This window comes from Thermobia domestica, chromosome 7 (genome assembly GCF_964235325.1).
Source record: "Thermobia domestica chromosome 7, izTheDome1.hap1.1, whole genome shotgun sequence".
Taxonomy (NCBI): Eukaryota; Metazoa; Arthropoda; class Insecta; order Zygentoma; family Lepismatidae; genus Thermobia; species Thermobia domestica.
Genome location: NC_137460.1, coordinates 27,410,507 through 27,698,864, shown reverse-complemented (window position 1 = coordinate 27,698,864; position 288,358 = coordinate 27,410,507). Strand labels below are relative to the sequence as shown.

Here is a 288,358-nt window from a genome sequence, read left to right as displayed (position 1 = left end):
CAAAAAATGTGTACGGCGTCCCCCCAGTTCCTAAGAAATTACAATGGGCAAAGATAGGCATGGGGGACGGCGTGATGTCATGCCGCTACCTACCGTTCCCCTACCTTTTCAGATTCTCTTTTTCTTTGCTTAGCAGGAAATCGATACAAGAGTTAGTAGGACAGCCACTCTTTATTGATAAAAATCGTAATTTGGCGTTATTAAAAACAAAATTTCTGTGTCTAGAGGTAGAAGAGAGGGGACCATGGAAGTTACTATTGCCACGTACAAAAATGAAACCTGTATTCAACACTGACTACGTATAATTCAAGGATTTTTTTTAAGCAAAATGCTTACACCTTTTCAAAAGTAAAATTAAAATAATTACTAAGAAATACATTCATTGAAAAACTCAGGGGTGGCAAGTCCACCGTTTTAAATCTGCTGCAGAGCGTTCGAGTCCAAATTCAAGTAAAGTTAACGCATGGAAGACCCAGGTTCGATTCCCGGTGGGAGTTCATGTGATTTGGATTCGACGTTAATTAGTAGGTCCACGTTTTATATAGATTCGCTGCTGAAAGGGACGTTAAGTTCAAAATCAACTCAAGAAAAGTTAAAACAATGAGAATGTTTTCTACTGTTTTGTCGTATGCAATTCTATGTTAAATAAAACTACATACACTATTTGATAATGGAAGCATCGTCAGAAATACAGTATCCAATAAATAAAACTTTTCACGGAGAGTTTATCTGAAGATACATACAAATATTAAAAAAAATAGTTTAAAAAGGTGCATAATGCGGAAATACTATTTTATCGCGTATGAACTTAAGGCTTGTAGAACAGCAAGTTCTGACCAGATATTAACACCGCAGAACCAGAATATGATCAAGGGATGGACTAAACCAGCGTTTCCCAACCGGTGTGCCGCGGCACAGTGGTGTGCCGCGAATGGGCCGCTGGTGTGCCGCGAGGAAATCGGAACAATATTATTAATTCTATAGCAATCAAATTGCAAGACATACAGAGAAAGGTATATTTGTATTTCAAATTACTACTATGAATCTAAAATTTAAAGTTTCATACTGTGTTACTTTTCTGTAGAACATTTTTCTGTACATTTCTAATTTTGAAAAAAAAAGTATTTGTTAACATTGTTATGACCATTATTGCTTCTTTATTGTTGCAGACTATTTCGTAACTTGAAATTTTAAAATATTATTCAATCCTTCCGGCAAAGTAAACATGCATACGAATTACCTATATTTGTGTTTTAAAAGTAACAGAGATTCGTTTGTTCGTTCGTTATTTAGTGATCCTCCTTCTTAATGAAAGGTTGGATACAGTTTTCGAAAAAAAATGTATTTTTAACAACTTGAGCCCTATATCTGATTGTAATTGTTTTCTATTTTTAAATTAAAATGAAAAATAAGCATAATGATTTACCACGGGGAAAAAACAGTGGTCTAGCTTTCTTCTCTGTGAGAAGGATGTCAGTAATCAGAAAAAAATACTACAGTATTTTATATTTTCAAATAATAATAATAATAATAATAATAATAATAATAATAATAATAATAATAATAATAATAATAATAATAATAATAATAATAATAATAATAATAATAATATGTGTGCCGCGAGAATTCAAGTTACCCTGAAGTGTGCCGCAAGTTGAAAAAGGTTGAGAAACGCTGGACTAAACCATAGTTTCCAACTTTACCCAGTGTAAATAAAGTAGGAATGAAACCCACTCTATCCAGTGTACACCTGAGCGTCATGGGGGGGGCTGTATCCCTATCCCCTATAAAATTCCTCTTGGATCCGCGCCTGTTGAAACCAATTCATATTTCATAACTTCATACACGGCACGATCAAGCACTGAGTCTATTGAAATTTTACTACATAAAATAATTATCGAGTGTCTACACTTTTTCTATTAAAGCTCATAGTATATTCTATCATAATATAAATTGTCACTCATGTAGTGTGTGCTAATATAACTAGGGATGCGCACGAGACAAGATTTCTGGCTGTCTCGTCTCGAAAATGTGCTGTAAAAGTAATGTCTCGACTCGAAAAATGTATATTTCTCTATTGGAAGTGCCATGTCTTGACTCGAATTTTGTCAGGAAAATCCTGTCTCGATTCGTCTCGTGCGCATCCCTAAATGTAACTCATGACAAAAATGTTTTGTTTTAAAACAAAATTAAACGGTTGAAGTGGACTCTAACGAGTAGAAGACATCCAATTTATAAACCGCCTCGCAACTCACTTGGCAGCACACTTAGGTTACACTCTTCACCTTTTTAACATGCTATCTAAAGTATCGGCTAATCTTAAATTCGCATTGCCGATTCGGGTTTTCTAACAAGAATTATTATGTTGCAACTTAATTTGGATGTGAAATCCTGACTTAATTAGCATTTAAGAACTTCGAAGTCTGCATTAAAATCATGACAGAAATATAGTTAAATCTCAGTTCTAAATTTTATGTCTACCTTGCATCTAAATACTTGTGCTGTCATTTCTTTCAATGTTGGTAGGAGCCGAAGTTCCAATTGATCCCAATTTTTCGCTTTAATTCCCTTTATTTGTTCATAAAATTTTAGAGAAATATTATTATTAACAAGCAACACTTTTGAAGTGTAACACTCCGATCTTGATAAAATTTGGAAGGTAGATACTATACATGAAATAAACGAATACGTGTTTCTTATTTTCTGAGGAGGAAAGGGTTTTAAGGGGCAAGAGACCCCACCCACAATTTTGAAAGTTGACGCCCCAAAGGCAAAAACCAAGGAAACCGAAGTAAACGAAATTTTACACACATATTGCAGATATAAAATGAGGGAACACGTGTTTCGTATTTTCCTGGAAAAAACGGTTAGGTGGGGACCGGATCCCTCCAAAACTTTCATCACGAAATATCGAAAGTGATAATAGCAATATGACAAATGTGTGTAAAGGACACAAAGAATTGCAACGAAACTTTGTGTATGAACAACATACCAAAAAATAAAGGCACACGGTTTTTTTATTTTGTGCTGAGAAACGATTTCAGGGGGCAAAAGCTATCACCCAAAATTTTGAAAGTTAAGGCCCGGAAGGCCAGAGGAAGTGAACCGAACTGAATGAAATTGTGCACAGATATTGTCGACATAAAATGAGGGAATACGTTTTTCTCATTTTCCTGAGAAAAAAAAGAAAACCGTTTAGGTGGGACACACACACCTCCAGAACTTTGATCATGAAATATCAAAACTGCTAATAACAGAAGTGTTTGAAGGACATGACGAATTGGAACGACACATTGTGTAGGGACAATACGCAAAAAATAAACGAATACGGTTTTTCTATTATTTTCTGCGGAAAAACGGTTTTAGGGGACAAAAGCCCCCATCCCAAATTTTGAAATTTGAGGCCCAAAATGCAAGAAGAAGTGCACCGAATTAAATGAAATTGTGCGCAGATATTGTAGACGAAAAACGAGATAATTGGGTTTCGTATTTTCCTGGGAAAAGCGGTTGAGTGAGGCACGGACCTTCTAAACTGTTGATTACGGAATATCAAAAGTGCAAATAAGCATACGCAAAAGTTCCTAAAGAATATGGAGAATTGGAACGAAACTTCGTAAAGGGACTATTTGCAAAACGGTATATGAAACGTGTTTTAATTTTTGCGGAAAAACAGTGTTGGGGCCTAGGTCCCATCCCCCCCCAAAAAAGGAAATATTACCGTAATAGCTCAGAAAGGAGTGGACCCAAGCAAATCAAATTGTGTGTAGACATTATATGTAAAATAAGGGCTCTCGTGTTTCTCAAGTGTTCCTATCCGTTTTGCTTCAAATTTGGCATACCAATAGCAAACTGGAAATAAATCGACACGTGTTTTTCTTTATGCTGAAAAAACATTGCAAGGGTTAAAGGTGCCTCCTGAAATACTATAAAATACGCTATACTGTTTGTGTTTGATTTTACTTGATCTGCCAAATTTGAAGAAATCGGATGGAGACACGACACTTGTGAAACACGAGAGGCCATATTTTACATATCCAATATCTACATACAATTGCTTTCGCTTCGGTCCACTTCTCCCGCGACTCAACGCCTCGGTTCACTCACATTTTTTTTTCTTTCAGGAAAATACGAAACACGTATTCCCTCACCTTACCTCTACAATATTAGTGGACATTTCATTCGCTTCGGTCAACTTCTTCTTGTCTTTTGGGGTCAAATTCCAAAATTGTAGACGGGGGCTTTTGCCAACCAAAACCGTTTTTAACCAAAATTAAAAAATGTATTCGTTTATTTTTTGCGTATTGCCCATACTCGCAGAGCTCCTCCGTGGCTAAGCGGTTAGCGTACGCGCCTTTGGCGTGGGAGACCCGGGTTCGATCCCCGGCGGGAGCTCATGTGGTTCGGATTCCACGTTAATCAGTAGGTCCACGTCTCATATAGCCTCGCTGCTGAAAGGGACGCTAAACTAAAATCAACTCAACTCAACCCATACACGCAGTTTGATGCAATTTTTCATGTCCGTTACACGCATCTGATATACTGTTACTAGATATTTTGATATTTCGTGGTGAAGGGTTTGGAGGGATCCATGCTCCACCTGGCCGTTTTTTCCAGGAAAATAAGGAAAATTATTCCCTATTTTTGTGTCTACAATATCTGTCCAAATTTCATTCACTTCAGTTCACTTCTTCTTACCTTTCGCGCGTCAACTTTCAAAATTTTTGTTTTGGGTTCTTTTGCCCCTAAAACCGTCTTTCCGCAAAAAAGAGAAACATATTCTTTATTTTTTGTCCACACAGAAAGTTTTGTTGCAATTCTTCATGTCTTTTACACACATCTAACATATTGTTACTAGCATTTTTCATTTTTTGTGATCAAAGCTTTGGAGGAGTCGGTGCCCCACTCAACCGATTTCTAAAGGAAAATACGAAACCCGTATTCACTCACTTTATGTCTACAATATCTGTGCACAAATTCACTCCCTTCGGTTCACTTCTTTTTGCCTTTCGGGAGTCAACATTCAAAATTTTGTTTGGGAGGTTTTGCCCCCCAAAAACCGTTTTCCCGCAGAACATAACAAAACCCGTATTCATTTACTTTCTGCGTATTGTCCATATATAAAGTTATGTTGCAATTCTTTATTTCCTTTACACACATCTGACATACTGTTATTATTACTTTTGATTTTTCGGGATCAAAGGTTTGGAGGGGTCTGTGCACCACCCTACTGTTTTTCCCAGGAAAGTACGAAACTCGTACCCTCATTTCACGTCTGCAATATCTGTGCACAATTTCATTCACTTCGGCTCACTTCTTCTTGCCTTTCGGACGTCAACTTTCAAAATTTCGGGTGGTGGCTTTTGCCCCTGAAACCGTTTTTCCGCAGAACAAAAAAAAGTATTCATTTTTCTGCGTATTGTTAATACACAAAGTTATGTTGGAATTCTTCAAGTTGTTTGCACACATCTGACATACTGTTAGTAGCACTTTTAATATTTCGTGATCACAGGTTTGGAGGGGTCCATGCAGCACCCAACCCTGTTTTCCAGGAAAATAGAAAACCGTATTCCCTCATTTTACGTCTACAATATCTGTGTAGAAATTCATTCACTTCGGTTCACTTCTTTTTGCCTTTCGGGCGTCAATTTTCAAAATTTTGTGTGGGAGCTTTTGCCCCCTAATACCATTTTTCAACAGAACAAAAAAGAACCCGTATTGCTTTATTTCTGGCGTATTATCCATACAAAAAGTTTCATTGCAATTCTTCATGTCCCTTATACACTTTCTACATACTGTTATTAGCATTTTAATTTTTTGTGATCAAAGGTTTGGAGGGGTCCGTGCCCCACACGACTATTTTCTCCAGGAAAATATGAAACCCGTATCCTTATTTTATGTCTATAATATATGTTCACATTTGCACTCACTTCGATTCACTTCTTGGGGCCGCGGTGGCTCAGTGGTAGAGTGTTCACCTCTGGTGCTTGGGGTCCGGGGTTCGATCACAGCCCCCGCCAAGTGAACTTTGTGGTGGACAAACACTGTGTGCGTGGGTTTTCTCGGGGTTCTTCCGTTTCTTTCTTCATTCCACCATTTCATTCATTACTCATCATCACCGTCTCCTTTAGCCTAACCGGCATAACCATGGGACGTAAAACTTAAAAATTTCATTTCGTTTTTTTTCGATTCACTTCTGTTTGCCTTTCGAGTTCAACTTTCAAAATTTAGGGTGGGAGCTTTTGCCCCCTAAAACCGTTTTCCCGCAGAACTTAGAAAAACCCGTATTCGTTTACTTTTTGCGTATTGTCCATACACAAAGTTATGTTGCAATTTTTCATGTCCTTGACACACATCTGACATACTAGAATTTTTGATATTTTGTGATCGAACGTTAGGGAGGGTCCGTGCCGCACCACTCCTTTTTTCCAGGAAAATAGCAAACCCATATTCCCTCATTTTATGTCTACAATGTCCGTGCACAATTTGATTCACTTCGGTTCACTTCTTTTTGCCTTCCCGGCGTCAACTTTCATAATTTTGTGTGAGAGCTTTTGCCCCTAAAACCGTTTTTCCGCAGAAAAACCCTTCTCCATTTTTTTTTTTTTTTTTTTTTTTTTTTTGCGTATTGCCCGTACATAAAGTTTCATTGGAATTCTTCATGTCCTTTACACAAATCTGATATACTGTTACTAGCACTTTTGATATTTCCTGAGCAAAAGTTTGGAGTGGTCCGTGCCCCACCTAACAGTTTTTTCAGGAAATACGGAACTAGAATTCCCACATTTTATTTTCACAATATGTGTGAAAAATTTCCTTCATTCGGTTCACTTCTTCTTGCTTTTTCGGCGTCAAATTTCAAACTTTTCGCGTGGGTTCATTTGCCCCCCTAAAACCGTTTTCCTGCAGAACATTAAAAAACGTATTCTTTCATTTTTTGCCTATTTTTCATACACAAAGTTTCGTTGCAATTCTTCATGTTCTATACACACATTTGACATATTGTTACAAGAACTTTTATTTTTCGTGGTCAAATGTTTGGAGGGGTCCGTGCCCCACGCGGCCGTTTTTTCCAGGGAAATACGACATTCGTATCCTCATTTTACGTATTCTGTGAAAATTTTTATTCACTTCGGTTTACTTCTGCTTTTCAGGGGCCGCCGTGGCTCACTGGTAGAGCATTCACCTCTGGTGCTTGGGGTCCTGGGTTCGATCCCAGCCCCCGCCAAGTGAACTTTGTGGTGGACAAACACCGTGTGCGTGGGTTTTCTAGGGGTTCTCCGTTTCCTCCCACTTTCTTCATTCCACCATTTCATTCATTACTCATCATCAACGTCTGTCTCCTTTAGCCTAACCGGCATAACCGTGAGACGTAAAACTGAAAGATTTCATTTTTTCTTCTGCCTTTCGAGCGTCAACTTCCAAAATTTTGTGTGGGAATTTTTCCCTCTAAAACCGTTTTTCCGCGGAAAATAAAAAAACAATATTCATTTATTTTTTTGTCCACACATAAAGTTTCGTTGCAATTCTTCATGTCCTTTACACACATCTCAGATACGGTTACTAGCACTTTTGATATTTCGTGATCAAAGGTTTGGAGGGGTTAGTGCCCCACCGAACCGTTACTTCCAGAAAAATACTAAAACCGTATTCCCCCATTTTATATCTACAATATCTGTGCACAATTTCATTCACTTCGGTTCACTTCCTTTTGCCTTTCGGGCATCAACTTTCAAAATTTTGGGTTTGAGCTTTTTTCCCTTAAAACTGTTTTTTTCACGGAAAATTTAAATAAATGTTTTCCTTTATTTTTTGCGTATTGTCCATAGACGCAGTTTGATTAAATTCTTCATGTCCTTTACACACATCTGACATGCTGTTACCAGCACATTTGATTTTCCGTGCCACGTTCCGTGCCCCACCTAACCATTTTTTCGAGGAAAATACGAAACTCGTATCCTCATGTTACGTTTGCAATATCTGCGCTTAATTTCGTTCACTTCGGTTCACTTCTTGCCTTTCGGACATCAAGTTTCAAAATTTTGGGTGGGAGCTTTTGCCCCTAAATCCGTTTTTCCGCAGAAAATTTAAAAAGGCCGTATTCCTTTAGTTTTTGCGTATTTTCAATACAAAATGTTCCGTTGCAATTATTCATGTCTTTTACACACTTCTGACATACTGTTACTAGCAGTTTTGATATTTCGTGATAAAAGGTTTGGAGGGGTCCGTGCCCCACCCAACCGTTTTTTCCAGGAAAATACGAAACTCGTATTCCCTCCTTTTACGTCTACAATATCTGTGCACAATTTTATTGACTTTGGTTCAGTTGTTCTTGCCTTTCGGGTGTCAACTTTCACAATATAGAGTGGGGCTTTTATATTAAAACTTACGTAACTTTATGTAACTTTTTCTTTTTTATGAGATTCTTTTTTTGGGAGGTGAGGAGAGAAATGTTTTCCTCTGATATGTGTCTTTTGCCATTCATCTTTTTTGAACTGCTTAAGTAAGATCATTTTGTAACTTTTGATGTCATCCATCTCCGTCATGATAATATTATTGTCATTTTTAACAATTTGTTTTATTCCTTCATTTGCAGTCTGCCACACTGATATATTTATTACAAAATTGAGGTTTGGTCCAGCGCCTTTCGAATTCGGAACCAACCCAACCGCCGAGCTTTTAGGGTTGCCTGCTATTGCAGGAAAACGAGAATTGCAGGTGGTAATGCACTTTTGGAGTCGTGTATACAATATTTCAAGGTGTCGAACAAGATATACGTTGAAGAATAATATATATATATATATATATATATATATATATATATATATATATATATATATATATATATATATATGAAGTGCATTAATGTGTTGAATTATTCCAGATAATCTCGTGTATTGCCTAAACATTATTTAGAATCAGGGCATATGTAACATAGCTCACGACAGAGTTGAGTTGAGTTGAGTTGATTTTAGTTTAGCGTCCCTTTCAACAACGAGGCTATATGAGACGTGGATCTACTGATTAACGTGGAATCCGAACCACATGAGCTCCCGCCGGGAATCGAACCCGGGCCTCCCACGCCAAAGGCTAGCTCACGACAGAATTAGCGTTACAATAATATAGTTTACAGATTTTGCCGCCCCGTACCAATGCACGTGCTGCACATAATGGTAGAGCCGGTCCTGCAAATAATGAATATTCGATTATTTATTTTCATAATTTTAACAGAATTACTATCATCTTGCTAGTTTCATCATGAAGAAGGTTAAGGAGGGTATTTCTTTGTCAGTTTCACTTCAATAAATAGCATGGTTCTAGTACAGAATTAATTTTTAGATTTATACTCATAGTATCATTTCCTTCACACCTGAACAAGATTTATCGGTTGATGTCTCAACTTAAGATTTTTTTTTTTTTTTTTTTTTTTGTTAAACGCTAAGTAATATAAAACACATTATGATTGAAGGCATAGGCAACGCCATCTTGTACCGATCCACAAAACTGTTTCGGCGCTTGAAAACGCTGTCGCTTGTGGACTACGATGCCATCTATCGGCGTAAAATGAATTTACATTCTAAGCTGGTCTTTCTGGGAAGATGTTTATGCATTAGTTTTTTGATATCATCGTGAGTTCAGATCCTCACAATTCTAGAAAATGTATTTAATACTATTATCAACTTACATAATTAATATTTAAGATGCATTATCTTCTAGTTCTTACAAACTAGTTTAGTTTCTTGACCCGATAGTTGTTAAGAAACACTAAAAATTATATATATGCTACCTACCTCAGATATCCATCTTCCTCCCTTTCATTTTCCTTCTACAAGTACACGAATCCATGCTTGCTTGATTGATTGATTATATTCTTTGCCAGCAACGAGGATATAAACGACAAGACCTGCCACAGTTTAAAATGGGTTTTGGATTACTGTAATGAATAATGTGCTCCCAACCGTGAGTTGAATCCGGTGCTTCATGCACCAAGTCACTAGACCAAGTGAATACGAAATTAATATTACTGAACTTTTAAGAGTTCGGTTTACCAAGAACTCCTTTATATGAGGGGGCATCCAAAAGTTCTTACAATCACCTAGAAGATATCCACTCTATAGAACTCTGACACCATGATGGTATTAGTCCTTCTCTGTGTAGTCATCGTACCTAACGACAAATTTTTGTCAGTGGTTTTTCACTTTCTATAAGCCTGTTTTTGTAAGAGTCTGCAGTTTGGCTTTGAAACCACAGTTCTACGTCAAAAATGACGTCATTTCTACTGTCAAGATGGCATTCTCTAAGCGGACGCTTCATTTCTGCGAAAAGAAAAAAATCATTTGGTACCAGGTCCGGTAAGAATGGACGTGGGGCAATATTTCATATCCTAGTTCCACTGCCTTCATCATCAGGGGTGTCATTTCAGGTTTTGCTTGGGGGGTTAAGATCCTTCATATATACACCAGGTGTGTGTCTATAGCTTTTATATGTACTCTGGGCATTATCTAACCTAATGTTTAGATACAATAAATATTCAAAGGAAATACTTGCACCATTCATATGACTGTAAACTTCCCCTTTTTTTATTATTTCTTGAAAAATTAAAAAAAAAAACGTTCATTTGAACTCTGATCTTTTGGTGCTGTACATTTTTAAATCGTCATCATCATCATAAATATATCCGTGTGTTAGCTATATATTCATTAAATATATTATATCACCCATGGTTCATAGTGTGGAGCACAAATGGAAAAGCACAGAAGTATATGTCTATAGCATACTAAATACCTCAATAGTAGTCATACAAGTAGTAGAAAATGGATCGATTTGGGCCAACATAGAACAACATAGAACAACCTAGGACAACTCACAAGCCCCTGGGAAATGGAGCACCGTACACCGTGAGCCCACGGTCTTTTACGACCTCCATTTTAGGGGTGAATTTATTCCCTTTTATGAGCACTTTTTAGGGGGTGTATTCATTGTCTTTTATGAGCACTTTTTAAGGGGTGAACTCGTTCCCTTTTATGAGCATATTTTCCAACCCCTATTTTAACATAGCAGAAATTACACTGAGACTATGAACACACAGCAGAACAGATAACACATAAGAGTACGTAACATAACAAGGGTGTATTCATTCTCTTTTATGAGCATATTTTTCAACCCCTATTTTAACATAATAGATAACACATAAGATTACGAACACACAGCAGAACAGATCACACATAACACTACGTAACATACAGCAGAGCAGATTGAACTCGTTCCCTTTTATGAACACTTTTTCAGGGGTGAACTCGTTCTCTTTTATGAGCACATTTTAAGGGTGAACTCGTTTCCTTTTATGAGCACTTTTTCAACCCCTATTTTAATTACGAACACATAGAAGAGCAGATAACACATAAGAGTACGTAACACACAGCAGAGCAGATAACACATAAGAGTACGTAACATAACAAGGGTTCAACCCCTATTTAAACATAGCAGAGCTAATACAAGAGTATGGCTTATTTTCCAACCCCTATTTTAACATAGCAGAGACTACATAATATTCATTCCCCTACGAACACATATAAGAGCATAAGACTACATAACATAGCAGGGTGAACTCGTTCTCTTTTATGAGCACTTTTTAAAGGGTGTACTAGTTCTCTTTTACGACCTCCATTTTAGGGGTGAACTCGTTCCCTTTTATGAGCATATTTTTCAACCCCTATTTTAACATAGCAGATAACACATAAGATTACGAACACATATAAGAGCATCAGACTACGAAACATACCAGGGGTGAACTCGTTCTCTTTTATGAGCATATTTTTCAACCCCTATTTTAACATAACAGAAATGACATAAGAATACATAACTCATTCCAACCCTTATTTTAACATAACGAGCAAAGATTACAATCGAACACCCACGGTCTACAGATAATCATTTTAGAGGGTGTATTCACTCATTCTCTTTGATGACCATTTTTTCCACCCCTAATGAAATTACATAGGAGAGCAGATAATACATAAGATTCGTTCCCTTTTATGAACACTTTTTAGGGGGTGAACTCGTTCCCTTTTATGATTACTTTTTCAACCCCTATTTGAACATTTTAACATAGCAGAAATGACATAAGCATGTCCTCAAACTACTGACCATCGTGAACAAAGGTCAAACTCGAAAACGAAACAACATATCGAGGTGCTGTTTCCACATTTAGCAATTGGTCATCAAAAAAGTACTGACCATCAAGGTCAAAAATTAAAACTCCAAAACAGAGCCACATTTAGTAATTGGTCATCAGGTACTTCATGTCCCAAAATTAGTGGCCATCGAGGTCAAAGGTCAAAATACCTAAAACCCAATAACTCGAAAACAGAGCAACATACTCAGGTGCTGTTTCCACATTTAGTAATTGGTCATCAACTACTACAAGTTCCAAAATAGTGGCCATCGAGGTCAAAGGTCAACATACTTAAAACCTAATTACTCGAAAATGGATCCACGTATTGAGGTGCTGTTTCCACATTTAGCAATTGGTCATCAGGTACTACAAGTTCCAAAATAGTGGCCATCGAGGTCAAAGGTCAAAATACTTAAAACCTAATAACTCGAAAATGGAGACACATATTGAGATCGAGTTTCCAAATCTAGTAATCGATCACCAACTACTACATGTTCCAAAATAGTGGCCATCGAGGTCAAAGGTCAACATACTTAAAACCAAATAACTCTTAAATGGATCCACATATTGAGGTGTTGTTTCCAAATCTAGTAACTGGTCATCAACTACTACAAGTTCCAAAATAATGATCATCGAGGTCAAAGGTCAACATACTTAAAACCTAATAACACGAAAACTGAGCCACATATTGAGGTGCTGTTTCCAAATCTAGTAACTGGTCATCAACTACTACCAGTTCCAAAATAATGACCATCGAGGTCAAAGGTCAACATACTTAAAACCTAATAACACGAAAACTGAGCCACATATTGAGGTGCTGTTTGCACATTTAGTAATCGGCCACCAACTACTACAAGTTCCAAAATGCTGATCATCGAGGTCAAAGGTCAACATACTTAAAAACTAATGACTCGAAAACTGAGCAAAATATTGAGGTGCTGTTTCCACATTTAGTAATCGGTCACCAAAGATCACATGTCTCAAAAGTGTCAACCATCGAGGTCAAACTCGAAAACGGAGCCAAATATTGAGGTGGTGTTTCCACATTTAGTAATAGTTCATCAATCACTGCAAGTTCCAAAATAATGACCATCGAGAGCTTGTAAACGGAGCAACGGATAAATTTTGTACAAAGCAGAAAAAGTGAAGGAGGAATAAATTTGAGTGGCCTATTGAATTTTGTACCTACGAGAAATGCCATTTTAACTAGCTGAGAATTATATGTCTTCTTGTACTAATTAAATAAACGAAGGAATATTGTACCAATGAGAAATGTCATTTTTTCTAGACCATGTTCTAATATTTAAACAAACGAAGGGGTGAATTTGAGTGACCTATTCAATTTTGCACCAACGAGAAATAATTGCGTATTTTAAATCATTTTGTACTATTTAAAGAAACAAACAATCGGATAAATTTAACCGGCTCAGAAGTTCAATACTATTTTGTACTCTTGAGTGAGCTTTCCAATTTTGTAGCAAGAAGGACCATTTTTTTACAACTAACTCAGAATTTCATTTCATTTTTGTAATACTCAAATTTGGATGGAGTGTTTAGTTTTGTACGAACCAGAAAAAATTGATTGGATTATTTCCTTATGTACCAACTGGAAAAAGTGAAGGGCCATTATTCAAATAAACGACGGAATGGAGTATTTAGTTTTGTACCAACTAGAAAAAAAAGAAGTGAAATATGAATAAAATTTAGGTGGACTATTTTCTTTTGTACCAACTGGAATGTTCTATTTTTGTATTAATCAGAAAAAAACGAAGAAGAGCCATTTTAACAATTTCATAATTTCTGTAACGAAAGAATAATTTCGATGTTCTACTTTTTATACCAACGAGAAAAAATGAACTAGCTGAATATTTAAATATACGAAAGAATAAATTTAAGTGACCTATTCAATTTTGTACCAATGAGAAATGGCTCAGCAAAAGGCGAAGAAGGACTATTTTATATAATTTTACTACTCAAATAAACAATGGAGTATTTAGTTTTGTACCACCAAGAAAAAAAAGAAATTGCACCATTTTGGAGCATTCAAATAAACAAAGGAATAAATTTGAGTGACTTATAATTTGTGTCAACTATAAAATCAATTAAACGAAGTAATGCATTTGAGTGAGCTATTTAATTTGAAAAACCGAAGTTGAGTATTTTATACCATTTTGTATTATTTCAACAAACAAAGGAATAAGCAAAAAAGGATCATTTTATATCATTTTAAACTAGTCTAATAAACGAAGGCATAAATATGAGTGCGCTATTTAATTTTGTAGCAACCAAAGGATTTTCACGAAAGAACAAAATTGTACTAATCAGAGAAAGCGAAGAAGACCCATTTTAACTAACTGAGAATTTCTGTACCTTTTTGTACTATTTAAACAAACGATGGGATAAATTTGAGTGACCTGTTTTTTGTACTAACCAGAAAAATCGAAGAAGGTCCAATTTAGCCAACTCAGAATTTATATACCTTTATACTAGCTCAATGAACGAAAGAACAAATTTGGGTGTTCTACTTTTCCATTTTAACTTGCTGAGTATTTTATACCATTTTGTACTACTCAAATAAACGAAAGAAAAAGCGAAAAAAAACCTTTTTAACTAGCGCAGAATTTCTGTAACGCAAAAATTAATTTGGATGGAGTAACAAGAAAGAAAGCAAAGATATGCCATATTAACTATTTAAATAAACGAAGGGATAAATTTAAGTGATCTATTCCATTTTGTACCAAGGAGAAATGCCATTAACTTAGAATTTCTAGTGCATGTTGTATTATTTAAACAAAACGAAGGGCTAAATTTGAGAAAGCGAACATGAACCATTTTACTCAAATTTGGATGGAGTATTTAGCTTTGTATGAACCAGAAAAAAAGTAAAGAAGAACCATTTTAACTAACTCAGATCTTTATACCATTTTGTACCAATCAGAAGAAAATCAAAGAAGGGTCATTTTAAATAGCCAAGCAGAAAAAAGGAAAGAATTAACACTTTGTACTAACCAGAAAAGGAGAAGGATCAGCATTCTATACTTTTTGTGCCATTTATTGGGGTGTCCTATTTCTTTTTTTACCAACGAGAACCATTTTTAACTGACTTAGAATTTTATACCTTTTTGAAAAATTTGTATCAAATCGAAAAAAGCAAGGAAATACCATTTTAAATAGCTCAGCATGTTATAGCTTTTGGTGTTTTTGGTCTACCCAATTTCTTGGCCATGTTGTACTATTTAAACAAACGAAGGAATAAATTTGTGTGACCTATTCACTTTTGTTACAAGCAGAAAAAAGGAAAGAATAAATTTGAGTGGCTTAAGCAAAGAAGGTCAATGGTAACTAGCCTTTTTGTGCTATTAAATTTGAGTGACCTATTGAAGAATGAATAAATTTTGTTTGTAATTAAAAAAGCGGAGAAGGTCTACTTTCTGTACCAACCATAGAAAAACAAATTTGTTTGACCTATTCACTTTTATGGCAAGCAGAAAAAGCACGAAAGAAAGGGAAGAAGGTTCATTATAACAAGCTAGGTATTTTTATACAATTTTGTATTACGGGTGGTCTATTTCATTTGTGTAACAATCAGAAGAAAAGCTCAGAATGTTATACCTTTGTGATGCTACATTTTGTATTATTTTTGTGTCATCCAGAGAACAATTTAAATTGACTCTCCCTGACAATTCAGTTGCCAGTGTCCAATGTTTGTAATCTATTAAATTCTTAATATTACAATAGTACAAATTGACCCATTTAACATTTCAATTCTCAGTAACCCTTTGTTCTTCTATTCTTACATAATCAAATACATATGCTACAGTGTCTCAGTGTTCATTTACAGAATTAAATAATTGTTTATCTTTTTCTAAAAACATTTCTACTATTTCTTTGATATAATAATCACACTCTGTAATGTACTCATATACCAGATTAAATTTTTTCTCCAAAGTATAAGTGTTCTTAATATTACAACTTTTAAAATGCTTCTTTATATAAAGGTTATAGATTTTCTCTCTCATTTCACGTTTAATTAAGATCGTCCACACCTTTTGCAATAATTCGTAATCATACTGCAGCAAACAGTTGTGATCTTTTTCATTTTCATTATGTTTAGAACATGCTTCACATAATAATACTGAATTTGGTGTATACTCATTAAATAATTGTATAACACATGTATCACAAATACTTTCACTAGTACATCCGCACTCATTAGCTTCCAGTTCAAAACAGGTAATATTTGAAACACTGTCACCATCACTTTCCGGGAGTATTTCATCATTATATCTATTATAGCGTCTAAAATAATACACTTATTCTATTTCTTGTGTTGGATATATGATTCTCACTTTATCACGTAATTCATCTGGCAAATCGGGGTCAGACGGCTGGATTAACAGTATAGGTTTCTCGTTTTCACGCTGAATTTCTTTTTCTCTAGGTGAAACATAAGCAATTTCCATGCTAGTCATTTTTCTACTCTTCAGCAAAAACAAATCAAATAAATAGTTTTATATACCTACAATAAAAGCATTCTATGCATTCTCCGTGTTTCATAATATGTTTCAAGGCAATATAACATCATGATGTATGTTCTATTATTTCCAAATATACTCCATAATCTTATATTCCATTATAATAAAATACATAAATGCAAAAATATATATTTGTCTTTTTGACTTAGACGAGGAAGGAAAGTCTAAAAATAATTGAATCGTCGAGCAATAGGCAATACCTTAGGACCCTCACTATACTAGCAGTACAAATGTTAAATATCCGCAGCAACATGGAACTTTGAAAACTTCTCTTACTTTGATATAATCTCTTCTTCTGCTGTGATTCAAAATGGTCAAGTATGCTCTTTCTTCCTTTTTTCTTTAGTACGCAAATTGCTATGTAGTCTGTTCTACACAACTATGACTCAACTCTGGTTTGCTAAATCTCACGTTCAATATTTTATGAGCCTTTCTTAGTGACGAGAGAGTCAATTTAAATTGTCCTCTGGATGACACAAAAATAATACAAAATGTAGCATCACAAAGGTATAACATTCTGAGCTTTTCTTCTGATTGTTACACAAATGAAATAGACCACCCGTAATACAAAATTGTATAAAAATACCTAGCTTGTTATAATGAACCTTCTTCCCTTTCTTTCGTGCTTTTTCTGCTTGCTATAAAAGTGAATAGGTCAAACAAATTTGTTTTTCTATGGTTGGTACAGAAAGTAGACCTTCTCCGCTTTTTTAATTACAAACAAAATTTATTCATTCTTCAATAGGTCACTCAAATTTAATAGCACAAAAAGGCTAGTTACCATTGACCTTCTTTGCTTAAGCCACTCAAATTTATTCTTTCCTTTTTTCTGCTTGTAACAAAAGTGAATAGGTCACACAAATGTATTCCTTCGTTTGTTTAAATAGTACAACATGGCCAAGAAATTGGGTAGACCAAAAACACAAAAAGCTATAACATGCTGAGCTATTTAAAATGGTATTTCCTTGCTTTTTTCGATTTGATACAAATTTTTCAAAAAGGTATAAAATTCTAAGTCAGTTAAAAATGGTTTTCGTTGGTAAAAAAAGAAATAGGACACCCCAATAAATGGCACAAAAAGTATAGAATGCTGATCCTTCTTCTCCTTTTCTGGTTAGTACAAAGTGTTAATTCTTTCCTTTTTTCTGCTTGGCTATTTAAAATGACCCTTCTTTGATTTTCTTCTGATTGGTACAAAATGGTATAAAGATCTGAGTTAGTTAAAATGGTTCTTCTATACTTTTTTCTGGTTCATACAAAGCTAAATACTCCATCCAAATTTGAGTAAAATGGTTCATGTTCGCTTTCTCAAATTTAGCCCTTCGTTTTGTTTAAATAATACAACATGCACTAGAAATTCTAAGTTAATGGCATTTCTCCTTGGTACAAAATGAAATAGATCACTTATATTTATCCCTTCGTTTATTTAAATAGTTAATATGGCATATCTTTGCTTTCTTTCTTGTTACTCCATCCAAATTAATTTTTGCGTTACAGAAATTCTGCGCTAGTTAAAAAGGTCTTTTAAATGTAACACCACAAAGGTATAAAATTCTGAGCTGTTTTCTTCTGATTGTTACAAAAATGAAATAGAGTAATACAAATGGTATAAAAATACCGAGCTTGTTATAATGGACCTTCATGGTTGGTATAAAACTAAAAGAGGCTTGCTATAAAAGTGAATAGGTCACACAAATTTATTCCTTCGTTTATTTGAATAACACAAAAAGGTATAGAAATTCTGAGCTTATTCCGTCGTTTGTTTGAGTAGCTGAATATGGTATTTCTTTGTTTTTCTCTGGTTGGTACAAAAAGTAGACCTTCTCCGTTTTTTTTAATTGCAAACAAAATTTTTTCTACTTGGTATAAAATTGAATAGGTCACTCAGTTTTAATAGCACAAAAGGTACAAATTGACTTTCTTTGCTTAAGCCACTCAAAATTTATTCTTTCGTTTCTTTGAGTTAGTTAATATGGTTATTTGATTAGTACAAAATGTTAATTCTTTTCTTTTCCTGCTTGTTTTCAAAACTGAATAGGTCACAAAAATGTATTCCTTCGTTTATTTGATTAGTACAAAATGGTATAAAATTCTGAGTTAGCTAAATTGGACCTCCTTCGCTTTCTTCGTTTATTTAAATAGCACAAAAAGGTATAAGATGCTGAGTTATTTAAAATGGTATTTCTTATTGATACCAAATTGAATAGGTCACTCAAATTTATGCATTTGTTGATTTGTGTATCACAAAAATACTCAGCTAGTTAAAATGGCCCTTCTTTGCTTTTCTTCTGATTGGTATAAAATTGAATAGATCACTCAAATTTATTCCTTCGTTTATTTAAATAGCACATAAAGGTATAAAATGATCCTTCTTCGCCTTTTCTGGTCAGTACAAATTCTTTCCTTTTTCTGCTTGGCACAAAAAAATAATACTCCATCCAAATTTAGTTTTTTCATTTGTTTGAATGGCACAAAAGTACAGAAATTCTGAGCTAGTTAAAATTATCCTTCTTCGGTTTTTTGTTTATTTGAATACTACTGAGCTGGTTAAAATGGCATTTCACGCTGGTACAAAAAGTAGGACACCTAAACAAAACGTATATAAATTCTGAGCTAGTTAAATTGGTCTTTTTTCGTTTTTTCTTTCGTTTATTTGAGTAGTACAAAATGATTCTTCTTTGTTTCGTATACAAAGTAGAACACCCAAATTTGTTCTTTCCTTCATTGAGCTAGTGTAAAGGTACCTTCTTCGCTATTTCTGGTTAGTACAAAAAACAGGCCACTAAAATTTATCTCATCGTTTGTTTAAATAGTAGAAAAAGGTACAGAAATTCTCAGTTAGTTAAAGTGGGTCTTCTTCGCTTTCTCTAATTAGTACAATTTTGTTCTTTCGTGAAAATCCTTTGGTTGCTACAAAATTAAATAGCTCACTCATATTTATACCTTCGTTTATTAGACTAGTTTAAAATGGTCCTTTTTGCTTTTTCCTTTTGTTTGTTGAAATAATACAAAATGGTATAAAATACTCAACTTCGGTTTTTCAAATGCATTACTTCGTTTAATTGATTTTAGAGTTGACACAAGTTATAATTCTTTTGTTTATTTGAATACTCCAAAATGGTGCAAAACTAAATATTCCATTATTTATTTGAGTAGTAAAATTCTGAACCAGTTAAAAATGCCATTTCTCATTGGTACAAAATTGAATAGGTCACTTAAATTTATTCTTTCGTATATTTAAATATTCAGCTAGTTCATTTTTTTCTCGTTGGTATAAAAAGTAGAACATCGAAATTATTCTTACATAAATTCTGAGCTAGTTAAATAGTCAATTTTCGTTTCTTTAAACAGTACATAATGAGCTAGTTAAAGTAGCTCTTCTTCTCTTTTCCAGTTGGTACAAAAGAAAATAGTCCACCTAAATTTTATTCATACTTCACTTCTTTTTTTCTACTTGGTACAAAACTAAATACTCTATTCCGTCGTTTATTTGAATAATGGCCCTTCACTTTTTCCAGTTGGTACATAAGGAAATAATCCAATCAAATGTTTCTGGTTCGTACAAAACTAAACACTCCATCCAAATTTGAGTATTACAAAATGAAATGAAATTCTGAGTTAGTTTAAAAAATGGTCCTTCTTGCTACAAAATTGGAAAGCTCACTCAAGAGTACAAAATAGTATTGAACTTCTGAGCCGGTTAAATTTATCCGATTGTTTATTTAAATAGTACAAAATGATTTAAAATACGCAGCTAGTTAAAATGTATATCGTTGCTTTCTTTCTCGAAGTAAGCCAGTCATATTTATTCATTCTTCACTTCTCTCTGCTTGGTACAAAACTGAATAGGTCACACAGGCTTTGTTTAAAGTTATTAAAGCTTAAATATTTGACCTTTAACCTCGATGGTCAGTTTTTTCAGAACATGTAGTAGTTGATGACGTATTACTAGATTTGGAAACAGCACCTCAAACCGTTGCTCTGTTTAAGAGTTATTCGCGTTCATTGGTTCATTGGGCGTTCATTATTTTTGGAACTTATAGTAGTTGATGACCAATTACTAAATGTGGATAGTAGTTGATGACCAATTACTAAATGTGGCAACAACACCTGAATATGTTGCTTCGTTTTCGAGTTATTAGGTTTTAAGTATTTTGACCTTTGACCTCGATGGCCACTATTTTGGAACTTGTAGTACCTGATGACCAATTACTAGATGTGGAAACACCACTTCGATATTTGGCTCCGTTTTCGAGTTATTAGGTTTTAAGTATTTTGACCTTTGACCGCGATGGTCACTATTTTGGAACTTGTAGTAGTTGGTGGTCGATTACTAAATTTGGAAACACCATCTCAATATGTGGATCCGTTTTCGAGTTATTAGGTTTTAAGTATTTTGACCTTTGACCTCGATGATCATTATTTTGGAACTTGTAGTAGTTGATGACCAATTACTAAATGTGGAAACACCACTTCGATATTTGGCTCCGTTTTCGAGTTATTAGGTTTTAAGTATTTTGACCTTTGACCTCGATGGCCACTATTTTGGAACTTGTAGTAGTTGGTGGTCGATTACTAGATTTGGAAACTCTATCTCAATATGTGTCTCCGTTTTCGAGTTATTAGGTTTTAAGTATGTTGACCTTTGACCTCGATGGTCATTATTTTGGAACTTGTAGCACCTGATGACCAATTACTAAATGTGGAAACACCATCTCAATATGTGGATCCATTTACGAGTGATTGGGTTTTAAGTATTTTGACCTTTGACCTCGATGACCACTAATTTTGGGACATGTAGTACCTGATGACCAATTACTAAATGTGGAAACACCACCTCAATACGTTGCTTCGTTTTCGAGTTATTGGGTTTTTAAGTGTCATACAAAGGGCGTATCCCACATAAACTATAAGACCCAGGTAAAAATAAGTATGATATTCGTAATCAGCATGTCCGAAAACCCCCATATGCCGAGTTTCATCCAAATCGGTTCAAAGAGCGTATCGAATCGCTATGTTACATAGGTATTCATTGTCTTAAAATAGGGGTTGAAAAAATTTTTTTATGTAATTTCTGCTATGGTAAAATAGGGGTTGAAGAACGAGTCCACCCCTAAAATGGAGGTTGTTGTGTGTTACGTAGTCTCAGTGTAATTTCTGCTATGTTCAATTAGGGGTGGAGAAAATGAATACACCCCCTGTGCTATGTCCGCTATGTTTCGTAATCTCTGTCATGTTGAAATAGGGGTTGGAAAATATGCTCATAAAAGGGAATGAATACACACCCTAAAATGGAGGTTGTTGTGTTTATTATCTGCTCTACTATGTGTTCGTAACTGCTATGTTACATAGTCTTATGCTAAGGGGTTGAAAACGAATACACCTCTGCTATGTGTTCGTAGGGGTTGGAAAATATGCTCATAAAAGAGAACGAGTCCACCCCTAAAATGGAGGTTGTTATGTGTTACGTAGTCTTATGCTCTGCTGTGTGTTCTCACTGTAATTTCTGCTATGTTAAAATAAGGGTTGAACAAATATGTTCATAAAAGGGAACGAGTACACCCTTGCTATGTTACGTAGTCTTATGTTCTGCTATGTGTTACGTAGTGTTATGTGTTATCTTCTCTTCTATGTGTTCGTAATCTTATGTGTTATCTCCTATGTTAAAATAGGGGTTGAAAAATATGCTCATAAAAGAGAATGAATACACCCTTGAAAAAGTGTTCATAAAAGGGAACGAGTCTTATGTGTTATCTGCTCTGCTGTGTGTTACGTAGTGTTATGTGTTATCTTCTCTTCTATGTGTTCGTAACCTTATGTGTTATCTCCTATGTTAAAATAGGGGTTGAAAAATATGCTCATAAAAGAGAACGAGTACACCCCATAAAATGTGGTCGTAAAAGAAAACGAATACACCCTTGTGTGTTACGTAGTCTTATGTTCTGCTGTGAGTTACGTAGTGTTATGTGTTATCTGCTCTTCTGTTATGTGTTCGTAGGGGTTGGAAAATATGCTCATAAAAGGGAACGAGTTCACCTCTAAAAATGTGTTCATAAAAGAGAACGAATACACCCCCTAAAAAGTGCTCATAAAAGGGAATAAATTCACCCCTAAAATGGAGGTGGTAAAAGACCGTGGGCTCACGGTGTAAGGTGCTCAATTTCCCAGGGGCTTGTGAGTTGTCTGATGCTGTTCTATGTTGGCCAATACTGGCCCAGATCGATCCATTTTCTACTACTCATACATTATTGATACGTTGATCATTTTTCTGCAATATCTTAATATCAGTCAATTTAAGAACAAATAAATTAACAATTAGCATCCATCTCTATTCAGTTCCAACCATATTTTCCCATATGTTATCTTTCTAATTATATTACCCATCTCTAATTTATAATAAAAGATTTCAATTATGAAATAATTTAATACAAAACGTATGCAATTTAAATGAAAACAAGAAAAATAATACGAAGAAATGACAAGAAATATATTTATCAATTCTAGGAACTTGTGTTCTATTGTATTAACCACAAAGCTGCCAAACTACAGAGATATTCTTGGTTGGTCATTATATTCTTTCTTTCTAACAAATTTGATCTCTGATATTCTGTCATATTATACAAGTATATATGTATGTGTGGGGTGTGAAACTTTGGGAGGCAAATGCCCCTTCCTGCCACCCTATGTGACGCCCCTGTTCATCATGGATGCATGGAAAGAATTGTCTGCCAACAGGAGCATCCCTTTTGTGATCACGTGTCTTCTTTCAGCGGTTATCCTCCTGTCTTCCATTATGATCTTTTCAATTGCCGTTTCCACTTGGATATCATCTCATAGGATGGGATTTCATCCCCAGCGATTTCTCTCATCTCTTCGTGGATTGGCTTTGCTGATTTCCCCTGGAGATGGAGGAAGTTGATGATGCTCCATGGATCAAGCTTGTCAATCATTGCATCTTCAATGGTTTACCTGCAAAAAGGAGGAAGAAGCAAAGAAACAGTTATTATAACGAGTCCAAGAATTTGCATGGTTAGTATACAAGGATATAAGTAAATAATGCATGTCCGAGGGGGATCGTAGTTCGTCAGCTTCTAGTTGACTGCACGAACGTTTTGACACCTTTTCGTATTTTACTATGTCTGTCCATATGTTCGTCCGAGAGATACAAAATCTTTAAAAAGAAAGAAATAAAGAAAGAAGAAAAAACTACTTGATGGTTCACCGTCAATTTTGACCAGAAAGTAGGTTAAAATTTAGGAACTTTATCCACTGATGGACGTGGCGCATCAAGTTGACCCCGAGATGTAAACAATCAAAAATCGGTTCCCCATATATTCTTATGAGAAGAATTATGGATATCATCCTGGCCTGATAGACTACACCTAGTACTGATTTGATTAGCGGGTTAGTATAATGTTCAGGATACAAAATCCTAGTCTTTCCATAGAAAGCTAAATTAAAATTAAATGACAAATCTACTCGACAAGTCTTAAACCTTAAAGATTTTCTATGTTCAAATTATTAATTTATATTAACTATACTTCATTTAACTTGAGATAAAATGTTATATTGACATCTACGCTTAGTAAGATATAACTTGTTAAGAACTTTGGTCTACAAAAATCTACCTAGTTATACCAAACTCTTTCATGTGGTGTGCAATATAACGCTGCTACTTATGTAATGCATCTTGATAATTCGTCCGTAATAGGTGAAATATTCTCGTCCAGGACCACATCACAAATGTCTTCTTTCTGATTTTGTTTCTCGAAATGTTCTCTTGTCTTTCTCATTCCTACAGAGCTACATTCCACAGAAATTTGTTAATAAATGCTATCCTTTTCTCTGTTTCCATAGAGATGACCAGATCTGGATGTAGGTTAAATTTGAAGTTCTGCATGCGAACCTTGATCCGCATTTTTTACCTGGATCCGGTTCCGAACATGAATCCAACATCCGAATTTGATTCACCCGGCGGGAGTTCATGTGGTTCGGATTCCACGTTAATCAGTAGGTCCACGTCTCATATAGCCTCGCTGCTGAACGGGACGCTAAACTAAAATCAACTCAACGAATTTGATTCAACAATTACATTAGTAGTACTAGCCATCTCTTCCTGGCATGTAGTAAGATATGTTATTGATAGACAAGAAACATAGAAAGTATACCGAAATCGTATATTTCTAAATAGTTAAATGTAATTTCAGTGGTGATGAAGAAAGAAGAAGGAAATAGATAAAAAATGTTCACTCGTCTATTTGTCCTCCATAGTCTACTCAAAACACCAAACCACTTGGCATAACAGCCTTTGTTAGGCCTGAGCCGCTCCAACGCCATCTGTTAGCGAACGACTGAACTACGTCCAGTGTAAGGACTAAAACGTGGTCAGCACACTGCGTAGCCCTATCTCTAACAGGCGTATCTCGAGCTTTCTATACAAAGTAGTTGTTACGCCTTTTATTCATGTGTCTCCCCAGATTGTCTCACGACGCTGGGTGGACGCCGACAAAACATCAAAACACGTATCTTTAAAATAAACAAACAACAGTGTCACGTGCACAGAATGTGAAGCAATTTGGTTTGTATGGCGTGATATTTTCTCAGTTAATATTAAAACCGGAAGAGGTTGTAGATTTCTGTAACTTCCGGTTTTAGAGGAAAGATTAGAGTGGAGATGGAATATATTATTAAGAAGAGTAACTGATTGTAGATAACGACTCCTCGCTATGTTGTACCGCTAAGAACCCTAGTTCACCCAAGTCTTAAGATTTCAAATAGTGCTTTAGTGCTGCATGGTTCATAGTGTAAAAACTATAAACTGATAAAATGATGGTACGAAAAGAATTAAGACTAAAAATGTACGTGTCATTGCACAATATACTCCAAAAATAAATATTGTCATTATATCACACTCTTCGAGGACTTCTCGTGACGCGGAAATAAAGAAAAATCAGAGTTTAATATTTTTTTTTTACATAAATTAGCAAAATGAGACGAGAAAAGATTTCCAGTATCGAGACGAGACGAGGAAGAATTCTTCTAGAATCGAGATGAGACGAGATTTCTATAAGAAATTACGAGACGAGACGGAAAACCTCATTTCTTGTATTGACTCGTTTCCTGGTCAACACTAATAATGGGATCAGGCGGTATTGTCCATGTACTAGAACTGCGGTCCGATATCTCCCCAAAAATTCTCACAACAGCTTCAATAATTTCATCTCTATGTGTTTGAAGCGTTGGAGTGCCTTGCTTCAGCACGTAGAGGGACGTTCATCCGCAGACCATCATCTCCGCTCACACCATGATGACACCGCCTTGGTAGTGATCCATTTATCGGGCATTAGTATGACGAAAATGATGCTAATTTCACTCTACATGTACATATGCCCTTAGTCACTGTGCGGCCTAAGAACAACTCGCGATTCTTGACTGAGAAGTACCTCCGCTTATTACTTTGAGGTCAATTGTGCTTAGTCTTTTCACACTTTTATTGCTCCTGTCTATGATGAGAGAAAGGAGATTACATACTACTAGCCTTTTTATCTTATGCTACGTTGTCACGCTACATGAAACTTGTAGCTGTCATAAAAAAGAAAACTTGCAACCCTACTATATTTCTTCATGTAAACACAAACTTGAAAGGGTCATACAACATTTTTTTTTTCATCTTGCAAGGAGCTGAACCATGTGCAACTTTCTGGCACGTCTTGCTTGCTACTTGCTATCGCCCTCCCGCTGACAAAAAGGAAAAACCAGTTTCGCCGCTTCCGAAACAACGAATTCTTTTGGACAGAGAGAGGAAGTGCGCCAAAATACACGTCTTTTAATGATGAGGTTCGCTATTTGTCCACTAGAGTGCAGTGCTGCATGGCTGGAGATATCTTTCTTGCTTTCAGAAAGTTGTAACATGTAAACAGTAAATAGAAAGATCGGGTTGCAAGGTTTTTTTTTTTTTCTTTTATGAGACCTACAAGATTCATGTAAAATGAAAAACTTTCCTTTAAAGTCTTGGTACATGTTTGTCGTGAAATTGAAGTTTCAGAAATAGCATAGAAATATTGAGCGAATCCAGCGTTATGATACTATTCGTCGGAGGTACCTGGTTCGATTCCATCGACGGACTTTTGGATTCACGACATCTACTTCTCTGGATTATTTTTTTTTTCTTCGAAAAGTTCAGTTTTGTTGTCCCAAGCTTCCTAGAAGCATTTTTGTATACCTTTGTGTTTATTAAAGATAAGCGAAATAGCAGATTCCTTTAACCTCATATATAGTCAATATCCTTGTTTGTTTCCTTACCTTTGCAATCTATCAACTTTCTACTTGTGTCTGGCTACGTTTTCATTTCTCGGCAGTGTCGCTAGTCTGCGTTTGAGGATATTGCTCACATTCTACTAATTTGTAAGTATTTCGAGCGCCCAGTTAGCTCTTCTCTAGCTGATTCAATGGATTACCTCAGCTAAAAGTTATTGTCTGGTAACCACGTCGATGATTATTGTTAAGTACGTATTTTGTATTTTCTCCTTTTTGCTGAGGTTTAGCTTCGCACTTGGAATTCCTCAGTAAGTACAACTCAGGACTAGGAGGTGAATTCCCTAGCTTGTGAGATCTTCGACTCTCAAACATTTTGACTTATGTGATGTCACGAACACGGTGTTAAGAGGAGATGAGCTATGGATTGACCATATTTGCTATTGAGGAAATCAGGAGGTGTGGTTTTAGGCCTCAGTTCAGGAAACAAAACTGGATGGTGGGTGTTTCTCGGGATACTTCGTTTGGAGTTGTGAGAAGAGCAACCAACTAGAGAAAGAGGCGAGAATGGAATATCAACCATTGATGAAGGTACATTAAATACGTCGAAACATCAAGTGACTACGCCAGACTTATCGTAAATAATCTAACTCTATCTTTCCTTATCTGCTGCACTTTTGAAAATGCAAATTTGTGTACGAGTTATAATTACTGAATACCTATGAGCAGTGGCGTATTTACGATTTTGTTTCGGGAAGGGCTTTGCTAACTTTTGGGGGGGGGGGCTTTGCCTGAAAATGTGAAAATTCTGCAAGATATTCAATATACTTTACTATAGTAAGTAAGATTTCGGGGGGGCTTAAGCCCGGAAGCCACCCCCCTAAATACGCCACTGCCTATGAGCTACATTTCCTTATGCTTTATTTGTTATCTTTCAGATGAAATTTACTTTCATATTCCAGCGTAAGTTGCTAGTGGTGGAGAAACAACCCCAAAATCTAAGTCATCTACCGGTGTCATAATGACCAAAGGATTAGACGAAATTAAGCTAAACATAACTGCTATTTAGGCATAGTAGCCGCACTCTGTGTGTTGGTCATCTGTGATGCTGCTCGTAGTTTGCACGAATTCTTTATAACGTCTCACGCTATAATCACACGACATAGATACAGTGTTGCTTATACGATATTATTTTAATTTTGGACATGTATGTAGTCGTAGACCAATAACAAACAAAATTTTACGTTTCTACGTGGAATGATTGGGAAATTTTGTAAAGACACATGCATATGTTACAAAGTCTATTTTCATGTTTCGCGCAGTAGCGTCATTTAACCCTTTGAGCCTGGAGTTAAATACCCATCAGCTGCTGTAAGAGGCGGTAGTTTTAAATCGCTAAAACAGCAATTTTCTCATAGAATCAAAAAATTGAACATATTTTTAAAAATCGTTTGCTCAATTACAATTAAATTTTCTAGATTTATAAACGAAATTTCACACAACACAAAAATAAGTAAATAATAATATTTAGTCTATACTATTATAACAAAAATAATAATAATAAGTTACATGTTGTCCAGGGGTCGAAGTGAGACGGTATGCGGTGGTATGCCATACCGCCTCTGGTTTGTCAGTAATGAGGACATTCCGTCTCTGGTTTTTCAGTGATCAACACAATATTTAAATAACAGGTATGTTGAGTCAAAATCATAATAAAACATACCGCCTCTGCTTTTTTCCACTTCGAAAACTGATGTTGTCCTGCTTTGTCTTGTGTTCTTGTTGGTTTAGAAGTCCAACTTTGATTAGTATAGTTTGGAAAACTAACAGATGACACCACATTGAAGTCTGTTTTTAAGTGCTACACGTTTCCGTTCATATAGGAAAATAACAGTGCCAGAATATGCATAATTTCGTTAGTACAACAGGGACGTATACGTGTACGTCGAACCCTCTAGAAGTACTATGAAGGTCCGTACACATGTACTTTGAACTAGCTTGATAAACTAAGATATTGCCAGGTGGTTGTGGGGGGAATTGTCCATCGACATAAAAGTTTCACGGTTTCTTGTTGGTACATTAATATACAATTTATTATAAACCATTTCTCAAACTCAGGGACAGGCAACTGCTCCCTGCACTTCCCAAATGACGTCTCCTACGAGCACCAAACTAGTATAAATTACTCTTTTAGTAACTCTTACTTCTTTAGTCTGGACTACTTTAGTAAATTACTTCCGTAGTAATATACTCTTTTAGTAACTGTTGGAGAGCTCAATTTCTATTTACTTCTTTAGTTATAGACAACATAACTGGCTTAAAACGCCCAAAACGCTTTTTTACTAAAGAAGTAAGCAATTTCTGCACACTGCAGGTACATGCATTTCGTTTCCTGTCGAAAAATGTTGATTGTCGGCAGACATTATTGCATCACCTTTTGACAATAATATCGTGTTACCGTAATTTATGCTAGAAAGGATTAATATTTAAAGAAATTAAATGCTGTTGTATTAATGATAAGATCGGTGTATTATAAAAAGAAAAGTGGTATTAATATAGGTATGAATCTATTGTTCAATGCTTAACCCCACCATCTACAGCTACCACTGTTCATTATTGGTGGGTGACACGTATTAATTTAAGTGGCATCATTTGCAACTTGAGATACGAGCTAACAGCAACATGGAGGTAGTCAAGGACAATTTAGTGTTAAGAAACGTTCAAAAAACATATCAGAAAGTGAAAAAGAGCGGTTTGCTGAAATAATGAAAAAGTACATAACTATTATTGAGTCTAGAAAGCACGATGTCAACATCCTAAGCTAAGAAACTAAAGCTAAATGTCATCGAGAACAATTCCAAACTGGCGGTGGAGTAGCTGAGACGAAGATGGACGATATAAGCCAAATGGTAGTTGGTATGATCCCACAAGTTTCCGAGGGGATAACTGGAGTTAACGACAACAATGCAACTGAAGATAATGTGGTCCTTTCAAGCAACATCGATGATGATAAATACTCTGAAGAAGACAATGAAACTGCTGAAGGTGAAAATTTATCCCATAGTCATGAACCTCGGCTTCATTCTCTGGTGGAAGCTTATCAGAAGATGAACCCATGAAGAAAGGCAGAGAACATGCGACTGTTGTAAAGAACAAGAAGTTGTTGAAGAAAGCACGCGAGCTTCATTCGTTAAAAATGCGCCTAATACGAGAGGAATACAATGCAAAACTTTTGTTAATTGAAAGACAAAGTGAAATAATGGAAGAAGAGCATAACCTTAAAATGGAAATTTTGAATAAGTTCAAGAACGAAATGCAGCAAATTTCAGGTTCCAGTTCTTCAGGCAATGTGTTCGAGAAATTTGTTTTTGTGAATAAATATTTTTATATGTATAAACATATTTTATTTTTTCGATATTTTTCCAATGGTTAATATGTTCTTGTTTTTCACATGACATAGTATTTGTTTATTATTTCAGCATAAGTACATATATTTTTTTCTAATTACTACATTATAATATTCATTTGTATTTACAAAATTATAAAAGTAGACATCTTATTTTTCTTAGAAATAATCAAAACATTTTTATTGTATAACCTTGTGTACTGATGTAAAAAAATAAAATGTAAATGTTAATCCCCTAATTGCAAAAAAAAAAAAGCTAAAAAGAGAGTATAACTCAAATCTAAAAAAAAAAATTACATAAAGTTATAAAATTATGCATAAATAAAATGGGTCACATTTTACTGCAGAAGTGACAATCCATTGCCTTATTTATCCATTTAAAAAGGAAAAGTCTTTACACTAACTTGTTATTTTAGTAGGAAATTAGGTGCAATTTTAATTAAAATAATTAAGTATTATAGACCTTCTGACAGCTTGCCCTGCAGCATCTGTTTGTGGCTGAAGTGCATATTGGTCGATGTCATTCACATTCACAGCATCAGGGTGAAACACATCCACAGCATCAGGCTGAAACACATCTCCAACTTCTATTCCAAAGTTGTGCAGAATTGCAGCAGCCACAATAACATTCCCGCACTTGTTTGGTTTATATCGCATTGTTTTAGTGAGAATTTAAAAACGTTTCTTCCAAACACCGAATGTACGTTCAATTACACACCTTGTAGCAACATGGGCTCTATTGTAGCGTCGTTCGGCTCCCGTGTGCGGTCGAAACACAGGAGTCATAAGATGCTTAGAGAGAGCATATCCACTACCTCCAACAAGCAACCCATCATATTGTCCATTTTCGAATTCTGCAGCAACTTCACTATTGTCCCAAATGCGTGCATCATGCGTAGACCCCGGCCAATGGCTTACCACGTTCAAAATCTTCCAGAGAGGGAGTGGATCAGTGGGTCGGTGGGTCAAGTGGGTCAAGTTTTCTGAGTGGGTCACTGGGTCGTGGGTCAACAGCGTGTGACCCACTGTGACCCACCACCCACCGTGACCCACTGCGACCCACCGACTCACTATGATCTACCGACCCTCTCTGCTCATTGCATTGTAGACAGTATCTTCTGAAGACTGGTAAATTTGTCTTCGTTTTACTTTCAAGACCTTCATTTCCCTTCCTTTTCCACTTGTTTCTGCCTACTTACCTGAGGTGAGTATATCTAACCAAGTGAAAAAAGAACTTCAGGACTTTTGGATATTGATATTTTTAATTGTAATAATAGCAATAGGACTTATACTACAACTTGGCTTTCGAGACCTGTGGGTTTTTAGAGCTAACTACTGGAAAAAATACATTTTTGGATCACTGTAATTAGTGATGAGCAAATGCAAGACCAAGACCAAGACCCGGGTGGTCTTGGTCTTGGTCTTGGTCTTGCACATGCGGTCTTGGTCTTGGTCTTGCAGTGGAACCCTCGGTCTTGGTCTTGGTCTTGGTCTTGCACACCTAGTCTTGGTCTTGGTCTTGGTCTTGCACACCCAGTCTTGGTCTTGCTTGCAAGAGTCTTGCAAGTTTTGCTTTTAAGAAATCTATGATTTTCATAAGTAAATTTTACTCTGGATATAAGGGATAATAAATCCTACATTGCGTCAATAGTGAGGGAAATACAATGTATGTTTCTAAATGTAATATAGGGCCTATTTTACCTTCGTGTACGTGTGATGATACTGTACAACATAGGCGATGACCTTTACTTTTTTTTTCAATGGGTGATCACGCTTCACTACTTATAAGATAAATCACAACATTTCGTAATATTTTTATATGTTTTAACAGATCCAATACTCCACTGGTTCCCAAACTGGGGAGGCTATCCCTGACAGTGAGACGCATGAAAGAAAACCAAGACGGCACAGATTTCTGAAATACCATAAACTGCAAAATTATTTTTGCACTCTAAAGGCGTCAGAATTTTTCTGTCCAACCACGATTAGCTTATCTTTGTATTGAACAAACTCCCAATTAAATATTGAAATTTTGTTTTACTGATTCTAATATGTTCTGTATGGGGCAGAAATAAGAACATACGCAAAAACGATGAAACAGTTAGACTTTCGAAATGTGGGCATGGAGAAAAAAGGAGAGAATCAGCTGGGTTGAACGGAAAACGAATGCGAAGGTTTTAGAAATTGTAGCAGTAGGGGAGAAAAGAAGAATTTTAGATGTAATGAAGAGGAGGACATTGGCTGAGGAGGAACTCTATTATGAGGGACGTGCTAGAGGGACGAGGCGAAGGAGATTGTAGTTGAAGAAAGATATTACGACAGAAAATTGCTACGTTAAGACGAAGAGACTAGCTGAGGACCACAGTCATCGAAGCTTCTCAGCTGCAGCAAGTGACTTGCCAATAATGGCAGAATAGCTATTATTATGACGATGATGATATGTTTTGCAATATTGTCCAAAAAAGAGAGAGAAAATTAAAATAATAATAATTAAACCTCTTAATATTTTAGAATATGAAATGAAATTAAATTTGTGAGTTTTACGTTTTACGATTATGCCGGCTAGGCTAAAGGAGACGGTGATGATGAAAAATGAATGAAAATGGTAGAAAGAAGAAAGGGGGAGGAAACGGGAGAACCCCGAGGAAACCCACGCACACGGTGTTTGTCCACCTCAAAGTTCACTTGGCGGGGGCTGGGTCGAACGTGGGACACCAAACACCAAAGCTGAACGCTCTACCACTGAGCCACCGCGGCCCCAATATTTTAGAATAATTTGAGTGAAAACTGAAAACGACTCAACTGTCTGTCTTTTTTATATAAGCTCAATTTATATAAATACTTTTGACTACATTAGAAATACATAACAACGGCATCAAACTTCAAGTTATTTGAAATAAGTACGAAATCACTCTCAGTTGTGAATATAGATTATTTATTGTTGTATAATGTTATATCGTTGAATCCTAGATATGCCGTATACCTAAGGGGGCTATAAGTTATATTGATAAACAATTATTCAACGTATAAGCATCCACCTATGAAATCAAACTTGCGGTCACATGCACTAAGTTTTTTGTCAATGTCATGAAAATGTTATTTCAATATTAATTTTATAAGTACACATTAAAAATTTCCAACGGATGCTTGAACCTCAGAGCCAAGGCCTCGGCATCTATGGTGTACGGAATTGCCGATGTTCAATGCTACATTTCCCGTTAATTTTGGAAGAAGAACACCATTAATATGTTTTTGAAATGAAATTAAATATCTACTTTAACGTCCCACGATTATAACATTGAGGCTAAGGGTTGAGTTGAGTTGATTTTAGTTTAGCGTCCCGTTCAGCAGCGAGGCTATATGAGACGTGGACCTACTGATTAACGTGGAATCCGAACCACATGAGCTCCCGCCGGGAATCGAACCCGGGTCTCCCACGCCAAAGGCTTGAGGCTAAGGGAAACAGTGATGATGAGAAATGGTGGAATGAAGAAAGTACGAGGAAACGGGAAAACCCTCGAACAGGGTGTTTGTTCACCAAAAAAGCTCACATAGCGCAAGCTGCGATCGAACCAGGACCCCATGTACCAGAGGTGAACGCTCTGCCACTGAGCTACCGTGTCTATAACATGCTCTAGTTTATTTTTGCTTATCCACTTCTTATGGACACAACTATTCTTCATATGATTTCCCAAAATCCAATCATGGGCCGTCGTGAATGATCAAATGATGACCAAAGTAAATCAGACACTGAAGTTATTATAGCTTGTAACAATTCATAGAATTATGCTGTCGGTCGTCTCGTGAACAACCGATTCAAAAAACGACATACTGTAGCTATATGTTACAGGAGCAGATCGACTCACATGGATTGCATAAACTACTGGGAACACATTCACTCCGGCGGTATTTTTACTGGAGCCAAGAAGTTCACGTGAAAGATGTAATGATTTTTCCCCTTCCTTTTTACATTCTACAAAAAAATTCAAGTAGTGTTGGTACTTGTGCAAGACTCTTGCGCAAGAGTCTTGGTCTTGGTCTTGGTCTTGCAGGTATGGTCTTGGTCTTGGTCTTGGTCTTGCACCCCTTGGTCTTGGTCTTGGTCTTGCATCAGGATTCCTGGTCTTGGTCTTGGTCTTGGTCTTGGTCTTGCATGCAAGACTCTTGCAAAAACTGCAAGACCAAGACTCTTGCGCTCATCACTAACTGTAATATATAAAAAATTATTATTATATATATATTATTATATAAAAAATTTATATAATAAAAAATTTATATAATATATATTATTTATTTATTATTATATAAAAAATTGAATGTAACTATGTGTGCCTGATCATCACGGTCAAATTGCAAAGTCAAATGAAATTACTTTTGGTATATAGTTAGGCCTTAATCCAAACGGAGATGTTATATTGATTTTATTATAATGCATAATATCCTAAGGAGATAGAGAGGATCCGAATTTTTGCGGGAAAAAATAAGTATCTTGCAAACCGTTAAACTTACGGAGCTGAAATTCAGTGTATTAACTCTTTATTGAAAATAAACAGAATGTGTCCTAGCATTTTTTTAAAAATTCTCCTTTATGTGTGTGGGGGGGAGGAGGTACTTTCTATATATGGAAAATTGGTAGTGAGTTGGTTTGTAAAAATGATCGAAAACGATCGATGTTATTTAAGAAAAAAATCAGAAACAAAAAATACAGTGCTTGGCTTCACATATCCATTGCTTTCTACTATAATAATTGCTGAAGCTTATGTTTATTATATGGAGCACTTACAGCACAGGGCAATCAACCCAAAAACTTGTGACTAAAATAAGCATAAAATTTGTACTGTAAGCTTAATTACACGGAAATTTTAAGTTTGGATTGTACGCATAATTATATGGAAAATTTTACACTTTTTTCCCTTTACGTTGGTCTACTTACTTTGATTTGGAACTTTGAAATTTCATCCTTTTTTCCACTGAAAAGTATTGATAATTCAACAAGGAAATAATTATACTATGATAATTTAATTTAAATTCATAGTAATTTGGCACATGGCAAACAACAGTGTGGTAATTGAAGGGGAAGAAGGAGGGAAATTCCCATTCACCTCTGAATACTCCAAGAACCTAGTTCCCTTTAGCTTTCTAGACGGGGAGGGAACTTGGTAATGGCATCAAACCTTCATGTGTAATTGCAAAAAATAAATTTATAAACAAATAAGAAATCATCAATTTATCAGGCTTTAATTGATAATTTATTCACAAGATTCCCTATCGAAGGCGTGGTAGATGAAGTTTCTGTTCTCCATGAGTCGACATTGCCAACTGACATAGTCGATATGGAAAAGATGTATGCTGATAGAGAGATTATACATCTTGCTGAGTATTTCAAAACTGACTAAGAAAAATCGTTATCAGGCTTAAGTCTAACAAGCAGATTGTCGATGAGGAGTTGCAGAAATCGGGTAGAAGTATTATCAATTTCCACGACAAAGTGCGAACGGGAATTTCCCCTTATGAATTTACAGATGACTGATATTAGAAATAGACTAAATGCTCAAACATTGTCTAACTTGTTGTTCATCAATGTTAATGGCCCACCGCTGGACAAGCTCAAAGTAGACGAGCTAGTTATTTCTTGGCTGAAGGATAGACATCATTCCGCTGCGGATGATTTACCACCAAAAAGTTCTGAAGGCTAACAGGAAATAAACCCGATTTCAGATTTGTTTTAAGTTGGCAAATTACGAGCTATGGAAAATGTATACTTGTATTAGTAATGGCTTATTTGTGTTATTCAACTTTGTACCTATTTTTTAGTAAGTCTCTTCTATGCTTTAGGTAAACTACTTTGAATAAATATCCATAATAATTGCAATTATGCATATTTGTAACTTAAATTTAACGTGGTGTTTTAGTGATTACACAAATTACAATTATGAGCATACTTTATGGAAATGCTCTCACATAGGGTACCCGAGCACCTTTATACCGTATGAACAACTGATTTTTCAAGTTTTTTGTGAGAAAAATACTGTGAATTGAGAAACCATAACCTTTTCCATATTGTACAGGGGTATTTTCCTGCGAATAGAAGTTTCTTTTGGAATGCGTTCAGAAATTAACACTTGCAAGAATACTCTCTTAGTACAAGTATATTTTAGGCACACACTAATTTCCCCCCACCTCGAACTGTTTCAATTTCCTCACTGACAAACACTTTACCATTTTATATCATAAAAGTCAGATCCACCGTTATTGTAACAGAGTGGTGCTTGAGCGATTGGCTAGAAATTCAAACTCCGATTAGTGACAATTTCACAGTCTTGTTTTATTACAAGTGTAAACTCTTTAGTCAGTACAGAAGAGGCCATGGAATGTGTTCAGAGTTGATGACGATGGATTTTGGTGAGTCAGAATAGGTCACAGTGGATGAGAGTGGTTCATGGTGGGTGATGTGTCACAGTGGATCAGAGTGGGTCATCGTGGGTGGTGGATCATGGTGGGTCACAGTGGGTCATGGTGGGTGGTGGGTGGTGGGTCAGTGGGTCGTGGGTCAAGTTTTCATTGACCCACGCCAACTCTGATCTTCATATTGGCATCACAAATGATTTGTTTATTGATAGAAAAGAAATTTTTACGATTTCTGTATAGTTCCGCATGTGCTCCAGAAGGGCAAAGTATGGGTATATGTACACAATTTATGGCCCCTATGACATTTGGGAACCCACCAATTTGATAGAACTCCCTTTTGTTCGTTGATATATTTTCCTGGTTCTGTGGCATGGACACATACAGTGGCTTTAAGGCAATTAAACTGTTTATAACACTGTTGAAAGCTCTTCCAGCAGTAGTACGATGGATGTTAATGAGATCCCCTGCTACAATGTGATAAGTACCAAGATTCGCAATCCACAAAGAAGTTGCAGCCTAGGGCACAAAGCACGGTTCCTATCAGAATTATACTGCAGTAAAGGCTCTAACATACCAAACAGCGACTCAAAAGATTCCTTACGAAACCCAAACTGCTCTTTGAAATCATTGTCGCTGTACATCGCAAATGGGTCTCTTCTCTCCATTAAAACCCTCATTCTTGGGATATCTACCTCTTCCTCCATCTCCATATATTCTTCGTAGTCCAGGTAATCCATCGAATTCGATATTAACACGCAAAAACCAAAGAACACACCTTACTCTCTAACTTTACTCCTACTACTGCTTAGGAGTAAATTTTGGCCTTATTTACTCCTTAAGTTACTAATTTAGTAGCGTACTCTTTGATGGTGCTCTCCACTAGTTATGGAGTAAATAAATTTACTACAGTAGTAAACGAAAAATTTACTCCTGCAGTAATTTACTCCTTTAGTTCAATACTCTCGACTGGAAATCGCCGATTTCCTTCTCTTTTAGTAAATTACTACTTTAGTTTCACTTACTCTTGGTTGGTGCTCACCACCCCTAGTTTCGTGCCTCATTAAATACTAGTAATAAATCAATGAAATATGTTTTGTACATGGATATCCAGTCTTAAGTATCACTTACAAAATATAATGAAATCAAGAATTAGAATTAAACAAGCGAACTGTTTAATTGCAGGAGGTATTTGTAGAAATATATATTTTTACAGCTCGTATATGTGTTCAAGTACTTATCATTACTTATATAAGAAATAGTTACACTGAAACATACACCAATCTCAATTCTTAAAACACAATATTTGATGAGAAATTACTTAATTTACATCACAGTTCAAAATCAGACATCTAACTGCCATGGCGATCCTCTCAATTATATTATAAAACATCTCCTTGACAACTATTTACGTCACTATAGCAACGTACAAACAGATATATATATATATATATATATATATATATATATATATATATATATATATATATATATATATATATATATATATATATATATATATAAAAGGACAGATATTTATTTTTTTCTTCTTCCATTTTATAGCAAAGATGCTCGAGCACTGCTGCTCTGATTACGAATGAAATATATAAAATACGTCATCATTGTATATTGTTCTGAAATCTTTTGTACCAGTGATTTGCAATGCAGCGATATGCGATGTCAATTATCAACTTTATGCTTGGAGCAATGAAACAGAGAAACGATAAGAGTCATACAAAGCTTGGCAGTGTACAAGTAGTCATTGCTACACAGAAGAATCGACTTTGCCGGCAAGGTCTGCTCATTCTTCTTCTTTCTTTCTCTCTCACTCTTACTCTATATCTATCTTTCTTCTTCTCTCTTTCTTTCTCTCTATTTTCTCTTTCTCTCTTTTTTCTCTTTCTCTTTTTTCTCTTTTTCTTTCCCTCTTTTCTTTCTTTCTCTTTATCTCTCTTTACTCTCGCTTTGTTCTCTCTAATGCTATCTTTCTCTCTCTTTCTTTCCCCCTCTCTTTTCTCTTTCTATCTTTTTTTCTCTCTTTCTGTTTTTCTCTCTTTCTCTCTCTTTTTCTCTTTCTCTCTCTTTGCTCTCTCTTTTTCTCTATATTTCTCTCTTTATTCTCTCTTTTTCTCTATATTTCTCTCTTTCTCTCTTTTTCTGTTTTTCTCTCTCTTTACTCTCTCGTTTTCTCTATATTTCTCTTTTTCTATTTTTCTCTCTCCTTACTCTCTCTTTTTCTCTATATTTTTTCTTTCACACTCTCTCTCTTTACTCTCTTTTTCTCTCTATTTTTTTCTTTCTTTCTCTCTTTTTTCTCTTTCTTTCTCTTTTTATCTCTTTACTCTCTTTTTCTCTCTATTTGTATTTTTCTCTTCCTTTCTTTCTCTCTTTGTTCACTCTCTATTTTTATCTTTCTTTCTCTCTCTCTCTCTCTTTTTCTCTCTATCAGATTGTTTGATCCACTGAGACTGGGACACGCAAAGAATCTAATGACTACTCTATATTCCACATAAACTATCAAATGACAGCTCTTTTCCATCAGAAATTGAACGACAGCTGGTTGTTTCATCTTCATATCCATGTGGCTCTAATCATTCAATCTGAAGAAAAAACAAAAACAATATTTACTAATTGGATAATGAAATCTCTATAACATTACATTCACATATTTGGAGTTATCCTAATACAGTATAAATTGAAGCGATGCACTGCAAAAGAAAATCAATCAGTGTTAGGACATTTATATTTAGAAGAGACTTTTCACCATTGTCTAATATGTCGAGAAATGTGCTAAATTGTTCTAACAGTGAACAAAACTGACTACAATGCATTCTAATAGTCTTTAACATAAGTTTCTCGTCTTGCTTCCATTCTTGTATCGAAAATGAAACGCCAAATGTCAAATTTCTTGTTTCGTCTTCAATTTAGGAATTTACATCTCGTCTTGACGTGTGCAACACCAACCACGGAACTGGAATTTTTATGAATGTATTTGTTTTATTTTATTTTAATTTTTATTTTTGTGTTTATTTATTTATTTTATTTTACTTCTGAGGATTTAACGAACGGTGAGTAAATGTTGATATGTTCTTTTAATAAACTTTTAGATTTCTTCTTTAAGATTCTTCTATGGTACGCACAGGCACGTAGCCAAGGGGGGTCCGGGAGGCGGACCCTAACCCCTTTCGACACTAGAAATGGAAAAATTAAGAAAGAATGAAACAAAAAGAAACGAGAAAAAAAAGAATCAGCGTTAAAAATAAAAAGATAGAGCAAGCATTTGGCTACTCTTTCTTTTGACGAGATTTGCATTACTTGCAATACATGGTGGCGAATGAGCGGGCTATCCTGGGAAAGTCAGGGAATTTGAAATTTCTAAAAAAAGTTACGGAATTTTCAGAATTTCTGCTACTAGTCAGGGAAATTGCAAGCTTTCGAAAGCATAGTGCCATTTTGTAAGAGCATAGACATTTTTTTACCATAATATTTCGGCATCGCATCCTTGTAGTATCAAACATGTTATTTCAGAAAAGGTTTTCTACTGCTCCTTTAACTTGTCATTTGGAGCAGACAGTAGTTGACGGAATAATAAAAACAAAAAAGTTATGTGGAAAGAAAGTTCTGTTAACATTTGATTCAACAGAGAAAGAAACGCAAATATTGTAAAATATTTTGCAAGACATTATTGAATATGTACTTTTTATAATAGAATATGTACTTTTTATAATAGTTGAGGTCATAATGAAAGGAAAATTGTTATATTTGAATGAACAGAGGAAGGAACGTAGATATTGTAAAATCTTTTTCAATACTCTTTTATATTCTTTTACTCGATATTTCTTCATAGTTCGTTATTAAAATACTTACTAACATATCCTCATTTTATTGTCCTAACAAACCAATATATGTTGCCAGTAAAGTAGTTTAGATTGATGGAGCTCCTGGGCCTTCAGTATTTTATGTTACCCTGCCACTCGCATTACGAAATCCTGGCTAAACGAACTAATATATGTTCCAGTAAAATAGTTTAGAATAATCCAGCCCCTGGTGTGATGACGACAGTACTTCATGTCACGGACTCCCCCCCCTCCCCTTTATGAAATCCTAGCTACGTGCCTGGTACGCCTCCTGCATTTTAGTTTTTATCAAAATATCACACAAACGAATGAAATATTTTTTAAGATTTTCCCACCGTAATTGAGTTGAGTTGAGTTGATTTTAAGTCCCGTTCAGCAGCGAGGCTGTATGAGACGTGGACCTTCTGATTAACGTCGAATCCGAACCACGTAAGCTCCCGCCGGGAATCGAACCCGGGTCTCCAGTAATTGAAATGAAATAAAATCTTTCAGTTTAATGTCCCACGATTATGACTGTTAGGCTAAGGGAGACGGATGGTTAAGGTAAGTAAATGATCATGGAAAAATTGGTAGAATGAGCATGTGGGAGAAAACTGGAGTACCCCGAGAAAACTCACGGACACGATTTTATCCACCTCAAACTTAGTTGGCCGGTGATCAAAATCTGAAAGCTGACTATGGTCCTGCTAGAGTGCTACATTGTAAGACTTTCATTCCACATGTGGCGGTCAGAACATAAATTTTATTTTATAATTACTAGCATCATTTAACCGCTTCGCTGCGTTAAATTAAGTAAAATTAGTCATATGTTCCGTTAGTCAGTCACTTTTACTACCGTCAAAGTAAAATGATAAGAAACTGTCCAAGTTTGAATCTAATCTATGCTAAAAATTTGATTGAGATGGATCGAGTGGTTGAAGAGTTATTAACTCACGAACATACTCACTTTTATTTTTTGTATACACTGATTTTTGTATCTCTCTCTCCCTCCTTCCCCTCCCATACGTTGCTCCGTCAAAGTAAAATGATAAAAGAAATATTCCAGGCACGAACCTTATCTCTGTTGAAAATTTAATCGAGATTGGTCACTTGGTTCGAGAGTTATAAGGTTGTATTCATTTTTTTTTTTTTTTTCAATTTTCCCTTCCCCTAAGTTCTACCGTCAGAGTGAATAGCTGAAAACACTCCCAGGCCAGAACTGCATCTACGTCAAAATTTTGATCGAGATCAGGCGGTCACTTTCAATTTTATAATATAGAAGAATTAATTTCAGTTCCAGTTGCAAGTTTGCAGGACTCCTCTAGTTTGTAATCTCGCCAACAGATGACGCCACATCCTGCTTCACGCGCAGTGAAATTGAACGAATGGACGATAGATGGTGCGGAAGTCAACATCTGAAGATTCACTGTGGAACTTGTTTCTGTAAACTTGCGTACATGTGTAGTGTGTTTACGTATATGTTTTCTTCTCAAAATTTAACACAACATTAACGTCTAATTTGTGATTTTTCATTGTGCAAAGTAAAATAGATGACTTGTTAAAATTCATACAAAATAAAAATATTTAAAAAAAAAAACTTGCATCTCTAAATGTCATTGTACTTTTATTATCGCATTGTTTTCTGCTTTTTTTTTTTTTTTTTTTTTTTTTACTTCTAATCATAAATCCTTATTATATCATGTCAAAATACATAGGTTATTTCCAGTGTTCGAATTAACGGGGGAGGTGGCGCGGAAATCTCCCTCTCGTAAAAGATCATCCCCGGTTCGTATCACAGAAATAACATAACATATTTGCTTGGGGTAAATATTTCCCTATCAACATTATACAAGCATCCCCCTCTCGCCCGCAAGCTTAATTCCAACACTGGTTATTCCTCATCCTCATACACTTATTTAAGAGTAATTCAATCTAATTGCCATATTGTACTATCATTTTCCCATCTATTTTTTTTCTTTAAGTAGGCCTATATGTCATATCTAATATTATTGCTACTTCATTTAGACTTAACAGCATTCCCCACTTACCTAGTAGATAGCTTTCTACACCTAGACCCAGTGCATTGGGCCCTGGGTTCGATTTCTAGTGGAAAAGACTTGAAATTTGAACCCTTTACTGTAGTTCGGATCCAGTTTTAAATCTATAGGTCCACGTTTTATAAAGCCTACCCTTGGCATTGAAAAAGTATAATAATAATAATAATAATAATAATAATAATAATAATAATAATAATAATAATAATAATAATAATAATAATAATAATAATAATAATAATAGGAAAAATGAAAAGAAAATATAAAATCGTAAATATTACTAGGTGGCAATGAAATTGTACATCGATATTATTAGAACAATTTCTATAAGTAATTAAGATAAAATCAAATAGTTGTATGTCTTGCCATTAGGATGTAAGAGACGGCGGCGGGTAAGTACAAATAAATGATTATGGAAAGTATGTGTGTTTCGAATTTAACACTTACTTTTCATCAGAGAAGATATAGATAGGATTATATCCAGGGCCGGAAGTGTGAGGCTCAAATTCCAACAATGTTGTGGGACCCCAGGTTTCCAGTCAAATTATTATATATTATAGACTTTTTATATATCTATGATAGAATGGAAAGCAATCAGGGTGTGCGCTTAAAACATGCTTGAGAGTGAAAAGACCAAACAGATGTATCCTGTACAATGATATAAAATAGCTTATAAGTAAGCCTACAAGTAACTAACAATAGTTGTGCATCACCTCTGAAAAGTGCAAACTACATAATCACAATACCATTTGTTTTCGTGATTGATTATTTGCTTTTAAAGATGTGCACTGTTAATTAAAAAATACATTCTTAATACTTCTAAAACTCAATTAACAGTCATAAACTATATAAATGAGTTATTTTATTATTCGTTTTTATTAGGGGAAAGTTGTTTTTCTTGCTTTTTTTTTCTCTGCAAAGTCTTTTAGATTTTTTTTCTGAAATCAAATTCCTGCTAAATTCTGATTTAACGGACAAAATTGTCAAACTGTTCAAACGTTCTTGCTGAATTGATTATCTCAAGCAAGTTTTCATCAGTTTCAATTTGCAAAAAGCTTCTTTCTCCAGATACTACAGTCACTGGGATTGTTAAGAAACTCATATATTGCTATATCTTATATACTATGTGTATTTGATAATTCGAGAGTAGATTAAACACTAGTGCGGGCCACCGTTAAGCGCGGGACCCGATTCGAAGCAAACGCCTTAAGTTCGGGTCCTGACTATATCTATAGTTTAATTTAGCTTCAGAAGCACAGGTAACTGCCAATGGGTATCGAACTCGTAAACAAAAAGAGGTAGAATTTTTACCCCTCCCTCCATACCACCATAGTTTTCTTCTTGCTCAATGTGGGCTCCGCGTATTACTTTTAACGTCCTCTGTATTGAAAATCCTCCCACCCAGCCCAATTCCTCAGGAGAAAAATGGACATACACATACGCGCGCACACACACACACACACACACACACACTTGTAACATCATAACTTGAGCTAGTAAGATCTTAAACTCAATTTGAGAGCAAATACTTAGAATGATGCTTGTAATGTTAGCACGGGCCTACGTAAGTACGTCCGTCCGTTACCCACACGATAGTTCTTGAATGAAAGTGATTTTTTTTTTACTTATGTTTTCTTGTACGTCACGGTTAATGCTTACTTTAGGTTCTGCATTGCTTAAAATCCGCTCCTTCTCTAGATTCAATGCAACATGCACAACAGTAAAGCATTTTGTTGGGTGCGTACGGTAAAAGATATGTAGTTTTTCTCACTACAAAAAGTTCATTAGCCTTTAGTTTTCGTAATTCTCTTTATTGCCTGTACTAAGTCCATTGTTTTCCTAGCTCCTGTGCAACCTGCACGATAGTAAAGGACTGTTGGTTGCCTATGGTAAGACCATACGTAATTTTTCTCACTACAAAAAGTTCATTAGCCTTTAGTTTTACGTAATCCTCTTTTGTTATCCTTACCAGGGGTGCCATTACAGACTTCGCTTAGGGGGGGGGAGCTCATGTAGTGCGGATGCAACATTAAGCTGTAGGCCCATGTCTCTTATAGCCTCGCTGCTGAAAGGGACTCTAAGCATAAATCCGGTACAATTCAGTTCTGTTTCGTTTCATGCTAGATCCTTCACACAAAGGTAAATGTATAACATTCTTAATGTATAATCGTATAACATATACCATCAGGGCCGGATTAAGGGGGTGCACCGGTACACCCCCCCCCCCCTTCGTTGTAAATATACACTATCTAACACACAATCATAGCCAACGTCTTGCGAATATAATCAGAAAAATAAACACACTGCTGAACAAGACTGCACTTATTTAATATAAAAACACATACACTATCTAAAATGCGAAGCTAGCAGTGAAAATAGCAACATTTTTCCTAAACTTTGTGTCGTCATTTGCTAAAACAAGGTTTAAGTTGATTTTCTAAAGGTTGAATGGAAAGGATTCACCAAGAAAAGCAGTATAACATTTGTCAAGTAAGGAAGAAAACAGAAGGAAGGAAGAGAGAAGAACAATTGTTCATGCACACCAGTTGTGACCCTCTTTAAAATTCTCTCCCCTCCATTGTATGTATCTGTCACATGTCACTTTGAAGAATTTCAATGAAATTGGTTATTTTCGTAGTTATCGGTGCAGCCCCCTCAAAAAAATCCTGGATCCAACTCTGTATACTATGAACATTCGATTTATGTGCCATCAGTGTGATATGCATAGAAGTAACAAATTCTCGGAATGTTGTATGTAGTAACAAATTCTCGGAATAAAATAAATCTCTTTGAGGAAAACTGGCTTCAATAATTCTCCTTCAAAATAGAAGGGGGGGGGTATTTCTCTTGCAAAGAACACTGGACGAAAGGAAATAAGGTGTAAAGGAAGCATGGAAAAATGAAAGGAGACCATTGGGTAAATACGCCCTTGAACTCTTTACGCGAGTGAATGGATCTTGTGCAAAAGTGCAGAACTAACAAAATGGTGCCAAATACCTTTACCTACCAGTGCAACCTTCAAATTGTACGCTTTGATTGCCTTCTGATTGAAGTATGTAGTACTTAAAAACTTTTGATAAATCAATGCAAACTGTTCTGGCACCAGTGTTTTGTCTGTTCCTTGATTGAAAGCTTTCGAAAAGGAAGGAAGGGGAAAAAAAAGAAAAAGAAAAAGAAACTCATCCATGTTGAATCGCTTTTAAATGCAAGTTGACTTGCAACTTAGTTTTTTTTTTCTTTTAAAATTAAAAAAATAAAAGTTTGATGGATAGTATCTGGAACAATTTGATTCTATTTTTCTCTTTTTTCTTTCTTTTTTTATTAAATCTTTGTCATCAAGTCTGGCCTTGAATAGCTACTGTCATGAGGTAAATCCTAAGAAAGCTATTGTCGATTCAGAACGCTAAATTACATGCATAGAAGAGAAAACACATTTCATTTTTGAATAGGTCTGTTACAAAATAGCTCCTTTACTATTATTGTTGCTATTATTATGAAGACTCCGTGGCTGTAGTCGTAAATTGACAATCACAGCTGAACGAATTTTGATTCTATTGTTTACTTTTCTACATACTATCAACTGGTTCTTTTTTTATATTATTACTGTGTTAGTTGCAAGACTTGCATCTCGCGACTTCGTTGATGAGAATACCACCCATCCAGATTTTATCAGGACCAGGGGCGGATCCAGAATCGACTTCTGGGGGGGCGGTGGGTTGTCATAATGCTACTTAAGAGGTACTTTTAAGAGTTTCAAACTCTGGGATGGGTTTTATTTATTGATCCCCGATCCCCCCCTGGATCCGCCACTGATCAGGACAGTAACGATTTTGGAGTATGTCTCTCGCGTCTCTCGATGTGGCTTTGTCGGGACTTTAAAATCTCCCGACCTAAATATTTATTGATGAAGTTGGCAATTATTATTATTATCATTATTATTGGAACTTAGTTTTCACATTATTATTATAGAGAGCCTCAAGGAATAAAAATAAGAGGAAACCCCACAACATCTGCAGGCAGGTAACAATTAGGGATGGCCAGCAGAACCGGTTCCTGGTGGAACCGGTTTTCGGGTCTGAACGGATCTGGTTCTAGAAGATCCGGTTCGAGAACCGGTTTTTCGGATCCAGGTCTGGAACCGGTTCCGGAACCGGTTCTGAAAACCCGTATCTCCAAGAACCGGAACTTTGTGGCCATCCCTAGTAACAATGTGGCTGGCAACAGAAAGTCTAAGGCAGTGGTCGCCAAATTATGAAGCTTTTGAGCTAACGTATAGTTTTTAAATCGTACCTTGAGCTACCAACCAAAAGAGCTACTAACTTAAAAAAAAAAAATCTTGTGTTTGTTTATTGCCTATAAACTTACATTCCTAATAAATATAAAATCAAACTATTAAAGTTAGCAAATGTCTAGTGTATACATACGAGAAACACAGCGCCGGATTTATGTGTAAGTTAAACAAGCTATAGCTTAGAACCCTACTATCTTGGGGGTCCCAAAATCGGAAGAAAAACTGACTATACATTTCCAAAGTATAAGAAAATCAATAAATAAAATAAAATGTACATATACGTAGCAACAGTGCTTCCTGTTGTGCAGGCTACTATGATATAATTAATGAGGCCCATTCTGCTAGCCTGCTTCCTAAAATATCACTAGTTTATCCATTTCTGTATATAGGGTGCCTACGTTCACCTGGACACATAAAGGGTCCCATTACCTTCAACAGTTTAGAACCCTACTAAAGCTAAATCGGACTTTGGAAAATCATAACGTGCTCAACCCCACGCGTATACAATCAACTGTGAGATGATGTTGACAATAGCAATAGCGCGGGAGAAACAAGCAGTTGTTGTCGTCAGAGGCAAGGATGTTATAAAATAGAGGATCTGCCCATACAACAAAATCGTGAAGCCATACGTCACAGCTTCACCACACCAACTCTGCCCACTCCGCGCCACTAAGATCGCAATGTTTCGAGCCAACAATCATAATGGAAACGTGAGTAGCCAATCAGACGTTCCGGCTCAGACGATGCTCGGTTGTTTTTTTGGCTTCATTGAGTTCATATCATGAAGATACGTATGGGCAGATCCTCTATTTTATAACATCCTTGGTCAGCGTCCCCCTGTTGTTAGCGTCAGCTCAGTGGAGGAATCAAGGTTATCCAACCGCAGCGTTAATGCAATCTTTCGAAAACGTTCCCGCGAGCTATTAGTGGTCTATCACTGGTTTAAGCTCGCATTGTAATTGGTGAAGATCGACTTCTCAAGACAACAACAAGTAACTAGAAATTTACATTCAAATGTGAACAGCTGCAGCAGCAGACCTGGCGGTAGCAGCAGCTGAAGCAATGACAACATACCGTACTGTTCCTACAATAAAAATTGTTAAAAGTATTTGAATAGATAACTATTTTTACTTTTTACTTTGCATGTATTTAGGTACGGAACATACGAGGTATATTAGAAAAGTAATTAGACGCAACTCTATGTACGAACGGACGAAACTGCTACCTCTACCATTAAGAGGCCCCATCACGGCGATATTAAAATACCGCTAATTTTACAGTAATTATGTAATATCTTCAAATAGGTAAAAGATAATCGAAAAGTGGAACAAAAGATAATTCAAATGTGGAACAAGAGCGCTCTAGACTATTATTTTACATGATATACCGTTATCACGACTCACTTATCTGCTCTCGACTTCCAACAATTTAGAAAATCGGCATTTATTTTCGCGTTTCTAAATGGCTGCAAACGGAAAGCTACTAGGTGACTCATGACAACGTTACCTCGTGCAAAATAATATTGTCTAGGGAGCTCTTGTTCCACTTCTTGATTATCTTTTATCTATTAGAAGATATCACATTACTGTAAAATTAGCGGTAGTTTAATTTCGCCGTGATATGGTAGTTAAGTGAACCCTTGCCGTTGACTCAGTACAAGTTTGAACTTTCACCAGTTTGCTACACTATTGTTGAGGACGTCTGAAGCAGGCTTGCCAACCGTACGGTAATTTATCGTGATATACAATAATTTAAGCCTTTATGCTATATACGACCATGCTCTTGCGATAAAATAGGTGAATATATGATAATTTTAGAACGCACACTTTTTATGCAGTTTTTGAATGTGCAAATAAATTGTATTAAATACTTACAAAACACACATACTGAGGTTTTTAACAGATATTCCCGATAGAAATAAATCAATAACGATTTGAAAATTAACAAATGACAACCCTCACGAGGAGATGGAAATTTTATTGTTACTCAAAGTAGAGTAGGGATAATAGTAGTAGTAGTAGTAATAGTAGTGGATAATAATAATAATAATAATAATAATAATAATAATAATAATAATAATAATAATAATAATAATAATAATAATAATAATAATAATAATAATAATAATAATAATAGTAGTAGTAGTAGTAATAAACTCCTCGATCATTCTTGTGTCTCGTGTAAAGTACGTAAATTTGATGAAGTCATTCATTGAATATGAATTTGAATGTAGATTACGCAAGACATCTGAGGAAATGTTAAAACCAGGAAGAACGGATTTGGATCAAATGGCAGTTGGTATCATAGACAGAATTTTTGACATTCCCTTGTCTGGAGATTAGGCCCTACCCATCCACAACTGCACTTCCTTCTTCTTCTGGTCAAGGACTTATGGTGATCAGATCTTTAACCTTTTGACTCTTGGATCATTACATAGAACAAAAATAACACAGCAAGAAAGATAGGTTCACGGTCTCCAACCCTTCTATATATAGTAAAGTTATGTGATCCTGTCTAGTTGATGTATGAGCGGTTCCGGGGAAGAGAATGATAAGCGACTTTCGAATAAACTGGAAAAGAAATTTCAACATTCCTACGCAATTCAATGCAATGACACAAACCAAACAAGCTTCCCCTGCCATGTGTAGGTAAATTTCTGAAATAAAACTACCTACATACTCTTCTGTGATTCAATTCCAACTATTACACCTAAAAACTAAATTTCACCAGAAGTGGCGCTTAGTATTGTCTTCCCCAGAACTACTCACATTGAGACATATGTTTGATAGTCGATACCTGGTACTTGGCACAATACTGAAGTCTATTTCTGAAATCTGAATAAAAAATTACGTAAGTTTAATCTCGATTTATCTAATGAACCGCAAATATTTATCTTAATTATCCTCAACCTATGGATAATGTTCCTGTGACGTGTCAAGAAATTGTCACATTAGACTTAATATGTCATCAAGAATACATGCATATTTTGTTATGTACTGTACTTATGAAATTTCGGATAATGTATTAAGTAGTATTTTTCTCTTTAATCTCGCATGGCTCTTACTCCTAAGTTTCTGTATATTAATGCAAGGAATATAGATCAAACCCAGGGATAATGTTCAAGGTTCTGCTAGACGCTGGACAATCTGTCTACTTACATGGAACTAAGGTCTAGAAAAGCATCTAGTTTCAACTTTAAAAAAGAGAAAAAAACAATAACTTAAGTCTATTTTCAAAATACCTTTGGATGAAATGAAAAAGATTTTTAATTGAACTAAAAGCCAAGTACAGAAAAATGTTTGATATCTTTTTTAAAAAATTTACGACTTATCGCTATTGAGCAGAAAAATACACGGATACTAAAAAAATAACAAATACTAAAGAAAAAGAAGCATTTAAAACAGTCATACTCATTTCGTAGGTATGAAAATGTTTGACACTTAAATTCCATTAAATAGTTCAGTAGCTAAAAATCTCTCTTCCCATAGGAAGATTAGATTTATGGGAAATATTTGAGATGCTTTATTCTCTTAGGATGCGTATTTGAATCACATTTGAATGATAGAATCTGAACTCGACTCAAGCTTCGACTATGTTCAAAGTGCTAACTATTATAAATTTGTCCCTTTAATAATATATATATATATAAATTTGTCCCTTTCTTCCCTCCCCTTCAGAAGCAGAATTTTTGAAAGCGTTTGAACACCTATCAACTTATTTTTAACTAGTGGTGGGCACAAAAACCGGTTTTTCGGTTTTCTCAAAAAACCGTTTCGGTTTTCTCGAAAAGCGGTTCGGTTTTTCACCGGATGCGGTTTCGGTTTTCTTCAAAACCGATTCCGGTTTGTTTTTTGTTTTTTTTTTTAATTGTTCTATTTCTGACCAGAATAGTGTTTCGGTGTTCTCCGGAAACCGAATCCGTTTCCACAAAAATAGTTTTATGTTTTTTCCAAAAATTTTCACCGAAACCAGTTTCGGTGAAAACCGAAAGCGGTTCCGGTGAAAAGCTGAACTGTTTTTGGAGAAAACCGAAATGTCGGTTTTTCAGGTTTCGTTTTTTTAGAAACCGGTTTTTATTTTTAAAAAACGGCTTTGCCCATCCCTATTTTTAACAAGAAGTTTATATATCAACTCTCCTCTACCAAATTTGAGAAGCTCGTGAAATACTCTATGTTGACATAAATTTTTGAACTCTTTTACTCGCGTTATTAGCTGTAGAAAGCTTCTGACACGCCTTTTAGAGACAGAGCGACGCAGAGCACTGATCACGTGTTCGTCGCTGAATTGAATGTAGTTCAGATGGTCGCAAACAGATGGCGTTGGAACTTCTCAGGCCCAGAAAGGGCTATTAGCACCAGGTAGTTTGGTTTTGTTTCGTTCTTCCCTCTTAGGATAAGCATTTTAAAAATTCTGTACAGCTACCAAGAAGCACACCAAACCAACGGTGTGAATTTATGTTAAGGACAAATTAAAAAAAAAAAATGAAATGAAAGTTTTAAGTGTTACGTGGTTATGCCGGTTAGGCTAAAGGAGACGGTGTTGATGAGAGACGAATAAAATGGTGGAATGAAGAAAGTGGGACGAAAGGGGAGAACCCCGAGAAAACCCACGTACATGGTGTTTGTCCACCACAAAGTTCACTTGACGGGAGTAGGGTTTGAACCCGAGACCCCATGCACCAGAGGTGAACGTTCTACCACTGAGCCACCGCGCCCGCCAGAAGAAATAAATTTGCAGCTTTTTTAAGATTAAGGAACTCTTGTTTCTAGAAGAAAAGAAAAAAATCTTTATGGAATAAATAATAAAATGAAATTTTTAGCTTTAAGTCGATCACTCGTCAATGACTAATAGTTGGTGGAATGTGGGATGAAACGGAACAACTCTGAAAAAAACCCATCGACACGGCGTTGTCCACCACAAATTTGCGTATCTGCGACTAAAGAACGAATTTTCTCACGTATCCCTGAAACCAAAGAGATGAAACTGGAAATGCAAACTGCTCATTAAGAATAACTGAATACATGCTTCAAGCATTTCCGAAAATTTTGCTGCCAATTACGCAAAAATTATGAAAAACAACTGGAAGCTTTCAAAATGTGGGTGTGGAGAATAATGGAGAGAATTAATTTGGTCGAGCAGAAAACGAATGAAAGAATGTTACAAAATAGTGGGGGAGAAAAGAACAATTTTAAATATTATTAAGAAGAGGAAGAAAAATTGATTGGGACATTACCTAAGAAGGAACTGTATCATGAGGGACGTGTTAAAGGATATGGTGGCAGGAAAGAGAGGGAGGGAGCGAAAGAGATAACAGAGGACGATATCAAAACAGAAAAATCGTACGTTAAAACTAAGAGGTTAGCGAAATACTATAGAGTATGGAAGCTATAGTCTCAGTTGCAGCAAGTGATCTGTCAATAATGACAGATAGCTTCTGTAATGTTCCAATTACCGTTCCTTTATTGGAGTGAAGTTCGGTATATAAATTCTTAACTAAAAATAAAAGAATACGTGTTTTAGAAAATTGGGTTCCTGTCACCACGGCATGGCGCGTCCTCAGGTTGCGGATCGAGGAGAAGGCCTCTAGATATAGAGGTTAGCTGCGAATATACTGAATAAGCAGTCGCGGACAGACGACTAGGAGTGGTCCTCCAGCTTGGGGGTTTGGGTAAGGCTAACACCCTCATCCTGTAAAAAAAGGTACTTGTTCAGAAACATTCACAAAAGCCTCGGACAAGGACTGATAACTTGGCACGACATCAGCAAAAGAAAATGGACATGAGATTTGGAACATGGAATATTAGAAGTCTCTATAGGGCAGGCGCGTTAAAATCTGTAACGAGTGAGTTAGAGAAATACAGGATGAACCTAGTAGGAGTTCAGGAAGTTAGGTGGGAAGGAAATGGATCTATGAATTCCGGAAATTTTACGTTCTTTCACGGAGAAGGAAATAAAAATCACCAGTTAGGAACAGGGTTTTTCGTTCACAAACGAATATTACCAGCAATTAAACGGGTTGAATTTGTTACTGACAGACTTTCTTTTATTACTCTTAAGGGACGGTGGTGTGATATTATTGTTTTAAATGTACATGCTCCAACTGAAGATAAGGGTGACGATATAAAAGATAGTTTTTACGAAGAAGTGGAACGGATATTTGACCAACTCCCGCGATACCATATGAAGATTTTATTAGGGGATTTCAATGCGAAGGTAGGACGAGAGGATATTTTCAAACCGATTATAGGGAACGAAAGTTTGCATAAGGAAAATAATGACAACGGTGTTAGACTCGTGAACTTTGCAACATCCAAAAACCTAATCGTGAAGAGTACAAAATTCCCACATCGCGACGTTCATAAATACACTTGGACATCACCAGACGGAAAAACACATAATCAAATTGATCACGTTTTAGTAGATAGAAGAAGACAATCTAGCATAATTGACGTCCGGTCGTTTAGAGGGGCTGATTGTGACACTGATCACTACCTGGTAGTAGCGATAATACGGGAGAGATTATCGTTCAATAAAGGTAATATTCAATGTCCGAAAACGGAGAGATTTAATTTAAAGAAATTAGAAGATATCCAGATAAGAGAGGAATACCAGATTGAAGTTTCGAATAGATTCTCGGTTTTAGAAGACTCGGAGTGCACTAGTGTTGAGGATACTTGGATTGAAATTAGAGATAGCATTAAAAGTTCAGCAATAGAAAAATTGGGACACGCGGAAATACGTAGGAACAAACCATGGTTCGACCAAGAATGCATTAAACTAGCAGAGAAGAGAAAACAGGCAAAATTACGGTGGCTACAAAATCCTAATGAAATAACTACACAAAATTTCGCAGATATCAGGCGGGAAACTTCCAAAACTTTTAGAACAAAGAAACGCGATTTTTTGAAAGCTAAAATTAAGGAACTTGAAGATAATAGTAAAAATAAAAACATTCGGGACATGTATAAGGGGATCAGCGAATTTAAAAATGGCTATCAACCTCGTGCTTATATATTAAAGAAAGCTGACGGAACAGTTCTCACTGATACGGATAGCCTCTTAAATAGATGGAAAGATTTCTTTGACGATTTGCTGAACACGCAGCCAAAAACTAATGTGCGTGGAGAAAAGGAGATACACACCGCAGAACTGTATATTCCAGAACCCAATCGAATAGAAGTAGAAGTCGCTATAAAGAAATTAAAGAAACACAAATCTCCGGGTGTAGATGAAATTCCGGCTGAGTTAATTTTAGCTGGAGGCGAAAATTTGTGGAACAAGATACACAAACTCATTCTTCTTATCTGGAACAAGGAAGAATTGCCACAAGAGTGGAAAGAATCAATCATTGTTCCAATTCACAAGAAAGGCGACAAAACTGACTGTAATAATTATCGAGGCATTTCTCTTCTGTCAACATCCTATAAAATCCTTTCAAATATTCTATTAGCAAGATTGACCCCATACGCAGATGAAATTATTGGAGATTATCAGTGCGGATTTAGACGAAATCGATCAACTATCGACCAAATATTTACCATTCGCCAAATACTCGAAAAGAAGTGGGAATACAATACCCCGGTACATCAACTATTTATTGATTTTAGAAAGGCTTACGACTCGGTTAGGAGAGAAAGATTATACAACGTTCTTACAGAACTTGGAATACCGAGAAAGCTAATTAGATTAATTAAGATATGTTTAAGTGAATCCCAAAGTAAAGTCCGGGTAGGAAAATTTTTGTCCGCGAGCTTTCGCGTCCAAAATGGTCTGAAACAAGGAGATGCGTTGTCGCCATTATTATTTAACTTTGTGCTGGAATATGCCATAAGGAAAATCAAAGATAGCAACCAGGGCCTAGAGTTGAACGGAATTCACCAGGTTATGGCATATGCTGATGATGTAAATTTAATAGGGGATGATAGGAGAACAGTAGAAATAAATGCAGAGATCTTATTAAACGCTTGCAGGGACATGGGTTTGGAAGTAAATGCAGAGAAAACTAAATACTTGGAAGTGCGTCGGGACCGTAATACGGCAAATCGTGGAGGCGTTAAAATATTAAATAATACTTTTGATAAAGTGGATACTTTCAAATATTTAGGATCAATATTAACAGACGAAAATCGTATTCACGAAGAAATTAAATGTCGACTAAAAGCAGGGAATTCATGTTACTATTCGGTTCAAAATCTCTTGTCGTCGCGAATTCTGTCGAAGAATTTGAAGCTTAAAATATATAAAACGATAATCATGCCTGTTGTTCTGTATGGTTGCGAAACATGGTCTCTTACTCTGAGGGAAGAACATAGACTGAAAGTATTTGAGAATAGGATCCTGAGACGAATATTCGGACCCAAGAGGAACGAGAATGGGGAATGGCGGAAACTCCATAACGAGGAACTATATAGTTTATACGGTTTACCCAACATTGTTAGGGTCGTCAAGTCTAGGAGGCTTAGGTGGGCAGGTCATGTAGCTAGAATGGAAGAAAGTAGAAACGCTTTCAAAGTCTTGACTGGAAGACCCATAGGAAAACGACCATTAGGAAGACCTAGGCGCAGATGGGAGGATAATATTAAGATGGATCTCGCAGAGATAAGAATACAAAGTAGGAACTGGATGCAATTAGCTAAGGATAGAAGTCAGTGGAGAGCTTTTGTGAACGCGGCACTGAACCTCCGGGTTCCATAGGCCATAGAGTTAGTTAGTTAGTTTTAGAAAATACTATATCTAAGGGGAAAGAAGGGTAACTTGTATACTTTAAATTTTCGATTCTGTCGGAAACCGGATATTTAGACTTTTCGTTAATACGAAGCGAACAAGTGTTTCAACGCTTTGAAATTGCCCTGTTCTCTAAACAAGGAAACGATGCAATTTGTACAATATTCAGATGTTTTGCTTTTTATTAATTAAGCCTTTTTCTCGGTGCAAAGAACGGATGCTACCGGTAATATTGCTATATATGTCATCTACGTGACCAATATAAGCTAACAGGCAGGTTATAGAAAAAATCTATTTCATATCATATTTAGAATCTCATCATCGCTATTACAGATATTCTGCCACTATTGGCAGGTCACTTACCTCAACTGAGAAGCTTCCATGCTCAACGGTCTCCTGTTAACCTTTTCGTCTTCACGTACGATTATTGTGTTTTATATCGTCCATTCACTGTAGTCTCCTTCCCCTCCCTCTCTTTCCTGCCACTATACCCTATAGCATGATACATTTCCCTCTTAGCCAATGTCCCAACCAACTTCTCTTCCTCTTCTTAATAATACTTAGAATTGTTCTTTTCTCCTCCACCATTTCTAACACCCTCTCATTCGTTTTCAGCTCGACCCAATTAATTCTCTCCATTCTTCTCCATACCTACATTTCGAAACCTACAAGTCGTTTTTCATCGTTTTTGCGTATTGTCTATGTTTCTGATCCGTACTGTACAATGCTCCATACGAAGCATTTTATGAGTCTTTTTTCTCAAATCTATTCAAGATCTCACAAAATAGACTTCTAAAAATAGCAAATAAAGGGTCAATCTGAGGATATGTTCGTAAATAGTATTTTAAGTTTCAAGTTGATAATTGGAGTTGACTTTACGTAAAACAAGCCGGAAAACTATATACATTTCGCAATAAACAATATGACTTATGTACGGGGCAACAAGAAGAAGAAAGACGTGCAACATCTTTGGCTTGGCTGTAGGACAAAGATGAACAGGAATTGGTAAAGAATCCATTCTTAAAAGAAAGAAATAAGATCACGATTGTCAATGAATAATAATAAGTGGTGACATCTATTGGTAAATTGCACAAGCTATTAAGGACGATTGCTCGGACGAAATAAAAAAATGTCCAGAATTAAACGACTGCGTGCTTTGGAAGCATAAATGATTGAACCCGCCCTTTCGTGGCCCGTATATTTAGATAGTTCATTGACCCCTTTTCTTTCAACTACTGTGAAACTCTTCTTACATTGTGATTGTGAAACTGGTGTTCTTTTTTTTTTTTTTTTTTTTTTCATCAATACGATCTCCACCAGTGCAAAGATACTTTCTTTTATTTGACATCTGAAGATTCAGCAAATTATCTTCGTTTGTAGCTTGAGTTTGCTATTAAAAATAAATTTGAACAATCATAAATACATATCGTACGCAATTTACAGTACTCATCAGCAGTAGCGTACCCAGGAATTTATTTCGGGGGGAGGGTCCAAACTAAATATGAAGGTATTTTATATTAAAATTCCTAAAATTGCCCCTAAAATCAGGCTAAATTTTTAAAAAGTCGAAATTTCGGGGGGGTCCGGACTCCCAGGTCCCCCTACGTACGTCGCTGCTCATCAGTGCTCTTGACCAAATCTGGCATGGGCGTTGACCTAGTAACCATGTGAAATATTTTCGATTTGGCTTCCGAGCTGTTTGGTCACCAATTTTGGGGTTTGAATTTGGTCAAAATTTTTCAACAAAAAGATTTAAAAAAAAATCTACTTATTTAAAACAAGAATTAGGAGAAAATACGTGAAGAAAAATCTCTCAACCATTAAACAAATTCTATTTGTAAATGAAGATTTTCTAAAATTAATACAGGGCGATTTTTGTTCTGTACTCCGTAAAGGTAGGGCCTACACAAATACAGCATTCTCTCTTCCAGATGGATGAAGCTGTCAGTTAGGATTAGCGACGTCAATGGATACATGAATTCTTCATGATTTTTTTTCATCACAGTGATAAGAAAGTACAGGATGACTAAAATGTCTCAAGCTAGTTTGAAAATTGATGCACCACGTGAATAGTACAGTACCATTGTTAATACACCCTCATCTTTCGAATATGTTTCTGTAGCCCCATTCCGCTACCATTTGTTCCGATCCAATGTCGGGTCGGAACACGTCCGACAATTTTTGTTGAGTTTGCTCGCCGTTGAGTCGGAGCCTGTCCGAAGCAATACTTGACGTAGTAACAACTCTAACCAACAGATAGCGCATGTTCTCCTCGTTCTATTCTATTTCTACACAAATATACTGTATATATTCATGTTTTTGTGTAAGGATTCATTTCGCAAAATTTGTCGGTATTGTTTCTTAATACCCTGTACATTATCAATTTAATTTTACGAGCTGAGGGATATGTATTAATCAATAGACTTGAAAAAGTACTTAGTAATATCAAAGTGATAAAAGTCCCATTTATTTCAAAGAGAAAGATAGGGAAATGATTTCACATATAATTCAAAGGCTTTAAAAATTTAAAAGGTATATATTTACAACCTTAAAAGTTTTTAAGTTTACAATGACAATTTTGAAAAAAAAAAAACTAATAAATTTCGTCAGTAAAAACTAAGTTGCATAAGAGCGGAAAATGGCAGACCAAGCAACAATAAAAACATGTCTTTGTACGAAAATAGAGAAAGAATAAATAATAAAAGGTTTGTCCCACCCATTAATCTTTCACGCTCCAATTTCTTAAAGCAAGTCATGTTATGGGACAGTTTTTACTGGAAAACTTATTTACGACATATGAACACAATTTATGAAGTGTACGGTATTTGAAAAAGTTTAACTGGAGAAGTCACCTCCGAAAGTAAAGTACCCCTTGTGGATTTCTTTATATGAAAAATGGCTTACGCCGTTCATTAGTGTGATTGATGAAATACTGTATTTTGTATATGTAATATAAACAAAGTCATCACATGAATGCATTGTATTTGAGGAAATTGTTTGACAATGAAATATCTCCCAGAGGAACCCGCCACTTATAGATATTTTCATTTCATGAGAAATGACTTTACGCAAAACTGTACAGTTATTAATTATTTATTTATGTACTAGCAGCGTTCACCCCGCTTCGCTGCGGTCACCCCGGAACGCAATAAACTTTGTTACTTAGATAATTTTTACTTTTTCGCTTTCAAATTGCAGTAAATGTTAACATTATAGCGCCTGTCATTTATGTTAACCCGCCGAGTGACCCGCTTCGCTGCGGTCACCCCGGAACGCAATAAACTTTGTTACTTAGATAATTTTTACTTTTTCGCTTTCAAATTGCAGTAAATGTTAACATTAAAACGCCTGTCATTTATGTTAACCCGCCGAGTGACACGGTCATGCGGGTTGCATATAAATACGTTTATTTTTATACCTATGATGAACTAATAAAGGATTTGTACGTATGGACACTTGAATGGTCAATTATCTCAAGACACTGGTAATTAAAAATTAAAGTGATATGATAAAAACCATCTAGGGTCCAAATCCTAATAACCCCCCAAAAATAAAAGAAATTGGTTCAGCCGTATTAGCGTGATGAGGGAACAAAGGTTTTGTACGTTCTCTTTTATAATATAGATAACAAAATAATTACCTGTCAGGTTTTATATTTATTTTTTTTTTTTTTCGAAAATGGTAGGAAAAGAAACTCACCTCGAAAGTAAACTACCCCTTTTTTTCAATCCCGTAACGAACGGCTAGACAAAATCGTCTGAGTCGTTTCTGTGAAAACCGTTAAGTCTTCATCCCGGCGAAATTAAAATACCTCTAATTTTACATTAATTATGTGATATCTTCAAATAGATAAAAGATAATCGAAATATGGAACAAGAGCACCCTAGACAATATCATTTTACATGAGATAGCGTTATCACGACTCACTTATCTGCTTTCGATTTCGAGCCATTTTGAAATTCGGCATTTATTTTCGCGTTTCTAAACAGCTGAAAACATAAAGCCACTAGGTGACTTGTGATAACAATACTTGACGCAAAAATAACATTGTCTAGGGTGCTCTTGTTCAATATTTCAATTATATTTTATCTATTTGAAGATATCACATAATTACTGTAAAATTAGCCGTATTTTAATTTCGCCGGGATGAAGACTCTTAAAAAAAAACGCCCAAAAGTTAAGTACTCCTGGGTTTCTACCAGAGGAATGACTTCTGTGAGAGTATAAGGTTTTTAATGAAGTACTCTCCTTTCCTCTGGACAGTTTTTCACTAAAAAAAAGAAAAGTATGTGGCATAAGGAAAGACATAGGTTACATGTGTAAATCTTATAGTTTTTGGACTTAATGTACGACCATATGTAATATCCTCCAACAAACGTATAACTGAATGTTTTATATGTAATTTCCGTGTAAATGTTCCGTATATAGTTTCCGTGCGAAAGAAAAAATGTATACAGGCGGTCAGAGCTTCACATACAGATGGATATAGGTCTATATAACAAATAGCTGACGTATGTGACATAGGTATACGTATGTAACACACAGAAAACTGTTTAATATCAAACACCCTGCAGCAGGATGACGTAACATCTAAGATGGAAAGTGGCAGTCCGTATGTAGTATATGGATAACGTATGGTCCGTACAGATTTCCGTAGTAAACATACGGATTCCGTATATTTGTACAATATACCGCCGTCCGGACAATGGACTTTAATGTGTGGTACAGATACTTTGAACAGTATGGCCTCTAGGTGAGTGTAGGCGAATGAACGGACAGACAGACATTCAAAAAATAAACTGTTTTCGCCATGTAGAGGTCATGAAATGCCTAGATCCGTTGAAATCTCGAATTCGATTCTTTTCATGAACACCAAAATATCTTCTCATTTATTGTCGCTCGAAAGTAAAGCTCCAATTGAGTAAAGGCAACAGATAAAAAGTGACGCCACTATTCCAGTATACTGGACAAAGCCTTACATCAATTTAAAAAAAAAAAACTTTAAAAATAAATAAATAAATAAATAAATAAATAAAAATCCCAGTGACGTCATTAAAAGATTGCGAGATTATTTGAAAGAAATGGTGTAATAATTCCATGCATTTCTTTGTTCAAAAAACTTCGACATGCTGTAAATTTTCTCTGTTAACGAAGTCTGGAGCAATTAACGTTAATGCTTTTCTATTTATTTGCATATATGTACTACCTAAATTAATTTCTGGGAATATCCTTTATTTTTTCATTATATGAGTGGGAAACTGTTAATTTCACATACAGTAAAGATGTAAATTTGCATGTCTTAAATTACCACGCAACGGGTTTTCCTTCTTTTGTTAATTACCATTAAAGAATACGTAAATAAGAATATCGTCAGCGTACAGTCAACGCTTCAGAAATCACGTGTAGACGAAATAGTACGGTTCTTCGTTTCAATTATATACTTTTGGTATTTCCTTCACACTATACTGTGACGTCTGTACGATCTAATTTTTCTCATATAGTTTTGGCCATCATCCATGAAAAACACATGTATCTGTAAGCGAAACATAAAAAAACATTATTATTACTATTATTGCAAGAAACACTTATTTATCTTTGGACACATTAATTAAAAGAATATTTAAAATTAAAGTTCGAACAAATGAATGAAATATTTTGAGTTTTACCTCCCACGATTATGCCGACTAGACTAAAGGAGACGGTGATGATGAGAAATGAATGGAATGAAGAAAGTGGGAGGAAACGGCAGAACCCCAAGAAAACCCGACACACGGTGTTTGCCAACCACAAAATTCACTTGGCGCGAACTGGGATCGAACCAAAGACTCCATGCAACAGAGATGAACACTTCACCACTGAGCCACCGCGGTCCAATTAAAGTTTGAGAGAGGAAATGGACAGAGAGAGTAACAAACGAAGATGTTTTAAAACGGATAGGAGAGAAGAGGACGCTTCTAGCCAGCATCCTTCGTAGAGAAGCCTAATTGGATTGGACACATCTTGCGAAGAAATTGTCTTCTTCATACCACCATAGAAGGGAGGATGGAAGGAAAGCGAGGAATAGGAAGAAGAAGAACATAAGTAATCGATGATTTGAAAAACAGAAGAAAATATTGAGAGTTAAAAGAGGAAGGTGAAAATCGAGAAACATGAAAGGAACATTTCCAGGTCCAAACTGAAAAATTAAGAAAGAAAATAAAACCTTATTTATTCCCAGGATCTGCTATAAAAAAAAAAAAAAAGATTACTTAATAATAATAATAATAATAATAATAATAATAATAATAATAATAATAATAATAATAATAATAATGATAATAGTCTCATTACCAAGGATGTTATAAAATAGAGGATCTGCCCATACTACAAATTCGTGAAGCCATACCTCACAGTTTCGCCACACCTACTCTGCCCCCTCCGCGCCACTAACCCTTTATGGACGGAATTATTTTCCTGTTGAAGAAACAAAATGTTTTCGGTATCAAGCTGTGATCCACACTGAAGACGCCAGGCTTCGCCACTTGTCAAATATAACCCTCGAAACGTAACGGATATGAAACGTTCGTCGTTTCGAATAAAAAAAATGCTCGGGCTTGCAATACAACAACTTGTTGAAACGTTACAAATTTGTTTTCGTCGTCCATATCGGGCTAAGATCGCAAGGTTTCGAGCCAACAATCATGGCGGAAGCTAGAGCAGCCAATCAGACGTGCCGGTTCACACGATGCTCGGTTATTTTTTGTCTTCACTGAGTTCATAGGAAGAAGATACTTATGGGCAGATCCTCTATTTTATAACATCCTTGCTCATTACCCAGAGTGTGTACTATCCTTTGCTTACTATACTGTATAAGGAAATGCTTAGGTTCGCACTGAGAAATTTCTGTTGGGAGAGGTACAAGCTTTGGGGACGGGGCTCTAATACTACAAACCACCACGTCTATGTAGTATTGAACGGGTATTATTCTGCACCCGAAAAGACTATAAATAATTATCAAATACTTCCACCTATATTTTCAGAAAAACAAAAGAATAGAACTAGATTGATTTTATAAGAGAAAGGGTACAGATGAAGTGTAAAATCAAATTTTCATGCTACATCAATCATAAACGCTCTTTTCAGTACCAAGGCTAATGTGAGACGTGAAGCTACAGTTTAAGCTGTAATCTGAACCAAATTCATACTCCCCCACCAGGTATCAAACTTGTGACCACGTGCACCAAAGGCGTACATGCTAGTAGCCGCGAGACTAATGGGGAGGGCATATTCCCGAAGCTGAAAATTATGACTTGGTGGACTTGGATTTTCTTGAGACGAAAATCTTGACACACCAGTGGAGTATTATCTTCAGTGAGATTTCAGAGCATTTTCCATGCGGGGGGGGGGAGTCAATACATAATGGATAAAATAATACTGCAAAAATACTGTTAATCCACATTGAGCACGATAGGAGATGTGGCCCAGAATGATTTCTTAATGTCCATGAACCTGCCCCTATCCACACCCGCACATATGCAATTTTAAAACATATGCCAACACTAGTGCTAAATTAGTACTGACGATACCGAATAGAAAGAAATTTAGTGCCATATATGTTACCATAAAAATGAAGTAGCGATTGTTTGTTTGAAGATGCCACCATTAAAGATTTTCGAATATATTTTGGTCTTCTGATAATAGCACTAATTTTCTTTTAACCGGTATCGTCAGCACTAATTTAACACTAACTTTGTTTACAGGTTTCATCTCAATCGGTTGAGTGGGTGGGTCTTCACGTATGTGTAACAACACTTTTTTTTTTTTTAACATTACAGGCCGTCAACACTACTTGGGTACTAATTTTTGGCATGTTTTAAAGTTAGTATGGATGTTGGTAGGGCCAGGTTTACGGACATGAATTTTGATGCTCGGGCGGGAAGATGGGCGTGGAATTCCAACGAACACCGCCTAAAATCATCATTGACTATTATGGACACCTGGAGGAGTTATGCTTCGAAGATGGCGTAGAGGCTTTGGAACATTCAACAAGTGTGTCAAAGAAAGTCATCTGAAAAATAAACACTAATTTGAAGAGATGAATCTTTGATTTGAATGTTATTCCGAGAACCTTTCAAATGATACTCTTAAATACATAAGCCAATATGGAGATATCAGTAGGCAATATTTTATTTCAACATAAATCTACACCCTACATTACCAAACCAATCATTATAGGTTAAAAAATTGCAAGCAGGTTACCTCTCTCTCTCTCTCTCTCTGTCTCCCTCCCTCTCTCTTTTGGAGGAAAGTAAAAGTGTTTGTGCGCTTTATGCTAAGTAAATTAGCATTCAGAGATTAAATTGTGTTCCAGGTATTACTCAATACGCTAGTGTTTTTAAGTAGAACAAAATCAGAATTCAATCATCAGTCCTAAAGACAAAAGGCTGTTTCTTTCAGGTGAAGAACCATAATTTAACATATAGATGAAAGGATAGCTTTGTGTGGTATTCTTGGAAAAAAAAAAGGAAACACCTTATTATGCAGTGATTGTTGTTCACAAAGCATAACGTAAGTGTTAAAAGAAAATAAGTTTTTTTTTTTTTTAATTTTATTTTTAAGCGAAGTACCTAGAACTTAGGTAATAATGCATACACTGCAAGCTACAAGCATTGTTGGCGCTTCTTCTAAGAAATATTTAAAATCTTTTTTTTTTTTTTTCTTTTATGAATAAGCGTTTAGAAGTAAGAGTAGTAATTTATGTACTATTCTGTAATAATTTTGTTGCCACTGTAATTAGTAGTTTTTGTCTTTGAAAGTAAAAAAAACGAAGACACCAGGTAATACCGACCGTCGTATCAGATATACAGATGGCTATCAAACAACGAACGGCTAGAGTTCTTGCAAATGATTGTCTATTACAGCATATTGATTTGCTATTTGAAGAACATTAGACAACCAGGCAGCCATTTCATGTTGGAGAAGTGAAGTCAGTGTATCGTTAGCAGTGTTCGTAGGTTTTTATTAAGAAAATCTCCCTCGACTGGCAGAATTTCCCTTTTCTTATCAAATTTTCTCTAGTTTGTTCAGAGTCTAATTCCTATATCACAGAACTTGTCTGATAAGATTACGTAATTTAACTATATCAAAGGAAGTGCCAATTATATTTGTTTTGTTCATTTGTCTTTTGCTTTTTCCCTAATTTTTCTTTTTTTTTTTTTTTACAAAAAATAAATCTAGCCAACAATGGGTGTAAGTTACGCTACTTTGAACGGACACACACACACACACATCGCAAGCTATTGCTATTGATTTATTTCTGAAGAACAATAATAATTTTGAGCATTTATATTGATCAATCAGTTAGAGCGAGAATTTCCCCTAAATTTTCGCGTTTTATCGAAAAAATCTCTTTTTCCCTGTTTGCTAAATTTACGTACGAAATTTCGGGAGATTAGGAAAATTTCCCTCAAACTACAAACACTGAACTGAATTCGTTAGTTGTCTTTCTTTGAGTTTTACGTCCCACGCTTATGCCGGGTAGGCTAAAGGAGACGTGATGATGAGTAATGAATGAAATGGTGGAATGAAGAAAGTGGGAGGAAAATTGGAGAACTCCGAGGAAACCCACGCACACGGTGTTTGTCCACCAGAAAGTTCACTTAGCGGGGCTGGGATCGAACCCGGGACCCCAATCACCAGAGGTGGACGCTCTACCACTGAGCCACCGCGGCCCCAGTAGTCTTTCTTGACCGTGCTTTCCCCTGTCTATGGCCTAGTGCAGTACTGGGCAAATTACGGCCCGAGAGCCTAATACGCCCACCCTCCTGTAAGGTTTTATCCTCCCTGAGACAGGATCTTTAACCTGAGGATTAATATATATATATATATATATATATATATATATATATATATATATATATATATATATATATATATATATATATATATATATAGGGTGACTTCAAATGTGTTGCATGATAAAAAGACTTACAAATGAGCATTTATTTCTCTTGGGGAGGGGGCACGATGCCTCAGTGGTAGAGTGCTTACTCCGGTGCGTGGGGGATCCCTTCAGGTTCGATCACGTAGTGGACAACATCGTGTCCGTCCTCCCACATTCTCATTCCAAAAATTCTTCCATCATCATTATTCACTAGCCTTAATCATCGTCTGTCTTAGCCTAAAGAGCATAATTTCACTTCACTTCATTTCTGAGAATGAATGCATCCCAGCAGGGCAGTGCCGTGGAAAATCAGCGCCTGGGGCGAGAGTATACGACGGCGCCCCCATACATATATTTCAAACAATTTTTCCTATCTTTTCTTTTTCCTTTTTTCTCCCGAATTTTTCGCCCCCTTACTTCGGCGCCCGGGGCCGTCACCCCGCTCGCCCCCTTCCCGCACACGGCACGGCCCTGCATCCCAGTTCGAACCAGATTATGAGAAAAGCCAAACATTAATAGGGCTTAGTCAGGGACGTCATTTGTGGAGAGCAGGGGCAAATTAACACTCCCTGAGTTTGTGTATATCGGAGAGTCTTCCCCCCCTCTACCACCATCAAGCCACACCTGAAATGCTACTGGGCTTTGTATTCCATTTGTTTTTCACAAATAATATTGACCCTTCTAAAGTTTTCGCTTTGACCCTCTACTAAAAAAAATCGTACCCATCGCTGTCCAAGTGGCTAGTACCAGGGCTGCCAACTTTTTCAACTCTGCTCATCCGTACATTGACAGCTTGGGTCCTCCAAATTCAATTTCGTTAAATTAAAACCTTATTTCAGTTAAACACATCCATGTATGTTATTATTATTATTATTATTATTATTATTATTATTATTATTATTATTATTATTATTATTATTATTATTATTAAATAATTAATATAAATATTAAATAAATATTAAGTTAAAATATTAAATAATACTTTTGATAAAGTGGATACTTTCAAATATTTAGGATCAATATTAACAGACGAAAATCATATTCACGAAGAAATTAAATGTCGACTAAAAGCAGGGAATTCGTGTTACTATTCGGTTCAAAATCTCTTGTCGTCGCGAATTCTGTCGAGGAATTTGAAGCTTAAAATATATAAAACGATAATCATGCCTGTTGTTCTGTATGGTTGCGAAACATGGTCGCTTACTCTCAGGGAAGAATATAGACTGAAAGTATTTGAGAACAGGATCCTGAGAAGAATATTCGGACCCAAGAGGAACGAGAATGGGGAATGGCGGAAGCTTCATAACGAGGAACTACATAGTTTATACGGTTTACCCAACATTGTTAGGGTCGTCAAGTCTAGGAGGCTTAGGTGGGCAGGTCATGTAGCCAGAATGGAAGAAAGTAGAAACGCTTTCAAAGTCTTGACTGGTAGACCCATAGGAAAACGACCATTAGGAAGACCTAGGCGCAGATGGGAGGATAATATTAAGATGGATCTCGCAGAGATAGGAATACAAAGTAGAAACTGGATGCAATTAGCTAAGGATAGAAGTCAGTGGAGAGCTTTTGTGAACGCGGCACTGAACCTCCGGGTTCCATAGGCCATAGAGTTAGTTAGTTAGTTATTATTATTATTATTATTATCTATATTTAGCAATATGAGTTTAGAGAAACAAAACAAGGTTGATTTGAAACTAATTAACATTTATTTCTGAACAGACTTATACTTGTTTTCATTATTAGCACTTTTCAATACAATAGGATTCTTTTTTACATAAGAATAAAATTCTTCGCTGTAGATTTCAGATTTCAGTAGATTTTCAGACATACAGCGCCGTATACAGAGTCATTTTGACGTGTGATTAGTGCCATAATAAAGAGTTCGACTAACATTAAGGTTCCTGTAATAGTCAGGCCTTTAGTATGACGCTAATCATATCTCAAAACGACTCCACATAAGGCGGACAGTTTCTTGCATCAGTCTAAGCATAGTAGTTGTTGGCGAAATTTCAGATCAAAACTGGGGCTGGTAAACACAATAGAATCCTTTTGTATTCATAACAGTGAAGCACCAGCGGGGCGCCCGGAGACAATAGGTAGAGAGTATAGTGCTATAGAAATACACTATTGTTTAAATGACATATGATGACAGATAATGGTTGTTGTACTATTGTATGTATAATAGTGACATAAAAGAGAATAATAAAAGATGTCAAAGTTGAAAAGATAAATGATTTTAAAAAAAACCTTGGAAACTTGTTGAACAATGCTAGCTTGTTATAAAGAATAATAAAAGAGAAACCTTGCAGCTGTATGTAAAGAGAATACTTTGCAGGTGTATGTAAAAAATAATAAAAGAGAAACCTTGCAGCTGTATGCGTTAAAGAATAATAATTTATGTGGTGAACAATAGTGGATTGTTATAAAAAGAGTTTTTTAACCCGGCGGCGGCGGAAACGCGGACGCGGCGCGGGAAGGCGCGAACGGAAAATATCCGCGTGCGCGGGCGCGAGCGCGTGACGTCATTTGAAATTTTTATTTAAATATTGGTTTTAAAAAATAGGCATGTATAGTTTTGTTAGCGATGGAGAACCGTCAGTTTGTAGAAGACGTTGATGTGAAGCATAAGTTAGACGGTGAGAATGAATATCCAGATTCTCCAGATTGTACATTTGATGAAAATGAATTAGAAAGATATGAAAACGACAATATAAAAGTTTATGCAAATGATAGTGAGGTGGAATCAAATGACGAAGTGGTATCAAATGTGGATACGCCGCCATGTTCACCTGATTTATCAGAATTAAGTTGGAACTGTGAATGTGGTGTTAACTATGTGGATGTGAACTGTGTAAGAGATTGTATACTGAAATGGAAACCAAATGACTATTTAATATGCTATGCATGTTATTGGCATGATACATGTGAATGGTCTCATGAATGTTTTTATTGTAATGACGACGTTTTAGACATTCGTGTTTGGTCTCTGTTAGTGAATCCTCGTGTACAGGAGGAATTATTTGATATTTATGCAGAAACACATACAGTTATTACACCATTAACAAGAGATTATTTTAATATTACATTTGGTGAACTATCAGTGGATGTGAATGTACGAAAAGAACTTTTAAGTATTTTTCTTGAAAAAGACAGATCGAACGACTATAGTGAGGTGTGTTAAGAAAACGTACTGTACATAATGTATTTTGAAAATAATTTTTGTGTATCATGTAGTGAAGAACATATTAGTGAAGTTTGTGTTTTAAAAACTATAAGTGCATACTTACGTTTTAATAATAATATTTCTTGTGAACAATGCTTGCTGCATCTTGAACATCAATGTTTATTTCATCATGATATTGGAACTTTTGCTGTAGGCTATTTATCCAACGACATAACTCTTATTGATTTATTTGAAGTGTTTGAAGAACACTATAGTGAAATTTCAAGTATAAACTTTATACGCAAAGTGCGTGATTGTTTAAAGAACACGGAATTTGTTGGACAAATTATACCATTTTTCTTAGATCGTAAACATAAAATTTCACCATGTGTTAATGAATACATTATTGACATACAAGGTTTTAAGATTTCAAATAATGAATTTATTATACGTGAATTTTGTTTAACTGCGTGTGATGATACAGTAAATTTGCATTGTTTAATAAAATCACCAGTAGAATACAATATACTTCCATTAGGTTGTCAAAAACAAATTGAATGGTTAACATTAAACCTACATGGATTAACTTGGAATGATAAATGCGGTTATACTGTATCACACATACGTAACCTTATATATCAACTTTGTAAACAAGATGCAACCTTTTATTGTAAAGATGCAGAAAAAACACTTTGGATTAAAAATATTTTTGCACTAGCTAATGTTATTGATTTGGAAAGTAAACAGTGTCCACCATTAAACACAATGCAAGCAAACGTGTGTAATGATTATTGTGCTTTTCATGAACAAAATATTAAACTTGAGAAAAAATCAGGATGTGCATTTCGTAATGCACAACAATTATGTTATTGGTGGAAGTTTCAACGTACTATAACATTAACTAATGCATTTGCAAAGTTGTAAAAAGGATATGATATGTTCTTGTAAATAAAAATACAAGATTTTAAATTGTAAATAAAAAAAATTTATTAAACTAATCTACTTGTTTTTCTTTTTCATTATATTGGATACATGATTGAATACAATTTTATCATTTTGTTTAAGATTATTTTTTTGAACAAATTTAAACATTCGTTAAAGCTTTTCTTTCGTACAATATGATGCAGAAAGTACAACACAAATTGTCCACACAAGATTGAATTATCATCTTGATATGCGGAACTATTTGTAAAATATATTTTACAATTTTTATTTAAAAAAGTTTTTATTTCTTTTGGAAATGGTAATGCTAGGCTATCGAAATAGTATCCTCTTTGATTTTCATCAATGAATACACACACCCAATGTGTACCACTTGAAGATGAATTGCTTAAATTTATAATAAGTCCAGCCGGTGGTTGCACAGTTTTTGGTATTCTATCAATAGGATAAATGCCATGTACATTTGCACCAGTAACTTTATCACGAAGTAACACTTTTATTAAATCATCCGTGTACATAACTTTTGTTTTTAAATTCACATCACTTCACTTCACTTTACATCACTTTATACGCGTATATGTTGGAAGACCTAGTGGAGTATATGGAATATTTTCATAAAACGAAATAACATGTTTAAAATATTTATGACAGATTTTTTTATAAGTTTTCCAATAACGATGAATGGTGCTAACGCATAAAAAATACTTTTGACAAACTTCATAGTATGATACCTTGTAACTCTTTGAATAATCAAGCAAAAATATTACAATATACAATGTTTAACACACTTTGTACCAGTAGGACACATATAATTCATATGCTTAGAAGTGAACAGTTATACTTCTTTTATTAAAATGATACTTTTAAAAAGTATTATCAGTATATATATTTCTATCTTTATCAATTTGAATTAAAGAATCAAACTGAGCGTAAACAATACATGTTATAGGCTCAGTTAAATTTTCAGAAAAGGAAACTTTAACATTTACAGGCGCATCACGCACAAGGTCCCACGTACAATCATCTAATGTTGCTGTAGGTGATAGAATAAATGCATAAAGAGTATAGCCGTGTGGATATTCTTCAGGAGTAATAGTATGTGCATCATCTTTATAATATAAACCAGTACCGGAAAACAGAGAATGGTAACTTAGAAGGTACAAATTGTTTTGAAAATCGGGGGTGAGGGGACTGGGAGGAAAAGATTTTGATCCAACTTGTAGCTGCAGTTTGTTAACGTTAAAGTGTTGAAAATGAAATGGATTTAGTTCAGATTTTCCATTAAATGCCGAATTGGAAACAAACCCGATAACAACACCTTTAGGTACGTTACCCAGAAAAATATTATCAAGATTGTATGAATTAACGTTTGCAGGAATAGTATACGATCTTGTTTGTACTCTTGTAAGGGGATATTTTGCTGTTTCATGATTCATATTAGTATTGATTTCCATTGCTAAATGAGGTGCAACATCAATGCGACGTATATGTAGAGTAACATCTTCAAGTTTTACTTTATAAGAAGTATTTGCAGGAGATAATAAACAAAAAGCATCTTTACTACGATGTAATTTTATACGAAGACCTACTTTATTTACAAGTGCTCTTGGTAATCCAGCAATATCTGTATACAGACGACCATACATTTCAAACGATTTACTATTTTTAATATAATTAGCACGTTGTTGAAAACCTACATTAGCATTACCAATGCTATCAAATTGTTTAGCAGTATCTTTATACCACATACCTAATTTCAAATGTGTATCAGAAGCATCACGGGAATAATTTAATAATGTTTCAAGGTACGCACGATAAGGATAAAATCCTGATGAAGAAGTAATTAATTTATCATTTAATGAAATGTCAATTTGACTAAATAATGAATGTAGGAAATTATTTGTTGGTGCTACAACATCAGTGTCAGCTAATGGTGTATCATCAGGTTTTGTAATTTTACAACGTACGTAAAGATAAAGATATGCAGTATGAATAAATTCTCCTGTTTCACCGGGAATAAAAAATTCAATAGGTCCATCAGAACTTAATGTTGAAATTGGACGGTATTCAGCATTAAAGCAAGATTCAATTGCAGTTTGTGTCATTGGAGTACTAAACAAATCGAAATCATTGGTACAACATTCAACACTGTTTGAATTAAGTAGTGCCATTATGAAAATATATCTGTAACACGACTTATTTTTCTTTTTACTTTTCTTTTGCTTTTGCTTTTGTTTGTACGCTTACGTTTAGTTGGAGGTCCAAAACAAACAATTGCCGGAGCTTTACGCTTGCGTGGCCGTCTCTTACCACTTCCAGTTAATAACTGACCAACTTTGTTAGCAGCTTTTGTCTTTAATGTTTCACCAGCTTCTTTTACACGTGCACGAACAGATTCTTTAAATGGTTTATCTTCTAATACATCACCCGCTACTTGTATTCCCGTTTGTAATGCTTGTCGACCTAAAGTTTTTGCACCCTGTTTAAGAAATGGTAATGCAAAACGAAATAATCCTTGGAAGAAACTACCTATACCATGTCCCCGTTGATATACAGGTCCTGAAAAGTATGGGATACCATGTCCGTAATGTCGTCTAAATTTCATTTTTAAAATATAATTAATTAATTACTTTTTATTAGGAGAGCGCTTAAAATGAAGTGTAACACTTAGTGTCCCAGAACGAAATGGCAAATTTCGTCCTGCATGGTCTTTTAATAGTATTTCAATACTGTTAAATGAAAACTTTGCAAGTGGAAGATAATGAATATCTTGAAATGTTAATGTTTTTACTTTACCGTATTTTACATTTGATATTGTTGCAATACGTAATAAAGGTGCTTTTGTGTCACCTAAAAACTGATATTGTATGATATCAGTATAAATAAAAATTTGATGAGGATATCCAATATCAACATATGGTTGTTTAAATCCACGTTTATACAAAACAAGATCTTTATGTTGACGAAGTCCTAATTGCATTGCTAATGTTGCTGATAATAAGGCATATTCAACACGATCACTACAATCTACTTGTACAATATTTGATATAGAAAATTTTATATCTTTTGATATTTTATTTAATTCATCAATGATATGATGTGCAGAGTGATAATATCCACTTACAATTTTACCTTTTTGTGCTTCTTCATTTTTTATTTTATACCACATAACATTTTCTCCATCGTTAACATTATAACATGTTAAAGGAACATGTAGTTCACTTAATCCTACATGCCAATCGGTTTCTGATAATTGAATATTATTTTTTAGTTGATTAATAAAATGTGTTGGACTATTTGTAGGATATACATCAGTACTTGCGTTTGATACAAGTGTAATGTAAAAACTATCATCAATACTTTCAGAAATCATTTTCGTTTAAAGTGAAGTGTTAAGTTTGAAGTTCCAAATTCAAATGGCAATTTTAAACCGTGCTCATCTTTTAAGTTTACTTCAATCGTATTAAAATAAGATTTTACAACTTTAACATATTGTGGTGTGTGAAATAGAAAACATTTTACATCTCCGTGCTCAATATTATAAGCACTAACTTTACGAAGTACTGGTCCAATATTTTCTTGTTGTTTTACAATATCAACACATACATTAAAACGTTTGGTATATTATATTCTAAATTGCATGGAAATTTTGCACGTGTTACGCTTGGAACATCTTCATTAACTGGTTTTACAAAAACAGCATCTGTAAACTCTGTTGTATTTTCATTTATAAATCCCAGTAAATGTTGCAATCCGCGTGTCATTCCAATAACACAAAAATCTTTCAATTTTAAAGAATGTCTAATTCCAACTTGATTTTTATTTTTATAATATTTTAACATTCGTAATTCTTCAGGAATCATTTCTAAAATGGATGAAATAGAAGTATAGTATCCTGGTGTAATATCAACATCTACAATTTCAAGTTCATCATTAACGATGGTTTCAATTACAATTTTTTCATTTTTACCTACATTATAAAAACTAAAAGGAACATTAAGTTGCGTTAAGGCAACATACCATTCTCCTTCACTTAAGTGAATAGGTTGTGCTAACTTTACTATAAATGAAGAAGTTGTATTATTAGTAAAAATTTCACTACTAGCATTTGAAGGAAGAGTAACATAGAAATCATGTTCTATCATTGAACTCATTTTGAAGACTGAACAGAATTTGTTTTAATCCATGAATTCATACTTGATGGATATCCCAACCACTTTACATACATCATATCTTTTTTTCGTTTTAGTACTTTTTCAATTAAAAATGTTTTGTTTGAATTTACATTTACTTTTTGTAATTCTTCTGTGTAAAATATTCCTCTAATTTCCTCATCATTCCAATCTTTTAATTTATATGTAATAGGATTTGTCGGAATACATTTATTAACAATAAAAATTTCTTGTGACCATTTTGGTAAATATCCCTTTTCTAATTTATGTTTATATTTACTAACACGCACATAATCACCAGGGTGAAATTTACATGTTAATTTCTTTTTATTCGTTTTATCACCGTACAACGTATTTAAAACTTGATCAACATTAGAGTAATTTACATTGGCTGGTGCCATTTTAATACTACTATGATACGAATGATTATAATTTTTTACAATTTGATCTAAGACATCTATATAACGGTATGTATTTTTAGCCGTAAAATAACGATACAATTTTTCTTTTAATGTTCTTATAAACCGTTCAGCTAATGCACATTTAATTTCTGAATGTACACTATAATGATTAATTTCGTATTCTTTAAATAAACGTTTTACATGTTGATTATAAAATTCTGTACCTAAATCCGTTTGTACATTAAACACGGGTAGTTTAAAATTTTTTAAAATTTTTTTGATTGCTTTTGCCATTTCAGGACCTGTTTTTGTTTTTAAGGGAACACAATACGCATACCGTGAAAAAATATCGATACAACATAATATATACTTATAATTTTTGTTATACTTTGCAATATTTTGCATATCTGCTAAATCCATTTGTAATGTTTCATTTGGTGCACTAACATAATATTGTTTACGTTCAAATACTTTACGTGCTGGTGCATGTAATGTATATGCATCTTGAGATGCTAACCAATTTTTAATTTTCTTTTTTGATAATTTTGTTTTTGTTTCTAATGTTTTAATACTTGATAAAGAAGCAGGATTCGTATAATCATAATATAATTTTGACAATTTTCCCATTTTTTTATTTACATTTTATATTCTTTCCAATTTTTAAAAATATTTGTTACTAGTGTTGGACTTTGTGATTTTTTAACTTTGCTATGTGATTTCACTATAGGAGTAGAAATAAATTCACGTGGTACATTAAGATCATCCAATAAATTTTTAAACTCGTGAATGCCTATAGGATTTCTTGAATATTTTCGTGTACGAACAACATCATTTATTAAATCAATAATATTAGACCCTGGTATTATTTTTCCCTGAATACGTACTGTTCCTGATTGATCCCAATGAATTTTATCAGAACTTGTTAACTGTTTTAATAATAGATCTGTTTTCCTTCGTTGTGTTTTTGGTACTGATTGTAAAATGTCTGATACAAAGGGTAAAATAGAATTATTTTTTTCTTCTTCTTGAGATAATGATGATGATGATGTTTGAGGAACATCTTTTTCAATAATAGGTAATGTAATTGGATTTTGTGAAACTGATGAAGTATAATTTAAATATTGTTGTAATGCTTGCTGATACAATTTCCATTTTTCTTCAATACTAAGATTACGACGTTGTAAAATACTATTCATTTCTTCATCTAAACGCGATTGATGTGAATCTATTGATTTTATATTCGCATGCATTTGTTGCATTGCATTTTCAGGCACTAATATCATTTTACGAAATTCCGACATACTTATCTTCCAAACAAACTACTTGCTACTGCACCAAGTAATGGTCCTAAAATTAATGGTAAAAATGCCCCACCTTTCTGCAATAAAATTTTCTTTTTCTTATTAAGTGCTGTACGTTGTGCAGATAAAGCACGCAAGATCTTTTTATGTCTACGTAAACGTTGCTTCTGACGCAAATTCAACGGAATGTTTCCTTTTATTGTGTTTTTAGCAACTTGTGAAATAGTACGTATTAAATCACCAGATGCATGTCGTATAATTTGTTTTCGCTTTGCGCTTTTGCATTTGCACAAAGCACGGAGAGTATCAAAGTGTTGTTTCACCTTCAACATCTTGAACTAAACTAAACGTAAACGACTGAATTACTGTCTTTTACATTTGCATATACATGCAGTGTTTCATTAGGAAAAATATTTGTACGTAATCGTAATGCATCATTTGTTTTTTGAGTTAAGTCAAATAACAAATAAGTGTGAGGTTCACGTGTTACATCTTCAAACACATTCACAACTTGTTTACTATATCGTGGCATAATTTGTCTTGCTAAATATTGTATTTGTAATTTATCACGAGGATTTTTAAATACTATAATATAATGTGCATTTAAACTTATATCACGAGCATGTTTTCCTTTTGGAAATAAATTTTGAACAATAAATATTACTGTTAATTTTTTATGATGTGCATATTTTGTAAATAAGTTTGCAACATCACCATTGGTTTCAGACATTAAGTCATCTAATATTAATAATGAATTTTCTTGTATTTCAAAATTATTCATATCTGGAATTCCTTCTATAAATCGAATTTCTGAACTTGCATCTAAATTTGGTATGACTGCACCATAACACCAAACAATTTCATTAAATTTCATAGTAAACATTTGATCACGTTCATTTAATAATCGATTTACAAAACATGTTTTACCTGCACGTGAAGGACCAGCAATTAAAATGGTTAATGGATGTTGAAACTTTAACATCTTGTATTAAACTGAATGCATACAATAGATACTTTACTTTATATACACTCATTCACACACTCACTCACACAATTAACAACATAAATTAAAAATAAATTAAGAATAAGTTAAACAATAAATATTAAAGCTTGAAATGACTAAAATATGAATGAATGACTAGAATAAATGAATGACTAGAATGAAATGTATACTTTGGTTTACAATTTATAAGTTTGCACAGCAAACGATGGAATAAATAAATAAATAAATAGTCATACTCTACTAATGATTTGTTAAAAAATAAATAAATAAATAAATAAATAAATAAAATCAATCACTTATAAGCCAAGCTAAAATTATTATGATACATATCCATGAGGTAAACTTTTTGTCTTTGGTATTGGTTCGTCACTTGGTGTATCGTTAATACGTTTACGTTTTTTGTTTACCTCTTGGTGTGTTTTTGTCTCTTTTCGTGAAAAGATAGCGAAGCCCTGTTTTCGCACAATGCTATTTGGATTTTCTATAATTGTACAATTAATATTTCCTGTCACTAATCCATAGAAACTCTCAAAGTTTATTCTTTGAGAGGTCCTATCATTTAGTGTAATTCCCCGAATTTTGAAAATATTCCGAAATTCCCCTGCGGCATTTTTAAGCCGCATACTATAATTTTTTGGCCCTAATCCTATAAACGTTACAAACTCCCACCCTTCTTCAATTTCATCAGTAAGATCACCCAAATAGCTTCCAAGCTTCAACGGAGGTTCCCTATCTTTTTTACACGTAAACATAATACTGTCTGTGTCACAATAAATTACGTCTTCAGGTCCTACAGTCACAAGTAAATCATATAATTGTAGCCTGGCCCATGAAGTAATAAAACCGGCAAGGACAACATTGGAAAATTCCAGAGGTACATTTTCGGTTTCCAAGTCTTTATATGTTAGAATAAGATGTTCATCACCAACTGGAATAACACTATGAACCTCATATCTCGGTGTAGCAAGGTACCTATGGAACTCTGCCCCACTATCAATAATTACACACTGTGTCATATCTGTGCGCTGTCCCCATTTTCCGTATAAGGAATTGAGGTACAACTTCGCGCATTGTCTAAGTCCAGGGTTCGTCCTAATATTATCTTTATTTAATTTTATGCCTTCGTGAGCATAGTAATCGTCAATATACTTATCTTTGTCTTCTTCAGTTTTACACCAAGCAGGATAGCCTGAAGCTTCCTGCTTCATCTGAAGAAACGTATTCACATAGTCCCGGAATAAACTAGGTGAATTCCGATCTTCAGAACCCATGAGTTCAAATTCCCATATTTCATAAATTTTGACGATTTTATATCCGTTTTCAAGAGCACGGTGAAGCTCTGGTGTACAAAAAGTTCCAGTTAATGCGCGTTCAGTATCACTATGTGTGCAATTATCAATAGTTTCTCCTTCCATACATAGCTTACAAAGTCCAAATATTAATCGGCTTTGTGCTACATACGGTAAGATGGGAAAAAAGAGTTGTTTAGGAGCCAATACAGTACATTTTACAATCCCATGAATTTTTCCCACATATGGGAAAACCGGCCCCTTATGCACCTTAGGTGCCCCCACCGGAAGAGGTTTCCTTCCCATGACGTAGGGGTATAACGATGTAATATCATAATAAAGAATGGATTCATCGTCCGCACAATTCACATAAGAACGAAATACTTCAGTACGGCCTCCGTTGTAGCAACTCTTAGGAATAAGAAAGTCTGCAGTAGTATCACATTGTTCTTTTAAGAACTTTTGTAAATCTACATCTGTGCGTACTTTATTATCCCAAGAGCACTCCCATATTTCATACAAATTCATTTTTAGAATTTCTGTGAAATATTTTCGCCGGATTTCCGTATGTTCGTACCTTTTTTCAAATGTGTTGTACGGACCATGTGCATTATCTATTATGGCATTACGGTTATTTGGAAAACACGTTTTACAGGCATGCCAGTAACATCCCATAAATTCGAACACGGCATTAAGCTCTGCATTGTATCCGTCAACATTATACCTTCCAAAAGATTGTTCTCCGTTTCGTCCAGCATGCTGGATTTCTATACCCAATTGGTGTTCCATATACTTTAGCCATTTCATTGATTTTTCACTGGTTTTTGTTTTATAATGGTACCCCAAAGGTGGTATAACAGAAATACTTTCTTCTGGAAGGTATGATGTACGATATGTTTGCATGGCTAAACTTGCAATCGTAGACGATACTAGAAAACATTGTAATCCACCCGTTTTCTCTTCTATGATATTACTAAATTTAATAACAGCTTCTGTGAGAATTCTCACATCATTTTCACAATACTCCAGCATTTCCTTTTGCAAATTAAATTGCTCTCCCAATTGCACCCGTTCTTGGTGCCATCCCTCCAACCGCTTTTTTTCTTCACCAGATCGCGATTCAGGATCATAGTACTCTATTCCCGGATATGGTCCTACATAATTTTGGTTCTCTACTGTATTAAACAAGTATGGGAAATCTCCCTTCTTTAAATTTTCTGAAAGGCCTAACGTCTTAGGTAATTTTGATAATTTTACACCAACAAACAAATAACTATCTCTAAAAATGATTTTATTATGAATAGAAATACTAAAAATCTTTTGACCCTGAATTAAAGTTTTTGGAATGATATGCTGGGACTCAATGAGAGATCTCAAACAGAAAATGCTATCAAATCGACTACCATTATGACTTATGACACATACTTTACTAAATTGGGGTCTATCTAATAAAATATGTGTAATAAATTCATCAATGGTTTTAAAAGAAAACGAACGGTTACCGTTTTCATCACCACATGTACTGCAGGCTTCATCAATGCCGTTATTCATACATTTATGGCATACATGTCTAGCGCATACCAAGCAAACAACGTGTTCCCGCTCCCCACGCTCATTTTCCGGTTTGAGCATAGTTTCTACGTCAAAGACAATATAAAGAAACCTCTTAATATGAGTAGGTTTTACTTTCTTCACATAACATGAGTGACCTTCCTGTACATGTTCACGACATGTAGTGCAAAAGTATTCACCACATGTATGATCAGATTTACGTGTTCTTAAATCATAGAGTGCATTACAGTTGATGCAAACTTTCACATATTCACACACATTCTTGCCAATTTTATTACCTTTTAAGTGATTGTCAAAACATTCACCCCTAGTAAAATATCTATTGCATGCATTGCATTTCATTTTATACATCGTAACATCTACTTTGTGCATATGTTCGCAAGATGAACACATTAACTCACACTTATGATAACGATTCAAACCTTTAAATCCCTTTAAACAATGCAAACAGTACTTTTCTTTTCTTAAAAATGACGTTATAGTACGAATAGGACGGAAATGCCCAATACTTCCCCTTTCATTGTAATAAATATAGATGGGTTTTGCATCCCGCAATTCTGGTCTTTGTACTTCTGTTTCCGGATAACGTACTCTAAATTCACGTTTCCTTTCGGGTACTTTTTCGTAAATAATAATTTGATAATTTGGAGCTAAATGTTTCTGAAACAATTCAACGTCATTGAAATCGCAACCATCTTTAACGCTAACACCTGCCTCAGTACAAAGCTTAATTGCTCTACCTTTTAATGTATCTCGAGTTGGATCTGTTAAATTACTCAAATTTCGTTGTAAATCAGTATGCTTTGCTATACCCCAAGCAATACTTTTAGGTAAACAAAGTTTGTCATTATCGGTTCCCGGGAGCTCAACCAAATGTTGTACTAAAAATTCATTTAACGGCAAATATTTGTTTAGTGTGGAATTATTATCACGTGTTCTTCCAGCACCAAACATCGAATTTACTATATGAAATCGAAACAGGACATGATTACCTAAAAGGAAGTCTTCATTACTATTTAACACTCTAGTAATGGAAGCTAAAACGGACTTAGCAGAAATATCTTTGCGGCGTCTCCATGGAACATACACTGCTTTTTTATCCTTACTATTGGACGAATCAATGTACATTCCAACAAAATCGTTAGGTCTCGCATTGTTTAGTACATTATCCAATGCGAAGTTCATTAGGTTTTCAATATAGGCCGCAGGATTTCTAATTTCTTCATTTCCCATTGGCCTTACCGCAATTTCATGTCCCACCAAGTTAAACTTAGTGAAACTTTTTCTGCTTTCATGTACTACTTCGAAATTACCTTCCCCTGTATTTTGAACATCTGTATGTCCGCTACGTTCACTTGGAGGAACGTAACCGGAAGTACTAGGTTGTGGAGAGCCCATTCCGTAACCACGAGTATCCCGTGAACATTGTACACTTGATACCTGTACTTCATTATTTACAACATCCACAGGATTTTGTCCATTTTCACATAACACGTTTAATAAAGCCTCCACATAATCAGATGTTCCAAACTCATCGGAATTTACTAAAACTGCGGAATTTTGATTTGTTTGTGTACCATCTGATGCTTCATTTTCTATTTGTTCATTAATAATTTCATCAATTAAATTAAAATCTTCTTCTTGAAGTATGTTTTCCAAGGGTTGACTTTCTTGGTGGACCGAGGTTACGGAATTTTCAACAGATGGCAACACATTATTATGAACCGAAATAAAACGCGATCCATAATTACAAAATTCGGCTACCTCTGCTGCATTTATCCTATCACCTTGTGCAGAATTAAAATAATTAAAATGAATGAATTTATCATGTGCCCACTGATACATGATTTGCTCACGAAAAAATCCGTGTACAAATAACTCAACAATGTCAGCACTAGACATTGCATATTGCAATATAAGTGCTTGATTATCATAATAAAAATTAAAAAGAGCTGATAACAAGGTATCATACCTTTTACTGCCACGATATCCCTGACGTTGCTTATCCATAATACGCCACCAGGTTTCCAACACGCGTTCCTTTGTATTCACGCCTTGTATAACAGCAGACAGGTAAATTTCGTCAATTTCGTTAAACTCGTTTACGTATGATGCACCGAGAAATTCCATCTGTAAAATATAAAAACAAAAATTAGTATACATTAAAATAAATACAACAATATATAAAAATATAGTGTTATTCAGTTAACAATATTATTTAGTTTTCTTCTAAGAAGCTCTACTTATTTTTCTGTTAATAGAACACTCATAGAGTGTGATCATCATTAAAATTCTGCAAGAACTTCGTTGTTAAAATAGAGTGTGATCATCATTAAAATTCTGCAAGAACTTCAATGTTAAAATGGAGTGTGATCATTTTAAAATTCTGCAAAAACTTTGCTGTTAAAATACAGTGTGAACATTTTAAAATTATGCAAGAACTTTGTTCTTAAAATACAATGTAATCGTATTAAAAACATGTTTTGCACAATGGTAAAACAAATTTCGTATGTTTTAAATAAAATATTATTGTAAATATTTATCAGTTTACAATTTTTAAAAATAATACTTTATATACAAATATTTAATCAAAAACATGTTTTGCACAATGGTAAAACAAATTTCGTATGTTTTAAATAAAATATTATTGTAAATATTTATCAGTTTACAATTTTTAAAAATAATACTTTATATACAAATATTTAATCAAAGTATAAAAACATAATCATTCAAATATGTATAGTATGTAAATATACTTACGATGATCTTCTAAGTAAATCTGTTGTGTATTCTAAACTTGATAAAAATCAGGATTTCTTCCTTACTTCCTTTCTTCTTTTGTTTTTTCTTCTTTTGTTGTTTTGAATTTCAACAACTGCAACAATACAGTTAATATTACTACTCCTTTCTAAATATAATATTTTAATTTTTCTTTTATTATATGTTTCTATGAATTTATTCACTAAGTAAATATTGTGTTGAAGGTACGGTTACCAGCATACATATGATAATATTTCCTTAGCAACAGGGGTATATATACACAATGCCTAACAAAAAAAACAATAAAACCAGTTTAAACCGGTTTAAACACCTGTAGCAAAGCAAACAAAAGAAATTCCTAGCATTACTAACAAAGGAATTTTTAAACCCAGTAACATAAGGTACAAATTACATCATATTGTGTAATATTACTGTTACTAATTTAAAATATGTTAAAGCACCTGCGTACGAGATTACAAAACCAAATGCGTTTGGGTACGAGATTACAAAACGAAATGCTTTTGGGTACAAGACTACAAAACGTAATGTGTTTGGGTACGAGACTACAAACTGTGTTGTAGCCTATACAGGTAATAGTGTTATATTCCGTGTTAATATTATAATTATTATTTTTAACGGTAATTAAATTATATTTAATGCATAGTATACGTATACTAAACGTGTACGGTAAATCATAATACATTTTTATGTTTATGTTTGGAACCGTTTGTGTAATACATGTATAAACATGTACACAAATTGTATATAAACTGTTATGTTCGTCAATGTTCGGAAAAGTTCGGTTAAGTTCGAAACCATTCGTGTAGTACATTAACCAATATGTACAAAATTGTACATACATTTTTGTTTGTTCGGCAATGTTCGGAAAAGTTCGGTTAAGTTCGTGTTAACTTGTTTAAATTTTTAATTATTACTGTTTTTAAAAATAATGTATACTAGATTAATGCATAAAAACACATTAAAATCCATCCGCCATGTTTGTTTCTTGAAAGAACGCCACCTGTACCATAACATTCACATTAGTGTGTATAAGACTGTGCGTGTGTGTACATATGCCATAGCAAGTTACCGAGTGTTGTTTGTTTTTTATAACCGGCAATACCCCGCGCAGTTTCCGGGCGGCAATATTTTACGCGTCCCGCGTCGCTAAAACCTATTTCCGGGCGCAAATACCGCGCGGCGCGCACCGGTCGCGGTAAAAAACGCGCGGCGCGCACCGGTTGCGGTAAAAAACGCGCAAAAAAGGTATTTATTTTAGTAATATTATTCATTTTACCTATTCATATAAAAATATACCCTTTAATAAACATATTTCCAAAGTTTGAAAAAAATCGACGCCATATTGTTTATGCAAATTCATTAAATTTTTATTTTAAAGTTACATTGTTCTAATCTGTATAGTCGTGTTCCTTAGGTTCTAACGATTAAAAAAATATCTTTCTTTACTTTCTACGACCAATAGTTTGGCCAAAAAAGCGAAAAAATAAAAGAACTATACTTTTGAAACACCTGTATATAAATTTCAAAAAAATAAAAATTGTTCAAATGTATCATGTAGGGTGTCTTTCTATATAGATTTTGACCTGATAAATCGATTTCTGGTGTCCATTTTCTCCTACAATGAACCGTTTAGGATTTATGACCATTTAAAATTATTTTCAAGTTACATTGTTCTAATCTGTATAGTAGTGTTCGTTAAGTCCTAACGATTAAGAAAATACTTTTCTTTTGTTTCTACGACCAATAGTTTGGCCAAAAAAGCAAAAAAATAAAAACTGTACTTTTGAAACACCCTGTATATAAATTTCAAAAAAAAATAAAAATTGTTCAAATGTATCATGTAGGGTGTCTTTCTATATAGATTTTGACCTGATAAATCGATTTCTGGTGTCCATTTTCTCCTACAATGAACCGTTTAGGATTTATGACCATTTAAAATTATTTTCAAGTTACATTGTTCTAATCTGTATAGTAGTGTTCGTTAGGTCCTAACGATTAAGAAAATACTTTTCTTTTGTTTCTACGACCAATAGTTTGGCCAAAAAAAGCAAAAAAATAAAAACTGTACTTTTGAAACACCCTGTATATAAATTTCAAAAAAAATAAAAATTGTTCAAATATATCATGTAGGGTGTCTTTCTATATAGATTTTGACCTGATAAATCGATTTCCGTTGTCCATTTTGTCATACGGTCAACCGTTTAGGATTTATGACCATTTAAAATTATTTTAAAGTTACAATGTTTTAATCTGTATAGTAGTGTTCCTTAGGTTCTAACGATTAAGAAAATAGCTTTCTTTTGTTTCTACAACCAATAGTTGGCCCTAAAAAGCGAAAAATGTAATGTTAGAGCCATACATACTCAGCCGCCACTGTTAGCCCCCACAAAAAATTGTTCAATTTTATCATGTAAGGTGTCTTTCTATATAGATTTCGACCTGACAAATCGATTTCTGTAGTCCATTTTATCGTATAATCAATCGTTTAGGAGCTATGCCCATTTAAAGTTATTATACGGAAAAAAATCTTAGTCTTTATGCATCAACGCCACCTATATACCAACACGTGTCAGTACCATTCATGCTTTTGTGCGGTTTACATCACATCGTATCGGCCTCGTCTTATTTGTACAACCGGGAATGCCTTATACGTTTACCGATAAAATCTTTTTGTCGTTTCCCGTCTTTTTTTTCCCGGCATATATTAGTGCTTCGTATGTGCTTCAAACATCAGAAAAGACAATTTATCTTACGTAAGTATTAACATTTCTATACTTTACATGTGGTTTCCCATACAGTATAATGTAACTTTACATAGGTATATCTATTCTTTCAAATGACACACATATTTTTTTTTTAAAAAAATAGTCACTTAGAATCTTAATAAACAGCGCGCATATATGCCACTGATATCAACAGATAAATTATTCGTTTTCGTTCATGTATTTGTTTTCTCTTGGCTTACACAAACTTGCAGTTTCTGTGTTCAAAATCACGGTTTTTCCCTACCTTTTAAAAGACCGTAAATTCCATTGCATTCAACTAGGAATAAAAAAAATGCCCTGAAGCAGGTTAACCCCGCGCCTTCCCCCTGTCTTCCGCTCACCAATACATGCATGCTTCGCTCTACCTCTCTTGCTCTTTTCGTCAAACTGCCCCCGCACGTCTCCTCTCCTCTCACGCACCCAACGCATTTATCCAGCCTTGCAAACATTCTCTCCCTATCTCCCTCTCTTGCTCTTTTCGCCAAACTAGAAGCAAAAACTCCCCTCGCCTCTCTATCGCTGTTTCCTTCAAACTACAAACACCAAAATCCTCCCGCCCCGCCATACCTCCGGCCTGGTCGCTAGCCTACAATGAAGCAAACTTTTTTCTTTTTTTCCTCCCTCTCTTGGTCTCTTACGCTAGGTAAGCAATCTCTACACTTTGGGTTTCTTGGTGTTTTAAATATCCACAAAATACACAACATTTCTGGTTTCCGTATTTCAATCTTCACAAACAAGTCTCATAACAACGATTATATCTGACATTTGTCCAATAAATAAAAGCAAACACAAGTCATTTTAATGCATGTAAATACATTTAAAATCAAAGTTCAATATTTATTTATATAAATGGTAAATTTTAACTTACTTTTTTCCTTCCGGTAATTCCAAAATTATTCTCCAAACAACACACTCACAGAAAAAATACACAAGGCAAGTTTCCACAACGCCAAAAGCACACTATATAATCTGCTCTCATTTCAAACTTCGTTATATATATTCGTTAACCTGGGTGGTTCCAGCGTTCACACACACACACACACTTCCGTTTTTTCACAAAAACAAGTACAATAGCTATTCTTTAAAGTTAACAAGAATCTTTTCCAGAAAAAGGACTTTTTCTTTCTTTCTTTTTTCATTCTATCAGGGCATGCTAAATGGAACATTTTTCTGTCTAAGTCAGAAAAATCTTTTTTTTTCTTTTCTAAAAAGAGTTACGTTCAACTCGAAATTACAGGGGGTCCCATCCGTCAACAATAAATGTCACATACGTTTTTCTCAAATAACTTTCTATATCCTAACAACTTAAAAGATCTTTTTTTTTCTTTCTTTTCTAAAAAGAGTTAGACATACAGCTGGGTTAAAAGTATCATGGCGTTTTCTCATCCACACACAAAAAAAGTTTCGCTTTCTATTGTAGTAATTTTAACTATTCCCACGTTAATTTAAACTGGTCCTTTGGTCAAAAGGACACTACACTTTCCCTATGTAACATTTTCAAGGTATTTCTTACATTCTCTCTCCTTCAGTATACTCATTGCTCTTTCTCCATAGGGTGCAAGTTACACTGTCAATTAAGCAATGTCTTTTTATTCCATGGGCAGTACAGTTCGCTCCCCACCTCCAAAAAAAACCCTGGAACACACACATACAAGCAGGTGTGTATGTTCCTTTCTTTTTCACATATTTTTCAGTTTCCATGCAGTAGAAATCACAGTCCCTCAATTAAGCATTGTCCAAAGCACAGTTCGCCCTCCAACTCCAAAAAAAACTGGACCACCCAAAAATTACAGCACACCTGTGTATATGTTACGTTCGGTACTCCATATCAAATGGTTTTTTCACTCCCTCCTACGCCATTCTTACCTAACATATAGCTATGCTTTATCCAGAGTTTCCCATGTTTTCTAAAAGTCATTTCACATGTTTTTTCTCACCTCCTACGGTTAGACTATTTTCAAACACCCATATCTCACTTTCAACTCTCACTTTCTTACTTCCTTAATTAACAGAATGATGGAATTACGTGACACTTACAAGAAGCTTTTCAATTTTAAATTCTATCCTTTTTCTTTCATGTTTCTCATGTTTCTAAAATTTATTTGACGTGTCTTTCTCACCTCCCACGGTTCAAGTATTGTGCAACATCCATATGTCACATTAAATTGACAATTTTCTTACTTCCTTAATTGACACAATGATGAACTTACGTGACAGCTTCAAAAGAAGCATCTGCTACGCTTACAAAAGCTTTCTATTGTAATTACCACCCCCATTTTTGATCTGAAACTTCGCCAACAACTACTAAGCATTTCCTATCATATTAAACACTCACAAAATGCACTATTTGCAGGTATTGATAATACAAATGCAGCTAAATTAAACAACTCTGTTGAGTCAGGTATAACTTGAAAAACTTTGAACCATTTACAATTTACAGGAGAAGACTGATCAATTTCGGTTTGCACTTTTTTAAAAGTAGTTAATTCTGAATACAGTTCACGTTTACGTTGTCAATGTTTGCGTAAACTTTAACATGATTCAAAATATCAGTAACAACAGACCAATTGAGAGTGTTTTTTTTTTCTTTCTTTCAAATTCAATGGTTCACAATGTTTGTATACGGAATTTTCGTAATCATACCATTCCTTAAGTACGGCAATCCCTTAACGAAGAAAGCGTCAAAACCAGTGTCAAAATTTGTGAAGATTTTACAACGCTTTCTTCGTGCAATTGTGCCGTAAATGCTGGAATCAAACTAAACAAAGGCATAACTTTTGAGTTTGTTAAAGCAAATCTTCAGGTCAGTTCACTTTATGAGGTGATCAAAATAAATAAATAAATAAATAAATAAATAAATAAAGGAATATACACATTTCTGTTGAAATATTCATGTGGGGTATGTGCTTCTACATTTAAGCGGTGAGTTTGGCATTTTACAGTCCTAGGAAATGTAATATCAACATCAAGATCTTACTGTAATCTGACCATTCCTAAACGGCGTGACAAATAAAACATCTTGGCATTTGAAGGCGGCGCTCCAAGTTCCCTTTAAATGCTGCTAGCAAATGAGATGCCAACGGTATTGCCACATTTATTTTGCACACATCCACGTCTATTCCCTCTCACCTGATCGCGCTATAGTTTGTCTGCTCAGCCATAGCCACGCCCCTTTACCGCTTGGCAACGTCGCGTCAGAGCTTGCGTTTTATTCGTTTAGCTGAAATGTCAAGATGTTTGTCACAGGCTTTAGTACAGAACGAAAATCCGCAGAATCACTCGATGTACTTCGAGACATTAGTACAAAACTTCTTTAGTTAGCATCACCAAACAAAAGTTCTCCACTGCTACTCTGTGGGTGTCTGTTTACAACTAAGTTCGCAATTTGGCTGTTAAGGCCATCAAAACTCGTAATTGAAAAGACTAGCAGTTATATATAAAATCCAAAATCTAACACAAGAGGAAGCCTTGATCGTCCATTTCCATAATTGAAGGGGTAATTTGGATAAGGGCGTATCGACCTATTTCCGGTAAAATGAGATATGCATATTTTCTGCAAGTTCGAGCACGTCCGCATATGTCTAGGTGGTGTTAAGGTAATATCTGTGCTCCGTAGCGAACGCCTGTCTCCAAAAATAATGTGTAAATACATTGCTTAGTTGGATAAGAGCGTTTGTTTTTCTGCTCTCCTAAAAAATTGAAGAATTGCTTTACGCCCTTATCCAAATTTACCCCTCAATTCAGATGAAAACTTATTTATTACTTCAGCAAAATGCCCAGCATTTTTAGTGTAAATGACCTTAAATTCCTCTTGTTCTGATATTTGGTGGGGGCTTCAGCCCCAAAGCCCTCCCCCTTTAAATCCGCTACTGGGTTTAGGTTTTAATTGTAAATTTACATGATAAACATGTTTCACTACATATTAATGCAACCCTGTAATAAGTAGTAGTAGTAAAATCTATATTGTTGTTCACAGGCGCACACCCAGAAATTTATGTTGGGATGGTCCTAAGTTTGAGGAAAGTCTAATATTAAAGACACTACCTTTATGTAGTTATTCTACGCCTGAAAAGACAATAAGCAATTGGTAAGTGCTGCCATCTAAATTCTCAGAAAAACTAATAGAACTAATTAGTTTCATAAGGAAAGAAAATGAGATAAAGTGAAACATCAAATCTTTATGTTACATCAATCATTTCGCTGCTAAACAAGCATAATTTTATTAAGGAAATGTACGAATGTATGTACCGACTTGCGAAGGTTTTTTTTTGGGGGGGGGGGGGATGTCCAGGCCCTGTAGACCTCCATGTGCGTGCGCTCCTGGTTAAGAGTACTTCCAGATTACATCATACTGTTTTTTTTAGCAGACTGCTGTTGTGGTCTGTAGAAAAATGGATGGTGCGTCACGTAATTTTTAGAACACGCACCCTCCTGCGTTCAATTCTCAGAAATGAATGAATTATTATTTTATTTAACGCCCCATCGTCCTTTCAGTCTAGTAACATTTCTAAAAAAAAGCATGTGTATGCGTATCCTTAACATATGTTAATAAAGTGGGATTCCATCCCCCCTTTTTTTCTTTCTTTGTCGCATCGCAATTCAAAGAACCATACATTCTCTGTAATTCTATTAGCATCTGCGTTGCGTTCTGTGCGTGCTTCTTCCCTTATTATCCAAAAGTCTATGACAGGAAGTGACGCTATAGATTTCGTCATGCAATGGGGGTTGTTTCTTCCCCCTTCCGTCCCAAGGTCTTTCTTCCAAGTTTTCAACAACTGCGTGCAACTTTCTGAAAGTATTTCGTCAGCTTCCATCGCATCACAGCTTAGATGTTGGTGTGGCGGTCTTCTCTTCTCAATTAACAATACCACCACCAGCACCATAGTAGCGTATCGAGTTGTGTGTGTGCGTCACAAAACAAAATAATGAAGGCGGGAAATTTTCATTCAGTGTTGCCATTACAGAACACATTTTGTTTCTTGTTTTTTGACAAAATTCTTTTTTTACGGGATAGAAATGAAATGAAATTTCTAGTTTTCTGTCCCATAGGACAGGCACGTAGCCAACGGAGGGTCGTCCACCCCTATTCGAAACCAGAAATTAAAAATTAAGGAAAGATGAAGCAAAAAGAAACAAGAAAAAGAGGAATCAGCGTTAACAATAAAAATCTACAGCAAGCGTTTGAAAATGAAATGAAATGAAATCTTTGAGTTTTACGTCCCACGATTATGTCGGTTAGACTAAAGGAGACGGTGATGGTGAGTAATGAATGAAATGGTGGAATGAAGAAAGTGGGAGGAAACGGGAAAACCCCGAGAAAACCCACGCACACGGTGTTTGTCCACCACAGCAAGCGTTTGGTTACTATTTGTTATGAGTAATAGTGTGGATATTTTTTATCATAATTTTTTGTCATCGCATCTCTGCCGTATCAAACATGTTATTTCAGAAACTGTTTTCTACTGCTCCTTTAACTTCTCATTTGGAACATACAGTAGTTGACGAAATAATAAAAACAAAAAGTTATGTGGAAAGTTCTGTTAACATTTGACTCAATAGAGAAAGGAACGGAGATATTGTAAAATATTTTACTATACATTATGGGATATAGCCTATACTCTTTATAATAGTTGGGGTCATAATGAATCTTTTACTCGAGATTTCTTATAGTTTATTATTAAAATACCTACTAAGATATTCTCTTTTTTTTTTTTTTTTTGTCCTAACAAACCAATGTAGTTGTCAGTAAAATACTTTAGATTGATCGAGCTCCTGATGTGGTAACCACACTATTTCATGTCACGCCCCCTCCCACCCATTACGAAATCCTGGGTAAACGAACCAAGTAAAATATATGTTGCCAGTAAAATAGTTTAGAATGATCGAGCCCTTAGTGTGATAACCACAGTATTTCATGTCACGGGCCCTCTCATTACGAATTCCTGGCTACGTACCTGCACAGGAGGTCCACTGGGTCCGGGCTACCCAAAGGACTTCGTAACTCAACATAAATTTGTACACTTTTTTTTTTTAATAAAACTATTTTTGTTTAACAGGGAAATGATTGATATAGCATGAAAATATGATCTTACACTTCATCTGTACTCTTTCTCTTATAAAAACAATCTAGTTGTATCACTTTTTTCTTTAAAAAAAAAAGTGGAAATATTTTACAATATCTTTTTTTCAGGGGGTGCAGAATAATTCTCGTTCAATACTACATACATGCAGGGCCGTGCCGTGGAGGGGCAACGGCTCCGGGCGCCGAAGTAAGGAGGGCGAAAAATCGGGAGAAAAGGGGGCAAAAGAAAGGAAAAATTACTTGGAATATATGTATGGGGGCGCCGTGGTATATCCCCGCCCCGGGCGCTGATTTTCCACGGCACGGCCCTGCATAGACGTAGTGTGTGGTCTGTAGTATTGTACCTCTCACCAAAGCTTGGACACCCCTGCAACAAAGATTTCTGGGTACATGCCTGGTCCCACGCATATGCCTTGTAGTCCAAAGACGGATGATTAATGAAAGCAAAGGCGTATCCAGGACGGACACTTGGTGGGACAATGAAAGATTTTCCAGTTTTCTCTCTCGCCTGGCTTTTGTAGCTTTGGTGCCTGTATCGCTGAGGGAAGGGGCTTTGAGGATTCCTCGGTATACACCATTGGATGGAAGAATCAAAAATGTCCACAGCTAGGCTTTCTTCCAGAAAATTTTGTCAGGTAAAGTCAAAATCGAAATATGAGAGAACTGCACTGAGACAAATATTTGTTAGGAAAAAAAAAAGAAGAAAACAGAACAACTTACACAAGAGTGATATGTAAGTGGTATTTAATTTATCACAACTGCCCGGAAGCATGCCTGCAAGATGTGACAATGTCCACTCTCCTAGTTGTGCAATAACTAGATTGGTGCAGCTTCTCCTAACCGAGACTTTAGTTTCTCTATATTTTTCCTCCTCTACATCTTTCATTGTTTGGTCGTTATATTTTGGTCTCGGCCTTCCATTGGGTATTTTTCTTTCTCTTATTCCTTCCAGCAAATACAGTGATTACTCACTGTCTCATAATGTATATAGAGCCTATCTTTTTTTTTTTTTTTTCAAAATAATTTCTACCATCTCCAACACTGTTTCAGTTCATAGTTTATGTACCTATTTAATTTTCAACTTTCTTCTCCAGCATCACGTTTTGAGCGCTTCGCTTCTCCATTTTCTTCAATCCGGTGCAGTTGATGCGTGCGGAAACAATTATGCGAAATCAACTCTCACAAGATTTGCCGTTCCCCACCAACTATGTCGCCTCCAAGAGAGAGCTAGATTAGAGAACCACGACAAACTCCTTGTCTGGCACGTCTCAATAACTTTAGCCTAACAAAGCATTTAGACTAATCACTAAGGAATTAAATTAGTTTGTATGCAGCATTCCTATACGACGAACTGGCGGGAAAGGTGAGATGTTTGAATATCTTTTTTGCTGCTCAATTTGGCAACTTAGTAATGGAAGTGTCAACACTGAAGCGGAGTACAATGGGAATGTGTGTGTGCAATGCGTGCGTATTGTATATGTGTATGTTCAAGGGAGTGAAGTGGAGAGGGGGGGGGAGAAGTGAACATAAAAATCAGAAACAGATGGTTTGGGTTTGCAGATCCTTTTCTAGCGGAAGTCCATAACAAAAAAAACCGGACAGCTGGAGGAAGTGCGTCCAGAAGTAGTCGCTTGTCCATTCCACTGCGTACAATGCTTTCTTTCCAACCTCCCCGTTGTACCTTTGTCGAGGATTTACAGTTTTTACAGCAAACATACTTCAATGCTATTCCTTTTTTTTTTTTTTTTTTTAATTGTAGTTTTAATTTCATTCAGTCAGAGGAAGGTCATGGCCACGGGGTAATCGTGTGTGCTTGCCATATGCCCTATTCAACACATATGGTCCATATACAGGTGATAGCGAATTCAAGGGACTGATTACCTTTCCAACAAAAATGGCTTCTGGCTGAAGGAACCACGCTGCTGCAACTAGACATGCTATCTCTATAGCCTAGCTGCAGGGATGTCATTTAGGGGGGCAGGAAGGGGCAATATCCCTTACCCCCAAGAGTATGAGGAATACATATACTTTAATCGATTGTCTGCTAATATACTAGTACAAAACGTTTAAGTTTTATGTCGATGGTGCTCTTGTCCCCCTCAAGCGAAGTCTGAAATGACGCCCCTGCCTCGCTGGATAACCAGAGGTGCTGAAAACGAAATTTTGCAGAAGCAGAACGAGTTTTTAAGTTTTTAAAACCCTCCATAATTCAGGAAATATGATTAAACATTTGTGGGTTGTATTATAGACTTTCTTTCCTGAATTTGGGGTATGAACCTAATTGCAGTTCGATTTTTCTGTCTCCTACATGCAGTTCCTATCTGCAATGACCACATCTTTTTTATTATTTTAATTCTACAAAATAAATTACAGAAGTCTTTACTTGTTTTCCTAACAAGATATTAGCTCCTAAGAAAGGACGCCCAGAAAGGGGAGTGCATACGTGTCTACAGTCACATAGAAATGAAATCCTCTTTTTTTTTAATTTTTATTATTGTAAATCGTTCGTTGACATATCTAATGAGTTGCATTATTATTAAAAGTGGAGAAAGCAGCTGGAACTGGAAGATCCAGCGCCTACTCCAGTCTTCGGGAGTCGAATACATCCTCTTTTTATTATTTTTTTTTCTTGTCTCCACTGAAGGCAATGTGATGTGTGTATAGTATTGTATGCTTTCGTTCGTGAGATAAACAGAAGCAAGCATGCTTGAGGATTAAAAAGAAAGAAAAAATCGGGCGAATAAGAAGGGTAGTGGCCTCAGTTCACTTTTCCAGTGATGTTTCTCCAGGACACAATGTTGCCAGGTCCTGTTACAAATATATAGAAATTCCTGTTGTAAAATGTATAAGAACACGTCATTAACACTTTTCATATGTTTATATTTATTTATTGAATTTTCGCTATGGATTTTTTTCTTTATTTTTGCGCTGTTGCGCTATTACGAGTAGTTAGCTAACGTATTCCACATCATTTTAAAGATCGTAATGTCCTTTCTCCAATATTTATTTATTTATTTATTTATTTATTGAACAAATTCCCAGATACAGCATAACTTTGCCATTTTACACAGGGACATGCTAACAAAAGAAAGAAAAAAAAACAAGATAACAATAACAACAACATAGAAAAAAGAGTGTAAGAGTAAAACAATTCCGTCAAAGCTCGCTTAATTCCTCTTTCAAACACTGGGTAGCTCGAAAATATGTCCACATCAGTTGTTACTTGATTATAACAGTTTGGTATTCTATAAAAAAGAGACCTCTGTATAACAGAGAACCTAGGACGGGCAAGATGGAATAGGTAGGTATTCCGGGTGATGCGGGAAGGGACACGTAAGGATAGTTCCTGAAGTAATATTTCCGATCTTAAACTTCCATTAACTATTTTATGTAGATATTTCAGGTCAGAGATAATTCTGCGTACTTCAGGAGTCTGAATATTAAGATGTCGCAAGAGTTCCTTCTTAGATAATATTCGAAGTGCAGGAACACGAAAACGGACTATAGCGATGAAGAAATTGAGAACAGAATCAAGTCTGGAGAGATGTGTAGGTGCTGCCATGGCCCATATGGGAGAGCAGTATTCGATCTTGGGCGCTATTAATGTCTTATAAAAAGTTGCTAGTGAAGAAACAGTGCGTAGTTCGGTGAATCGATAAAGAAGTCCCAACATGCGCATTGAATTCTTTAGTATTGAGGAGATGTGGTCAGAGAATGTGAGTTTTGAATCAAAGATGACACCAAGATCATTATGACTAGCAGAATGTGTGATAGGGGAATCGTTGATATGGTATGTGGAGGGAACAGGAGACTTTTTCAAAGTAATAGTAATACTGTCACATTTCTTACTGTTGAGTTTCAAGTGCCACATTTCACACCAGCCTGTAAGGTAATTTATGTCTTCCTGTAGAGCAGTTGTGTCATGGAGACACGATATTTCTCTGTATAACTTACAATCGTCAGCAAAAAGCAGAAGGCCACTAGGTTGAGCTGATAAGTGCGTGTAGAGATCATCCATATACAGGACAAACAGCAGAGGTCCAAGTACACTCCCCTGAGGCACCCCTGAGATCACGGGTTGGGGGTTAGAAGTCGCCCCTGAAAGAACAACTCTCTGTTTACGGTCATTCAAGTAGCTTGTGATTAGAGAGAGAAATTTGCCATGTACATTAAATCTATTGGAGAGTTTATGAAGAAGATGAATGTGACTGACAGAATCAAAGGCCTTCGAGAGATCAAAATAGATAACATCTAATTGAGTATTGTTATTCATACATTTGACTGCACAGGAAAGAAGAGTACTTAAGTTTGAGAGACTTGAGCTTTTCGGTAGAAAGCCGTGCTGAGAACTATGGATGTAAGGTGAGGTGAATTTAAGTAGCCTGTCTTTAATTATTTTTTCGCAGATAATTGATATTACAGAAAGAAGAGATATTGGCCTATAGGAGGATACATGATCTTTAAGTCCTGATTTATATATTGGGGTCACGTGAGCTAGTTTCCAACTGGTGGGATAATACCCTTCCTTGAAGCATCTATTGAATAAGATAGATAGAGGAACCGTAATAACTGAAGCAGTTTTGTTGAGAAAGAGAGGACTAATTTTATCAGGTCCAAGGGATCTGTGTGGAGACAACGATAGCAAGAGAGCCAGAACTTCGCCCGGGGTGGTAGAGAGATTGGATAAGGTGTCCGAACAGATGGAGCGGAGAGGGGGAAGGTGGGTTGTGGAGGGAAGGGAAGTAAATGTTTTGCAGAAGTAGTTATTGAAGAGGTCGGGTCTTTGATCATCACTCGCTTCAGTATTTTCATCTTGAACTGTTGCCGGTATGCCCGGAGATTTTGTTCTAGATTTAATTACAGACCAAAAGACTTTAGGGTTACTAACAGTAAAATTACCAATTGAGTCCATGTATTCAAAGTATTTACGCCGCTGTACCTTCTTGGCAAGACTTCTAATTCTAGCAAAGTTTTTGTATGTGTAGTCACTCGGATGTGATTTCCATAGAGTCCAGGCAAGCTTTTTGTTTTTAAAAAGTTCACGAAGTTCATTGTCGTACCAGACCGGAAACCTGTTGGATTTTGATGCTTTCACCGGCACAAAGTCCTTTATGGCTGAGTGGACAACAGATGTAAATAAGTCCACAGCGTCGTCAACAGTTCCTACCTCTAACAAACACCAAGGAAACAGTTCAATAGCCCGGCAGATGTCACCCCAGGGGGCTTTCTTCCAAAGAAGTTGTGACCTACTTTTGAGGGGCTGGTTTGTAGTAGTGGAGGGGAGGAAATCGAAAGAAACATCCAAGGAATCGTGATCCGATGGAAAAAGATTTCTGCATGGGACAACAGTATTATAATATAGTAGAGTAATATACACAGTGCGTTTTTAAAATCGCTCCTCAGTGAATTATTCCAAAGAGATTTAAAGAAGCACTCCACTACAGTAAATGTTGAAAATGGTTTATTTTACCTAGAGGGCACAGATCAATCCTCCTACACATTTTTGATTGTTGATTGAGTAATTATACGTACCTTATGTAAAATAGCACCTCTCGATCATTTTAAGTCGCTTCTGATACTATTCAACAACTATTGAACCACTTTTCAATGAATAATGTTTTACATGTTCTCTCTACTTGCCTCCCGCACGAAAAGTGTTAAACCAAAGGACTTGTTCTCCATTGTTAACATCGTAATACACACCTGTATTATTCGATAGTCAACAGAACTCTGACTTATCTTTGAGCACAACTGGTTACAATGTTACGCGAACCATCTTTATTCTGCAATCTTGGTCTCTATTGAGTTGAAAATTAAAGCCTAACTTCGTTCCTGTCTGCGTCGGACATTTGCGAAACATAACATACACTACACACGCACACACACACACACACACACACACACACACACACACACACACACACACACACACACACACACACACAAGGGAAAAGTTAATTTTTGAATTCTTTTCTCATAATAATGAGTACCTACATCGCATTGTACTATTGATATATAATTGGTGTAACGTACAGGGTGGCCCAAAAGTAGGTACACAGACCAGCATCGATCAAGTATGACATTTTAAATTATTAAGAGAATCAATTAATTTGCTATGGAGGGCCGCGGTGGCTCAGTGGTAGAGCGTTCACCTCTGGTGCTTGGGGTCCCAGAACCCTGCTCCCGCCAAGTGAACTTTGTGGTGGACAAACACCGTGTGCGTGGGTTTTCTCGGGGTTCTCCCGTTTCCTCCCACTTTCTTCACCCCGCCATTTCATTCATTTCTCATAATCACCGTTTCCTTTAGCCTAACAGGCATAACCGTGGGACGTAAAACTTAAAGATTTAAAAGATAATTTGCTATGGTTTGTTCCGAGCTTAAGGTTTAAGTGAAAATAAATTAAGAGCAGATAAGGAAGAAACAAGGTTAATACCTGTATGGATAACAATAAGTGAAGGAAATAAAATGTCATGACCGATCAATACGGGACTGTACCTACATTTGAACCACTCTACATAATATTAAGGAGACTAAAGCTAGTATGCCTAATATATCAACCAAAATTTTTAAAAAAATAAAAATAATTCATGTTCAAACAGTCTACGGTTTACATAAATTCTTTATATATTCATAAGAATAATTCTATACATAAATTCGTAAGAAATTTCCTGCATAAGAAATATTATTGAACTGTTATTGCTTATTTTCCTTTTCCTATTGGCGATGTAAGAATATAAGTTTCTGTACCTTATTTATAACACATATTATGTAATCGAGTTGTTACATTGCAGTATTATTAAATATTGTAAATATCATTTTTGTATCTATTTGAAAGAAAATCTTAGGTTATGTTGAAAATTCGACTTATGCAAAATGCTCTGCACTGATTTATTTACGTTAAGTCTAGAACATCTGTAAATGGAAATACACATAAAACCATCTTTTTAAATATTATTATTATTATTATTATTATTATTATTATTATTATTATTATTATTATTATTACTAAAAATACACACCACAAAGGAGAAAAGGCTTTGAAACAAACAAAAAACATTTTTTACCCCAAAGAATTGACATTCGGTTGGACCCTCGAACCAAAAATGATTGATTTCTTTAGTGATGACGACATTAGCCATTATCTTACATTATATTACAGAATTTAGTTATATTACTCACTAGACCAATAGAGAGGTTTCATAAGTATAATGTAAATAGCAAAAAAAAAAAAAAAAAAAAACTTTAACGCTTAATATCCTACAATGTTATACATCCCTGTTTGAGAGATGTGTATTGTTGGTTGCAGTAAGAAAAGGGGCGAAATGAGAATTCCTTGCAATAAACGTCTCAGTGCGTCACGCTAATTCTTAATAGTAATCAGTCACGCTACAAAGATGTCGCTACATACGCTATCGCTTGTCTGGCTGACGCTAATAGATGTTGCTACATGCAGGATTGTTGTGTATAACCATAGAAGAGAAGTCTTTGAATAATTGCCAAAAGAATGTGGTGTGGAGTTTGAGGTGATTGCTTGTCAAACTCAAAATAAATAAATAAATAAATAAATGTGGCTCCGCATAGTGTAGTCGTTAACGTTTTCGTATGAGCGGTCCTGGGTTCGATTCCCAGTGGGGACACTCAGTTGAAAAAGTGTAAGAGCTTTCTCAGGCTAGTCATTCTGACTGAGTTTGATTGTGAGTTTACCTCATTCCCACCAGGCACATCCCGAGATGATACCTAAAACGATCCAGACCGCTTCCTTCCTTCCCCAATTCCCTGGGCAGTATGATCATCGAGGGTGTGATCTCCCATACATGACGGGCTAACATGGTCATAGCTGCCAAAAGCCCAAAAATCTTATTTCTAATCGTAATCCTAATAAAAAAAAACATTTGTTAAGTGTAGGCAATTAGAGCTCTGACTGAAGCACGCTTTTCACCTATAGCGTATAGAAGGCCAAACGCTTGGTCGCAAAAAGTAGTTGTATTAAAAAGATGATTCCACTCTTCAAATGTATTTGGGGAAAAGGTATTAAGTTGATTTGGTACATTTCCTTCGACTACAACTCTAATTAAATACTACCTATGTGTGAAACCGGTGGCGAGATAATAGAAACTAATACATTATCGGCAACCCTGTTCCAGGTTGGCAACCCTGTTCCAGGACATCGAACTTCCAATTGCTGTTGGCATAGTCACCTTTGGAAAAAGACGAGTTTTCTACACGCTGTGTCCTTTTATTATTATTACTACAACAAATACAAGAAGTAGATCCTTGTTCCTCCTCCCCTCGCATCGTCTGTAACTGTCAGAGAAAAGAGGTCTTCAGTACATGAACCTCTTCTTCTAATGGAGCAATGCACCACGACAAAGCTTTTCAGTGCATCCCAGCGAGTTGCGAGCAGACGCCCTTGCCCTTAAGCGTTTCATGCACTTTCTATTATGCAGATGCAGCTTTCGAAGTGGTCATCATGTCTCGTGAACTGTTAAGTGGATGGTTAACGTATCACTAGCTGCTAAAATAACAAGAAAAAGTCAGTACAAGAACTTTAAAGAACATTCAAAATAAAATATGGTGCTCATCACACATCACGCTATATAGCTATTAATTTTAATAATAATTCAATAGGTAAGTATTTGTAATTCATTATCATTTAAAAACAAAAAAAAAGATTACATGCTTACTGTAATTTCAGTATTACCATCCAAGCCGTGAATTGTATCATAGATAATCCCAAATAAAATGCAAGCACGGGAATATGAAGGATCCAAGAGAAAATGGCGACTGAATAAGTAGAGTTTTTTTTTTTTTAACTTCCCTTTTGATACATTTTGAATCATGAATAAAAAGTTAAATTTTAGGTGTCGAACAAGTTCATAAACATATCCGGCACCAAATTAACAATAAATTAAGTACAATTCAATTTGATTCAATTTAGGCTTTAATGCAGACAGCTTGGATTTAGGTCTGTACCATTATGGTTACATCTTAACGATGTAAGTAATGGGGCGTTTACACTTAGTCGATTAGCGTTCGATTCAGTTGAATTGACGTCACTTTCAACTTAATCGACCGTGTAAACGGGACTTCAACTTAATCGCTTGTTGATCGAAGGCGACTAATCGACTGGCACTGAATTGAAAGACGTTCTATTTTCTGTGGTTGAAATAATTGAACACATCTATCAATCTGATTCGGCCTAGTTGCTTCGATTTAGTAGCAAATGCAGCGAGTCGATTTAGTCGTGCGACTAAATCGACCAAGTGTAAACGCCCAATAATGAATACTACGTAATACAAATTTATATCTTTATGACAACATTTGACTCTTTATTCGAAGATCCACGAGATACTTTTTTTTTCTTCGTTACTGTGTCTTTCACCACTTCTATCTTTGCTTTTATTTTTTGACTTTTACACTTTTTATGTTTTCACTAATAATACTACCTCGAAAAGTGAAAACTAGCCACCTGTTCTACGTTCTCTTCTCTTTCTACTATACAGGGGTGGAACCAGGGGGGGGCGATAGGGATAGGAAAGTTTTCTGTTCTCCCCCTAGAACAGAAAACTTTCTTATTTTATATATAAATAAAACCCATCCCAAAGTTTGGAACTCTTAAAAGTAGTTCTAAGTAGCAGTATTACAACCCACTGCCCTTCTTCCCCAGAAGTCCGTCCTGGATCCGCCCCTGCTACTATATTAAACAAACTGAAATCCTGGTTCTTCGCACCGGGATAATAGGTTTATGGAAGATATTTCAATCCGTAGGTAGTACTAGTCTATTATTTATTAGTGATGACAGGAAGTCGAACGTGAAGTAAAAGCAAGTATAGGAATAGGGAAGAAGGCCTTTAGTAGGAAGAAAATACTATTTTGTGGGACCTTGAATAAAGAGTTGAGAAAAAAGATTCATAAATTGCTTCGTGTGGAGTATTGTACTGAATGGGGCACAAACATGGACATTACGCTTTAAAAAATGTGAAAAACAACTGGAAGCTTTCGAAATGTGGGTATAAAGAAGAATGGAGAAAATTAGCTGGGTGGAGCGGAAAGCGGATGAGAGAGCATTAGAGATGTAGGGAGGAGAGAAGAGCAATTTTAAATATTATTAAGAAGAGGAAGAGAAACTGGTTGGGACAATGGCTAAGAGGGAATTGTGTCATGAGGGATATGCTAAAGCAGTCGCCAAACTTATAAAACTTTTGAGCTACCTTACCATTTTTAAATCCTAATGTGAGTTACCAACCGAAAGAACTACCAACTTTAAAAAAAAATCTTACATTTATTTATGGAGGAAAGAAAGTTAGCCAAGCGGAGTGATAGCGTGATCTACCGAAAATGTCGCGATCGACGATTTGGCAATCATTGTGCTAGAAGATGTGGTGGCAGGATAGAGAGGGAGGGAGCGAAGGAGACTACAATTAATGGATGATATCAAAACAGAAAAATCGTACGTGAAGACAAAGAGGTGGAATGACGATCGTGAAGCATGAAGTTTTGTATTTACAGCAAATGACCTGCCAATAATGGCAGAATACCTATGTTGATGATTTCCTCCTTAAAATACGAATTTAAATGAAAGTTGAGGATAAAAATCCGTAAGATATTGTAGACCCTACTGTTGTCATAAATTTGGAAAGAAACTAATTTCCCAAGAATATGCCTTTTAATCAAAAGGGTGTGTCATAAACATCCTGCTTCGAGTGGGTAATAACTATTGTAGGCTATGTTCCGAAAGTCATTTCAAACGGAACAGACGATTTCCCGACTCACAAAACTATAGATTTCACACTAACCTTTGTCATTTCGGGTTTTTATTTTCATTTCTTCTTATTTCTCATGCCGATGAGGAATGAACTTGGGCTTAAACGATATTGGGAATGTAACTATTCGTCTCAGCGACCCCGAAAACTATGGATTGAACACTAATATCGGTCGTTTTCGTATTTCTATGTTACCGTTTTTGTTCATTAAAGAGGGAGCAACGAGGCGCCTTACCCCAAAGTTTCTTTTCCAATACTGTAAGTCATATATGTGCCAAGTATAGTTGAAATTGATCCTGGAGTTCCATAGTTATGCTAGTATATGGATAAATAAATTGTTGACAAAGAATTTATATGGCAATATGTATATTACTAGGCTTGCTATAATTTTTTGTTGATTAACCGGGACACTAATAGGAGGAATTAAAATACACCAGTATGTTTATTACATTACTTTTTTGTTGTTGTTTTTGTTGTTGTACAGTACTGGATACATCTATACAACACGATCTCCAATTAAAGGTACTGTAATTCCAAAGAACTTGCCAGCCATTTGGCCAAATTCAAGCAAGCTTAGAGCAGACTGTATGTCTGTGGCTATTATTATTATTATTATTATTATTATTATTATTATTATTATTATTATTATTATTATTATTATTATTATTACCGTAAATACGCGCGTAGTTTTCGCCCTCGCATAATTTTCGCATCCCAATTTTGAAGGGCATTTTCTGTATATTTTATTTTCCTCGCGTAATTTGCGCACGCGAGGATTTGACAGTGATTTGTAAGAAACCACACGACTTCTTTATCAATTTTTTAATGTTATTTTTCTACAAATTTAGAATTAGTAGTTTGTTGTCAATTCTTGCTACAAAGAAAATGTGTACCGGTATTTTCGTGTTATTTTGACTGGGAAAAAAAAAAAATAGATGGTGTTCACTGATGTGGCAAATTTTTTCCCCGCATAATTTACGCACCCTTGTTTCAAAACAACTTTTTTCCTCTAAAAAAGTGCGAAAATTACGCGAGTAAATATGGTATTATTATTATTATTATTATTATTATTATTATTATTATTATTAGTAGTAGTAGTAGTAGTAGTAGTAGTAGTAGTAGTAGTAGTAGTATTTTGTTATAAAATTCACTGCAAGTCCAAAATTTACTTTAGCACAACACCGAACACAGACAACAAACGCTCCTTCTTCTTCTTCCTTTTTTGATTTGGGCCAAGGTCATGAAGTTAAAATATACACAGGAATAACTGCATGCAGCATAGCATATATAAATTCCCTATTGTTTTGCTATGGAACGCCCATGGAGCTAGATATAATATATAATACCGGAGTAACTAGCATATGTGAAGTCGCTATTTTTTGCTATGGCAGCATTATGTATCTAGCTTCATGTGGCACGCCGAACAGATTGTTATTATTATAGGTAAAAAGCATTATTCTATGCATGCTACAAGCGCTTGGCAGAACGGCTCCGCTGCACTGACCGGCACATTTCGGCAACGGGCGGGACACCGCGATCACGCTCTGAAACCTTGACTGTCCCGGTTTATTACATTTCCATTTACAGTAGAAATAAGTGAATCATATGATTCCATTTTTCAAAAGAATATATTTCTTGAATATGCTTGAGAAATGTAACAGTAGAGGCTTTCCTCAGTCAGACTTCTGATCCAATAAATCATCCTCTTAAATGTAGATATATTTGTTTAGCCTTTAATATGATTAGCCTAGTTGATTGAACCACGGAAATAAGGTTGCGTATGAGCAGTTTTTTGTTCATTTAACATCCTACGACTGTGTACTGAGGCTAAGGGAGGTGATGGTAATCGTGGAATGAAGAAAGTGGGATAACCCCGAAAAACACCCACGCATACAGTGTTTATTCGCATCACTAAGTTCACTTGATGCGGACTGGGGTCGAACCAGGGAGCCCGTACATCATAAGTGAGCGCTCTACCACAGAGCTACCGCGGCTGCTCACAAGCAGTGACGTAACAGCACGTTGTTCTTAGGAGGGGCAATTTTCCAGGGAGGTCGGCCTATAAAAATAAACAAAAGTCTTCCTGCAGACTAACTCCATTTTCAAGGAGCGGTAAGTAAACTGTTTGGTGGCCCTGGTCCCTATTTGCCCCTCCTCTCCTGTGGCTATACCCTCGCCTATGATACAAAAGTTGAGGCTGTTTCGCCTCGACAAGCTGTCGTAAAAAGTGGTATCTCGTCTTGGAAAGTTATATATATTTGTTTCCATTGAAAGAGTTTAATCATGTGTTGTTTCGAATGTCAAGACGAAAATTTTATCTCACCCCGTTTCGTAGAGAAATCTACATGCAAAAGTTTGAATGTCTCTCGAGCACAAAGGCTGTATGAGACAGTATCTACAGCACTACCAATCCGATATCTACGGGAGCACTAATAAAATCCGAATTATTAATCTGAACGGAAATAAGAATAAATCATATCTTGATAATCAAATTCTTTAAAATGATTCATAACAAATATCGTAAGAGAAATAGGCTATAAATATTATAATTCTTTCTGGCTGACTTGTGCATGAATACATGAGTAACGTTTCCTATTTAATCAAATCGCATAACCTTTGGCATTGCTATTTGACATTTCTTCGATTTTTTTTTATTTTTTTTTTTACCAATGTCCTGTTTCCTCAGCGTCACGTAACGCTTTCTTATATATTTTTTTGTTTGTTTATTTGAAATGATTTACCATTGTCTTATTTAATCCATGTTTTGTTACGACTAATCAAGTTGAAAACCTTAACTCAAACAATACAGGATCTAATTTCAGCCCATTATTTAAAACAGCAAAAGCCTACAGGATTATTAGCAGTCATGTAGGAGTCTTACGAACTCTGACTGTACATATCAAGTACTCTGAAATTGTTTGTCTTAAACTTTAGAACGCATATAACGATAAAGTCCTCTGTTTACAGTCGACACGTGTGAAATCTGCTTTTAATGGTCCACGAACTTTTGTGTTGATATGTTTCGTTTGGGTTCCATAGCTATGTTTGGGTTTTCAAATTCCTTTCCTTGGACTTTTATCGGTTGCTACGTGCTGGTAACACTGGATCGGATGGCTCTATTAACCTGCTCATTCCTGTTTGTTCATTGTCAACTTGCTACGAGGTGCAGCTGCATGCACCTTGTTGCATAGGGCGTATAAATAGTATAATGCATTTTCATATACGGTGTAGTCACGCAGAAGATAAAATACTACCTTTTTCCGGATTTTCATGGATAACAACTTTGCATGATAACAACTTCAACTCATCACCACTTCTATTTTCGTATGTAAATTAAACTGCAGAACTGTAAAGCTATTACCTGCGAACCATGCATGGTCACTGCCTGCAACGGGGAGCAGGAGGTCAGTTGCTACCCCTGAATTTTTAAAGGGTAGGCCTATTCAGTACTAGGAGAAAAAATAAAATGTCCAATGGACAGTTTTACGTCCCACGAACATGCCGGCTAGGCTAAAGAAGGCAGTGATAATGACAAATGAATGAAATAGTGGAATGAATAGTGGGAGGAAGCGGGAAAACCCCGAGGAAACCACGCACACGGTGCTTGTCCATCACAAAGTCCACTTGGCGCGAGCTGGGATCAAACCAGGGACCCCATGCACCAGAGATGAAGGCTCTACCACTAATTTGTTGTCAACTGCACTACTTCGTCTATCTATATAAATAAAAATGAAGGTGAAGACGCAACTTAATAATTCTTGAACCACTCGACCATATTTTCATAGATGAGATTCGGGCCTGGGATGTTTTTTTTTTTTTTTATTTCACTTCGATGGCACAACTTAAGGGAGAGGGAGTGAACCAGCGTAGCGTAGTTGCTAACGCTCTCACCTTCGGTGCGAGCGGGCCCGGGTTCGATTCCCGGCGGGGGTACTTGGTCGAAAAAGTGTAAACGCTTTTTCAGGCCAGTCACACTAAATGAGGTTTTCCTCATTCCTGGGTTTTAACTTAGAGGTCCCAGGCCACTTCCTTCCTTCCCTAATCCTTTCTTTCCCCGGATAGTGTGCTCACCGAGGGACGTCATCCCTCAAACGTGATGGGCTAAATAGCCTTAGATTTTGAACGCCCAGAAATCTAAATCATTAAGGGAGGGGGAAATATATATATATTCCCCGAGAAAACCCACGGACAGAAAGTTGTGGACGACAAACTTACTCGACCGGGGATTGAAGCAGGGACCGCACGCACCAGAGGTAAGCACTCTACTGTTGAGCTCTCGTGCCCCACCATATACTGTGAATGAAAATATTATATTTAAGACAGAAAAGCCATTCTTGGTTAAGTTTTGGCGTGGTTTTTGCTCTCTTCTTCCAGCTCGTTTCGTTTTCCTCTCCACTGACCTTGACAAAAGTCATTTTGTGCGTTTCCCCATTCAAGTGTTTTTTTTTTTTTTTTTTTTCGTCTGTGATCCTTTTTTGGGTCGTTGAGGAGGATATTCGTTCACAAAACATCTGCTACCCACATGGCCGCGAATACAACAAACTTTCCAAGATGGATGAAACTAGCGGTTACTTAGAAAAATTAAGGGGTCGAACGGCTCCTAGACTGATTCTTTGTTTTTCTCACCGCCCGCTGGAGTCACTCTTCTGTCGAAGCGAGCGAGAGGAGTGAGTCCAGCGGGCGGTGGTTTTTCTTTAATGCCACAATATAAGAAAATATGGCATACATATTTATGAAATACCAAATTTATTAAGAAATTGATAAACATATTGAGGTAATGTCACTTCTCTATAATCATTCTCAACAGAATTTCGTAATATGTTCCACCATGTTTCTTTGAAATCTCTTCGATATCTTTGTAATGAAAATCCAGATTCAGTGCAGGGATGAAATTGGTCACTCCGTAATGCATCAAAGTTCAGGCTTACGACCAATGTTGCCAGTTTCATAGGAGAAAATTTCTAATCAGAAACCACAAAACTCCCGATTAAATGCAACATTTTCGCACCAACTAAAATAGATATTTATTTTGTGTCTATTGAAACATAGCAGTAACGCTCCACAGAACCAATGTTGCCAACAATATTTTAGTTAGTCCCTAGAACTAAGTTTAAATGTCCCTACTTTTTAGCGAAAAGTTCCTACGGGGAAATTCTAACCTAATGATCATGCATTATAAATGCCATTATAGGCCTACATAAGTTTCCTACATAAAATTATGTAATAATGTACTTTTTGTACTCACCAGAAATCCTTTATGCTAGCTGATGTTTCCTGCTCACTATGTTTCTTTCTGAACACATTGAAAGGCAACTTGTATTTCACATAGAACTCTTTCCCAGTATCACTAGTTTCCAATCTCGTGATGAACAAGCGAACTTTTATAATACTTCAGTTTCAGAGGACGAGATTTGCTACAGTATGTCGAAAGTTGCTCCCCCCCCCCCCTTAGAAGAGGAAACTTTCTTATTTTATATAAAAATAAAACCCGTCCCAGAGTATGGAGCTCTTAAAAGTAGGTCTAAGTAGCAGTATTTCAACTCCCCTCCCCCCAGAAGTCCGTCCTGGATCCGCCCCTGCTTTCAGGAAGGAATTAATAAATTAATAAAGTGAATCAAGAAGCTCAGGCTCAATTACGTTTCTTTTCTTTGTTTTAGTGTCACTAAACACAGAGGAAAGTCGTTACAATCAACTCAAATTCTATTTTCTTCCATCTTTTCGGAAGTTAGAATCTGAATCAATCGAAAATAAGGTTCGTATCTCAGGTATAATTACAATGAAGCATGATAACATTGGTCAATTAGTTTACCAATATGACGGTTTATTGTTCTTTGTTTTCATTCACTAAGATTTTTTTTTTTTTTTTAACAAATCCCTACGTTTCCTACAATTGGCGTCATCAGTACATAAACTTTGGGAAGAGAGAACAGACTACCAGCGGGACTAAGGTGTATAGGATATCCCCAGAAAAGTGGGGTGTCCGAGGGCTCTCCCAGGAAAATTAAAGAAAAAATAGTCTTAGTACATTGCATTTTAAAGCATTTTTGACTTAAAAAAAAAAAAAGTGTGTGTGCTTTACCTTTGAAAGTCTAATTCTTTTTTGGAAAATACAGTACTAAAAAGCACAAATTTTACAGTTTGTTTACTTATTCAAACAGTAGAATTCAACTTTGTTTTACGATTTTCATGGGCGTCTCTAGTATGTTAAAATTCGGGGAACGGGGACGACTAGATTGCTAGTAGACCCCAACTAAAGTTACGTCAAAATTATGAATAAACTAGAATTTACTTTACTAACAGGATCCGGTCTGAGGGGTCTCGTCGCCGCTGGGATTGACGCTCGTATTTCCTACGAATTTACGAAATCCATCCCTACGTCCCTACACTCAGCGAGTGTCTAAATGTCCCTACGTTTAGTGACATGTCCCTACAATTGCCAACACTGCTGCACAGTGAAATAATTACCCTAATATATATATTTCCTTAAATGCTACCAGAAAAATCATATTTTCTTTCCTAAACGACAACAATCAGAAGAACTAGGTTTACTCACAAAGAAGTCCGTGGCATGTGCTGCGTCAATTCTCAGAAATAGTATTGTGGTATATACGTACGTAAATACTTGTATATATAATAAACAGTGACTTGCTTTCTACTTTCTTTTGAGTTTCTTTGATACCAGCATAGTAGCTAGCCTTAACGAATTGTGCTGCTAAGAGAATAGCTATTGAGCTCCTGCAATTTAAAATTCATCTTTCCAGTAATAACATTTCTTTCATGACACATTCACATTATGAGCCCTTTGAACTAAGAGCACAATCTATTACTTTTACAGTTTTCAGTATCAAAAGCTTTTATTCCGTTCAACAATTCTTGCTTAGTGTGCAAGAATGAAGTATTGTTGATCAAGCTGGCAACAAAGGAACACTTTTTTTTTTTTTTTTTGTTATTTAAAGGGCGAGAAGGGTGGAACAGGGTGGTTGTTGTCTGCATTTTAAAAAGATAGCAACCAGACAGACAGACATAGGGTGGACGAGACGTATTTTTTTTTTTTTTTCGTCTAATCTATTACACGAGTGACCGAACGACCTTCAGGGCGAATACCACGCTGGCGTTGCCTTCTGATGAAGGCCCGGTGCTGCGAACAGAAATTTAACCAAAGAGAATACCTATTGCTTAGGCCTGCTACCATTGGAGATCAGGAGCATATCTTCCATATTTTTTAAACGTGCTTAGGAAGCCGGGCAACTCTTAAGGGACGGATTCAGTTCGTATAGCTTTTGTCTACCCCGCCACCAAAGCAGCTGCTGGTACGCTTCTCCATTCTGTGAATTCTAAAATGAAAGTTCCCCCCGTCCCGTTTCCACTACACAACAACACTATAAACCCTAACCTATAATCATCTCCATCTTTCGCCCAACTCATTTCATCAACCCCCCGACCCCGACCAGTCGCGTCTTCTGCTTTGCTATGTTGCTGTTCGCCCTGTTGCCACACTACAGTTATGATTACTTTGTATACAATATGTTCCGGTATTTACTAGAAAGTAAAGACGAGTTGAATTCTCAAATTCTATTCCAAAGGTATTCGATTTCGTCTTCTATGTTCTATCAATAGATTTTTTCAGCTGCTAGAAGCAGGTTTTCTTTCAGGAACTTTTGTCTGGGAACAGGGGTGTAAATAAGAGCCCCGCAGATCCCGCATTGCGGGGGGACCAAGCCATCAGGGGGGACCAAAATCGTGAAGTGGGGTGTAGATAAGTGGTCCCTCTTCACACTGTCTGCGGGGAGCCTCCAAGACTTTAGTTACGCCACTGTCTGGGAACGGCAAAGGGTCAAATTGTGAGAAGGCGGAGCTGGGATAGTATTTGCTAAAGGACGTATGTTGCACAATAATCACATGTAATCACAATTTCATTTATCTTCGCTCGTGAAAAAAAAGGACTAATCACAAGCGTTTACATGTAAAACTATTGGATGAGCTCAATCCAAGTTGAAAAATCACTAGATATCCCTCTACAGAATGTGCCATATACATAAAGGAAATATAAAATATCCAGGCACTTTGCAGAATCTGAAGAGAAAATCAATAAAATACCAGAAAACTTGAGGAAGGGCTGTGAAGAATATGAGATGAAAATAAATTTTAGAAAGGCAAAAGCCATGGTGATTGGAACGAAGCGGTCGATGTCAAATATAAGAGTAGGAGGGGAGAAAATAGAACAGGTGTCTAGTTTTCGATACCTAGGTAGTATTACTAGTGATGATATGAAGTGCGAATGCGAAATAAAACTAAATATAGGAATGGCGAAAGAAGCCTTTAAGGAAGAAGAAAAGTCTATTTTGTGGGACCGTGAATAAAGAGTTGAGAAAAAGACTCACAAAATGCCTCGTGTGGAGTATTGTACTTTATGATTCAGAAACATGGACATTACGTAAAAATGATGGGAAAAAGACTGGAAGCTTTCGAAATGTGTGTGTGGAGGAGAATGGAGAGAATTAATTACCTGGGTCGACTGGAAAACGAATGGTGAGGAGAAAATAACAACTTTAGATGTTACTAACATAAAAAGAGGAAGAGAAACTGGTTGTGACATTGGATAAGAAGGAAGTGTATCATGAGGGACGTGCTAGAGGGTATAATTGCAGGAAAGAGAGGGAGAGGACGAAGGAGACTACAATTAATGGACGGTATCAAAACAGAAAAATTGTACGTGAAAACGAAGAGGTTAGCGGAAGACCACCGTGGAGAATGAAAGCTTCTCAGTTGCGTGACCTACCAATAATGGTGTATTACGTATGATGATGATGATGATATTCAATGACCCTTAAAATAGACTTTTCTTCCTCCTAAGTGCTTTCTGCTCTTGCTTAATGTTCAGTTCATGTCCTTACTAATAATATCCAGGTATCGAAAATAAACTGTTTTATTTTTTCTACTTCTGTATTTGAAAGCTACCACTTCGTTCCAATCACCATTGCTTTTATCTTCCTAACGTTTATTGTCATCCCATACGCATATCTTCGTAGCTTTGACGAGTCTTGAGAAATTCTGTGATCTTATCGGCAACACTGTTGATAAAAAAAATGAAATGAAATCTTTAAGTTTTACGTCCCACGGTTATGCCGGTTAGGCTAAAGGAGACGGTGATGATGAGTAATGAATGAGATGGTGGAATGAAGAAAGTGGGAGGAAACGGGAGAACCCCGAGAAAACCCACGCACACGGTGTTTGTCCACCACAAAGTTCACTTGGCGGGAGCTGGGATCGAATGTTGATAAAACCATTTGATTGAGAAATCATAGATGGAGTTACGATAAAATTGATAATTTATTAGTTACAAATACAGATATAATAATACAAATTAGGTTTTTGTTCTACAACACTTTCTGAACTATTTAACATTTTTCTGTAAAATGAAAGATGCCAGGCTAGTTTTTCTGTATTATTGCCAAACGATCAAATCTTACCAATCTGGTCAATGTTACTGTATTCCATTCAGATGGCGTCTTCCAAAGAAACAAAAGAAATACGAAGCATACGCTTTTCGTGGAAACTGTGGAAAGACTCCTTGATCAGGGCAGGTGTTGGCAAATCAACCATCTACAAGGAAAAAAGAAAAAGATATCACAAACATGATAATTGTACTAATAAGATTTTCTAAGTAAAAATGTTTTAACATACAACGTTCACAGCATATAAAATAGTAATTTGGCTCCATTTATGTATTCATAGTGAATCAAAATGGCTGCAATTTATATGCTACAGGTAAGAAATGTATATTTGGCGGAAAGTTTAAATTCCACAATCAAGTTTTCTTTTCTAATTTATATCTTCTTGACGATCGACAGTTAAAGTGGGTACGAAGCCATCTTATTGGTTATTCTACATCAGTTATAATTTAAAAGTCTGGACGCATACACAAAAGAAGAAGAAGAAGGAGGAGAAAGGACGATAATATAAGGGCCTGATGTTGAACTTCAGTGTTGGCATTTGTTACATTTACATTTTTACGTTGTTAAAATAAGATAACCATTTCAGGTGCTGAATACCTGCACTATTTTTTAGACCATTGATCTACATGGGGATTCAGTTTTCTGCTTTCTTTAAAAGAAGCTGGAATTGTAATAGCTTAAGTTTCACTTATCTTTTCTTCTTACTTATTCAAATGCTCTTATTTCGTGAAAATCAAATTTTGTTACGCAGGGTGAGCGGGAATTAACTCCTTATTGAAAATTACTTGTAACTTTTTTTCCCCTTACTTAACCAATTTTAATGAAACAAGAAGCATTTTGATCCTTACAATGGTGGAATTGCTAGGCATTGTTAACATTCCACATAAAAGCCACAATTTTCGTAAACTGTTCGGAATGTTTGCTACATGCTTCTGCAAATCTCCCAGCGCTACGTTGGGTGTTTCCAACAACATCCCTTGGACCTGCTCCTGTCCAATAGTAACAGTTATGCCAGTTAACACCCCCCCCCCCCAAACATGAAGCACGGCTTCATCTTACCACACGATACTACCGAAAAGATTGAACCAGTCTTCATACCAAGCAAGCATCATTTCCCCATATTCCAATCGATGATCACAGTCTTCTGGTGATAATTTCTGGCAGTAAAGTGGTTTCCGTGGACGAAAATTCAACTCTGCCTTCAGAACAGTCCAAAATGTGTGTCAGGTGAAACCACTTTCGCGAGATGCCTGTCTTTGTAATTTCTGAGGACTTAGAGTGAACATTTCCTGAAGTATTTGCACATTTTTTCCTCAGTCCTGGATGTTAAGGGGGCGACCGCGTCTCCTAATATTTGTTATAGACCCTGTATCCTTTAGCTTCGAATGAGAGTTCCTTATAGTTTATGCATTTACCAAGCGAGGCATGAGATCCATTCACACTTTGCCGCCCTCTCTGTAGGTCAACCTTACAACGAACTGTTATACTTCGTATCGGGATGCTAGCTGAGCCCACTGAGGCAAAGTTAAACATTGCGTAATGGTCTTCCACTGATACGTGCAATGACATAAATTCACACTGAGAAAACCTGCAAAATTAGGTGTGGTGATGTTATCGCAGCTTCCAATTCTACTCTGGATAGAGCTTGGATAGAGCTCAAATTCTTTTGTAATAGTTCGAATTAAAGTTCAATTGCAGGACCGATTTTTTATAAACTTAGTATTGTATCATGACAAGAAAAAACGTAGATCGCTCATTTCTTTAAATGTATGCTTCTTCAACAATAAACAATTTAACATACTACAGTAGTTTTAATGAGTAATTACAAAGCTATAATTTTATATAGTTTATGTTAGCTTGCGAACGAGTTCTTTTTCTTCTTTCTTAAAAAACGAAAAGATAAATGTGTTATTTCTGCAGTATACAGCCACTGTTTCGAAATTGTAAGAAACCCATCTGAGAGATTATGGGCAGAGAGAATGATCTTTTAAGAATCCAGCAGACCTACAAAAAACCGCTTTTGTAAGAAAAATAAACCACAAACCACATGCACTCACGTCATACTATATAGTACATAAAAAAAAATTAAAAAGTGCAACGTGTCAAGGGAAATGTTTATAATAGTGGTAGCGTGTGAAAGGCTTACTTTCCCCTCCCGCATATTCCTTGTCAACGCATCTTTCGGTTGCGGTTCCATTTATGTGGGTACCATAGTTTTCAATTGTCCTAAATGGCGGCAAAGATTCAAGTTACATTGCATGCAATCCTCAAATAGACAATAATATAGTAAATACACCATTCTCACGCTATCGTATACAACTTAGGACCTTTAAGCCAAGGACATTTTGTTGTTGAAATGGGTTTAAGGTTTCATGTTGCGTAGTAGCTGTGTGTAACAATATAATAATAACAAAGTACATTGGTCAGATTAGTTTTGTGGAATTGTGGTCACTTTATGAGTAATAAAAGCTTGTGCTAGTTGGAAATCATTACATGCCCGCATCTCAAGGTACAATGATCTGCGTTGTAACAAGGCTACCTTCAAGCTAATTCAGCTATCATATACGAGGGCAGTGGCGGATCCAGGATATGATCAAGGGAGGGGCTAAACCGTAGTTTGCCGTTTTATCCAGTGTAAAGCAGAACTGAAGCCCATTTTATCCAGTGTATATCTGAGCGTCATAGGAGGGTATTATGAAGAGTTTCAAGCATGGCACTACTATATCGCGCCGTTGATAATATAGTCGTTCATGGTCTATAGTGCCATCTATGGAAGAAATAATGCTTCATTTTCAATTGTCTAACTGGGTCAGTTCACTCAAGGCAGTGGCTGTGCGTTGAGCGTTGCATACTCTATGACAATGTTCCAGTTCACATAGTTGTTGTTGCCAGTGCCGTGCCGTGGGAAATCAGCGCCCGGGGCGAGAGTATACGAACGACTGCGTTCAAGTACATATGAGTGAGGTGGGCCTAGGACAAATCTGCCAATTACCAAATGCGCCAATCGTGAAAATGGACAAATCTGCCAATGGACAAATCCGCCAATGGACAAATCTGCCAATTGACAAATCTGCCAATTACCAAATCTGCCAATTACCAAATCTGCCAATTACCAAATGTGCCAAACGCGAAAATGACCAAATACGCCAATTGTGAAAAAGGACAAATCTGCCAATTACCAAATCTGCCAATTACCAAATGCGCCAAACGCGAAAATGACCAAATGCGCCAATTGTGAAAATGGACAAATCAGCCAATTGACAAATCTGCCAATTGACAAATCTGCCAATTACCAAATGCGCCAATCGCGAAAATGACCAAATGCGCCAATCGTGAGAATGGACAGATCTGCCAATGGACAAATCTGCCAATTGACAAATCCGCCAATTACCAAATCCGCCAATTACCAAATCTGCCAATGGACAAATCTGCCAAAGGATAAGTCACCGAACTATCATTTTATTTTAGATGTATTCTTCAATCATCATCCCACAATATTACGAAAAAGAAGAAGAATTATTTATGATAGAAAGCGGAAAAGGGTATTTTAATTTTGATGTGTTCTACTTTAATTAATTCGCAATTATGTTTCAAAATGAATGTTTACTGATGTTGGTTGTTGGAGTTTAGTATCCCATTGCTGTACATAGGTTATATGAGACGTGAAGTAACGCGTTTGAATTTTAATGCCCTCTTACTAGGAATCGAACCCGAAAAGACTAATGTTTGTTGTAATTATTCGATAGCCAACAAATAATTTTCAGAGTAAGTTTCTCTTTATGTAGTTAATACGTTTAAAGTGGATTGAATATGATCCAAGATTAGTTCATATAAAAGGAAAATTAGTATAATTGAGTTCACTTCGCATCTATTAGTAAATACACATTAGTAACTGGTGTTTTGTAACTTGTATGCTTAGTGATTTTGTAATAATTTTGTGATCCTGATTACAGATTTCTAAAGTGAAAAATATTAACTGTTAACAATCGGATTGTACCTTTTGTTACTTGATTTCCTCTTCACACTGACACACATATTTCCAAGAATGAAACGCGTAGTTCTAACAGTCTTCCAATGACGAGACATATATCATTCCATTGATAATATTGAGGTAAACAAAATGTTATACATGCGTGTAAAAACCCATGTAAACTTTTCTAGAACACGCAGTAAAATATCGTATTCGTAGATATGAACATTGATGCTCTGTTACAGCTACTTACTGATATAAAAGTGAAATTGAATTACATCGTCATTAACCATGCACACTGATCTTGGAGATTGGCCTCCCTGAATGTAGATATCTTTATTCGAATTTGTGACAAGGAAATACACATATTTCAATGCCTCCCCAAAATTATACAGAAGTCGTCGTCGCTGTCATTAAGATCTTTATTACACCAATTCTAAGACTACATTACTCAGTTAATGAGATATAGTCCACACTGTTGATTGATTTTCTTCCTTTAAAAATAACATTGTCAAACACATTATATATGTATAAATCGATAAATCACATCGAACCAAATAAAATGAGATGCTCGAATACAAGTTTAGTTTATATAAAAAAAAATATGTTGCACTAACAACTGTATCTTTCGTTGCCAATAATCAGTGACAGCTTTCATTCATTGTCCTGGCAGTAGTGAACTAGCAGTTTCCTTGTCTTTTCGTAAGGTGACACATACACTTTTTCGAACATGATAGCTAGTTGTAATCGTAGGTAACAACAATCAAGTTAATTAAAAAGTCTTGGTAATAAGTATTTTCAAATTGGTTAAAATGAATACGAACCTGTTTTCGGAACGGGTAATTTGAATAGGGACATCAAAATATAAGCCGTCACTTTAGAATCTTTTTAAAGAAAATTACAAAAGTGTTTACTTAAAATATTTACTTTATATTTTACAAGGCTATGAAAATATTTCTTCACATTCTTTCAAATATTCACAACTTTCACAATTACAAACTAGAATTTCTCACCAAGTACAAGATCGTATAAAAAATAAATACCAAAATTTATAGTTGTAAAAGAATTTTTTCTGTTATAACTTTCGATTTTAAAATTCACGGCTGTAAATCAGGTCAAAAGGACAAAAGTTAATTGTAATATGGACAAAATTCTATGCGAGGTCCAACCAAACTTGTGAAATCTCCATCCCCGTAAAGGTCGTCAGCACAATTGCAACTTCGTTTTTGTTGAAATAGTCAAGTAACAATATTTATATGGTTCAAGTCCTTTTTCTTTATTATTTCTTCTACTACTTTTAAATTTGAAAATTGAAAGAGCTTTTGTGTAAAGTGTATCTATCTCATAGTGGGCTACTTACATGATGATGCACCACAGGCACTTCGTCAGTAACTTCAAACTTGAAATACTCATAGCGGAATAAATTGAGTTGAGTTGATTTTAGTCTTTGAAGGCCAGTCGTCTTCCATTTTACCCTCTTCTTTGGTAATTCATCTCGCTACTCCTGTTTGATGCAGTTGAAACCATGGCCTCATCCTTTTGCAATGTCTATCCACAAGGAAGGAGGACAGGTTCAGCCTTTTGGAATTTCAAATTCGAAGCTTCTGTCAATTTACTCGTTCGTGTCTCTTTCTGTAATGTTGGTATATGAACGGGTAAGTTGCGAGGAAACAAAAGAGGCTAGCAAAGAAATTGAATCGTAAGATCACCATAAGATGAAAGTCGCATACTCCAGAGACTATCTGATACGTAATGTTGATCAAAATAAATTAGGAATTCTTCAGTTCCTTCTGGTACGATTTGCTGTAAGCAATCCATCCCTTCTGACCCTTGTCAGAGAGAAGGAAAACAAATCCGTCCACCATTCCATAGAAATCGGACTTTCCCATCCGTCCACCATTCCATAGAAATCGGACTTTCCCATTCTCCCTGTAAACATTCGCCAATCCCAACTGCTGCAGTATGTACTTCGTGTTCGTGTGACTTGTCTGGAACGCTTTGGCTTACGACTTCTCTCACTAGCCACGTCTGGTTGTGAATTTAATTTACACATTCCAATATTTGTTTGTTTTATCCCTACCCGCTGGTCTAGTGGCAAGCACGCAAGCCTTTGGCGTATGAGCTTCAAGGTTCGATTCCTGGTGGGAGAGCATTGAATGACCAAAGTGGTTCGGATTCCACTATAATCAGTAAATTCATGTCTTCCTTAGTCTATCCGGTAAAACCAAGGGAAGTAAAACTAAATACAACCCTTTTCTTTTTTCGCAAAAGGAAGGTTTTACAATGAAGTAAAATACTGTTCAGAAATATAATATTGAAATTTGCAAGAAGGAATCTTATTTCTGCGTAACAAATTTTAAAAATTGATTAGTCACAGGTAATTGTTTTATTGGAATGTAACGAGTTACAGTATAATTTCCCAAAGACTCTTCTCATACAATTCTGCTGTTCTCACATGTAACACTTCCCAAGTGTAACACTCCGATTTTGATAAAATTTAGCAGTTAGATACTACACATGAAATAGACGAATACATCTGCGCACAATTTCATTCACTTTCGATAACTTCTTCTTGTCTCTCGGGCCTCAAATTTCTCCAAATTTTGGGTGGGGACTTTTACCCCTTAAAACAGTTTTCCCCCGAAAAGAAGAAACATGTATTCGTTTATTTCATGTGTAATATCTACCTGCCAAATTTTATCAAAATCGCAGTGTTACACTTGAAAAATGTTACATGTCAGTACATTCATGTAGCTTGCATTTGCGGCAGAAAGTTCTTGTTTTGTGCTCCCTCTTTCTGAAGAGACTTTCTTAGGCTGTTCCTCTTCAGTATGCTGGGAAGCTTCTATTCTCTGTGATATCTTCTCAACGTTGGCGAACTGCTAACCAGACGAAATGAAGAATTTACGGTATTTCAAACTTTTTAACGTTTGTTTTTCGTTTGAAATTACGATTTGATGACACAATACCATAAGTGTTGAGTACATTTACATCAGTTATGTAAAATACTGTCATAGGCCATTTTATTCATTGTTTTGTGGTGTAACAGCGAGGCATATGATTGTTAGTGTGAACGTCTGATTTTGTTGTGCTTTAATATAGGATAACTTTGAGTTTTTTCCTCCGCTCTAGAAGTGACCACTTCAGGATAGTTGTGCATTGTGTTTTGCAATTGTAAAATAGCTGATCTTACTGGGTATATATTGTCAAAAGAGAGAGCACACCCAATAAATGAAAAGTCGTTCGTCTACAGTCATATTATATGTAAGAATAAAATTATATTGCAGTGTGTGTGAAGAATCTGCAACTTCACGAATTAGGAACAGTTCGTCATCAGGTATTCTAATAGCGCCGATGTTGTCATCAAAACATAAGACAGCCCTTGTAGGATCGCTTTTCTTCGGAGTTTTGCTTTTTGCATTAACACGTGCTTTTTGCATTAGCTATAGGTGCTACGCTTCAAACTTCTAACCCATCCTCTGGATAAGAAAACTACTCAACGTCTCATTTCAATAGCGGTACCTGAACAAGAAACTTCAGTTACATTTGCATAGAAGTCTGTTAATATCTTATCGTCTGTCGGGAATCAATTTCTTCATCGTTTATTGATTTACCAAAAATATCTCTCCTCTACCATCAATAGTGACGTGTATTGTTAGTGATCTGTTAGTGTACCACCACAAATGATCAAAACACACTAACAATAAACAAAACTTTACATACAATCAGTGGCAAAGCCAGGATTTCTATTCGGAGGGTCAGTGTCCTACTCCGGAAAACTCTTTTTTGTCAATGTGGAGACTGAAAGCGCAAATTTAGGTTTTATTCTAACAACTTTTACAAATTTTGGGGCTTGGGAGTCCAGATCCCCGGAAACACCCCCTGGATACGCAACTGCATACAGTGGAAAAATTAATACAGTTTGATAGACAAAAGCAACTATTATGCTTCCGACAAGGGACTTATATAAGTGAATGAATAAAGAAAAGCTGCTACTAAAATAAGCAAAATTGCAAATAATTAAATCAATCGAACTACATAACACATAAAGTTGCAATATGTTATATCTGACTTCATTGGGACAGTTAGAAGATTATCAGAACGTTAACTCCGCTACGAGCCACAATCTCAATCTATACTGAATCTATCCTCATATTTCTTCATTAAGGCTCGAGTTTAATGGACCTAATCGGTACCCAATGCTATAAATTTTAAAAGCTATCCTTGACTCAATGAAATGAAAAAATACTTAAATAATATAATACAAGAACACAACCAGGGAAATGTCATAGAATCTCAATACTTACTGAGCCTTAGTAATTATTAAAGAAAGTATGCATACGAGTGCAATGGACCCATCTGGTAGTCCTAGGGTTAAAAGTGTATTCTTGTGTGGATATTTAGATAGAAGAATTAACTAGTTCTTGCCAAATTTCTTTAATTACTTGCGATATGTTCCATTATTTTCAAACTAGGGTTTAAAATGTGACTAATTGCTTTTAGGGCGGCTAATAACACTGAAAGGAGTCGTTTTATAACATGTTTATTAGAACGTTTTATTTTCATTTGATATAAAAAATTACCCAGCAAATTTTAGCAGTTGAATTTTTTGACACCCTGTATTTACGATAGGAAATGAAGTTATGCAATGTGCATAAATACTTGTTGTTTTCCAGGCAGTAGTATTTGCATTAAGGTGTGTGTAATTATTATTATTTAAAACTATATAAATTTTAAAATAATACTGGCACATGAATTCACATCCATATATGAAAATCTCATTGGGGATATGGTAATGCCCTTAAGTCGTAATTAAATTGTACGTAATTACAGATGTACATGAAAATTCAGAGTTTTAGAGCTGAGACGGTTGTGAACAGAAGAGGAAGAAAAGAACACATTTCTTTCAACTTGCCTAAGGGGTTTTACAAGTGACATGACAATTGTGCAGCAAGAATAGCAGGATCTTTCAAGTGAAAAATCCTTGTTCTTTAGGCGTCAAAAGAGAGGGGTAAGGAGAGAAGTACGAAATTACATTTATACATATAAACTAGTTCTCACTTTGGTCAACCCTAGCACACTGATAAGCATCAAATACTTTCTGGGCGCTAAGTATAATATTATATGCGGGCGCTAAGTATACTCCACGGTGAAGAGTATACTTTTCTATTGAGCGCAAACACACGCAAAAACATCAATTCTGTGGTTGTTCCATCTGAAATGTTTTGGAAGTTGACAATTTCTCGTTTAACATTTTACTCTTCTCTCTTTCTTGCACTTCGTTTTTCCTTTCTAGACCACAATTTACATTACTTCAAGCTTGATTTGTCAGAATCTCACACAATAAACCGAATTTACAAAGCACTTCCACATCAACATACATTAGCACAATAAAGCTAGGCAAATACTAACGTGTTTTCCCGTGCGTATTTTACGTCCGTAAATTTCCGACCGAAATGTCTATCCGCATTTTGGCCCTTACACCTAGCGTAAAAATACGTGCGTAAAGAAAAGAAGAAAAAGTAGCGGTCGCTTTCCAGTTTCCTCTTTCTATTTGTTTGAACGGGTGGTTATTTTCCAACGTACTCAAGTTGTTTGAACAGGATAGATCGATCTAAAGACATGCTTTTAAATACAGGTGCTGTAAACATTATACTATTAAGAAAACGAAAACACATAAGGAATAGTACATAGAAAGATGTTAATTAAGAGCTAACAATTAAAATAACTTAACTGGCGGTTTTCATTTGATAATCAGACAAAAGTGTCTAGGATAAGCGCAGATTATAATTACACATGACACTGGATTTCAGACAGGTCTAGTGCCTAGGTGATGTCTGCCACGCAGGAAGTCCCGGGTTCGATTCCCAGTGGGAGAAATTTTAAGTTTAATCGCATTGTGGTGGTTCGGATCCCATCTCAAACTGTAGGTCCAAGTTATATATAGTCTCGGTGCTGGAAAGAAACGCTAAACACTAATAATTAACTAATTCGATAGATGCTTCAAGGATCAAAGATTTTTAGAGGATTTTAGATTGGCGTTCAGTACCCATAGAATTTTTCGCTGGAATTTATTTCGAAATTTATCTACTCTGATGCCGATCGATGCAGGGGAGAACATGATTGTCACCTTAATTGAACTTCACCAATGAATATCACTATTTAATTGCACGAATCACTCTTAAAACGGTAGTTACAATCAATCCAAACCCACTTTCCCTCTACTGTTTGTATCAGGCGCATACGCAGCAATTTCTTTCTAGAGCGGGGATCCAATTTCAATTTGAGGATAAAGAATTTTAAAATTTGTAAAATCGCCCCTAAAATTAGACTAAATTTACAGAAAACAATTTTTTGTTGGGGAAGAGGGGAGTCCGGACCACCAGAACTTATCGCTTGTGTATGTCTCTGGTTTGTATTTTATTGGTTAAACTAGCTGAAATGCCCGTCCTTCGAACGGGGAGATCAAGTTTATAAAAATATTTGAACTCCCAACTACCCTAACAATATACATTTCAATAATTGATTACACGGTTCATTCCGACTATACATGTCATCCCCCATGTGACCCCGAAGGGTTGATAGGGGTTTCTTAGCCATATTTGGACGGAATTGCCATCGGAAGTCACCATTCATCTCCACAACCCCGAAAACCATGGATTCGTAACAAATATCGCTAATTTTCGAGTATTTGTACGTCATTCCCCCTGTGACCCCCTTAGGGATGGTAAGGGTATCTGACCTCCACTGGGACTGAAACGCTATCGGGCCTGTCATCATTCATCTCCGTGACCCCAAAAACTAAGGATTCGACACTAATACCAGTCATTTTCGATTATTTGCATAAGTCATCCCCCTGTGACCCTCTTGTGAATGATAGGGTATCTCACCCCTACAACATTTTTTCCTGGTTATAAGTAATATGTGTACCAAGTTTCGTTAAAATTGCTCCGGGCGTTCCAGAGTTATGCTAGACAATATATAGATACATACAGACACCTACATACATTATTTTTTACATATCATCCTCCTGTGACCCTCCTAGGGATGAAAGGGGTATCTTTCGCCCATAGTGTTTGTTTCGAAGTAATACGTGTACCAAGTTTGGTTGAAATTGCTCCAGACGTTCGAGAGTTATGCTCGAACATACATACATGCACTAATACATACATACATACATACATCCTATTATATATATATATATATATATATATATATATATATATATATAACGTCTTAACAAGTTTGATGTTTTTAATCTATGTACAGTACAATCTCGTTTATCCGGTCCTCGTTCACCCGGATCTCCGGATAATCCAAACCAGATTTGAAGAAACTTTTTAAAATTTAATGTCCCCATAGATAATAATTTTTAACTATGATAGCAAGAACGTAACCATAAATACGACAAACGTTTCCTTTTTTGTTTTGATTAAATGTACAGTTCGTGTATAGATTTCACAGTAAATTATGGTAATACTGTACATAAAATGCTTCTTATCGAGTTCTAGAAAGCTTTACTCACAAGACGTTGAAGTGAATTGACTCAGGATTTGTTTTGCTTATTATCCATATTATCAGGATTATTCGGATTTTCGATTTTCCAGATTGTCTTTGGTCTCAGATAGTCTCTATAAACGTGGATGTACTGTATTGTATATATATATATATATATATATATATATATATATATATATATATATATATATATATAAAGACGTATGTATAAAGGTATGTAGGCCTTATGTGTATGTGTGTATATGTTCTAGCATAACTCTGGAACGCCTTGAGCAATTTCAATCCAACTTGGTACACGTATTACTTCGAAACAAACACTATGGGCGAAAGATACCCCTTTCATCCCTAGGAGGGTCACAGAAGGATGATGTGTAAAAAATAGTGTATGTATGTATCTATATATTGTCTAGCATAACTCTGGAACGCCCGGAGCAATTTTAACGATACTTCATACACATATTATTTATAACCAGGAAAAAATGTTGTAGGGGTGAGATACACCTATCGGTGTCCCGACAAAACGTACCAGCGACAAAACGTACCACTTTTGACGACCTGTCATAAGTGACAACCTATCATGGATTAATTAAAGCATTTCTGATATTTATTCCACGACAAAACGTACCACTTATATAATTACAACCTGTCATGGACTAATTAAAACATTTCGGATATTTAATCCGCGACAAAACATACTACTTCATGTTAAGAAACTACTTCCTCATGAGCAGGTGAAAAAACGGCAGTATAAGGTTGAGAAGAACAGACAGGTAATGTATTGAGTTGTCAAAGTGCAGAAACTCATTGGTAAAAGGGGGATCATTTACAGAGGAAATGTAGCAGCCTATAAACTGAAAGAGACAGCTATAGATCATGGAAACTTTTTGGATATTATTCCTTTCTTAAGCAAATTTGATCTTCCGCTTAAAAGTAATTTAGATAAGGTCACCGAGAAGAGTCATATACGAGGAAGTAAGCAGGATAGTGGTCGCATAACTTTTACTAAACACGGTGAATTATGTTTTGAATGCTATCAGCATACTTATCAGAGAAGATATTTCGAAAGAAGTCTCTCAAGCTTCAATATTTTCTGTTCTATTAGACACTACTCAAGATATAGTAGTTTCAGGCCAGTGCTCTGTTGTTTTACGGTATGTTGTTAAAATGGTTGTTAAACAAAGTATTGTTATCATTGTAAAATGCATAACTACCACAGGCCAGTGTCTTTGCGGTTTACTGCTGGAAATTCTGCAGAAGTTGAACCTTGATATTAAGAAGTGTATTTGAAATTCAACCGATGGCTCAAGTAACATGCAAGGACAATATTCGGATTTTTTAAATTCACCTATGATCAGTTACACGTGTGATTCAGTTGATTTTGAGTTTAACGGCCCTTTTAGCAGCGAGGCTATATGAGAAAGGACATACTGATTTACGGAAAATCCGAAGCACATGAGCTCCCGCCGGAAATCGAACCCAGGTCTCCCACGAAAAGGCGCATACGCTAACTGCTTGACTACTAAGAAACTCAGTTACACGTGTGGCGTTACGCTTATATACTCAATCATGGCATATGTGATCTGACAAAAAATTGCATTGATTCTGTGTCATTGTTCTGCTGAATGACTGTGCGATATTTATACATGAGTCTTATCAGTGAATGTAAATTTGGAAGGTCAAATGTTAACAAAGGCGTCTTACATTTATTGCGGAAACAAGATGGTAGAAAACACACTGTTTTTCAGAAAAAGTTTGGTCATTTTCCTAATCCAAAAAGTGCTTTGTATATAGAGTTGGCCATAACAATTAAGAAAATTGCTTCTACAGAAAATATCAAACCAAAAGCTTGGTGTAAAGCGAAAGGATATATAAAAGATCTTCTCAAGTTCAAAACAATTCGGACAGCAGAAATGTTCCTTAAGATATTTCAAGTGACGACCTCTCTGTCAAACTATCTCCAAATAGAGCGTGCTGCTAGTGTAGTCCTATCGGATGGTGCAGACTACTCTGTTCCAACTGAAAGAGTAGAGAGATGATTTTGAATCCGTTAAGAATGCAGCATTAAGCTTTGCAGAATGGGCCAATAATAAATTTGAAGACTTAGAATGTGATTTCTTTTTTCTATTGACCTATCGACAATTCGCCTTCAGAGATGGACAAAGATTTTTCCTGTGAATATGAAGATGAAGCTGCTTCTATCCAATGACCAGGTACTGCATCGAAGCATTCAACACAATATTGGACATGGTAGTTTTGAGTATTTCTTCAAGATTCAAGAAGCAATATACTTTATGGATTATTTGGACCCTAGCCACTTCAACCAAGTAACAGAACTTCCAGACGTGCCTTTCGATAAACTTACATATTTTCTGAAAAACTTCAGTTAAGAGGTTTCCAAGGATACTATAAATGTATTCTCTTGGGTTTTTGAAGGACGTGGATATCCTTGAAAGGCAGTCTTGATGACGAGCACAACCGAGGTAAAATGAATGTGCTGATGGTGCAAGTGACTCAGAATTAGGAGAAAATACACTTGTTTACAAGGAAAGCGAATGCAAAACGTGTTGCAAAATTGTCTAATATGCTGCCTTTTTAATTTTGCAGAATTGTAATTTGTGCAGTAATACTTATCCAGGTTTCCAGCATACAAATTTTTATTGACTTTGCCCGTAACTCAGGTAACATGTGAAAGAAATTTTTGAAAATTCAAATTAACTGAAATACATTAAAAATAGGCTAACGAGTACCATGTCTCAGGAACATTTGAAAACATTTATGTTGATGTCTATTGAAAAAGATTTATTAAAAAGTATTTCGAATGCAAAAGTGATAGACACAGTAGCATCAAAAACTAGTACACTAAAACCTCTGCTAATTTTGTAATATAGTATAGGTTCTCCTTGAACTTCATATAATATTTTTGAACAATTCAGAATAATATACTGATGAAAGAATATCAGGTTTTAATTGTCAATTGTTAATACTATTGACTTACTGTAGAAAGAAAACTGTGCAATTGATTTGTGACATTGAGATGCTGGTGGCCCTTATGGAAGAAAGCGCCCGCACCCCTCTAATAATGCCTATCCGTCTCTGGTCCAAAGTCTGGATAAAGTGTGATGGAAATCAGCAAATATTCAAATATTACATATGCAAGATTCTTGCTGGTCTTGGTCTGGCAAGAATCTTGCAGGTATGGTCTTGGTGTTGCGAGAATCTTGCAGGCATGGTCTTAGTCTTAGCCTTAGTCTTAATCTTGGTTTTGCATCGGTACTTTTCTCAGCACCAATCTGTTCAACTTTTAACCTTATTTTGGCCGATATATATATACTTATATACCGTCCTATCAAGTGGTACGTTTTGTCGCCTGACATTATTTGATTTGATGGTTGATTGGAAGACTCTTCGCAAGTAGCCCTCCAGGCAAGTGGTACGTTTTGTCGCTTGTCATTATTTAAAGTGTTTTTAGAAAACCCTTCACAAGGAGCCCTCAGGGTAAGTGGTACGTTTTGTCGGTGGTACGTTTTGTCGCTAGTACGTTTTGTCGCGTATTCCACACCTATCATCCCCAAGAGAGCCACAGAGGGATGACATATGCAAATAATCGAAAATGACTGATATTAGTGAGGAGAAGTTAAAAATAAAAAGTCACGGTGAGTATAACATGAACAAAGAATAGATTCAGTCGAGATAAACCGGGTAATCAAACGTTGAAATGAGCATTGTATGGGAAGTTGGGGGATTTAAATATTTTCACAATCTTCGTCATCCTGTGCGAATGACTAGCATTTTAGCTAGTATAAAACGGTAGGCAATGGCTCCGAATTTTACTCTAAGGAATAACAGCGATAAGGACTCTGAGGAGTTTCAATTATAGACAGATTTCCATTTTATTCAAGTTCCGGTTTCTACAAGTACCACTGGATATACACTTCCTCTTCTGAATGGCTTGTGGTAGGCGCATACACTTGAATCACTTGTAGTGTATATCTCTGGGAGAGTTTGAGTACAAGCCTTGCTACTCGACTAGATATACTATCTACCTCAAGGACCTTGTTTTTCAATTTTTCGTTGATAAGAAATCCCACTCCGCCGATCTTGCCACATTCTGATCCTCTGTATTAGAATAAGTGTCCATTCTTCAATTCGCTTAATTCTTCTCCCTTTCTTCTTACTTCGCTCAATCCGACGATCTCCCAGTTGATTTTCTGTAGCTCTTCTTCCAGCTCCTGGAATCTTGTTTCTGAAGCCAGGGATCTTGAATTGTATGTAGCCATTGTCAGTTTTAAATGGTAACCTAGTCCGTAACTCCGGGGATTCTTAGCACCCTCTGCCTGCATGTGATTCTGAACGTTGCCTTGCCCAGACATACTTCTGCTTCCAGAGAATGAGGGTCTTGGCTTACTGTGTCCTATGATGATTGTTTAAAGAAGTTGGAGGTATTTGGCAAAAATCACCGTGCCGGTCAGGCATGTTGGTGATAGCCTTCCCTGTTCGCCTTCCTATCATTACGGAAACCTGTAAGTTTCACCGTAGACAGGAAGTTACCAGTCTGCACCACTAGGAGGTACGGGTAGGACATAAGTGGCTAACCCGGGCGGTTCCATACATCGTCGACTAATTCTCAGCGTGCGGGTCTTCTTCCGGTTTACTACTAGACACCATTTCGCACATTATATATATATATATATATATATATATATATATATATATATATATATATATATAGAGAGAGAGAGAGAGAGAGAGAGAGAGAGAGAGAGAGAGAGAGGGTACGTCATTTATAATGTCCAACCTTGATAACAGAAAAACGAGAAGAGGGAGGGAAGAGAAACCTTGCATGAAGAAACTGTAGGAAGGGTGACACCTAGCCAGGTATTGGTTAATATCATCGGATGAAAAGTGTTGCCAACACTCAACACATAGTTGTATTTTTTTTAAATAGCACTACGTTAAGTTATTACAAATTTTAAGTCTACATACAAATCGAAAACAAACAATACCACTTTTATTGTTCAGTGTTTCAAACTAAGGATACTATAGTATCACAAAAATCCAGAAACTTCCCAATTTGGGAGGCCTCTACAACAGTAAGGACGCAAGTGAGACGGATGGTGCATCGCACATCGAAAGCAAATTAGTATCGAATACTATGGTCAGCATATGATGTATTTCTATCAAACAGAAGAAAAAAGCTACAAGGAATTCAAAACTTGACTTCTTGCAAAGGGCTTTGTTTCGAAAAAGAGCTGAGATAAGTATCACATCAATTACGTAGATTATTTTCAAAAGATGTAATAATCATAATGCCGTTTACAGCAATTTGGGTGGCATGTTGTTTGCAACGGTGTTGTTTGCCACGACTCGATTTTCGAGTTGTTTGCCACGAAGTATTTGCATTCCGATCTTATCATATCTTATTATCGTGAAAATTTACACACATCTAGAGTAAGAGGAAGTTTTGCCAGGCACCTCTGTTTTTGATCCTCTGGAAAAAGTGGTAAATGTTCTCGCCTTTGGGACGAGAGAGGTCTCATTAGAGTCGCTGTTGAAAGAGACTCAAAACAAACATCAAACAAGAGACATTAAACAAAACAAGAGACATTAAACTCAAAACAAATGAACACAGAACATCATTAATATCACAATAACTTAATAAATTGATATAATTGCATTTTCTCTTCTAACGGAGTTTTAATATTATCTCCTGTTGTATAATTTTCTGTTTTCAATTTCAATTACGCCCTACCACTGGCGCAAATCCCAGGGGGGACGAGGAGGACATGTCCCCTCCAATCTTCGAACTGAGGGGGACTGTCCCCCCAATAATCTGACAAAAAGTTATTTTTGGGAAAGTGTGATGATTTGTGTCCGACTTCCACAAAGGAATGTAAGATGAAATTGATTTCTCTTGGCTTTTCCATTTTTTAAAAAAGAATCGCATTCTGTAGTATTTCAAACTGAACTTCGTGCTGTAGTGCGTTTAATAGTCTCATCAATATGTATTAATTCCACTTCCGCTACTTGGGCACAAATTGTAATAAATGCCAGAGGAGGATATGCCTCTCTCCTCATGCTGGAAAGTTGTCTCAGCTGTAGGCACGGGCACAAATTCCGGGAAAATGGGGAGAAATGTCCCCCCCAACATAGGAACTAGAGACTCTTCTAATAATCCGATTTGAAAAGTGCTTTTTGCAGATAAGTGTGATGATTTGTGTCCGACTGCCACAAAGGAAAGTGAAATGAAGTTTGTTTCTCTTGGCTTTTCCATTTTTAATGAAAATGAAGGCGTGCAACTGTGTGTGACGTAACCTGATATGAAATCTTATCTCCTCCTCTCCCCTAGGCCCTAGCACGAGAAGAGTATAGACTCTCCAATGTCAGTAGAACCCATCTTTTCAGTAAATGTGTATTTAATCTATTTGTAGTATCAGCCTAGGCATCTACTCATGCTTCGTAAGCTAACTACCTCTGTAGCCTATGCAACCCGGAGGTTCAATGCTGCGTTCACAAAAGCTCTCCACTGACTTCTATCCTGGATCCAGTTTCTACTTTGTATTCCTATTTTTACGAGAGCCATCTTAATATTGTCTTCCCATCTGCGCCTAGGTCTTCCTAATAGTCGTTTTCCGATTTGTCTTACCGCTAACACTTTGAAAGCGTTCCTACTTTCTTCCATCCTGGCTATATGTCCTGCCCACCTAACCCTCTTAGACTTGATGACCCTAACTATGTTTAATAAGCCGTATAATTTACGTAGTTCCTCGTTATGAAGTTTCTCATTCCCATTCCTCTTGGGTCCGAATATTCGTCTGAGCATTTTGTTCTCAGATACTTTCAGTTTATGTTCTTCCCTCAGAGTAAGTGACCATTCGCGACGACAAGAGATTTTGAACTGAATAATAACACGAATTTCCTGTTTTTAGTCGACATTTAATTTCTTCGTGAATAGATTTTTGTCTGTTAATATTGATCCTAGATATTTTAAAATATCCACTCTATCAAAAGTATTATTTAATATTTTAACGCATTCATAATTTCCCGTATTACGGTCCCGACGCACTTCCATGTATTTAGTTTTCTCTGCATTTACTTCTAAACCCTTGTCCCTGCAAGCGTTTAATAACACCTCTGCATTTCTTTCTATTGTTCTCCTATCATCTATTAAATTTACATCATCAGCGTACGCATAACCTGGTGAACACCGTTCAGCTCTAGGCCCTGGTTGCTATCTTTGATTTTCCTTGTAGCGTATTCCAGGACAAAGTTGAATAATAATGGCGACAACGCATCTCCTTGTTTCAGGCCATTCTCGACGTCAAAGCTCGTGGCCAAAAATTTTCCTATCCGGACTTTATTTTGGGATTTATTTAAACATGCTTTAATTGATCTAATTAGCTTTTCCGGCATTCCAAATTCTGTAAGAACGTTGTACAATGTTTCTCTCCTAACCTAGTCGTACGCCTTTCTAAAATCAATAAATAGTTGATGTACCGGGCTACTGTATTCCCACTTCTTTTCGAGCATTTGGCGAATGGTAAATATTTGGTCGATAGTTGATCGATTTCTTCTAAATCCACACTGATAATCTCCAATAATTTCATCTGCGTATGGAGTCAATCTTGCTAATAGAATGTTCAAAAGGATTTTATAGGATGTTGACAGAAGAGAGATGCCTCAATAATTATTACAGTCAGTTTTGTCGCCTTTCTTGTGGATTGAAACAATGATTGATTCTTTCCACTCTTGTGGCAATTCTTCCTTGTTGTAGATAAGGAGAATGAGTTTGTGTATCTTGTTCCACAATTTTTCGCCTCCAGCTAAAATTAACTCAGCCGGAATTTCGTTTACACCCGGAGATTTGTGTTTCTTTAATTTCTTTATAGCGATTTCTACTTCTATTCGGTTGGGTTCTGGAATATACGGTTCTGCGGTGAGTATCTCCCTTTCTCCACGCACATTTGTTTTTGACTGGGTGTTAAGCAAATCGTCAAAGAAATCTTTCCATCTATTTAAAATGCTATCTGTATCAGTGAAAACTGTTCCATCAGCTTTCCTTAATGTATAAGCACGAGGTTGATAGCCTTCCTTAAATCCGTTGATCTCTTTATACATGTCTCGAATGTTTTTATTTTTACTATTATTTTCAAGTTCTTAAATTTTAGCTTTCAAAAAATCGCGTTTCTTTGTTTGGAAGTTTCCCGCCTGATATCGACGAAATTTTGTGTAGTTATTTCATTCGGATTTTTTAGCCAACATAATTTTGCCTGTTTTCTCTTCTCTGCTAGATCGAACCATGGTTTGTTCCTACGTATTTCCGTGTACCAATTTTACTTTTGAGAGAGGATGCTTCGTAAGCAAAGAAAAGAATTCAATTGCTGGAATATTTTTCTCCATAATCTTAAGGTTACATCTGTTAACTAAAGAGTATATGACATGCGTCAGATTTCTGTAACGATACATGTAGTGTTATTGAGATTATCATCATTTTGCTCAAACAGTATTGTTGCGTCATACATAATTGGTATTCTTTCTTCATAGTTTTGGGGAAGTCATTTATATTATTATATTATTATAAAACAATTTTAACGTTGATCTTTGTGGATGCCTAATTAGAAATATACCAATTATAAATATGCGTGTATTCAGATTTAAGAATGTGTTCACGGCAGTGGTTTGTAATACTGATATGTACAACTTCACCTACATCGCCTAATATATAATATACTCCACAACAGTTGATCAGATTCATCTACCGTAATATGAGTTTCATCTCCCTTCTCTAGAATAAGGCGTACTTAGTGTTTTGTTTCGAGGGGCTATGCCCAACACAAGGAAGGAAGTCGGAGTGCAATTGCCCATCTGAGTTTGAGAATTAAATATATTTTAATTTATGCATAAATTGAAGTTATAGTGGCAAGAATTGCAGACCGATAAATCCTATATATGATATGATACAAAAACTTATGAGTGAATCTAACCCTTTATTCTATTCATACAAGAAAAAGGAAGCATCCTCTTGGCCTTCCTAAATTCCTTGACTAATTATTCCCCCGGTTTGATTTTCTTTAATTCAAATATTCCCTTCTTTTAAAAATAACTAAACGATATATTTTTTCCTTTATTATAATAACTAAAGTCCTGTCATGTTGATATCCGCGCATGTTGGTGTGGAACACCAGTTTCGCTTATCAACTCCTCTTAGTTTTGGTGTTACTGATGACGGCCGACGTGAATCACAACTGACAACGGTCGATAAAGTATGATAGGCGAAATGAAAGAAAATAACGTCCAGAAAAAGAAACAGAAAAGTAGAAAGGACGAAAGAAAGAACAAAAGAACGCAGTTCTTACATGGAATGAAATTTGACAAATACAGTATTATTTCTGAACAAAGAGCATAAGAAAATGGAAAGTCAATTGCATTCCTAGAAATGGTAAGAAGGATTATTGTTGTACGTGGAATGCGAAAAACTAACAAATTTATTTCGGGGAGGGGGGGACTTGAGCCCGATAGCCTCCTAAATACGCCACTGAAGACAATTCTGCTCCTCTGATTCTTCACAGCATTGTTTTTCAACTTCATAAATATTTTGAACATCGCTTATATATATATATATATATATATATATGAGAACGGTCTTACTCGTCCCAACCAATGTTGAAGACAGATTTGCGCCGATGCGTCCTACCCTTATGCCGTGTAAGCTAAAGGATATGGTAATGATAAGAATGAATGAAAAATAGTGTAATGAAGAAAATGGGAGGAAGAAGAACCCCGAGAAACCTCAGACACACTGTGTTTGTCCACCACAGAATCCACTTCGCGCGAGGAAATTCAGAAGTTCAGGAAACACAAATATAACATCAATTTATAATTTTTATTGTGAAGATCCGAGAAAGTAGCTGCACAGAGACTGACTTATATACTTGTTTCTCTTTGACATAATTACAACTGAAGTCATCAGAGTAGATTGTAATTAATTTCTTAGTTGTGACACTGTCATCCAAAGTGTTTACTCTGAGAATTGCTTGAAAAGTCAAGTAAATATATCTCATTTCTGTACACCGAGAATCCACCTGAGATACGATCTTGTGTACGATTACATCAAAAAGCCAATATTTTAAATTGTTCTTCTCTGATTTCTTCTCGGAGTGGTTCAGTATCAAATGCGGGATTCAATTTCTTATATTGATATGATCTAGATTTTATCTTCAAACGTCCGGAAGAATTAATGGTTGTAACTTAGAGAAATGTAACCTACCCGTTTCTTCTGCCATAGGTTTTATAGTCTTAAATCGTACACAGGGCTCCCTTGTGGCTATGTGGATAGCGTACGCGCCTTTGGTATGGGAGACCCGAGTTCGATTACCGGCGGAAACTCATGTGTATCGGAAACTATGTTAAGTTGTAGGCCCAAGGCTCATAGTCTTCTGCTGAATGGGATGCTTAACTCAAATCCACTCCAATTCGTGTACATTCCATCTTGTTTCAGAAATGCTATGGAGGGATTGCCGACCCTTGTATTTTAATAATCTCTGTGGGACAAATTTGATTTTCAGTCTTAGCGTCCCGTTCATCATCGAGGCTATATGAGACGTGGACCTACAATTTAACGTGGAATCCGAACCAAATAAGCTCCCGCCAAGAATCGAACCTGGGTCCCTACGCTAACCGCTCATCCACTAGGGAGCTCTTTGTGTAGACTTGAAAATACCCCAGTAACTATACATAAGTCACTAAATTTTTGTATTACCAATAGACTAAATTTTTCTCCTTTCACCAAAGGTGTTTAAAAGATCGCTAAATCCAGATTTTTAAATCTAATTTTAACTTGATCTCTAGAAAGGTTATGAAATATATACATATATATATCTCGCGTATCGCGCTCCCTCTAGAAGGTTTGAGTCCCCATTTATCGGGATTCCTATACCCCCTTATTGTTAGTCCCGATGATATGCCTAGATTTAACGTTGGCTTTGGCTACACAGTCGAACACAAACAAATTGTAGGCAATATCAATTTTGAAAATGCACTTGGAGAGTTTCTAAGCAAACAAATTATTATATTGAGTGCTTGAACTCACCTTGAATAAATTTAACTGTGGCGTGAACAGCTGATAGCGTAGTAACCCAATAATGTGCTTGGGACAATTCGTATTGTATGCATTCTGTTTATAATATAATAGATTTGATCATTATAATATGCTCATCTGGCAACCCTTAGCTTATAAGTCGATTTTGTATAAGTCTTCACGATTGTGGTATAAGATAAGCTAGTGAGAACAATACCGTGGCAAACAACACCAAATGGAGTCATGGCAAACAACACGTAATAGCAATTTGATATTGTACATGGTTTAGGAGATGTGATAATGAATGTTAATGTTGGCAATACTGCTAAAAGTCGTGAAATTAGGAGAATATGTAGTAATCACGACTCCCAAAAACTGTTGATCATGTGTCAAAAGTACGAAAACAAACAACGATCGTTTTAAAAATTTCTCGCAACTACGTCATTTTAAGAAGTATTGCCAACTGTAACAAGTATAGTGTAATGTCCAAGAGGTCGGGCATCCGAAAAATATAACCTCAGTGCAGAAAGGGGGCAATCACTCCAGCAAATAACAAGAACATTCATTTTTAACAGTTAGGATCAAAATTAACATATAAAAACAAACAAATTATCTCATTGCGTTAGAGCATGTACGATTTATTGAACTTTTACATCATGTCTCTCCGGTCTTCATAAAATAACCAACTTTTTTTTTTTTAACATATACTGAGTAAACGTTAATGTTTAGGTTACCTCGTTCAAATCCTCAAATATCTGGGCGATGATTTGATTAATTTCTATTAATTACTTTTAGTTTGTTGCTTGATATTCATAAATACTTCATTTCTGTATGCTTTTTACTAGACTATCCAGTTATTTGATGATAATACAAACAGAGTTCGGTGTTTTCCGTTTGGCAGATTTGGTAATTGGCAGATTTGGTCATTGGCAGATTTGGTAATTGGCAGATTTGGTCATTGGCAGATTTGGTAATTGGCAGATTTGTCAATTGGCTGATTTGTCCATTTTCACGATTGGCGCATATGGTCATTTTCACGTTTGGCACATTTGGTAATTGGCAGATTTGGTAATTGGCGGATTTGTCAATTGGCAGATTTGTCCATTCTCGTCATTGGCGCATTTAGTCATTTTCGCGTTTGGCAGATTTGGTATTGGCAGATTTGGTAATTGGCAGATTTGGTAATTGGCAGATTTGGTAATTGGCAGATTTGGTAATTGGCGGATTTGTCCATTGGCTGATTTGTCCATTTTCACAATTGGCGCATTTGGTCATTTTCGCGTTTGGCGCATTTGGTAATTGGCAGATTTGGTAATTGGCGGATTTGTCATTTGGCGGATTTGTCCGGGTCCCAGTGAGGTCGACAGACCAGCCGCGAAGCGCCACCATGGTTGGCGCGAAACAAGAAAATTTTCAAAAATAAACCCTACTTGTCCTTGATATTACTTTTTCCCCTTCATTTTATATATGTGCACATGCATTTTCCTAACATGAGTAACATAATAGGACCACTTCCTAAAGTATAAATCTGATTCTGGTCAAATTAAGTATTGGATTGAAAATACTTCTATTGATCTAAAATAATCTAAGTAATTTTCTCTCTATCTTTTTCTTTCCTTCTTTTGTTTTTTCTCCTGAATTTTGGGCCCCCTTCTTCGGCGGCCCGGACCGTCGCAGTGTCACACGGCGCGGCACTGGTTGTTGGCCAGACTGCCGTGAAATATTGTGGTTTCCAGGAAATTCAGCATTCACCTACCCTCCAACTTTAACATACAAGAAGTCTCAAAATGGTGTTACGAAGTCGAGACCCAGAGTAGGCTAAATCAAAGTACGTATAAAGAAAAGAAACGCAGTCTTGGGCTAAACGAAAAGGGGCAAATTGTGTGGTGGGAAAAACGTTGGTGTGTGAAAACCCACGGACGCAATGTTGTCCATCACAAACTAAGTTGACTGGAGATCGAACCAGAGGTAGGCGATGTACCACTGAGCCATCGTGACCCCCCTCCCCCCCCAAAACAGTGCTTAAGACCTAAGACTTGAGTGTACTATCGTTGGCCACGAGACTCATGAATCTTCTCGTCTTTTCTCGAAAACGATATAAGAATCGTTGTTTCTCGTCTCGCTTCGAATTTGGAGGTTTAATTCTCGTCTCATTTTTGAGACGAGACGAGATGGGTAACCCTCTACCCAAGCAAGTGTACCGTCTATCTTAGACGTGTCCATCTATTAAGAAGTGTGGATAGTGGTTCCCTATAGCCGGTGGTGTATACTGGTTTCATGATTGGGGCTACCACTAACATTTATAACATGTGTACATTATTATTATTATTATTATTATTATTATTATTATTATTATTATTATTATTATTATTATTATTATTATTATTATTATTATTATTGGAGTTTAGTTTACACGTTATTATACAATCTTCAAAATAAGAAAAAAAAACTTAATACCACACTTTCCTTTTATCAAGTAGATAATATCATTTTTTTTCACTAGCAAAAGTTATATTATCTTATTAGTATTGCGGAACAACGATCGTACATTTCTACCTTCATTTGTTGCAAGAAATATTCCTACATTTCGCACTGGATACATAGTGATGCTACTCACCAGAGTAAATGGAAGTTGTCCGAGTAATAAAGAACACTGAAATAGGCGATTAGGAACGAAGGAGCCTCCGTCTGTAAGAGGCTTCGCAACGAAACGCAAATAATAAAACAAGTATTTATAATAGCTATGCCAAGTATCGCAAAATACTATAAACTAAAAAATTTTTACGTTGCGTTGCCGCAAAACCGCTACGGAACGAGGCTCAAGATGTCCGAAACAGTTCCCAGCGACACCCAAAATACAGTATCATTACTCGTATAATTTCCCTTTACTCTTCACTCACGCCAAGAAACCGATTTCTCTAGAGGCAACTACTGTTGCCTGGCAGCCCGACCGAGCTCGTTCGTACCCCGTGGGTGGACGTGAAGCGAAGACGAATGCGCTGATACCTACACGACGACTCTTGCTACTGTAGAGTAACTGGAGAAGTAGTTTTTGCTGCGTTCTCATATCGAAGACCACTTAAGGAGGCGTGACAGACTGCGTGCAAAGAACTTAGTGGATATTTCTAAATACATACAGTGCTCAGAAATTTGTATCATTGAAAGAAGATATTAATGTATAAAATTATCAATATAATTTAGTTTATATTATAATAACTTTATTTTGTAATATTCTAGGGCTTCGCCGGTAGGGCCGTTAGTCCACAAAATACGCCACTGTCTATAGCAGTTTTTTTTTCCAACTGGCAATGTATGATTTGAAAAAGGGTGTTTACAATAAGAGATACAACAGAGAGAAACATTAGAGCGACGGAGGGGAGGAGCTAAGGCAGAGAAATTAAGCAAACAAGTATTAGGCTCTTTAACATTGAGGTGGCAATTCGCCATCGCCGCATTTGGCGAACTACGTCTAATCAGAAAGCGCCGCAGGAGTTATCATGGAGTAAATATGCTAACGAAACCATCGTGCCTATCACAAGTGCTCTTTCTCAACACTAGGTTTCCAACCTACTCCTCGTGGTTTACTAAGAAGAGACCAACAAACTTTGACATCATAGATCATCGCTGCTTTCAGTAGTAAACTAACTTATCTAGAATTACAGTTCTCCTTTCTCTCGTATTTGGTGCGTGCGGTACCGTGTTCGATTCTCAGTGGAAACACTCGATGGCAAAGATGTAAAACCCTTTTTTTAGCGAGCCATCCTGAATTCGGAACTAGATGCTGGGATGGTAGCTAACATAAAGGTCCCAGGCTGTCTTTTGTTCCTTCCATATTTCCCCGAGCAGCGTGCTCGCCGAGGAACGTCATCTCTCATATGTCACGGACTACAAACCCGTAGATATAAAAAGCCCAGTTCTAGTACTTAATATTCCCAGTAGTTCCAATAGGCTTCCTGCTAAAAAAAAAAAAAAAAAAAAAAAAAGTGAAATTTTCGAATTGCACACCGGGAAAGCGCCATATGTTAAAATGAAAAAGTAACGTTTTCGGTTCAACAGACTGTTGGAACAGAACGTTAAGTGCACATAGAATTCACACGGGTAACCTGGATATTGTTATGTGATGGTAATCTAAAAACCTGGAATGCATTTTTCAAGAATGCTATACTCTTAGTATTGGGAGGACCCAAAGAAGCAACTTGCTCTCTCATTTAACATAGGACACCTTATCAGCGTGAAGCACAAAGCGGGGCGATGTCTTCTGCCTCTGTACATTCCCCTTTATAGCCATTTTTGGAGGAGCCTATGGAAGGGTTGAAGGGGCCCTCTTCGTGATTCGTCGTGTCCTCCTCGTATTTCTTCGGAGGTGGCATTCGTCGGCTGCATGGTGGTGCTTGTGCTGAAGCGCGGGGTGTTGTTAACTAATATAAGGGGATATTGCAATATTTTTATCATATTTTCATACATATCAGGTTATTTTATTTATTTATTTATTTATTTATAATTGGTTTCAGATACAGCAATAGGCCATTCTACACTGAAACATAACAATTATTAGAGCAAAGTGGTAACTTAGTGGTTACTGGTTCGACTTTAGACTTGGGTTAATACTGAAGGCCATCATTATTAGTTACTAAATGGAATTTTTTTCCCTCGCCAACTACAAAAAGCGTCAGATTTGGTGGTAAAACTACTTTATTATAAACTTTCTCTTGCATTTGTGTGGAAGCTGCGAAATGTTGACAACGTAAGTACCACAAACGTAGAAGATAGGTGTTATCTCTAAATAACGCTAACGCTTTATCTATCTCATATATAGGGGTCTATTTCATTACATTTTAACGGTACAACTTAGGGGAGAGGGAGCAGGCCTGTAGCCAGCCCAAAACGAAGGGAGTGCGGTAGAAGTTAGAAAGGGGCGAACCAACTATATTATAGTTCATTTGCAAGCCTACTGTGAAAAGTGTAGGGAGCCAGCAAAAATTTAAGTGGGCCATACCCCCATGGATACTGGCCTGGGGAAGATATTTAAAATGATTGAATATTAGTGTCGAATGCATAGTTTTCGAGGTCGCTGAGATGACACTTCCGATGTCGTTTAAATCCAAATTCAGTCCATTATACCCAAGATAAAACGTATTCTCCCCGTGCGAAGAACAGGTATTCTGCTAATAAGACAATTAAAAAAAATACTTTTATTCTCTTTCGAAATCTCGCCATTACTTTTAAATCATCCTGTATGTGCTATGTGCAACCAGTTGGGTAAGAAATTACAGGGCAATTTCTCAATGTGTCAAATAAGATTAAAATGAAAGATAAAAACTATGTTTGTCACGAGCGTGTAACACCAGGACATCTTTAAATTACCGTCTGTCCCATGTGTGTGTGTGTAATTTTCCAGCCTCAAAGGTCGAAGGACATGAGAATATCAAATGACCTTTTGACTTTAGTTTGTTATCTATTGTGTTCTGTGTAAAAAGAAAAAAAAGGAAAAGAATGTACATTTCATGTATATATATATAGACAAGCATATTTAAACATAACATCGTTTGTGGCTACACATTGTCCCTAACACCATAGTTATTCATTGTTCTGTTTACTATGTCATTTAAATAATCAATATAATCAATCAATTAATTAGCTATACGACTTAATTAACGGCAAATTGATGCAACTGACTATTAGGCGAGGATTTTTATCGCTGCCAAATAAAACTTTTCATTAGATCCTAGCCAATTCAGTCAATAGTGTTTAGTGTTAATCACTAGACAAGACGAGACGAGACCAGCGGCACAAATCTACCTTCAACTTTGGGGAGACAAGTAGGACCGTTCCATTTTGTGTGTGTGTTAAGAGATGCTAAAAATAATTGATAAATTGAAAAACAATTCTGTGGAGGATCAGGATGCAGAGTTGTCTTCAACATTAGGAGGCGGGCAGATTTCAGGTTTATTCTGGGGGGACATCAATTTCATCTCATTTTCCTTTGCGGCAATCGGACACAAATCATCACATTTTCCCCAAAAAACACATTTCAAATCGGATTTTGGGGGAGACAGTCCCCTCAGTTCCAAGATTGGATGGGACATGTCCCCCTCACCCCCCTGGATTTGCGCCAGTGGACGAGACATAAGGTATTCTTGTCTTGTTTCATCTTTTTGTCGTCTCGTCTCTCGATTCTCGCGAACTTTTCTTATTTTGTAAATTCATACTCACAATTTATGCTCTGATTCTCTTTTCAATTTAATATAGAAGGTAATTACAATCCTTCTATGTCACGAGAGCTTCACGAAGGATATGATACAAGGTGGTTACAATTAAAGTGCCGCTATTCACAGCGGTCCAGCGCAGGCTGTAATCAACGTATTACATTGAAATTTGGTAAATATTCTAATGAGACCTTGCGGAAGCGAGTTACACTGGAAAAATATATTAGTTCAACTTTCCGCCAACAGGGGAAAGTGTGGCGGTGTTCAGGCCGTAATACACGCGAGCACACACTTCATACACACGATCGCCTGAGAAGCAGCATAGCTATTGATAAGAGAGACCATGCGAGGTTAGTAAAGTTGGTCTATCAGAACGGGAATAATTACAGTGCAGCATAGGAAGATATCGGCGTCTGAAAGAATGAAAAGAGGACCGCTATCAAAAAATGGCTTAAAGAAGATGGTACGGAAATGAGAAACAACGGCTGAGTTGCGTGTGGCTCCAGGAACAGAAAGATAATCCATTCCAGTGGTTTTTCTGAACCTCGCAGAACATGCTTCATATTCCGCTACCAGTGTTCGGGCGGTGTCACGGGAATTTGCCATGCCTATAGTCAAAAGTGAGGAAAGTTGTTAGGGCCATTTTACACTGGTATCCTTACAGAATTCACACAGTACAGCAACTGAAACCCGAAGTTCCTTCACAACGCCTTGAGTTTGCCCTTCGGTTTTTGACACGGATGGACGTGGATGACATGTAGCTGTGGGGTATCTTGTGGACTGATGAGGTGCATTAGAAGGTGCACTAGAAGGGGCAGTGAACACGCAAAACTGTCGAGTATGGGGCTCAGGTAATCCACATGTTGTGCAGGAACAACCATTACACTCTGCGTACGTTGCTGTGTGGTATGGATTCACAGAAACATTCATTATTGGCCCGTTTTTCTTTGAGGAGACAACACCCCAATGAGTTGTCACCTGTACCGTGACATCATCACTTATACAGACCTTTTAGTGCGGCATAGGATTCATGCATTACAGGCATGAAACTATTTGGAGACGACTGTTTCCATGCAAGACGGGGCAACACCACATATCGGTCGTTACGTGAAAGATCTTCGTGAAACCTCCACTGCTGATTGCATCATCTCCCGATGTTTCCCAGATGAGTAGCCAGCAAGATCCCCCGATCTAAATCTGTGTGGCTTCTGGCTGTGGGAATATCTGAAAGCTCGGGTTTATCAGGGAAATGTCCAGATCTCAAGGACAGCATAAGGCGACATGTCGCAACCGTTGCGCACGTCATTTTGCGGATGAAACATATCGTCTATATATGTTTGGTGGCCATTCGGAGCATGTTATGTAAATTGGCCACTGTTACCGCAAATATTAATAAAGTTATTTCCATTGCACCTATTGTTACCATAAACTGGAAATAAAGTTTCACCTTTTGTTACCCTCACATTGTTCCTAAAGTTGTTCCCTTTGCATCCTTTATTACAATCACTGCCCTTTCTTTTGTTTGCATTACATTTATCTCACATGTTTGATCTCTTCGACCCAGATAATCGTCTTATAAATACTTTCAGGACTATTTCCATGTGCGTATTACCTGTACAGCACCACATTTTCCCCTGGTGGTGGAAAGCAGAACTAATATTTTTCCAGAGTAACTCGCTTTCGCATGGTCTCACTAGAATATTTATCAAGTTTCAATGTAATACGTTGGTTACAGCCCGCCCTGGACCGCCATGAATATCGGCACTTTAATTGTAACCATTTTGTATCATACTCTTGCGACAATCGAGAAGAAGCGAGAAATAGCTCTTTAGATTCGAGACGAGACTTTTTACAAATATTATTAGACGAGAGAAGAAGACGTTGTTTTTCGTTTCGCCTTCTTTTGTGACCAATATTATCCATGATTTTGCTCCGAGACTATGGGCGGTGGTGGTGATAGTGAATAAAATGGCGGAATGAAGGAAGTGGGAAGAAGCCCAAGATAACACATGCACACGATAATTGTCCAGCAAAAAAGCTCACTTGATGCGAACCTAGCGCACCAGAAGTGAGAGAGCCACTGTTGAAGGTCCTCCAGGTCCGGATATATATCGGGTGTTTCTAAACAACACCGAGAACGTTTGGGAGGTGATTCCTGACATCAAAATAAGGCAAAAAGTATAGACCATTCTGGGTGCACAAATGCTTCCTTTCGGAGTTATAGGCTCCCGAAAACATGAAAAAATAAATTTTAAAGATCCATAGCTCCAACACTATGGGACTTCACTTACGAACTAGTATATGCCCTATCCAAATATCCATGTTTTAGAATCCTGAGATACTCGCGCAACAATTTGTATAGGGGTAGTTGGTGAGTACTTCAAATCATGTGGCCGTAGCCAAACTCCCTCTATAAAAATTGTTGCGCGAGGATCTTTCTCGATAAAACTATACTTGTTTAACAGGAAAATGATTTATGTAGCATGAAAATTTAATCTTACACTTCATCTGTACTCTTTCTCTTATAAATACGTACATTCTAGTTCTATATTTTTTTTCTTAAAATATAGGTGGAATTATTTACAATTACTTATCAATATTTCGGATGCAGAAATACTACATTGGCGTAGCGGCTTGTAATATTCAAAAGGCCCGAAACCAGCCATAGAGTTTTGGGGGCCCATGAATATGTTAGGGGGGCAAGTCATTGAAAGTTCTCTTACAAATAGATTTTTGCATTAATAATAGCAATTTGTATTGAGGTCTGGAGGGACCACGGAAAGTTTAGGGGCCATCCCCCTACCCCCCTCTGGTTTACGGGCCTGGTATTCAATGTCTCCCCCCAAAGTTTGGACTCCTCCCAGCAATACTTTCTAGGTGCACGTCTGGCCCCGACACAAAATTTTCTAGAAGAAAGCCTGCATACATCCCATACTTAAAAGGCCCTTATTACGAACGTAGACAGTCACAATAACACCAAGAAGTTTAGTAATGTTTTATATGGTCATTAACCCGAATACTGCATAATATTATAGATTTTTTCTTTCTTTTCAATCCCGGCAATTTCTAACACCCGGCGTCATTACAAATAACATACTTTGATAGCTACTTGCAAATCCAAGCCAAGCGCAATAGTCAGCAGAATTATCAGTCCAGAGAGCAGACCTTGCTTGCTATCAAAGCAGATAGGATTCGCTGATAACAATGCTGAGTTCCCTGTTTCCACTGACAGCAGTCTCGCCTTCGTTACCCAGTCGCTACCCAAAAGCTAGGAGTTCTTCAAGCAAGGAAGTTACTAAGAGAGGGGAAAGACGAGAAATATAATCATTAAACACATTATCAGCGTTTTATCTGTCGGGTGCATTAGGTCAGGTGATAATGAGTTGCATTATGTTGAGCTGCAACTGTCTCTGGTGTTTCTATGGAAACAATGACAGATGCATTTTATGCAGATGGATGATTAGTCTAGTGGCAGTTCTTCAACGTTAAAGCCACCCCCCCCCCAGGAAATTATCAGAATTCCCTCGCAAAGATTTGTTTGCTTCAGTTACCTGCCTCATTACTTCTTTCCTGTTAAGTAGAAATAGTAAACGGCATTTTTTTATTTTTGTACGAGGAGTGATCAGAAAGTAAGGTTACAGGAAACCTGCAGCGAAACGTATATAGGCCCTATATTATTTCACACAACCAATATAGCTAACATATAGTATATACATTAGGTTATTTTCCGATGTCGTCTTCATGTCGGTTGAGGCATTTGTCGCATCGTGGGATGAGTTTGAAAATTCCTTCCTGGTAAAAATCCTGTTACCACGTATGTTCAGCCACGTTGTTACAAAGTGTTTCATCTCCTCGTCTGAAGAGAAGCGACGGCCTCCTAGGTTCTCCTTTAAGTGCGAGAATAGGTGAAAGTCACTTGGAGCTAGGTCCGGGCTGTAGGGAGGATTGTCGATAATGTCCCAGTGAAACTGCTTCAACAGTGTGGTGGTTTTTTTGGGCTGTATGCGGGCGCACGTTGTGTGAAGAAAGATGACGTTCTCGGTGAGACAGCCTCCCCGTAAACCTTTATCAGCTGCCGGTGAATTTCAGCCGCGGTTACATGTTTCGCCCTCAGAAATCGAATAACTGAGCGGATTTCTTCGCAAGACCAGTTTACCAAACGAGTCGCCATTTGTGTTTACCTACAACTAGCGCCATACGTGGCGGGTCGCTGAAAGTCTGCACAGTTGCCAGCTCCATGTGATAAAATTACCGCACACTCCTCTTTCCTCTATAACAACAAAACTCCAGAAATATCGGCCTTGTAAGCTTAGTTTTTGATCCTCCCTCGTAGTTTAACGTCCCACGATTACACTCCGAGGCTAAGGGAAATGGCGATTACTATTGGCCGCGAGAGGAGACGAGACGAGACGAGAAATAAGATTTTCTCGCTTCATGGTGTAAATTTTACCGATGTATCGTCTCGCTTCGTGAAGAACTTTTTGTTGATCAAGTTTGATAGTATGCATTTGGAAGTATCGCAGTCATGCTCATAAATATGTACTGTCCTAAGTATAGAGGCTAATAACTGTGTGTTTCATATAGATCTACTGTGTATGAAGTGTACTTACATACCAAGTTGTAAAGTGGTTGACAAATAAATAACTGAGAGTTTATATGAACCAAATATAATAATGATCTTTTATCTTTAGGAAATAACAAACCCGATTCTCGATAAAGTTTTTCTCTTATTGTTTTGTGTAAATTTATGTACAAAATTTATGCCCCGATTTTTTTTCTTAATTTCATCTAAAATTTATCAGAATCGTTCCGTAAAGGGTATGATATAACAGCATTTAAACCATATTTATTATTGGAGTACATGTTCGTACTATCATTTTATCAATTAATAGTTTTTTATATTATGAATCATTGACAAATAAATAACTGAGAGTTTATATGAACCAAATATAATAATGATCTTTTATCTTTAGGAAATAACAAACCCGATTCTCGATAAAGTTTTTCTCTTATTGTTTTGTGTAAATTTATGTACAAAATTTATGCCCCGATTTTTTTTCTTAATTTCATCTAAAATTTATCAGAATCGTTCCGTAAAGGGTATGATATAACAGCATTTAAACCATATTTATTATTGGAGTACATGTTCGTACTATCATTTTATCAATTAATAGTTTTTTATATTATGAATCATTGACAAATAAATAACTGAGAGTTTATATGAACCAAATATAATAATGATCTTTTATCTTTAGGAAATAACAAACCCGATTCTCGATAAAGTTTATCTCTTATTGTTTTGTGTAAATTTATGTACAAAATTTATGCCCCGATTTTTTTTTCTTAATTTCATCTAAAATTTATCAGAATCGTTCCGTAAAGGGTATGATATAACAGCATTTAAACCATATTTATTATTGGAGTACATGTTCGTACTATCATTTTATCAATTAATAGTTTTTTTATATTATGAATCATTGACAAATAAATAACTGAGAGTTTATATGAACCAAACATAATAATGATCTTTTATCTTTAGGAAATAACAAACCCGATTCTCGATAAAGTTTTTCTCTTATTGTTTTGTGTAAATTTATGTACAAAATTTATGCCCCGATTTTTTTTCTTAATTTCATCTAAAATTTATCAGAATCGTTCCGTAAAGGGTATGATATAACAGCATTTAAACCATATTTATTATTGGAGTACATGTTCGTACTATCATTTTATCAATTAATAGTTTTTTATATTATGAATCATTGACAAATAAATAACTGAGAGTTTATATGAACCAAATATAATAATGATCTTTTATCTTTAGGAAATAACAAACCCGATTCTCGATAAAGTTTATCTCTTATTGTTTTGTGTAAATTTATGTACAAAATTTATGCCCCGATTTTTTTTCTTAATTTCATCTAAAATTTATCAGAATCGTTCCGTAAAGGGTATGATATAACAGCATTTAAACCATATTTATTATTGGAGTACATGTTCGTACTATCATTTTATCAATTAATAGTTTTTTATATTATGAATCATTGACAAATAAATAACTGAGAGTTTATATGAACCAAATATAATAATGATCTTTTATCTTTAGGAAATAACAAACCCGATTCTCGATAAAGTTTTTCTCTTATTGTTTTGTGTAAATTTATGTACAAAATTTATGCCCCGATTTTTTTTCTTAATTTCATCTAAAATTTATCAGAATCGTTCCGTAAAGGGTATGATATAACAGCATTTAAACCATATTTATTATTGGAGTACATGTTCGTACTATCATTTTATCAATTAATAGTTTTTTATATTATGAATCATTGACAAATAAATAACTGAGAGTTTATATGAACCAAATATAATAATGATCTTTTATCTTTAGGAAATAACAAACCCGATTCTCGATAAAGTTTTTCTCTTATTGTTTTGTGTAAATTTATGTACAAAATTTATGCCCCGATTTTTTTTCTTAATTTCATCTAAAATTTATCAGAATCGTTCCGTAAAGGGTATGATATAACAGCATTTAAACCATATTTATTATTGGAGTACATGTTCGTACTATCATTTTATCAATTAATAGTTTTTTATATTATGAATCATTGACAAATAAATAACTGAGAGTTTATATGAACCAAATATAATAATGATCTTTTATCTTTAGGAAATAACAAACCCGATTCTCGATAAAGTTTTTCTCTTATTGTTTTGTGTAAATTTATGTACAAAATTTATGCCCCGATTTTTTTTCTTAATTTCATCTAAAATTTATCAGAATCGTTCCGTAAAGGGTATGATATAACAGCATTTAAACCATATTTATTATTGGAGTACATGTTCGTACTATCATTTTATCAATTAATAGTTTTTTATATTATGAATCATTGACAAATAAATAACTGAGAGTTTATATGAACCAAATATAATAATGATCTTTTATCTTTAGGAAATAACAAACCCGATTCTCGATAAAGTTTTTCTCTTATTGTTTTGTGTAAATTTATGTACAAAATTTATGCCCCGATTTTTTTTCTTAATTTCATCTAAAATTTATCAGAATCGTTCCGTAAAGGGTATGATATAACAGCATTTAAACCATATTTATTATTGGAGTACATGTTCGTACTATCATTTTATCAATTAATAGTTTTTTATATTATGAATCATTGACAAATAAATAACTGAGAGTTTATATGAACCAAACATAATAATGATCTTTTATCTTTAGGAAATAACAAACCCGATTCTCGATAAAGTTTTTCTCTTATTGTTTTGTGTAAATTTATGTACAAAATTTATGCCCCGATTTTTTTTCTTAATTTCATCTAAAATTTATCAGAATCGTTCCGTAAAGGGTATGATATAACAGCATTTAAACCATATTTATTATTGGAGTACATGTTCGTACTATCATTTTATCAATTAATAGTTTTTTATATTATGAATCATTGACAAATAAATAACTGAGAGTTTATATGAACCAAATATAATAATGATCTTTTATCTTTAGGAAATAACAAACCCGATTCTCGATAAAGTTTTTCTCTTATTGTTTTGTGTAAATTTATGTACAAAATTTATGCCCCGATTTTTTTTCTTAATTTCATCTAAAATTTATCAGAATCGTTCCGTAAAGGGTATGATATAACAGCATTTAAACCATATTTATTATTGGAGTACATGTTCGTACTATCATTTTATCAATTAATAGTTTTTTATATTATGAATCATTGACAAATAAATAACTGAGAGTTTATATGAACCAAATATAATAATGATCTTTTATCTTTAGGAAATAACAAACCCGATTCTCGATAAAGTTTATCTCTTATTGTTTTGTGTAAATTTATGTACAAAATTTATGCCCCGATTTTTTTTTCTTAATTTCATCTAAAATTTATCAGAATCGTTCCGTAAAGGGTATGATATAACAGCATTTAAACCATATTTATTATTGGAGTACATGTTCGTACTATCATTTTATCAATTAATAGTTTTTTATATTATGAATCATTGACAAATAAATAACTGAGAGTTTATATGAACCAAATATAATAATGATCTTTTATCTTTAGGAAATAACAAACCCGATTCTCGATAAAGTTTATCTCTTATTGTTTTGTGTAAATTTATGTACAAAATTTATGCCCCGATTTTTTTTTCTTAATTTCATCTAAAATTTATCAGAATCGTTCCGTAAAGGGTATGATATAACAGCATTTAAACCATATTTATTATTGGAGTACATGTTCGTACTATCATTTTATCAATTAATAGTTTTTTATATTATGAATCATTGACAAATAAATAACTGAGAGTTTATATGAACCAAATATAATAATGATCTTTTATCTTTAGGAAATAACAAACCCGATTCTCGATAAAGTTTTTCTCTTATTGTTTTGTGTAAATTTATGTACAAAATTTATGCCCCGATTTTTTTTCTTAATTTCATCTAAAATTTATCAGAATCGTTCCGTAAAGGGTATGATATAACAGCATTTAAACCATATTTATTATTGGAGTACATGTTCGTACTATCATTTTATCAATTAATAGTTTTTTATATTATGAATCATTGACAAATAAATAACTGAGAGTTTATATGAACCAAATATAATAATGATCTTTTATCTTTAGGAAATAACAAACCCGATTCTCGATAAAGTTTTTCTCTTATTGTTTTGTGTAAATTTATGTACAAAATTTATGCCCCGATTTTTTTTCTTAATTTCATCTAAAATTTATCAGAATCGTTCCGTAAAGGGTATGATATAACAGCATTTAAACCATATTTATTATTGGAGTACATGTTCGTACTATCATTTTATCAATTAATAGTTTTTTATATTATGAATCATTGACAAATAAATAACTGAGAGTTTATATGAACCAAATATAATAATGATCTTTTATCTTTAGGAAATAACAAACCCGATTCTCGATAAAGTTTTTCTCTTATTGTTTTGTGTAAATTTATGTACAAAATTTATGCCCCGATTTTTTTTCTTAATTTCATCTAAAATTTATCAGAATCGTTCCGTAAAGGGTATGATATAACAGCATTTAAACCATATTTATTATTGGAGTACATGTTCGTACTATCATTTTATCAATTAATAGTTTTTTATATTATGAATCATTGACAAATAAATAACTGAGAGTTTATATGAACCAAATATAATAATGATCTTTTATCTTTAGGAAATAACAAACCCGATTCTCGATAAAGTTTTTCTCTTATTGTTTTGTGTAAATTTATGTACAAAATTTATGCCCCGATTTTTTTTCTTAATTTCATCTAAAATTTATCAGAATCGTTCCGTAAAGGGTATGATATAACAGCATTTAAACCATATTTATTATTGGAGTACATGTTCGTACTATCATTTTATCAATTAATAGTTTTTTATATTATGAATCATTGACAAATAAATAACTGAGAGTTTATATGAACCAAATATAATAATGATCTTTTATCTTTAGGAAATAACAAACCCGATTCTCGATAAAGTTTTTCTCTTATTGTTTTGTGTAAATTTATGTACAAAATTTATGCCCCGATTTTTTTTCTTAATTTCATCTAAAATTTATCAGAATCGTTCCGTAAAGGGTATGATATAACAGCATTTAAACCATATTTATTATTGGAGTACATGTTCGTACTATCATTTTATCAATTAATAGTTTTTTTATATTATGAATCATTGACAAATAAATAACTGAGAGTTTATATGAACCAAACATAATAATGATCTTTTATCTTTAGGAAATAACAAACCCGATTCTCGATAAAGTTTTTCTCTTATTGTTTTGTGTAAATTTATGTACAAAATTTATGCCCCGATTTTTTTTCTTAATTTCATCTAAAATTTATCAGAATCGTTCCGTAAAGGGTATGATATAACAGCATTTAAACCATATTTATTATTGGAGTACATGTTCGTACTATCATTTTATCAATTAATAGTTTTTTATATTATGAATCATTGACAAATAAATAACTGAGAGTTTATATGAACCAAATATAATAATGATCTTTTATCTTTAGGAAATAACAAACCCGATTCTCGATAAAGTTTTTCTCTTATTGTTTTGTGTAAATTTATGTACAAAATTTATGCCCCGATTTTTTTTCTTAATTTCATCTAAAATTTATCAGAATCGTTCCGTAAAGGGTATGATATAACAGCATTTAAACCATATTTATTATTGGAGTACATGTTCGTACTATCATTTTATCAATTAATAGTTTTTTATATTATGAATCATGGAACACGCAGACCGTGTTTGAGACCTAAGACTTGGGTGAATTATTGTTGTCCATGAGACTCATGATATATATTGTCTCGTCTCATAAACGAGACGAGAATTGTCATATTGTCTCGTCTCCTTTCAATTTTTTTTTAAAAAAGTACTTCTCGTTTTAACAACAACAACAACAAAAATATTCTTGTCTCGAGGAGAAAAACCCATGTATTCTAAGTAGCACAGAAGTTTGCTAGGCTACGGAATTTGATCTTACTGACCTTTCAACACGCTGTTTGTCTACTACAAACCCCGCTTTGGCAGGAGATGAAATCGAACCACCGACTATGTGCTCTGAGCTCTTTACCACTAAGCCATCGTGGTCCACAACCCAATGCAAGTATCGTACAAAACGTTGAAGTACTATAGTCCTGTTTCTTGCCTTCTCCCAGATGTCTGTCAGAAGAACTTATTGGATACTTAGTTATGGATGAAGGCACGTGAGAGATGAGAAACGGTTAATGCATGTCATCTCAGAAGGATTCCAATTTTGTTTTAGTACGATTCAGAAGGTACAGGAGATAGAAAAATCAAAGGATTCAGTAGTCTTTAGGACAAACCCCGTCTCTAGCAATCAACTATAACAGATAACAAACGGTTCATGTTGTTTGTCATTACTAAGATTATTGCTAGATCCAAAATGTCAATTTGCAGTAGGATATCATCTTTAACCTTTTAAACTCCATTTTCGTGCCTTAGAAAGAGACTACTACTCGAAATTTCGATTATAAATTGTTTTTCCAAGTGCTAACAAGTGCAGACACTCTTGTTGGCTGTTGTGGAAACAAAGAACTATGAAGATAATGAAAAAAAAAAGTCAGGCGACATAAGACATCGGATGGAAAATTGCAATGTAGGCTCACTGTCGATATTTCAGTTCAAAGATTTAATATAGTGGCTATCTTCGGAATCTTTGAACAGTACGGAAGTTAGAGAAGAAATAATAAGCGAGCTTCGAAATGTGGTGTTGGAGGAAAATGTAGAAGATAAAATGGACAGAAAGAACATCAAACGAAGACGTTTTAAAACGGATAGGAGAGAAGAGGGTCCTTTTAGCCAGTATCCTTCGTAAGAAGGCCAATTGGAATGGACACATCTTGCGAAGAAATTTTCTTTATACCGCCATAGAAGGAAAAAATAGAAGGAAGGTAAGGAGTAGGAAGAACACAACTGACCGATGATTTGAAGAAAATATTGGAAGTTAAAAAACCAAGCTGAAGATCGAGAAACGTGGAAGAAACATTTACAGGCCCAAACCTATTTAGAACAAACTCATTAGTCCCAGGATGTATCAAAAGACAGATTTAATAATAATAATAATAATAATAATAATAATAATAATAATAATAATAATAATAATAATAATAATAATAATAATAATAATAATAATAATAATAATAATAATAATGGCTACAGCTCGTTTATGGTCCCGGATTAAATTCCCGGTGAAAGCATCAAACGCATTGCAATCATCCAGATCCCTTAGTAGGACTTATCTCGTATAACTTCGCAAATGACAAAATAAATGAAATGAAATCTGTGAGTTTTACGTCCCACGGTTATGCCGGTTAGGCTAAAGGAGACGGTGATGATGAGTAATGAATGAAATGGTGGAATGAAGAAAGTGGGAGGAAACGGGAGAACCCCGAGAAAACCCACGCACACGGTGTTTGTCCACCACAAAGTTCACTTGGCGGGGGCTGGGATCGAACCCGGGACCCCTAGCACCAGAGGTGAACGCTCTACCACTCAGCCACCGCGGCCCCGCAAATGACAAAAGGACCACGTGAATATAAATCAGTGAATTTGCAGGGAACGGTTGGACAGGGTATCAGTGATGATTTCAGGGATTGGCCCGAAGGGAAATTCCTCTCCAAAGTTGTGAAATACACTCCCATGTTCTATTTCTCTGATAGATTTCAGGGAATGTTGCCAGCATTTTCTCAGTATTACTTTTTATTCCTCCGTTAAGTCCCACCGGGGGAAATTTTTTTGTAAGTACCACTGCAAAGTATTCCTCGATAAGTAATTATTAGAAGTTAGATTGTGTCCTTATTACGCCATGGTATAACATTAAGACATAATCGTAGAAGGCTGTTTTCTTAACTACCTAGATTGTGAAACGTACTTCCTAGAAATGGTCTTCCCGTTCCCCAGATTCCAACTTACACTGTTGGTTACCTCTTAGGTGTTACAGAAGCACAATTTACATGTGAAAGACTGTGGCTTCGGGAAGATTCAACACCTACGCTACAGCCCAGACTCAACACTGCAACCTGGGCAACGACAGGCGTGTGGACTGGAGCATTGCCATGCAGTAGGCGAACCCATCGCACAGAGACTGATTGAAATGAGTGTCTCCAATGAACTAAACGCAGCTGGACAGTTGAAACTATTACATTATTTCTTCGATAGATGTCGCTATATGTCATGAACGACTTATTTATTACCAGTGGTGCAATATATGAATATCAGACCGGAATTTTTTGGGAAATACCCTCGTATCACAATTAAGAAATGCTTAAAAAGTACTTTTAAATCGCATACTAGTGATTTAGGAAAGAACTAACACACTTCCGGAATCAAAAATTGAGAACCTGATGTGTTACAAATAACATATACTCATATTCAGTGATGCCAACCCGTGGGGAAAATCTCATTTTGTAGGATTTTTTGACAAATTATTAGGAATGGGATAAAGTGAATTTTGGTCGAAATTAGGAACAAGTATTAGTTTTCTCGACTATATATATAACCCACACCAACAATACTCTCTACGAGCGGTAAGTAAACATAATGTTATCAATAAGCGTGTCCATGTAGTCAACTTTTAGTTTGAAGTCTTTTTCTTTCTTATCGGCAAATTCCACGCTAGTGAGGAGTGACTTAATGACATGTAATTCTTAAAAAACAAGTATCAGGAAATGAAACTTGTGCTCTGATACAGCTCACAGATGACGAGAAGAACAATAAAACAGGGGAAGAGGGGAAAGGTCAACGACACGGTCATGTCCATTTTTGGTTTTTGAGATGTGGTCTATACTTAGATGTCGTCTGCTACTCCGGGTAGTTATCTGTGTGCTATTTCGTGGTGTCATTTGAAACCCCTATGCGAAAAGTGGGCGAGCCCATACCTACGTCACACTACTTCTGCTAGGGTTCTTCTCGTCATGTGTGAGCTATACTTGAAGAAAGAAAGAAACAGAACAATGAAGGAATGAAAGGAAGGAAGGACAATATCAAACAAGAAACAGTCAATTTCCAAATGTTCCACAGGATGTGTGTGGAGAAAAAAACTTTTCTAGTATCAATCGGCTCAGTAGCCTATAAAGTAATCGTACAAAGGTGTGATAGAGTCACTGCATTTTTGACACCATGGTACAATAGGCTATACTTGTTTTCAATCAGGGAAAATATTTGTTCACAAACTATTTTATAAATGCGGAACATCAACATTTATTAACAAATCATCCAAAATTAAAAAAAAAAAAACTAAATGAAATCTTTAAGTTTAACGTTCCACGGTTATGCCGGTTAGGCTAAAGGAGACGGTGATAATGAGAAATGAATGAAATGGTGGAATGAAGAAAGTGGGAGAAAACGGGAAAACCCAGAGAAAACTCACGAGCATAGTGTTTGTCCACCACAAAGTCCACACGGCGCGAGCTGGGATCGAACCAAGGACCCCAAACACCACCAGAAATAAAATGACATACATAAGTTTCATTTTCGTATATTATTATTATTATTATTATTATTATTATTATTATTATTATTATTATTATTATTATTATTATTATTATTATTATTATTATTATTTCGTATATTATTATTATAGCAAAACATGGGAAATTGAGATGCAAAATGGTAGATTTTGCCTCTCGAGGTGGAATTTTATAGCGTTTCAAGTTGGCACCACTGCTTATATTCCGAATGGTATGAGGAAGGAATGACCACAAAAATCTCATTCACTAAAACATTCGTTAAAAGAAGAAGAACAACAAGAAGAAGTCGTTATTGCGTTATTATTATCGTTCACACTGAAGAAGTTTATCCAGTAAAATTAAGTCATACTGTCATTCGAGTGAAAAATTGTACAATGCATGCGGATATTTTGATCTCACCTCGCACATGATTAAAAAAATATATTTAAGAATTAAATTATTTACTTTTTAAAAACGTAATTACATGCTTATTTATGAAGTTGTAATATGTAAGAAACGATTTGTGGATGTGGCATCAAGAAGTCTAAAAAACAAACTTGAATACTGCCAACAGCAATAATAATAATAATAAAACGCAGCTGCGACATTTCTAACAAATTGTCTATTGTTCCTTCTGGTTTACGGCTTCTACATTTTTATTCATTTAATAAAACAACAAATAAACCAAGAATCAATTTACGATTATCTTTAATTGCGTCTCAGATCATTTAGTAACATCAATCACGTTTTATGAAGAAATATGACCTTGAATTTCATTGCAATAATATGTGATTTCTTGCTTGCGAGATCACTATGATATATATATTTTTTATTACGTGCAAAGTTCTGTTCTTTTTTTTTTTTTTTTTTTTTTTTTACAACGTGCAAAGTTCTGTTCTTTGTATAGTGTGTACTGCATAATATATACTCAAGCAACATATGTGTAACATATTTGAACCTGATTACAACAGTATTTGCGCTTTAAATTTCTCTCTTTCATAATTAGCTTTTGCAAGATATCACTCATCAATCAGTAGGAAATTGGCACTATAGTAGATTTCATTAAAATACTGAGAGGCAGTGGCGTATCCTGAAAGTCCATAAATGTACTTGGGGTAGGGTTGGCAAATGGCCGGTTTTTCACCGGCCTGATCGGAAATATTGCTGTTATTTTGATTAAAGCCGGTGACCGGTACAAACTTCTTAGCAACCCCTTTATGACCGTTTTTTTTTTTTCAAATGTGTACCTAGTTCGAAGCTATTTCATCTAATTCGAAGTATAGATTTAAAAAAATAACTAGTTCTATAAATCCAAAACTGTCACCTTTCACCATCCATCAACGATTACCGTATTTACTCGCGTAATTTTCGCACTTTTTTAGACGAAAAAAAGTTGTTTTGAAGCAAGGGTGCGTAAATTATGCGGGGAAAAAAATAGCCACATCAGTGAAGATCATCTATTTTTTCCCCAGTCAAAATAACACGAAAATACCGGTACACATTTTCTTTGTAGTAAGAATTGACAACAAACAAGTAATTCTAAATTTGTAGAAAAATAACATTAAAAAATTGATTAAGAAGTTTCTTACCTTAGAAATCACTGTCAAATCCTCGCGTGCGCAAATTACGCGAGAAAAATAAAATATACAGAAAATGCCCTTCAAAATTGGGATGCGAAAATTATGCGAGGGCGAAAATTACGCGCGTATTTACGGTAATATACTTTTGTTCATCTGTTTCGATAATTTTAAAGAAGTGTCAGTTACTAGTAAATACAATGAAATGATTAATGCCGATTTCAGTTTCTCATTTATAACACAATGTATCTATTAAGCTCATTAGTGAATGTATTAAGGATATGCAGAATCCAAGTGCTAAGGCACTTTCGTTCACGATAGTACATTTCTTTTCCATGGATGGGTCCGAACAGAGATACTTCACACTTAGACCTATATCATAGGGAATTTTGAGCGGGTGCCGTTTTTATTTATTTTCCAGAGTTGGCAACCCTAACCTGGGGTCGCCATATTCTCCACTGTAAACATAGGATCAAGGTGACCAGACGTCCCGTTTTAGCCGGAACAGTCCCTTTTTTCCAACTGTTGTCCTGGTTTTTCTGATTCTCGAACGGGACGCCTATATGTCCCGTTTTTAAGTAAAAATGGCCTAGGTGTCCCGTAATTATTATACAAAATATAAATCGTCAATGGAAATTCTACTCTCTTCCGTACCACTCATTGCCAAGGTTCAGCCGTGCCTAGAACTTCCGAATTTTCAAATGGGAATTGAGTGTTCGTGGTTCAAGTGGAAATTCTGAGTGTTTAACGAGTTAAAAGAATTGTTGGGTAGAACTTGCAATCGGGAACCATTATTTGTTGATTGGTACACGTAAAGTTAGAAACGGTGTATTATCACTCTTACTTCTGTATTTTGTAAATTGAGTACATTGCTGAGTCCCAAAATGCAATATGGAAGTCAGATATCCACCCCCACCCCCACCCCGTAGCCGATTTGTATGCGTCCCGTTTTCGTAAGTGAAAATTCTGGTCACTTTGTATAGGATGCACATTTTATATGCACAAGGTTTATCTACAAAGTAATGAGACTGGGTCTGGTATAAAAAAAAAAAAATATTGATCCAATCGGTACATATTATTAAAATTCTTCAAAATAGTCTCCTTAGTCATCGATAGATACACCGCTGCCAACGCAATTTTCACGTTGCAAAGGCTCCCTGGAAGTCAGCTGCCACAACCTCTTTCAGAGACTCTGCGACAGCCCGTTGGATGGCGGGAACCTCGTCGAAATGATGACCTCAGTCTTTTCTTGAGCTTTGGGGACAGAAAAACTTCTGGTGGGGTCACATCAGGGCTGTAGGCTGGCTGCAGCAAGGTTGCAACCTCTATCCGGGTCAAATAGGCGGTCACAACGAAGGTGGTGTGGGCAGGAGCATTGTAGTGGTGGAGCTTCCAGCGTTGGGCAATCTCCGGTCGTTTCCGTTTGACTGCTCTGTACAGGCGCGCAAGCTCTTCTTCATTAAAAAAAAAAAAAAAAAAAAAAAAACTTTTGACGGTTCTTCCCGGAGTGACAAAAACTCAAAAACAGCTTTTGTGGCTCGTGTGATCCTCCCTGCGTCAGAACTCGGACGCGACTGTGGCCACCCGGTTCGTTGCTTAGCTTAGACCCCCTACCACAAATTCACCGTCAGCGTCAGGGAGCGCGCTTCTGGCGACTGAAGCGCCGCGCGGCAGCTAGTCTCATTACTTTACTGACAAACCTTGTGTATATATACGCGGTTCGGGAAAACATAATGGTAGGTCATATTTTCTAAACTGGGAAAGAAGGTTCAATATTCCCATGCAATGCAATGCAACGACACATTTCAAACGGACTTTCCCTACCATCTGTAGGTACAATTCCGAAATGAAACTACCTACATACTGTTCTATGATTTAATCTCAACTCATTCCACCTAATAATAATTTCACTGGAAGTGGCGCTTACTATTATGTTTGTCCGACCTGCTCATATACATATTTATAATGGGAGCAGGTTTCTAAACATACATATAATTCATATGTTATTTTGATATTTAACATATACATTACGTTAACTTTTTAAAAATAAGATTATGCTTAATTATCTGCCCACTTGGATTAATGGGGATGTTATGGAACACCCTATGAAAATCCAGCAAGGAACAACGACCTCCCTTACTCTCCACTGCGGACAGCCATATAGGCCTATGCCCTTTAAATGCACTACAATAAAGGTGTTTTGTTACTATAGACCAGCGTTTCCCAACCTTTTTCAACTTGCGGCACACTACGGGTGTTACTTGGATTCTCGCGGCACACTTACAGATATTATTATTTGTAAATATAAAATACAGCTGTATTTTTTGCTGTGATTATTGATCTCCTTCTCACAAAGAAGAAAGCTCTATCACTAGTTTTTCCCCGTGGAAAATCATTATGCTTATTTTGCATTCTAATTTAAAAATAGAAAACAATTGCAATGAAATATTGGACTCAGGTTTTTAAAAATACGTTTTCTTTTTAAAAACTGTATCCAACCTTTTACTAAGGAGGAGGATCACTAAATAACGAACAAACAAACGAATCTCTTACTTTTAAAACACAAATGTAGGTAATTTGTCGAAAGGATTGAATGACACTTTAAATTTTCAAGTTACAAAATAGTCTGCAACAATAAAGAAGCAATAATGGTCATAACAATGGTAACAAATACTTTTTTCAACATTAGAAATGTAAATTACAGAACACTAATCCGGTATGGAACTTAAAATTGTAGATTCATAGTAATGTGAAATACAAATATAGATTTTCCCCTACGTTTTGCAATTTGATTGCTATAAAATTAATAATTTTGTTTCGATTCCTCGCGGCACACCAACGGCCCATTCACGGCAAACCAGTGTGCCACGGCACATCGGTTGGGAAACGCTGCTATAGACAGTATTAGTGCACTTTCTACTGTTTTTTCAGGTTACTTCAGTTTAATCCAATCTCTGCAGTCTACTTATCCCTTCAATTAATATGGATTAACAATTTTTTACTCTACACGGAGAAAAATGCATAATCCAGTCGGCATGTAAATGCTGTTTTTACCAGGTTACGCGCGTCACCACATTAAGTAATGTTTCATCAGTAGTACGATCTACACCACCGTCCAGCGAAAATTTTGTATTGTGGGACCACCATTTCAAATCTAGAATTAACGTCATACCCATTCCGACGGTGGTAACTTAGGTATATAATGTTGTTACTACCTTCCTACGAGTGTCCCCTCTTGGTTCTTTCTAAATCTGTGACTTCCTGCCTTACGAGAGTAATAGTTTTTAACACGAAATCAATCATGTGAATAAAATTATCCAATCACAGCGAGTTTAGTTCGACGCCGAACTCCAGACTTGGCATGGTGTTCCCACCTGCTGTACTTTTATACATGAAATTACATTACATTGGGGGGGGGGAAATCCCAAAATAACAGCGTTTTCTGATATATACTGTTCTTCCCGCGCACTCTAGAATGCATCTTGATGAACTTCCAGAGGTAACGGAGAAAAGAGGAAACTTCACACCACATCGTCCAGTCTCTTAGTATGGAACCATTGAAGGAGACAAACTCTATAAAGCTAACAGTATTTGGCAGCTGACAGGTAATCTCAGAAACTGGTCAAGAACGTGTTTCATTCAGACATCCACCCCCTTCCCCCTTCATTTCACCAACCCCCGCCCTTTCCGCGGCCAAGCTTAGAGTGGGGCGTGACTTATCCTCGTCAAACTTTGACAGGTGGACTTTAATACTTATATTAAAATACCATTTTTTAATTGGCGTATCAGATATGGTTGTGATTAAAAGTATTAGAGTCGTTTCTTCTCAAGGAATAAAACAAAAAAAAAGTTGATCTTTCTAGCATAATTGGTTCCAAAGTTAGACATATTATAATTTGTATAAAAAGAAACTAATTTATTTATTTTTTAATAATTTATTTCTGCTAAACTAGCAGACAAATATACAATTTAAGTATTTCAACCCGTTAATAAACTTCTGTAGAATGCTGCAAAATTTTTCTTTCCCATTAGAGATACATAGTTCCTTAGAAACTGAGGAAATTCGGTAGCCATGTTCTCCCCATAAGGTCCAATATAAAAATTTTTGTGCCGAGAAAAGGTAGATCATCCCGTTAAGGAGCGCACCCGCGTAAATACGATATATCCACACAGAAGTCCTTTTTTTCTGTGTACATTTTTTGTTTGGTTCGCTCACTCGTCAACGTTCACATTTATTGACAATTCAGACTCCAAGATTATATTTGCCGTTAAAATTTTCTTTTGTACATTTTTTTTATTCAACCTATGAGTGTCAATGCAATGTCGTTCTGTTTGTTACATAATAGCTTGTGATTTTTTTTAAAATATACACCCTGTATATGTACGAAGAATATTGTTATTATTAACAGTGTTCATCACTTAGTTGATATTTTGGGTTCACATTTCATAACCAAATATGTCCTCTTTTTCTTAATGTATGTCATATAGCAACCCTACAATCTTGGGGTTCTTGTAAATAAGCCGACATGATTTTCTCCTTTTTAGCAATGAAAAACACATTTGATCTTGTTAAGAATGCAATAAAAAGAAATTACGGACAATAATATTGTCTAAATGAGCCGTGAATTAAAATTCTTCCAGCAGTGTTGTCGCCATACATTATACAATGAAAAGCAAATTTGTGTCATGTATTTTACTTCTGTACATTTTTATACAAAAGAAATCAACTGTAATATTCTCCATTTTACCATTTTTGCCTATAATACATGTATAATAACTATAACTAAATAGGGTCTAATAATCCTAATTGCTGAGCAAAACGAATAAATTTTATTTTTAAAGTAATATCTCGTGACAGAATCGCGAACCTACTCTGCTGTTAATTCTAATGTGTTACATTTTCTGATGAAGGCAAGTGTTTAGTTGGCGAAACTAAACTGTCAAACTATTAGTTTTTATTATAAAATTGGTTTGTTTTGCTCAAAGATTAGTTCATTATTTAATCAAAAGAAATCAGTATTCGGCGTGGGATACCCGGATTTGATTCCCGGTGGGAGTTCACAGGAAGAGAGGAGGGGATTCCACTTAAGGTATAGGTCCACATGTCATATAACCTCTATGATGAAAGGGACGCTAAGCCTTAGTCCAAATTAATCAAACAATCAAAAGAAATTAAAAAGCGAATAATTTCGTTTCGTAGGCTATTCCCTTTCTACTTTCTGCAAGCGGTTACACTGTCTCTTTGAACTGAATTTCTTGTAATTGTGTTATAGTGTTCGAAGTGGAAAAGAAAAAAAGCCGAGGCGGTATGTTTTAGTATGATTTTGACTCAACATACCGGCTATTTAAATATTGTCTTGATCATTGAAAAACCAGAGATGGTATGTCCTCATTGCTGAAAAACCAGAGGCGTTATGACATACCACCGCATACCATCTCACTTCGACCACTGTTGTGTTATTTAACTAGTTTCGAATAATCTATGAAAATTCATATTACTGTGGAGAAAAAATCCATAAATAGCCAAAAGTAATAATAATAATAATAATAATAATAATAATAATAATAATAATAATAATAATAATAATAATAATAATAATAATAATAATAATAATAATAATAATAATCGAATAATTTTACAGCATGTAAATATACAATTACATTATTGCCTCTGGAAAACGAACGCTCCAAAACTCAAATAACTTGAAATATGAATGAATTCGACCAAGTTTCGCCCCAGAGTCCGCATGCTGCTTTGAAGTTAGAACGCCCAGCACATTTTCCCTCTGTATTTGTGCGTACATTCCTCTTCGCAGTGTTGCCAATTTGGGGGAAAGCTCGCTAAATCTAGGGAATTCGACTTCCAGAATAGCGACAAAAAACAACGTTTCTGATTAGCGACTTTTTTGGTGATTTTTAAATGACGATTTTGAGACTTATTTACAAATATAGCAATTATTGTGATGTGAAAATATCAAGCACTATTAGTTGAAAACAGTTTTTATATGTTTGTTTTCCTTTTACTTAATTGAATTAGCCCAAACATCAATGAGTTTGGCTAATATACAGCCCATATAGCGTGTGATATCTCCAGAGTCTCGCTTTGTTTTCTGATAGGCTACATCTTATCATCTAATGGAAAATAATTTTAAACTTCCATGCCATTTAGCTAGCAGAGCTTCCATTGAAAGACAGAAATAATACAGTATTACTTCTAAAAGCTCGAGTAAACGGTGAAGGGGTGTAATTTTTTTCCCTGTAAGGTTTAAATTTCATGTTTTTTCCTAGAGAGCTTTCGTGAAGGCGGAATTGAACCGCCGGTTTCTATAGGACATAGAGTTGATTTTGAATTTAACGTCCCGTTCAGCAGCGAGGCTATATGACACGTGGACCTACTAACGTGGAATCCGAACTACTTGAGCTCCCACCGGAAATCGAAGCTGGGTCTCCGGCGCCAAAGGCGGGTATATATATATATATATATCAAAGAGAGAAAGACGGAATACTACGAATAGTTTTTAGCGTCTTTTTTTCATCCGAAATTGGAGTCATTTAACAGCCCACTTAGCGACTTTTCGTGTGAACTTTTTGGCACCACTGCCTCTTCGTTTGTGCCACACATTAGTTCCTTAGTAAAGTCTTGACCCGACTACGGTAGGTCCCATAGTTTTGGAGCTATGGACCTTTAAAGTTCACTTTTTCACGTTTTCGGCAGCCTATAACTCCGAAAGGAAGCATTTGTGCACCCAGGTTGCTCTATACTTTTTGTCTTATCTTGGTGTCAGGAATCACCTCTCAAACGTTGTTGGTGTTGTTTTGAAACACCCTATATATATATATGAATGCATCATCCAACATACTCGCTCAAGTGAACAAAAATCGTTTGTCTGTTACTAACTTTGAAAATAGTGAGAAAGGGAGAGGCCAATGCAGAAAAATAGAGCCAAGTAAACAGATGGACACGAAACAATTGACCATGTGTATTAGCATTGGAGCTCACTTGGTTAGCTTAGAAGTAAAAGGTGTAACTAACTCTAGAATAAAAACATGATTGATCCACGTTATTAGACCGAGGCGTTATAAGTTTGTCACAAGGTGACCAAACGTCCCGTTTTAGCCGGGACAATCCCTTATTTTCAACCGTTGTCCCGTTTTTTTCTGATTCTCAAACGTGACGCCTAAATGTCCCGTTTTTAAGGAGGTGTCCCGTAATTATTATTCAAAATATAAATGATCAATGCTAATTCTATACTCTTCCGTACCAACACTCATTGGGAAGGTTCAGCCGCGCCTAGAACTTCTGAATATTCAAATGAGAATTGAGTGTTCTGTGGTTCGAGTGGGAATTGAGTGGGAATTCTGAGTTTTGAAGTAATTAAAAGTCTTTTTGGGTAGTACTTAAGTTAGAAACGCTGTGTTATTATTCTTGCTTGTGTATTTTGTAAATTGAAAACACTGCTGAGACTCGAAATGCAATGTGGAAGCAACCTCCCCCCCCCTCGTCGCCGATTCGTATGCGTCCCGTTTTTTAAAATAAAAGTTCTGGTCACCTTGGTTTGTTAGTGGACAATAACTTATCTAGAGGGAACGAATGAATGCATGCCACACAAGCGTTGAGTCTAACAGAATGACGTGACTATGATTTTATATGGTTTCTGTGTGTAATAATATGTAATTCAAAGTAATATACATTTAAAATGTAGTCTCGTAGTTAACACCCTATACATGCTAAGAATAAAGGAAGCAATTCATTAAAAAAAAAAAAAAAACGTTTATTTTTTAAAAAGCAGAATTCACAATGGCATATTACTTCCGACTTAACACCTCCTATTCTTTCCTTTGACCATAAACTGGAAAAAACCGTACGAAACATTGCATAAGCGTATTTTGTGGTTTTATGATGAAAAGTCACAACTAGGTTCACTGGACAGCAAAAGTAAATAAGGAAAATAAATAAATAAGTAAATAAAATAGAGGTGGTGTCATAAGTCATTGTCAAAAGAAAAAAAAAATGAGGTGTGTTCAGAGTTCTCAAAACCATGCCACTCACGAGCACGACAGTTATTCATGCTACTAACAGAATAAGAAAATAGGTTCGTTCTCATGTTTGTGTAGTTTTATTACCGCACTAACCAAGCTTTAAAAGATTGCTAGGCGTGTTTTGTTAAAAAAAAAAAAAAAAGTGAGTTACTTGTATAACCCAGTGCTTTCCCGTTACTTAACATAAAAAAAGACACTTATAAAGAATAGATAGAAATAGTACCAGTAAGTTTTCCCTACTGCGGAAATCGTCTTTTTATGAAGTACACACTGCTTTTACATTAATCAACCTACTTGTGATTTACTTTTTTCTTGTCTCGAATTAACTTTTAATAACACATTTTTGTTCCATCTATCTTTTTCTAAATAAGAATTTGCTCTAAAGAGTTCGTTTCTTTGAGAATAAAATACTGAGACGAATGTTCGGACCCAAGAGGAACGGGAATGGTGGAAACTTCATAACGAGGAACTGCATAATTTATACGGTTTATCAAATATACCTGTTAGGATAATCAAGTCTAGGAGGGTCAGGTGGGCAGCCCACGTAGCCAAAGTGCAAGAAAGTTATAGTGCTGCCAAAATGTCTTGAGCCGTGGCAAAAATGCGAACTAAAGCTCACACCCTCGACACATCCATAAGTTGAGCCAATAAGAGATAAGCTGTTGCTAAACGAGAGAGCTTTAGCGAAACGGAGTGGGCTTCCTTCAGCTGATAGCAGTGCCTGAAACGGAAGACTGGTGTCAAGTCAATGTGGGTTATCTTTAGCAATGTTTTGAAAGTCTTAACTGGAAAATGTCAATCGGAAAATGTCCATTAGGAAGACCTAGGTGCAAGATGGGAGGACAATCTTAAGATGGATCTCGCAGAAAGAGGAATACAAAGTAGAAACTGGATAAGTCAGTGGAGAACTTTTGTGAACGCGGCATTGAACTTTCGGGTTCCTTAAGCCATAGAGTTAGTTAATTTGTTTGTTAGTTAAAGGGTTCAGTTCACCAAAACCCAATTATGTGTTTACCATCTCAAACGTGTGTCCGTCCATCTGGGAAACAACAAATTCTCAAAAATTATTTGATGTATCAAGAGGGCCAAAAGTGAAGAACACATTTCGCTGATGGAGGTGAAGTAGTAAAAAACAACAAGTCTTTCGGGCTTTAATGTTGATCATTATGTGGAAAAAAACGGTAACAGATAGCGAAAAACTGTTTCCTGCAATCGACCAAGCGTCCCAAGAATGTATTTCTTCTCCATCCGTAACTCTCTGTACTAAAACTGGAAGATATAAAAATCCATTACATCTTCCGGTTTCAACATTGGTCTTCATGGAGCAAAAAAAAAAAAAAAAAAAAAAGTTAAAATCATTATTTGTAGGGGCTAAATCGAGTTAATCTAACATTCAGGGATACATAACAACAAGCAACTGATCTATTTAATGTTGTAAGAATAGATACTATCTGTCTTAATCCTCTATTTAAACCGGAAGTGGCATAAATCAATCATTTCCGGTTTTAACGTTGTTTCTTGTTGAATGTAAAATTGTAATAGACAGCGAGAAACTGTTTTCTGCATTCAATGTTTGCGCCTCAAGAACATGTTATGTCTCCAGTCTAATTTTTCAACTGAAACTGGAAGTGATACAAATATACTACCACTTCCAATTTTTATTTTAAATTTAAAAAAAAAATATCATGCCATTCAAATTAAATTCTTTTACGTAGCGTATACGTAACACTATGCTACTTGTTCCTGTGAACCAAGCTCCTAATAAACTGTTAGTCAGGCTAATAGTTATCGCTAGCTGCACTATCTTCTACCTGACGCTAAGAGATGTCGCTAGTGCGCAAAAGACAAACTGAAGGCTTGGGGAACAACCAGTTTAACTAAATACAAATCTATGCTGAAAACAGTTCTGTGAAAATTAGTGTGAATGTAAAAGATGAGTAATAAAGCGTAAATCAGTGGTGGATCCAGTCGGGGGATGAACAAAGACTACCTTTTATTCAACGCTCAGCTATTTAGCATTACAATTATTATATCATACGTAAAAGCTACCAACAAAAATACTGCTTTATCATGTACAGAGTATGTCATTTGTATTACATGTTGAAAATTTATATTTTATTTTACATATTCAGACACATATATAACGTTGCACAACATTTGTTTTATTTTCAGGTGTAACACTCCAAACAGTACTTCGAGCTTAAGTTCATTGTCCAGCGGCGAACCGCCCAGTCCAAATGACTCTTCTGGCTTCGTTAACATGATGTAAATAAAATTTTGACCAGAGGGTTTCAGTGGAAGATACACAACAATCAGGGAGACCTGTGACTAGCGATTTAATAACAAGAAAAAAAAGTTTCAAGGAATTGCGTATTTTAAATAAAAATGAGTAAAAAAACGTTATTTTTATTTTTCAGTTTAACATCTCACCTTATACTTCGACGTAAATCCAGTAAGCATGCTGTACTTTCGGCAAAAACAAGTTGTTCGTTACGGCGCACCTGCTATTTTTGACAAAATAACAAGTGAAACCGAAACAGGAAAGCACATCTGCTTGTAGACCAGGGGCGTCATTTAGGGGGCCAGGAGGGGGCAATTGCCTCCCCCAAGAGTTTGAGGAATACATATACTTTAATCGATTGTCTACTAATATACTAGTACAAAAAGTCTTACGTCGGTAGTGCTCCTGCCCCCCCCCCAAGCGAAGTCCGAAATGACGCCCCTGTTGTATTGCCAACAAAGTATGTACTTACTTCTTGAGGGGAAAAAATGGCAAAGGTGAGGGGAAAATATCGACATGTACTGTATTTATACCTTTTTAAAACGAGAATGATGTCTAGTATCCTTGTATGTGTGTGTGTGTGTGTAGCAAGTTCGCTTCTGATTTCTGCCACGAGGACGCAGCAGTGAGCATTTATTCAAGATGGCTATGGCGCAGAGAAAGCTTGTTAGAAAGCACTGTTGGTGCGAGCTCTCAGTTCTGTTAGTTTTGTTGGTAGAGGGGATTTTTCACATAACCCCACAAAAGAAAATCGTATGGGGCTAGGTCCGGAGAGCGTGGAGGCCATTACAGAAATTGCTGATCGTCATCCCCACCATGACTGACCCATCGGTTTTTCAATCCCTTGTTCAGGAATTCACGAACATAGAGATGAAAGTGAGGCATCCTGAAGCTGTACACTGTGCATACCATCGCCGAATGCGCTTAGCAGTTGGTGGTTTGGAAGTGTCGTTGTACAATTAGGACAAACTGATGTGAATGAAACTGGAATACAACATAAACTTTCTCTCCACCTGTCGCCATCTTAAATGAATGGCCATTGCTGCGCTATTTCACAGGAATCAAAAGCGAACCTTCAATATGAAAAAAAAGGAGTTTTTTAATACGTCTGCAAAGTTTTGTGACAATATGCCAAATAATAAAACTACAATGAATTTATGAAATCGGTTCAATCATTTGTAATAACCCGGTATTTTTTTTTTCACTACAGACCGCAGAAAGAAATCTAACCTAATCTCGGACATTAGGTAAATTTTCTTCCCTTAGTTTGCGGCTATAAAATTATTATTATTATTATTATTATTATTATTATTATTATTATTATTATTATTATTATTATTATTATTATTATTATTATTATTATTATTATTATTATTATTACCGTAAGAGCTACCACTGCTTATGATAGTGAATAAAATGAAAAAATGGTAGCATAATTTAGTGAAAGAAAAAAAAATGAAGTCTCGAAAAAAAAATCACGCTGTCGACAAGTACAAATTCACATGGCCTAATGGGAGTGAATCCCAAAAACCATCCACATCAAAGATGGGGGGAAATATCACTAAGCCACATAGTCCTCTATGCAATTAAATAGTTCTGATCATAAGAACCAACAAATAATAATAATATTAACCATAATTTGGATTTCGAAATTAATTGGTTGTTTTGTCTTTATTTTGTATATTTGTTTAGCGTACGACTAGCAAACAATATATTCCTGAGAAGATGACAAGGCTGAAATAAAGTTTGAAGAGAAGACGGGTTGTAAGCGCTTCGTTTTTATAGTTTTCAATGATTACCGGCCTAGTAAAAGAAGAAGAAGAAGAATAAATAAGTATGAATTTTCTTGAGCAAGGATCTCGTAATGATGTTATTGAAAAATAAAAATAAAAAAGACGAAAAGAAAGGGAGTTGCAAGTAATGCTATGTTTAGCAATGTCAAGGTTACATCTTACAGCACACGGTCTTTCTTTTTTCATCGGTTCACATCTCTTGTCCAGAAGCCTTCGTCCTTGGTACACAACATTAGGTACAACCAAATTACTCGGAGGCAAAAGAAACACTTTTTTTAAAAAAAAACTATTTACTAGATAGAGACAAAGTTGGCACCTACAAAACATTAGTCAGTCTGGATTACACTTCCACATATAAAGTAGTGGAATCATTATAACCTGAACACTTCTCATCCTCACTTAAGCACAATAATATTTCAAATAGTGAACGCTGAATTTTATCATTGGAATGGCAATAGATTATTTTATTTTGTTGCAGCTTTTAAAGGAATTTTCCAGGTAAATTAAATGGTGCTTTTCAACATATAAAAATTATTACTTCAAACTAAACTAATAATCAGTTTTCCTCAGTGAACTAGTAGTGTATGGAACTACTTTCGATACTTCACAGCCGTTCTGTCTTGTCTTCATAGTACATAAGAATTACTCCCTTTGTAATACAGAAGAGTATCAAGCATTGACTATATAATCATTATCATAGGTATTCTGCCATTATTGTAGCAGCTTATTTTTCTGTTTTAATATCGTTCATCAATTGTAGCCACCTTCTTCTTCTCCCTCTCTTTCCTGACACCATACCCTCTTGCACGTCCCTCATAATACACTACTTTCTTAGCCAATATCCCAACAAGTTTCTCTTCCCCTTAATAATATCTAAAATTATTCCTTTCTCTCCCATCATTTCTAACGTCGTCTCATTCGTTTTCCGCTCGACCCAACTAATTCTTTCCATTCTTCTCCACAGCCACACAGACTACATAAAATATAGGCCTATACTAAATGTTCACCCTTTAACAAGAAACTCCAAGCATGCAGAGTCGGGTTAAATTAGATTAGGTGTTTCCACAACTCAGGGGGCGGATCTAAGACGGACTTATGGGGGGCGGTGGGTTGTAATACTGCCATGGCGGTGGGTTGTAATACTGCCATTTAGAGCTACTTTTAACAGTTCCAAACTCTGGGATGGGTTTTGTTTATATATAAAATAAGAAAAATTTTCCTCTTCTGGACCCGCCCCTGCCACAACTTAACCCTGGAAAGTTGTTAAAACATGTGTTTTCGATATGTTAGGTTACAGGCTTAATTGACAGTGAAGGGAAAAGGGATTTGAGGTTGACCATTAACGTGGTCATAGGTAGCAAGCTTATCAATATACTATGCACAGTAGCATGAGATACACAATCTTAAAATGAAATTCATATTTCTCATAAAGTAGACATGATAATAATGACTTTTTATGAGTTTTACCGCCACTCACGTCAGGTAATTCTGTCAGTAAATATGGCTGAGATAATACTTGATATTTTATCGAAAAACTACCACTGAAACTAATAGTGTTACTGTACAGTGCTTTTCTCTCAGGGTTGCACACAGGCGGGCTTTAAGGCAAAGATTGTACCTATGAGATTATTTGGGGGAACCTAATTTTTCACTGAATGATGGAATCATACTACAGAATGGCAGGGTCGGATCCAGGACCGACTTCTTCGGGGGGAGGGGGTTGTCATACTGCTATTTTAAGGGCTCCAAACTTTGGGATGGGTTTTATTTATAAGAAAGTTTCCTCTTCTGGGGGGGCGATCGCCCCCTCTGGATCCGCCCCTGCAAAATGGTAAATTGGACAAAGGAATATACATTTGGGAGGAAGAATTAGAAATTTGGGAGCAAAATGGAAATTTTCAAAGAAGAATGGTAAACTACAAGGAAGAAGGTCAATTTGAGAGAGAATGGTAAAATTGTTTGGAAAACATGAATTTTGGACTATAATGGTAAAAAGGGATAATAGTAAATATGAATGAAGAAGGGTAATTAAGGGGAATAATGATAAATTCGGGGGAGAATGGTAAATTTGTTTCGAAAAGGTAAATTTGGGGCTACAATACTTGAGGTAGAATGGTAAATTTGGAGGAAGAATGGTAAATTTGAGGAGAAATGGTGAATTTGAGGAAGGAATGGTAAATTTGAGGAGAAATGGTGAATTTGATGTAGGAATGGGAAATTTGAGGAAAGGGTGCTAAATTTGGTGGTAGGGAGGTACATTTGGAGGGAGAGTGGTGAATTAGAAGGGAATTGTGCCCGAACCCTTGGAGAAATGGGCACCCTGTTTTCATCCTTTTTAAAAAAAGTGAAATATCGACATTTTAGAAGTAAATAGAATGTACAGTGAAACTTTAATTATCCCGATTAATAAGCCTGGAGCTTCACTAAGTACCTGCCTTTGCAAAATTTGCGGAGCGCAATTTCATGCATAACATGGAAAAGAAAAGAAAAGAAACGCAAAGTTTGCGTTGTTTTGGCGCAAACCGTTATAAAATGAGGCCCTTAGACCTAATAAGGATATGCAAAAATCCGGATGATTGGGGAAATCATATTTAAAAGATTTATGTTGTGTGAGAGATAAATTCTGTAAATTGCATTTGTTCAATAAAAGAACAGGTCAATCCTATCGCCTGATATATATTGAAAAAAGATAACTTTTATGTAATATTTTTTAAAATCAATTAAACAATTAAATATAAATTTTGACTATCGTGTAAATAGAAATTTCAATGAAATTTAAATACCTCTGCGAACAAATACCTACAGTTCACATTTCTGGAAGTTTTTTTCTCTCTCTCTCTCTTTTAAAGATGTAATTTGGTATTTTCTGGTATTGATCGACATACTGTATCTGGTGATCCGATTAACTGGATTGTAGGTAATTTGAGTTTTACTCTAGTTTCAAATGCTGTATGCAACCCTAAAATCACATACAACTCAGATCGTACACGTTCAATCTCTAAGTTGATGTGATCTTTGAAGCTAATTATGAAGGTGTTATGACCATTCGTCCAAGTAAGCAAACCGCCAAACTTTCTTGAGATAATGTAATAAACAATACTGCAAATTATCTTGCTTTTATTAATTACATATTAAGTGTTGCAAGTACCTCATACATATGTGTGGATCGTGTTGTTCTTACACTTTAAGAGAGGTCGCAAGGTTAAATTGATATTGTATGACCGGACTAACAAGAACGGATCCCTTACTCAGCACTTCAATTCCAGTTCCAGATACAATCAACCGGTTTTACAAATACCTTATTAGCAGTCTGTTTTCATGACCAACCAATAGGTTGACCCACGTGTTTAGAAGCCCCATAGGCTATTAATTGTTTTTGTTTCTTTCAAGGTGGTAGACGCAATATTCTACATGACGTGCTGCTTTGCAGTCATTTTTCAAAGAAGCTGAGCTTATGCTACGCAAGCAAGTAAAAGACCCAACCCAAAGCAAAGCAAATGGGAGTTCATGTATAGCGAGCCAGTCATCATCATTGGAAAAATTCTTACGTCACTCGTGTACGAGAACAAGAAGACGGAAGCTTTAGAGAAGCACATGGCACGGTCATAAAAGAAAGAAAGAAAGAAAGAAAAACTTTGATTATTTTATTTTGTTTTGACGTATCTGCGTGCAGTATCAAATGGTGAACTTCGTAGAAATGTGTCGTTTGTTGCCTCGCCTCTTTTGCTTGAAAATCTTCCTGTTCATTTCCACTTTTTCCTCAATGATCCGTAGTAACTTGACTTGCTTCTGTGAACCGAAAAGAGAAGAAAAATGAGGGGATTTACTTACTCAAGGAAATTGTAATGACTGTACTCTTATGCACCACCACTTCTATGAATTAAACATATGATCAAATCCTCTTGATGCAGACTACATCTCTGGAACGCTACGGAAAATTATGGTTAAATGCAAATAATAAGAGGAAAGAAACGAAGCTCAAATCTAAGGAGACTCCAGGTAACTGTGATGAAGCGTGAATCCTATAAATCATAAATTCTACTATGTTATTACATTATTAGTGCTAAACGAAAGCAAAATAATGTCCAAAGATGAAACACAGACAATTTGATAGAATTTGTCGAGCTAAGAATAAGACGTACGTAAGCTCATGTGTCGTTTTCGAGAAAATGAAAGAAAGCAATTAATTTGTAAACCTAAAAATTGATGTTTGTTATACGAGAATTATCCGAGTTATTGAGATATAACAGATACTCAAATATGTTCTCATGAAGCTTTCTATTCGGACATTAGCAAGAAGACTGCAAGCACATAGCAGAGTTAATGATATAGCCTATAGCCTAAAAGTACAAATAACTTTTATATTCAAATTTTACTCTAACAAAAATATGGTACAAAGATAAGACATCTACGAATATCAGTCGATAAATCATATTGGTCTGAACAAAATTAATATTAAGGATGAACAAAATTTTTCCGGATTCCGGAAAATTATTTTCCGGAATCAGAAATTTAACTTTCCAGATTTGGGAAAAATTTTAGATTTTTCTAATGAATTCTGGAATTTTCTAAATTCTGGAATTTTTCCAAGTTTCGGAATTTTTCGGAATTCCCGAAAATTTTTCCGAAATCCGGAATTTTTCTCAATTCCGGGGTTTGTCCGAAATCCACAATTTTTTTTTAAATTCCGGATTTTTTTTCGATTTTACTTTCCGGATTACGGAAAGTAAAAATTCCAGAATTGGCCATCCCTAGTTAAGATGCTTGTGGGATAAATTATCATGCGTAATTCTCGAAAAAATCGAAAAAAAAACGAAACATTATGTCAGTCATTACCAATAATAATTGACAGATTTTATTTTGGTGAAAAACATTACTATTTGTACTGTGTATAAAGAAAAAAATATACAATGAAAAATTAAACTTTCATTTTAACGTTCCACGATTATGCCCTTTAGGGTAAGGCAAATTGATGACTAAGCCAAGTGAATGATGATTGTGGAATAATTGGTGTAATGAAAATGTGGGAGTAAACAGAAGTGTCCTCGGGGATCGAACCAGGGACCCCACTCACCAAAAGTAAGCGCTCTAGCACTGACCACTGTGAACCCCAAAATACAATGTTAATTGTCATATTGTATCTATTATTTGTTTCTTTCCCTAACAATCGCACACTTACGCCTTAACGCACATACTGTTTGTAAACTCTTTACTATCACGCTACTATGAACTATTACTGTCAAGGTAGAAACCGTAATATATAGACTTCCAAATTGTTCTGTGTGTAAGTATGAGAGGGTTTTATAAACCGACCACGTTTGTCGAGAAAAAAAACTGTTAACAGGTACAGAGAAACATTTTTATTTTATTTGAAATTCAGGTCCGGGTCTATAGTAGGTTCGTTCTCCGCCTAATCCCAGAGTTCCTTCGTGGCTACGTGGTTAGCATCCGCACTTCTTTGCGTGGGAGACTCGGGTTTGATTCCCTGGCGGGAGTTCATGTAACTCGGATCCCACGTTAAGCTCTAGAACTTCGTCTCATATAGCCTCGCTGCTGAAAGGGACACTAAACTCAAATCAAATAGAAAGAACTTGGACTATATGGTTCAGAGACTTGGATATTATGGAAATTAGAGAAGAAATATTTAGAGAGCTTCGAAATGTAGTGTTGGAGGAAGATGGAGAAGATAAAATGGTCAGAGAGAGAGAGAGAGAGAGAGAGAGTAATAAACGAAGATGTTTTAAAAGGAAATAGGAGAGAAGGGAACGGTTTTAGCCAGCATTCTTCGTAGGAAAGCCAGTTGGATTGCGAACATATCTTGCGAAGAAATTACCTTCTTCGTTGAAGGAAAGCAAGGAGTAGGAAGAAGAACACAATTGATCAATGATTTGAAAAATAGAAGAAAATATTTGGAGTTAAGAGAAGAAGCTGAAGATCGAGAAACGTGAAAGAAACATTTCCAGGTCCAAACCTAAATGAAAAAGAAAAGAAACAGAAAAAAAAACCTTATTAGTCCCAGGGCCTGACAAAAGGCAGAACACTTAATAATAATAATAATAATAATAATAATAATAATAATAATAATAATAATAATAATAATAATAATAATAATAATAATAATAATAATAATAATAAACGAACATTGAAACTGAAAGAGATATATTTCTTTCTACCACTTCGGATTGTGTTTGTTCATAGAAGTTTAGTGCCCATTTTAGAAGTTTCAAGCAAAACATGTCACAAAGCGCCCCAAATGTAATTTTTTTAAAGAATAAATCAATAGCATAATCACATGTTAAAGACATGTTTGACTTACATCTTTACATAACGATCCTAGGTTGAAATGTAATTTTAAATAAATAAATTTAATGTCTATATAATGAAGTTAAGGGAATAATTTGTAAGTTGCCTTAATTTTCTAGTAGATGGATATTAATAATGTTAAGTGGTAGACGGTAGTAAACCAATAGCATAATCACTGTTGTATCAATACCAGTGCTGAGCGTACAGTGGGAAACACGTTCCACTACTTCCTTCCTAATTTTTGAAATAGCTGCATTTAAAAAAATACAGTAACAGTGTTTCTCGTTATAAATAGTAGCAACAATGATTGCGTTCCACAACTTTTCTGATTCACTGTACTTCGAACACTGCTTAGAATGACACCATGGACGTAGGTATTAAACGGTTATGGGTTTCTGCATACTTTTGCTTGTTTATTTGGCAATAATGTGACTAAAAGTTCTAATATTGTACTTAGTAAAGAGAAACCTTTGATTTCATTTGGTAGAAGAATTATTTACTGACATTTTAGTGCATAGTCTTTATAATTTTGCTTTAGTTTTTCACTGGCAAGAACCATAGAGAACGAGAATTGAGTATGTAGTAAATAACTGTTGGTATGAGAGAAATATCACTAATATACAGAAAGGCGGTGAGAATGCTGATCCTTGGGGTACACCAATGATGAGACGAGCGATTAGAAAAGATAAACTATTATTAAAATGGGTGCACAAGCCAGGCACCGAGGGTCTCTAAAATGTTTATACGTAAGAATGAAACTGAGTGCGTATATTTATGTTACATGAAAAAAAAAAAAAAGAAGTTCCTAATTGTAGTGTCAACATCCACTTAAAAGCAGTTAACGGGCTATGCTTTTTTTCTGTGTGTGTGTCTTTCCGTATCTCGTTTTGTAATGAGAATGAGGCAGGAAATGTTCTATCAACGGGCGCAAGCCCTCTTCCGGTTGATCAAAGAAACAAGAGAGGGAGTTAAAAAAAAGCAGTTGATAAAAAATACACGGATGTGCTATTTCGCCATTTCCCCGATGTGCTTGAAAATTCGTTAATTTTATCTTCAACATAAAGATTTCCTTTCATCTTTTTTCTCCTTTTCTAATGAAAGATTCTGTATCAAGCAAGGACCCTGCCATAATTTAATAATAGAAGTGAACATTATCTTACAAATATCATATCTGGATATACTAATGAAAAATTAAAATTACTATTTTTATCTAGGGAATTGCAAAAACTGTTTATTTAATAGAAATCGGAAACCGGTTTGTAGACAAACCAAAAACAAACAAAAAACGGTATTTCGATTTTCTCGAAAAGTAGTTCAGTTTATAAGCTAAAAGGGTTTTATTTCTTTCTTTTCTTTTCTTTTCTTTTTTTTTTTTAAAAAAAAAACTTCGATTTTTCACCGAAAACGTTTTCCGTTCTCTCCAGAAAAGTTTTGGGGTTTTACTGATGTCAGTGTAATTTTTGCTGAAATTATTGGGCCTTATGCAGAATTGTTTTGAAGAATGACTAGCGTCATACTAAAGGCCTGACTACTGCAGGAAGCATATGTTAGTCGACCTCTTTAGTAAGGCACTAATCATGCGTCAGAACGACTCTGCATAAGGCTCATTGTGTTCATGTTCTTTATAGTCATTTCTATACAAGGTAACGAAGAAGCAAAGAAAAAAAGTTTTGACAAAAAATCGATTTGATAGGAAACCTAAACGAGTTTTGAGGGGAAAAAATATTTTTGGCAAACCTTCAGAAACCGGTTTTGGTTTCTCTAAAATTCAGAAAGACCTGTTTTGTACCCACGACTTATTTGGTCTAGGGCACACAGTGGATCAAATGTAGTAGCAGGTGTGGTGTATTCGAGTAGTCTGAGGCTTTAGGCTGAGAAGAAACCCATTGAGGACAGTGGCGGATTTAGAGGGTAAAATTTGGGGGCGGCAGTGAAAATCCAGACTGTGATAGATATACTGTATCACGAGTTTATTATAAACTTTGAAAAATATATAAATAATAGCTTAAATTATTTTTTGTCACTTAAAAAACTCTGGGGCCTAAGTTTCCCCAGCCCCAAACTAGATCTACAAATGCATCCCTCTGTAGACCATAGTCGGATTTTTAACTGTCCTCGATGTTTCAATGTGCGTAACCATGTCGAGGCGGTAGTCTTAAAATGTCTGAACAAGAAAAAGAATGAGTCGGAATGTTATTTTTAAAAAAGTAATAGATCCCTCATATCTTTTGTGCCAGAGGCCCCTGGTTCCATCCCAGGTCATATGAGTTTGTGGTGAACCACAAAGTGTCCGAGAGTTTATCAAGGTTATTCCGTTTTTCCTCCAACATGCTCATTTCATCATCGCTCTTCATAATCGTTCACATTTATTAATTATACGTATCTTTTTTTTAAGCATATATAGGGCATCATCGTGAGTCTTAAAACTACAGAATTCATTTTTCTTCTTTCTTTAATGTGTGGACAAAGTGCTCTACATATTACGGTTGTATGATAATAAACATTATAGGTCCTGCCTAAACCTTCCTCGACTCGAATCGCACAGAATAGCGTCATTTTAGGTTAGCTGGGAAGAGAGAACTCTGTACCAATATGAATTAAACGTTTTTCGTTAATATATTGCTATACTACAGTATTATTTACCCTTCCCATTGGTCTAGTGTTTATACTGTAATTTATACTACTTGTCCCTTCTGACAGCTCGCTGCGCGCACGTGGTCCTCAATACTGTGTTGTCAGCTTTTGCGTGTAGTGTTGAAACACAAAATTATTCATTGCAAGTAAATCTCAGTTTATAAAATTAAATGACACAAAAGATAACTTAAAAAGTATTCTATCAATAACCAGCAGGTGCGCTAGTCAAGTTGACACCCGACTGAAACAATGTGCATTTGTTTATATTCAAATTGACAACGTGCGCAAAGGGTAAAATGTTTACCACTGATGAGCGAGAGAAATGAACCACTACAATTGGCTGTACGTGCTGTTGCCATAGAAACAGTTCTTTTTGCTTGATTGTTATGACTACGTGCAGGAAGGAAAAAAACAGGGGAAAGCAACTGTCAGAAGGGACAAGTTGTATCAAATGGACTGTATTGCACGCACTTTTGGTGCACTGTAGCGTTGCACACGAAACGAAAATCGAGACCAGAAGCATATTTTCAAATTCGAGACGAGACAAGACATTTATCAAGCATATTTTCGTCTTGTGGACAACACTACTTCACCCAAATCTTAGGTCTCAAACACTGTTTTAGTATTACATGATTCATAGATAAAAACTATAAATTGATAAAGTTATTTTACGAACATAATTAACACCATTTATTAACGTTTTAAGATATTATATCAGCTCTAGCCATTTAACCTTTACATTAACCTTAGCTCTTCCTCTGTGAATAAGCTTCATAATTTATGGCTGAATTAATCACACCCAACATAATATGCTTCAATAACAAATTTGGTTTAATAACCTATGCTTCAATAGGTTATTTCTAGGGACGTGAAGTTTTCGTTTTACTTTATCCTTCAAATCGATGTTTTTTTTTTTTTTTTTTTTTTTTTTGCCCAAAATTGGTGTTATTTTTCGCGATTCAATACAAGTAAACAGGGATTATTTGCTTGGAGTATGTTTAGTACAAGGGGTCCAGAAGCACGTAAAAAAACAAAATTTACAGGAGAAATGAATGATGCAAGTACTTAGACGTAACATAATGTAACCAAACCTAACCTATTTAACGTAACTAACCTAAGCTAACCTGAAGTAACCTAAAGTTACCTAATATTATAGATATAAGCGAAATTCTATCTTTTTTTTTTTTTTTTTGGAAAATTATGCGGAACCCCTACACTAATTTAACATAAACTAACCTAACTTAACCTAAACTAGCTTAAACTAACCTAACCTACTCTAAACTAACCGAATGTGAACAGAAATTACCAAAATTGTAACATTTTTTTAGAGAAAAGAGCTGGACCCCTTCTGCTAAACATAGGCCATTTGCTTTCTTCTGTAATGGTTTTGAGAAGCAAGTGTATTGTAAACGTAGAGAAAGTGGTCTGTGAAACCTAATTAAAATAAAATAATTTTAAAATTAAACAAATAGTTTTAAATTTTGCCATCTTAGATAAAATGGCTCCATGTCACTCCAAAACTTCGATTTATTTAATGTATGATTTGAATAAATATATCTACTAAAAAAATCACACTTCAGTGTTTCTTAACATTTTCTTCAGTTCAAAAAAAAAAAAATCAATTTACATTATACTTATTAAATCGTAATTGATAACATAGTGTTTCTTAACTCTTTTTCACTTCAAGGGGAGAAAAATCACAATACATACTTAAAACTTCAGGGGCAAACTTTCACTAATCAACCGGTCAAAAACTAACAAAACTGATGGTCTTGTGTGAATCACATTTTGTTGCAAAGGAAACTTGTGTTATTTTATTAGTATGACCGTCCAACATCGTAATTTCGCGAATCTATCGCTTTATGCAGTACATTTCGGTGTTATTTTGAAAAAAGTACTAAATTCGCGATATTGCGCGATTTAAAAACACCAAAAAATGACCTTCTATCATATATTTAGGTATATCTATATACTTTACTTTGCCTTTTCCAAGTTTTCGATGTTATCGTTAAAATGAAAACTTCACACTGAGAAAAAAAATTGTAGGTGACATACTTAAAAAGATAGGTTACATGCGTAATTCCTGTAGTTTTTGGACTTAATGTACAACAGACGTATAACTGAAAACGCATGTTTTATAATACTTTCTGTATAAGTGTTCCATTTATACGTACTTTCTGTATGAAATAATGTAGGCGGTCAGGATCTCACATACAAATGGACGTATATAACATATAGCTGACGAAGGTAACATAAGTATATGAATGTAATATACGGAAAACTGTTAGATGTCAGACATCCTGCAACGACATTATGTAACACCTAAGGGCAGTGCCTATGTAGCATACGGAAAACGTATGCTCCGTTCTGATTTCTATAGTAAACAAGAGGACACCGTATATTTATACAATATACCGCTGTCCGGAGAAGGGATTTTTCTCTGTGCACGTCCATAGTTATTTCACACCCTTCGTGAATCTCTTGTGACGCGGAAGGATTCTGAAAATTTTTAGATGACGTTAACAAAAATCAGAGCTTAAATTTTGAGCATAAATTTATAGAATAGGAAAGGATGAAAGCTATCCAAGAATTAAGACAAAACAAGAAAGAAGTTTTCGAGAATGGAGAAGTTTAGATTGGGCTTAACGTCCTGTTCAGCAGCAAGGCTATACAAGACATGAAGGCGAACCGTGGTGGCTCAGTAGTAGAGCGTTCAATTTGGTGCATGTGATCCTTGGTTCGATCCCAGCTTGCACAAATAACTTATTGTCCCTCAATCTCATGAACCCTAGGATTCATTTTCGCACCAAGTGAGCTTTGTGGTGGATAAACACCATGTACAGATGTTTTCTCGGGGATCTCTCGTTTCCTCCCACTTTCTTCATTCCACCATTTTCATTCATTCTGATCATCTGTTTTCTTTAGCTTCTCCGGCATAACCATGGGGCGTAAAACTTTAAGATTTCATTTTTTTACAAGATGTGGACCTATAGCTTAACGTGGAATCCGAACCACACAAGTTACCGCCAGGAATCACACCGAATCTTGCACTCTGCCATGATAAAAGCGTGAACGCTATCCATTTAGCTACAAAGGAGCTCCGAGAACCTAGATGAGACGACAGCAGACCCGTAGCCAGCCCAAAAATTTAGGGAAGGCCCGGTAGAAGTTAGGGGGGTCCCGACCCAATCATATTAGACTTCATCACCATGTAATAGTTCATTTGAAAGCCTACCGTGAAATTTTATGGGGGCCAGGAAAAGTTTAGGGGAGGCAGCCCCCTTGCCCCCCGTGGATACGGGCCTGGACGACAGTTCTACAAAAATTCAGGAGACGAGCCAATACCTTATTCGTCTTGTCTTTTGAGACAATAAGTGCACGGGATCCCGGGTTTAATTCTCAGAGGGAGAAGGTTGAAACTTGAACTGATTACGAAGCTAAAGAAAGGATAGCGGAGCTCAGTCCTCGAAACTTTCAGTTGTTTGTTCGTATGTATGAATGAATATAAGATGAATTCATCCTAGTTCTCTTCTAACGCCCCCCCTTCCACCACCACCACTAAGAAAACTATCTTTGCATCTTATACGGATCTAATTCCACCTTAAGATGTAGATTCCCGTCTCATATAGCCTGAGTACTGAGAAAGAACGTTAAACTCTAACAAACAACATATACTATCCATTAAAATGTATACATGTAAGTCAGGGGCAATTATCCCTCACGCCCCTAATCTCACAGTGCGGAATGTGATAACTGTATCGACAGGACAAAGCCCAAACTTACACACATTCATAGCTCAAGCCATTTTATCTGCCAAAGAGTTGTGACTAAATACATTGTGTGCTTTTAACTGTATTATGAAATGTAATAAAACAACTATCCGAGTGGGACAGAAGTTAACTTTGACTCAAAACTTTTGTTTCTTTCTTGAAGTTTAAGTATTGGGAGGGGATTAGTTTGTCACGGCCGAAACCACTAGTGTTGTGAAAAGAAAGAAAAAAAAGAGAGAGAGAGAGAAGCAATCTCTGCTATCGGTAAAGACATTTTGTAGGGAAAAGAATGCACCTGTATAGGAAGGAGAAGGGTCATTTTTCTTTTACGTAACGTAATGGAAACATAAATTATCGCGGCCGGAAAGAAAGACTCCAACAGTTTTGTTTAGAAAGATTCATCTTCTTCCTCTTTTTCTTTTTAAAAAAAGAAATCAAAGTATCAACTTGGGAGTCGTTTTTTCTGCCTTTCTTTGAAAAAATCTTTACCCTTACATAAATCAAGAAGAGGTGGATTATATATTACGCTGACACCTACCTTACAAAACCTTATAATCTCCTTCGACATCGGCGCCAATGAAACTAGTTCCTTCTTTAACGAAAAAATAAAAAAAGAAAAAGAAGAAGAATCTGGGGCTTCATAGAATAGAAAGAAACATATCGTTCTGTTATCCATCCATTGGTATTCATTCAACTGACCTGACTTTATGTTCAGATAGATTATCTCGGTCCAAAGAATTCGTTTGTCGATGCCGAGTTGTGGACTCATCTTAAATGTCACCAAGAAAGAAGAAAAAACGATCATAACATGCAAGCACATATTCTTCCTGCTAAACAAAAAAAAAAAAAAAAAAAAAAAAAAAAATAGTGTCGGTATATACTGTAAAGTTCGGAAACTGTCATTTGTGACTGGCTAGAGTGTTATAATGTTTTTTTTTTCTTTTCTTTAGTAATCAAACTATGATTTTGACGTTTCTTTTTCCTAATTGTGACCTCTACTTTTGAACAATTTTGTTTTCACTTCAAAAATCTTCCTTGTGATGTACACATAATACTTTTTATTTTTTATTTTTACATTTGTAGCCTCCGTGAATTACGCCCGAGGCACCTATTTAATCATTAGTGCTTTTGGAGAAGAATAGAAGAGTCTTATTTTATACTCATGAGTGTGAACTACTATTCAATAAACAATTTTAATTTTATTTATTTATTTATTTATTCGAAAAAGGTTTTACTACAACGCTTTTGATACCAAGTGTGGGATATTTAGTGCCGTTAGCGATATGAAAAGTGAATTATTAAGATCAAAAGAATTACCATATATCACAGGTAGGGCCGTAACTTGTGGGGGCAGGGGCAACTGTTTCCTCAGAGAAACTCCCTGCCGTTCGAGGGGTTCCACTTTAGGACAAAATTTTCTTACTTCATATACGATGCGAAATGAAATTATACATAAAGCATCAAACTGGTTCACTACATTACATAAACAAAACACCACACAAAAGATAAATAAAACAAAAATGAATCGTGGGCCCATTTCAGTAAAAAAAATATATATATATATTTATTATTACGGGCCCTAGAAATAATATTTATTCGTATGCTTTGAGATTTGTCAATATTGTACCCTTAATTAATTTGTCATGTATGGAACAGGCCATGGGGCATAACTAATGGTCCCGCATACCTTGCCGTGCGGAAGGGCCCACAGGCTCCTGGGGGCCCATAAAGAGTAAGAGAAAGATGGAAAGAGGTGGCTCAAGAATTAGAAAAAACAACTTTTTCTAGAGACCCAAATACGTGTATTAATGCTTGTCCCCCCTCCCCCCAGAAAAGAATCTAAGTTACGGTGCTGATCACAGGCAATACAGCTAAAGCTGTACCGTCATTTTTAAAATAACTTTTGTTGAAATTCCCATTTAATTCAAAAATTAATATACGAACAATTAAATATTTATATCAATCTTTAGTTAAAACTCACTATGACTTAGGGTCTACCTGTAGGTCTGGAACATCTCTTGTTAGCTTTAGATGTTGTTAATGAAATAAATGGAATAGACAAGGAACAGGCGGGGGAAGGAATCTTGTGTTTCCCAGACAGTGCGTCATGCGACACATTCGGATTTCTTTAGTCAAAAATAGCTTATTTCTAAAGGTTGCATTGGTACAGTACATAAAGTTGTTCGGATTCCATTTTGTTAGGCACTATTACACAAAAAATCCAGTTTCTTGGATAAAGGAATCAAGAATGTGTATACTCAAAATTTTCCTTTCATTTCATAATGTCTTTTATCCTTATGATGAACAAACCAGGTTTAGAAAAACGGGGTAATTTTCTTCAAATAATTTCTTTTCAGAAGGATTATTACATTCTGAGAAATTGCTAGTCCAGACACAATTAGTACCTATGCAGGAAGCATTAATGGGAATTGGAGATTTCAAGATAGCAGGGCAAATCAGGTATGCAGATAATGCGGTAATTATAGCTGGAACATAATAACGACCACCGAAAATAGTTGACACTGGACAAAATAGATAAAATACAAAGCTTAGGACCGTGAAACGGGAAACTTTTCCAGGACCAAACCTAAATAAATAAATAGATAAAGCCTCATTAGTCTCAGTTTCTGCCAAGAAATAATAAATAATAATAATAATAATAATAATAATAATAATAATAATAATAATAATAATAATAATAATAATAATCTAGGCAGTGACGTACGAAGAATTTCGTCAAGTGGTGTTAAGCACTCAATTTAATTTTCTTTTAGAAGAAGTGTGATTTTTGTATGCTTTATCTTATCTACTATAGTAAATATTGATTTTTCCATATTATTATGCTCAAACGGGGTTTAAACCCCCGATCCTCCCACGTCTGTGTACGTCACTTCAACCGTTATTTCAATCTTCTTTTTCCCGGCGGGAGCTCATGTGGTTCGGATTCCACGTTAATCAGTAGGTCCACGTCTCAAATAGCCTCGCTGCTGAACGGGACGTTAAACCCAAAATCAATCAATCAATCTTCTTTTCCTGCGTCTTGTCCAATCTGTTTTCAACACATGTTGATTATCCATTCTTTTCGTTTTTCATCTAAAGCAAAATTTGTATACTTTCATCCTTAATATTATAAGTTAGTACCTTTTTATTTCGCTTTTGAAAAATAACTGTTAGATAACATGATCCAAGAAAGAATACAGAGAAGTCAATTTATTAGTTTAAAAAGAAAATAACTCTTCCGGGCCGGATTTGAATTACCGAGGGAGTTCAACCCACTACAGTCCACCGCTCTACCAACTGAGCTACCAGAGGAACACAGGCGAGTCATCGTGGTGTGTCTGAAGAATATTTTTCAACGAAGATTTCCTTTTAAATTTAAATCTTACTATCGATTTATCACCAATTGCAAGAACAACGCATCGATAACGCGTGTGTTTTCTATATGCGTGGTCCCGGATTCGATTATAGGTGAAGACAGTGCCGTACGCAGAATTTTATCAAGAGCGGGGGATTATGTCCTTTCAGGACAAGTATTATATATATATATATATAATTTTTGTACATATAACTTAACATCGTAAATATTAATTTTTCCATTGTATTTAAGTATACCACTCCCCCTGGGTCTAATGTAGTATCATTCCCGATAGGAGAACATCGAACAAATTACAATGATTCAGACTTTACTTTAAATTGTGGATCTTGCGCCACAAACGAAGTATGTGTAACGCATAAACGATATACAGAGTGTTACAAAAAAATGTCATAATACTTTAGTAACAGTTCATATGTATCTGTGCTCAAAAGTGGATAGTTTCGGAGTTATAGGGTGACGAAAACATGAAATAAGTGAAATGTAAAAGTGCATAGCTCCATTACTTTGGGACCTACTGCAGTCGGGTCAAGACATCACTGAGAAACTGGTAGAGTCTATGTGAACTATCCAAATATCCATGTTTAAGAATGCTCCAGTACTTGTACCAAGAATGCACCAATTTTTAGAGAGGTAGGTGGAGAGTAATCAAGAATTCCCAAACAGTCTCTCTAAAAATGGTTGTGCAAGTATCGAAGATTCTGAAAGATGGATATTTGGACTAGTTCCTAAGTGAGGTCTTGATCCGACTACGATCAGTCCTATAGTAGTGTAACTATGGGCCTTTGAAGTTTTTTTTTTTTTTTTTTTTAAACGTTTTCGGCACTCTATAGTTACGAAACTACCGTAAATACCCGCATAATTTTCGCCCTCGCATAATTTTCGCATCCCAATTTTGAAGGGCATTTTCTGTATATTTTATTTTCCTCGCGTAATTTGCGCACGCGGAAACTTTTTGTGAAACAGCATTTTTCCAGGAATCAATTACTGTAGCTAATGAACAATTGGCAACGCAGCAAAGCCATTGTTGTAAGGTAAGAAACCACACGACTTCTTAACAATTTTTTAATGTTATTTTCCTACAAATTTAGAATTAGTTGTTTGTTGTCAATTCTTGCTACAAAGAAGATGTGTATCGGTATTTTCGTGTTATTTTGACTGTGCAAAAAAATTAAGTGATGTTCACTGACGTGGCTAATTTTTCCCCCCGCATAATTTACGCTCCCTTGTTTTAAAACAACTTTTTTCGTCTAAAAAAGTGCGAAAATTACGCGAGTAAATACGGTATGCACTTCCGACCTCAGATCCGTATGAACTTTTTTTTTTTTTTTTTAATTGATATAAGGAATCTATTCTCAAAATATTGCTACAAATTTTTGTAACAGTTTGTATAATACAACAAAGCTTGTGCTCTAGCCATTGAGGACAAACGTTGCGTAGATCATGGGAATGTAATAAGGTCCTGGATATCCACAACAAGCTCAAGGAACGTCCATTAAATATATATATGGGACATGATATACGGTTATATATATTAAGATTTTCTTTATTAGGCCTATATATACCGTCGGCACTTTCTTTTGACGAGGACCTGGAGCGGGAACTAACTTAAGTCCATTCGCTATCGACAGTAAAAGGGGGGTATATATTTTCAGTTACAGTACGAGCAGTGGCGTATTTACGATTTTGTTTCGGGAGGGGCTTTGCTAACTTTCGGGGGGGGGCTTTGCCTGGAAATGTGAAAATTCTGCAAGATATTTCATTTAATTTACTATACTAAGTAAGATTTCGGGGGGGGCTTAAGCCCGGAAGCCACCCCCCTAAATACGCCACTGAGTACGAGCTTGTTCCTCTCTGGTGATAATTTATGGCAACACGTTTGCCTCATTTGCATTAGTATGTCATGGCTTTAATATAGAAAGTAAGGTGAAAAGATATAGAAACTATTGCATTGCAACCAAGTGTAGTCTTTCTTTCTCTCTCTCTCTTCAACTGTCGATTGGAGAATATTTCCTAAGCAACGTGAAGAGTAGATTACTCGGACTAAGTAATTTTAAAAGAATCTGTTGCTAACCTGTAGTTTATAAGACCTTGCTGCTTATAGATCCAGTTAAGTTATTCCGTGTGTTAAAAAAAAAAAAAAATCTTAAATTTACAATTTTCGCTTGGAGATAATTAACTCCATTAAAAACGAAAGTTAATGTTATTTTTAACTTCCGAATACTATGTATAAAAAAAAAGTTATTCCTCCGGGCCGGATTTGAACCAGCGACCTATGGATTACTGACAGAACTCAACCCACTACAGTCCACCGCTCTACCAACTGAGCTACCAGAGGAACGCGTAGTTAACCGAGTCGTCGTTATGTCCGTTTGAGTATTGAGATCATATATATTCTCCCCTGCATAAAATCAGCTAAAATCGATTAATAATAATAATAATAATAATAATAATAATAATAATAATAATAATAATAAAGCAAAGCGCTTACTATACGCTGCTTTTCTACTATAGTTCCGTAACACACGAATATCAACCTTAGCAACGCCCTAGTGATAATGTTAACCTTATGGGCTCAAAACGCCCCTAAAAACATAGAATAAGTAAAACAATTCCTCGTTTTTTTTTTTAAATGAAAATTTGAATGACAGCTCGCAAATCTGCACAAAATTTGAAATCGACCAGAAAAGCTTGTGGTTTCTGAGATCTCATTGTCGAAAGGAATTGGCAACACACACAAACGTCGTAAATATAGAATATTGATGAACTACTCTGCCGAACTCTACTTCGAAATCGTATTTTATTTTTCTCTCTCTCATTTCTTCTAGCTTTACATTTTATTCCTTCCAGCTTTTCTCGTACAAACAACAAATTTGACGCTGCAACACTGACCAATTAAATAAAAAAACAAGTGCTCATTACAACTCTTCACAGCCTTCTTTTCTACAATTGCAAATAGTTATTTTCTTTAAAGTTTGGAAAGAAGAACGAAAATTAAAAGAAGAAAAAAAACAAGTTTTGAGGGGAGGGGGTGAACGGCCCATTTATTATGAAGTCAAGTACGTCTCAGCGTAAATGGTAAACTCTTGTAGACGAGGCGTGGAAAACTAAAATAAATAGCCTGGATGATACACTGTGGCTAACTCGTATTTGTGTCAAAGACACTATTCCTTTCGTCATATAATCTTCATTTTATTACTCTATTAATATTTTTAACCTTAAGTTAAAGAGATAAATGACATCAATTAGTCTATTCTAAAAGAAGAAGAAGAAGCAAAAACATCCAACACTAGAATGCTGCATTAATATTATATATACACTGTGCACATAGACAAGTATCATTGACCTGTTTCTTTATGTGTTCTTGGTAAATAAACGTTTTAAAGCATGCTTTTGCGTTTTTTCCCAGTGCCAATTAAAATGCTGTTCCTCCTATTGCTTTCTTCGAAACACTAATAAGGTTGTTTTTTCACTTTTTCGTTATTCTGCTTAAAACTCCATTAAAAAAAAATCTAAAATTTTCCTTATTCCAAATGCTTATATCAAATCGTTTATTTGGTGTTTATCAATTCATTAAACGGAAATTTGTGAGCAGTATTACCAAGTCATTAAAAATTTCTTGTACGAATCAAGAAATAGAAAGTGAAAAATGGCTGCAATTACGTATTTCTTAGTGTTTAAATTAGGACAGTATGATAAGATTTGACGTACCGTTAGTAAATTACCCAAAAAATCATACCAACTGTAAAAATTTGAAAGTAAACTCTACAATGCTGAAGTACAATTTTGAACTCGACCCTTGGATATTCAACTGACAATGTAGACATAAGAAAAGTAGGCAAGAAGATGTTGAATACTGAAAAATTGAAAAACGAGGAAGTAAGAAGTCGTTTCGTTGAGATATTCGAAAGAATAAAAAAAAAAAATACTCAAATGAATAAAGGATAGATGCAGGTAGTATAAGACGATGGAAGCATGTTAAACTGTGCATACAGTAGGCTGGAAAAGAAGCAGTAGGTTACCTCGAACACAGAACGGCTAATAAACCATGGGTTACAGGACAGATGATGCAGAAGATGAGGCAAAGAAAGAAAGACGTGGAAACAGGTTGATACAGAAGAGGGCAGAAAGATGTCAGGAAGTTAAACAATGAGATGCGAAGGGAAGAGTTTTGCAAAAGAAAATGCGAGGACATAGAAGAATTAGAAAGAGTTGGAAAATATGAGGAAATATACAAGGGGGTAAAGTCTATGGAACTTACCACGATGGCAGTAGAAAATAAGAATGAGAAGGTAAGCAGCGACAGCGAGATAACTGAAGACTTCGGAAGATGGAAAGAATATGTCGAGGACTTGTATGAGAGTTGCGATAGAACGTGTGGCCTAGAAGTTGAAGTAGAATCTGAAGTAGACGAGGATAACGTAAAGACTGCCAGGATAAATAATATGCCAATTGAAATTATTAAAAATATGGAAGACAAGTACAAAAAAAGAATTGTTGCGACTTTGCAATGAAATATATGAAACAGGAGGGTGGCCAGAAGACTTCCTGAAGACGGTCATGATGCCAATGGCTAAGAAATCAAACCCAAAGAGATGTGAAAAATATAAAACTATTAGTCTCACGCACCAAAAAAAAAAAAAAAAACTTTTTTTTTGCTTCAAATTCTCAACAAAAGGTTGTATGGAAGAACAAATTAAAAAAGTTGAGGAGGAACAGTTCGGATTCAGAAGAGGTAAGGGCACGAGAGATGCAATTGGATTATTAAGGGTGATCGGTGAAAAGTTTATAAAAACGGGAAAGATATGTATGTCGTATTTATTGATCTAGAAAAGGCTTTCGACCGCGTGAATAAAATATTGTTGGAAGTTTCGAAGAAGGTTGGATTGGAATGGAAAGATCGAAGACTCATAAGAAACTTATACATGAACCAACAAGTAAGTGTTAGAATAGGGAAGGAAATGACAGAAGTGAGTGCAATTGAAAGGAGAGTTCGACAGGGATGCTGTCTCTCGTGAACAATATTTAATATCTATGTAGAAAAGATTAGGGATGGCCAGAACCGGTTCCTGGTGGAACCGGTTTTCGGGTCTGAGCGGATCCAGGTCTGGAACCGGTTCTTCAGATCCAGGTCTGGAACCGGATCCGGTTCTGAAAACCGGATATCCAAGAACCGGTTCCGCTGGAACCGAAACTTTGTGACCATCCCTACGCTAAACCGGAGCTGCTGGCAGGCTGTGAACAGTATGCTAGATGAAATGGTGGAAGCGACAGGCAGGCGCCCAGGCGGCGGCAGCTTGTCTCATTTGGCTAAATAAACTAGGTAACTGGCAAACTCATTGGCTAAACAGGCAAACTGGCAAACTCATTTGGCTAAACACCCACTGGTGGACCAAAATTTTTTTCTGGGGGCACAAGCGGGTCTGGGTGGGAAGGCACAAGCGCATGGTCCTCTTTGCATTTGTTTTGAAGGTGAACTTTGTGCCTCCTTTACGGGTGTTTGGGGGCTTTCGGATCCAGGTCTGGAACCGGTTCCTAAGATCCGGTTCTGTAACCGGGTTTTCAGATCCAGATCTGGAAGCGGTTCTTAAGATCCGGTTCTAGAACCGGATTTTCGGATCCAGGTCTGGAACCGGTTCCTAAGATCCGGTTCTGGAACCGGGTTTTCGGATCCAGGTCCGGAACCAGTTCCAGAACCGGTTCTGAAAACCAGATCCCCGAGAACCGGTTCTTCGCGGAACCGGAACTTTGTGGCCATCCCTAGAAAAGATAGTGAAAAAGAGTCTACATACTGAAGACGGCATTTCAGTAGGAGGTAAGAATGATTAGGGTATACGATTTGCAGACGATATGGTGCTTGTTGCGGAATCTGAAAAGAAAATCAATAAGATGTTAGAAAACTTGATGAGGAGTTGTGAAGAATAGGGGATGAAAATAAATGTGAGAAAGACAAAATGGTCTGTTTTTAACAGTGCAAAGAAGAAGCGAAACTCCATGATCATACGCTGGAAAGACAGGAGCACCAATTTTCTCTTACTTAAAATAAAACCATTGTTGCTGAGAAAATCAGTCGTTGTCATCTGAACTGAACTTTTGAATCGGCATTTTTCTGCTGAGACTTGTGATTGCAATAATTACAAACAGTGGCGGATCTAGAAGGCAAAAACTGGGGGAGGCAGCCAGAACCCTAACTATGATATGTATATCATGAGTTTACTATAAACTTTCAAAAATATATAAGTAATAGCTTAAAATATTTTTAGCATTCAGGAAACTGGGGGAACTAACCCCCTCGGCTCTGGGTTAGATCCGCCACTGATTACAAACTTGAATTTTATCTATTTATTTATTCTTCTTGTAATCAATGTACCATATATTTATTATTCAAGAGGAGGAGGACTGAATTCTGGGATTTTAAGTGTTTCGGGTTAACAACAACAACAAATCCTCTGGGGAAAGACGTAGAATCTCCAACCTGACCAGTTAGAAACCCTACATACAGTTAATTTTATGATTGTCGCAGTCGTTATAGTGATATACAGCAATTAAGATGAATTTCTTATAACTTGATTTTTAAAAAAAATCGGAAAGCACTTCGAGATGTCGAATTTCAAATATATATCGATCTATCTATCTGCATCTCCACTGTTTCTTAACACTGTTCATTTGGTGGGCAATTTTAAGAAAAAAATGATTGTAAAGTGGTGCCATCTGGCGTGTGACCTTCATGCCCTCTTTTAATACGTCACAAACAAGAGACCTAATTTTCGCACACTCAACACCAGCCAGAAGCTTCTGACGTATGTAATCTGCATCTACGTAGCCTACAGTCGTTGTAGCTGAGTTGCCCTACCGAGTTTAGAGGAAGTAACATTAGAAAGGTCGCAGAAATGAATTAAAAAGAACGAAAGAAAAAAGTGGGAGAAAAAAATTCGGTCGGTGTGGCGCTGAGGACATTCGTACAGTGGCGTTCTCATATCTGAATACGAAGGGATTCCGGGGAGAGAGAGGGGAAGAAATGATAGAGTGGTGAAAATTAACTGCGACGTTAAATCAGAAGAGGAGAGTGATTCTGTTACATAACGAGATAAAAGCCGATCCTTCTGGGATGGGTGTTGGGTGCCATTATCAATGGCGTCTGTCGTATCCATCATCTGCGAACATCTATCAACTAATAAGTGCTTGCAAATGAAGTGCTAGAGAACGATACTTAAAGAATTAAGAAAAAAAATCTGATTGACCTTGTTTTTATGTCTCGTTACATAAAAACGCTGGTCAGATTCCGTAAGTAAAGCTATGGTATTCTACGCAGTATGTTGATGATTCGTCGAAAATCTTGTTTTAGACGGAAGCATTTGCCGAACGTAATTAGTTATATGTGTAGAGTCACTAGGAAAAATGAAATGAAATCTTTCAGTTTAACGTCTTACGTTTATGTTCTTCAGGCTAAGAGAGACGGATGATAAAGGTAAGTGAATGATGATGGAAGAATTGGTAGAACAAAATGTGGGAGGAGACGAGAATATCCCGAGAAAACCCACGAACATGATGTTGTCCACCAGAAGCTTACTTAGCCGGAGATCGAACCACCGACTAGGGATGGGCACGAGTCGAGCTAAAACTCGACTCGATTCTTAATTCGAGTCGAGTCAAAGGTAATTTTCTGGAGTCGAGTTTCGGGCCGAGTCACTGATTTTGAGGTCGAGTTTCGAGTCGAGTCGAGTTTTGGGCCTAGCTCTTTTTAACTCGTTTTCAAATCTTGGCCTGATAAGACTGAAAAGCGAAGGGCCACGAGAAATGTAAGCACTAATGTGGAATACTTTTAGTGTTGCTTACTTGAGGGGACACTGCTCGCATCTCGTCTCGTCTCGATAACGAGACGAGAATGGCTTTCTGTAAAGAGACAGCCTCAAATGTCGTGAGTACCAATATAACCTGTGTATATATTGTAGTTCTTATCATCAAGGCTGTGACCTACATGATTGAAATTTTGAGCCCAAGCAGAAGCCCAACCCGGGTAGTGATGTCAACCGGCTCGGCTCGGTTCAACTGAGAAAACAGCTCGAGCCGACTTGGTTGGGATGAGCCTTCGGTCGGCCCGATTCAATTGAGCAGATGGCTTAACCCGGTTCGAGTAGGATGAGCCATCGACTTTGTTCAATTGAACCGATGGCTCGGGCCGGCTGGGTTGAGTTGAGCCATCGGCTGAAGACGGCTCGGTTGGAATAATCCATCGTCTTAGTTAGGCTCCCCAAGCCAGGGTAGTTTTGAACTGTTTGGCCGACGTCTTACAACTTTTAAATAAATTTGGCTGGAGCTCGAATACTTTCTCCTCCGAAACTCAAATCCAGAACCTCGTGAACGATGGTTTTGCCTCCTAGGCTTCACAACTACCGAGGTCGACAGTCAACTACTTTCTAGTGTTCAGATACAAATCGCCTATCTTTCACGTATATACACTATGTTATAATAATAATAATAATAATAATAATAATAATAATAATAATAATAATAATAATAATAATAATAATAATAATAATAATAATAATAATAATAATAATAATAATGTAGTATCATTGATAATAATTATATTGTCTATGTGGAATACTTGAACAGAAACTACACACATGATCTGATTCGATTTGGCTCGACTCGACTCGAAACTCGACCCGAATTCGAGTTGAGTTTCGAGTCGAGTTGAAGGAAATTTTTCGAGCCGAGTTCTCGAGTCAAGCTTAAAGATGTTTGTCTCGAGTCGAGTCGAGTTTCAAAGAAAACTCGCTCGTTCCGACCCCTACCACCGACCCCACGCACCAGATGTAATCGCTCTACCACTGAACCACTGTGCCCCCCTTTTTCTTTTTCTTTTTCTTTTTTTTTTTTTGTAAAATGAAACTTCTCTGTGTTCCATTCATAACTAAAGAATAAAAACTGCTATGTCGCAGGCGGTACTCGAACTCAGGACGGATACGTTGTGAGCTAAGTGAAACTAGAAGCAAAGGACAGCTCTGTGTTAAACATCTGCCCTCGGCTGGCCTGTACCGTATTGAATTATTGAATAAGAATATAGGTTCATCTAGCATTTAGTAGCCTGTTTTGCACTTATATTTTCTTAAAAATAAATAATTTGTAATGACTTCATGCATTTTTGACTTCCGTGTTTTGCAATCGGCTTGTTGGATATGATCATCGTTGTAAGTTATGATCTTTGCGTGATTAGACGTAATTGCTGATTCCAGGATTTGAGATTTGAGCAGGAAGAAGGAAGTCTGTTTAGTTTATTTGACGAAGCTTCTTCAGAACAAAAATAACGTTAATTACAAATGTGGCCAATGAACTCTCCGACGCAGCGCGTTCTATAAGAGCTATCCAGTGATTTTCTTAACAATAATTGAATTCTCATATTCTTTTCGTGTCTTTCAACGTATGTCTGTTTAATATGACTTGATACTAAACGTGCACTTTTTTCACTTGCTCAATAAACTATAGTTACAGGACTGCACAAATGCATACGCGTCAATATTTTACGGATATAGTATTTTCATTTTCTCTGCGAATAAATTGCACATGTTCGTAAAAAAAAAAAAAAAAAAAAAAGACAATAATTTGCGTGATCATTCTTCAAAGTACCATTAATAATTGACTTCTTGTCGCACAGAGCATCGGCGCAAATCTATCTTCAACATTAGGGGGGAGGGACGGGTAAGACCGTTCCTATATATATATATATATATTTTTTTTTTTCTTTAAGCGATGTTCAGAATATAACAAAATTGAAGTGCAAAGCTATGGAGGATCAGGAAAGCAGAGTTCTCTTCAACATTGGGAGGCAGGCAGATTAGAGGCTTATTCTTGAGGCGAAGGGGGGGGGGGGAAGGGGGAGATGAGACATAGTAAGGTAAATTAATTTGATTTCCGAGGTGAACCTGTTGTATATTATATAACAAGGGACATCAATTTCATGTCACTATCCTTTGTGGCAGTAGGACACAAATCACCACATTTCTCCCCCAAAAAACCCATTTCAAATCGGATTATTGGTGAAGACAGTCCCCCAGTTCCAAAATTGGTTGGCATTCTCCCTCACCTCCTCCCCGGAATTTGCGCCAGTGACACCGAGTATATCATAAGAATTATAGTCAGAACAAACACTTACCAGAAGATACATGTTAAAATCTGTGGCTGAAAGATACAAGTTGTAATCAGAAGTTACGTGATACTTACTATAATCGACCCATATATGCTATGATTATTATGTCACATAATAATCTCTATGACCTAATGCGACACCGAAAAATAACAAATAGAGGCTGTGGTGCCCCACTGGTAGAGCGCATACCTCTGGTGCGTGAGGTCCCTGGTTCTATCCTGACATGTGCCTAGTGTGCTTTGTGGTGGACAAACAACCTGTGTGTGGAGGTTTTCCGGGATTTTCCCGTTTCCTCCCAATTTCCTCCTTCAAGAATTCCACTACTTCGTTCATTATAATCACTGTCTCCCTTAACCAAGAAGGAAAACGTGGGACGTTAAACTTAAAGAAAATCGTAAACACAATACCAGGTAATATATATATATATATATATATATATATATATATATATATATATATATATATATATATATATATATATATATATATATATATATATTTGGTCTAGGAATTAATTCGTGCGGGTGGACAAGAGATGGCGCAACGAACGGAGCGTCCCACAGTTCCGTGTATCCACACATGTGTTGCAAACCCCTGTCATCGCGTATCGTTCGTAGTATAGGGCAGTGGATTAAAGCGTCAACAACACCAGTTTGTAGTTAAGTGAACATGGCGCAATTTGTGCCTGATAAAGTGTTTTTGCGGGGTGTCCTGCTGCATTATTTTAACATGCAGAAAAGTGCGACTGAAAGTCATCGTATTTTGGTGGAAGTGTATGGTGACCATGCTCTAGCTGAGCGAACGTGTCAGAAGTGGTTTGCACGGTTTAGAAGTGGTGATTTCGGCTTGGCAGACCAAGAGCGAGCTGGACAGCCAAAAAAATTTCAAGACGAAGAATTGACAGCATTGCTCGAGCAGGATTCGTGTCAAACGCAGGAACAACTTGCAGCAGCATTAGGCGTTGATCAAACAACAGTCTCCAAACGCTTGAAAGCCATGGGAATGATTCAAAAGATGTCACATTGGGTTCCACATGAATTGAAAGACAGAGACGTTGAAAGACGAAAAACCATTTGCGAATTGCTGCTTCAACGACAGAGCAGAAAGGGGTTTCTGCATCGAATTATTACGGGTGATGAGAAGTGGATCCATTACGAGAACCCTAAACGAAAAAAGGCCTGGGTGAAACCAGGTGAACCAGGTCCATCACAACCAAAACGAGATATTCACTGTGCAAAGGTTATGCTGTGCATATGGTGGGATATGAAAGGTGTGGTGTACTATGAGCTGCTGCAACCGGGTGAAACTATGAATGGAGAACGTTATCGACGACAATTAATGCGTTTGAAGCAAGCTCTGGCCAGAACACGACCAGAATGGGAGAACAGACATGATAAACTTATTGTTCAACATGATAACGCTCGCCCACATGTCGCAAAACCGGTCAAAACCTATTTAGAAAATGTCGGATGGGAAGTTTTACCCCACCCGCCGTATTCACCAGACGTTGCTCCTTCGGACTACTACTTGTTCGATTGCATGAACAACGATTTGATTGGACAGCGGTTTACTTCTTCAGAAGATATCGAAACATGGGTCTCTGACTGGATCGCTTCCAAGGATGAGGACTTCTTTCGCCACGGAATCCGTACATTGCCTGACAGATGGTCGAAAGTGGTGGCTAGCGATGGACAATATTTTTCTTAAGGTATTTATGTATTTTGTGTTTGTAGTACAGCTTCAATGTATGCGTACCAACCGCACGAATTAATTCCTAGACCAAATATATATATATATATATATATATATATATATATATATATATATATATATATATATATATATATATATATATATATATATATATATGCGACACCGACACACCACCAGATGTAACTTAATATAATTATAGGACTAACGTGAAACCTACGGCCGAAAGATACTAGAGTGTGAACAAATTTGACGGCGATTGAAGGCGGAGCTGTGCTTTGTTTAAAACGCTGTTAGCAAATGAGAGAGAGAGCTGTAGTTTTGCTATCCGTTTGTTTACATGTACGTTAGTCTACCTGTCAGATGCTCACTTGTTTCCGCTCTAGTGTGTCTGCTTATCCATAGACAACTTTATATATGGCAACCTCGTGTCACAGTTTCCTTTCAATTCGCTTAAAACACACGCCGCGTATGCTTTAGCTCTGATCACAAGCTGTAGGATAAGGTATTATAGTCGAAAGATTCAAGTTGTGATAACAAAATATTTACAATCAGAATGTTTCTCAAAACACCAAACAGTTAAGAACGACAGACAGAAAATGTAAACTATAATCACAAGCTTTACGGTATGCACTATGATTGAAGGACCAAAGCAAAACTATAAGATAACTGGGAAAACGCTTGCTGTAAGCTTGAATTGCAAGTCGGCCAAGCTTGACTACCTATAGCATGATTGGAGGAAAAAACTAACCACTGGCCTGCCAGTTCTTATGGACCGGAACCGCTTCAATGCCATTTGTTAGCGACCGGCCGAAACTAAGTCGAGCCTAGTGACGGACGAACGCGTGGTTAGCGCACTTTTTTTTTTTTTTTTTTTTTTTTATGCCTCCACTTCCCCCTGCCTTGGCCGATTACTTTCGGACTTATTTATGGCAGACGCAACTGCCTCTTGCCTTTATTCTCTCTCTTATACTTAATGTTTCTTTATTATCTCCCTGTCTTTTCGGCTGTCAAACCTCAGCAGATTGAGGTGAGGCACATTTCTTTTCAGCATGGCACCTAATATTTAAAACCATGCCCTTATATTTCTCTCTCTTTTTTGTTTGTTTGTTTTATTTTGCTTTATTTAACCTTTTACATGCAGAAAATAACCTGAAAGAAGAAAGAAAATAATTGATTAATACATAATATAAATGATTGGGAAGCAGCGCATTAACCACCCTGAAAAGTAAAAATTTAAAAAGAAAAAGATAAAGCGCACTGCGTCGTTCTGTCTCTGACAGGCTATCACGAGCTTTTTTAGACCAAGTGGCTTTTATTAACGTAAATCCCCAGTTTGCCTCATGACGCTGAGTGGACGCCGAAAATTAGGAAGGAATGGCCAGGATTCGAACCCGGGACCCCGCGAACGTCAGTCCAACGCTCTAACCACTAGCTACACTAAATTCTACCTGGAGAACTAACACAGGTAGAAAAAATGCACAAGACACATGAAACAAAGCATGGTCGAAAGAAAGATCCAAGTTGGATTACAAGATGTGCGAGAAAGGTACAAATTTATGATTCCGGAAAATATAATAAAATTATGGTCGAAAAAATATGAAATGGGTTTCAGTTCTTGTGTTTTGCGGCCTTATGCAACCTATAGGTTATGAAAGACAGGACTTGTTACTAACGTGGGATTCGTACCAGGATCGCGGGAGCTTAAATCCGGAGCAGTTGGTGGGTGAAAAGATTACCATTAAAATCAACCATCACTGCCCGTTCTCCACATAGTATGTCACCATTAAAAGAGCTTAAATATAGGCCACATCATCAGCCCTGGCGAGTGTAAGCTGCCTACTCAAATATTTATGGGGGGCGCGGTGGCTCAGTGCTAGAGCGTTCACCTCCGGTGGTTCGGGTCCCTGGTTCGATCCCAGCTCGCGCCGTGTAGACTTTGTGGTGGACAAACACCGTGCTCGTGGGCTTTCTCGGGGTTCTCCCGTTTCCTCCCACTTTCTACATTTCACTCATTTCTCATTATCACCGTCTCCTTTAGCTTAACCGGCATAACCGTGGGACGTTCAACGTAAAGATTTCATTTTCAAATATTTATGGTCATAATATGTAACCTTATAATCACAGGACAAAATGAACTAACCAGTAAGTCGAAAAAAAAAAAAGACTAATCACAAGATACAGGATAAAAGCTGATCGGAAAAGATACAACTTGTCATCACAAGACAGTAAAAAAAAAAAACATATTCGGAAGTTACGTGATTATAATTTAAGTTTTAAGAGAGAGACACAAAAAATATATATATATATATATATATATATATATATATATATATATATATATATATATATATATATATATATATATATATATATATATATATATATATATATATATATATAGATAGATAAATTCTCAACTCTTATGAGAGAAATGTACACAAAAATAGGTTATAGGCAGTTAATTAACTTTTAAATTGACTGCAAGGTTACATCATGACCTTGCTTCACTTATATTATGAGTCTACTTGTGACTTGGTCAAAGTGTTCGGCTGGCATTTATAGACTTTAAAAAACCAATGTAATTGGCGCTCAACGTCCTTTCTCTTTACACAAAACAACAAATAAAAGAAGTGACAGTGATTTAATTTTAAAAGAACAAGGAACGGAAACAGCTATTAACAAGGGAAAAGAATGAGCTCCACAGTCTATTAATGTTAGGACATGGTCGATGTGTTATGTAACTTCATTGTAGTAGTTAGGCAGGTTCTTCATACGTTTCTCATGTCCTCCCTGACACATTAACTGACACACACACACACACATAGAGAGAGAGAGAGAGAGAGATTTGCAACGGGTTAGCTTGGTTGCATTTAGGGGCCGCAGGAGGATACGAGCAAGGTCGTCTACTTTCCTCTTACCATATACAACCTTAATTCGATGTCTGTAGGACAGACGGATTGGGATGTTGGATTCAGAAGAAATACCGGGAAAGCTACGAATAACTGAATGTTACTCACTTTAGCTTGGAACTACAAAACAAACATAAAGTCTTGACCGAAGCAAACATATGCTGTATTATTAGGAATCTGTGTTACAGTTTCAGGAACTTATCACTGCCTTCATCACACAAATTATCTTATGCCTCACAAATAACGTGTCTGATGAAGGCAATGATTGAGCGGTAATCGAACGGTGGACTATGGACGTTAGCCACTTATGCCACGAAGAGGCATTATACAATATATTGAATTACTTTATTTTTTAGGTATTACTGAAACTGTAACACGAATTACTAACAGTGCCGGATGAGTCAAAATGATGTTCCCAATTTCGTTAATTTATTATTGGGACAGTAATGAGACTAATGACCTTTTCTTGAATATATATTCTGGAATATAAGTTGAAAAAGTTATTTTTTTCTTTATATTGCAGGGCGTAGTTACGTACACGTCCACCAGGAGGCACTTTTGTCAAAGTGAGCAATATGGTTTCTACAGGCCAGTAGAAAACGTTCTGTGTGCTTGATTTTCATGCGACTAAGTCCGTTGTGTAACTTCAACGACATTTCTCTGAAAAATTTAGGGTGTATTTGTGCTGCTACTTCCTACAACTGTGGTTGAATTGTGTGAGCGTTATCACTGCAGCTGTGGCCGAAATCGATGCTGACATGCTAAGAAAAGTTTGGCAGGAACTTGATTACAGACTAAATGTGTGTCGTATAACTTGTGAATCGCATATTGAACATTTATAACATGTTAGAAAAAGTCTTTTTAAGTTGATCAATGAGTGTGTGTGTGATCTGTTTACGTATTGAAATCGGGAACGTTATTTGACTCCACTTGTACGTGTTTGCTTCGGTCAGATTTTATTTTCGTTTAACTCTTAAGCAGGTGCGTCAACTTGCGTACTATTAGCAAACACATGAGAAATATTATACTCCATATAGCCTATTTATTTTTATGTAGGTTAGCAATGACACATAGATGATTAAAGCAAATGAATGATTATGAAAGAATCGGTGGAATAAGAAAGTGGGAGGAAATTGCAGTAACTGAAAAAATACTCACGGACACGATGTTGTCCACCACAAACCTCCTTTTCCCGGAATCGAACCAAGGACATCACGCACAAGAGGTAAGTGCTCTGCCACTGATCGTTTGATGATTCAATGCAATATACAGCAAATATAGGAATTAATTATAAAAAAGTATACAATGATATCGAAATACTGTCCTCACTATTCGAATTATTGAAAGGACGTGGGGGATATCCTCTTCTGAAAAATACAAATACAAAAGTATCACTGGGATATGCGTTTATGCTGACTGCAAAATATATCGGAATTATGGTAAACTTGTAATTTCCTTCTCAGGTACCCCTTGTAAAAAAAAAAAAAAAAAAAAATGTACACACTGTACTGAAAGTAAAAGTAACGCAATGTGAATATGAAACATTATTCAATACTGAAGATATGGACATAACACAGCAATCATGACGGTTTATGAATTTCTAATGGGGAAATGGGGAATAGTCTGCCGTGTACATTTTGCAGTTTCTACTCGAAGTTCGATTTCAACTGCTGGGCCAGTTCAATTTGTCGATTGAGAACTTATTTTCAAATTGAGGATTTTTTTTTCGCTAGATATAAATGAAGAACTGAGGATTATTCCCTGTCGTTAGGAAGCATTTACTAAAACGGTGCCGGGAACGGAAAAAAGTATAATACTTTCCGTATCCGTAAACTGGAGAGCGCTAGCAGGTTTACGGATGTACGTTACCTCATCACGTAAATGAACCAATTAAAATGATGTCCGGTAGGGGCGTAAATATGGGCTCCCCGCAGACCCGGGATTGCAGGGGGCCCCAAATCGTGAAGTGGGACGTAGAGAAGGGGCCCCACTCCACGCTGTTTGCGAGGAAGCCCCCAAGCCTTTAGTTACGCCACTGATACTCGGCATGATTATGACCCTTAGGCCTTTCAAGGCTCTTATGATATAAGACGAAGTTCATCCTCCATCGGAATGGGTTAGCCAGCTAGATTTGAGTTTAGACTGTCGTTCAACAAGAAACTATGTGAGATGCAGACTTACAGTTTAACATTGGATTCGAACCACATGAATTCACACCGGGAAACGATCCCGAGTCTTCCAACGCCAAAGACGCTTACGTTATCCATATAACGACAAGGGAGTTCCCTAATCGGCATAGGCGTGAGAGTGGGTATGACACGTAAAAGTAATTTTTAAAAAAATGACCGATATTAATGTCCAATCTATAGTTTCCGGGGTAGCTGAGATGAATAGTGGTATACCCAATGTTGTTTAAGTACAAACTCAGTCAACATCGGTGTAGGGGTGAGAACGGATGATTGGTGTAAGTGGGAAAGGGCTGACCTTACGGATTTTCCTCATTTCCTTTTCATTTAAATAACTATTCTAAGCGAGGGAGGGTCGAATATTTTTCATTAACTTTTTCTCCCAAAACGAAGAAGGGCGTTTCATACGCCAGAAAAATGTATATACTCTTTGTCATTATGTATTAGGATACTGCTATTAAATATTGATTTGAAATATAAATATGTTGTAGTATGGTATTTCGTCCAACAGATGTCGGCACTGTCAATTGTTTTGTAGTACGGTTTTCTGCTCAACAGATGTCGGTTTTGTCAATACCAAGGATGTTATAAAATAGAGGATCTGCCCATACGTATCTTCATCATATGAACTTAATGAAGCCAGAAAACAACCGAGCATCGTCTGAGCCGGCACGTCTGATTGGCTACTCTTGTTTCCGCCATGATTGTTGGCTCGAAGCATTGCGTTCTTAGTGGCGCGGAGTGGACAGAGTAGGTGTGGCGAAGCTGTGACCTGTGGCTTCACGATTTTATTGTATGGGCAGATCCTCTATTTTATAACATCCTTGGTCAATACGGTTAGTGAGATAAAAAAAAAAAATGGTAGGAGCATGCTTGACGTTCGAGCAACGTAAATACGTTTTGAAGTGTTTCATCAGGTTTGGGAATGGCATCGAAGTACAGCATAAGTGGAAGAGGGGAGTTTGGTACTCAACCACCAAACCGCCTAACAATCAAACGCATTGCTGACAACTTTGAGGCGCATGGAACGATGAGCTGTCGCTGCAGCCACAGCGATCAATGTATGAATGAAGACCGATGCACATGCCTATGTAATCTTCTGGTGAAAGTTCTCGAGCGTCCCAACTGAAAACAATTGGCATTGCCGATAATGCCGAAAAACCATACTACAACATACTTAAATTTCAGAACAACTGTCAATACCAGTGTCCTGATACAGTAGGACAAAGAATGTATACATTTTTTTTCTGGCGAACACTGTATATATCTTTATTTGTAAAGTATTATGGAGGCATCAGATAAGGGATGTTTCACTGCACTGTTATCAAGAAGGCAGATCCTTCACCTACACAGTAGTATATAGGCCCTATTTAAAAATAAAAGAAGTCGAGTATGATTAGGTAAGATTTACACGGAATTAACTCACTCACTACCATTTCACGAGCAGATTTCTCTGTTTCTTTTTTAGGTATCTGCGACCTTGGTGGGAAAAAAAAAGAATAACGAAAAGAGGTTCTGAGGAAGAGTTGATACGTGGAAACATGACGAAACAGAAGGATATGACCTATGAGCACATATAAATATGTTAAAATTATAGTATTTACTGTCTGCATCCTCTCGACACTACTCGTATTATGGATAGCTATTAAAAGGACCGACGATGTGAGTATGCAATGAGCAAACCTCTTACCAGATGTTTTCCAGTTAACTACTACGTTTCCTGAAAATAAATAAATAAATACACATACGCATGCTCATTCATTTACGCCCGTAATTAAAGTACTAAATTCAAAGGTTCAGTGATCCTGCCTCACCTCTCCGCCCGTCAGACTTGGAGGCTCATTCCCCAACTTTCGCAAAGTTTGTTGGGTATAACGCAACGCAAAATATTCATGTGTTGACGCATACTGTTACTGAATGAACCCCATATTTCCTGGTGTCATTTACCTTCTTCAATAATACAAATCTGTTGTGCTACGCCAAAAAAAAAAAATAAAATAAAAAATAAAAATAAAAATAAAAAATAAAAAAAAGCACTACTCAATGGTTAGCCTGACATAATTTCCTGTTGTTTGGTCTTAGGTTTGATTCCCCATACGGACAATTGAAACGTGAATTAAATTAGGCGGCATAATGAACGATTATCATAGGAGTAAATAGTAAGAGAGAGAGAAACGATAGACTTGCCAACTACCTGCTTAAAAACTTTTATTCTTGTGTCCACAGTCTCATTTACTAGATATGTTTGGACAAGAGAATTACTGTAGTATCCTGTCCCAAGAGCGACCATCGAAGCCTGCCAAGTGAAGGCAAGCGAGACGTACTGAAGGTTAGGCCGCCGACGGTGCAAGGGCAGGAATTATTCGCAGCCATTCAATGATACAAATCCTTGCAGTACACATACGGATCGATATACTTCAGATTTTATGTTTACAATCTCCTACTTTTATTAACTGCAAAATGTAAGTATATCTGGCGATGCATCTTAAAATGGATATATTCACTGTTGTGCAATTATATGATAATAAGGCACACCTTTTTATGTTGTAGTAGTGTTTATATATTACTTACGTAATACTTTCCTTAAATATTAGTCTTGCTTTGTGAATTATTGTATTTCTTCTGTAATTTTTTTAAAGAAAAGACCAATTTATTGTTAAATATGTATCATAATTCCATATCACAGCACGAATTTCACTACTATATCTTCACACGTAACTACTAAATGTTTGTCATTTCTCTCAAAGTCAACTGCAGTATATACCTATGGTGTATAGCATAACGAGGAACTGCATAGTTTATATCGTTTACCGAACATTGTTAGGGTCATCAAGTCTAAAAGGCTCAGTCGGCCAGGTCATGTAACCAGGGTGGAAGAAAGTAGGAATGTTTTCAAAGTTTTAACTGGAAAACCAATCGTAAAACAACCATTGGGAAGACCTAGGCGCAGATGGGAGGACAATATTAAGAAGAATCCTGCAGAACGTACGCATACAAAGTAGAAACTGGATCTAGTTTGCTAACAGCAGAAGTCAATGGAGAGCTTTTGCGACCGCGGCATTGAACTTTCGGGATCCATAGGCCATAGTACTATCTAATCTACCACGTGGTTTTCCAACGGAGCCTTATGCAATGGAAACTACGTTGCCGGCTCATCGTTCGGAACCAGACGAGATAGGCTGCATCGCTCATTGCAGCACCTGACAAAATGAATTTTCGTAACTATTGGGTCATATAAAAAGTCTCCGCGGTTTTTTTGGCACATTTTTGAAAAAAGATTTTTTTATTGAAAATCAACTTTATATTTAACTGCATATTGACCTATTTTTTTTCTCAGATCGCGCCTTTCAGTTTCGGCACCTGAAAGTTTAACCGAAACAGGGCTATCATCATTGCAATCTTCTTTGCTTTATTATTTTTTTTATCATTCATTTGTTTTTCTATTTGGACAAGGGTGGACAGGGACGAGGGATAGGAAAAATGGACGAAACCACAACACAAGAAACAACAAAAGATAAATTTAGACAAAATCAACAAAGAAAGAAAAAAAAGAAAAAAGGATATTTTTTTAATATAAACTCCTAACTACCTAATATTTGTTCATCTTCTAATTTTCCTATTCTATTCTATTCTCGACTCAAGTTTAGCTTACTCTAGTCTTCAATTATTTCATCCTCGTTCCTTTTATCATACTTAGCCTTCCTCGTATGTTTATCATCATCTTCATAGGTCTAGGTTTCACCTGTATGATAGGCTTTCCACCTAGTTTTTATGATCATCTTCCTCATTGAGTCAGGTTTTTCCTGTATGATTAGCTTTCCACCTATATAATATCCTTTCCGTGTAACGTGGGTTCCTGTCACCACGGCATGGCGCGTCCTCAGGTTGCGGATCGAGGAGAAGGCCTCTAGATATAGAGGTTAGCTGCGAATATACTGAATAAGCAGTCGCGGACAGCCGACTAGGAGTGGTCCTCCAGCTTGGGGGTTTGGGTAGGGCTAACAACCTCATCCTGTAAAAAAGAAAGCACTTGTTCAGAAATATTCACAAAAGCCTCGGACAAGGACTGATAACTTGGCACGACTTCAGCAAAAGAAAATGGACATGAGATTTGGAACATGGAATATTAGGAGTCTTTATAGGGCAGGCGCGTTAAAATCCGTAACGAGTGAGTTAGAGAAATACAGGATGGACGTAGTAGGAGTTCAGGAAGTTAGATGGGAAGGAAATGGATCTGAGAATTCCGGAAATTTTACGTTCTTTTACGGGGAAGGAAATAAAAATCACCAGTTAGGAACAGGGTTTTTCGTTCATAAACGTATATTACCAGCAATTAAACGGGTTGAATTTGTTACTGATAGACTTTCTTTATTACTCTTAAGGGACGGTGGTGTGATATTATTGTTTTAAATGTACATGCCCCAACTGAAGATAAGGATGACGATATAAAAGACAGTTTTTACGAGCGATACCATATGAAAGTCCTATTAGGAGATTTCAATGCGAAGGTAGGACGAGAGGGTGTTTTCAAACCGATTATAGGGAACGAAAGTCTTCATAAGGAAAGTAATGACAACGGTGTTAGACTCGTGAACTTCGCAACATCCAAAAACCTAATCGTGAAGAGTACAAAATTCCCACATCGCGACGTTCATAAATACACTTGGACATCACCAGACGGAAAAACACACAATCAAATTGATCACGTGTTAGTAGATAGAAGAAGGCAATCCAGCACAATTGATGTCCGGTCGTTTAGAGGGGCTGATTGTGACACTGACCACTACCTGGTAGCAGCGATAATACGAGAGAGCTTATCGTTGAATAAAGGTAATATTCATTGTCCGAAAACGGAGAGATTCAATTTAAAGAAATTAGAAGAGAGCCAGATAAGAGAGAAATACCAGATTGAAGTTTCGAATAGATTCTCGGCTTTAGAAGATTCGGAGTGCACTAGTGTTGAGGGTACCTGGATTGAAATTAGAGATAGCATTAAAATTTTAGCAAAAGAAAAATTGGGACACGCGGAAATACGTAGGAACAAACCATGGTTCGACCAGGAATACATTAAACTAGCAGAGAAGAGAAAACAGGCAAAATTACTCTGGCTACAAAATCCGAATGAAATAACTACACAAAATTTCGCAGATATCAGGCGGGAAACTTCCAAAACTTTTAGAACAAAGAAACGCGACCTTCTGAAAGCTAAAATTAAGGAACTTGAAGATAATAGTAAAAATAAAAACATCCGGGACATGTATAAGGGAATCAACGAATTTAAGAAAGGCTATCAACCTCGTGCTTATATATTAAAGAAATCTGACGGTACAGTTCTCACTGATACGGGTAGCATCTTAAATAGATGGAAAGATTTCTTTGACGATTTGCTTAACACGCAACCAAAAACTACTGTGCGTGGAGAAAAGGTGATACATACCGCAGAACCGTATATTCCAGAACCCAACCGAATAGAAGTGGAAACCGCTATAAAGAAATTAAAGAAACACAAATCTCCGGGTGTAGATGAAATTCCGGCTGAGTTAATTTTAGCTGGAGGCGAAAAATTGTGGAACAAGATACACAATCTCATTCTCCTTATCTGGAACAAGGAAGAATTGCCACAAGAGTGGAAAGAATCAATCATTGTTCCAATTCACAAGAAGGGCGACAAAACTGACTGTAATAATTATCGAGGCATTTTTCTTCTGTCAACATCCTATAAAATCCTTTCAAATATTCTGTTAGCAAGACTGACCCCATACGCAGATGAAATTATTGGAGATTATCAGTGCGGATTTAGACGAAATCGATCAACTATCGACCAAATATTTACCATGCGCCAAATACTCGAAAAAAAGTGGGAATACAATACCCCGGTACATCAACTATTTATTGACTTTAAAAAGGCGTACGACTCGGTTAGGAGAGAAACATTATACAACGTTCTTATAGAACTTGGAATACCGAGAAAGCTAATTAGATTAATTAAGATATGTTTAAATGAATCCCAGAGTAAAGTCCGGGTAGGAAAATTTTTGTCCACGTGCTTTGACGTCGAAAATGGCCTGAAACACGGAGATGCGTTGTCGCCATTATTATTTAACTTCGTTCTGGAATACGCTATAAGGAAAATCAAAGATAGCAACCAGGGCCTAGAGTTGAACGGTATTCACCAGGTTATGGCATATGCTGATGATGTAAATTTAATAGGGGATGATAGTAGAACAATAGAAAGAAATGCAGAGATCTTATTAAACGCCTGCAGGGACATGGGTTTAGAAGTAAATGCAGAGAAAGCTAAATACATGGAAGTGCGTCGGGACCGGAATGCAGCAAATTATGGATGCGTTAAAATATTAAATAATACTTTTGATAAAGTGGATAGTTTCAAATATCTAGGATCAATATTAACAGAGAAACATCATATTCACGAAGAAATTAAATGTCGACTAAAAGCAGGGAATTCATGTTACTATTCGGTTCAAAATCTCTTGTCGTCGCGAATTCTATCGAGGAATTTGAAGCTTAAAATATACAAAACGATAATCATGCCTGTTGTTCTGTATGGTTGTGAAACATGGTCACTTACTCTGAAGGAAGAACATAGACTGAAAGTGTTTGAGAACAAGATTTTGAGACGAATATTCGGACCCAAGAGGAACGGGAATGGAGAATGGCGGAAACTTCATAATGAGGAACTACATAATTTATACGGTTTACCCAACTTTGTTAGGGTCGTCAAGACTAGGAGGCTTAGGTGGGCAGGACATGTAGCTAGAATGAAAGAAAGTAGAAACGCTTTCAAAGTCTTGACTGGAAGACCAATCGGAAAACGACCATTAGGAAGACCTAGTCGCAGATGAGAGGACAATATTAAGATGGATCTCGCAGAGATAGAAATACAAAGTAGGAACTGGATCCAATTAGCTAAGGGTAGAAGTCAGTGGAGAGCTTTTGTGAACGCGGCATTGAACCTCCGGGTTCCATAGGCCATAGAGTTAGTTACTTAGTTAATATCCTTTCCACCTATTTTTGTATTATCATAATCTTCATTAGATTTAGATTTCACCTGTGATGGCCTTCCACCTGTATGATAGGCTTTAGTAGGTGGGGGATACCTGACCCCCGGTAGCTGAAAAATCGCCTTTTTTTCCATGGTCTCCTGAGAGCAAGGACTCAATTTTCCACTGTCTCACGATACGCTATGACCCACGCCCCGTCCACCCATGATCTTTTACGACCTCCATGTTAGGGGTGAATTCGTTCCCTTTTACGAGTACTTTTAAGGGGGTGTATTCGTTCTCTTTTACGACCTCCATTTTAGAGGGTGTACTCGTTCCCTTTTATGAGTACTTTTTCAACCCTTATTTTAGCATAGGAGATAACACATAAGATTACGAACACATAGAAGAGAAGATAACACATAACACTACGTAACATACAGCAGAACAGATAACACATAAGAGTACGTAACATAACAAGGGTGTATTCATTCCCTTTTATGAGCATATTTTTCAACCCCTATTTTAACATAGGAGATAACACATAAGATTACGAACACATACAAGAGAAGATAACACATAACACTACGTAACACACAGCAGAACAGATAATACATAGCACAGCTAATAAAAGAACATGGCATATTTTCCAACCCTTATTTTAAGATAACAGAAATTACACTGAGACTATGAACACACAGCAGAGCATAAGAGTACGTAACATAACAAGGGTGAACTCGTTCAAACCCCTATTTTAACATAGCAGAAATTACATAGCACAGCTAATAAAAGAACATGGCATATTTTCCAACCCTTATTTTAAGATAACAGAAATTACACTGATACATGAACACACAACAGAGCATAAGAGTACGTAACACACAAGGGTGTATTCATTCTCTTTTATGAGCATATTTTCCAACCCCTATTTCAACATGACAGAGACTACGAAACATGGCGGACATAGCACAGCTAATAAAAGAACATGGTTTATTTCAGAAATTACACTGAGAGTACGTAACACACAAGGGTGTATTCATTCTCTTTTATGAGCATATTTTCCAACCCTTATTTCAACATGACAGAGACTACGAAACATGGCGGACATAGCAGAGGGGGTGTATTCATTTTCTCCACCCCTAATTGAACATAGCAGAAATTACACTGAGAGTACGTAACACACAAAAACCTCCATTTTAGGGGTGGACTCGTTTTCCAACCCCTATTTTAAGACAATGAATACCTATGTAACATAGCGATTCGATACGCTCTTTGAACCGTTTTGGATGAAACTCAGCATATGGGGGTTTTCGAGCATGCTGAGTACGAATATCATACTTATTTTTACCTGGGTCCTATAGTTTGTGACATACGCCCTTTCTATGACAATTTTAACCGATTTGGGTGAAACTCGTCATATGGGGGTTTCCAACCATGCTGATTACGAATATCATATTTATTTTTACCTAGGTCTTATAGTTTATGTGGGATACGCCCTTTCTATGACAATTTTAACCGATTTGGGTGAAACTCAGAATATAGGGGTTTTCGGACATGCTGATTACGAATATTATATTTATTTCTACCGGGGTCTTATAGTTTATATGGGATACGCCCTTCCTATGACAATTTTATCCAATTTCGATGAAACTCGGCATATGGGGGTTTTCGGACATGCTGATTACGAATATCATATCTATTTCTACCTGGGTGTTATAGTTTGTGGGATACGCCCTTGGTATGACACTTAAAACCCAATCACTCATAAACGAAGCAACATATTGAGGTGGTGTTTCCACATTTAGCAAGAGATCATCAACTACTACATGTCCCAAAATTAGTGGCCATCGAGGTCAAAGGTCAAAATACTTAAAACCTAATATCTCGGAAACGAAGCAACGTATTGAGGTGGTGTTTCCACATTTAGTAATTGGTCATCAAATACTACAAGTTTCAAAAATAATGGTCATCGAGGTCAAAGGTCAACATACTTAAAACCTAATAATTCGAAAACTGAGACACATATTGAGATGCTGTTTCCACATTTAGTAATCGGCCACCAACTACTACAAGTTCCAAAATAATTACCATCGAGGTCAAAGTTCAACATACTTAAAACCTAATAACTCGAAACCAGAGCCACATATTAAAGTGCTGTTTCCACATTTAGTAATCGGCCACCAACTACTACAAGTTCCAAAATAATTACCATCGCGGTCAAAGGTCAAAACTCTAAAATGGATCCACATATTGAGGTGGTGTTTCCACATTTAGTAATAGTTCATCAACCACTGCAAGTTCCAAAAATAATGACCATCGAGATCAAAGGTCAAACTCTCAACGGAGCCACATATTGAGGTGCTGTTGCCACATTTAGTAATTGGTCATCAACTACTACAAGTTCCAAAATAGTGACCATCGAGGTCAAAGGTTAACATACTTAAAACCAAATAACTCTTAAATGGATCCACATATCGAGGTGCTGTTTCCACATTTAGTAATTGGTCATCAACTACTACAAGTTCCAAAATCATGATCATCGAGGTCAAAGGTCAACATACTTAAAACCTAATAACATGAAAATTGAGCCAAATATTGAGGTGGTGTTTCCACATCTAGTAATTGATTATCAGGTAGCACAAGTTCCAAAATAGTGGCCATCGAGGTCAAAGGTCAACATACTTAAAACTAAATAACTCTTAAATGGATCCACGTATTGAGGTGCTGTTTTCAAATCTAGTAACTGGTCATCAAACACTATAAGTTCCAAAATCATGACCATCGAGGTCAAAGGTCAACATACTTAAAACCTAATAACATGAAAACTGAGCCAAATATTGAGGTGGTGTTTCCTGATCATCAGGTACCACAAGTTCCAAAATAGTGGCCATCGAGGTCAAAGGTCAACATACTTAAAACCAAATAACTCTTAAATGGATCCACATATTGAGGTGCTGTTTCCAAATCTAGTAACTGATCATCAGGTACCACAAGTTCCAAAATCATGACCATCGAGGTCAAAGGTCAACATACTTAAAACCAAATAACTCTTAAATGGATCCACATATTGAGGTGCTGTTTCCAAATCTAGTAACTGGTCATCAACTACTACAAGTTCCAAAATAATGACCATCGTGGTCAAAGGTCAACATACTTAGAACCTAATAACTCAAAACTAGAGCCTCATATTGAGGTGTTGTTTCCACATTTAGTAATCGGCCACCAACTACTACAAGCTCCAAAATCATGGCCATCGAGGTCAAAGGTCAACATACTTAAAACCTAATAACACGAAAACTAAGCCACATATTGAGATGCTGTTTCCAAATCTAGTAACTGGTCATCAACTACTACAAGTTCCAAAATCATGACCATCGAGGTTAGAGGTCAACATACTTAAAACCTAATAACATGAAAACTGAGCCAAATATCGAAGTGGTGTTTCCTGATCATCAGGTACTACGTGTTCCAAAATAATGATCATCGAGGTCAAAGGTCAAAACTCTGAAATGGATCCACATATTGAGGTGCTGTTTCCAAATCTAGTAACTGGTCATCAACTTGTACAAGTTCCAAAATCATGATCATTGAGGTCAAAGGTCAACATACTTAAAACCTAATAACACGAAACCAGAGCCACATATTGAGGTGCTGTTTCCACATTTAGTAATTGGTCATCAGGTACTACATGTTCCAAAATAATGATCATCGAGGTCAAAGGTCAAAACTCGAAAATGGATCCACATGTTGAGGTGCTGTTTCCACATTTAGTAATTGGTCATCAACCACTGCAAGTTCCAAAAATAATGAACGCCCAATGAACCAATGAACGCGAATAACTCTTAAACAGAGCAACGTTTTGAAGTGTTGTTTCCAAATCTAGTAATACGTCATCAACTAGTACAAGTTCCAAAATAATGACCATCGAGGTCAAAGGTCAAAACTCGAAAACGGAGCCAAATATCGAAGTGGTGTTTCCACATCTAGTAATTGGTCATCAGGTACTACATGTTCCAAAATAATGATCATCGAGGTCAAGGGTCAAGAAACCACATATTGAGATAACGTTTCCTCATTTAGTAAATTTGTGTGATCTATTCAATTTTGTACAAAGCAGAAAAAAAAGTGAAGAAGGAATAAATTTGAGAACATAATTTTAACTAGCGCAGAATTTCTGTACCTTTTTGGGCTATTCAAAGAAAGCAAAGATATGCCATATTAACTAGCTGAGAATTATTTTAGCAAAACGAAGAAAGCGAACATGGACCATTTTACTCAAATTTGGATGGAGTATTTATATTTGTATAAACCAGAAAAAAATGAAGAAGGTCCGTTTTGACTAGTTCAATATGATTACTTTTTCAACCCCTATTTGATCATTTTAACATAGCAGAAATGACATAAGCATGTCCTCAAACTACTGACCATCGTGAACAAAGGTCAAACTCGAAAACGGATCCAAGTATTGAGGTGCTGTTTCCCAGATTTAGCAATTGGTCATCAAAAAAGTACTGACCATCAAGGTCAAAAATTAAAACTCGAAAACAGAGCCACATTTAGTAATTGGTCATCAGGTACTATATGTCCCAAAATTAGTGGCCATCGAGGTCAAAGGTCAAAACTCGAAAACGGAGCCACATACCCAGGTGCTGTTTCCACATTGAGTGGCATACGCCCTTTCTATGACACTTAAAACCTAATAACTCGAAAACGAAGCAACGTATTGAGGTGCTGTTTCCACATTTAGTAATTGGTCATCAGGTACCACAAGTTCCAAAATAGTGGCCATCGAGGTCAAAGGTCAACGTATTATTTAAACAAAACGAAGGGCTAAATTTGAGAAAGCGAACATGAACCATTTTACTCAAATTTGAATGGAGTATTTAGCTTTGTATGAACCAGAAGAAAAAAGTGAAGAAGGACCATTTTAACTAGTTCAATATTTCTGTATAATTTTGTACTACCCAAATAAACGAAATTTTATTTTTGACCAATCACAAGAAAATCAAAGAAGGGTCATTTTAACTAGCCAAGCAGAAAAAAGAAAGAATTAACACTTTGTACTAACCAGAAAATGAGAAGAAGGATCAGCATTCTATACTTTTTGTGCCATTTATTTGGGGTGTCCTATTTCCTTTTATACCAACGAGAACCATTTTTAACTGGCTCAGAATTTTATGCCTTTTTGTAAAATTTGTATCAAACCAGAAAAAAGCAAGGAAATACCATTTTAAATAGCTCAGCATGTTATAGCTTTTTGTGTTTTTGGTCTACCCAATTTCTTGACCATGTTGTACTATTTAAACAAACAAAGGAATAAATTTGTGTGACCTATTCACTTTTATAGCAAGCAGAAAAAGGAAAGAATACATTTGAGTGGCTTAAGCAAAGAAGGTCAATTTATACCTTTTTGTGTTTGACCTATTGAAGAATGAATAAATTTTGTTTGCAATTAAAAAAGCGGAGAAGGTCTACTTTCTGTACAAACCAGAGAAAAACAAATTTGTCTAACCTATTCACTTTTATAGCAAAGCCCCTTTTAGTTTTATACCAACCATGAAGGTCCATTATACCATTTTGTATTACTCTATTTCATTTTTGTAACAATTAGAAGAAAACAGCTCAGAATTTTATACCTTTGTGGTGTTACATTTTGTATATTTTTGTGTCATTAACTATATATTTGAACGTAATATTTAACCAACCAGAATTGCGTCATAATTGTGTAGAACAGACTACAAAGCAATTAGCGTTCTAAAGAAAACTGATGAATGACGAGAAATCATAACAGCATACTTGTCCATTTTGGATCGCTATGTTACATAGGTATTCATTGTCTTAAAATAGGGGTTGGAAAACGAGTCCACCCCTAAAATGGAGGTTTTTGTGTGTTACGTACTCTCAGTGTAATTTCTGCTATGTTCAATTAGGGGTGGAGAAAATGAATACACCCCCTCTGCTATGTCCGCCATGTTTCGTAGTCTCTGTCATGTTGAAATAAGGGTTGGAAAATATGCTCATAAAAGAGAATGAATACACCCTTGTGTGTTACGTACTCTCAGTGTAATTTCTGAAATAAACCATGTTCTTTTATTAGCTGTGCTATGTCCGCCATGTTTCGTAGTCTCTGTCATGTTGAAATAGGGGTTGGAAAATATGCTCATAAAAGAGAATGAATACACCCTTGTGTGTTACGTACTCTTATGCTCTGTTGTGTGTTCATGTATCAGTGTAATTTCTGTTATCTTAAAATAAGGGTTGGAAAATATGCCATGTTCTTTTATTAGCTGTGCTATGTAATTTCTGCTATGTTAAAATAGGGGTTTGAACGAGTTCACCCTTGTTATGTTACGTACTCTTATGCTCTGCTGTGTGTTCATAGTCTCAGTGTAATTTCTGTTATCTTAAAATAAGGGTTGGAAAATATGCCATGTTCTTTTATTAGCTGTGCTATGTATTATCTGTTCTGCTGTGTGTTACGTAGTGTTATGTGTTATCTTCTCTTGTATGTGTTCGTAATCTTATGTGTTATCTCCTATGTTAAAATAGGGGTTGAAAAATATGCTCATAAAAGGGAATGAATACACCCTTGTTATGTTACGTACTCTTATGTGTTATCTGTTCTGCTGTATGTTACGTAGTGTTATGTGTTATCTTCTCTTCTATGTGTTCGTAATCTTATGTGTTATCTCCTATGTTAAAATAAGGGTTGAAAAAGTGCTCATAAAAGGGAACGAGTACACCCTCTAAAATGGAGGTCGTAAAAGAGAACGAATACACCCCCTTAAAAGTACTCGTAAAAGGGAACGAATTCACCCCTAACATGGAGGTCGTAAAAGATCATGGGTGGACGGGGCGTGGGTCATAGCGTATCGTGAGACAGTGGAAAATTGAGTCCTTGCTCTCAGGAGACCATGGAAAAAAAGGCGATTTTTCAGCTACCGGGGGTCAGGTATCCCCCACCTACTGGCTTTCCACTTATTTTATTTTGTTCTTTTTATTTTTTGACATTTTTTAAATTTAGGTTTCCTCCTGTGTGATTTTTTAAAAATAAATTTTTACTACATTCTTGTAATAGAGGATGATATTTGCACCACTGAACTCAGCATCATTATTGCACACTTACATTTAAATATTGCACGCTTAAATAGGCACTACACACTCCTGTGTGTGAAAACACAACTTTTCCGTAATAAAAAGAACATACCACTATCACCACACTGCACACTACAACACCCATTCACTTTTCTGCGATCGCGCAAACTTTGATTTCCTTATTGATCCTAAGCGGAGTTAGTCATTTCAGTTTTCCACAATTGACTTCTATGGTTCTGATCCTCAGTGCAACGGTTTGAGGTCCAGGACCCACTCGGAGCACTTAGTGCAGGCCCTGGTCAGTTGTGTCCTGCCGCCGTGAGCGCTGGGACCGGTCTTGACACCTACACGAACAAGGTTCGAGATCCACACTGTATAACATTTACCGAGTAATTGGCTTTTGTTGTGCATAGGATCTTTAGTGTATGTTATGTATATGCTATTTTTGCTTTGTTTTGAAGTTTACGCTATTTCCCACCACCTATTTCTGTGCACACCCGCTCAACACATCCGGAGTTCCAATCCGGCTGAATGCCGGGGATGCGTCGAGCGCACATTCACACTATTCTTCCGGGGCACGCGGAAATCCAGCGTTCCTGGAGCAAAAACTCCGGTCCTGGAAAATACTCATTTGCACCCTGATACATTCATTTTCATTCCTTACTGTTTTCTTTTACATTTTGTTTATTCCTGTATCACATTTTCAAAAAGTCTTTCTCTTATTCTTGTTGCCTTTTGTATAATTGTTTTCTTAGATCAGAATATTCCTTTGCTATTCTACTTAATATTTTGTAGTCCTCTTCCTTAGCTAAGACTTCCCCTGTTTCTTTTGTTCTGATGTCATCTCTTCCCTGTAATTGATCTTCCAAGAGGGGACACCATAGAATATGGTGTTCCGGCGTGCCTAGTTCTTGACATTGGCATCTGGGATGTTCTTTCAAACCCATTTTGTACAACTGTTGTTCATATGGCCCGTGTCCTGAGAGATAATGTATTAGTCCTGGGTTGGGGTCAAAGTGCTGCCATTTGAGACGAATATAAATTTTTGGTATTATATTATACAATCTACGTGAGACGTTGGTTTCTTGCCAATTTTTGTTCCAAATTTTTATTAGTTCGTTTTCTATATCTTCGACCGTTTTACTTTGAGTGCTTAGTATTTCTTGTACTTTCCCTATGTTTGATTTTTTTTTAACTAATAAATTGAAGCTCTTTTCCTGATAATTAAACTTATTGGTTTGACTCCTAACAAGACATTTAACGTAATAAGCGGTGTCGTACTGAATGCTCCACTTAATCTTATTAATAAATTCCTTTGAGGTCTATCGACATTTTGTTTTAAGGTATTATTTTCCAACAATCTGTGGGCCCACACGCTTGAAGCATATGCCATTGTTGCACTTAATAAAGTTTCTTGATATAATTTAATTATTTTCCTTGGTAGTTTGTACGTGGTATTTGCTATCGATATTAACTTGTTTGCAACTTTATGACCCCTGTCTACTATATATCTTATATGTGGCCCACAATTTAGTTTTTCGTCAATTTGTATACCCAAGTATTTGAATTCTGCTTCCCTTTTTATCGTATTAGTTCCTAATTTGATTGTTGGATTCCTACGCAGTTGTGTGCCGAACAACATATATTTTGTTTTCTTCGCAGATAGCCTTAGCTTACTTTTGTTACTCCAATTTTGTAAGATATTAATGACTAATTCTGCTTTAATTTCTAATTCTCTTCGTGAATTAGCTGAGATGATAACACTAGTTAACAAATTTAAACTTTTTGTTTGTTACATGAGAAAAATCACCTGATCTTAAAGGAACTTTTTGCGCTGAATTCGAATATGCACTCGGTTTCTCTCCATCACGTACAGTTTTCCCGTAACAGGGATTTTCGGGAAATTCCCTCAAAATTTTCCCTTTTTCAGATATTTTATTCCCCTAGCCCCTGTCCCCTTACATATAGTAACATAGAAATTATACCTAAGTATACCTTGATTTATATTTAATAAACCCTAAAAGTTTCGTAAAAATCGCTTTGTTCTTTCTAGAGAAATAAATATATTTGTATGTATACTGTGTGCACTGTTTATTGCACCTGATAGTAATGCTTTCAGATCTCCTGAGTTGGGGTAAAAACGATTTGCTTTATTACTACAAACACAGACATAAAAATGAATATTTACAATAGTCAACAACACACTTGTATTGCTCTCTGTAAATTAGAAACGTGTATAAAAATAGAATGTACTTCCAACGTATATATTTTTTAAACGTACAGTATATGTATATCTTAATACATATATATACAATTCTCCAAGATTTTTCGTTTTGTTCATGAAATGGTTATCAATATTTGTTATCAAATGTAACAGAATGCAAAAGAAGAAAGAATGGAATACAGACTCATTGTTGACAACAATGAACTAATGCAGTCTGAATTTTCCACTACGGTATCGTTTCCCCCCCCCCCGCGCATTTCTTTCTTTCTTGTGTTCTTGACACCTGGTGAGATTGTTTTGTACATTTTTATATTGACGTGTGGTTTAACACTACTTCACTTTCAAAGTTGTCTTTGCTGCTAAGAGTGCTTTCATGTTTGATCTTAACGGCATTATACCTAAGTATACCTTGATTTATATTTAATAAACCCTAAAAGTTTCGTAAAAATCGCTTTGTTCTTTCTAGAGAAATAAATATATTTGTATGTATACTGTGTGCACTGTTTATTGCACCTGATAGTAATGCTTTCAGATCTCCAACTAAGACCAGAAGTTTAGTTTGTGATCAGTACAATGGCGTCAAGAGGACGGCGTTCGTGTGTTAACTCACCAAATAGTTTTTGTTATGTGTGTGGCCAGTTTGTAGTTAAAGGACAGTGTAGATCCATTACGCCATCGGTGAATCTAGCATATTATATATATTTCGGATGTCGTGTGGCAGATCAGGACAAAACTTGGGCACCCAACATAATTTGTGCGTCGTGCTACGTCACTTTACTTGCATGGGCCAAAGGGAAACGGAGGTTCATCAAATTTGCTGTACCAATGGTGTGGAGAGAACCCACCAACCATCTGGATGATTGTTATTTTTGTCTCATAGTAGTTAAGGGACATTCTAAAAAAAGCAAATACACAATAAGTTATCCTAACGTTAAATCCGCAATTAGACCTTTCCGCACGGGGATGAACTTCCACTTCCCGAGCCCCCTACCAACTGGGAAGAGATATGGCCAAAAGACTCTGATGATGATCATGACCTTGATGAACCATCGACATCAACATGTACATCCAAGGATCCAACGTTCATCCCTGACTGTGTTCGCGAGCCACATTTCATCCGGCAATGTGAACTTAATGACCTAGTCCGTGATTTGCACCTGACAAAACAAGAGGCGGAACTTCTGGGATCAAGGCTCCAGCAGTGGAACTTATTGGATGCAGAAACGAACATATCAGTGTACAGGAAAAGGCATGTTCAATTTTCAAGCTATTTTTCAATGCAAGATAATGTGTGCGTATGTACGGATATAAATGGGTTGATGGCGGAGCTAGGAATTCCTTACGTTCCAGAAGAATGGAGGTTATTTATCGACGCGTCAAAGGTCAGCCTTAAAGCTGTCTTTTTACATAATGGAAATAAAAAACTTTCTATACCACTTGCGCACTCAGTGAAGATTAAGGAATCCTATGACACCATGTCAACTTTGCTAAATCTTATAAATTACAAGGACCATTGTTGGCAAATATGTTATGATCTCAAGGTAATTGGTATTTTATTAGGACTGCAGTGCGGTTACACGAAGTACCAATGTTTTTTATGTTTATGGGATAGCCGAGCTGATGACAAACATTATGAAGTGAAGGAATGGGAACCTAGAGTGAATTACGTACCTGGAGAATGCAACGTCAAATACGCTCCTTTGGTAGATCCTAATAAGATATTACTACCGCCACTTCATATCAAGTTAGGACTTATGAAAAACTTTGTCAAAGCCATGGACACATCTGGTGAAGGTTTCAAGTATTTGCGAGATAAGTTCCCTAACCTGAGTGATGCTAAGATTTCAGCGGGAGTGTTTATTGGTCCCCAAATTAGGAAATTAATGCTTGATGATAGCTTTGACAGCAAGTTAAACAGTGCTGAGCTAGCTGCCTGGACAGCATTTAAGTGTGTTGTGCGCAACTTTCTGGGCAATAACAAAGCTGAGAGTTACACAGAAATCGTACAGGACATGATACAGAAATACAAAGAGTTGGGTTGTAGGATGTCTTTAAAAATCCACTTTTTGCACTCCCACCTCAGCTTCTTTCCTGCTAACCTAGGTGCTCTCAGCGACGAACAGGGGGAAAGATTCCACCAAGATATAATGGAAATGGAGAAAAGGTACCAGGGACGATGGGATCCTTCAATGATGGGGGACTATTGTTGGGGTCTTGTTAGAGAATGCAACATTTCTTACAAAAGAAGGAAGTAGTGTACGTTTTTGTAACCCAATGGAAGTTTCATATATTGTGATAGTTTTGATTGTCTTTTCATGACCTTTTGGTACATTTGTATTATTGTTTATTGTAAATTGTCACACTTGTAAATTATATTGTATTATATTTTATATGTGTTTGTGGTAATAAAGCAAAACGTTTTACCTCAACTTAAGAGATCTGAAAGCATTACTATAAGGTGCAATAAACAGTACACACAGTATGCATACAAACATATTTATTTCTCTAGAAAGAATAAAGCGATTATTACGAAACTTGGAGGGTTTGTTAAATATGAATCAAAGTATACTTAGGTATAATTTCTATGTTAGTATATGCAAGGGGACAAGATCTTGGGGTGTAAAATAAACGAAAAGGGAAATTTTTGAGGGATTTTCCCGAAAATCCCTCTGTTATGGGAAAATCGTACGTGATGGAGAAAAACCGAGTGCATATTCGAATTCAGCGCAAAAAGTTTCTTTAAGAACAGGTATTTCCTTTTATGTAACAAAACCTTTGTTAACTAGTGTAATTGCAATGTCGTCAGCAAAAGCCACTACTCGGTCTATTTCTTCTTTACTATTTAGAATTTCCAGACAGGGCTGTAATTCTATGTCCCACAACAACGGTCCCAAGATCGATCCTTGGGGGCATCCTTTCTCTGTCTTAACTACAATATTCTCTTTTTCACCTTTAATTAATATTTTTCTATCTGTAAAGTAATTCTTAATAATGTTTAATAAGTACTCCGGTACATTTATTTTGATGAGATTTTGCATTAATGAAGGAATCCAAAGATTGTCGAAGGCGCCTTCGATATCCTCAAATAATGCCAACGCGAATTTATTTACTGAACAGCTTCTTCTAATTTGTTCTATAAAGGTTTTGCGAGCATTTTCTGTCGATTTACCGGGCCTAAAGCCAAATTGTAGTTTATCATTTTCAATGTTCCTAACATTATTAATTCTACTAGCTATGACTTTTTCAAAAATTTTCGCGATGTTTCTGAGTAGACAGATAGGACGGTACGAACTTACATCGGTTGGGTCTTTATCTTGTCCTTTTAACAATATTATTAATTTAGCTTCTTTCCAAATGGTTGGAAATTCCTGTTTTCTGAGTAAAAAATTAAACAGTCTTGTAAAATAGGAATCCAAATACTTTTCTTATTTTTATAAATTTCATTTTTTATGCCATCCAAGCCTGCGGCTTTTCCTGTTTTTAGTTTTCTTATAATTTCTTCTACTTCGGTATTTGTTATCTCCTAAATATCGTGTAAGACTTCTACGGGTTGAATGTTCTCAAATTACCATTATTATCTATGACGTTTTGCCATTTTTCTACGGGTTGAATTGACCATTATTATCTATGACATTTTGCCATTTTTCAGATAGCTTCATAATTCCATCACTGTAGAACTTCTGCGGTTTATCGTTGAAAAACTTGGCCAAGTTTTTTTCAGCGGCGTTGGGTCGGTCAATTTCTTTTACCATCAAGAGAGTTTTGCAGAGACCAAAACAAATGGTAGTCAGACGGTGCAAGGTCCGTGCTATACGATGGATGCATCAAAACTTTCCAACCAAGTTGTGTGTGCCCGTGCACTGTCATGATATAACACAGCTCCCTTTCTGTTGGCCAATTCTGGTCTTTTTTTCTGGATTGCTTCGTTCAAACGGTTGAGTTGTGCACAGTACAGGACCTAATTGATGGTTTCGTCAAGTTACAACAGCTCATAATGGACATTCCCTTCCAATCCCACGGAACACTCAATATAACCTTATTTGCCGAAATTCAGGCTTTGAAGTCATATGTGGAAGGTCGCCAGCCTTTGATCATGATCGCTTCCGTTTGATACTCCCGTATTACACCCATTTTCATCGCCTGTAATGAGTCGTTTCAAATAGAATAAAACATGCACCATCTGACTACCATTTGTTTCGGTCTCTGCAAAACTCTCTTGATGGTAAAAAAAAAATGGCCGACCGAAGCGCCACTGAAAGTCACTTGACCATGTTTTTCAACGATAAACCGCAGAAATTCTACAGCGATGGAATTGTGAAGCTACATGAAAAATTGCAAAACGTCATAGATAATAATGGTCGATATGCACTTAAGTAAAATTGATTTTCAAAAATGTACTAAAAAACCGCGGAGACTTTTTACATGACCCAATATTTGGTAAGTACAATTTGGTCACATATGCGGAACAATAATAATTCAAAACATACATGTAAATAATGATCACGCTTTGAACAATGTGCTTTATATATATATATATATATATATATATATATATATATATATATATATATATATATAATGCTGATTACCACTACCTAGGTAGAAACTGTAATGTTCAGCACTTCTATCTTGCCGAGGTGTTCAATAAAATATGTTTACATTCTTGATTCTCTTTTGTTTTTTAGGTGACATGATTATAATAAGAAGAATGCGCATTACCAACTGACTGACCAATCTTTATTGTTTGACGTTGAGTTTTTAAAATTCATTCTCAGACATTGCTAAATAATACAAGCGAGGACTAAGCATATTTCTTTTTAATTATAAAACATTTTCAATACTGTTGCGGTAGAAATCTCTCGCCTGCGATTTGAACGACTGGCTTACACGGGGGTGCACTTTGGCGTAAGTATCAAAGCGTGTGTAGCAAGCCATGCTTTTATTGCTGGGAAGAGGTGGCAGTCGATCGGTGCCAAATCTGTGGTGTATAATGGGTGATCGAACACCTCCCATCCAAAACTTATGCAGGCCTACTACTGCGGTCCTTATCGTGAACATTGGGACGAACACTTTTAAAATCAATGCACCATTGCCTCACTCGGCTTTCACTCATTATTCCATGTCCGTACACGCCACACAGTTGGCAATGGATTTCGATTGACTTGTAATTTTTTTTGTCAACAACAACCTAATCACAGAACGCACCTCACAAGAGGAGTTTTTATTATTATTATTATTTTAGCGCATGTTGTAACTCGTCACAGAAAGCACAACGGTTGGATGTGTATTGTGTGAGGCAACGTTCTGACGCCAAGATGGTGACTCTAGCCCCACCTACTGCGGCGATAAAACTAATTTCTCTGGCTATTCTCCCTCTCTCTCTCTCTCTCTTTCTTTCTTTCTTTTCTTTTTTTGTCTACAACAGAAGTTCTTGAAAACAATGATTAAATCGTAGATGAATGAAAATTTATTATTACTATTATTATTATTATTATTATTTGTCTAAATTTCTTTCCAAATAGCATAACGTTGAATATATTTCTATTAAATATTTCCAATTTTTATGTTGGTTTACAGGAAACTATTAACTAAATCGTTTGCAAAAAAAAAAAAAAAAAAAAAAAAACTTTTTGCTATTTTCGTTATGGCGATAAACGTTAATACCGGAAATGACTGATTTGAACCACTTCCGGTTTGAATAGAGAGGAAATAGGACCTATTCTTGGGACGCTGAATCGATTGAAAACAAAACATACACACATCTCGATATCTTTTACCGTTTATGATCTGATACCTGTCGATAGACGGACTGATGGACAGAAACGTAGCATATAATAATTCTATATGCGAGACAACTACTGAATGTATAATGACACAATGAGAAAATTCGTCGTTATTTTACTTGTAATATTTGTGCCTCATATCGATTGGCGTACATAGAATTTCATCAAAGAGGATTCAAGCAACCTTATAGGCCCTATAGGTCAATAGCGAGTTTTGTATCTACATATCTTAATAAACGTTTATTTTTCCATAATATCTTGCTCAAGGGGGATTTAAATCCCTAACCTTCCTTGCGTACCCCACTATTCACATCAGAAATTTGAGAACGCCTTCAAAGTGAAACATCATTAGAGGCCCCAAAACCGGGAGTTTATTTTGAGGGAGGGAAGATTTTTAAAGCTGGTTTCACAGCCATTGTCGATGTGACTTCCCTTTTATAGAACGCGGGATCCGCCACTGTTCCTGAAACAAGAAAAATAAATGCTGTCTGAAAAAATAATATTTATCAGTCTATTCATATTAAATAGTCGCGTTGCTAGCCTGCTAATTACAGAATAACACTTGCTACAGCTGAACTCGGTTATAATAACACTAAAAAGTCTAAAAAAAAAGTTATATTATAAACTACTATTATTGTAATCGAGATGTATAATATCAGTATCAAGGATCGAAGGTTGAAATTGATAAAATATTTGACCACTGGAATTTACATACGGTTAAAATGCTTCTATCAATGTCGATGTAAGTAACCACGGTATAAAATCACTTACCTTATGTGGAAATAGTTGGTTTCATGTCGGAGAAGATGATATTGCTGTAAATAAATTCAACTATATCACAAATTTTAGAAGTAAAAGAGACACCATTTTACCTTAATACATGAACAAACAAATAAGTGAATAAGTAAAACAGTTAAATAAAATTGAAATAATGTTGAGAAAGATTTTTTTTTTTTTTTAGTGTGAAAAGCCTTGGAATCAGGATTCGCAATTTAGTGTTTTCCATCTCAAATCTGGTGATTTATAAGATTTAACTAGAAAAATATTACCGTCTAGTGTCTAGAGAAACGTTTCTCAACAACTGTGTCGAGAGATTTTTAATGTCTTCTAAAATCTTCCGAATAGAAATTATCTTTACAAGAAAAGGAAAAATAATGTCGCCAATTGACTTGATTTCACACTTGTCTTCCAAGTATAAAGCTGGAATGTTTGCTTTCATACGTAATTTGTATCTCACAGTTGTTCCATAATTTAAAAGAAATAGGGAAAAAAAATCATGCAGGGGTGTCGCGAAAGTTTGAAACGCACTTTGATGTGCCCAAAGGAGAAAAGAGGTTCAGAAACGTTGGTCTAGCGTATCCTGTTGTTCATTACTAGCTCACATGATGTGGAATCGAACCATGTAACACTTGTACTAACAGCGAGCAATGTACAGTAAACAGCAAAAAAGCTGCAAGAAACAAGTTTATTTATATTTAGTTAAACTCTAGTCTGGCGAATATTCGCCTGAAGATAAGGACAATGTCAGCCCTCGAAACGTCGCCAGATATAACAGTATTTACCTGGCTGCTAGCCCGAGAAGACCTGTTCACAATACGTCGTCAGGAAAGCTTCAATAAATACTTCAGTGAAGAAGTTTGGGGGTGTCCGTACACTGTGGACCATTTCCCCCTTCCAATGAGTGGAACCCTGAATCACTGTAATCAATGTTCCGGACATACCATTTATTATATTCAACTGAGACATTCATGAGGCTTTCAGTTTTAAACGTTGTCCCACAAAATCGTAAACGAAAGAAAAATTCATTCGGGAAAGTGTACTTATTAATTGTTTTTCCTTGTTTTGTGCATAGCCATCATCTAATGAATATGTCTTGTTTTCAATTCGGAAACAAACTATGGATAATTACTTTATCAAAAAAAAAAAAAAAAATGGCAGTAACAAAAATTGGTAACTCTGTTCCTTTTGTATAATGGTCCTTTTAGATTTGTTTAGTACAACAGCATTTGTTACGGCTTCTTTGACTAAGACAAAAAAAAAAAAAAAAAAAAAAAAAAGTCAACATCCCTTGCAGTGTGGTATGATGGAAGACCGGAAGTAAGCCTCATGGTCTGTTTGCTGATTTGTTTCAACCATCTGAGTTGAGTGAAGGACATGTCTTTTGGCCTTTGTTGCCAAGTCCATGCACAATTAACAAAACTATTCGACTCAGTGATGCCAATTGAAGGGAAATTTCCCTTGGCGCAGGGAAATTTTGAGTAAATTTTGAAGAAAAGGGAAAAAGGGAAATTGCTTGTAATTTCTCAATATTGCAGGGAAATCTGAACCTCTCTTCAATCATTTATAGATTGAATGTATTTATGTATCTCATTAATCTAATTAAAATTCAGTATAAATTCAACATCCTATTTGTTCCAAACATAATCCGTTGCACATATTTCACATAAATTCTCACAAGTTATCATGCTTTGTATTCGTTAATATTTATCAACATTACACATCGATCAACATACTCAGTTAAATTCGAAACATTACAACAATGCTTATTTAAAATCTTTTATCAAAATTAATCTTCCCATTGTTGACTTAAATGCAATGCAATAAGATGAATTAACACTGCAACTATTATAACAGTTTGGTTTTCCCAATCAGAAGATCTTTTTCCCAACCAGAAAATTGATTGTGAAGAGGATTAATCGATGTAAGAGAAGAAAATCTGCGTATCGTGAATGTAAATATATATATATGGGCGAATACTGGGTCATTAGTGTAAGTGTGTTTGTGTAAGTTTACTAATTTTCTGGTAACTGTGCGCACAGAATTATAAATTCTTAAGAATTACGCATCTCTAAACTTTGATTTAGTTTGTATTGTGCTTACGAACATTCCTCGTGTACAGCCAAAGACAGTAGCAGCTAGAGTTTTCTTCGTAATGTTCGTATTCGTTTCAGTAAATATTGGAGTGCTGTTCTTAAGTAAGTACATATCAAAAATATACTTAAGATTTTCTTTGTACCTTAGGTTACATTCATATTAAAATCTATCATGATATCTAGGATAAAAATTAAATTTACATAATATTTATTTTATATTCTTTATAATTTATTAAGGTTGTCCGTCCTGACCGAGGTATTTATAGGGTTTTTCCTCAGTCACACCAGGCAAATGCAGTGATTGCACCTTTAATATAGGTCCTAGCCTAAACCTTTCCATATCCTTTCCCCTCCTCTATCGCGACGACTTAGATACCTAAACAACAAATCAAGTTCAAATTCTGCGTAAACTCAAAAGAAGGCTGTCAGGTATCTGCTTGTATGTTGTTATAAAATTGGGGTGAGGGGGTGGAAGCGAAAACGATTAATAATACGTTTACTAAATACAGTACTTGAACGGTTTGGATGAAGGGAAATTTTGTCTGGAAAAGGGAAATTCTGAAGCTTGTGAAGGGAAAACGACTCTGAAGGAATTGGCATCACTGATTCGACTCCACCGCAAACGATACTGCAACATTACGAGCGTAAATAGAATATCGTGTGCACTGCAAAACAGAGAAAATGAAGTTACAGTCTGTTGAGTTTTGACTGCAATAAAACGTTAATTTGTATAAATAAAGAGAATTGAAATTCTTTAAAAACAGGGAAAAAAAGGAAAGAATCAATAATACCAGATACATGCTCAAATGGATGTGTAGGTTCCATAAGATCAGAAACGAAAAAAAAAAACAGACTGTTAAATTGATTGATTTTTATTTTGAAATAAGTTTAAAGTTCCTTTTAACAGCAAGGCTATATGAGACGTGTACCTAGAATTTAACGTGGAATCCGAACCACATGAGCTACCACCGGGAATGAACTAGGGTCTCTGACTCGAAAGGCTTTACCTTATCATATAGCCACGAGGGAGTTAAAGTAACTGAAATGTAGGAGAAAGTACAACAGAGAAGATTAGAGTGGTATGATGATTATGCCGGCAAGACAGTAGATGAAGATGGAAGTAGGAAGGCAAAAGAAGAAGAGAAAGGCCAGAAAGAAGACCGATAGATTGTATGACTGGCGAAGAAGGGAATTACTGTGACAACAACGACTCGTGAAGCCATGGGCGTCTCTGTCGGGGGGGACGAGGGGGACGCATTCCCCCAATATTTTGAAGTACAAAATATTCCATATTTTATTCTAATTTAATTTATTTACTAACGACCGTATTTGGAATATAATATTCAGGCTGTGAAACGATTATAACAGAGTTCGGAGTTCTCAGGGGGTCCGGAAATGTAACAAATGGAATCAAAGATAATACATAGCTTGGGTTAGGTAGTACCATTTAAATAGATTTTTTTTTATGTCCCCCCCCCAAAAAAAAAAAAAATTAGATGCCAGAGACGCCAGTGCGTGAAGCCTGGGCTCTGCACCAATCATATAACTGCTTAGCCTCACGTGTGATTCAACGGGAGAATTCGGTACGATTCGTAGACCTCCGTTCCGAACGTACCCTTGAGAAAATGTGAAACATAGAATTATACCAACAGTGTTGCCAAACTTAGAACACATGCGAACGAGGGACAAAAAAAAACGGCAATTCAACAATACTGTGTTTCAGATGTTCTCTGTATAGCGTGAGGGACAACATTGAGAAAATTTCGTGGGCGGGAGTTGACGACCGGGACACATCCTCGCATTCAATTGGATGCTGAAATTGGTAGAATTTAGGTCAAGCTTCACGACTCTGTGCGATCACTATCATAGACGGTGATATTTGGGACCGAGCAAGATGAAAGTGAATAATAATAAATAAATAAGTAAATCTCGTATAAGCAAGAATAGACAGAATAAGAGAAAAAGAAGACAAAAAGAATATACTCATAGAGGGGTATTGGTGGCCATAGCTCTCTCTCGTAAAAAAATAATTAAGTTTTATGATATACAGTTATATCCTTTAGGGTAAAAGTGGCGGTTTATTAATGAAAGTGAATTAAATGATGGGATAAGGGTGTAGGGAGGAACGGAAGAAGCTACACACACACGACGTTCTCTACACACACGATGTTCTCCACTACACACACATGACCTTGGATCGAATCAGAGACCCTTCGCACCAAAACTGAATGCTCTACCACTGATCCACCATCCACTGGGAAAATAGCATTATAACAAAACTTCACGCGAGCCAAGAGAGTCCTGTCGCTTTTTGTGGAGGTCTGTGTTCAATTGGTCCTCACACCGTGAGTTGAATGCGAACGGAGATAAGGCGAAGGTCAGTTCTTGGCGTGGATATATCCAACATACTACCTAGTTGTGGCAGTTCAGTTAGACTGTGAACTTGGATAAGGACAGAGTGAATATGGAACCTCCACAGAGTGTCATAATAGCGTGTATGATGTACGAGTTCAAACTAGAATCAAACACCGCTGCAGCTGGGGGAAGGTATACCAGGCCTTTGGTGAGGGTGTCGTGATTACGCAGATGGTGAAGCGGTGGTTTAACAAGTTTAAGCATGGTGATGAAACACTCGAAGACGCACCACGTGCCGGAAGACAACCACATCTACAAAATGAAGATCTTCAGGCAGCAATTGAGGCGAACAGTGGCCAGACATGTGAGGAATTGGAACTACAATTCAGTGTGAATTGAGAAATCATTCAGCAGCACCTCCATCAACTTGGGAAGCACTACAAGTTGGATCGATAGGTGTCACATGATTTGACTCCAGGCCAGAAGGCAACGCGAGCAAACACTTGTGTTTCTTTGCTGTCTCGTCTGAGGAAGGAGCCATTTCTGGACAGTGTGTTGATATGTGATGAGAAGTGGGTCCTGTACGAAACTCCACGGCGCCGTCATCATTGGTTAGCGTCCCACAAACCGGTGGATGAGATACACTATTGCATCCGCCATACTCCCCAGACATTGCACCTCAGATTATCACCTGTTCCATTAATTGGATATTTGCCTTAGAGGACGGCAGTTCAAATCCCTAGTAGATATTGTAGGCAAAATACAGTTGATATTTTCTTTGCTTCATGGCTCACCAAGTTCTACTGCGATGGAATCCATGGCCTTCCAGAACGTTGGCAGAAGGTCGTCGATGCTGATGGGGGCTATTTTTGATTTTCCAGGTACGTCTTAGGTGACAAATCGATTTTCGAAGGTGGTGTGTGAAAAAGCGACAGAACTTTCTTAGTTACCTTTATAAATAAAAAAAAATAAGGAGAAAGTTTTTGGCCATTCGTTCATCAAGATGAACCCTAATTACTACCTACACTTTGTGGAAAGGCTATGGCCGCCAGATGCTGGACTTGAACCAGCTTGCATTCGGTCAGCACATTACTTCCCACCGTAACTATTTTTGGCGGCTTTCTAGACCTGAGTCCGCTGTAAATTCGGATCACTCTTGACCGCCATTTCATATATTTTGAAAATAGAATACCAACTTTGCGCACAAAAAGGAATTTGGTAAATGCTTTCCTTATGAACGCAAAGTTTTCACCAAGTTTTCATGGTTGACATTTCAAAGTTTCGAAATAAAAAGGAACAAGTTCAAACAGTGGCGGAACTAGAAGGTAAAAACTGGGGGGGGGGCAGAATCCAAACTATGATACGTATATCATGAGATTACCATAAACTTTAAAAAATATATAAAGAATAGATTAAATTATTTTTGTCATTAAAAAAACTGGGGCCCTAGGCCCTAGGCTAGATCCCCGTTTGAGTTGAAGCTGACAATAACTGCAGAGAATAATCAGTAATTCGTTCATGTTACTCTGTAGATGAAGACCTATGTCTATTTATGAAATATGTTTATATCTTTTTTGGAAAATTTCCAATATATGTTTGTGTAAATACACTGAGATAGTATAGTAGGTCTACACATAGAATAGATATGTTCATGTGAACTTGGTGAAGGATACATACGACATGAGTTATCTCAGTTCTGCAATTTCCGGTTTGCTGCATTGCTCATATTAAGTAATTAAGGAATTTGCGCAATTGATGTATTGTGTATGTACGCAACAGTATATAGTTCAGTGGAAAATTTTTTTGCATGCTTGATTTTTCTAAGAAAACTCAACTGACATTTTAGAATTAGTGTTAATGGAAAATCAACAATAATTATCAACTTGTGATATTATAAAGGTAAGAAAATACGATCTAAAGAATGAGAGGAAATAATTTTAATTTTGAACCTTTCGAGAAGGACTTCACATCCGTAAACATTATAATTTCATCACTACGAGCTACAATTATTGTTTCATATGCTAATGAGTGGCGTACGTAAGAGGGGCAATTAGGTTTAAACAGCACTTCTTCAGCAAAACATATATCTTTTCTTTCTACTGTCAGCAAACTAGGGAAAAATAGAGTGGTAGTTGTCCGTTGCCTTCCACCCTGCAGTATTCCAGCCGTTAAAATCATTCTGACCACGCCCTGAACTAAAGTCCAAGTTGCCGTACCAGTCACTATAATTTCCGCAAACTTGGCTACTGGAGAACTGCTGCCTTCCCCCAGAACACGCTTCGTCTGGCTACTCCATTTAGACCAATTCGTCAGGGGTGGCTCTTCTAGTAGTGAACTACCGCCGACATAGCTCTAAATTTTATCATGAAAAAAATTCAGCAAAACGTAACAAAAAATAAATATTTATAGTATTAGGATACTTCTTGTCGCTATTGTGTTGCGGCAGCTAGGGATCTCATTGTTATTGCATACCCAAGACAGTATAGAGTTGTGAAGGTAAGATGCAGACGAGTATGTGACAGTTGTTTGCAAGATGTCTTCCCTTCAGCGGAAAATACCAATAATTGAGGTGTGTGTGTTCACTGGTTCCTTAAGGAGACGCAAGAAAATTTTTGCAGACAGGTTTTCTGGTGTACGTGTTCCTCCAAAGAGCAGTATTCAAAGTTTGACGAAAAAGTGGCGATCAGCTGAAAACGCCAAAAAGAATTGAACCTCATTCGTTTGTACACCTACTATGGTAAATTATATCGAAGTACGGTTATAAAGAATCCCTCTGAAGTCAAATATGTAAGTTATCACAAGAACTAGGTATTCCGCGAAGCCGTATAAAATAACATGAGTCCAAGAACTGAAAGAGGAGACAAGACGATACTATACGTGTATTTATTACTATTACTATATGTGTCTTCTTCAAAAAATTGCGAATGGTTTAATAGATAAGATGCTGTCTTTCATCAGTGATAAAGGTTTTTCTTTCTCAGGGATGAAAACTCTCAGAACACCAGATATTTTACCGTGGAAAATACTCACGTGATTCATCAACAACCTCTCCATGAAGAAAAGTTTGGAATATGTACTGTGTCTGCCGGTAGAACTGTGGCGTGCACAAAAGTGCGTTGATGCACGAGGAGAACAGTTTCAGCCCCTGTAATTTTGATGAGTACAGATCTGTCCATTAATGAAATGTGTGTATATTTTGTTTTGTCTGTATCATCATTCATTTCTTCTTTCTATTCATTTTCTTTTTCTCTTTCTGTTTTCCTTTTTTTTTTTTTTTTTTTACAAAATCACTCCTCCAACCTCATGAGCGGCGGGCCGGTTTTTGATGGGCCACCCTGTACAAAGGCATGCCAGTCTGTAACGCTAATTCTAAATAGTACACAGTTAGACTAATATATGTCGCCACGTGCATACCTGAAGCCAATATATGTCGCTAGTGTGCAAGTAAGTTGCAGATTTAAAACTAAAGTCACAATTTAATTGTGACTTAGTGTTATTATTTTAATCTAATTATTTCGAAACATTACAAGATGCAGTAATAATATTTAGATTTCAGTATTAATATTTGTATATTTTTTAGACTAACATGTTTCACGATTCAATTCCAGTTTAAATTATAGGAATTTTAATTATTTGAAGTGAATAATGTTGTTACCCAACACGAACGTGCTTCAATGTGCAACAATAAAGAAGTTTACGTTACACTTTCGAGTAAATCAGGGTCCGCGGTGGCTCAGTGGTAAGCCGGTGGATGTAGCTGAACGGTCTGTGGCGTTAGACTGATAATCATGAGGTGAAACCCTTTGAGGGTTCGAGTCCCTCTGTAGTAGCAAGGGTGGAATTTTAACTGTCCTCGATGTTTCTGTGTTCGTGTCTCTGTTGTGTCTACTAGTAGTTCTGAAAAGTGGTTCAAGTAGAAAGTAAGTCAAGAAGTTTTTAAAAATAGTGATAAAGCGTTGTAGTGCATGGGGTCCTTGGTTCGATCCCAGCTCGCGCCAAGTGGACTTTGTGATGGACAAACACCGTGTGTGTATGGTTTTCTCGTGGTTCTCCTACTTCGTTCATTCCACAATTTCATTCATTTCTCACCATCACTGTCTCCTTTAGCCTAGCAGGCTTAACTGTGGGACGTAAAACTTACAAAGAAAAAGTTGGTTGAAAAATTATGGTTAAAATCAGGGCCGTGCCGTGGAAAATCAGCGCCCGGGGCGAGAGTATACGATAGCGCCCCCAGACATACATTCCAAGCAATTTTTCCTATCTTTTCCCCCTTTTTTCTCCCGGATTTTTCGCCCCCTTACTTCGGCGCCCGGGGTCGTCGCCCCGCTCGCCCCCCCACGGCACGGCCCTGGTTAAAATTCTATAGATAATGTGTTGTCACCCAAGATACACCCTCGCGTTTTATTGGCTAGCAAAAGAGGTTATGGTTCAAGTGATGACCCGATAGCTATGAGATAGTAGAAATAAAATATGCTGATATAATAACAGATGTCCCCATTTTCTTCCCTAACTAAATATATTGTGTGATATGTTAAGAGAAATTAGCATTACAGCAGGGAGTCTGTGCTGGGTGTATGTGTGTCCCGTAATCATGTAACTGTGAATCTGGTTTCTTGATTAATGACGTAACAGAAGGGCAGCAACAGAGTTCAGGATGTCATTTGGAAAAGTACGCACATTCTGTAGTTACATTCCCCACTGATAGTGTGGCCATGATAGAGGAGGAAGGAGTTTAGAGGGTCAAGGTCGATTTTTTTTTCAGCTTATGTCAATGAGTAAAAAGTCCACCCGTAAAGCTATCTTCCCTGCTTTTAAAAAAAAATTCCAAGAACATATGCTCATAATTCTTTGCAGGAATATTCCACGGAAGTGATGTGTGATACAGGGAAAGGCAGTGCCATGATCCAGACGTATGCTACTCCCTGAACCTCATTCGTTGCTCTCTGGACAATATTTACGGCGCTAAAAACCGCATGCGATACGCAACTAAGACTGTTTTTCTCTTCTTTATTTCGTTGACAGCACTCTAACAAGGCCAACTGCTTTGAAGGTCATCAGATGGAAATGTATTTACAAAGGAAGGGTGGATTGCGAGTGTTTTCCATAGAACCGAGCTGATTTTATCTTCCGAGCATTGTTGACAGTGGTCAGTAACTAGTAGATACTGAATATGAACACATGTAATCAATGGGGTTTGAATTTCTACAAACTACAAAAAGAGATTAAAATGTATGGGCTTTAAAACAGTCAGTAATCATAAAGAGAATTAACTATTTAATTCTTGAGTTTGATTCAGTGGCGGCTTGGGGTCAGAAATGATTATTTTGCACTGGGATTTCCATCGCGATCATCAATCAGAATGAGGCTATGCTCTATCAAGTTCGCATTTAATCGAGCTCGAGCTCACCCCCACCCTCAATGAGGCTCGCGTCCGTTTATGTTCTTCTAAAATGCTTCGCCATTCATATTCTTAATTTTATATCCCGTTCAGACTTATCCTCAAAGAGGTTTGCATTCGTTTCTCTTCCTTTTAAAGGATTCTTTTGCGATTCATGACCACCGTTTAACTTCCTGTTCACATTTCAGATTTTCGTTAATAATACTTTTCTTCTTTCTGCAGGCTTCACTCTCCCATTTCTATCCTTCATTTTATATGATTTTCACATTTAAGATCTTTACTAATGATCTTTCCTGCTTCCTAAAGGCTTCTTTTATCCTTCATATTCTTACTTTTATTTCATTTCTCACTTCAGAACTTCACTAATAATGCTCTTCTTGTTCCTAAAAGCTTCTTTCGCCATTTCTATCGTTGCCTTCATTTTCCATTCACATTACAAACGTTTACAAATAATACTTTTCTTCTTAAAGTCTTCTTTCACCATTCCTATCCTTGTTCTCATTTCTAATTTAAATTACAGACCTTCACTATTAATAATTTTCTTCTTCCTAAAGGCCTCATTCTCCATTCCTATCCTTCATTTTATATCCCATTCACATTTAAGATCTTCACTAATAAAGATTTTCTTCCTTCTGAAGGAAAAAAAAAAAAAAAAACTGGCGAGAGAAGGCTATAGAAACGTGACGAACGTTATTAGTGAGGATCTTAAATGTGAAAAGGATTTAAAATGAAGGATATAAATATGCTGAGGAAAGCCTTTAGGAAGAAGTAAAACATTATTAATGCAGATCTGAAGTGTAAATGGAAAATAAAATAAAGGATAGGAATTAGCTAGTACGTTCAGTTCGAGTACAAATGATACTTCTGCATTGAAATACAAGAAAGATGTAAAGTTAAGATGTAAAGGGGAATCAACAAAATTACGCATCTGAAAGATTGAATATCCGCACGAAGTCGCCACGCATCTGCTTTATGCAATTGCCAAAGAGACGTGTGTTGGCAATTTTTCTTAAAGTCTTACCGTCACTAGAGTTATATTATTTATCATATTGAAAAATAAAACTAGCTGGTGCCACAGTTAAATGAAAACAGTAACGACATTACGGCTCTCAACAAGATGGTTATCCGGCTTATCACTGTGTGCGTGGGTTTTCTTGAGGTTCTCTCGTTTCCTTCCACTTTCTTCATTCCACCATTTTATTCGTTTCTCATCATCACCGTCTCCTTTAGCCTAGCCGGCATAACCAACGCAACACTGCGAGGATATGCCAATCGAAAAGGAGCATAAAGGTGATGTATAAGTTGCGATAAGGAGAAACAGTGACACACATTCCTAACCGTGACACATATTTCTATCAGTGACACACGCTTCTAATCGTGACACACAATTCTGACTGTAACCCAAATACTATAAAATTTGCTTTGGTTTGACTTCAGTTTAGCAACCCCTTCAGCAACGTGGCTGACATACAACTCTATACTCTATTCAGTTGAGACATGGACGCACAGCCTGATGTGGGATCCGAACCACATTAGCTCCACCGGGAATCGAACCTGGGTTTCCCGACCCAAAGGCACATATGCTAATCATATATCCACAAAGGAGCTCTCGTTTAGTTCAATGTATATTGTACTGTACAGCAGGGCCTAAAATTGAGTGGAGTACTCCACACTTTGTGGAACTGTAGGAAGGGAGTGTGGAACTGTAATTCTTAAAGTGTGGAGTGGTGTTAATGTGAGTACCTTACTTTTCTCGGATTATGCATTTAAACGCGTTTAGTGTGTCAAACTATATCTTACTGATTCAATACATTCATTATGCAATGGGTTACTCAATTCCATATAACTGGCAGTATATGACATTAAGCCAGAGTTAATACATATAGGTGTCTCCTAGATGGCAGAGAAAACCATAGCCAATTTTGAGGTGAAGGAACTTCTTAATTATATTTAGTTTTCAAACGTTTTCGATTGCATTCATATAGTCTTAAAATATGCAACTAACTGCACGTTTATCTGTTGTTTCAATAGGACATCCTAAAAAATTGGTATCCAAGCTGCCTTTACTTGTAAACGGAAAGCCATGTATGTAATGAAGCCAATGGTCATCTGCGTAAGTTGATAGAAGTAGATCGTCTTCGTCTTCTGTGTCTTCATCTTCTGTGTCTGTGTCTATATGTTTTCAAGTACTGCCAGCAGAAGTTTGAGAGTGATGAAATGTTTCTTTTGGACATAATAACAAATGAAAATAGAACTATAGCACAATTGGAGAGTATGAAAGAGAAACCTCTGCTAGGCGGGTGAAGAGAAAACGTTTTTAAACGAACGTATGCAAGAGAACGTCAACGGAGAAATATAGTACTCATTACATGGTATTCAACTTCATCGTAACACACGCCGCAATAAATCCCATAACAAATATGTCAGTTACTGTAGTACGCTACGAAGTCCTGGATTCCATAATTAACTTTGTTAGTCAGCGTTTGCTGTATGAAGACAGTATTGTTGCATTGGAGCCTTTGTGTGTTTTGCAAGAGGATGTAACTGATAATGCCCTAAGAGAATGCCACAAAGTTATTTGTCCTGATACAGAGCTTTTGCAGTTCGCAATGCAATATAGAGAGAGGCATCATCGTGCAGTATGTTGAAAGGTCTGGACGCTAAAAGCCTTCTCATGAAAATCTGTGGAAATCAGTCATTTCATGCTCTGTCAACAAGTCTAGCCCGAGTTGTTCCTTCGAAACCATCTTCTTCGGATGTTGAAAGACTTATAAGTGACTACAACATATTGAAAACAGATAACAGACTGTCTTTGGCTCCCACTACTGTGAAAAATTACCTTCACGTTAATATAAATATAGGTCCGTTGCAAGATTTTAGCCCAACCCCTGCTGTTATGAAAAGGCTGACCAGAAAGGAAAGGCGTTTTGAAGTTGGTAGGAAGTCAAAGGAACAGCCCTGGTATTACAGTGTATTTGCGGTATAACGTTTTGTTTCCTGTATTTTATGGTTTAATACAATACAATTAAATATGTATCCTAATGTGCCTTTAATTTTGTTTGCTCTGGATGCCAAAATTTTCCTAAATAATAATAATAATAATAATAATAATAATAATAATAATAATAATAATAATAATAATAATAATAATAATAATAATAATAATAATAATATTTTTTGGTCGCAGGTAAACATGATGTACTGGACAGAACACTTATTATATGTCTAAACAAATGCTGACTAAACTAGTTTTTCTATACTATATAAAATTTTTACCAGTGTGGAGCTGTGATTTCGTTGAATTTTAGGCCCTGCTGTACAGCTAACTTGTTCTGTTTCTTTAAAATTGCTTTACGGATTTATGAATACAGTAGTCCGATATGCTCGTACTAAGATTTCACGTTTTTTTTTTTTTTTTGAAATTAACAGATTTTTCTCCTGATTTTCTTTTTCATTCTGTTGAGTGAGTTAAGGAACGAGGATGAATTCTTCTTGGACCGATGGTTGGCATTTGAGTAAGAATCTAAATTGAATCTGGCCTGTTAAGTGGAAAGAATGTGAGTTTTATTTGACTCTTTTCATCGGACTCTTTGCCCTATTTTAATGTATAACAATGTCCGCTGCTGGTTGAATACAAAGCAATTTCCTCTCTCCCTACACACATTCGCTTATTCAGGAGTTCTTCTCTCTCCGACGTCAGAAGATTCAATTATTCAACAACTGCTCTGCCAACTGTCCATCATGATAACATCCAATCTTGGATTATCTCCTTTCACGTGACAGGAATATTAACAATTCATTTGCCTCGAATTCCATACTTCATTTCTTTCTCTTTCTTATCTTTCTTTTTCTACCATCTTCTGTCTGTGACAACTCTACCGCATTGGCCGGAAAATAAGATGTCATGTTTTAAAGAAGTTTAGTATACCAATACTCCTTTATATCATTACGCCATCTGCCCGGGAGAAACAAAATAAGATCTACTTGATGGGTGACCATCTATTTTGACCAGGATGTAGAGTCGGAAAAGTTAGGAATCGAATTTGTTGAGGAATCGAATTTGTTGAGGAATCGATTATACCCAAAGCGGAAGTGACAAAAATTAATCACTTCCGGTTTTGACGTTCACCTTTATGTAGTAAAAATGGTAATAAGTAACAAGAAGCGGTTTCCTGTAATTGATTGAGCGTCCCAATAATACCTTTCATCTCCATCTTTAACTCTGTGCTAAAACTGGAAGTGATAGACATTCACTACAAGTCCAAGGATTGCTGTTCCAAGCAGCGTGGCATGCTGCCTCAGATTGTACAGTTTTCTCTTCACATGTTTGCCCAAGTTCACTAGCACTGTGTTTGTTGGATTGATCTTGATTTTCCATCTTCTGGCCCAAGCCTCTATGTGGTTGATGTGCCTTTGGCGCGCACCTGTAAATTATGGTTGCTTGCAAAGATGGCCGTATCGTCACCAAAGGTAGTAGTCATCGTTCCGCTGGTCGTCGGAAGATCAGTTGTATAGATATTGTACAGTAAGGGAGATAGACATGATCCCTGCGGTACTCCTGCTCTGATGTGTCTCGGCTGTGCAAACGCCTCAACATGATACACCTTGAATGTTCGGTGCTGCAGATTACTCAAATCAAGTATTGTGGGAAGCCCGCTCTGTGAAGTTTGTGAATGAGGCCAGAATACCACACTCTATCAAAGGCTTTCTCGATGTCGAGGAAAAGTCCAAGAGTGTGACTCCAGGCGTTAAACTGATATGTTTTCTACTACCCTGACCAGCTGTAGCGTCGTACTATGGCCAGGTCGAAATCCGAACTGATGTTTGCGGCAATTGTGTTGTTCTCCTCGGCGTGTTTGCGAAGTCTCCTCTGGATGATCCTTTTTGTCACCTTGCTGATGTGAGAGAAGAGATTTATGGGCCTGTGGTTGTTGATTTCTGTTCTTAATCCTTTTGCTTTTGGTATGATGATCAGCCCTGCCTCCTTCCAGCTTGGCGAATATTGACTATCTACTGTAAAAACAATAAAATCAGAAAGAACCTTATTTTTTTCATTCTGAGATTGATTTAGCGTTCTAAAAAATATATCTTATCTTCCCTATTAACGCTCTATTCCAAACGGAAGTGACAGAAATCAACCACTTCCTGTTTTAACTTTGCTATAGAGTAAAATCCTGATAATAGAGAGAAGTGGTTTTTTGGTATTGATTAAGTGTTCCAAGGAAATATTCCATCTCTACGGTAATCTCTCTAATAAAACCAAAGAGTGTTAGATACCTACGACCACTTTCGGTTTCAATATTAATTGAGAAAATTCCTCAAATGCCAAATACAAATAATTCACCGAACATTAAGATTTATCGAATGCTTCTCCATTGTAACAGTGACATTAATGTAGTATCTAGGGATGGATAAACCGGTTTTTATAAAAACCGGAAACTGGTTTCTACAAAAACCGAAATCCCAAAACCCGATATTTCGGTTTTTTCCAAAACCGATTCGGTTTTTCACCGAAACTGGTTTCGGCTTTCTCCAAAACCGGTTCGTTTCTTCCACCAAACGGGTTTCGGTTTTCTATAAAACCGGTTCGTTTTTCAGCAGGGTTGAAAAAAAAGTTTTTTAAAAAAAATAACAAAAAAATCGTTTTTTATGTTTAAAACATGTTTTTTTTAACGTTTTAAACGTTTAAAACAAAGTACTTTGTTTTAAGCAAAAAAAAATATGTTTAAAATGTTTATTTTGTTTAAAACAATAATCTAAATAGGTATATATATCACATTTTTACACTCTTAGGTACTGCTTGCCATCTATATTCAACCGCTAGATCAAATTTCGGGAACTTCCCTAATCTCGATCCGCCCAAATGTTCAATTCCGGAGAAAGAAATCGGAATTTTCCCGATCTCCGTTCACAGAATATGTAGTTTAGATTCTTTGTGTTACGTTCTACTGGTCGTCTGCATTGACGCAACTGCTGTATCAGGGCTTTAAACCTCAATGGCTCAGTCTTAAACCTCAAATTAAGCCTGGAAGATGGTTTTAGTACCAATTTATTCTTGAAAGATGCAGCTTTGCTAGTGTGCATTTTATGTATGTGGACGGAGGGTAAATATCGTGTTTTTTTTTTTCTTTTTTTTGTTTTGTTTTGTTTTTTCAACAGTTTTTGGGGAGCCATTCCCCCTCTTGGGGGATAGATTCATAAAAAATGTTACGTGAAGCAATGAAGTAGGCCACTACATGGTAATATCGTGTATTTGTACTTCTTGCTTATATGGGGGAGCAGGGAGGGGCCAAAGTTACCCAATTTTTGGAGTTTAAGTTTTTTGACGTAAATTACATTTATTTTTACAACAAACATCAATAGCTCAGTCCTTAATTAAGCTAGAAAGATGATTTGGTACCAAAGTATTTTTGAGGGATAAAGCTTTCCGTCAGTTGCATTTTATGTATATAGGGGGTACGTATGTACGGCCGAGAGAGGGAGGGTGAAGTTTTTTCATCAATTTTTTTCATCAGGTTTTGGCGGGTATTCCTCTCCCCTTTGTGGTACATGCATAAAAATTGGTATGTGAAGCAATGAGGTAGTCCCCTACATGATAGTAACCTGTATGTGTACTTGTTTATAGAGGAAGAGGGAGTCAAATTTGGTTAATTTACATTTATTTTCGAGACGGTCCCATATAACACAAGATGTATTTCACTGAAGTGGTCTAGAAGCATAATTATTGTTCGTATACACGATGTGTGCAGCAAAAATGATTTTCATATGGACATGGTACTATAGTGGGGGAGGAGAGAGAATGTCTAATTCAATGAATGTTTTTCTGCGCATATATATATATATATATATATATATATATATATATATATATATATATATATATATATATATATATATATATATATATATATATATATATATATATATTTAAATATTTCCTACATAAAACGAATTCATTACGCAATGGCAGCAATGGCTACCATTTCTTATATTATTGTCACAAGTATATGGCCTACACATTAGCATCATTTTGTCAGCGTAGAGTGGCTGCAAGGGTTGCCAGGGCCCCGCAAAGTCAATATTTTCATATTTTTAATGATTTTTTATGTCTGTTCTTTTTCTACGAATACGGCGGGAATTTCACGAATGTTACTTCGTTGGAATTTGTGGTCTATAAGTTTTCCAATGGTGTATAACTCATGACTCTGTGATAATTAGGGGGGTCACCAGAGCCCCGAACGTGAGAGTTTACCATTTTGTTAAAATTCCTGGCGGGTGTCTAGAGTTAATTGTGTTGTTATGCCGTAGACACTAATCATTATTAGCTACCCATGTTGCAGATAGAGATGTATCTTGAAAACTGTTTAGTTAAAATGTCATTTGCTCCTTGTAGGCTAGTCACTGCTCTTTCCTATGAGTTGTATTTGTCAGAGCATTTCTTCTGGCTTGTGACGTGAGAACTGTTATTATTATGGAAATGATAGTGATCAAAAAATACCCAAGTTTTGAATTAGTGAATTTGGATCTTAGAATAGTGTATAGTGTGTTTAACCTCCGTTATTCTTGGAAATTAAGAAATGTTCAAATACTTCACTTGAATTTCTGTTGGTTTAGTTATTCGCACACTGATGTGCAGAATTTCGTTCAGTAATTGCTGTTATAATAAGGATATAACTTTGCTTGTAATTCACTCCATGCACAAATCCTGCGGAGGATGGGTTGTTTGTTAGAAAATTAAATTAGCTTCTTAAATATGATATTTTAGTTGTTTTAAACATGTCCAACCAGCATCGAAAAAAAACACGTTTAAAACAATCTGTTTAAAACGTTTAAAACAAACTGAATAAAACAACAGACCCCGTTTTAAACACTTGTTTCAAACATTTTGTTTTAAACATATCAACCCTGTTTTTCAGCGAAATTGGTTTCGGTAAAGCTTTTGTTAAACAAAACTATTTCTGTGGAAATGGGATCAGTTTCCGGAGGACAACGAAATACTATTCTGGTCAGAAATAGAACAAATTTTGGAAAAACCGGAACCGGTTTTGAAAAAAACTGATAACCGCTTTCGGTGAAAACCGAACCGGTTTTGAAGAAAATCGAAACAGTTTTTGGAGAAAACCAAAACCGATTTAGGGGGAAAACCGGTTTTTGAACATTTTCAAAAGACGGTTTCGGTTTTCCTATAAACCGAAAAACCGGCTTTTGTGCCCACCACTAGATGTTTCATATAAAACGATATCGTTTTCCTAGGTAGTAACGAATGACTACGCAGCGCATCCTTAGTGCCTGAGGACCCAGTTTGATTCCTGATAAGACACATATTATTCGTTGTTGGACTCTCCGTGAACTAACTGAGGGAGCTAATTGAACTACAAAGAAGAGAACTCTGCACTAAACAGCTACAGATGTTGACAATGGAAACAGGCGAACTGCCCTCACATTATCCAGCTAAAATAAAATCTAGTTATTTAGACTTGCCAATGGAATCAAAAATATGTTGCTTTTCACAGAAAACTTTTATCAGAAGATAAACATGGGTGTACTTCAAGAACTCTTTCTATTCACTTAGATTTTTTTTCTTTCGTTCTTCAGGCAAAATGTCACTTTCCCAGACTAATGGAAGAAACTTTTCAATTCCTATGTCAACTCAACTCATGTCTGTTCGTGACATAAAAATATTTCTGCCTTCCTTCGCAGCACGAAAACAATTTCTTTTCCTCGCTGTAAGTACTGAAAATTATACATTATATACGGTTTTTAAAAGAAAGAAATAAGATTACTATTTATCTAATTACGTTACATTATAACAATGTAACAGCTTACATGCAACGTAACAGCTTCTATATTTTCCTTGAACTTTTTTGAAGCCATTTTTCAAATACAATCGAGACTGAAGTCAGTGGCGGATCCACAGAGGTATTTTGAGGAGGGCATATCTGGGCCTTTCAGAGCAGAAAGGGGATCAAGTTCATTGTCTAAAGTTTGCGATACACTTAAGTAGATGAAAAACTTACTTTAAAAAAAAAAAAAGATTATAAGAGATATTTACAATATTTGGACATGAATCTTTGTAGCTCTGAAGAGAAATTCAGATAGAGTTCTCTTTTTGATACATTTTTTTGATACGAGACATCATTTACTTTCACGATGCCTTCTGAGACAGGACAACCTCTACTTATGTCTCGTATGCATTCCTAAGGGTGGCTGCACATTGACCAGAGGTAAGATAGCCAAGCTAAGGCAGAGGGAAGGAAGAGATAATGGGGAGAAAGAGCATTAGTGCATGGAGTGTTCAACGCTGGAGAGGCCTTTGTCTATCATATGCTCGGCTGAATATGCGGAAGGGAGGATTTGGGACACTTCTCATAGTGCTGTATCTCGATTCGATTGCCCTGTCTTTTGGTCAAGGTGCGGCCGACCTATAAGCCGCATGATTAAGTCGATAAGGTGTTCACCGTGTAACTTATGGTTTCATCTAGTCTGCAAGGGCACCTGGCGCAACCTAGGAAGTACAGGTAACCGGAGTGTGGTGGTCACTTCACTTGATAATATGCTAAGGGACATTGTTTATTGCGTTTTAAGGCGTGGTTCTGAGTTACCTTTAAACACTGTTAGAAAATGAGAGGGCGGCGGTATTGCCATGTCTTATTTGTGTTTTAAAAGCAGAGAACAAGATTTACATGTCATGTGCTCGCTTGTTGGCATTGTAGTTCACCTAGTTAGCCATTACGTCACAGCCTTCGTTTTATTGGCCTAGCCCACAAGCCATCGACTGTGTCCCACGCTATAGTTCCGAGGTCTCAAAAGATTAAAAGACTATCAACTAGGGTTACCAAATTTCTAGATTTAAAAAAGGAAGATTTTAAGATTTTTAGGATGAAAAAAAAAGCAAGATATGAGATATTGGTCAAGAGGTCAAGAATTCGATATTTGGAGCATATCAGCAAGAATTGTCTTTACTTAAAGTTTTTCAACGTTCGTTCTTCGTTGGTGTCAGGAATCACCTCCCAAACGTTGTCCGTGTTGTTTTGAAACACTCTGTATAATGGTTACCATAGCATGCTTAGGAATCAGAAAATCAATGTGTTCGCCTTGTGCACACACACACACACACACACACATACACAAAAAAAGATAACTTTATCTGGTCTACAAAATTTGCATTGATGAACATGCTTCCAAAAGTCTTTGATCAACAACTTCCTTGCTTATAGTGCATCGAAGATCTTGCTGATAGGCTCCAGATATCGAATTCTTGACCTTTCCAATGGTTTAATCAACTTTGAAATCAAGTCATGACATGCACTCGATAGTTTTTTTTTTTTTCACTAATATTTTTAAAGGGAAAAAATTGCTGAGTCTTTTGTCTTTGCAGCCTTCTAAGACTTTGCTTTCATTCTTTTCTTTTTGTCCAGTCCTACGGAAGTAAGTCATCGACCGATTTGAAATTACTAACATTTTTTTTCTTTACTTCCTTTTTCTTTCTTTCAGCCGTGATTTTTGGTCATTGTTCCATGGTCTTTGTGGTTCGTGGTTGCTGAGTCAACTTCTGTTTTATCTCTGCACAAGAAAAAGAGGTTTTGCGGTTTTGTTTCAAATGCTACCAGCAGCAACACTATCTGCAACTGTGTTGTTACAAGCTTGTGTGAGTAATGTTGGGTTATTTAACAGTTCTTCTTGTTTCATTTGTACGTACAGTGCAAACTACAAAGTAATGCGTTTTGTCCATTAACCTTCATTGTCACACTTAGCAGTACAACGCCCTTGTCTCATGTAGAGTGTAGTACGTACTTCTGGTTTCTTTGACCTCAGTACAATGTTGTTTTCAGCATTTCAGTACAAAAAACATTGCATTAACAGAAACTGTTAAGTATTTTTCAGAATTGCAACCAGCAGTAAAATTTATCGGGAAGGAATATAAAATTTAGCGGAGCTAACCATTCATGCATGTAGCACAAAATTTCTGTTATTGTCAAAATCTGAATTGTAAATGGGAAAGAAAAACAAGGATACGAATGCCGAAAGAAGCCTTTAAGAAGAAGAAACACATATGAGAACGTTTCTCAAACATTTTTCAAGTGAGGGCGACCTTCAGTGCAAGCACGTAGCTACAGTCTCGATCAAACCTGTTGACTAGGGATGGCCAATTCCGGAACTTTTACTAAATCGGAAAAATTCCAGATTTAGGAAAAAATCCGGAAATATTCCGGATTTCGGAAGGTTTCCGATTTCAGAAACAAATCCGGAATTCGAAAAAATCCGGATTTTCGAAAAATTCTGATGTCAGAAAAATTCCGGGTTTTAAAAAAGTCCGGAATTTTTCCGGATTTCGGAAAACATGTGGATTTTTCGGAAATCCGGAAAATGAAATTTCCGATTCCGGAAAATTTTGTCCATTCCTACTATTAACGTTTAAGTCATGCCCTCTTTTTCACATTACCCAATGAAATTTACACAAGGTTGTCTAACACTCGATGCTTGGGAGAAATATTATTTGCATTGAAAAATATGTTCTGGAAAAAATAAAATTAGGGGACTAAAAAAACATGATTCTACGTACAGTAGTTCATTATTTTATTGTAAGATTGTTTCTTCATATACAAGTCAATGTAAATCAGTGTTTATTCTTTCACAGTTTCGTAACTGAGGGGCCGGCAGGGCCTGCAGTGCGGATAGGCTTGCAGGTTTTGGGGGCCCACCGCGAAGCAAATGCCAAAAACCTATAGGCTACAAAAAGTGAGCTGAATACGGAATATCCATTTCCCTTAACAACATTATTTACTTTAGAAAAGAAAAATATGCTCTGAGTAAAAATTCATCCATTCTAGCAACATCAGTTTAAAAAATCATCTTAAAACTCGAAGGTTAAGGGAAAATAATTTTTGCCTTTTTCGGAGAGTATTAATTTTAATTGTAATTTTGTTATATTCCATGGATTTATTAATCATTGTCTTCTACAGAGACATAATATAATGGGAGGTTAATGGGCATGGGAAGGGGGGCCCAAAAATAATCCTGCAGGGGGGCCGACATTGTTGCGTTACGCTACTGTTCTTTCATATTCCTGGTTTGAAGTGTCTACTTCGTTCTCCCGTCTGTGTTTCACGAAAGAAACGTTTTACGTTATACTTCTACACGAAGTCCAACGACGTCGCTCTTACGCGCCATTAGCTTTCGCCAATTCAAGGATGTTATAAAATAGAGGATCTGTCCATATGTATATTCATACTATTAAATCAATGAAGCCAAAAAACAGCCGAGAATCGGCACATCTGATTGGCTACGCTTGTTTCCGCCACTGTCTTATTGGCTACTTTCGTTTCCGCCATGATAGTTGGCTCAAAACATTGCAATTATATTGGACGGAGTGGGCAGAATAGGAGTGTCGAAACTGTGATGTATGGCTTCAAAATTTTGTCCTTTATTTTATAACATCCTTGCGCCAATCGTCAAGAGATTTGAGCTGGACAGTAGGGGTGGCCAGGGGGCTGAGTCACCTGATACCACCTTCAGCCCCACTGAAACTTTCACTTACATGTTGATCGTATGAATTAATAATGTATGATGATCTCAAATCAACCCCCTAAAATTATATAAGCTTCCCTGTCTGAGTGTTTTGCCTCGGACCTTTTTCTGTAGCGTATGCAAAGGAAGATTTCGGGGTTTAAACCCCCTTGCGCAAGAGATTACGGAAAAATAAATATTTGTTATGTTAAAATTTATATAAAAAAATCACGTGTGGTTTAAAAGGATACGAGATTGAGAGTGCTTCAATTCTTCCCCCTTGATGAAAGTTTGTGTACGCCTCTGTTCACTTCTATTTACCATAATGGTTCATATACAATCTTACTTTTTATCCGAAAGCAAAATGAAATGAAATTTTTCAGTTTTGCGTCCCGCGGTTATGTCGGCTAGGCTAAAGAAGAAGGTGATGATGAGAAATGAATGAAATAGTGGAATGAAGACAGTGGGAGAAAACGAGAGAACCCCGAGAAAATCCACGCACACGGTGTTTGTTCACCAAAAAGTTCACTTGGCTTGAGTGGGGATCGAAGCAGGGACTCCACGCTCTACCACTGAACCACCACGGCCTCACTCACAGACATGTATAATAATAATAATAATAATAATAATAATAATAATAATAATAATAATAATAATAATAATAATAATAATAATAATAATAATAATAATAATCCATAACAACAGAGGAGTTAGGTAGGATGTTTTCGAATTCGTTGATCTCAAAGTCTTGACTACTCCCACCCCTTTGGCAATTACAACATGATCTTGCTCACTTGAAATTTCAATGGAAAATTACCGACCATATGAAGATATTTCGGAAAGATGGAGTGATTATCTTAATACAAAAGTCGCTTTCCCCGCCGTCGAAGGTAACAAAGAATTTTCAATGGAAAATCTCCATGCTCCGGGAACCAAAACTCATTTCAAATTACTGAAGCGTACCAAAACAAACTATCTATCTGCTGGGAGACGCCACGGTTTCCGATAACATCTCTGATTGTCACATGTTTTCCCCACAGACATATATTTTTTTTTTCCAGTGCGTATTTCTAAGGAAGAACAAAATAGTGAAATAACACGTGCTCATGGGACAATAATAGAGTCCCTTTATCAGAATCTATATAATGTGGAACATTGTCTTCAGCTGCCTTCTAGGAAACAACTTTCACTGGCCGTCGCCAGCACCAAATGAAAATTAGCTAGCATTTACATTTTTTTCTCGTTTTTATAATGACTGACAATAGATAGTGTCTGCTGCAGTAAGGTTTTCACCGATAAAGCGAGCGAAGTAATCTATGTTCCATAATAGCAATGGTGCCAGGTTAACATTTCTTGACTGAAGATATTCAGGATTTCCTGGAAACAAGTTAGTCAATGCTTCCTTTTCTTTTTTTTTTTTCCCACCAGATCGCAAATATTTGCGGGTTTGTTGGGAAAATTCCGGATGTGAACAAAAGAATATAGGAGTTTTAGATTTGTGTAATTTGTCTTACCTGCGATATTCTGTACAAAAATAAAAAGTAAAAAATAAAAAGGCGTGTGTCGGACAGTTGGGGGCCAGCATTTATTACCAAAAATTGTTACTTCCTGGTAAAATTTAGTACTTTTTTTTTTTTTAAAAAAACTAATGTTCAACTTGGTTAGATTACATTAGGATACGTCAGGTTAGGTTAGGTTAGGTTAGGTTTGCTTCCTTTATTTACGAGAATAATACTCTTTGACCTCCATTTCATTTTTCTCTGAAAAAAATCAAGGACACTATACAGGGTGTTTCAAAACAACATCGACAACGTTTGGGAGGTGATTCCTGACACCAAGATAAGACAAAAAGTATAGACCAACCTGGGTGCACAAATGCTTCCTTTCGGAGTTATAGGCTGCCGAAAATATTAAAAAATTAAACTTAAAGGGTCATAGCTCCAAAACTATGGGATCTATCGTAGTCGGGTCAAGACTTCACTTAGGAACTAGTATGTGTGCTATTCAAATATCCGTGTTCCAGAATCCTGCGGTACATCCGCAACAATTTTTATAGAGGTAGTTGGAGAGTACTTAAAATTATGTTCCGCAGTCAAACTCTCTCTATAAAAATTGCTTCGTGAATACCTTAGGATTCTGAAACACGTATTTTTGGATATTGCACATGTTAGTTCGAACACTTCCGATCAGAAGGATCAAACTTGGCATGGTGGTACAGTCTGCAGCAAAAAACCTGCAAAATAAGCATGTAAGTTTATTGTGAAACTACCATTAACAGCGCACGGAATCAACATAACGTCTAAGTGGCACGAATCACGCCAGGAGAAACTTCGGCGTCCTACCCTGCACACTTATTTTGGAGCAAAAGACTTCGTCGTTTCACAATAAACTACGTGCTTATGTTGCAGGTTTTCTGCTGCGGATTCTACCATGCGCGGCTCGTTAGGGAAATCATATCGACAAAAGTTAAAGTCGTTTCAAACTATAAAGGAGGAAAAGTTCCTGCTTCATGGACAGATTTTCCCAAGTTTCCGTAGGGGTTTCTTCGTTGAGAAGTTTCTGATAATACTACTTCCAATTCTTTACCTTCTCTTAACTTGTCAGAACCTCGTTATTTTCATTCTTGATGCAGCACACATGCGAAATATCTTTCTTTTACCTCTTGTTTTGTCTTGTCTTCTTCACCAACTATCGATGTTTTTTTTAATATGCATCAGCATTATTAGCCAAGTATGCTAAAAATGTATGTAAATTGAAATGTTTTTATTATTATTGTAACTATTATTGCAAATGGCGTGAGCCGCCATTTGCATTTTTTCTGGTCGACATTTCCTGTTACATATAGTATTAAATATGTTTTAAAGTGTTAATTGTTCGTCAAGTATGATGAGGTAAGTAAAGCAATAATATGTCAAATCCAGGTAATAATTATAATGTCTTAGTTAAGTATTAAATTAGTCAAAACCGGGAAGGAGTTCCAGTGGGAAGAAGAGGGCCAGTTACCCAGTTGATCGGGGTGAAAATATTGAATAAAGTGAAGTATAGATGAAATGAATGCGTGTAAAGTAATTGTAAAAGTGTATAAGTGTTTTCGTGTTTAAATGTGATGAGTGTAGATGATATATGACGAATATTTTTCACTTTATCCACTTCCTCTTCAGCAGCTCACTATCTGAGATGTTCACACTTTCACTGTCTCCACGGAACTCCTTCTTTTACCTCTCTCGTACTTTAGGAAGCTTGCTTATAATCTTTTCTTCCTCTTTTGTTTCCAGATTGTTGTACTATTCATCATAATCTTGGCCTTTTGCTATACTAACTGCCTTCTTGGTGTTCTTCTTCTCTTCTTTGTAATACTAGAGGTCCTGGAACACGAACAAAATTCCATTCTCATATTCTCCACGCTAGGGGTGTAGAAATGCCAGGTTCACAAACAGGTGTGTATTTACTTGTTTGACAAATAGTACTACTTACACCTTCTTGTCAAGAGAAACATAATTAAATTAAAACTTTCGCATGTTCTTTTCTTTTCCGTCTTAGATTCTTTGTGCAAGTTTAGAATAGTTCGCCAAGTTCTAAAATATATGTAACCTTTAATTTTCTTGCTTTACTTGATTTCCTAAACATTGTGCACTCTCATTTTTTTGCCACACGCCCAAATAATTGCGTACAGGTTGATGATACATACGCAAATTCACGCGGAAAAATTTAACATGTGCCAGCTCGCCCATACGACCAGCACTTTGACCATGTTTATAACATATATTGTGTTTACAAGAATCTATATGGTTTTCGCATTGTTTAAGCGTATACGACAAATGGAAAATTACCTTTGTGTCAGAAACAAGTTCTATGCTGTGAACATTATTATAAGTACTCAGAATTACCAATGTATCGGTTTAACATTAGTAACCTTATGTTCATGTAGAGAAAAAATATGGCTTCCCTACATTGGGTAGGAATACTACGCTGGTGGTGAAAATTAATGTGCTTTTAAATATGCAGCCACACATTGTAACAGTAAAATTATCACTTTTATGAAGAACTATTATAAATCTGCCCCGTATTCTTACTACCGAGCTCTCTTGCTTTAAGTTTTCTCTCTTCAGAAAAGTACTTATAATAATCTTCTGGACTTAGACCTAATATGCTAACAGCTTCATCAACTTGACACGTTGGTTTCTCCTATATTACTAGTTCCTTTATTTGCTTGCAATTCCTATCAACAAAATCTAAAGTAACATCAGTAGAAATTGATACATTGGGAGTTCGACAGTGGCCGTTACGGCGAGTGCCTCGTGTGTTGTGGTGCTCTGTGAGGAAGAGAGTAGAGTGGGATCAAGGGCGCCGATTTATCTGTAACTTGGGGGGTGCATTCATAAAATATGTATATAACAATACATATAACAATGAAAAATACATATAAAAATAGATATTCATAAAAATACATGGGAGCTCACATTAGCTTTGGGGGGCCCGGGCCCCCCGAGGATCGACGCCCTTGAGTGAGATTTCCTATACACCTACGCTACACTTACATTTTCTTTTACATTTACACGTACATACATCCTCTTCTTTTTAATACTCTTTCTTTTTTCATTTTACACTTTCCACTTTTCTCTAACTTTTTGCCCTGTTCAACATGGCTTTCAGCCCTCTTTCACTGTCTGACCTTCTTTCCCGATTTTGACCTTTTCCTGATTTTGACTTTTGTTTCCGATTGTGTCCTTTCTTCCCAATTGTGTCTTGTATTTTAATAAATTTTGTTCCTGAATCATAAATTCTCCGTGTGAGGTACACATAAGACAATTTTGTATTTGTAGCACACATGACTATATAGCTGGTGCACCTACCTATTTTACCTATAATGGTCTAAGACAAAGACAAAGACAAAATTGATATATTATCTACTGCCGGCATGCTCGAACCATGCACAATGTCATCGTTTTTCTTACGAGTGGTTTTTAGATTAACACAAACTATTGTAAGGCCATCAATATTGGATATCGTTTCTTCGTGTCACTGGTTAAATATCAATCAAGGTCCCACGCAAAATGAGTAGTTGCAGTGTTATTGTGTTAGCATTAATCTTTACTACTGTGGTATCAAAAGACGACGACCCCTTTGTATGTTTTGTATGCCATTGGGACGAAAATAATCCTAGCACAAATAAGGAATGTATTGGCACGCCTAATAATACAAAGGTAGCTGATCCTAAATTAAAACAATTTATTGAAATTTGTCAGACTGGTGCTAAGAACTGCATCTCTTGGGAAAAATTTCGGAAAGATAAGCTTATTGGTGTAACACGGGATTGCAGTAATGTCCCTGATGAATCTAGAGAAATAGTAAGTGATGGAGAGATTTTGGGGTGCACGTGTAAAGCACGATCTTGTAATTTTGTATCTTGCAAGGCACGTGGCGCCCGCAGTAAGAGTTCCTCTCTTGAATGTAATAGAGAGTCAGCAATATTATGTGTGATATATTTCACTGTAATGGTTGGCGGTCTTCGTTTGAATTTGTGGTAGAACAGTGGCACTTAGTGCAATTTCTAACGAACTCTTTCAATAAACCCACAGAAACCATACTACCAGACCAATAATTACAGTAAAATATCGCAACTGGAATCTGATGCACTTCAGTATTAAACAGACACGTAAACCAGATGGTAGTACAGTATTTTCATATAATTTTTAAACCATTTTATTCGTGTACTGTAAAAATTAATTATTACAAATGTATTTCCATTGCGATGTGTATAGGCAATATGTGTTGTCACAATAGATTAAGGAACGGTCACATATAAACTGGCTAGTACTTAAATATTTCGTGATTATAGCCATGTCTTCAAATAGATTGACTGCTGGCCTTAACATAGTGCCATGGTGTCAATTTTACAATAAAGGAGATTGTGGCACTATCTTAAGGCCAGTGGACTAACTATTTGTTTATTCATTCATTCATTCATCCATGTCGTACATTATTGGTCAGAGACCAGTACATAGGACTTGTCAAATAATAAAGAGACATTTCAATATAATTGATTTACATTATTTTACAAACTATCACCCAAATATTCATTAATATGATAATACATTTTGTTACACAAAAAATTAAATAGTTCATTTTTGAAATTTCGTATGTTTTTGATATCCTTCAAATAACTTGGGAGCTTATTAAACAACTTAGCGGACATAGGAAGAACACTTCTTTGGGTGCACGCATAGTTTTGGTATGCTGTGAATATGTTATTCTTTTGTCGTGTGTTGTATGAATGTACATCGTCAACATGAAGAAAACTACTTTCATTTCTCTTTACATATATGATACTTTTGTATATGTACAGACAAGGCACAGTTAAAATTTTATTTGACTGAAAGACCCTTTTGCATGAGGACCTTAGTGATAGATTAAAAATAGATCTTAATGCCTTTTTCTGTAGACGAAAAGTAGTAACACTCGAATAGGAGGCTCCCCAGAAAATTATTCCGTAATTTAACAAGTATTGAAACTTACCATAGTACAATAACAGCAAAGTTTCTTTTGACACTGAACCACGTAGTCTATAAATGACAAAACATATACGGCTTAATTTGCTGTTTAGCTCAGTAATATGTGCATCCCATGTAAGCCTATTGCTTATTGTTACACCTAAAAATTTAGTGGAATTTATCACAATGGGTGTTACTGTTCGAGGTGTACATGAGTAATGAAAATTTAGTGCTTTTGTTTTCTTTGCATTTATTAGCAGTTGATTCTGAGATGCCCATTTTATCAAGTGCTCCACAGTTTGTTTTAATTTACTTTCTAGTTCAACTGTATTGTCCGCTGTTACAAGGACATATACATCGTCAGCATATAGTACAATATGTTGGGGATACATATATTGAACAAGATCATTTATGTAAAATAATAATAAAAAAAAAAGAATTGGCCCAAGAATTGAGCCTTGAGGAACACCAGCAGAGATAGTAGCAGTTTTGGATGAAAATGTGACTTGCTTATTGTTAATTATTTTTTGTATTTTTACTACTTGTTTTCTGTTGGTCAGGTACGAGCGAAACCATTCATGTACTACACCCCTAATACCATATTTCTGGGGTTTTGCTAGTAGAAGAGAATTTTGAACACTGTCGAATGCCTTGGAGAAATCAACAAATAAACCTACTGCATATTTTCCCTTAACAAGTACTGTAGAAACCTCTTTAATAAAGTTAAACAACGCTGTATCAATTGATTTGTTTTTTTGGAAACCATGTTAAGAAGACGAGATTAGGTTATTGCAGGATATAAAATTTCTCAAGCGCGATAACATTAGTGATTCAAAAATCTTCGAGAAAACAGACAAAATAGAAACAGGCCTATAGTTTTGAACATCATAAGTATTTCCTTTTTTGTGCAAAGGTATAACTTTTGCAGTCTTCAATCTGTCGGGGAAAACGCCTGATTCAAATGATACATTTACAAGAAAGCATAGTTGTTTCACTATTAAATGCGCACTCTTTTTTTATAATTAGGGATGGGACTTCATCTATACCTGCAGAACGGGTACTAGAAAGCCTTTTGATACAGTCCAACAATTCTTTTTCAGTTACCGGAGTTACATACATACTATGTTTGTTCATGGAATATTTGGCTCTACAGCGAGATCCAACTTTCCAGGTGGTAAATTCGTATTAAGAAAATACTGATTAAAGACTTCAGTAATGGCAGCAGGATCAGCGAAAGAATTATTTCTATAATTAACTTGTGATATTTCGCGCATTGGGACAGTCTTTGATGAATTGTTTATTACGTTCCACGCACCTTTCATTTTGTTTTTATATCCGTGTATTATAGTGTCATTGTGGATTCTTTTGGCTGTTCGAATAACATTCTGTTGTATGTTTTTTATATGGGAAATAACTTTAGCTGGTAAATTAACACAGGTTTTCTTAAGTTTATGATAATATATAAGCTTTTGCTTTGAAACTTTTATTCCTTGCGTGACCCACTTTTTCATGTTATTAAGATCTTTCCGTAACTGTAATGGAAATGCTATGTTAAAATTATGTAAGAAAACATCAACGAAATAATTGAATTTGTCATTATTGAATTGAATTTGTATTTGAAGACAGCTAAAAACGCAAAAGGTTTATGTAATAGGGAGGTTGGGTTAAGTTTAGATACTCCTCCTTTTTTGAAAATAAAATAAAAATTAAGAAAATTTACAGGAAAAATGAGGTAAGAAATGTTGATTTGGAGTTCTTATGTGATGTTTAGGTGTGTAAGTTTGTCAGTAAAGTTATGTTTAATAAATGACAAGATATATAGAAGCGGGTACTATTTGCAAGACGCGGAAGGTTTCGATAAATTCAGCAGCATGGCAGCCGTATAGAATGGCGAATTGGTGCGTTGAATGTGATATTTCCGCATTGAGTTTTACAGAATTATACAAAGTGGCCCAAAAGTGGGTATACAGTCCCGTACTGATCGGTCATGACATTTTATATCATTTATTTCTTGTCAGTGGCGGCGGTTGGACATTAAAAGTGGGGGGTAAGACGTGATCTGAATATTTGTATATCAATGTTAGTTTTCCTGGTTGCTTCTAACACTTTGACGAAAGGTTGTATAACTATTAGGATACTATCTTTTACAGTTAAAATACCGTATATCGTGTTTCGTATTTTATTAATTAAATTGATAAGAGCAACGCAAGTAGACACTAGTCCTTTGTTCTCTTAAACAACGAAGGTATAAGAAGAGATTTGATCCCTTGCTCAAGAACATCTTAAAATTCTGTCTGGAAAATTGTGTGATCAGATTACGGGCCTATTTAATACAAATTTGCAAAACAAATAAATAGAAAGGATAATATTAATCAAATAATCATAGTAATAAATAATAAGGCTTGTTTTGCAAAAGTTATATTGAAACTGGGAATTAATGAACAACTTATATTTTTAATTCCTAGCATACTATTATACGTGTTATTACTCTTAGAAAGAGAGTAAATACAAAGTACTACAAGCATATCCTACGGCATTTAAAGAAATATTTTAGCAGCTTCCCGAAACATGTTCGTTGCCATTAGGTACAGTTTTCACTTTCTTGGAATACATCAAAACTCAACAATACTTAGAATCACTCCACATTTCAGTTATACAAAATAATCCTAAAACCTAGAATTATGTCGAATTCCATGAAATTTAATTGTATATACAAAATTGTATATGTACACCCTAAACTCGTATATTATATTGCAAAACAATGGAAAAGGTAGAAGTTATTTCTTATTATTCACTTTTAATTAATCTTCCTTACTGAATTCTTCGTGGCTAAGCGGTTAGCGTACACTTCTTTGACGTGGGAGAACCGGGTTCGACTCCCGGCGGGAGCTCATCTGGTTCGGATTCCACTTTAAACAATAGGTCCACGTCTCATATAGCCTTACTGCTAAACGGGATGTTAAACTAAAAAAAATCAAATCAAAATATTCCTTACTATTAGAAAGAAGAAAAGGCATTTTAGGAACTGTCGATTTTTGTGCAATTAAAGAATAACTTGTGAAATGCTTTTTTTTTTTTTTTTTTTTTTTTTTTTTTGGAAATATGTCAATTAGTTCCAAGCGGCTGACTAGCTTATCCAACCCTTGTAAGAAGGAATGAAAGTACGATCGAATAGGCTAAAGTTTGGGACGCTACAATAGGTTAAATTTTGGACCATTTTTCGTGGCAATTAAAACACAATTCCTGTAGCTTCCTTAACTCCACGGGAAGACAACCAATAGGTACTCACGGAACAGCATATATTTTATTGCACCATTTTTATTCTATGAACCATTAACCTATACAAAAACTTTATATTTCCAAATGAAACTATATACATTAATGGGCCATTTCAAAAAAGTGGGAAGGGGGCAACTGCCCCCTTTGCCCGCCTTATCGCCGCCCATGCTTATTGTTATCCATACAAGTATTAACTTAATTTCTTCATTTCTTTTCACTGATACCTTTGTGACAGTTGCCTCATATTCATTTTTATTTAACTTTAAATAAATTCTTGTAATTCAACTGTGCATATGGTTAAAACAACTTTAGCGAATGTCATTTTAAATTTTGTGTGTTTAAAAAGCAATGGGAACATAAAGGGCATTCTTTATTTCCTTTCCCTATCCAAGAGTAAGATGTTTTCTTTTTACTTTGTATACCTGTCATTGCGGCAAGGACTTTTAAACTATCCTTCTTTTGTCCCAATAACGATATTCGCTGAACGTCTGAAGCTACATGAGGCCACACATACAGAGGACCCTTCGTGAACCCGAGAGAAGAAAAAGGAGAGCTTTTAACATTTTTCTGTGAAAAAGGAGAAAAATATTAACGTCTGGTCAAACTGAATAGAATTGTAGTACAAATTAACCTCTATGAATTTGTGAAACACATATTTCCGTCAGGATGTCTCCATGTAGAACTTAGATACAATTTTTCGATCAGATTTGTAAGTTGGTCCAAGAGCACGAACCAGACGGAACGTTTCCAAATGAACTTCCATAAAAATTTTAGACACAACTTGCGAAATTTAAAGAAATCACATATTTTGGAGAGAAGACTCTAGAACACCGTAAATGCGCTTATACGAATAAAATAGAATTGAGGACACCAAAATAATTTGACGAATGAGAGAAAAAGAAAGAAATCAAAAAAACGCAGTTAGAGGTGTGTCCTAAAAGTTCGGCGAGTTGAGAATTCAAAATTTCAAGCCAGTAGTAGTTAGTTGGAGACCGGGAACAAGTGAGCTGCAAAACTTCGGTCATACACAAAAATTCCACACACACACGCACACACACACACACACACACACACATATATATATATATATATATATATATATATATATATATATATATATATATATATATATATATATATATATATATATATATATATATATATATATATATATATATATATATATATACAACACAGTAACTACAACGATGAATAGCTAACTTAGAAAACAGCCCAGTGCACGATTTTTGGCAGCACTATGGCATAGACATTTATACGTAAATTTTCTTAATCCGGAACGCTAAACTTTGAAAAACTTTGAAGGATTCACCTACATTTTGTGTGAGTGAGACATTTTCACGCATAAACATCTATCTGCAAACACTCCAGACAACGGAGAGGTTTAATGAGGATTAGTAGTCAGAAAAACAATTTTAAAAGTTGATTGCATCATTCCGGAAAGCACTTAGACTAATCTTAATCATGCACCATTAGCTAGCATTAACTTCTTAAAAACACTTCAAAACAAAATAAAATTAATCCGCGTAACACTAATCCGCATTTAACATGAATATTTAAGTATTAATTGTATTCTGTGTATGTACGCATGCCTATATTTATGATTTATCTATATATATTTGTGTCTTGATATTTTTCTATATTCGATGACAATACTACTCGCATTGATATTATGTATGTATGATATATTCTTGTTGTTTATATTGATATCAAATTTTATATCTGGTGTAATTATCTCCCAATCTGTTATGATTAGAAACGATTAGAAGCCAGGTATAGGCTTACTTAGTTTCTTTAGGTCATTCTCTTTTTCTTTCTTTTTCTTTCAAATTTGTAACCAAATCTTAAATCAAAGTCATGACTCATTTCGACTTATTTCACGTTATCCACGGATTCTAGATTATTCCACTTATTTTTTTTTTTTTTTTTTTTTTTTTTTTTTTACGCAACCTAAATCGTAGGTGTTTAAATTCAGATCCCATCAAACTATATAAATCTTAATTCATAATCTTGGAAATATCATTAATCATAAAGTATCAGGTGATCAGCCTTAATCGTATGTTTATTATCCAATGTCACGTAAATAAGTATTTCAAATGTAAAGTTGTAAATTAACTAGTTTTGTATTGTACATAATTATAAAAACTCATTATGAAGGATAAACAAAGTTCATCTAGGGCTGGTTATGGATATTGGTTTCATTAGTTTGTTTATGTGTGTCAGGTTACTTATAATAATTCTTTCAAGCTATAGGTCAAGAAAGAAAACATATGTAATTTACTTACCTTAAATTGATTTTGGTGCTAAGGCCTTATCCTTTATTCTTCATGTCTGTTATCATAAAATTCCAGATTCAGTGTTAGTTTTCGTCATACTTGATTTTTTTTTAATTTAAGCATATTTTTTGTTTGTTTTTACTCATTAAAGCTTTTATTATATTAACCTAAATTCGTGAACTTTTTCTTTCATGAGCAAATTGAATCCCTAACCTCAAAATAACAGTTTTCTTTTTAGAGTCTGTTAGGCTAAACTAATAAGGCAATGTAGGCAATTTTCCAATTCTATCTACTATGGACTGAATTAAACTGATTTTCATGACTCAATCAAAATTTTAAATTCAAGATGTTTATTTCTTGCAATGTTATTATTATTATTATTATTATTATTATTATTATTATTATTATTATTATTATTATTATTATTATTATTATTATTATTATTATTATTATTATTAATATTATTATTATTATTATTATTATTATTATTATTATCCAATTTTTATGGAAAGTGAAAATCAGTCTAGTTCGTCCCTACAAACCAGAAATTAGAGCAAAATTCTTTTTCAGCATTGCAGCATGTGAATACACGGATACATCATCATCATCATAGGTATTCTGCCTTTATTGGCAGGTCACTTATGCCGCAGCTGAGAAGCTTCCATGCTCCACGGTCCTCCGCTAACCTTTTCGTCTTCGCGTATGATCTTTCTGTTTTTATATCATCCATTAATTGTAGTCTCCTTCGCCCCCTCCCTCTCTTTCCCGCCACCACACCTTCTAGGACGTCCCCCATGATACAATCTCTTCTTAGGCAATGTCCCAACCAGTTTCTCATCCTCTTCCTAATACTATCTAAAAGTGTTCTTTTCTCACCCACCATTTCTAACACTTTCTCATTCGTTTTCCGCTCGACCCAACTAATTCTTTCCATTCTTCTCCACACCCACATTTCGAAGGTTTCCAGTCGATTTTCGTCACGTTTACGTAATGTCCACGTTTCCGCCCCATACAGTACAACACTCCACACGAAGCATTTTATGAGTCTTTTTCTCAACTCTTTATTCAAGGTCCCACAAAACAGACTTTTCTTCCTCCTAAAGGCTTCTTTCGCCATTCCTATCCTTGCTTTTATTTCACGTTCGCACTTCATGTCATTACTAAGAATACTACCCAGGTATCGAAAATACAGATGCAAATAAAATAAATTTTCATTTGCTCTCACGGTTTAGGGGATCTTATTTCCCTAAAGCCCTGGGATACCGCGGAGAAATAGGATTTCCATTACCGTGAAATCTGTCTTCATCGAGTCATAAACTATTTTGTTCGAATAACGGAGACTTCAATGGTGGTACACATGATAGCAATTGTGACACCTGGAACACGAAGCTAACACCCAACATCTCACATTGCTTTTCAATTTTTACAAATTTGGGGTCTCGAACAGAAAAACCTCTCTTTATATTTTTAAATTTTTACACCTTAAGCTCGGAACAGACAAAAGTAAATAAATATATTATTTTAATAAATTAAAATGTCATACTTGATCGATGCGGTCTGTATACCTACTTTTGGGTCACCCTGTATAAGAATAATGAAGAGAATCTATTAATTTTTTTATGAGAACCACGGATTACTGAATTTAAGTGATAATTGGAGTTTCTACGAGAACCAGATCTAGTCACTGTTCTAGTCTAACTAAAATCTTACCGGGTATCCTAACCCAAAATAACCAAACCAAATCAAACCTGAACTAACCTAACCTAGCTAACCCAGGCACGTAGCCAAGGGAGGGTCCGGGGGATCCGGACCCCCCCCCTTCGAGACCAGAAATGAAAAAATTAAGGAAGGATAAAACAAAATGAAATGACAAAAAAGAAGGATCACCGTTAAAAATTAAAAAGAAAACTACAGGAAGCTTTTGCTTACTCTTTCTTATGAGGAGATTTGTATTACTTGCAATATGGTGGCGAGGTACTCTGGAAGAGTCAGGGAATTTGAAATTTCAAGAAAAGTTATGGAATTCTCAGAATTCCTGCTACTAGTCAGGGAGATTTCAAGCTTTCGAAAGCATAAGTGCCGTTGTGTAACAGCGTGGATATTTTTAATCATAACTTCTCGTCATCGCATCCTTGCAGTATCAAACATGTTATTTCAAGAACAATTTTCTGTTGCTCCTTTAACCTGTCATTTGGAACCGACAGTAATTGACGGAATAATAAAAACAAAAAATTATGTCGAAAGAAAGTTCTGTTAGCATTTGATTCAACAGAGAAAGGAACGCATATATTGTAAAACTAGTTGAATATACGCATGCTTCGCACAGGGGTTGTATTTGGAAGTCAACGCCTGTGGGAGTATCACCATTGATCTCAGCGACCGCGAAAACTATGGATTTAATACTAATATTGGTCATTTTGGGCCATTGCCTTGGTATCTCACCCCCGTGGCGGAGCCGAATAGCGTGAATTTGGAAATTAATGCGACTGGAGTTTCACCATTGATTCAACGACCGCAAAAATATGAATTCGACACTAATAGCTCAAGTGGTAGAGCGTTGGCTTCGCATTCGGGAGGTTGTGGCTTCGAATCCCGCTGCCTACAATCCTGACTGAGGTTTTCCAGGGTTTCCGTCAGTCGGGATGGCACCTACTAAACAGGCCCTGGCCGATACCCTTCCAAATCCTTTCCATTGTTAATGCTGTTGGATATTCAATGTAAAATGGCCTCTGAGCTGTATCTGATGATTGTTAAATAAATAAATATCGGTCATTTTCTACTACTTTTATATGTCCCGGTTAACGCCCCTTCGAATTTCAACAAAAACGTTTAACTCTGGTCTGGAGCCTGACCAAGGTATTCGTGACTAAAATTTGGTAACTCTCGGTTAATTTGTCTGGTTCCCAAGCCGGTTCCGGTAAACGCCCCCCTGAGACCCCACTGTTTCAAAATTAAAAAAAAAAGCTTCGTCTTGGTCTGGGGCCTGGGCCAAGGCACCTCTGACCAAAATTTCGTAACTCTCGGTACACTCGTCTGGTCCCCAGGTCGCACACAGGCAGACAGACAGACAAACACACAAAGAAACTCTTTATTTTATTTATATTAGAAGATAGTTTACAAGGCAGTATTCAGTATGTACTTTTTATAATAATTGAGGTCATAACGAAAGGAAAATTGTTATATTTGAATAAACAGGAGAAGGAGGTAAATATTGCAAATCTTTTTCAATATATTTTTTTTATTATTATTTTGCTCGAAATTTCTTCATAGTTTGTTATTAAAATACTTGCCAAAATATCCTAATTTTATTGTCCTAACAAACCAATATATGTTGATAGTAAAGTAATTTAGATTGATCGAGCTCCTGGGCCTTCAGAATTTCATGGCATCCCCTCCACCCGTTACGAAATCCTGGCTAAACGAACCAATATATGTTTCAGTAAAATAGTTTATAGTGATCGAGCCCCTTTTGTGATGACCACAGACAGTATTTCATGTCACGGACCCCACCCTCTTCACGAAATCCTGGCTACGTGCCTGGCCTAACCTAACAATTTTTTAATGTTTTAACTGCTTTTTTTGTGGGGTTGAAACTGGAGGGGCTCATCTAAACTTAAGCCGGGATATTATAGCTCACAGTTCCTTAATCTATGGTATTACTTCAATAATTTACAGAGTGATTCAGCGCTGGTTAGAAACTTTTGTGTGGTACCTTTAGAGGAAAGAAATATTTCTTTCAAATATGTCTTAATATTACTTTGAAAAAAAAAAACTTGTAAGTTTTGTAAAATGATTTCAGAAAATATAAAATACTTGTAGGCTATATGAATTTAAAAATTTAAATCATTTTCAAGTCAAGAAAGTTAGGACTAAAGAATTAATTAGAGAATTGAATAGAGACTAAATACTAAATAGTAACAGTAGAAAAAAATACGTACTAAAATGGTAAAAGTATTTTGATGTATGATGAAGAAACAAGACTAGAATTGTTCGTCTTCATGCAACCATTATCATTGGTAAGGAACAAATTGTTCCGCTATTTTTTTGTTCATTGTTCGTCAAATGTTGAAACTAAGCTGAAGCTGAAGCACATACGTACACTCATGTCCAAAATTATTGTCGCATGTCTATAAATATGTTGTTGTAGGAATATAATTTGATAACGAATTCGCTCGGTATTTCTTATAATGTTAGTATGTGTATAATCAGCAAAGACATGTATGTGGAAAATTTCATGTCAAAAGAGCAGTGAAAAAGAACATTAAAACGAAAATAAAACTTTCTTGTCCATTTAGCAACATTTTGTTTTATTCATTCTAATTTTCGTATTTATAATTCTTTTCCTATGAAATTTACCATAAATATACATTGCCCGATTATACGCATGCTAACATTATAAGAAATACCTAGCGAATTCGTTATCAAATTATATTCCTACAACAACATTTTTATAGACATGCGATTATAATTTTGGGTGTACATAATGATAAACAAACAGATTTCATGAAATCTACCTGAAAGTAGAACTCATTCCCTCACAGCTGAGAATCATACGTGGTGGTGTTGAGCATTTTTCCTTTATCAAGGAAAGGCATCTCAGAACCAGAGAGCAATTCCACACGCGTCAGTGATCCCTGCACCTCATTCAATAAACCTTTATTCATGTGTGTCACCAAAGTTGACTAGTCTAGGGATGCGTACGAGACGAGTCGAGACAGGATTTTCCTGACAAAATTCGAGTCGAAACACGGCTCTTCCAATAGAGAAATATACATTTTCGAGTCGAGACATCACTTTTACAGCACATTTTCGAGACGAGACAGCCACAAATCTTGTCTCGTGCGCATCCCTATACTAATCTATGAAATTTTAAAATTTAATACCAATCATTTCTCGTTGTAATCGAAATTTGCTTTGAATGTATAATTTATGTGAGTGATCTTAGTTGTTGTTGTAATCGTGACAATAAATTGTAGATATTGAAATAGTCCATCACATAGCTATAGTTGTATTTTCTTATCATATAAGGTGCAACACTACTTGCAATCGAGTAGGAAGGATATGCTATATGTTGACCAGGCTCACAAGAGATCTCAACTCTACCGGCCGAAATTGAAACTTCTACGTGTGATTCTGTTTACTGTCTCTAACAGTTTATTACTTTATTATTATTATTATTATTATTATTATTATTATTATTATTATTATTATTATTAATAATAATAATAATAATAATAATATAACTGAACTGGGTCATTAGCAAGGAACATTATCAGAACCAGTGGTGGATCCAGTGGGCGATCGGGGCAATTGCCCTCCCCCCAGAAAAGCAATTATACATATATATATATATATATATATATATATATATATATACAGTGAAACCTCTCAATAACGGACACCAATGGGACATGAATTTTTGTCCGTTACTGAGAGGTGTCCGTTACAGAGAGGTTACAGTAATTTAATTTCTCGCAACGGTAACTGTATGCAGTAATATACAGTAAATACATCATGTATGAGCATAACTACGTAAAATTCAATATGAAAATACTCTATTTAGTATGTATTTGAATTACTGTGAGGGATGAAGAAGAAATTGATTTCTGTTAAATAGTATTATTGCTGGGGATGTGTTAATATATTCGTATATTGCAAAAGATAATGCGTGTATGGTAATAATTTTATTCCTACATAGGAGGGGAAAGTGGGGGACGAGCGTTTTTAATATATTCAAATTCTCAGGACCTTCTCAAAAGATGCGTTAGGAATCAACTAACCGGTTAAACTCATTAGCAAGTGTCCTCTGAAAATCCTCAGTACAGTTGCGGAAAAAATATGTGTATGTATGTATGTATGTTTGTGTACTGGCGGAATGGATGAAAAAGCAAGTTATTGTGATTACATATGTTTATTGACTCAGCCCCAATCACAAAGAATATCTTCTTACAAAAAGTGAAAAAGGATGCCTGGAAAACTCCAACCCAGACTTGTTTTAGTATCATAAGTAAAGGAAAAATGTTACTTTTCCAAAAAAAGTAAGAGGAAATATTGTTCGTTGAAAATGTTATTGTAAAGCAAACAGCGTTTCTTTCGTTATCTATGAAATTGTCGGGAAAAATTCAAGGCCCAGAGGAAAAAGGACTAAATTTGTTAAGGAAGGGAAGATCTTTTATATAGAATTCTTGGCCACACGACTGACCCTACATGAGTGTTATTACTTATTGAAGGTTTTCTATGATTTCCTCCAGAAAGTAGTTTATTGAGGGCAGAAAAAAATAATTTCAATTTCAGCTTGAAGCTGTTCTGTTTGATGGTTCACCGGTCTAGACTCATGATAGATACACCTGTTGGGATAAGACTTTTCTGTCTACTGTAATATATCGCAGAACTGAGATTAATTCCTGTCCGTTATGAAGAGGTTATTGAAACGTTTGGGTAAAAAAGGACTGTCCGCGTCCGTATCTGAGAGTGTCCGTAAAAGGGAGGGTTTTGTTCCGTAAGAGAACATATATTTTTGCCGGGACAAAAAAATCTGTCCGTATTATAGAGGTGTCCGTTATTGAGAAGTGTCCGTTAAGGGAGGTTTCACATGGGTTATGTATATATATATATATATATATATAACCCATACCAGAGTTTGGAGCTCTTAAAAGTAACTCTAAGTAGTAGTATTACAACTCACGGTCCCCCCCCCCAGAAGTCCGTCCTAGATCCGCCCCTGATCAGAACACACGTGTTCCCAATATTTTGCTTTTCAATGCATATATACATAGATGTGCACTTTCGAATCAGGATGTTTGCAAAAATGTGATTGGCGTAGTGCAATATTACATGGTGTCAGTCATTCTTTACCGCTACAAAAGACAAGCAACATTGAGAGAAATATTGCGTTTGTTGTCACTATTTGCGGATGATAAAGCAACACACACACACACACCAGCGAAAGACTGTGCCAGGATCCGTGTGAGGTGAGGCTAAACCAGGCAATTGTAGGATATGTAATGTGTACCACCTGCCGAGAATGTAAACAACCACACACGTTGTCCCTTGGCAATATGTCACGAATCAATTTTCTCCACGTATGTATTTATGCTGAAACACAAACAATACGGGTATTTTTTTTCTTTAAAAATGTCTATGTAACTAAAAGAAAGTATATATATTTTCTTGCAAATACATTTTTTTAAAAGGTACGTTTATCTTGTCAATACTGTACAGGGTGTTTCAGAAATTTTATTACAAACGACGTTTGGGAAATGGTTCTGCATACAACCCCTCGCCCCATCTTGCTGGAAAGGTCACCTATGGAAGATAAAATTACCAGTACCACCGCATCATTGCGTCCTTACCTTGAAACTACTACACAGGGGTAAAAGTGGATCTGTAAAGGTACGGGGATATATGACGTCACGCCGTACCCAGTGTCTATCTTTGTCCATTATATTTTTTGTAGAAAGTAGGGGGCGCTGCAGATATTTTCTGGAAGTGAGGGAATGGCTTCCGTCCGCGTTCCCCTCACTTTTGCCCCCCTGGATCTACAGATACAGAGAGTTTAAAACATTTTAAAACAATTATTGTAAACTCGCTTAATAAGTATACACAGAAATAAATTAGAAATTATGTTCAGTACTCAAAACCTGATATTATACTTGCTTTAACCTTAATGCAAGCTTTATACCCCTTAAAAATACTCAAAACAAATGAAGACCTGAAATATATAATTGATCCTGACAAAGTGTTACCTATCTGGAATGAAATATATTAAAGTAAACATCTCTTGCATGTTGTACCATCAATATTTCAATTTTTATTTGGTAGTATACTATAGTATAGTACAGGTAAAGGCAAGGGCGCCCATGTTGTAGTTTCTAGAGGGGAGCAAGTATAAGCGACATTTCAAATACAGTTTCAAGTTTTGCGGTAACTATTCTGAAAATTCTATTGGATTTTCGAACTTCCGAAGTAAAATTACCTTGCCTCCCCTGATGGGCGCCCTTGGGTAAAGGTATTCGAATACTGGTGTTACCGACTTATATTGAAAATTACCTAGTTTGATAAAGTGACTAATGAAGGGATGTTGAGGAACAGAGATGGAGTGGGTCGTGGGTCAACATTTGTGAGTGAGTCAAGAGGATGTAACCCCGCCATTGATCCACCGACCCACTCTGTACAGTGGATTGTAGACAGCATCTTCTGAACACTGATGAATTTGTCTACGTTTTATTTTCAAGATCTCTATTTTCCTTCCTTTTTCATTTATTTCTATTTACTTACCTGAGATGAGTAAATCTAATTATTAAAAAAAAAATCAAGCACTTTTAAATATTGATATTTGTAATTGTAATAATAGCAATAGGACTCACTACTTGGATTTTGAGACAGTCAAATTTTACACATTTTTCCCCTTTACGTTCGTCTACATTCCTTTGATTTGAGACTTTATTCGTGACATGGGCGCCTGAAGAAAATTTTCTAGGAGGAGGGGCTCAAATCCCTGGTTGCTATATTAAGTTTGGTATTTTTATTTGTATTAAGAAAAATCTTAAGAAATTTAATACATTTTTGTAAGCCAGGCGGGAAGAGGTTCGGGCCCCATTCTGCCCTCTCCTTCGGGCGCCCATGCCTATTAATGTGAAACTGATACTAAAGCAATAACCGCTTCCAGTGGCGGATCCAGGATATGGTCAAGGAAGGGGCTAACTCATATTTTGCCGTTTTATCCAGTGTAAAGAAGGATTGAAGCCCATTTTATACAGTATATACCTGAGCGTCAGGGGGGCTATAGCCCCTTAGCCCTCCCCTTGGATCCGCCACTGACCGCATCCATCCTTTCATTATGACGGTAGCAAGAGAATAATTTATACCACAGTTAATGAGATAAGTTATTATAACAACCTTTAATTTTAAATATTTTTCAATAAATGTTTCCGGAATTGTAGATGTTTTTTTTAAATAAATAAGTCGTGTTACTTGTTCTGTTATCTAGACCAGTGGTTCTCAACCTTTTTTTCACTTACGACTAGAGATGCAAGCGCTCGGAAAAAAACCGGCTTTTTTGAAAAAAAAAAAACTCGGTTTTCTCTGCTTTGCTTCGGAAATTTTGGGCTTTTTTCAAAATACTGCTTTATATTGATAAAACAGACTTTGTATCGCTTCTCTATAAGACAAAAAATCATTTAATTAGTGGTTGATGCTGATAATAATAAAAAACATCGAAAATAAACTATGAATTCCGAAAAAATATTTCAAACAATTTTTCTTCAACATATTTACATTATGAATTCCACAAGATTAACCAATGTATATAATAGAATAAGAATTTTTTAACCTCCTATATACAAAAGTAAGCAGAGTTGGCAAGAACCGTTGTTGTTTTTGAAAATGACAAAATCCCGTTTTTTGGAGGATGTTTAAACCAGGCTTTTTTGACTTAGATTTTTTGCTTTATGTATTTATATTACATATTCACAGAAATAGCCTAAGTTTGTTTCGCCTTGATGTTATTATGCAACAGCGGGGTTATGCCGGAAGAACTCCCATAAACTTAAAGAAGTGCGGTCAGTAAATTTCTTAAGTTGAGAATCTCCCGCCCTAGCCATTGGGAAAATCCCGTCATTGCTTGAAATGTAAGACAATAACGGGAAAATCCTGTTATTGCTTTGCATGTAAAATTTAAAGGTCAACGTACCATAATCAGTACGCTAAAACTGAGGTATTAAATTACAAATTTAGTACCGGTACGTAGATATCATTGAAAGTCCAATCCAAGCTAATGTTGGAAGCTACGTAGGCAATCGATAAATTTTGCCAATTTCTATCAATATATTTAAGCAATATTGGCTTCTTTATAAAACAACACGCATTTAGGCATGTAGAAATATACAATTTGGTTTGTTTCGTATATTTAGGCTTAACATCCTTACGAAATACCGAGGTTATCAAGGAGAAGACTTTCGCTTAAACTGACATCCGAACCGCTACTTGGGTTACGCATGAAAGAAGGATTGTGGTTCGACCGAGAATTGAACATGGGACAACTTGATTAAAAGGTGAAAGGGAAATAAAACTATTGCAGGTGGTTTGATATCTGGAAACGTTACCATGAAGTTCACACGATTCGCATTTTTCATTCTTTTTACTTTTGTGTTTTAAACCAGTTATTAAAAAAAAAAAAGTTGGTGTAAATCAGCCAACCCTAAAAGTAAACACTTCTTTTTAAAGAATACACAAATAACTAGCAAAATAGTATGTAGTATTTTTACTTCAAAATATTCCATACCCCCTTTTTAAAACAAAATAAAATTAAAATAAAACATAAGAGAAAAACTTAGATTTATATGATACACTTAAAGACTGCACATCTAGAGCTTTTGGTTCTGTATATTCTTGAAATTCTACAGTTAAGTTTTATAGAACCACCATCACAGTTTACCCAATCCTCAAGTTTTCTGAATTTTTAACAAGAGGGATTCAACATATCATTACGGAACTCCCCCCCCCCCCCCAAAAAAAAAAAAGACTACGGAATATATTTAAGTTAAGCTAAATACAACTGCACAACAAACATGACTGAGTGATTAGCTTTTGCGCTTCTATCGGGAAGTCCGGGATTCAACCAGCATTCGACCATTCTGACAAAGCTTTTCTTCATTCCATCTGTGAATGTAGAAATAGTGCGTGTACTGTGAGTTGGGCGACTTCCTTTTTTATTGTTTTTAAATCGTTATTATTACTAATTACCAGCAGTGACGGTTTTGCGAAGGTTAGGGGGGCGGTCTTTCGGACTGAAGCCCGTTCCCCAAAGTTACGGAATGTCTGTAACAAATGAAATATCTATTATTTATGCCTTTACTCATAAACTTAAGCTCCCGTCAAATAAAAATTACGAATGTTTAAAAAAACTAAACATTAGTAAGAAACCCTTCCCAAAATACTTTTCTAAATCCGCCACTGATTCTCAGTATAAAATGATTTTTAAAGTTGTATCCGGAAGATTATTGCTAAACATATAAACAAAACGAAATATTAGTTATGCCTGTACTCATAAACTTCAAGCACTTCCCAAATAAAATTAGGACTTTTTAGGAAACGAAACAATCAGAAAAAAACCTCCTAAAGTACTTTTCTAAATCCGCTACTGATTATTTGTATAAATTGGTATTCAAGGTTGTGTCCGGAAAATTATTGCTAAATCACTTCACAGCTACAGTATAACAGAAATGTGGAAGTACGGTTTGACGGATATATTGAAAAACGTACGCTTTGACGGATAAATAGAAAAACGGGCAAGTTTAACTTTTGCGCTAGAAGCTAGAGTACTAAAAGCTCTTAGAAATGAAACACGGATGACAAACTAGAGAAGAAAAAAGATGTCGATAACTCAAAAGTTACAATAAAGTTAAATAGCCTCTAAAATTACCCTCAAATACTACATTCTTCATGTTAGCTTTAATTCGTAAAACATGTGCTCCAACCATCTTGATGGTGAATTTCAGAGCGAAATATCACATTCAGGTCATGGAATTCTTATCTAACTATAGAATATACTATAAGAAAGCTATTTAGATAGAAAAATCATGAAGTTGAAAAAAGCCAAAATTTCCAAAATTCTCGTTTTTTTCCCCAAAAAAGACGGCTTTTTATGTAAAAAAAAACATCGATTCAAAAAAGCCGGCTTTTTTGCATCTCTACTTACGACACATTTTACTGTACACCTACGACATCGTGGCACACTTGTTTGATATATTAACATTATATAAACAATACATCAGTGGAATACGCAGAGTTTTATCAAGTGGGTGTCAAGCAGTTAATTTCATTTATTTTCTGGACATATATATATATATATATATATATATATATATATATATATATATATATATATATATGGTAAATGTTTGTTTTCCCACAATATCTTGTTCAAGGGGGTTAAAATCCCGAAACCCTCCTTGTGATGTACGCCACTGATAATAGTGTAAAACTATAAGTTCCTAAAAAAAATAGTGACTCTATAAATAGTAGTGAGCATTGTTACTGCCGTTGGAGGTGCTGACAGTTACAGTTTGTCTCTAAATTGATTCTGACTAATTGGCTCATTAAATTCACAAATTTCACGATACACTTTATGGGATTGCGCAACACATCAGTGTATCGAGACACGACGGTTGAGAACCACTAATCTAGACACACCGCTTCACGAGTTTTTAGCTATCACAGGCGAAATGAATAAATTGTAGCTCTTAACAGATGACCACAAACGCGGAAGTAAGTTCAGTCCAATGGTCCCTACACGAAATTACTATAATTTTTGTATTAAATGTATACAAGGCTTTATTGTAGGATATCACAAGCCTTATTATCGTCTGTGCACTGCATACATATCATTTTCTTTCTTTCTTTCTTTCTTTGTTGGAGAGCAGCAGATGGTGGAAGCTGTTATTTTTTATGAAGATTTGCAATGAAGTTCGAAGTCAAACTATAAAACAGAACAGTTACAAAACGATATTTTATAATTACACCAGTCAGGATCATCAAACGATTTCTCTTTAGAAAAAAAGAACGTTGCTGTAGGCAACACAAGAAATTAACCGTACATAATATACACTTGTATAGTACATATCCTTTCTGCACTTTTAAAAAAGAAAAAAAAAAGTGTGCTTCATACATTACACTGGATGTATGCGATTCGATAGGTAATACGAAAGCAGTCCTTTTATAGCGATGGATAGTCATAAAATTTCTTAGAACAGTGGAAGGCTATCATTAAATCTTTAATAAATCATGGCAGGTACGAATATTGCTTTGAAAGTCAGTAGGGAGAAATTTAATGCAGTGCTTTTCAAACGAACTAAACTTGGAGAACATGTTTGTAACAAATGGTGTTCAAGAGGATTGGTGTTCGTCGAACATACAGGCAGTGGCGTAACCAAGGGCTTGGAGGCCACCCGCAGACAACGTGGAATGGAGCCCCTTCTCTACGTCCTACATCACGATTCGGGGCCCCGTGATGGCTTCGGGCCCCCCGCAATGCGGGGTCTGCGGGGCCCTTGTTTACTCCCCTGCATACAGGATGTTTGCTACAACATTGTAATAGAATTTTATGTTTAGAATTAGCAGTATTTCAGATATACTACTAGTCATTTTACGTCTGAAACATGGGAAGATATTTTACTAGAGTGTCATTCTAATATTTCTTTTGATGGAACAAAGTGAAAAGTCTAGAAAACATATTTAAAAAGAAATAAAGGATAAAATGAGTCAATAGCATCAAGAATATGTACTAACATAAGTACGTGGGTGATTCAGAAAGTAATGCCTCCAAGCCCACTACTTGGCCAATAGTACTGAACTGTTTATCACTATTGCACTGATGTTTAAGTTATAGAATGTCACTTGTTTCACTTTCCTATTTCTTTTCTTTCCAGAGTAATGGAGCAATCCATGGCATCCAGTGGTAATTTCTGGTTGAAAGAGCGACTGTCACTGAATTTCTGACTGCGGAAGGTTGTTCACCCAGAAACATTCATCGCTCTCGACGAGTCGTGGTTACACCATTACGACCCGGAAACGGAGCGTCAGTCGATGGAGTACCGCCACATGTCCTCTCCTCCGCCAAAAGAATTCAAAGTTGTCTCAACTGCTGGCATAGTATTGTTGACATTCTGCCTCATCCTGCCTAGGATCTGAATCTTGAGCTCTGCGACTTTTTGCTCCTCCCAAAACTTAAGGATCATCTTAAGAGCCTGCCTTACTAAAAATAATGCAAAATTTACCATTTTTCTTTTGCTTGTTTATTCATAAGTGAAAGGAGATAATAAACTGCAACTTACCACAATCATAGATAATGTTGTTCTATAACAGAAAATATGAACCTGAAGAATTTTCAGTGTTGCAATCCATAGAAATTAAAGTGTTGCCAGAATAACAATTTCCCTCAAATCTAAATTAAGGCAGCGACTAGAGGAACGATCTCAACTGCACTTGGTTACGTATTGTGTTGTTTTGGTGTGCTGTGAACTACTTTTTAAATAGCATTATTATTTAGCTTTAATAACTGTATGTTAAAACTATTTTGTTTATTACAAACTAAATACAACTATTATTTAAAAAAGTAGTTCACAGAAAACCAAAACAGCATGATACGTAATCAAATGCAGTTGAGTTCGTTCCTCTAGTCGCTGCCTTAACTTAGATTTTAGGGAAATTGTTATTCTGGCAACACTGTAATCTCGATGGATGGCAACACTGAAAATTCTTCAGGTTCATATTTTCTGTTGTAGTACAACATTATCTATGATTGTGATAAGTTGCATTTTATTATGTCCTTTCACTTAAGGGCCTGCCTTAAGGGCTAAAGTTACAGCTCTGACTCGGAGGTGAAAGCAGCGCTTTGGCAATAGTGTCGCCAGCAACCACCACAATTCTTCGCCCAAACTTTGTTTCGCGTTGGCGCAAGTGTGTTGCCTGTAATAGGAACTATGTTGAAAAACGATGCCACCATTTGTAGCTGACATTGGAAGCTTTACACTGATACCTGTCGGCGCTATGTGTCAAACACAAATAAAGGTATCACCTTGGAGGCATTACTTTATGAATCACCCTCGTAATTTGATACAGGAAAAGCAAAGATAAAAATTTCTCGCAAAAGCGTTACTTCCTATAAATTGGTTCTCACAAATGATTCCCGGAGGGAGACTCACTAAATTTAGGAAGAAAAGTTGTAAGATGGTAACACTGAGTAGGACCGCAATTTTCACAACTGATTGTTACTAACAATCAGGGCCGCCCACAGGGGGGTGTATGGCGCAAGCTGCGCCATTGAGAAAAATTTGGGGGGGGATTTTACTCTACTTTAGAACTAGCAATTTTACTGTCGGAATAGCATTAAAACACGACTTTGAGAAGCTAATTTTCAAAAATTTTCCGGGGTGAACCCCCGTACCCCCTGCTTGATTACTCGATGAATGAAGTTCCGCGCAATTAGCCGTATGAAAGGAAAGATTGGTTCGTTTTAAGAGAGAAGGGCCGCCCACAGGAGGGATGAATGGCGCAAGTTGTGCCATCGAGAAAAAAATTGGGGAGAATAAAAAAAATTGGGGAAGAATTTTACTCTAATGTCGAATAAGTAAGGCCATTTTTATAATTACTACTGCCCCTACTACTACTACAAGCATTCTATAATACTACTGCAGGAAATAAAAACAACAACAAAAATAACAATTACCAATACTATAAAAACTACTGCTACACTGGGCAATTGTTTTTAGAGGACTTGAGTTTTGAGGAGGGAAGAGATTATTAGTTTTGGGGGCAGTGCGCCATCAGCTTTGGGGGGGATGGGCACCCCTGCTAACAATGCTGCCAATTATATACGGAAATACCAAAATACACGTTCCACCAGGAGTACATCGTTGAATTTCAGGGTATGCAAAGGAAGGAAGCTGAGATTTCAACCTGACAGTAACTAATATATATTTCGTTTGTGTCATTGTTTGGTTGGTTAGTCATTTCTGGAAATCCAGTGTCCCTTTTCAAAGCTCTATGAGACGTGGGTTTACAGTTTAAGGTACAATCTGAACCACCGTGAGGCGTTCAAAGCTCTTCTATCGAGAATCGAACTAAGGATCACTTACCAAAGATATGCCAGCACTATCCACTAGACCAGTGGGAAGGACTTAATCAAAATTTTGTGTTTAAAAAAATTTATAATCTACACAAGAACAATAAGTTTTAATCAAAGACATGATCTAAGAGGGGAAGGGAGTAGGGAAAGATAAAACTTGGAGAAATATCAGGAGAATATATTGGATGTATGATAGATTTTTGGGCGCATTGGTGCCAACCCGTGGAGCAAATCTCGTTTTGTAGGGTTTTTAAACACTAATTTATCAAAAAGGGATAAAAGAAATTTTCATCAGAATTAACAGCAAATATGGTCGTTTTCATCGGCAATAACAAAATTTTGTATAGATCAATGACCTTGATAAAATCTTGAAATCAGCCTAAATTGTCAAATTTTGTTATCGGAAAATGTATGCTAGCGCAGAAGTAACTAGTGATTCTCAAAGAAAACAAGCTCCAAGGAATGTAAAATGTACTCTAGTGCTTTGTAAATATAAAGAATATAATTAGCGAAAAAAAAGCAAAAATTCAAAATAAGAAATTACGAGCTTCGAAAAAATGTTCTATACAAAACGACTGGAGAATAAAATTCTTCAAGTATCTTTACGTTCTTTACAATATGATAACACAAAGGAATTATGTAAACACTGTACTAAATTCTGATGACAGAATGTACTTGTTTTCGCAAACATCTTAAACTATCTTTTTCAAAGAAAAATAGTTATTCATCAACTACTTAATAAACGTAAAAGATTGAATTTTACGGATAAGTTTACTTACATATTTAAGGAAATATATGACATACAACAGTTTTATATTTTAAAAAAATAATTTTTAATTTTGTAATTAATATAACTGGAAAATTCAAGAGCGAAATGGAAATATCTGCCTCTCGAGATAGGATTTTTATGTTTCAAGCTGGCATCACTGCTTGGGCGATATGAACAACTCTTTGTTACACCATGCAGTAATAGTAATGTATAAAAAGGATTATATAAGTTGGTATAGAAGACTGCAGAAATGCAAATTTGCTTATTTGTAGACTTTCCCTAGTACTCTTATACTTTTGTACTTAATATATCACATTTTTAACACGTGCATATTAGAACAACTATATGTCTACAATATATTTAATTAAACCACTTCCCCTTTATAAGATAAGGAAACCATTCTCGTCCTTATTTATATAAATAACAACATTCCTGCATAAGTAAAGAAGAGAAAGAAGAACAAATTGTTTCCCAGCTGAAATCCCGACAGAAAAAAGAAAGAAAGAAAGAAAGAAAGAAAACAAGCATGTTACGAATTTTTAACACCGTCAAACATCAAGGTCGCCAGTCTTGTTCAGAAAATGGCTGACTGATTGTTCGTTGTCATCATTGTATGTTAATGAACATGATTATAAATTAATTGTTCTTGTCTTCCTTCATATGAAAAATCTGATCCTGGTGGGTAAATACTTCTGTAACTTTACAATACTCAAGTACAAGCATTATTTGTTATATCGAAACATTGGATGAATTACACCACGTACTAATGGTGGTATGATCACACGTTCAACATATGTTGAAAAAAAATCTGTATGTGTTTGTTTCTAATCAATTCTAATTACAAAACTCTAAATGAATCAAATAAATTAGGTGCTTCTCATGAGCCGGGAGGTTTTAAGTTCATAAGTTGGGATCAGTGACGACGCCAGCTTTAAGTTCTTAGGGGGGCAAAGGAGGGGCAGATACATTTTCGGGGGGGGCGGCTTTTTTCCACACCAAAAATGACATGTATTATGTTTGACGTACTTTACATTACATTGTGTATTTCGTTGTTGTTTTTATATTAGACCTATATGATTTCAAGTAAAATTTGTAACTAAAAAATAAGTAACGTCTGCACAACTAGTGCAACTTTTGAAGCCTAAACAAATTGAATTACTTTCGCGTATGCTACAAGTAACACACAGCGACGACGCCAGCTTTAAGTTCTTAGGGGGACAAAGGAGGGGCAGATACATTTTCGGGGGGGGGCGGCTATTTGCCATACCAAAAATGACATATTTATTACGTTTGACTTATTTTACATTACATTGTGTAATTTCGTTGTTGTATTTTATATTAGACCTATATAATTATAAATTAAAGTTCTTTCAAGTAAAATTTGTAACTAACAAATAAGTAACGTCTGCACATGAAATATTTTTCAATGAAACTTTTGAACCCTAAACATAAATTGAATTACTTTCGCATATGCTACAAGTAACACATTCGTCTAGTACTATGTGCTAAAGAGAGAGAGAAAAGATTTACGAGGAGCTGTTATAACATTTTTGTTCCACCAAGGAAAGTCACCGAAGTATATTAATTAAGAAATCAGTGAAACATCACGGGACTCTCCTCCATTAAATACAGTGGTGAAGAAGTAAATGGTTTAGTATAAACGTGGCGATTTCTCAACAAATTATGCTTTACATCCAGGATGATTAAAAGCAATGACTCTTCCCGAAATCACGGATGCAATTTGTGACATTATTCTTGAAAATTGCAGCATTTCACCCAGTGGTGGATATAGCCCGGGGCCGGAGAGCCTAGGCCACCCCAGTTTCTGAGTGACAAAAATAATTTAAGCTATTATTTATATAGTTTTTAAAGTTTCTTCATAGTAAACTCACGATATACTTATTATAGTCTGAGGTCTGGCTGCACCCCGCTTTCTCAGTTTTTACCTTCTCAGCAAAACTTGTGTCAGAGATTCTGGGCATTTCTTTGGAACTCGTCGGTGGCATAATTCAGAATGGCTTGGGTATTCTCAAGTTCTCGACATAATGGTTTCCTAAAAAATCTGTCAGGAGAATAAAAGAGTGACGGCATTAAGAGAAGTCTTCTTCCAATTTGACCGTAATGCTGATCAATTTCGCTGACGAATAGTACCCATAGATGAAATATGGTTGTACCACTATGACCCGGAATCGAAACAACAGTCAATGGAGTAGTAGCACTCATTTCTCCATCGCCCCAAGAAGTTCAAGACACAGAAATAGGTTGAAAAACTGTTTGCAACATTCTTCTGGGATAAGTATGGAGTCGTACTCATAGACTACCTCCGCAACGGTCAGATATTGAATCCAGAATCTCTACATTACTTACAAAACCTGAAAGAAAAATTCAAAGTTCAACGCCGCGGAAAATGAAAAGAAAAGAATTCTGTTCCTTCAGGAGAATACACCTGTCCATCAAGCTCTTGCGAACACAACTGACATTGCATAATCTAGGATTTCAATGTCTAGATCATCATTCTTATTCCGCAGATTTAGCTCCGTCTAACTATTACGTGTACTTATTTCCCAAACTTAAATAACACTTGGAAGTACGCCATTTTAGATCTGATAGAGGTAGTGCTACGAACAGTGGTGCAAGGAAATCTTCAGATTTTTTTTTTTTTTTTTTAACTTTTCTGCAAAAACTAGAGCACTGTACAAGGTAGTATATTGACTCTCGGGGGAACTGTAGAAGAAGTAAAACTTCACCATTCCACATGCACTCCTTCTGGGTTGGGCTACGAATTTTTCAGCAGTTCCTAGTCAATATGGTAGACATCACGTCAGTACTTTGAAACAAAATAAGTAAGGGAACACTAGTATAAACCAATTACTAACTAGAGATCAGCACTCTGACAATACGTTTTATTGGGAATCAATTTAATTTCATAAATTTATTATTATCATTTGCAGGAAGGGAAAACACAACTCTTTTTATCCCCTTCAAAAAATTAAGTCCTGGTAGTTGCAAACTAAGCTGTTATAACCACATCCTCTGAATACTGAAGGTCGAGAATAATGTTTCAGAAAAAAGAAATATAGAATCTTTAAATAAAACAAAATATGAAACTGAAAACTTCAAATCTGGATAAATACAAACAAGTTACGTAACTGGTTTTACTTTTCTGTTGTTTACAATCGAAGTTGATCCAATGAGAAGAATACAAGTCGACCAAATCTACTGTTGTTCGCTAGGCACAACAATTAAAAATCATAAGAAAGAAGCATAACTAAAATTTACCTCAAAAGGCGATAATTTAGAAAACAAAAATATGCGTGCATACCCAGACGCTCAAAGAAGAAAGCTTGAGGACTAATCTGCCACATAGTAAATGCATGGAAAGTAGACTACAATTTGAAAATGAGATTGGTTATGATACTGATATAAAATACTACATATAGAATGTTTAAAGATTGTAGGAGTCTGGGGGGGGGCAGTCTAGGTGGCAGTCAGGGGGGCAGTCTAGGTGGCAGTCAGGGGGGCAGAAGTAACTACAAGGGGGGCGCTCGCCCCCCTTGCCCCCCCTCTGGCGTCGTCACTGGTTGGGATTGTTGGGAAAATAAAATGAAATCTTTGAGTTTTATGTCCAACGATTATGCCAGCTAGGCTAACGGAGACGATGATGATGAGAAATGAATGAAAATGGTGGATTAAAGAAAGTGGGAGGAAACGGGAAAACCCACAAACACTGTGTTTGTTCACCACAAAACCCACTTTGACGCAATCTGGGATGGAACTAGGGACCCCACGCACCACAGGTGAACGCTCTACCACTGAGCCACCGTCCCGGATTTGATGGATGATTGTGTGAGGGTACCACGGGGGGAGGAGGAAACATTTCGTGTTTTTTTCTTTCACGAGTTCTTGTGTTATTTTATTTATTTATTTATTTTTTATTTTATTTTTTTTTTTTTTTTTGCATGAGGATTTTTTGGGGGCCATTCCTCCCATTGAGAATCAGTCATAAAAATTGGCACTGGAAGCAATGAAGTAGTCCACTACGGGGTAAGACCCTGTATGTGTACTTGTTGTTTATATGGGGCGGAGGGATGGTGGTGCAAAGTTGGCCTCTTTTTTTTAGTTTCAGTTTTTTTTAATGTAAATTACATTTATTTTAAGGACAGTTCCCATATAAGACAAGATATATTTTCGCTGAATCGGTCTATAAGTGTAATTCTTGTTGTTGTACACGATGTGTGTAGCAAAAAGATTTGCACATAATGATTTTCTGGTGTGTTTGTAGGGGGGGGGGCAGGTGATTCAAATTAAATTAATTTTTCTCCAACGCTTTGCTTTTAAAAAAACAATATTTCCTCTGTATTGCAGCAATGGCTCCTTTATATTAATGTTACAAATATGTTGCCTACACATAAGCATGATTTTGTCAGTCTAGTATGACCTCAAGTGTTGCCACAGCCCCCTAAATTCGTTTTCTTATATATTTTAGAACATATTGTTTCTTCTTCCTCTTCTACGAATAGGATGGGAATTACACACATATTAGCTCGTTTAAATCTGTGTTCCATAAGCTTCCCAACAATGTAGCAATCATGACTCTGTGATTAATTAGGGTGTCACCAGGAGCCCTAATGTGTGAGTCTACAATTTCGTTCAAATCTCTGACGGGCATAGAAACAGCCATCCTTGCTTGGGAAGGGAATTCCGTTCTAACTTTTTTAAAATTTATTTTTACTATTTCTTTGGACCAATTTTGATCAGATGCCACTGTTACATTTAACTGATTTCCACCAAGTTAAAACAAGTGTTACAACAAAGGAAAACTAAAAATTGAGGTCGCTTTACGGAAATGAAAAACCAAGTAAGTGATCTTAGTAACGGGACCAGGTTCTTTCGATGCTGAAATACACTTCGTATCCTATCAAAGTTCAACACGACGTGACTTGGGCTGATATCGCTAAGAACAAATCTACCGGCAAGAAAAAAATAAAAACAAGAACAAATCAAGAAGAAATCAGAAAAAAAAAAACAAATGACATTAAATTGCGTGACTTGGATTTAGGGCAGAAATAATCAAATCTCGCTTGTAAATTACCATAGTCTGTACAAATGGCCGCCATTACAAAACTAGCAAGGTTAGCTAGTGGTTTTTAAAATGTCTTTACATCACGTATTCATTGCAGAGAAATCTTTAGTAGTAAAACCACACCACCTAACCTTGTATAATATTTGACAAAAACAAAATTACCACACTCCTTTTGGTTATTATTAAAACTTTCTGCCAAAATATTTTTTTAAATAATTTAAAAAAAGAAAAATCTATAATCGAAGTCTTGGTTTACGCTGATGAAGCTAAATTGTCATTAAATTAACTAACCATTGTAGAGTCTGAAGGTTTGCCAAGTGCATATTTTATCGAGATTTTTCTTTTTACAATATTCAAGTCATCAAGTACAAAAAAGATCTACAAGCTACTCAGTAAATGTCGTGACCTTGTTTGTAGATTCTGCATATAGATTACCAAATTATAGCTGCACTTTTAGCCCGACATTTTAGTTTTTTTTTTTTTTTTTTTTTGAAAAGATTAGTTTTTATTCCGCTGCATTTAAAATGCAGTATTTTGCATAACCTGGGAGACATTGTAACATGTAGGAAGAACAAGAATTAACTAGTTTTCAGGAGATCACCATAATCAGGTTTTCTGAATTCCTTTAGGGAGCTTTAAAGAAAAGACAAGTTTCTATGTTTAGTAACCATTTGTTGTTGACAAGTAGCCAGCTTAGTTCGAAGAAGGGAATCCCGAACTGGAAAAATTGAGGTAGCCAGCGTTATGTAAAACTGAGAATTGCGTGATGGGAAATGGAATACAGTATTTGCTCCCAGAGCACTGTTCGTAGGTTTCATTAAGAAAATTTCCCTAGACTGATAAAAATTTTTCTTCTCTTATCAAATTTTCCCTAGTTTATTGAGTGTCCAATTGCTATGACAAACAGAAGTTATGTGATAAGACTAACTTAGCTATATTATAAAGTATTTGTCAATCCAGTTTGTTTTGTTCATTTGCTTCTTCTATTGTTTACTTCTTCCTTCATTTTTTAACCAAAAAAAAAAAAAAAAACAATACACCCAGCCAACAATGAGTGCAAATTATGTTACTTTGAACTAGGGTTGCCAACACGATAATTTAAGCCTTAGTACGATATACGATCATGCCCTTGCAATAATAGGTGAATGTACGATAATTTTAGAACGTAAACTTTTTTTAGCAGTTTTTGAATATTCAAATAAATTGTAGGTGTGCATTAAAGAATTATAAAAAAACAACACATTTTTAACAGTCATTCTCGCCAAAATAAATCAATAACGATTTGAGAATTGGTAACCCTGCATTCCTGCATCCATCACATTTACGTGGAGGTGGCAATATTGTTTGTTCATGATAGATGCTCTATTATTCGCTCACGTGAATGTTAGCGCCTTTGTTTGGATGTGAAATAACAAAGAAGTTAGAATCGTTCTCTGGCAAGTGAAATTACGTATCGCGTAATTACTTTATGATAAGAATAGTGACACCAATGTGAAGTTCGAAACTGAAGATTACTTGGTAAGTTTATTATATATTATTACTATTATTAGTAGTATTATACTTATTTATACAAATATCACGCCTATAACGAATATACGATAATTTTTTGTAATATACGATAATTTTAAGGACGAAAATCAATAATTTTCTTCTCTGATGTTGGCAACCCTGCTTTCAACAGACACACACACAAACTTTGCTGTGGTAAAGAAGAAAGAAAATGTTAATCATTTATATTGATTGGTCAATCGCGAGAATTTCCCTGGATTTTCCCGTTTTATCAACAAAAAAATTCCATTTGTCCTTTTTGCTAAATGTAACTATGGAATTTCCCATAATTTCCCTAGAAGGATTTGAACAGATCAAAAGGTGAAATTAGCATATTTCATGCCATAATTGATTAAACAATTCACACTGGAAATCAATAGGCCCGCTCTGTCAGCTGAATTTAGCCATTTTTAATACAATCATACAAGAAGTGATTACTGTCCGTTTAAATGATTATCATTTAAACATAAGTAGCTAGTAATGAAAATGTTCGGATGTATGGATGTATGGTCAGCACACCAGAGTCCTATCACGTTGTACTTGGTTTTTATCAAAATCCGTTATTTCTCTCAATTACATGATTCCTTGGTTGTTCTTATGATGCTGAGTGAAGACGAATTATCATTTAATTTTTCACAGTGATCATCCACCCAAGAACCGTCTAAGACTCCACGCTGCTTGACGGCGATCTCATAGGAAACGTGGACCAGCTCAACTAAAGCCGTTGCCTATGACGTCATCACTTATGTTACAAATCGCAATTTCCATTTCTAAAATTCACAGACGAATTACAGATTTTCATGTTTATCAGCATTATCTGTTTAAAGTAAAAACCCAATCTTTAGCCACCTAAGTATTATTATGTTATATCATGTGGCTGTGGCTTCGCGATGTGATGTGATCAGGGCCGTGCCGTGGGGGGGGGGGGGAAGCGGGGCGACGGCCCCGGGTGCCGAAGTAAGGGAGCGAAAAATCCGGGAGAAAAAAGAAAAAATTGCTTGGAATATATGTATGGAGGCGCCGTCGTATACTCCCGCCCCGGGCGCTGATTTTCCACGGCACGGCCCTGGATGTGATGGTCCACTAATTATATAGTTGAAAAATATAAAATTAAAATAACAAATTTGTATGATTACAAGACTGAATCTTTGATACTATTAATGAGAAGTTTTGCCTCTACGCAAAACATCAATATAATGCTAAAAAAGTTAAATGTTGAAAAATTAAACCTCACCAATGGTATTCGTTGACATTTATTTATTTCCACAGCTCCATTCTAGAAAGTCCTGTCTTCAAAAGATCAAATCGAAACATTTTAACACCTCATAGTTCTGTTTTCTGGGCGAAGCATACTAATAAATACAAATAAACCAAAATGACAAAATTCACCCAAGTGTTTGTCGATCGTAAACTGAAATCTAGAGTTACCATGCCATATAAATCACAAAATCAAAGATAGCGCTGTTATTCAACACTATTAAGATAAGCGCACCCCACCCCCCTTCAACAGCTCTATCAGGATTCGTTTGAACACTACTAAAGCCTGTGACAAACATCTTGGTATTTCAGCTAAACGAATAAAACTCAAGCTCTGACGCGACGTTGCCAAGTGGTAAAGGGGTACGGCTATGACTTGGCTAAACAGACGCACTACAGCGCGATCAGGTGGCAGGGAATAGACTGAAGTGAATGTGTACACAATAAACGTGGCAATACCGCAGGCCTCTCATTTGCTAGCCGCATTTAAAGGGAATTTTGAGCGCCGTCTTCAAATGCCAAGATGTTTGTCACCAGGGAGTAATCTACACCCCCCCCCCAATACCCCCTAACACCCCTCCAAATTTCTTTACACACACCCCTGGATGGAAAAGGAATGCTCCCCCAAATCCAATTGTATCAATCAGTATCATATAGGTTATTTATTACAAGTTAAAAACGGTTTAGCGTTTACGAAAGAAGGCAATATTCTTATTTATTTATTTCACTTCAAAATACGAAGCGACTTCTTTCTCATGTACGGCTTCGAGTACCACATGACCTCTTTGTTTCGGACGGTGTTTCGATCGAAACAATTGACAAAACAGACCTGCTCATACATACTCTCCTGGGCTCCGCGGTCGTTTCCGATAAAAGAGATTGATGGACAGATGCAGATAACTGAAATTGGCAACGTCTTGAGCGGTCATTCACCTACCTCCTTCTCAATAAGGAAAAATATGACAATACAGTAATAAGCCTATACCAGATTCAGTTGGTAAGTGCTACTCTGAAACAGGCTCGCAAGCAAAGGGGGGCTCCCTCCAGACCTCAATACAAAATGCACAATTTAAATATTTGTAGAATTTTTAATGACTTGGCCCCTTCTAACATATTCATGGCCCCCAAAGCTCTATGGCTGGTTTCGAGCCTGCTCTGCAAGTGGTGTATCAATGGACGGACGTAGGAAGGGTGTAGTCAAAACGTTTTTAGAAATGAAGAGATCGATCGAAATAAGAATTATATATATATATTAGACAGTCTAGTGTTATGCAGGAACGCATTTGGCGCTAGCTTAATTTTTCGTAAAGTATATTTTTATTCACGCAAATTCATTGAGTGGAACAGGGCTCATAGCGAGTCACTTTTTTAAAACTAAATTTTACTTTTTTTCAAATTGGTCACTAAAAGTTACTTTTTTGAGAGGTAAAGTGACTTTTTCGTGTGATTTATGTTTTGCATTGGCAGTTTTCTAAGAAAAGTATAAAAACAAATGGAAAAAGCAGAAATTTGTTACTCAGAAGCTTTTTACATCTGCTTTGAAAACCTAAGAAAGGAGGAAGCTCAAACAGAAGTAAAGATGAAACAAAACAACAAAGAGAGAGGTGATGGAGAAACCGACAAAAGAAAAAGGGTCATGATGAGATTTTGGTCACTTTTACCTGTGCTTTTGGCCATTTTTGGTCACTTTTCAACTATTTACAAGAGACAAGACCAGTATGAGCCCTGGGATTATTAAAATTAGGGTATATTAAAGAAGACAAAACAGAAAGATACGAAATATTTGTAAATTGAAAAACTGTATTTCTGGAAAACAACTAAATCAAAGAATAATTTTCTTATGAAAGATATTCAGAGCCAATAACGTAGCCAGGAAGGGGCAGGAACGTAGATTAAGAGATCAAATAATATTATAACAATTAACGTTAACAACAGGGTTAGAATGTTAAAATAATGAAATTGGAACTATGTACAGTATAAATTACTAAACGAATGTGATTTCAGCATAGGACGAGTGAATTTTTTCCCAATTAATATTTTGAAAAAAAAAAAAATCCCCCACTAAAACTTACTGGGGGTGAATAAATTGAAATAATAGCAGAATTTTGCAAAATAATTATAATAATTCGCATTTAATCAATTCATGTATAATTACTGGGTAAAATAGTGGAGGTTAATTCCTAATACAGTGAAACCTCTCTTAACGGGCATCTCTTAATTGTGGACATCTTCATTAGAGAACAAACTTTCTTATTCTTCCATTCCATAAATATGTGTGGTATGGTGTTCCACCGATGTCCGCTTTTAGAGGATTCACTGTATTAGTTTCATAATAATAATAAATGCTCAAATGTGTGAACTTACTTTATTGACCCTACCAGTGCAATTATTATTATTATTATTATTAGTAGTAGTAGTAGTATTGCAATAGTTGCGTAACAAAATATACTGTTTTCTTGTTTGAGTTTGTTTTAAAAATATATTACTATTCTGAGAGCACACCCCCCTTTTATTTTGAACACACCCCCAAATAAAAATTTCTGGCGTACTTACTGTTTGTCACGCCGTTTAGTTACCATGTTCCATGGTTTGACTGCAATCCGGCAGCGTTCGATCCAATCCATGAGTCCTAAAGCCAGAAAATGGCTCAAATCCCAGCCCTGCCTATCTCTTACTATACCACAATTAACACTACTTGTGCTTTCTGACAGCCCACTGCGCGCACGAGGTGCTGAATGCTGTGTTGCCAGCTTTTGTGTCCGGTATTGAAATACGAAATTACTCACTGCCAAGTAAATATCATTTTATAAAATTAAATTACACAAAAGAGAACTAAAAAAAAGTGTAAGCCCCTATTTGTTTATATTCAAATTGGCAACGTGCGAAAAGGGTGGAATATTTACCACTACAGACGGAGAGAAATGAGCCACTATAATTGGCTGAACGTGCTGTTGCCATAGAAACAGTTTTTCTTGCCTGAATGTTACGATCACGTGCAGGAAGGGAAAAAAAAGCAGAGGAAAGCAACTGTCAGAAGGGACAAGTTTTATCAAATGGACTGTACTACAGAGACCCCATATGCATTCCACCAACTTGGGAGTCTGAAGAACCTCTCTTTCCCTGGCAAGAGTACTTTGTAATGATCGGCAGCACCAATCATTCAATTTACCGTCCCACGATTATGCCCTTCACACTAAAGGAGACGGATAACTAAGGCAAGGGAATTATGGAAGAATTTGGTGGAATGAGAATGTGGGATTACCCCGAGAAACGGACAAGGTCCACCATAAATATACTTGGTCGGGGATCGAACACGGGACCCTACGCACCAGAAGCGCTCTACCACTAAACCACCATGCTTCCCCCTATCGGCATCACTAAAATGAATTCTTACGCCAAATGACAAATTACACTGGTCAACACAGGATTTCTAACGGAGACATAAGCAGCCATTTGGGATAGTTTAAAAATGAGATTAGTTCTTGTTTTGAAGTTACAGAGGGAAAAAATCTTAAAATTATGGGACATTAAGGTATATTTGCAATTTTCATGAATTCCCGAAAATTCATAAATACTGTACCGTATTTTACGGACTATAAGACACACTTTTTCTTTGATAAATTGCCTTCGAAATTCAGGTGTGTCTTATATTCGAAATTAATATTAAAAATGTCCAATGTTTGATTTAAAATTCCAGCCAGTCTTAAAAATGGCCATATCGGGAAACCTATCTCAATCTGACAACATTGGATTCAATTGGCAGCAGCAGTGCACCAATGCGACGAACATAAGTTACGGAGATTCACAAGCTTGCTAACACTGTTCCCTCCTGCCCCGCCATTACAAACGCAAAACCATAGGCTAGAATATACAGACCGTAAACTCTGCGAAAAACTGGAAACAAGAATAGCCAAACTGGAATATTCCTTAAAAAAAAAAAAAAAAAAAAAAAAAAAAAAAAAAAAAAAAAAAAAAAAAAAGCTTAAAAATTAAGGTGTGACTTATAGTCCGTAAATACGGTATTTTCATAGTCACGTATATGAGAAACTATGTACTGTTTTCATGTACAAAATTTATCCCACTTCATTCAAAGAGAAACTGGAAATTTTATGAAAATATGTCAAAAAAGGAATTTTAAAAGCTACAATGAACTTATGAAAACAGTCAAAGGTCCTAGTATAAGTGGCTATGAAAAATGTGTAAAATTAGTGAACGTATTATTAAGTTTCTTCATGAAAATCGTCAGAATATGTAAATTTTTCATTATTCCCTGTTTTTCCTTTTGTAATTTTACAAGCACCAATCTCGTTTTTTCATTGTCACTTCCGTGCTCCGCCCCTCTAAAAATTATCCCAAAAGTGGCTGTTTACTAGTGCGGGATATAGCCCGGGGTCGGGGGGCTCGGCCCCCCCAGATTTTTTAGTGACAAAAATGATCGAAACTATTATGTAGATATTTTTGAAAGTTTATAGTAAACTCATGATATATCTACCCCCCCCCCCCAAGTTGTTACCTTCTAGATCCACCTCAACTGTTTACGTCTGTGTTAGATAAAACTTTCTTAAATTTAGCCACACTCAAGTGTGGAACTTCTGGCTTGCAGTAAATGATCTGCCAATAGTAGCAAAACACTTAAAATGCAGGCAACAAAATGTCGTACTAACTCCTGCCTTGGCATTCACAAATAACATTTTTAAAGGTTACCAAAAAAATAAAGGAGGACATATTAAAATTGCAACCACATTTATTTTTTAAATATTTTTTCATTAAAAAAGACCTTCATAAATTGTACATGTGGTAGAAAAACATGCATTTTTTTTTAAAAAAAAAGAAAGATGATACTTTTAGATAAAGAATTATACAAAATACAGCGACTTATTTTTGTCATTGATACTGCAATCATACAAGGAACTCTTTGACAATTAGCAAAAAAATTTCGGAAAATGGTCCTCAAAACACAACTTGTCATCTTGTTAAGATCTCATTTTTCCATTATTATTTTTTCCCCCTTCGTTATGTCACACACAGGCAAAAATACAAAGGTTTGTACCTTAACATACACTGTTAGAACATATATATTTTTTAAATGCGTTCTACTGGAAGATTACCAATGGAATGTATAAGATCCCATAACAGTTAATAATAAATAGTAATAAAAAGTTTTATATATAAAAATGATTGGTCCACATAGAGCTATTTTAAAAAGTTCTTATGTCAGTTTTACCACAGAAAATTCACGTAAACCTTTGTACTTTTTAAAAATCATTTATTATTGCTATGCATGAATTTTAGTTGTAAAAGAAAATTCATTACAAACAAACAAACAAATATGTTTCACATCAGAATAGATCCAAATGTTTACAAAGGAACAAAAAAAAAAAAAAAAAAAAAGAAAAAATCAGCTACCTATAATCAATTTTATTTTTCTTTTTGATCAATTCATGATATGTTTACATAAAATTTTTCTTTTTTTTTTTTTTTTTACTTTTACCTTAGTACCTTGTTTACAGCGGCGGCCCGTCAGGGAATTCACACAGATAGCAGTTTATAAACGTTAACGCTACACGCTGAATACAAGAATTAATACAGTAATATCCCTTTCAGTATATAGCGATTTTTTTTTTTTTAAACTGATGTGACATCTCTCACGAGCGACCACTACTTGTTTCGCAGTCTTTTGTCTCTCTTGTGCGTATGAGTGAACTTTTTTGTGTTCTTCTGAATACATTTTTTAAAAAAATCATTTTGGAAGTTTGTGATATGTCAGTCGGTCGAGTCTTATGTATTATTTCCTTTATATTACCCAAAAAGTTTTTAAAGGCACTTTACAGTCTTGGTACGACATTTTTGTTGGATATACCTACGTGTAGAGAGATGAGTTGAGTTAGTTATTTGTACACCTAGAACGACTTAAAGACATACAGGAATATGGTGTTTATTACACAAAAAGATATCACATAAGTAACTACCAA

General features: G+C 36.0%; 1 long non-coding RNA gene and 1 other non-coding gene across 2 annotated transcripts; both read right to left on the bottom strand.

Moving 5' to 3' along the window:
* Positions 1–111,148: 111,148 nt before the first annotated feature.
* LOC145689937 (uncharacterized) lies at positions 111,149–286,156 on the bottom strand. The gene is made up of 2 exons (XR_014132124.1): positions 284,940–286,156; positions 111,149–111,440 (listed from the first exon to the last, which is right to left on the bottom strand). It is a non-coding gene; the product is annotated as an uncharacterized LOC145689937 (long non-coding RNA).
* TRNAY-GUA (transfer RNA tyrosine (anticodon GUA)) lies at positions 186,092–186,184 on the bottom strand. The gene is made up of 2 exons: positions 186,148–186,184; positions 186,092–186,127 (listed from the first exon to the last, which is right to left on the bottom strand). It is a non-coding gene; the product is annotated as a tRNA-Tyr (tRNA).
* Positions 286,157–288,358: the final 2,202 nt, after the last annotated feature.